Source organism: Pleurodeles waltl, chromosome 1_2, assembly GCF_031143425.1.
Source record: "Pleurodeles waltl isolate 20211129_DDA chromosome 1_2, aPleWal1.hap1.20221129, whole genome shotgun sequence".
Lineage (NCBI taxonomy): Eukaryota > Metazoa > Chordata > Amphibia > Caudata > Salamandridae > Pleurodeles > Pleurodeles waltl.
The window spans coordinates 201,462,124-201,750,481 of record NC_090437.1 but is presented as its reverse complement, the minus strand read 5'-3'; the positions used below and the strand labels follow the sequence as shown (position 1 = coordinate 201,750,481).

The 288,358-nt window shown below is 45.3% G+C and overlaps 1 protein-coding gene and 1 long non-coding RNA gene across 3 annotated transcripts; one reads left to right on the top strand and one right to left on the bottom strand.

Annotated features, from left to right (window-relative positions):
• Nucleotides 1-65,526: 65,526 nt before the first annotated feature.
• On the top strand, nucleotides 65,527-73,693 carry LOC138299516 (uncharacterized). Its single transcript, XR_011204766.1, has 3 exons — nucleotides 65,527-65,612; nucleotides 71,947-72,168; nucleotides 72,643-73,693. It is a non-coding gene; the product is annotated as an uncharacterized lncRNA (long non-coding RNA).
• An 18,915-nt stretch (nucleotides 73,694-92,608) lies between these two features.
• Nucleotides 92,609-230,442, bottom strand: LOC138299506 (sulfate anion transporter 1-like). Of its 2 annotated transcripts, none has more exons than XR_011204765.1 (2): nucleotides 229,801-229,924; nucleotides 92,609-92,808 (listed from the first exon to the last, which is right to left on the bottom strand). XR_011204765.1 is itself a non-coding variant. In XM_069237783.1 (2 exons), exons 1-2 carry the CDS (start codon nucleotides 230,419-230,421, stop codon nucleotides 138,997-138,999), a joined length of 2,151 nt encoding a protein of 716 aa, XP_069093884.1. In that variant the 5' UTR covers nucleotides 230,422-230,442; the 3' UTR covers nucleotides 138,529-138,996. The 2 variants fall into 2 exon arrangements, 1 of the variants encoding a protein (XP_069093884.1); XM_069237783.1 differs by lacking the exon at nucleotides 92,609-92,808 and adding an exon at nucleotides 138,529-140,526 and having other exon boundaries at nucleotides 229,801-230,442.
• Between the last annotated feature and the right edge of the window lie 57,916 nt (nucleotides 230,443-288,358).

Genomic DNA, 288,358 nt, shown 5'->3' with positions numbered 1-288,358 from the left:
CAGTTACAGGCACCACCTCTTGTGTGCAAAATCATCCTTGTGTGTGCCATTTTGCACAGCATTTGTGTACTCAAACATGTCCCCTGGGATGTCCAAGTAGAAGTCCCTAATGAGGAGGATGACAACAATGGTGTACAACTGGAGGAGGGGGGGAATAACGAAATACTGCTGCTGGAGTACGGAGAAGAGAACTAATAGTGCAAAACTTTTTCACATAGAACTTTACTCCAAAAATCACCATGTAAATAATCAAATAAAATCACAGAAACTCAGAATGCACATGGCACTCTTTTACACTTTCACATACCAATTGTAACTTGCACATATCTCAGAGAGCATGACTACACCACCACAGTTGTAAACAACTTTGAGACATAGGCCTTGATTTAAGAGGGCCTAGTGCATTCTTGTGCAACATTAGTGCCAAACATCTTACACTAATGTGGCCAAACGATGCAAATATCTAAGCAGCAGAAGCTCATAGTGGTGCAAGGCAGGCATTGTACCAATTTGTAACACCTTGTGCCACAAAATGCCTGCAACAGGCATTAAGAACGCAAGGGGGGTGTACAGCTGGTAGGGGGGAGCCAAACAGGTGCAGTGGAATCTAACAAAAACAACTGTGCCATATTTTGACACGTGATCAGATCAGATGTCTAAAGGGGGCACACCATTAGTAGCAAAAGGACCCTGAGTACTGTTTATGGTAAGGGCCTAAATCTTAGCTCGGAGCCTGAACAGTGCATCAATTGCATCAAATACCTCATATGCCAATACGCCCTACCCTGTCCCACGTTATGGTATTTGTAAAATACGTCTCACACATGGTTGTTGTAGTGGGATGCTATGTGTGGAAAGAAAAGTGGCCCTGGACTGGCTTCAGTGCCACTTTACTTTAATCTGCCCCATAGTCAGGAACAATACACATCTCCTAATTAATTTACTACCACATGAATGTATTGGTGGAATGTAGGCATTATCTCTAGCTAATACAATTTACATTGTCACACACACATATCATACAAGTGTGTTGGCTTGATATATGCCTGTTGCAATCTAGGAAATATACGTGAAGACTGCTGTACAGATGTATGGGCTAGTTATGAAACGGCTAGCAAGTACCTACAGTGGCAGGTTTGTGTCTGCTAGGTAACCTAGCTAAGTCTAAATGAAAACATCACATGTGCGTACTGAGAACAAACCTCTCAGTGTCACTCACATGTATTAGCAAGAGAGTGACATACAGGGACCAAAACACACAAATGTCTTGGTGTATTACATCCAATCAACTCAGAATGTGCATGTAAGCCAAGAATTGTACTAACAAGTCACAGACCCTTGCCAAATTGTGTCAGTCCCTCTACTCATAGCTGACATGAGTAATCATTACCAAAACACACTCATTGGGAATGTTACATAGGTTGAAGAAAGCAATTGTGAGCATGTGGCCATGTGTGAAAAATGGTGTGAAGCCACAGTAGAAGAGTTGTGAGAGACGTTGGAAGATTTGGAGGGCTGGTCCTGCTGAAATGATCTATGGATTCTAGTGGTACCTCAAAATACCAAGGGTCTAGCCATGGGCCTGTTTGTGGACGATCTCATCCTGAAAGAGATGCAAACACGTGGACTTCCAAAAATCGTTTGGGTGAAGGGAGCCCATCGCATCCAAGGTGCACCATGAAAGCCTGGAGCACACCCTTGGCCCATCATAGCAAGACTCACAAACGTCCGATACCGGGACGTGAGTCACCAAGCAGCTCGCTGTGCTTCTCCATTGCATATAGTTAAAGTTTGGGTTACCTTCGTCTACAATTTCTGTCTTTGGATCCAGAGGTTGCATCACAGTGTCCTCTAGATGAAGAAGGCTCTGAGGGAAGGGGACCACAAGTATAGAATGACTTTTCTGGCACAGCATTCATAAGTTGCATCATGCAAAACTCACTTTATTGAACGCACAGAAGCTGGTTGTGATTGGCTGGATTGAATGTTAGCTGGCAGGAGGGCCAAGACACTGCAACTGCCCTAAGAGTCCCTAGGGTGGCAGCATGGCAAAGGAGTATAGTGAAACACTTGAGGTGGAGGTGTGGATCAAAACATATGACGCCTAGCCTGGGCATCGTCCGGATCACCCAAATGGATCTTGGGACCCATGGGGAGATGGAAGGGGCTTGTGAGATCATAAATGTGGCACTGGATATGCACCCAAAGCGTCTTGTGGGTGGGCTGGGAGCAGGCTGCAGTGGTCCTAAATTGGAAATTGGCAGCAAGATTTAGACAGAAGATATAAGACACCAACTTGGTAAAGACATTCCAGTAAGGGGCTGGGTGGGGGTCAGAAGGCGGTAGTGATGCATACTAGTTAGCAGTATGTTTGTTTGGGCCAACAGGTGGGGAGGTGGGCAGTTAGGAATCTGCACCACAGTTTAGCATGGAGAGGGGAGTGATGATTGCAGATGGTTAATGGGATAGTTGTTGTAGTTGATGTTCAAGCAAGATACATACGGCCAGTGAACATAGCTGAGGCACACAGGATAATCACTCTCACAGTCTAAACCCCAAGCAGCTTAGGGCCGCACCCCGTGTGTGTGGTCCTTTGGCCATACAGTGGGATGTCCAAATTTAGTACGTTAACCCTAAGGATAGTTTCCTGGAATATCAATAGCCTACCCAACAAAGTCAAATGGAGAGTGGTGCCCCAGTACATCATACCAGATTCCCTTGAGATGGTTCTCCTACAAGAGACTCAATTCCTAGGACATAGGTGTAATACCCTTCGCCATTGGGGAATAAAAAGGCTGCTAATGTGGACCATGCTACCTCCTCTAGAGGAGTATTAATGTTTGTGAGGAGAACACTGCCCCTGGTCATTTGTCAAATATGGCCCAATCCGCTGGGTCCCTAAGTGGTGCCCTCTGGGACCTGTGAGGGGGTCATCTTAAACATACCTTCAGTAGATCTAACAACATGACTTCACAACTCCGTACTACCAGTCCTGACCACTCTGCTACACAGTCTTCCAGATGGGGAAGTGATCATGTGAGGGGACCTCAACACAACACTGAGTGATAGAATACACCTACATCCGCCCAGGCCCCTGGACTCAATCAGACAACCATTAGCAGACTTCCTCACTGGCCAGGGACTGGCACATGTATGGTGTAATCTTAACCCAACAAACCAGCACTGCATCATTTTACTTGGGGGTGCATATTAGTCTTTCCTTAATTTATCATTTTCTCATTCCAATTCACCAGCTGTTAAAAGTCAGTGAGGCCACTAAGTTAACCAGGGATATTTCTGTCTATTCTCCCCTGTGGCTGTTGTATGATGGGGCCGAGAGGACAAACACTACCCACATCATATCGCGGCCTTAGTACCTTAAAGAGCCAAAAAGTTGAGAATGGATGTTCGATGCAAGAGACCATCATTTACAGGGAAACAGCACATCAGTCAAGTCTCCACTCACTTTGTGGGTAACCTATGTGACAGTAGTCAAGGGGGTGGGTCTCACCATGATGGTGCAAGGGAACCAATTAAAAAGTAACAAATTGAAGGCTCTTGAACGTGGGTTTTTGTCCCTTGAGGCAGACAAACTCAATGAGGAGGAATAAGAGGAAGCCCACATCCTAGCCCTGAAGCAAAATCAATACTGAGACATGGCCCGGGAAGCTGCACATGTGCACCATAGGGCAACACAGCACAACATCAATGTAATGGGAAACACAACAGGAAAAATATTGACCTTGCTAGCCAGGTATGATGCAGCGGATAGATCAGTAGCTGGGATCCAGAAGGAGTTTGGGGATCTTGCTAATAGTGGACAAACCATTGCACAATTGTCTGGCCACTACTGTGGGAAAATCGATTATGCAAGGTATTTCACCACAAAAATCAAAGCAGGCAAGCTCCTGGGTGACATGCCGCACCAAAGCCTCATAACAGAGGATAGGAAAGCCATAGAAGAGGCACTTCCCCTGGAGGAAATTGTAAGAGTCATCATGGATGTGAAGCCCGTCAAAGCATCAGGGCCCATTGGAGTAACAATGGAACCATATGAGTTGACAGCCACTTAGCTTGCCTCGCATCTGAAGAAGATGTATGAGAAGAGCCAGAAGGGCTGAGTACTCCTGTTAGAACAGTGCCAGGCTTCCATAGTGGGTATCCACAAAAAAGGGAAGCCTAGGGAGGACAATATATGTACCCTGGGTTTACTGACAAGACATAGTTCAAAAAATATATCAATGACCTAACTAAGCATCCAAGAAATAACCACACCAATTCTTGGCAAATCATGTGAAACACAATGGGAACTGATGACACATGTCCTACACAAACAAGCTGCCATTCCCCAGCATATGATAGGGCAAACCTGACATCAAGTCCCTCAAAGGCAACTACACATACTTGGCCATGGGATCACAAATCTGCAGGTGTATGTCTGCAGGGGACTGTACATTGCAGTGAAGATAAACTATCATGAGAATGTGAGATCACCAACCAACGCCTCCTCAAAATCGTGAGCAGGCTACATTGATCCTTGACACAGTCAGGGGCCTGCTGATTGCACAGTTAACTGAGCTGAGGTGACCACAGTCAACCGGTGTTCATACATGCAACAATGGTCCATTATGGCCATTCAAATTGCAAATTGATAACTAGGGTGCCATCAACGCATGAGAGCACCCCTGTTGTACAGATTGTATTCGATTTTATCAATCTGCCAATAACATATATGTTTGAGTAATTGAACTTAGAAAATGTATGTTGTTAACACAACATACCTAAATGTCCCCGCTAGGTGGAAAAGGCTTGTTGCTGTCAATTTGCTGATTGACAAATTTGTACAATTAACATGATTACTTACAATTCATCATGACCAGTACAAATGTACCCCCATTGTGAAACATGTGTTACACAGATATAAGTGCACAGCTTTGGAACAATGGTCGTTATATAAGATAGATGTATTTGAGATTTTGTATGTGCCCAGTTCCTAAACTCACCACTGTATCATGCAGCACTTATCAGACATGATACATATATTATCACACATAATACATGTCACATATATAGCTGCAATCACACTTGTCAGCACACCATCTCCAACATTTTGCATGCATGGAGAACCATAAGTTAAATTTTTTGCTCTGCATCATTACCTCTGCTCCCTACAACACAACTAGGTGTGCACTGGCATTGATATAGCTGACAGGATCTTATGCTGACCTTAGTCAACAGCATCCTTTGCAAAAGATGTGTTAAGGGCATGATATGCCAGAACATGTATTGCACATGCCCCTTCCCATCTTATGCTGGGTAGAGTAACATACAGTTGAAAGTCTAGCATGACATGAGTAGCATCCCATATGTACACTCAGTACACATGTGTAAACATGTAATTGGCTAGGAGTCTTCATACACAGGCACATTTGCAAACTGTCGCAGTCCTCAAATGCATCACACACACAAAAATACATATGATAGCAGATTCCTATGTTACTGGCACACAATAAAATGCCCATGCACACACATGTAGCCATACCATACAAAAAACATGGATGCATAGCCCCTGTAACAAGGAATGTGAATGTGGGTGATCTGTCAGCATTTCCACCTAAGTCCATGCATGAACATTATGCATAAAAAATTGTGACGCATATGGTACGTCTCCATACAGTGCAAATAACTAAAATGATGCCTGGCATCATGCGCATCGGAACTGTCTTTATGTCTCAGCCTTCCCTCAAAAATCCATGCATGCCAGTTATGTGTCAAAAAATTCAACGCATACCATTGTCCTACAAACATCGCAAATTTAAAAAATGTCACCTGGCCTCTGCTGGTCAATTGCAAGTCAACAGGCCTTGTCAGCCCTCATGATAAAAATCCACGCATGGCAGTCATGCGTCAGAAAAAAGTGACATATATAAGGAAATGTGATGCAAAGGCCCAGGAAGTGAGGTTGTGTGGAGCTGGTGCTGGTGTAGGAGTGATGGTTGGTGAGAGTTTTGTGCTGTGTCCTGTTGCTGTTCAGTCCTTTTTGTTGTATTTGTGAGTTTTGTGTAGTGTAATTGTCCTGTCATTGTATTAGTATTGTCGGGTGTTCGCCTTGGGGTAGTGTAGTTTGTAGGGGTATTTGGCGATAGGTGGGCTTATTTTGTATTTTTTTATTTTGGTCATTGGTTGCAGTTGAGGGAGACAGCAGTAAGTCTAGCAAAAGAAGGGCCCAGCGCATGAGTCCATATGAACTGGGGGGGGGGTAATTGATTTGGTGTGCCACTACCTCCCCAACATGTTGAGAATGGGTGGCCGTGGAATCATGGGCGACACTACCGAGGACAGGAAGCTCCATTGGGGGAAGTTCCTGTTCCAGATACGTAGGATCTTCAAGGTGGACCGCACAGACCACCAGATCAAGCACTGATGGGCAGACCTCATTGACAGGGCAGGAGATCGCCTAGATCACCTAGTGGTTTGGGTTGGCGGACCTGTTGGTAAGTAAACCTGTAGTATTGCTACATCCTCCTTTGCATGTGCATGACAGTAGGGCATAAGGATTAAAACAGTATTTCATGAGGAATGTGAGGACATCAAGGGGCAGATGTAAGGAAAGTGTCGCTGCACCCAGAGCTGTATCTAAGATACAGTGCACACATGGTGGCAGTAGGGGGTGCTAAGGGGTGTCTGGAAAGTGGTGCTGCACTGGGTGCAGCAACACTTCCTTATTATCTGCACCTAAGCTTTGCACAATTAACAGTACCCTGTCCCCCAGTAAGTGTGACGTATGAATCAGAGACATGTATGTATGAGTGAGTCACGTTGCTATATATGTTTTTGGTGCTACTTATGTCATTTTGACTGGCATGATGTAAATGGCAGTGGGTCATCCCAAACACTAAGTTGACTAAGTCACTCAGCTAAACCAGTGCAATGTGTAAAAGGTTTCCATGCTAATCTTTGTTCACAATCAGTGAGATATGTTTTCCTCTCATATCTTACAGGCGGACCTTCAAACTACACCATAGGAGAGGTTTCCATTTTTGAAGACCCCAATGCAACCAGTAAGTGTCACCTTTTATGTCACATCGGTACATAAAGTGTTGTGTCTGAGAGGGTTTGATGTGTATTAAGCCATGTGCACATGGCATGCGTGTCAATTTCAACACCATCATCTATCCTAGGTTATCGGACATCATCTCTGATGGTGTGCTGAGGAGGTGGAATTTATAGAATGTTACATAGGTGGCAATAAGTGCTGCCATGGACTAGTGGGTCTCAGAAAATGTTTTGTATGGCCACAAACACAGTGATGTCAGTCACGATATGTGTCAGGGGTGCTGGCTCTCTGCAATGCATGGATGTAACAACATACGATATCACAGCAACCACTCCAGCACTGTGTGCCACATGTTGCACAAAATTAGTCGGGACATGGTACAGTATATGTACCTGAGTATGCTCTCCAAGAGCCTTTTGCAAAGGGACACTTGCACTCCCGGTGTTTCACTGCTCTTCAATGATGAAGTGAGGCACCTTACGTATAAGGAGCCATGCTGGAAAAGACAACAGTCAGTTGAGTACACACTGAGATTTGCACTCTTCTCCAGATGGATGTGCGACAAATCCATGGATTGTAGCGAATAAGATGTATGAAGATGAAACTCCAGGTTTTAGCCATCATTATAGTTACATCATGCCTTGCACAGGCTTTATGTGGGGCAAGGGGTGACAAAGTGGCACAATACAGGTATTGCACTACTTTGTTCAGATTCTGCTGACCATTTGGCCTTGTTGTGCCTTATTTGCGTCGTATTGCTTTTGACGCTGATGTGGTGGAAGGAGGCCCTAGACCCTCTCACATCTTGTCCCTAGTGTGCAAATTTGAAGAGACATTATCCCTGTGACATGTTCCAAATACTGTAGATGCTTGCTAGGCACATTTGTATGGACTTGGGTCTTGCCCTCGTTGGTGGTTTACTGCTTGACAACATATGTCATCACAAATGCTGTTTACTATGTATGCTTGTTCTTCCTCTACCTAATGCATGTACTGATGACATGTTCCCCTCATTTTCTAGCTGCCACAATGACTCCAGTGCAAAATGAGAAGTACACTAAATGTGTGGAACATTTTAGGCACCTTTGCAAGATCCAGGGTGGTTACAGGAAGATGGAAAGGAGATACCGCATGAAAAAGTTGTCTGGGGCATGGAAGCCTTCCACGGTGGTGGACCAGCCCAACGTCCAAAAACCAACTCAACCACAGGAGTGTCCTAAGCACCCAGAGTCCGTGGTGCTCCTTCAGGTCCGGAAACCTCAACACCTGTAACACATCAGACAGCACCAGCACCAAGACAGGCGCCACCACCTGCCATTGGGGCCAGCTTTGAGGAAGTAATGCAGAGACACATGGCAGAGCTGAAGGCTAGGTTGGCCAGACTGGAGGCAGACAATGCCCAAAATTATACGATGCTGAAATGTATTAAGAGAAAGCTCAAGAAGCTGTGGGTGTGGCCACTCACCACTTCCATGGACCTTCCCTTCTTCAGTGTGCATCTTTCAAAGTTTTAGTCGGCTTTAGGGTATTAGACATAGATTAGGTAGGATAGTGTAGGTTAGTAGTAGGATATATATAAACTTAGTGTAGTTTGGGGTGGGATTTGGGCATTGTATATGTTTTGATGGGTAGTTGGTTGGGGGTTATGTTTTGGGGTATATGTACGAAAAAGAAAAAAAAAATTATATATATATATATATATATATATATATATATATATTTGTTTAGAACATAGGATTAGTTAGTATGTGTGTAGTGTGGTTCATGTTTTCCTACACGTCTGTTGTCTCATAAGGGGGGTGGGGAAACAATGTTTATTGAGTGGTGTTATGTCTACAAGTTAAGTTTAGAATAGGATAGCTGTGGGGTTAAGTTAAGATAGGTTAGTATAGGTTAGCTTAATGTAGGTTAGTGAGTAGGTTAGGTTTTTAATGGCTTGTGTTTTTAGGTACCTATAATACCTGTTATATTTCAGACAGGTGTCCATGATGATTTACTGTCTGGGTGTTCTCATGGCTGCACTGGCCAAGTGGGGGAAATGCCTTAGGGTCTGCATTCACTATTGATTTACATGTATGACTATGTGTAGCTCCAAAGTCCAAGGACCTGTCAGATTGGCAGCACTATGACATCAGCTACTCAAGACAGTTTTCAGCACAGTTCCTGACACTCTGATTGTGTATGATACAATACATTTGACATGTAATGATGCTACATCAATTGTCATTGCTATGATCTGTCACAATCTTTGTAGACAATTTTGCACATTATACTCCACTTTATTTGGGGTATGGATACTGACAAACTGACAGCTGCCTGTCACAGTTTTAAATATGCTCTTCAGTCCCTCACATATTTGTTGTATTGATACATTTGTCAGGGAAATTTCCTGACACTTGAAATATGAACCATTCATACCATATGTCAACTTGCATGGAAACATGCTCAATACTTGCTTGTGAGGCTCATTAGGGTGTTTGTAGTCCACAATACTATGGGACACCTTTATCATGTTTGAGTCCCAGTGTGTGCCTCTATATGTCATTTGGTTCTGTTTTCTTTGGCATTGCTTCATACAATGCAGACATTTATATGAGCTGATTAAACACTGAAAAAGTGCATAATACATGTGATTATGGTGATTTATTTACATGTACAAGTATATTTTTCAATGAAGTACAATGTCCAGTTCAGTGACCCCATGAGAGGTCCAAAGCCATTTGATGTACATTCAGAGTCCAAGAGTGAGGGAAATGTCTTGAAACATTGGTGTGATAAGAGTGTATTAGTGAGGAGGTGTCCAAATGGACCATAGGTAGCAATTGAGGCAATGGCAGTCCATAGCAGATACTTCACCAGTGGTTGAGTGAAGAGGAAACATTGTCAGCTGTCACAACACTGGCATGATCTTAAGCACAAAACTAAGGAGATACTGTCCATGTGGCTCAGACTGGTGCTACCAGGTGGGTTTACGTGTGAATGTTGTTCTTTCCACATCTGCATTCTCTGATGTGTGTGGTGCCTCCTGTGCCATTGGTGGTGCTGTTGTTGACATTGAAGGGGCCAAACACATCAGGGGATAGAGATGTAGAATTAAAGGTCCCAACAGTTGCCATTTGTGAGAACACATAAGGCATCATTACAGCAAGGAAGAACTGCTGATTTTTTAACACTGCAGCTACATCATGGTTGCAGACAGAAATGTTTTCCCTGAGGGAGGCCACTTCCCGCTGTATGGACAACAGGGCATTTTGTATCACCCCCAGCCTGTTATCTATCATGCTGCTGCCACTTTGGGAGGGCAATTGTTGAAGTCTCTGCCTCATGACAGCAGCTATGTCTGCCAGGGACTGCTGGAGTCCACGTAGCAAGAAGTGGGTGCCTCTGATGGCAGCTGAGTTGTTCCTATTTGGACTGACACACCTCTGCACTCCCTTTAGGTGGCCTGCCTTGGTCTCCATCCCCACCTGTACCTGCTTGGCAAGCTCCCGCTGGACTCCAACCACTGTACTCTGAAAGGTGATGTCTGGGTCCTCAGACGCCAGGACTCTGACAGGACTGGTTGGTGCCCTGTGTTGGTAGTTTGGTGGTTCATGTGGAGACCCCGCAATGCTGTGTGTCCTCCCTGTGACTGGAGGTTGTGTCTGGAAAGAACCTAGGACATCCAGAAGAAACTCTTTATCGATGGTCGGCAGCTGGTCATCCATGTCATCTGAAAAATCCAGGACAGGCAGGTCGCCAGGAGGTAAGGCATCATCCTCTGCAATGGGAAAGTGAAATGTCGATCTTTGACTGTAGTGGCTGTTGACATAGCTCATCATTTACTTGCTGCTGGTGGCTCAGTGACATGTTACTGACCCCAGGTTGTAGTTGTGTATTATGTGTTGCATTGTGTATCACACATGGGGAAACCTTTCAAGGTATTTTGTGCATTGATCCCATACCACCATATTCCTTGCAGGACTCTTGCCCCAGCCACTGACACCATGGTAGGACGTCATTTACATTCCCACAGTAGTGTAATGAGTGTTGTCACTATTTTTGTGCTTTACTGCATTGGCACCATGAATGATGGTACTAGGGCAGCAAAGCACAGGGAGGACCATTGCTTACAATGCTTGTGTAACTTTGTCATCTGCCTTTAGTAGGCCACACATGTGCTAATTGGATGGCACAGTGTAACCTTTATAGATTGTCAGCCCCATTAGTTCTCTCCCTACATTAGGGACCTTACCTTGCTTACAGCATTTCTGCCGCAGGCATATGTTGGTGTAAGGATATACAATGTGGATCAATGTGGAGTAATGTGGCACAAGGGAAATGGCCAGCTTGGATCCACATTGGCAACTATTTGTATGATTGTACTATTGCATTACGGGCCAGTGACATTGTGCCCGGAGTGCAACAATGATGCCACTTGTGCCTGTTGTTATGCATGAAGGCGTTCGTTTACACACAACACAAACCATTTCCACAACAGAGGCAACCTGGTTACATGGAGAAATTGAAGCTACTTGTACAGCTGCAAAAACAACAGATGATGGACAGAATGCAGAACAAATCAAACATTCACCCCCAGTCAGAGATCTGGGTTGAATCCTTCAGTTTTTTTGCTTGCCATGCCATTCCAGTTTAGACCCAGCCATATGCAAATCAGTCTTAACCCTGTTCCCCATATTCCCAGATCTTTGTGACTGGGGGCGCATAGTATACTTATATTGTAGGTTAAAGCAATTTCATTTGTTGGTTGCAGTGTCCTTTAAAAATTCTTGCTTGTTAGTGGCCAGTTCTGCCTTTTTCTCCCTCCTGTTTCTGTTCTAGAGCAGAGACCAACTACTGTATTGTTCCTCTTTGGTTTCTTTATCTGTTGCTGTGGCAGACTATTTTTTTACATTTCTTTGGTGGTCCACTTTCACTTGCGTGTTTTAGACTGATAGCTACCTGCATTTTATTGCAGCATTCCGTTCCTCCAACCTCCTCCCATGTCGCTGACATTTGTTTTGGCTTTATTCCAGTGCTGTCCTTGTTTACCTAGCTCCTAAAATAAGCTTATTATACTAAACAAACACAGCTTCTAAAATAAGCTTATTTTACTAAACAAACACCATGGGCCTGATTACAACTTTGGAGGAGGTGTTAATCTGTTCCAAATGTGACGGATATACCACCAACCCTATTACAAGTTCCATAGGATATAATGGACTCGTAATACGGCTGGTGGTATATCCGTCACTTTACCGTCTCTTTTGGGACGGATTAACACCTCCTCCAAAGTTGTATCAGGCCCCATATGCCCTCCCATGGCATTGCAGAGAGTCTCTCTCTTTAGAACCCCTCCTTGCCAGCACTCATGACATCACACACAAGGCATTTCTTATCTCCGTTATTAGGGCCATAAATCTTTTCAGGCTGCTCTGCTAACTTCATTAGAGCTTTGTTGAAATGCGAGGCAAAAATGCTTTGCAAGACTTTTCATTTTGTTAACATACAAACACTGTCCTTGGCCCAAAGAGTGAAATTCCCTTTCTGTTCACATTTATGTGGCAAGAAAAGTCCGGGTAGGAATTTACAACGCTTATAGCTCTAACTCAAGGAAACGTGAGACTCATTGCATTGCAAATGCTTGTGTTTTTTTTTTGTTTTTGCTCTTGGTCCCTCTTGCCAAAAAATGACAGTTGACTAGTTTGAAGTATGCAAGACATATTACATTGTAACTGCTTTTTTAAATATGGTGCACAGATGGTGCTAGGGAATGGCATTAGCCAGTGGTAATTGTTTTGCATCACTTTTCTTGAATCAGGGCCTTAGTGCAAAATGATACAAAAATTATACTTGGAAAAGGATGGTGCAAAATCACAATTTTACAGATAAACATTGTTTCAATAACTTCTTACGCTTCATCCAAACATTAAACAGAAATCGGCTGATGAAAAAAAGACTGGATGTGATGTATCAGTCCTTAAAATTCATTGTACATCAATGCAATGAATGGCCCCCATGGTCAGGCAGATCGGGCAAAGCCATCTTCTGCAAATGTCACGATACTCCAGACAAACAAATATATTATGTTCTATTGTTTCCAGAGCTGTGCCAGAAGCTGGACAAGTTACAGAGACCTGGTCTTCACACCATTTTATGGTGAAAGATCTTGTAGGAAGGCAGCCTAATCTAAACCTCACATACAGACTCTTGGGCAATGCGGAGTAATGTCATCCATATAAGAGTCAAAGGGACAGATTTACAAGCCCCTAGCGCTGCCTTAACACCTCCTTAACACTGCCTTAGCGTCATTTTTATGATGCTAAGGTGGCGTTAAGGTAGCCATCCCCAGCGCCATATTTACAAAGTGGTGCAATGCATGCATTGCGCCACTTTGCAACCCTGTGTGTCACATTATGCCTGCGTCAGGCATAATGTATGCAATGGGGTGTTCCCACACAGAGAGTCCCGAAACAATGGCGCAGTGAAATTTACAAGATTTCTCTGGGTCATTTTTCATGTCATTTTTAAAGACTACTCAGGGCAGACGTTAAAGTGACACATTCATAATAATCTATGGTGCTCAGTGTGCTTCGCTGCACTAGCGTCAAACTTTTTGATGCTAGAGCAGCAAAGCGCCACCACAGCATCAAAAATGTTGGCGCTGTTGTGGTAATGACTGCCATGGTGTGCATTATTGTAAATAGGGCACAACCACGGCGGTTCGGGGGGGTAAGGGGGATGCAAGAAAAGGGGCACATCGGTACCGAATCACCATTTTCTTGTAAATCTGCTGAGGTGGCTTGAATACCACGAACTGTTCAGCCAGTTGCCTGAAGTTTCCCCTTATATTCTGTTTCTCAAGCATTTAAGCCCCGAATAACAATTTAAAAAACATTATATCATCTTTACAAATGGACTTTGGTACATTCCATAATTTGAGTAATCCCAATTCTTTACACCGCTCATGCACAAAACTTAACCAAGGAGCCTTCGCAGGATGATCAGAGGATAATAAATCTCTCAAAGAGTCCCTATAGTCTGCTAGCTCAGGGGTCACCCAAATACAAATCCAGAATAGCAAAGGTTTCAATTGAGCCAAGTCAGACACACATTTTATGTCCAGGTTGACATAGAGTGGAATAAGGGGAGTACTTGCCGGTACAGAGACCAGTGCTCTGATAAAATTGTTCTCAGCTACGGATAACTTATAAGTATCAGTATATCCCCAAACTTCCGCCTCATATAAGGATGCACTTTGGGCTTTAGCTCTATAAGACTCCAAAGCTGGGGAAATGGAACAAGTGTAAGTATTCTTTTGAAATCGAAGTATGGCTTTAGATCTTGGAGATATTAAAAGGGAACCTTTTCTCATTTGCAAGCCCCACTTACATTTATCAATCAGGGTCACACCCAGATAGTCAAAACTATAAACTCTATCCAATTGACCCTTGCCAGCCTTAACAATACGACTTTTAATTGCATTCTTACCAAAAACGTATCTAGTTCCAGTTCCCTGTCCAGAAAAAACTTCAACAATGTATCTAACAGATTTTGTAAACCTTGCAGGGTTTTAGATATTAATAAGGAATCATCTGCAAACACCAGAATGGGTATTTTAATCCTATTCAAAGAGGGGGAATCATTAACACACCTCAATAATTCTTTAACCACCTCATTGACAAATAAAGTAAACACGGTGGGTGCCATATTACACCCTTGGTGACCCCTCCCCCAGGAGATTTAAATGTGCTTTGTCAATTCCCTGTTGTAATCCCACCTGACCTGTGCTTAAATCCTATCATGCAATCTAATTAATTCCTCAATTAAACCTCTTGGAACAGCCATGCTTACTAAAACTCTCCAAAGATTTTCTCATGGGACCAAATCAAACGCTGCACCCATGTCAATGTATGCCACATTTAATTTCTGGCTACTAAGCAGGGCATATTTCCAATATAAAAGGGTAAATTTAAAAACTTGGAGGCATATTTAAGACAAGTGGTGCTGCATCATATGCAGCGCCACTTTTCCTGCACCCCTTAGCGCCCCCCTAACACCACCATGTGTGTACCATATTTAACATATAGACCACTATGGCTGTGGTTAGGAATCTAGTGTCAACATTTTTGACACTAGTTTGGTGCTTTGCAGGATTAGCGTAAAAAACATTTCCGCTAATCCTGCAAAGCACCAAGAAGCCCTCTCCATGTTTCTGGAATCTCTCCACCCTCTGCTGTTCCATTTGATAAAGTGTCCACATAAAGAGTCCACAACCAAGGTTCTGATTTATATAGATCGCCCGGAACACGATCGGGACCGGGTACCTTTGAGGGCTTCAAACTATCAATAGCAAAGAGGGTATCCACTAAGCTAAAGAATACTTTAGTATACTGATCATCTCCCCAGTTGTTCACCTCACTGCGAAACTGTTTAATTGCGGGAGCTGATGCATACAGTTTTGCAAAATGTTCTTCCCACTTGTCTGGTTGAATGTTACAACATCTGAGATTAGTATTCCCGGTAGACCCATGAGGAATAATATACCAAAAGGTCCTTCCATCTTTTATTTTAAGCGTCTGGAGCAAATGTTGCCAATTTTTATCCTCTTAGTCTGGTTTGGGTAGGGCAATAGATAATTTATATCTCGAGCGTGCGGCACAAATAACCAAGCGATTACTTTCTCTGATAGCGTTTTTATACTACTTGTCTAGCTAATCCACAATCAGATGAAAACTATTTAGTATTCTTAGTGGAAGTTGTTAACTTCCTACGAGTCTCTTTGTAAAATATACTCTCTAAGGCTTTAAATAATTCGGCATGGATATCTAATATATGTACATCCTCAGCTGAAACATCTTCATAATTGGACAAATAATGTTCAAACCAACAATAAATCTCACCATGAATATTCACATTTTCCAAGACTCTATGTACGGAATATCTCCTGCGATTATTGGCTCTCTTAAATGTGGCTGCTCTGTTTGGGTCAGTGCGAGTTCTTTTGTTACAAGCTCTCAAACTCCTCCCCACAAATATAGATGCAATTTGCAAAGCAACATTGGAGGAACGATGATACGATTTTCCAGTGAGATTAGGAATAGCCCAGCATTCACCTTCCTTCTCAGTTATACTATCAATAAATTCTGAGGGTTCGTATGAGACATTTAAATCACCCATTACTAGTATTTTGGTTTTCTGTCGGAACTGGGCAATCAGCTCATCCAATAGAGCCACAGTTGGTGAATCATTATAGGCTGACATGGTGCTGGCATAGATATTCAATACGACCAAATTCTATCCAGTCTGAAATTTCAGCACCATCCTCATCAGATCAGAGGAATCAATATTCAATAATTGGTGCACGCAGGCCATACCCGTTTCAACCAAAATCATCATGCCTCCAACCGCTGCCCTGAATTCTTAGATGGGAGAGCTCTTACATTATAGGTGACAAATCATTGATAAAAACCTCTTCCATTGCCCAGGTCTCCTGGAACAAGCAAATATCAAAGCCCTCTACAAAAAGATAACCATTTTTGCTCAGTACGTTTTGATGTGACACCAGCCACGTTCCAAGAGATCAGTAAGATACCGTCCTTTAAAACAGGGTTGAAGAGGGACAATAGGATTGTTTAAGATGGATTGTAGACGGGTACTAGAGTCAGGTGCTTCATCACAATTCAGCCTATTACAACAACTAATTTCAAGTCTACATACTACTCAGTGAACATTTGTGTTGGTTAGCTTGTCAGAATCATCCCTGCTGTAACTTCGTCTTGCTGACCGATCCAATCAATCTGATTTAAACAAGATAATACTTCCGATACTTGATTGCGTGATGCAGATGATTCGTGTTTACTTAGACACTTGTGGGGGATAACCATAGGATTGGTCTGGTTTTCAATAGATGATTGCACAGATGGAGGGAAGTTCTTTATTTGGATGTCAGGATCCGTAAGTAGGAAGGTGCATAGTTTAAAGTTTATCAAGTTCTCTGCCAATATCTTGTTGTTTGAAATCACTTTAACATTATCCAGGAATGAAGATCATCGCTATCTCTTTTGGCAAATATTATTTCAGGCCGAACAATAGATAGACAACCACATTTACACCTGAACCAATAAATAATTTTATATATTAGAGAATCTGCATCCTCAAAGGCGCCACTCCACAGTTTGGGAACTGAAATAAAAGAAACAGTCCCTCCTTGCTTGATGAAAGATTTATGGGAATGCTGCCTCACTAAGGGGCATATTTAGGAAAAGGGGCACTGAACCTAGTGCAGTTCCTCTTTCCTTGCGCCCCTTAGCGCCCCCCTACTGCCACCATGTGTGCGCCGTATCTAGGATACGGCACACCATGGCACAGGGTAGGGGGCAATAGTGTAATTTTTATTGATGCCATTGATGTAATCTTCAGGAGTAGCACCAAAATATTGGCGCTACTCCTGCAGAGTACATAAAGGCCCATTATAAATAATAGAAGCCCCCTTTTAACGCTTGCTCTGACAAGGCGTTAAAAGTGCTGTAAAAAATGCCGCAAGGAAATCTCTAAGATTTCCTTGCTCCATTTTTTCAGCCCCCCCAACTGAGGAATACCCCCTTTGCATACATTATGCCTGGTGCAGGCATAATGTAGCGCAAAGAGTTACAAACTGGCGCAAAGCATGCATTGTGCCACATTAGTGTGAAAATAAAAATTCCGCTAATGTTGCGCAAGGTGGCACTAGGGGCTTATAAATATGCCCCTAAATGTCTTGGAACCTGTTGATTGGAGAAATTTGAATTTAAATGTCGCCTAGATACTCGTGGATGAATTGGAGGAGGACTAAAATCTTGTGCAGGCCCAGGTAAGTTAGTCTCGTGCAAGTATGATATATCATTTACTTGGAGCTTCCTGTTGTAAACCACTAGTCCATTGCTTGATCTTGTGCTCTAGCAACTGATGAAGTCCTTTCAAATATATCTCTGACGCCTGCATTTCCTTTCGTTAACTCATGGTTTGGTGAAGTACTTCAAAATATTTCTCTGACGCCTGCATTTTCTTTCGCTAAGTCATGGTTTGGTCTTCGAATATCCCCGTTCCTTTGACGAATCTCTGGCTCCAGATCTCTGCTTCAGCACTCAAACTGACCACCATTGTGCGACGCTATGCTTTCCCGCTCAGTCTCTCAGTTTCTTTCGGGAGCGGTGCAGGAAATAACAAGAAGAGAGTATCAAAGATATATTTATAAAGGAACTTTGGTTTTCAGTAGATTGTAACAAAAATATATTCAGTACAACTTCAGTACCATTGTACAGCGATTATCTTACTTTGATTGCACAGCTATTGTGAATGTAACGAAAAATCGCGGATTCACAAGATATTTCATTTCAGTATATACGTTTATGTATGGGGTCGCAAGCTTGAATGTGGACAACGTGCGTTCTTCCTTCCGAGCATGATTAGTTAGTGCTTAATTTGTTAAAGAATAAGAGCTGGTACCCAAAGATACCCTAAGGAACTCACGGTCATTATTCAATACCAAAGCATCGTAGTCTTGAATCCCCTACACGCGTCTTTCACCAGACATACTCTTTCAATTTCGTTTTCTTCTGTACTTTCTTTATTTGTTGCTATGTTTCCATCTTTCTCCTCCTTTCCTTTTCTTGTGTTGTTCTCTCTCTTGTCCAGTGTCAAAGTCTGATGAGACAAAATGAGTGCCAGTCTCCAAAAATGAGTCCAGTGGGCCTTACCCACAACTCTCAGCTCAAATTAAGTACCAAGGGTCATATTTGTCAATGAGTTGCATTGCCCTTGCACCAAGCAAGGGGGCACAAGGGCAACACAACTACTAAGTCAGATTTATCAAGCCTTGCGTGGCCCTGAGTGGCTTGATGAATCTAGAGTAATGCAATGCAGTACAAATAGCTGCATTGTGTTACTCTGCCACAGGGTGGCGTTCCATGGGCGGAAGAAGAAAATGCCTCTGAGGATTGTTTTTGTGAAGGAAGGTGTGCTTTCCTTCACAAAAACAATCCTGCCTGCACCTGGCACAAGGATGCCTACTTTGGTGCTAGGCAGCCAAAAAAGGTGTCGGTGCTAGGAAAGGACAGGAATGTACTGTATAATGTTAAATATGGTGCATTCCTGTATTTCTATGCAGTAAAGCAAGGTGGATTGCTGCACTGCGTAAAAGTTTGATAAATGTGGCCCGAATGACTACCATTATTCTACGCAATAGTAGCTCCTATTATTTGCTGCACTTACATCAACAGAAGTGCAGTGTGAAGAATTATACAAAAGCACACTGTGATAGTGTCTAACTAGGGAGGACACTGTTCTTCAGGGTTATACCATGGAGTCAGCCCAGTCAGGGAGGTGTTTTGAAAGCGATATACTATTTATTCTGTTATTTTCACAGATGTTTCCCAGTATATATGGCTGGGTTTTGCCCAATTGATTGTGTTTTCCTTGGTGTTACGCTTTCCAACTTAATGTGTCCTTCTTTCTCCTAGGCCTTCTGGTTTGCTCCGTCACCGCCAACACGCAGGCTACGGGAGTAAAAAACAAGACAAGAAGGACGGGGTCAGGTAAGTGTTCTTCTGTATCTATATACCACGTTGTGCATGCAAAGAGGGAGGAGTGATAGGTGAGGGGCTGTTTATGTGCTACCAGACATGCTATAGTGTCACCTGGTTTGTGTCCCGTACCTAGGGCTTTCTGTTCCCAACTTCATGAATACTGCAGTGACAGGTATCCTTGGGGATTAGTGTTCTAAAGGAGGTTTTAACTGCACCTCCTTGTCTAATCCGGTGTGTCCTGGACCCTACGCATCTTTCCTCCTCTAACTCCCAATCTCCTTAACACTGGTGCCAGATGACCATGTGAGCGGTCACGTACCTGCTCAAGCCACATCCCTCCTCGGACGCGTCGGGCCCCTTCACTTCTCTCAGATCTCTCTGCCTCAGCCTGTTCCTCTCCCGCTCCTCCTCGATCTCTTGGGTGCATCTTTGTTGCGCCTGTCTCAGGACTCTGATTTTTGCTTCCTCGGTTGGTCTCCTTCTTCTCTTTCGCATCCTGATGTTTCGCTGCACTTTTCACCTCCTTGCCCTTGCTCCCTCAGTCGGTCTCCTCCTTCTCGTCCGCATTCCAACGTTCTGCTGTACTTTTTGCCTCTTCATCCTTGCTTCCTCCTTCGATGTCAGCACGCTCCTTTATGCATGACAACGTATCTCCCTTGTTCGTTCACCTGGGGCACTGGAGGGACGGTTTGGGGCTCGCCGGCCCATCTCTGCCCCCTTCCTGTGGAGGCTCCATGCCACACACACTTTATTACTATTGGTAGCATTATTGATTTTTTTAATATATACATTTGACCAATTTCAAACCTGGCAGTAGAAAAAAGAATAGAGATATCCTGTATTCTATAAGAAACCTGCAACAGGAGGACAGAACAAAAACAGAGACTCCTGATCCTCATCAGGGGGTGGGGAACAATAGGCTGACCTGAAGGGCAGAGAAGGCTACTCTGAACTCCACAGAATATTCATAAGGGGGCTGAGGGCATCCTGCGGCACCACACTGTAAAATACAAACACCCCAAGCCCTCAGAGCGTAAGGAGCTTATTTACAAGGAGTTTGCGCCACCACTGCATAATTTGTTCGATGCATCGCCAGTGCTTTCTCTGCTCCTGTAGGAGGCTGGACTGGCTTGTAGTGAGTACCAAGGGGTACTTACACCTTGCACCAGGCCCAGGTATCCCTTATTAGTGTATAGGGTGTCTAGCAGCTTAGGCTGATAGATAATGGTAGCTTAGCAGAGCAGCTTAGGCTGAACTAGGAGACGAGTGAAGCTCCTACAGTACCACTAGTGTCAGATGCACAATATCATAAGAAAACACATTACACAGATATACTAAAAATAAAGGTACTTTATTTTTATGACAATATGCCAAAAGTATCTCAGTGAGTACCCTCAGTATGAGGATAGCAAATATACACAAGATATATGTACACAATACCAAAAATATGCAGTATAGTATTAGAAAACAGTGCAAACAATGTATAGTTACAATAGGATGCAATGGGGGCACATAGGGATAGGGGCAACACAAACCATATACTCCAAAAGTGGAATGCGAACCACAAATGGACCCCAAACCTATGTGATCTTGTAGAGGGTCGCTGAGACTGTAAGAAAACAGTGAGGGTTAGAAAAATAGCCCACCCCAAGACCCTGAAAAGTGAGTGCAAAGTGCACTAAAGTTCCCCAAAGAGCACAGAAGTCGTGATAGGGGAATTCTGCAGGAAAGACACAAATTAGCAATGCAACAATGATGGATTTCCAAACGAGGGTACCTGTGGAACAAGGGGACCAAGTCCAAAAGTCACAAGCAAGTCGGAGATGGGCAGATGCCCAGGAAATGCCAGCTGTGGGTGCAAAGAAGCTGCTACTGGACAGTAGAAGCTGAGGATTCTGCAGGAACGACAAGGGCTAGAAACTTTCCCTTAGGAGGATGGATGCCCCACGCCGTGGAGTGTCGTGCAGAAGTGATTTCCTGAAGAAAGACCACAAACAAGCCTTGCTAGCTGCAAGTCGTGCAGTTAGGATTTTTGGATGCTGCTGTGGCCCAGGAAGGACCAGGATGTCGCCAATTGCGTCAGGTGACAGAGGGGGTACCCAGCAGGACGAGGAGCCCTCTCAGAAGCAGACAGCACCCACAGAAGTGCTGGAACAGGCACGACGAAGTGGAGTGAAATGGTGCTCACCCGAAGTTACACAAAGGAGTCCGACGTCGCCGGAGGACAACTCAGGAGGTCGTGAAATGCAGGTTAGAGTGCCGTGGACCCAGGCTTGGCTGTGCACAAAGGATTTCTGCCGGAAGTGCACAGAGGCCGGAGTAGCTGCAAAAGACGTGGTTCCCAGCAATGCAGTCTGGCGTGGGGAGGCAAGGACTTACCTCCATCAAACTTGGACTGAAGAGTCACTGGACTGTGGGAGTCACTTGGACAGAGTTGCTGGATTCAAGGGACCTCGCTCGTCGTGCTGAGAGGAGACCCAGGGTACCGGTGATGCAGTTCTTTGGTGCCTGTGGTTGCAGGGGGAAGATTCCGTCGACCCACGGGAGATTTCTTCGGAGCTTCTAGTGCAGAGAGGAGGCAGGCTACCCCCACAGCATGCACCACTAGGAAAACAGTTGAGAAGGCGGCAGGATCAGCGTTACAGAGTTGCAGTAGTCGTCTTCGCTACTTTGTTGCAGTTTTGCAGGCTTCCAGCACGGTCAGCAGTCGATTCCTTGGCAGAAGGTGACGAGAGAGATGCAGAGGAACTCTGATGAGCTCTTGCATTCGTTATCTAAGGAATTCCCCAAAGCAGAGACCCTAAATAGCCAGAAAAGAGGGTTTGGCTACTTAGGAGAGAAGATGGGCTAGCAACACCTGAAGGAGCCTATCAGAAGGAGTCTCTGACATCACCTGCTGGCACTGGCCACTCAGAGCAGTCCAGTGTGCCAGCAGCACCTCTGTTTCCAAGATGGCAGAGGTCTGGAGCACACTGGAGGAGCTCTGGGCACCTCCCAGGGGAGGTGCAGGTCAGGGGAGTGGTCACTCCCCTTTCCTTTGTACAGTTTTGCGCCAGAGCAGGGCTGAGGGGTCCCTGAACCGGTGTAGACTGGCTTATGCAGAAATGGGCACCATGTGTGCCCATGAAAGCATTTCCAGAGGCTGGGGGAGGCTACTCCTCCCCTGCCTTCACACCATTTTCCAAAGGGAGAGGGTGTAACACCCTCTCTCTGAGGAAGTCCTTTGTTCTGCCTTCCTGGGCCAAGCCTGGCTGGACCCCAGGAGGGCAGAAACCTGTCTGAGGGGTTTGCAGCAGCAGCAGCTGCAGTGAAACCCCTGAAAAGGCAGTTTGGCAGTACCCGGGTCTGTGCTACAGACCCGTGGGATCATGGGATTGTACCAACAATGCCAGGATGGCATAGGGGGGGCAATTCCATGATCTTAGACATGTTACATGGCCATATTCGGAGTTACCATTGTGAAGCTACACATAGGTAGTGACCTATATGTAGTGCACGCGTGTAATGGTGTCCCCGCACTCACAAAGTCCGGGGAATTGGCCCTGAACAATGTGGGGGCACCTTGGCTAGTGCCAGGGTGCCCACACACTAAGTAACTTAGCACCCAACCTTTACCAGGTAAAGGTTAGACATATAGGTGACTTATAAGTTACTTAAGTGCAGTGTAAAATGGCTGTGAAATAACGTGGTCGTTATTTCACTCAGGCTGCAGTGGCAGGCCTGTGTAAGAATTGTCAGAGCTCCCTATGGGTGGCAAAAGAAATGCTGCAGCCCATAGGGATCTCCTGGAACCCCAATACCCTGGGTACCTCAGTACCATATACTAGGGAATTATAAGGGTGTTCCAGTATGCCAATGTAAATTGGTAAAATTGGTCACTAGCCTGTTAGTGACAATTTGAAAGAAATGAGAGAGCATAACCACTGAGGTTCTGATTAGCAGAGCCTCAGTGAGACAGTTAGTCATAACACAGGTAACACATAGAGGGCACACTTATGAGCACTGGGGCCCTGGCTGGCAGGGTCCCAGTGACACATACAACTAAAACAACATATATACAGTGAAATATGGGGGTAACATGCCAGGCAAGATGGTACTTTCCTACACAACCCCCCCCCAAACGAAGGACAATAAGACTAGCCATGACCTGATGAGTCTTCATTGTCTAAGTGGAAATATCTGGAGAGTCCATCTGCATTGGAGTGGGTACTCCCAGGTCTATGTTCCACTGTATAGTCCATTCCCTGTAGGGATATAGACCACCTCAACAATTTAGGATTTTCACCTTTCATTTGTTTTAGCCAAAGTAGAGGTTTGTGGTCTGTCTGAACAATGAAGTGAGTGCCAAACAGGTATGGCCTAAACTTCTTCAGTGCCCAGACCACAGCAAAGGCCTCCCTCTCTATGGCAGACCAACGCTTTTCTCTAGGGGTCAACCTCCTGCTGATAAAAGCAACAGGTTGATCCTGGCCCTCAGAATTAAGTTGTGAAAGGACTGCCCCTACCCCTAATTCAGAAGCTACCATTATCTATCAGCCTAAGCTGCTAGACATCCCACTGCTGCCACCAATGTAGGAGGCTGGACTGGCTTGTAGTGAGTACCAAGGGGTACTTACACCTTGTACCAGGCCCAGGTATCCCTTATTAGTGTATAGGGTGTCTAGCAGCTTAGGCTGATAGATAATGGTAGCTTAGCAGAGCAGCTTAGGCTGAACTAGGAGACGAGTGAAGCTCCTACAGTACCACTAGTGTCATATGCACAATATCATAAGAAAACACAATACACAGATATACTAAAAATAAAGGTACTTTATATTTATGACAATATGCCAAAAGTATATCAGTGAGTACCCTCAGTATGAGGATAGCAAAAATACACAAGATATATGTACACAATACCAAAAATATGCAGTATAGTATTAGAAAACAGTGCAAACAATGTATAGTTACAATAGGATGCAATGGGGACACATAGGGATAGGGGCAACACAAACCATATACTCCAAAAGTGGAATGCGAACCACGAAAGGACCCCAAACCTTTGTGACCTTGTAAAGGGTCGCTGGGACTGTAAGAAAACAGTGAGGGTTAGAAAAATAGCCCACCCAAAGACCCTGAAAAGTGAGTGGACAGTGCACTAAAGTTCCCCAAAGAGCACAGAAGTCGTGATAGGGGAATTCTGCAGGAAAGACACAAATCAGCAATGCAACAATGATGGATTTCCAAACGAGGGTACCTGTGGAACAAGGGGACCAAGTCCAAAAGTCACAAGCAAGTCGGAGATGGGCAGATGCCCAGGAAATGCCAGCTGTGGGTGCAAAGAAGCTGCTACTGGACAGTAGAAGCTGAGGATTCTGCAGGAACGACAAGGGCTAGAAACTTCCCCTTTGGAGGATGGATGCCACACGCCATGGAGAGTTGTGCAGACGTGTTTTCCTGAAGAAAGACTGCAAACAAGCCTTGATAGCTGCAAGTCGTGCAGTTAAGGTTTTTGGATGCTGCTGTGGCCCAGGAAGGACCAGGATGTCGCCAATTGCGTCAGGGGACAGAGGGGGTGCCTAGCAGGATGAGGAGCCCTCTCAGAAGCAGGCAGCACCCGCAGAAGTGCCAGAACAGGCACTACAAAGAGGAGTGAAACGGTGCTCACCCGAAGTTACACAAAGGAGTTCCACGTCGCCGGAGGACAACTCAGGAGGTCGTGAAATGCAGGTTAGAGTGCCGTGGACCCAGGCTTGGCTGGGCACAAAGGATTTCCGCCGGAAGTGCACAGAGGCCGGAGTAGCTGCAAAAGATGCGGTTCCCAGCAATGCAGTCTGCCGTGGGGAGGCAAGGACTTACCTCCACCAAACTTGGACTGAAGAGTCACTGGACTGTGGGAGTCACTTGGACAGAGTTGCTGGATTCAAGGGATCTCGCTCGTCGTGCTGAGAGGAGACCCAGGGTACCGGTGATGCAGTTCTTTGGTGCCTGCGGTTGCAGGGGGAAGTTTCCGTCGACCCACAGGAGATTTCTTCGGAGCTTCTAGTGCAGAGAGTAGGCAGACTACCCCCACAGCATGCACCACCAGGAAAACAGTCGAGAAGGCGGCAGGATCAGCGTTACAGAGTTGCAGTAGTCGTCTTCGCTACTTTGTTGCAGTTTTGCAGGCTTCCAGCGCGGTCAGCAGTCGATTCCTTGGCAGAAGGTGAAGAGAGAGATGCAGAGGAACTCTGATGAGCTCTTGCATTCGTTATCTAAGGAATTCCCCAAAGCAGAGACCCTAAATAGCCAGAAAAGAGGGTTTGGCTACTTAGGAGAGAAGATAGGCTAGCAAAACCTCAAGGAGCCTATCAGAAGGAGTCTCTGACGTCACCTGCTGGCACTGGCCACTCAGAGCAGTCCAGTGTGCCAGCAGCACCTCTTTTTCCAAGATGGCAGAGGTCTGGAGCACACTGGAGGAGCTCTGGGCACCTCCCAGGGGAGGTGCAGGTCAGGGGAGTGGTCACTCCCCTTTCCTTTGTCCAGTTTCGCGCCAGAGCAGGGCTGAGGGGTCCCTGAACCGGTGTAGACTGGCTTATGCAGAAATGGGCACCATGTGTGCCCATGAAAGCATTTCCAGAGGCTGGGGGAGGCTACTCCTCCCCTGCCTTCACACCATTTTCCAAAGGGAGAGGGTGTAACACCCTCTCTCTGAGGAAGTCCTTTGTTCTGCCTTCCTGGGCCTAGCCTGGCTGGACCCCAGGAGGGCAGAAACCTGTCTGAGGGGTTGGCAGCAGCAGCAGCTGCAGTGAAACCCCTGAAAAGGCAGTTTGGCAGTACCTGGGTCTGTGCTACAGACCCGTGGGATCATGGGATTGTACCAACAATGCCAGGATGGCATAGAGGGGGCAATTCCATGATCTTAGACATGTTACATGGCCATATTCGGAGTTACCATTGTGAAGCTACACATAGGTAGTGACCTATATGTAGTGCACGCGTGTAATGGTGTCCCCGCACTCACAAAGTCCGGGGAATTGGCCCTGAACAATGTGGGGGCACCTTGGCTAGTGCCAGGGTGCCCACACACTAAGTAACTTAGCACCCAACCTTTACCAGATAAAGGTTAGACATATAGGTGACTTATAAGTTACTTAAGTGCAGTGTAAAATGACTGTGAAATAACGTGGACGTTATTTCACTCAGGCTGCAGTGGCAGGCCTGTGTAAGAATTGTCAGAGCTCCCTATGGGTGGCAAAAGAAATGCTGCAGCCCATAGGGATCTCCTGGAACCCCAATACCCTGGGTACCTCAGTACCATCTACTAGGGAATTATAAGCGTGTTCCAGTATGCCAATGTAAATTGCTAAAATTGGTCACTAGCCTGTTAGTGACAATTTGAAAGAAATGAGAGAGCATAACCACTGAGGTTCTGATTAGCAGAGCCTCAGTGAGACAGTTAGTCATAACACAGGTAACACATACAGGGCACACTTATGAGCACTGGGGCCCTGACTGGCAGGGTCCCAGTGACACATACAACTAAAACAACATATATACAGTGAAATATGGGGGTAACCTGCCAGGCAAGATGGTACTTTCCTACAGCTCCATATTGCTGCATATCTACAAAATGACATATCAGGCCCAATGCATCAGTTTTTGTAGGCCTGCGTCAAGAAATACCTGTGCTGGCACCGGCTGCGCCACATATTTTATAATAGGCGTTCCCTCCTAAAAAGCCACTTAATGCTGAAGCAGTGATTTTTACAATGTGTGATACATCTTTGAGATACTTCGTGCTAAGTCTGCAATGCATCATAATTCCTGTGCCTCTTCAACTGAGGCATAGGAAAAGACGCAGTGGTTTTCTAATAGGAATCTGACCAGCTGAAATCACCTAACACACTGTAATAAGTAAGTTAATCACATTCCCTCAATGTGAACTAGGCCTACACATGTCACAATGATGCTGTAGGACTCCTTGACAAACCTGGGATCATGGCACCTGAGATTTTGGCATCCACTGTAGCATTGCAATGTGACACTGTATAATCCTTGAAAGGACCAGGCCATATGGGAATGGGTCCCCAAGTCCAGCCAAGCGTACTCCAAAGCACAACAGGTATGTACACACATAAGGTAGGGAACACATGATTTTCCGATTTAAATTACAACAAATACTTGTGCCCACTCACATTATCCTGTCACTCAATATGTCACAAATACTTAGGCATGTAAGTACACATAAGTAGTCTGTGCCCACTGTAATGTAACACAGCTGTGCAGCACTCCTTGTCTGTCTTGCTTCCAAGACCAATGTACTCAGATATTTGATGTACTCCTGTACCTCTTTATAGTACTGGAGCCCAAGAATCATTGAGGAGTTACAAAGCTGAAAGTTCAGCAAATCTACCAGATTTCCTGTAGTCTTCAAAATTAGAATGTTGAGTGAATCGTATTCTAATTAAAGATGCTCTGTAGCATTTGAAACGGATGGAAGGCATAACTTCAGTGTCCTCTCCAATCCTGACAGAAAGCATCCGCTGCTACTATTCCTGTGTCTGGTCTTCAACCGATCTATTGCTGTAACTGAAAATGTCAATCAAGTAGCACATAGATCTGTTCTAAAAGGACCTAAACATTCATGACTTTTCTGAACATACTCTTCTTTTAATTTCCAATCACTCTAATTTATCATAGTCCCTGAGTTTCAATCTGCCATTACATTGTCTTCCCCAGGCAAACATTGTGCCTTTTAAACACTCTTGTGTTCTAAACAGAAATACTGCATGCTTTGTTATAATACTGTCAATTTTCATTACCTGCTTCCCCCCAATTTGTTTATATAAGTCACTGCTGTGACATTGTTGATTCCTAACAACACTAAACTCCCTTGAATTATAGATTTCAAGAGGCAAAGCACAAAAAGTCCTACACTCATCTCCAAACAATTTATGTGATCCTCATTCTCTTTCAAACTCATCTCCATCCATCCCCTGATCTGAAAACATAGCACACCATTCTAAATTGCCTGCATTTGATTCTAAGACAATCTGGAATGGATCCAAAAATCCTGTGAAAGTCTTTAAAAACTGCTAAGCCCTGTAAGGTAATGGGCATGGAAATACTGCAGGAATTGAAAAGATGACAGAAAGCTAATGGCATGCACCAACTTTCTTAATCTTACCTCCTGCTTCTTTAATTAGAGGGTAACCTCCTGTCTTTTATTCTTGACCTTCTTCTCAGTTAATTGTAATTATATCCTTACAGGTTTTATCAGGGAGATTAAGAATCACACATTTCAAGATGGTTCTAACATTGTTCTCTCCAGATTGGCAATGAACGATTGTATGATGGAATCACAAATGCCTAAAGCACACATGCCAAAACAACACTGTCTTAAGAATGACCACGTCTTTACCACGCATACCTTTACCACGCATGCCTTCACAACAAATTCTGTTGTAAAAGCATGTATGGCAAAGGAAGATGCAAGGTAAATCTCCCCCTGCCCTTAGCCCTAACAACCAACGCCAGACCTTAAAACTGCCCTTCTCCCCCACCGTGGCCCTAAAACCCCCATCCCTGAGTCCTAACACGGATCCCACTCTGCCTCTGAAACTACCCCGACTCCCCCCGTAACTCCAAAAACCATCCCCGTACTTAAAACTACCCTGACCCCAACACCCCACCCTCATCCCTAAAACTGTTCAGAGCCCTGCAAACTGTCCCTGCTCCCAGCTCTGAACCCTAAAACTCTACCCCAACCCTTACAACTACCCCAATCCCCCAGCCCAAGCCCTAACACCCGTCCCTCACAACTACCAGATTCCCCCCGCCCTGATCCCTAAAACCCTCCCCCTACCCCTAATAACTAAACTACCCTGACCCCCAACCACCCTAAGCCCTAACAAAAAGCTATCCTAACCCCCTCTACCCTGCCCCTAAAAGCTAAACTACCCCGATCCCCCACCTGCCCTGAGCCCTAAAAGAAATCTACCCTGAGCCCCCCACCCCTGCCCCTATAAACTAAACTACCCAACCCCCACCTACCCTAAGCCCTAAAAAAAACCTTCACTATGTCACCTTTTGCTAACATCTGTTTTGCCTCCATAGTTACAATGTTCTCTAGTTCTTGTTGAAGATACAACTCTCTTGGTTCTTGAATCTGCAGAGGTTCCATACTAAATTCTATTACCTATCCCACTATTGCTGCAAGTCCTCAAGAATCATTTGTTATACTTTACCACTTTTCAAAAAAATGTCTCAGTCTTCCTCCCATTCTTTCCTTAGTAGAACCAGAAATAGTCTTCAAACTCACTGTTGGAAAAAGGCCCTCTCTGAATGGTCACCCCAAACTTTTTGTCTTCCTTCTTCTCTTTTTCTGACCTCGTTTTTGTTGGATTTAGGACTCTGGGCACTTTACCTCTGCTAACCAGTGCTAAAGGGCATGTGCTCTCTCCCTACAACATGGTAACATTGACTCATACCCAATTGGCATATTTAATTTACCTAGAAGTCCCTAGTAACATGCACTATATGTGCCCAGGTCCTGGAATGTAAATGCTACTAGTGGGCCTGCAGCACTGATTGTGCCACCCACATAAGTAACTCCTTAACCATGTCTCAGGCCTGCCCTTGCAAGGCCTGTGTGTGACGTTTCACTGCCACATTGACTTGGCATTTAAAACTATTTATCAAGCCTTAAACTTCCCTTAGCAAGGCCCTAGGTAGCCAATAGAGCAGGGTGCTATGTAAGTGAAATGCAGGAAATGTATTTCTAAATGTTACGTGTTCTCGTAATGAAAAACTCTCAAAGTCCTTTTTCACCATTGCGAGGCCTCCTCCTTTCATAGTCCAGCATTGGAAATTCCCTTATTTACTTTTGAGTGGTAGTTTCTTATCTGAACGAAGTGACATTGTCATGTTTTGTATTTCTGGAATGGTAGTAAGAAATCTTGTTTACTGGTGAAGTCGGATTTAACATTACTATTTAGAAAGTAGGCATTTCTCTGCACTTACTGCTCTCTGTGCCTTATTGTCTGTCTCCAATCCACATCTGGTCTGTGCTGGTTGACATTCCACCTAGGCAGCTATAAACACAGGACACTCAGCGGCATCTGCATATATCTGTGCTCTGATGGTCCCTCCTAGTCAGGAAGGGTGGAGGGGCTCTCACTTACACTTCCAAGGCAAGGGGCTTAACCTCACACACAGGACTGATAACCCCTCACAGATCTCCTGGCAGACAGGACTAAGTTAAAAGGGAAACTGGTTGTTAGAAATTGGGTCTTTGGTTGGCAGTCAGGTTGCCCCCTGTCCAAGCAAAGATCCTCACTCTAGTCAGGGTAAAGGAGAAAACACTGGGTTTTTCCCTGCTCACCCCCTTGGTAGCTTGCCACAAGCAGAAATGCGTAACCCAGTGACAATGTGTAAAGTATTTGTACCAACACACACAATAATACAGTGAAAACACTACAAAATGACTCAGCACCAGGTTAGAATAGCCAATATTTATCTGAGCAAAACAAGACCACAATGACAAAAATCCAACATATGCAAGCAAAGTTATGTATTTTTCAAAGATTAAACTTCAATATAGTACTTAGAAACACAAATGCTTCGAATTAGTGATATCACGGAGTCGTTCCCACAATTAATCGAACCAGTCACGGAGTCACATGGACCCCTAGGTACAGTACCTTGTGAAAATGAGGAAACAAGCCGGTGCCCGGAGTTCGGGATCACGGCTTCTTTGGATCTGATGTGGCGTCGGTTACGGTCCTGCGGAGCAAAGGAGTGGAGGCGTCACTAAGAGGCGTTGGGTTCTGGGTGCAGAGCGGTGGAGGTGAGACGGTGTCTGTGCGAAGCATTGGATCAGCACACTTCCGGCAGAGTCAATATTCTGCAGTCACTGCATGGTGCAGCAAAGTTGGGTGTCATGGATGTCGATGACATAGCACTTTGGATCTCACAGAATCGCCGACTTCGGCAAGGCTGCTTCAACGTTGGGCCTGTGGGGTCGTCTCACTCCAGCTAGGACCATGGCTTCAGTTGCAGGTGGCGTCATAGAATCTGGCAGTAGCGTTAGTCCGGGGTCATCCGAAGTCGGTGCACTTGGTGCTTCTTGATTTTCCACCAGCTTCTCCTTTCAAGGGCCCAGGGACTGGATATGGCACCACTTGGCTGGGCAGGAGTCTCAGCAGAGAGTCCAGGTGCTGGCTGAGGAAGTGTTTGATGGCCCTGAGACTTCATAACAGGGGGCAAGCTCAGTCCAAGCCCTTAGAGACACTTCACAAGCAGGAAAACACAGCAAAGTCCAGTCTTTGTCCTCTCTCAGGTACAAGCAGCAACTGCAGACCAACCCAGCAAAGCATTCTCACAGGCAAAATGGCAGTACTCCTCCTCCTCTTCAGCTCTTCTCCTTGGCAGAGGTTCCTCTTGATCCAGAAGTTATCTAAAAGTCTGGGGTTTTGAGTCTACTACTTATACCCATTTCTGCCTTTGAAGTAGGCAAACTTCAAAGGAAAGTCTCTGTTGTTCACATGATCCTGCCTTGCCCAGACTTGGCCCCAGACACACACTCGGGGATTGGAGACTGCATTGTGTGAGGACAGGCACAGTCCTTTCAGGTGTAAGTATCAGCTCCTCCCAACCCACACTAGCTCAGGAGACTCACCAGGATATGCAGGCTACACCCATCTCCCTTTTTGTCACAGTCTAGAGGAAATTCACAAACAGCTCAACTGCCAGTCCAACCCAGAGGTGGATTCGACAGGCAGGCAGAGGCTTAGAATGGTTAAGCAAGAACATGCCTACTTCCTAAAAGTGGCTAGAAGGGAAGCCAAGCTGGCTGAAAGAGCCTCAGCAAAAAAGAAACTACTCCTGGCTCATGAACTGAGTCTGAAAGAGTTGAAACTCAGGTCCAGGTGGGTGAATTCCAGCAGTGATACTGGCAACATATATGCATGCATGCAGTACTACAGGGGTGGCCAATGTGGCTTTAGAGGCAAGTAGTCCCCAGGGGCAGTTCCTAGACCATGTAATAATTTCCCTCAGTTGAGAGGGTGAGCTGGTGATCCCTGAGGGTGGGAGTCGTCACTTTCCCCAGGTGAGAGTGAATGGGATCCCAGTCACTGCTCTGAGGGACACAGGGGCTAGTCATACCATGATGGTGGAGAGACTAGTTTCCCCAGAGCAGTACACCAGCCAGGTGTGTTGGGTAATTCCAGCCAATGGGGAGGATATTTCCATCCTTTGGCCCTGGTATCCCTAGAGTGGGGTGGGGAGGTGACTCAGAGAAGGGTCAAAGTTAGTCCCCAGATGCCCATTGACTATATTCTGGGGAATGAGTCGCCCCTGGTGGCAGGAGAAATGAGAGGTGTGGTCCTAAGGGCGACCTGATAGTTCAGTTGTCTGAAAGTACCACTACCCAGTGGAGGGTACGGGAGCCCAGATGTAGGTGCAGGCTAAGGGAGGACTCACCCCTGTCCCCTGTTCAGTCCAAGGGTACAGACCCCAGGTTGGAGGACCATTTGTGGGATACCACCCTTCAAATGGTGGGAGGTAGAATGGAGAAGGGGTAGAAGTCACCTGGGGCTACTGCCCCCACTCTGAGAAACTTCCTTCATGGCCTTGAGCCTAGCTCTTGACACTGACAGCTGTCAGTGACTTCTGTTGGTTGCTATCCTTATGTACATACTTTTCCCTGGGTTGAGGACAAAAGTCAGGCCCAAGGGGTGCATTGGGCTATATCATGTTGTTGGTCATGGTGGTACTGTCTGCATACTGGGATGCATCTGCGCGCACATAAGGGTTAGGTGCTTCACAGATGGTGTCCACAGATGAGGAGAAGGGTTCCCCAAGGGTCAGTTCAGTGGCGTTGAGAGGGTAGATAGAGGGATCCTACTGACTTCGGAAAAGCATAGGACTATAAGTGCCCCTGCCGTAATGGACCATTGTCCAAGTTCCATCAACCTAAGCAGGGAAGGCAATCAAGGAATTGATTAGTCAACCCTGACTTTAGGCTGGAGGGGTGTTGGGTTGGAAAATAGCCCTCTCTGAAAGGTCAACCCAAACCTTTTGGCTTCCCTTCCTCTTTTTCTTACCTCATATTTAATTTACCTGTAAGTCCATAGTAAAGTGCATATATGTACCCAGGACCTGGAAATTAAATTCTACTACTGGGCCTGCAGCACTGATTGTGCCAGACCCTTAGCTATGTCTTGGGCCTGCCATTGCAAGGCATGTGCGTCCTGTTTCACAGCCACTTCAACTTGGTATTTAGAACTACTTGCATGCCTTAAACTCTAATTTTGTTACATTTGTCTGCCTGAGGTAGGCTCTAGGTAGACCATAGGGCACACTGCTTTGTAAGTAAAAGCCAGGACATGTACTTATAAGTTTTACATGTCCTGGTAGTGAGAAACGCCTAAAGTAATTTTTTAACTATTATGAGGTCTGCTCCTTTCATAGATCAGCATTAAAAATTCCCTTATATACTTTTAAGTGGTAGTTTCTGATCTGACAGGAGTTACATTGTCATGTTTGATATATTTGGAATGGTAGTGAGAAATCCTGCTTACGGATGAAGTTGGATTTAACATTACTATTTTAAAAATGACACTTTTAGAAAGTAGGCATTTCTTTGCAGTTACTACTTGCTGTGCCTTATAGCTTGTCTACAATTCATGTCTGTTATGTGCTGGTTGACAGCTCCCCTTCTGCATTCAACACAGACAGTCATAAACACAGAACACTCAGCTGCATATGCATTCATCTGCATACTGATGAGTCATCCTGGGCAGGAAGGGTGGAGAGTCTCTCACTTACACTTCAAAGGCTAGAGGCCAGACCTCACAGAAAGGACAGATAACCCCCCCACAAATCTCTGGGCAGACAGTACTGGGTTGTAAGGGGAACTGGTGCACTTCAGAAAACTTTGACCTCTTCTCCATGTCAAAGGGACACTTGAGTATTTATACTGGGTCTGTGACCCCCTCAAAACAGACACTTCTAGACCTGCAACAGGACTCTGTCAGAAGGACTGCAATGCTGCCCAAAGGACTCAAATGGATGACTTATTTTTCAAGGACTGCACTTCTGCTTGTTGCCCTGCTGCTTCCTGACTCTGCTGGAAGGACTTTGTTTTCCCCCACTAGTGATTTCCGAAGGCTTGAACTGAGCTTATCTTGTATTTAGAATTCTCAGGTACATCATAGACTTCATCTGCCAGCACATGTGCTCTCTTGCTGAGAGTCCCGTCTTGGCAAAGTGGTGCCAAACCCATTTCCTAGGCCTTTGGGAGTGAATTATGTTGAAACAAATAAGAAACCAGTGTACCGATACCCAGAACGACTTTAGGACCAGTGCCACACTCTAGACACCACGTTGCCTACGCAGGAGATGTGTCCTCACAGATTGTGACCTCCGCTACAGGCCTGATGCCAACACAGTACCTCCAAGTCCCACCACAGCATCAGTCCAGAGTGCCATGTCACCGACGTCCATGGCACCCAACTCTGAGTCTGTTGCAGCACCTGTGACCCCAGGGTGTGATTGTGACCCCGCAAAGGTGGCGCCTCATTTCTTGACCTGTGGAATCCATCGACCTTGCTGTGTCGCAAGTACCGGCCACACGAGGAGGCTGTTTCTTGTGTGGTATAATGGCCTAGGCAGTGTGTCTCTGCGTGTGCCTGGTGCTGTGGTCAGTCATGTGTCGAGGCTCCTCATAGGCATATTGAGGTTCAGGCTTCATTTCCACAGCGCAACCCTCAGCTGCTGATTATTTTTAGAAAGTCAGTGCATTGCTGGTAATGTGCCCAGTTTCAGAAAATGATTTTAAAGAATGATGCTTGTTGCTCTTGAGGTGAACAGCCTCAAGTGTGGTGAACAATAAAAATGGACTACGCTTTTGGATATAGAGTCTATTGGTCGAAAATGGTGTGACGTCATCTGGTGGCCATCTTAGGAAGTTGGGCAGATTTTGATTGAGTATCAAGACTAATATGGTTTGACAGAGAGGTCATTCTTGAAAATCAGTTTCAGTTGGTAGCTACTTTGAGGCTTTATCTACAGTTAATGAGGGGTGTCCACAGTGGTGAGAGGAAAGTTGACTTGGAGAATTACAGTAGTCTCTTTAGGTTAGGATATTATAGTAGTCTCTATAGTTGTTGTTTAGAAAAGAAGCTTTTGTTTTTCTTGAGACCTATCAAATAGTTGTTGAAGTTAAGGAGAGTAGTTAACTGGAGTCATAGTGGGAAGATGAGTGAAGATAGGACTCGGCTGGCTGATGAGGCTTTGATTGAAGAGAGATTAAAAGCAACCTAAAAAAAGATGTCTTCAGAAATTGGTATTAGAAGGGAGAAGATGTTAGAGTCTATGATAACGAGTAAAAAGGTTGGCTCGAAAAAGGAAAAAAATATGGTCAGCAGGAGACACTTCCCAAAAGGAGAAGAAGGGTAAAGAAGCTAAAAAAAGGAAACACCCTTCATGTAATTTAAGCAAAAAGAAAGACATCTGCGCTGGCAGACACTATCTGGTGTGTGGAGTGGTGTAAGCAAAAATCATGGAGGGGTCAAGGACACACATGGTGTTCAGTGGCTCAGAAATTGATTCACAAAGTCTTAAAAAGGGTTGTAAGCACACTGTGGTGCAATGTGACAAGTCCTCAGGAGGTGCTGAGGTTGAGTAGAGTTGTCTATCTGCTTTTAGCTTGAACGAGTCAGAATGTGAAGAAGTTGAATGAAAGAAGGAGATTAAGAAAAAAATGAGGGATAAAGGCCCAGAGGTTTTAACAGATTCTTTGGGGGATTCCACGTTTGACCCTTTTTTGGTAAGGCACCCTCTTTATCCAGAATGGTCTCCAGTGGCCAATGTAGGAGATTACCTACAGATATGGCTTAGAAAACAAATTCCTAAGGAGGTCAGGGTCAGCTTGAGACCTGAATGCCCCAGACCTACATTAGAGGATAACGTCACAGGGACCCCTAAGTTGGACTCGAAAATTTTGACTTTTATAGCAAAAGAATGCCATGATCCATGTAAGGGCCTTGACAAACGTTTACATATCTGTCAGGGTGGACTATTGGATGTAATTGGCCCTTTGACTAAAATATTTGATATGGTAGAAACGGCTTACATAAACAGAGACACATTTGAAATTGAAGAGTCACGTCAATAAGTCCAACGGGCTATATGTCTGTTGGCCAATGTGAATACAGCTCTTTCAGTAGAGCACAGGAGTATTTCACTAAAAATAGATCCTAAGTTGGTGGACCTGGCAAATGAAGAGGCTGGTCCTTCTGCAAAAGGTCTTCTTTTTGGGGATGTCTTTATCAAATCGATGTCCATGTTTGTAGGGGCTCATTCCTCAAATTCAGAAGTCCCAATGTGACAACAAAAAGGTTTTCAGTAATCATGTTTTGGATTGGGCCAGGAGATTAAGGTGTCGTTTTCACAGCTGAAGACAGTGAATTATGAGAGGTTTGTTTTCCGGAGGATATGGCCCCTCTCAAGATCTAGGATCACTGAGCTCTTCCAGTTTCTATGCTCCACAGCAGCGGCTTAGGACGCGAGGATGTCGTGATTAACGGTGGATCCGAGAATCAGGTAAGGTTAGAACTTACTACTATTCCAGTAATGTTGAGCAGCAGACTTGACTGATTTTATCATAATTGGATTCAGGTAACAGGGGATGCCTGGGTCTTCAAACAGTGCAGGGTTATGGCATAGAGTTTATTGAGGAGCCAATATAGATTTGGATTCCGAGTTCAGTTCAGTTCAGACCAAGCAAAGTTAGTAAACAAAGAGGTACTGGAGCTAAAAGAGAAAGGTGTAATAGTAGAGGTGTTTCAGGAAGAGGGAAGATTTGTAAGCAACATATTCCTTGTAGAGAAGAAGGACAGGGGCATGAGGCCAGTAGTAAATTTGAGAAGTGTAAATGATTGGGTGGGATATCACCATTTCCAAATGGAAGGAATGCATATGGTATGAGACATGCTGTAGTCAGGAGATTGGTTGACTCAATTGGATTTGAAGGATGCTTATTTGACAGTTCCAAATTAGGAACCTCATCAGAAGTATTTAAAATTCAATTGGGGTAAAACAATGTGGAAGTTTGTTTGCTTTCCTTCTAGTCTTTAGTTGCCCCATGGTGCTTTACGAAAATTCTGCATCCGGTGGTGTCATTTCTAATGAAGAGAGGTGTCAAATTGATCATTTATCTGGACAATATTCTGATCGTGGATCAAAGCAGGACAAGTGTAATGAAGTACACAAAGACGGCAGTGAAATTACTGGAGGAATAAGGTTTTGTGATCAAAAGGGCGAAGTACAGTTTAGATTAGAAACAGGAAACTCAGGGCCTCATTTACAAGAATCTGACACATTGGCATTGATGTGTCAGATCTCTTGCGCTTCTAAATGATCCCCTAACAACATCATGGATGCGCTGTATTTACAACACAGAGCTTCATGGTGCACGTTTTCACAGATGCATCAGAAATTCTGATGCCACTGTTGGTGTTAAAGTCATACATTGCTGCAGTAGCATCATAAAAACGACGCTACTTCAGCAATGCGAGGAGGCTCTCATTGGAAAAAGCCATGCATCAATTTAATGCCTGCTCTGAGCAGGAAGTAAGATTCTGACACAGTGAAGTCTTAGAATGACACAATGAAATGTAAATTTCACTCCGTCAGTTCTGCATGGCTTTTTGCCGGGGAACATCAACCCTGCATACATTATGTCTGGCCCAGATATAATCTGATGCAAGCTTAACAAACTGATGCATTGGACCCAATGTGTCAGTTTTAAAATCTGGAGCAGTGCGGTGCAGTGCTATCACCACTGCTGCATAACAAAAAAATGATGCTGCGGTGGTGCAAAGGGCTCATGAATGAGGCCCCCAGTTTCGGGTTTTTTTAGAGAACACTGTAGATGGGTTGTTGAAACTCCTGAGAGAGAAGATAAAGAGAATAAGGAAAGAGATTCAGAGGGTGTTACAGCAAGGTCAGATTTCACTCAGGATGTTAGCATGTGTGGTTGGTCTGTTGTCTTCTATGATCCAGGACCTTTGACTTATCGGGCTTTACAGAGACTGAACTGAATGCATCTGAGAAGTGAGCTGAGGTATTCAGAGGAGGTCGATCTTTCAGAGGAAGCAAGAGAGGACCTCATATGGTGGTTGATGAACATGGAAGTTCAAAATGAGAGAGCAACATTTGGGGAAAATCCAGATTTGTTTATAGAGCCAGATGCAAGCTTAGATGGTTGGTGTGTACAGTGGGGTGCAGTTTCAGCAGGAGGTTATTGGACAGAGGAAGAGAAGATGCATATTGTTAGCCTTAGCATCTTTTGGCGTGGTTTCCCACTACCTTTTGCTTTCTGACGTCCTGTTTTGACTGTGTGCCGAACTTCATTTTTGCTGGCTTTAGGACACTGTGCACCTTTTCACTGCTGACCACTGGTAAAGTGCATGTGCTCTGTGTCTAAAACATGTTAACATTGGCTTCTCCATGAGTGGCATATTTGATTTACTAGTAGGTCCCTAGTAAACTGCACTATGTGTGCCCGGAGCCTGTAGTTCAATTGCTACTAGTGGGCCTGCATCACTGATTGTGCCACTCTGCTGTGCTGCCAAGAGGGACTGCCACTTTGTAGTTGGCTCTGCTATGTTGGTCTGCTGCCTGGTGCTTCTTGCCTGGGATTGAGGGGACTGGATCTAACTCTCTACATCCTGCAATATAAAGTTTCTTCAAGGGCCAGACTGAGCTTTCCTCCTGTTTCTGAATTCTCAGGGATATCAAAGAATGTACCTGCATCTTGCTACCAGCACCTGAGGCCTTTGCTGCAAGACCTGCTCTGCCAAGTGGTGCCAAATTCAGTCCTGGGCCCTTGGAGGTGAGTGCAGTGCTGCTATAAAAGAACTTAGACTCCCTAGATAATATTGCTTAAATTGTTCAAACACCTTAAATAGCTGAGTACAATCAAGTGGACAGGGCAGCTTCTATAGTATTGAGAATAAGGGAGGGATCAGGAGGAATTATGGTCCAGTGTATATCCTCCTTAAGTGAATATAGAAAATCAGCGATACACTGTTCCAAAGAAAACAAAAAAAGAGACAAAAAAATATATATATAGTGACCAGGGTCCTAAATTCTAGGAGCAAGAGGCCTCACACACCCATAGGGTGTCATGCTTCATCATAGGCGCTGCTCCTCGTCAGACTGGCGCTGCAATGTCTGACGGGCACCACCCCTGATGGGGGGGCTCTTTGCCGGAGATCTTAATATATGGTGGTGCCGTGACCCCAAAGGTGACTAAAGAATCAACGGAGATCAGAAAAAAAATTGTGTGGTTAAAATTGACTCTCAAAAACGCCACTGGGACTGTAGATTTTATTGGACCCAATGAGCGGTCAGGGCCAAGATTAAAAATTAGAAACAGAAGAGTGAATCAAGAAGTTAAGATCAATCACTCTTGTAAATTAGAACATATCAAGGAGAGGAGTCTGGAAATTCTCCAAAAACTACCCCCTCATGGGTCAACATGTTTCGCATCCTGGTGGTCCAAATGGATCCAGTGATGCTTCATCAGGACCTTATGTGACTATATGTATCTCCTGAGTAATGAGGGTCACATATATTTGCAAGGAAGTAAATACAGATACCTCTCAACCAACAATTAGTGGGGAGGCGTAATAATCACTTACATGAATATGGAATAAATAATTCCTAACTCGTGCCCTGCAAAAAAGAAGTACAAAGGTTATACCACAATAGGGGCGAGTCATAGCATTGTACATATCATGGGAAAACACGGCGGCCGTGATGTGCAGTGCAAGTATTACTTCGTGAGCAACACACATGCAAGTGCTTGTGGGTACAAGCTTACCGTCCTAAAATTGAAGGCGAGCATCTTAGGAATACACGGACCAATAGTCCAGCGCTAAACAACGTCTAAACAAGGGGGAATATGAAACAACAGAATCAATTAACAGATAGGTCAAGTATCCAATCAAGTAACGTATATGTGTGTTGTCATGGGGGTCTCAAATGTAGTAATCATAATTTCATAGTTGGTGTGATCACACGGAGCATGGAAAACCAAAAATAATGAATAAGGCAGTGAATGTCAGTAAAATAGCTGTGGGACAGAAAGGTCCATAGGAGTAAATACAGGTAGTAGACTACATAGTGTGGTTAGACATAAAGTGCTGTCTAACAGAGAACACTAGACGGTACAAGGAGTGGTAAATATCAATAACTATCTAAGTTTAAATTTTAAATTTATAAGTTTTTTAAAATGTAGAGTCCATCCTCACGGAAACCGAGGCACAGGAAGAAGTCAGAGTAAAGGAGTAACTTTGGTCTCCTCGATAAATGTACTGTATTTACAGCAATACGGTCAACGGTCGCCGGTATAACAGAGTAAGGAGACGTAGGTTTTAAGGCTCCATGTTGACTGTCAAATGGCAGAACAACGTAGGAGGAGGAGTCCGCAGATATCACGGGTCCCGAAAACGGGAACGGGACCTGTATAGAATCACCCGAGGGGGGGGGGGAAAGCAGGGCACTTACTTGTTGCAGCAATGCTGGCCAGGCAGAGACCTACCCCGGTCCGTGGTTCCGGAAGAATAGTGGAACCCGGGCCGTTGCGCTTGATGTACATAGCGTGCCGGAAATTGGGGATTAAGAGTTTCCGGTCAGGCAGTCAGGCAGTCAGGCAACGCGGAACGCGTTGGTCTAGGAATTATAGAAAGAGAAAAAAGACTCGGAGGAGGTACCGGAGTCAACATAAAAAGATCTAAAAATAGAAAGCAGCAATATGCGTTAATCTGACAGTTTCAGACAACGAAATAGGACTGCAAATCAATGAAAAATAATAAGAGGATAATAATCGTCTGCACATGGCCTAGTGGGGTAAGGGATGGTATCTTAAAGAGATACAGGCTGTCCCAAAATCAAAATTATTGATCATAAGAGAAAAATCACAGAATAAAGCTCGTAAGTTAATCACTGAAAAGACTGCACAAGAAAGGGAAAAAGAGTATCACAAGAAATAAACTCTAGGGAATTAGCAGTGGTAACTGCAACAATCTAAAAATACAGTGAACAATCATTTTGAAAGACAATTCCAAGGAATCTCATCATTCAAACCATTTAAGTAGGTGCGTAATTTAAACACCCATCGTTGTTCTAACTCAAAAAGTGAGTTCGTGTGTTGCGTGAGTCAATTTGTAGCACGACCCACCACATGTCGTTAGGGCTATGTCTTTTGTCAAGGAAGTGTAAAGCCAGTTTGGTCGTGGCACGGCCACATCTGATGTTGCTGCGATGTTCGTTAATCCTAAGTTTCACTGCTCGTGTGGTCATACCTATATATTGTAAATTGCAGGGACAAGTGATCATGTAAACACAATTTTTAGTGTTGCAATTCGTGTGTCTGAGTAGATGCCAAGGGCCTATGGAGTCAAATTCGATGGATTTCAATCGTTTAGTCAGGGTGCAAACATTGCACGTGCCACAAGGAAAATGACCAGTTACTGATGGTAAACCCCATAGTGTTTGTAAATGGGGGGGTGATGAAGTGGGGCGGGGTCTAGTGTGGACGAGTAAATCCTTTACATTAGTGGTGCGTTTAAAGGCAAATAGAGGTTTTGGAATCTGCGACCCACCACTACAGAGAATAGACCATCTCTTATTCACAACTTTTTTGATAGTGTTGGAAAGAGGAGTAAAGGTTGATACGCATGTGAGTTTAGGCTCTGGGTCCACCGAATTAGTGGATAGTAAATTGTCTCTGTTACAGGACTTGGCCCGTTTGTAGGCTGTCCTGACCACCTTGTCTGGGTAATGGCGATTGCTCAGTCTAGTGGTCAAATCATCAGCTTGGGAGGAGAACATACGGGTGGTACTACAGTTCCGTCGGAGTCGGAGAAACTGACCGTACGGAAGATTGTCTCTGAGTGCCTTAGGATGGTGACTCTCATACATAAGGAGACTATTGCGGTCTGTAGTTTTTTGGTAAGTACGAGTGTGTAATTTCCCATGTTCAATGCAGATCATGAGATCCAGGAAGGGTATCTCTGTATTAGAGACAGAAGATGTGAATTTCAAGAAAGGGTTCAATGTATTAACCCAAGTAGTCAAAGCTTGTACTCCAGAAAGGGGACCTTGCCACACGATCAAAATGTCATCGATGTATCTACGCCAAAGTTTAATGTTGGTATGAAAAGGATTGGTGTCCGGGAGTATAAACCTGGATTCAAAGTCAGACATGTATAGACACGCAAGACTTGGGGCGAAAGTACTACCCATTGATGTGCCACGAGTCTGAAGAAAGAGGAGATCCTCGAACTGGAAGAAATTTTCTTTCAAGGCTAGAGATGCACAATGCATAATGAAATGTACAGGAGAAGTCAGTATCTGACTGACTGAGTGAAGAGCAGTTTCAACAACTTCCAAAGTGGCCTCTTGTGGAATATTTGTATACAAGGCTTCAACATCCAGGGTAATGAGGGCATGAACTTCAGTCGTTGAGTTGATAGCTGAAATCAAGTTGAGGACATCTTTGGTGTCCTTCAGATAGGTGGTGGATGTCTGGACAATAGGTTGTAAGAATTTGTCACAAAAAGTGGAGAGGGGTTCCAGGATGGACCCTATGCCTGAGACGATTGGACGTCCCGGGGGAGGTATTTTACCCTTGTGGATTTTGGGGAGGCAGTAGAAGTAAGGGATACGCGGGCTTGTAGTATCCAGAAAGGAGGCCTCATTGCGTGAGATCCAAGTGTTCGTTAAGGCTTCCTCAATCATACCTCGTATTTCGGTTTGTAATCTCTTCATTGGATCTGTGTGGGTCTGTATGTAATAGGTCGAATCCCCCAATAGACGTAAACATTCTTGTCTGTAATCAGATGAATTCATTATCACCGTGGCTCCCCCTTTTATCCGCAGCTCCCCCTTTATCCGAGTCTTTTTTCTCTTTCTATAATTCCTAGACCAACGCGTTCCGCGTTGCCTGACTGCCTGACCGGAAACTCTTAATCCCCAATTTCCGGCACGCTATGTACATCAAGCGCAACGGCCCGGGTTCCACTATTCTTCCGGAACCACGGACCGGGGTAGGTCTCTGCCTGGCCAGCATTGCTGCAACAAGTAAGTGCCCTGCTTTCCCCCCCCCCCCTCGGGTGATTCTATACAGGTCCCGTTCCCGTTTTCGGGACCCGTGATATCTGCGGACTCCTCCTCCTACGTTGTTCTGCCATTTGACAGTCAACATGGAGCCTTAAAACCTACGTCTCCTTACTCTGTTATACCGGCGACCGTTGACCGTATTGCTGTAAATACAGTACATTTATCGAGGAGACCAGAGTTACTCCTTTACTCTGACTTCTTCCTGTGCCTCGGTTTCCGTGAGGATGGACTCTACATTTTAAAAAACTTATAAATTTAAAATTTAAACTTAGATAGTTATTGATATTTACCACTCCTTGTACCGTCTAGTGTTCTCTGTTAGACAGCACTTTATGTCTAACCACACTATGTAGTCTACTACCTGTATTTACTCCTATGGACCTTTCTGTCCCACAGCTATTTTACTGACATTCACTGCCTTATTCATTATTTTTGGTTTTCCATGCTCCGTGTGATCATACCAACTATGAAATTATGATTACTACATTTGAGACCCCCATGACAACACACATATACGTTACTTGATTGGATACTTGACCTATCTGTTAATTGATTCTGTTGTTTCATATTCCCCCTTGTTTAGACGTTGTTTAGCGCTGGACTATTGGTCCGTGTATTCCTAAGATGCTCGCCTTCAATTTTAGGACGGTAAGCTTGTACCCACAAGCACTTGCATGTGTGTTGCTCACGAAGTAATACTTGCACTGCACATCACGGCCGCCGTGTTTTCCCATGATATGTACAATGCTATGACTCGCCCCTATTGTGGTATAACCTTTGTACTTCTTTTTTGCAGGGCACGAGTTAGGAATTATTTATTCCATATTCATGTAAGTGATTATTACGCCTCCCCACTAATTGTTGGTTGAGAGGTATCTGTATTTACTTCCTTGCAAATATATGTGACCCTCATTACTCAGGAGATACATATAGTCACATAAGGTCCTGATGAAGCATCACTGGATCCGTTTGGACCACCAGGATGCGAAACATGTTGACCCATGAGGGGGTAGTTTTTGGAGAATTCCCAGACTCCTCTCCTTGATATGTTCTAATTTACAAGAGTGATTGATCTTAACTTCTTGATTCACTCTTCTGTTTCTAATTTTTAATCTTGGCCCTGACCGCTCATTGGGTCCAATAAAATCTACAGTCCCAGTGGCGTTTTTGAGAGTCAATTTTAACCACACAATTTTTTTTCTGATCTCCGTTGATTCTTTAGTCACCTTTGGGGTCACGGCACCACCATATATTAAGATCTCCGGCAAAGAGCCCCCCCATCAGGGGTGGTGCCCGTCAGACATTGCAGCGCCAGTCTGACGAGGAGCAGCGCCTATGATGAAGCATGACACCCTATGGGTGTGTGAGGCCTCTTGCTCCTAGAATTCAGCTTCTATAGTAACTATAAAAGTCCAGAATGTATTTCCTTATTTGACGTCTCAAATGTATGATTCAGATTTGTATTGCAAGGCACTGTCTACATAAACCACTCAATTGCAAATATTTAAACAATGTGATAAAAATTGTTCGAAGTGCTATCACCTACAAAATACCCTCATCACACCCTCACCAGTATTACAGATCATATTGTTAGAGTTACAGCTTTAAACCACTATGTGGTCAGCTTAGGCCAAGAGTGTAACATAGATCATTTGAATCTTTGTCACATAGTGGGTACAATTATTAATATATCAGTTGACCATACAGCCAGCACATGTTTCACAAGGCTCTGCTGATTAATCATGGCATGAATAGATGCTGCAAATTTATAGTTTATACTGCTAGAAGATCTTCAAAACTATGGAGATTAATTCCTTCAAAAATTGATTGTATTGGTTTTGCATCAAGGCAATCAACACATTGTGGAGATTCCTCTCTCCACTAGTGAAATATTGGTCCTTCAAGGAAATTATTTTGAAACAGTATGAATATAGATATGTTTCTGGTTCACTGCTAAAATGTTCAAGTGGAAATAAAATCACCAATGGTTCCAAAAGCATTAGCACAGTACAATCATCAGTATGCCAAAAATACGTCTGGGAGTAAATTTGAATGCAGAAGTGTGTTTTTATTGATATCATCCTCAAAAATCCATGATGAGGATGACAGAATGATAGGGGGTCTCGTAAGGGCATTAAGTGTGAGTCCCGGTAGTCTGAACTCTGCACACCCTAGTGACAAGCACCTTGAAATAGTGAAACCCGGCCTGGCTGAAAATTTAGCACTGACCCATTCCAGCATTGGCAAACATGTTGGTATGCTGAACAGTAGTCCTAATAGATCTCCAAAAGTGGGGATAGTGGGTGTAAAAAGGAATCTTTTGGTGCCCTCAATATGGAACCTGCTCTGTGCTGCAAAGTACCTGCCTTTTGGTGACCTGCGCTGTCCAAGTCAATGTATTGGTCAACTGCACTCCCAAATAATTGAATACCTTCCCTCCCTCAAGAGGGAATTCACAGTTTGCCTCTAAAAGGATGTGAGGGTTAAAGGCCATGAATTTAATTTTATTGACATTAATTTCTATACCATGAGAGTCCTAGAAGCTAGGGAATTTATCTAGTAAGGCTTGCAGGCCACCTGGGGTGTTAGATATTAGTAAAGTGTCATCTGTAAATTAAAGAGCTGGGTTTCTTTTGCCACCCAATTTAGGGGAAATCAATGTTGCAATTATATAGTAGATAAATTAACCCATTAGTATAGAAAATGAACAATATGGGGGCCAAAACACATCCTTGGTGGACCCCCCCCTTTTCGATAGGGATTTTATCAGTTAGCTCATTCCTCGATCCTCATCTTACCTATGCATAATTGTTGCTGTACAAGCGTATAATCAGTGACAGAAGGGACTCAGGGTCTCCAGGACGCTCCATAGCTTTGCCCTAGGAATTAGGTCAAATGCGGGCCTTAGGTCTATAAACAAAACATACAAATAATCATGCTTTAACCAGACAGTGAATAAGGAGAAGTGAAAACTTGATCAATCCCACTAGTATTCTCCCTCAACACCACCTGCAGGTGAGATAGAACCTTTGCATCCTGCACTCAACCCAATATTCTTGCCAAAATCTGTCTACAAATGATCTTTTTGACAGAACTGATAAGACTAATCGTTCTGTAATTGGTTAGAAAGCTACTGTTCCCTTTCAAAATTATGGGGATTATTTTAGCCTCTCTCTGGGTGTCAGGGGCATTTGTACCAGCTACTATCAAATTTGACAGCAAATTTATGTAGGACCCCCAGATGGATGGCTCAGAGCAAAATAAGTCAGGAGGAATTTTATCCACGCCCACCAGTTTTCCCATTTTCATGGAGTCTATGGCTACTAATGTCTCTTCAAGAGTATTAAATTATTAAAAAGACTGGAATTGGATGTGGTCATCCTCTAGATTCATTGGGACCCAGGAACTTCTATCAGAAATGCTCTCTGTGTTTTCAGCCTTATACAACTCATTAAAATGCTTAAGCCAAAACACAGGTTGTTTGTATAATTACTCTACCTTATAGGGCCCTCTCTTACTCTGGGTGAAGTGTTGCCAAAATCCTTTATTCTCCTTGATTTTCAAGGTGATGACCAGATTCCACCATTTTGACTCCTCCCAATCCCTCTTGATGGAGGTATGAGCATGAATGTGGTCTCTTCTTGAAGCAGCTATTAGAGCTTTGTTACCACCCTTGACCGCCCTGAGTAATTTTGTCTTTGCCTTCACACAAAGCAATTCATGCCATTGGCTATCAGTAGCTTTGCAGTTTTCAGACTAAACTGTCTTTGAAAAGTGATCTTTAAGAGAGTCAACCATGACACAACATATAGATAATATAGTAAGCATGACAATGTTTTACAGTAAGGTTCTAGTATATCTGCTACAATTACACATATATTGCAGCATATTCGCTGGGACAATCAAAGATGCATGGCCATCTGATAATCCTTCTATTCTTAGAATGGAATACTGGTTGAGATGAAATAAAACTAGCTACATTATCCAAAAAGGGCATGTTTATCAAGGTAAGGACAAGGGCATTATGGTCACTAACATTTTAAAATGTTTAAGCATTACCAGAGGCTTCCTTTTAATGCTTTTATTGGGATACCTGTTGGCAGTGGTGTGTTCAAATGACACAAGGTAGTGGGGTCAGGGCGGTCTGTTCTTCATTAGAACAGGCTACATAAACGATGGTGCCAAAGGCATGCCAGTCTGCGCCCATCCACGCCTGGATGGCACCAGGGGCCAGGACCCCTGCTCCTTCAAGGTTTGTCTCTATTTCATACACTTGGCATGATTTACTGGGCCTTTGACTTACTCTGCCCACAACCTGCTGTCATCCGTATAACCCTAGCAATATGATTTCTAAATGTAGCCGCTGTGGTTTTTAGCTTCCATCCCCTACCTCACTGGCAACTAGAACATACTCTGCATCACGCTCCCACAAAACATCTAAATTGCTATTCTTCAATTGCAGATCATTGGCAAAGCACAAAATGGAAATGCACACATTCCTTGAGGAACATCTGCTGAATGCTGTATTTCTGACTGAGACTTGGCTTAATGAAGACTCTTCTCCAGATACACTGCAAGCCATTCTGCATGGCTACATTATTGTCAGGCAAGATAGGCAGGCACAAAGAGTGGAGGGAGTTCCTATAGTTTTTAAAAAAGCTCTCCATTGCTCCTTATCTGAACTGTCAGCTGAGGGGTGCAAAGCTTCTTTTTTCTCTCTTGCTCTTTCAAAAAGCTTTACTGTGTCAGGTGTTCTCATCTATCACTGTCCAGTTCCTTTGACAAATTTTTCAACTCTGTTAGCTGACACAATGTCTCTTCTAGCTACACACTATTCCAACCTGCTGAACTGCTGGTCTTTGGAGACTTCAACATTCATTTAGTCGACTCCACCTGCTTAGCAGCTAAAGCTGTACTAGGTTACCAAGACAGTCTGCAACTCTTCCAACTAGTGTTTACTCCCATGCACAGATTTAAGCATATCCTTGCCCCTGTGTTCACTAACATAATACAGAATGAAACTCAGCCTCCTATCCCACTGTCCTGGTCAGATCACTTAGCCATTCCTATAAAATTACTTCATGATAAGACACCAGTGAATCTCACTCCTGCCCCCATATGGCCCGCAAATGGTCCAAAGTGTCCCCTGAAATTCTAAATCAGGAACTTAAAAATCATCAACCAATCCAGGGTCACTGTGTGGATGACGCCAGCTAAAATTAGATAGCTGGCTCCAAGCAGCATTGCTACAGATTGTTCCTATAGCCAAACAAGTTGCATGGAGACAAAAGCCATCAGCACATGGTTTAATGGCATACTTTCTACCCAAAAAAAGAAAGGCAAGAGACTTGAGTATCTCTGGTGCAAAAACTATGATCCTTACTCTAGAGAGGACTACAACATGGCATTCAAATCATACCACCAGCTCATTAATCAATCCCGCCGAGACTACTATGCTCAGAAAATCCAAGTCATCAGTAACTCTTGCAGTGAAATTTTTCAGATTGTTAAATCTCTCACTTCACACTCCTCTGTTTCACTTTCTTCTCCTCCCTTTGTACAGAGCTCTGGCCTCTTTTTTCTCTCAAAAAGTGGAGTACATCTATACCTCCTCTCTAGTGAAGGCTAGAAATCATCCACTGCTGGAGACGTGCTTTGATTCTTAAGCCGGCAGCATTAGGCTCCGTTATCATATATGGCTCTCTATCACACCCAATTTCCCCTTCCTTCTTGAAGCAGGGCTGCAAGATCATTCAACTGGTTGTGTAGGAATTATTTCGTCTCTCCCTGTCCTCTGGCTATGTCCCTCAGCAGTGGAACCACACTAAGGTAGTCCCCCTCCTAAAAATATACTTGATCCATTGAAGCCTGAAAATTACTGGCCTGTATTATTTCTGCCTCTCTTTTCCAAAATAGCAGAAAACACGTGTGAACAAACAATTTCCAATTTCCTGGAGGAGAATAAGCTCCTGCACAGGACATAGGGGGTCATTATGACCTCGGCGTTGAGTGTTAATGTGGCACAGGCTGGCGGTAAATACCACCACATTATGAGAATGGCAGGTTGGCTGCAGCAACCCCCCACTTCTCCACTCATACCTCCATGGCGATATCAGCCGCCAGGCCAGAGATGTCAATCACCAGCCGGGTGGCCGGCACAGTACCACCGGTGACATTATGAGCCTGCCTACCACCATGGTTTTCGTGGCATTAGCAACGCCATGAAAACCATGGTGATAGACCCTAACGGTGACAGGGAATTACTTCCCTGTCACCGGTAGGTGGCTCCCCCACCCCCAACACTCACCTTACACCCCCCACCCCTCTCTATCCAAACTCACCCCCCCTACCCCCATACACACTAACCCCCCCACCCACCCCTGATCCAAACACACACACCTCCACCCCCTCCGATCATCACACACACTCCCCACCCCTCTGACCATCACACACATCCCCCATACATGAACACACCTGCAGACACGCCCCTTGCATGCACCCACTCACTCACACTGGCATACACACATTCATACATGCATACTTCCAGACATGCTCACACACATTCTCACGCACAATCACACTGACACTCAGACACGCACTCATGACACCATTCTTACATGCATTCACTCACAGCAAACAACACAACCCACACAGACGCATTCACATACTCACTCACACATTCATGCATACACTCAGACACACGCACACACAACACCCCCCCTCCTCCGTCGGAAGCCCAATTTACTTTGGTCAAGGAGGTCCTCCGGCAGGGAACGGGAAGGGGCACTGCTACTGCCAGCAGCACCCCGTCAGCCGAACACCGCCAGGCCTTATTACTTGTCAGAATCCAGCTGGTGCAGTGCTACTGGCGTGGCGGTGATGGTGGTAGCAGCGCCAACTTACCACTGTCTGCCAGCATGATCACTGCCAGATTTCTGCCCTTCTTGTGGTAGAAGTCCATCAGTGATCATAATATGCCGGATGGATGGTAGCCACGGTGACAGTATTTTGGGGGCTGTCACCATGGCGGTAGGCGTTTTTTTACTTGCAATATCAAAATGAGGGCCATAGTCTGGCTTTCACCCCTCTTAAAACACTGAGTTCTCTTTGCTGCTTCCTTCCGAGTCTGCATGGCGTATAATGGATGAGAGTGACACTGTGGCAATAATTAAGTTAGATCTAAGTGCTGCTTTCAATACTGTACCCCATAACATTTTGATTAAAAGGCTTCGGGACTGTAGTATTGTCAGAAAGAGGCTGCTCTGGCTGACCTAATTTCTGTGCAGATGTACCTTTCAGGTCCCACAAAAAACATTTCACTCAAGGGTGCACTCCAAGCAGCAAGGTGTTCCGCGGGGCTTCTCCATGAGCCCTACCCTTTTCAATGTTTACATCTGCCCTCTGGCAGAGGTCATTGAGGGATATGGTTTCACAATTATTTCATGCACTGATGAGACACAACTTGTCACTACTATCTCTAAGAATAGCAAGCTCATGACCTCCTTTCTTAGCTCTTGCTTGTCAGATGTTGCTGCCTGGATGGATCTGAATTGCTCGAAGTTGAATGCAGGGAAGACAGAGCTATTGGTCCTGGGCAAGCATATCAATATCTTGTCTAATGCATGGTGGCTTGACAGCCTTGGTAATTTACCATCTCCCAAGCCCAAGGTCAAAAACATGGACCTCTGGTTTAATGACAAACTCTCCTTTAAAGCCCAGATCAATGATCTGTCAGGAAAATGTTTTGGGATATTCAGATCCCTGAAGAAAATGCTTCACTTCTTACCTGAATCTGCCCAAAAAAACACTAGTCCAAGCACTGGTTATGTCCAGGATAGACTACTGTAATGTCCTCTATTTGGGCACATTTCAGTCCAGTTTGAACACGCTCTAGTACATTCAAAATGCGGCTTTCAGGTCAAAACTCAGATTCCTCAAGCATGCCTCCATTAGCATGAGTGACCTCCACTGGCTGCCAGCAAAGCAGAGAGTTATGCTCAAACCTCATGCTTCTGCTATAGGGCTTTTGCCTCTCAAGGCGTACTGTGCTTCCAGTCAATGATCACTCCCCATGTTGCAACTAGTAACCTAAGATCAGCTGGCACACAACAAGCATTTATCCCCACATTTAAAAGGGCTAGAACTGGAGGTAGTGCTTTCAGCTGTCCTGCACCCAAAACCTGGAATTCAGTTAGTCCCCTCCAAAACTCTTTTCAGGAAGAAATTGAAGTCCTGGCTCTTTGGATCCAGTTAAATCCTCTTCAGCTGTAAGGGCATCGTGTTTTCTCTAAGAAGTCAGCATCCAGCGCAGGAATGCTCCATATGAATTATTAATGTGCTTTCTAAATTGTTTTTTTAATATCATTATAACTATCTATCACTAGCCCTCATGTCATCCATGTTCACCCAAAGATGTAAATCTAATAGAACATAATCAATATTGCTTATGGGCTTTTACCTCTTGAATGTATGCTTGGAAGTGCAATCAGAGGGAAAGCTGACATTAATGACTCCAAGCCCATGTATCAAAGTAGGTGAAGCAAGTTGTGATGCACCCAGAACTGTCTTTTTTAGAAAGGGGGCTTTTTAACTTTGAAATTTCCCATTCCCTATCTTCTTCTTTCATTAACTCATGGATTGTACTTTGGGATTTTAAGGTCATAATAAAGTCATCTGCAGTTTACAATGAGTAACTGGGGGTATCCTGCAATGATAAAAAAATTGGATGATTTTGAAAATCAAGTTCCCTTTTGAGCAGCGATTTTATACAATAAAAATCTTCACAATGAGCATCTTATCTTAGGAAATAAGGAACTCTAAAATATCAGGGCATCTCACGTCAAGCAACTTAGGGCCTGATTTAGATCTTGTTGGTATTACCCCCAGTCCACTAGAGTGGTGGTTCCAAGTACTCTGTCAAGCTGATGATGTTCTGACCACTGTATTAACCTGATAGGTGCGGGCGTCGGCCACTGGCCGACGCCCACACACCCTCCCTGGTGCGGGTCACGACCAGTGGCCGACACCAGGAAGGGTATCAATAAATCCTCGGGTGCGTCGCACCCGAGGATTTATTATTTTTTTTAAACCCCCCCCGGGAGACACGGAAGCTTCCGTGTCTCCCCCCGCCCCCCCACCCGCCCCTTTTTGACGTCAGCGCGCCTCGCGGCGCGCTGACGTTGCAAAGGTGTTTTCCCCATCAAAGCAGGAAGCAGCCTTGCGGCCGCTTCCTGCTTTGATGGGGAAAACGGCCTTTCTCACGTTCGGGAAGGCCTCGTAAGAAAGGGGAGTGTCTCCCCTTTCTTACGAGGCCTTCCTGAAAGTGTTTCCTGGCCCCCCGGTCGCAGCTGTGCTGCGATCGGGGGCCAGGAAACACTTTCAGGTTTCCTGGCCCCCCGATCGCAGCACAGCTGCGATCGGGGGGCCAGGAAACACTTTGAAAAGGCCTCGTAAGAAAGGGGAGACTCTCCACCTTTCTTACGAGGCCTTCTCAAAGTGTTTCCTGGCCCCCGATCGCAGCACAGCTGCGATCGGGGGCCAGGAAACACCACTAGACGCCAGGGATTTCACTTTGGGGGGGCGGCCCCCTCGGAAAACGGGCCGCCCCCCCCCCCCCGGAGCATAATTAATAAAAATAAAAAAAGGTAGGTGCCCCCTGGGGGGGGGGGCGCGATCGCGCCCCCCTCCCCCCAGGGGATTGTTTTTTTTTTTTTTTTTAAATAATGAAAAAAAAAAAAAAAATGACAGGGGGTCGCCCGTCGGCAGGGTGACCCCCTGTGGGGGCAATTTTTTTTTTAGATGTTGTAGGGTTTCCCTGGGGGCCATTTTGGCCCCCAAGGAAACTATACAACAACTAAAAAAAATAGATCTATATATAGATCTATATTTATATATCTATGTAGATAGATATATCTATGTACATGGATATATCTATAGATATATCTATGTACATAGATATATATATATATATAGAGGTAGATCTATATATACCAAAGAGATTTATAAAGTGTGCTACTCACCTGTGAGGGTCTCAAGGCGCTTGGGGGGGGGCGGGGGGAGGGAAAAGGGCTGGGAGGTTCACTGTTCGAAAAGCCAGATTTTGAGGCCCTTCCTGAAAAGAAGTAGGTTTTGGGTCTTGCGAAGGTGGGTTGTGAGGGCGTTCCAGGTTTTGGGTGCAAGGTAGGAGAAGGATCTGCCCCCGGTGGTGGTGTGTTTGATGCGGGGGACAGAGGCGAGAGAGAGGTCAGCTGAGCGGACGTTTTGTGTGGGGGTGTGGAAGGTGACTCTCGTTGAGGTAGGCAGGGCCTGTGTTGTGGAGTGATTTGTGTGTGAGGATGAGGATCTTGAAGGTGATCCTTTTGTCAATGGGGAGCCAGTGGAGGGATTTGAGGTGTGGAGAGATGTGTTCGTGTCGGCGGAGGTCGAGGATGAGTCGTGCTGCTGAGTTCTAGATGCGTGTAGTTTGCGCTTGAGTTTTAGAGTGGTGCCGGCGTAGAGGGCGTTTCCGTAATCAAGCCTGCTGCTGTGTGCGTGAGTGACAGTTTTTCTGGTCTCTGTGGGGATCCATTTGAATGTTTTTCAGTATACGGAGTGTGTTGAAGCATGAGGAGGTGAGAGCGTTGATTTGTTGGGTCATCGAGAGGGAGGAGTCTAGGATGATGCTGAGGTTGCGTGCGTGGTTGGCGGGGGTGGGTGCAGGGCCTAGCGTGGTGGGCCACCATGAGGGGTCCCAGGTGTTTTTGTGTGGGCCAAAGAGGATTATTTCGGTTTTGCTTGAGTTGAGTTTCAGGTGATTGGCTGTCATATATATATCACTTTTGTCAATATGTGTGTGGTTTCCCTGGGGGGAAAAGGGTCCAACTTGTTTAGTGGCAGTTTTAGTGCCATAAAGAAGCGCAGAAGGTTTATATGCCTACTGCAAAGAGCAAATCTGTATTTTATGTAAATAGCTGAGTACATTAGCAAAGTCTATGGAGAGATGAAGGGCACTTTTGCTGGGTGGTAATGAGGGAATCCGAGGAGGAGGGAGTGGGAGCACCAATAATGATTGTTGGACTGGGCGCAGGAGGTGCTAAAGACTGTGACGAATGGTATGTAACAAGGTGTTTTTTGAGTGTCTTGAAAGTACGTGCTGATTGAGGGAAGAAGCGCAGGTAAGGTGGCCTCTACTGTTGCACGTATCTCACACACCATCGATTTTGTGACTGTCTACGTAGGCTAGTGTTTTAGAGCAACAGTTTAGCCAATAGCAGAGATGGCATCTTGATGGATGACTGCTGCCTACACTCGGGTTATAGAGGACCGCTCTGACATAGGATCAGAGACTGAGACATCAGATACTGAGACAGCATCTGAGGGATAGGACAATGGCGCAGACTCTGGGAGTGATTTTTCAGTCAGAGGAGTCCCATTCGATAACTCCTCTTCCAGTACATTATGAGGGAGGTGATGAGGACAGTCCTGCTGTCCCTTCGCAAGCTGTTTGTGCAACTGGGTAATAGTGGGTTAGGTCAACCCAGAGAGCAGGTGAATGTGGCGGCAAGCAGAGAGAGAGTGCTCTCTTGGGAGCTCCCCAATTTAGTTCAGCCCCAAATTCCACCACCCAAATCATATTGTGGAGACATCAAAATTATCCATGGCAAAACAAACTGGTTTTGTAAGGCAGGCACCTGTGTTTTTGGTCCTGGATTCGGCGGCCATATAGAGAAACACACTAAACCCAAACATTTCTGGAAACTAGACATTCGGGGGAGTCCACAGAGGTGTGACTTGTGTGGCTTCCCCAAAGTTTTCTTACCCAGAATACCCTGCAAAGCTGAAATGTTGAAAAAAAACTAAATGTTTCTCGCATTTCTGTCACACAAACTACAGGAATATGCTGGGATCCACAATATTCCTACCACCCAGTGACTCCTCACCTGTCCTGATAAAAACACTACCCCACTTGAGTGCCTACACCTAGTGTCTGTGTCAGGAATGGATCACCCCAGGGTCAACAGCTGCCTCACGTAAGGACCAACATTGATCGTTGTGTGATCTATTCCTGTCGCAGGCACCAGGCCTAACCACACAAGTGAGGTATCATTTTTATCGGGAGGCTTGGGGGAACGCTGGGTGGAAGGAAATTTGTGGCTCCTCTCAGATTCCAGAACTTTCTGTCACCGAAATGTGAGGAAAACTTGTTTTTTTAGCCACTTTTTGAGGTTTGCAAAGGATTCTGGGTAACAGAACCTGGTCCGAGCCCCGCAAGTCACCCCTCCTTGGATTCCCCTAGGTCTCTAGTTTTCAGAAATGCACAGGTTTGGTAGGTTTCCCTAGGTGCCGGCTGAGCTAGAGGCCAAAATCTACAGGTAGGCACTTTGCAAAAAACAGCTCTGTTTTCTGTGATGTGTCCACGTTGTGTTTTGGGGCATTTCCTGTCGCGGGCGCTAGGCCTACCCACACAAGTGAGGTATCATTTTTATCGGGAGACTTGGGGGGACGCTGGGTGGAAGGAAATTTGAGGCTCCTCTCCGATTCCAGAACTTTCTGTCACCGAAATGTGAGGAAAACTTGTTTTTTTAGCCACTTTTTGAGGTTTGCAAAGGATTCTGGGTAACAGAACCTGGTCAGAGCCCCGCGAGTCACCCCATCTTGGATTCCCCTAGGTCTCTAGTTTTCAAAAATGTACAGGTTTGGTAGGTTTCCCTAGGTGCCGGCTGAGCTAGAGGCCAAAATCTACAGGTAGGCACTTTGCAAAAAACAGCTCTGTTTTCTGTGATGTGTCCACGTTGTGTTTTGGGGCATTTCCTGTCGCGGGCGCTAGGCCTACCCACACAAGTGAGGTATCATTTTTATCGGGAGACTTGGGGGGACGCTGGGTGGAAGGAAATTTGAGGCTCCTCTCCGATTCCAGAACTTTCTGTCACCGAAATGTGAGGAAAACTTGTTTTTTTAGCCACTTTTTGAGGTTTGCAAAGGATTCTGGGTAACAGAACCTGGTCAGAGCCCCGCGAGTCACCCCATCTTGGATTCCCCTAGGTCTCTAGTTTTCAAAAATGTACAGGTTTGGTAGGTTTCCCTAGGTGCCGGCTGAGCTAGAGGCCAAAATCTACAGGTAGGCACTTTGCAAAAAACAGCTCTGTTTTCTGTGATGTGTCCACGTTGTGTTTTGGGGCATTTCCTGTCGCGGGCGCTAGGCCTACCCACACAAGTGAGGTATCATTTTTATCGGGAGACTTGGGGGGACGCTGGGTGGAAGGAAATTTGAGGCTCCTCTCCGATTCCAGAACTTTCTGTCACCGAAATGTGAGGAAAACTTGTTTTTTTAGCCACTTTTTGAGGTTTGCAAAGGATTCTGGGTAACAGAACCTGGTCAGAGCCCCGCGAGTCACCCCATCTTGGATTCCCCTAGGTCTCTAGTTTTCAAAAATGTACAGGTTTGGTAGGTTTCCCTAGGTGCCGGCTGAGCTAGAGGCCAAAATCTACAGGTAGGCACTTTGCAAAAAACAGCTCTGTTTTCTGTGATGTGTCCACGTTGTGTTTTGGGGCATTTCCTGTCGCGGGCGCTAGGCCTACCCACACAAGTGAGGTATCATTTTTATCGGGAGACTTGGGGGGACGCTGGGTGGAAGGAAATTTGAGGCTCCTCTCCGATTCCAGAACTTTCTGTCACCGAAATGTGAGGAAAACTTGTTTTTTTAGCCACTTTTTGAGGTTTGCAAAGGATTCTGGGTAACAGAACCTGGTCAGAGCCCCGCGAGTCACCCCATCTTGGATTCCCCTAGGTCTCTAGTTTTCAAAAATGTACAGGTTTGGTAGGTTTCCCTAGGTGCCGGCTGAGCTAGAGGCCAAAATCTACAGGTAGGCACTTTGCAAAAAACAGCTCTGTTTTCTGTGATGTGTCCACGTTGGGTTTTGGGGCATTTCCTGTCGCGGGTGCTAGGCCTACCCACACAAGTGAGGTATCATTTTTATCGGGAGACTTGGGGGGACGCTGGGTGGAAGGAAATTTGAGGCTCCTCTCAGATTCCAGAACTTTCTGTCACCGAAATGTGAGGAAAACTTGTTTTTTTAGCCACTTTTTGAGGTTTGCAAAGGATTCTGGGTAACAGAACCTGGTCAGAGCCCCGCGAGTCACCCCATCTTGGATTCCCCTAGGTCTCTAGTTTTCAAAAATGTACAGGTTTGGTAGGTTTCCCTATGTGCCGGCTGAGCTAGAGGCCATAATCCACAGGTAGGCACTTTGCAAAAAAACAGCTCTGTATTTTGTGAAAAAATGGGATGTGTCCACGTTGTGTTTTGGGGCATTTCCTGTCGCGGGCGTTAGGCCTACCCACACAAGTGAGATATAATTTTTTTCGGGAGACTTGGGGGAACATAGAATAGCAAAACAAGTGTTATTGCCCCTTATCTTTCTCTACATTTTTTCCTTCCAAATATAAGAGAGTGTGTAAAAAAGACGTCTATTTGAGAAATGCCCTGCAATTCACATGCTAGTATGGGCACCTCGGAATTCAAAGATGTGCAAATAACCACTGCTCCTCAAAACCTTATCTTGATCCCATTTTGGAAATGCAAAGGTTTTCTTGATACCTCTTTTTCACTCCTCATATTTCAGCAAATGAATTGCTGTATACCCAGTATAGAATGAAAACCAACTGCAGGGTGCACCTCATTTATTGGCTCTGGGTACCTAGGGTTCTTGATGAACCTATAAGCCCTTTATATCCCCGCAACCAGAAGAGTCCAGCAGACAAAACGGTATATTGCTTTCAGAAATCTGACATCGCAGGAAAAAGTTACAGAGTAAAACATAAAGAAAAATGGCTGTTGTTTTCAGCTCAATTTCAATATTTTTTTATTTCAGCTGTTATTTTCTGTAGGAAAACCTTGTAGGATCTACACAAATGACCCCTTGCTGAATTCAGAATTTTGTCTAGTTTTCAGAAATGTTTAGCTTTCCGGGATCCAGCATTGGTTTCACACCCATTCCTGTCACTAACTGGAAGGAGGTTGAAAGCACCAAAAATAGTAAAAATGGGGTATGTCCCAGTAAAATGCCAAATTTGTGTTGGAAAATGTGGTTTTCTGATTCAAGTCTGCCCGTTCCTGAAAGGTGGGGAGATAGTGATTTCAGCACCAGAAACCTTTTGTTGATGGCATTTTCAGGGAAAAAACCACAAGCCTTCTTCGGCGGCCCTTTTTTCCCATTTTTTTGGAAAAAACTAAATTTTCACTGTATTTTGGCTATTTTCTTGGTCTCCTCCAGTGTAAACCACAAACTCTGGGTACCATTAGAATCCTTAGGATGTTGGAAAAAAAGGACGCAAATTTGGCGTGGTTAGCTTATGTGGACAAAAAGTTATGAAGCCCTAAGCGCGAACTACCCCAAATAGCCAAAAAAGGGCTCAGCACTGGGGGGGAAAAGGCCCAGCAGCTAAGGGGTTAAGATCTATGGCTGTTCAACCATGGTCTGCATCGACGGAGGATACTATGTCATGCTAACTGTATCCCACATCCGATGCGTGGACTCCCATGCTGGTGAGCATTACTCCATTGCTGTGAGGGCGACGGCATTGCTCCGACCATATTTAGACAACACTGTTGTGCTGGCGGTGTACCAGTGGCAGTCCCAAGACTGTGAGAGGTCCTGACAGAAACCGTTCACTATTGCACTGTGGGTTTGGCCATTGTATGGATGTTAGCAGCTCAGACCTACTGTATATTGGACCATTGTGAATACCTGCAAAACACATTATAAAACACACTCCATTTCTGACCATGATCCTTTGCCATACCACTGCTGACCACCAATCTGAGGACGACCTTGCCACTGAACAGCCAGATTATTTTCTTTTTTCCATTCTCCTTCTGTTTTTTTCACTTTTTCATTTTTTCATTATTTTTCAAATCACTGTAGGGGTACTAAAATATTTTGTATCACTATGGGAGGTAGGAGGAACCTATGTTTTACGGAGGGAAAATTGGCAGTCATGGTGGATGAAATTATTGGAGTAAAGCCACAATTGTTTGGAGCACAAGCACAAAATTCAACCATTTCACAGAAAAAGCAAATGTGGGACAGAATAGTCAACATCAACCGAGTGAATGGTGTAGCTAACAATCTGCTCTCACAGGAGGAAATTATGAAGAGGTAGAACAGCCTGCAGGGGAGAGTATGTTTCGTGGCCTCCCAGCATTACCTGGAGGCCTAGAGGAATGGTGGTGTGGTTCTCCCAGCCCCCCATAACAGCTCTTTCAGTGGGAGGAGAAGGTCTTGCAGATCCTACATCCTGAAGGCTTAGGAATCCCTAGTGGAGTGGAGACTGGTAGGTAACACCTATGTATGTCTAACTAATCACATATGGAGTCCTTGTCCTTTCCGTAGCTGTTAAGAATGTTTCTAGACAACTATCAAAACATATATGTTGTCTGTAAGTATCTTGTTATCCACATTAGTTGCATCATGGTTGTTTCTATCTATTTAACAATGAACAATATGTAATGCTATATCTCAATGTAGGTTGTTGTACTTCAAAAAAAGTATTTTCAATAGTGTTTACAAATGACTGCAACTACCATGATGCCCTGCTTTTGTCTCTGCAAAACAATAGTGTAATGTGATGTTGCCCACCCTCCCTTTCCTTACACATATGCACAAAAGTCAACGCTTTATGTAGTTGTCATTCACCATTTCATGGTATGTATTAAAATGTAATCTTCTGTGTTAATCCAGTATGTTGTCACCTTCTCGTCACTAATTTGAACTGATCTACTTGTTTGCATAAATCATAGGTTGTGGATTCAAAGGTTACCAATCATGTTCTTTGGTATGCTGATTATAAGTAGTATTGCTACACAATTAACTTTTCAGTGTTCATCTGATGACTATTTACATTTAATTAAATACGTTGTACCATGGTTTTTTTTCGCTGCTAGGCCTTGAAATGGCTCAGCTCTCACATTTCCTCTCACATTTCCTCTCTACTATGTTGAGTTTGATGTCTGGTACATGTAATGTACACTTTCTAAATAACATTTTGTATTTCAGGACATCTCTCCATCATTGGTACTGATGTTTGCACATGTGTACATAACCCTGCAGAAGTAAAAAATTGCACAAAGGCCTCAACATTTCATTAATTTAAAATTGTTTTTTTAGGTTGCTTCATTTGTAGTTGAAGACACATTCGAGGTACAACACAGACCTTCAACATCATGTTTTTGTCATTCTCATTAGGTCCAACACCCAGGGTGAATGGACCACTGTCTGCAACCAAAAACTCCTCACTCCAGGCAAGGATCAAGCCTTCAGTGAGGACACCACTCCTGCAAGTCTGGATAATGAGGGGATGCCTGGTCCTTCCTGTCTGTTTGGGCAGACAGGTCGAGTGTATCATACTTGGCCCACACCTATACCTCCCACCCCAGCTATTACAACAACCCACTGTATGGATTCTACCACTTCCTGTGTCCAGAGGAGCACAACTCCTATTTTGTGCCCCCAGTCCAGGCTACTGTTGAACAACCACTACCACCACCACCACCTTCAGTGGTGCCAGGACCCAGTGGAATGGGCCACACTGCCTGGACGGCATAGGGCGGTGAGGGTAGGGGTCATGAGAGGGAATCTGTAGGCCAGCAAAGAGAAGTCGCTGCCATCATTATCACTCAGACCACCATAGGCTGAGTCTTGGGAGCACTACATCAGTCCCAAGACGTGATGGGCCAGGTCCTAATAGAGATCAAGGAGCTCAAGCAGGTGCAGATAGAGCACATTGCTGAGATACAGAATCACAGCTTCAATTTGTGTTCCTTGACTGGGGTGATGTTTGACACATCACATGTGCAGGGCGTTTCCTGTGCCATCTATCCCTGTTTGTGTTCCTTGAACATCAGGACAAAATACACCTTCCTCAGCCACAGGCAGGGAGGCCTTGCCACAATAGGAAACTAATCCACCCACCCCAGTTCCTGCACCTGTGCCCACCCCCTCAGGCGGGGACAGTCACCCGAACCACCAGGAGAGGACGGCAAGTCCTCCACCACCAACTCCAAGAGACGCCAAACCTAATTTCCTCCAGTGTGTGCCTATCATTCACTCTGTAGACTATTTCATAGACACATTTTGCTTTTGATGAGAGTTTATGGTGTACATTGGACTCCAAACAGTTTGTGCTCAACAAATACAGTTTCATCCACCATGATGGAATTTAGTTTTTTTCTGTGTTCTTTTTTATTCTGGTTCCAAAGATATTGCACTAATTTGTTTTGTTCAAAATAAATGCACATAAAACAACGGCAAAACCTGGTGTAGTATTAATTGTGGTAATTCCTTTTCTATGTCTTCCGTGCATCATAATTTTTTTAACTTGGCAAACAATATCCAAAAACAAATCAAATATATCAACTTGGATATGTGTTTCTCATTTAAAAGAAACAATGAAATGACAATTCATTGGTGTCATACATTTGTAGGTAACACGTCTGTGAGAAAATCAAATAAACTTTTCTCAAACTATGCAGAATCCAAAACAGTCTGTGCCATTTAGAAGTTGACACTCCAGAACCCTGACACCATGGAAAAAAGGAAATATTTCATAGAACCAAATTAAATAGGCAAACTATTATTTATTCACGACCTGAGTTGGAGCCAGATATCCTACACTCATAATAGGAATCCTACATCAATAAGACCAATAGTCTGCATTGTGGCAGTAACAAAAAATGAGGTCACATGACCATTTCACGACACAGTGGCAGTATTTGGCGCAATGTCACAACCACCACATAGTGGTATGTTACAAAAAGTACTTTCAACTATAAGGAGATACATCAACATAAACTTATATATTTAGCCAATGTGAAGGGAGACCAGTATGCTGTGGCTTGATGTATACATATGGTTAGAGCAAGTTAAGCAGCACAGATTGAATTGGAGGCACCATCCAGCAGAAAACGGGTCTGATACAATCTCAAAAACTTCCATTCAGTCACAATGGACGTTGTCTTTGTACAAAATCTGTACATCCAAAGTGGGTGTCTGTCCCAGAATCAATCCAGATTCACTTTGTACTTTTTAACAGCAACATATCACTGCAGATGTTACAACTTTGAAATGGCCATGGCAAAGGATCCTAAAATAGAATAACAAGGGAAAATGAATGAGTTCACATAGGAATTTTGAGGCAGGACACACATCCTTAGCACATGCAAAGGTCATCTATGACAATAAACACAGTAGTCAATGTAGGCAAACTCTGATCTACAAACATCTTTGTCTTGGACTTTCCTGAGCTGACCAATCCTACTGAAATACCATCAAAGACTGATATGTTCAGTATGTCACAAGTTGGACCTTATTTCGGATATGCAGTACAGATACCTTTATAACACCACGCCTACATCACCTTGTATATATATCTTACCTAAGATACACAAGTCAGGCACTTTCCCCCCGGGTAGACCTATAATTTCTGGTATAGGCTCACCAACAGAGAAATAATCTGAATATATTGACATTTTTCTTCAACCTTTTGTGCACAATTTACCTTCCTACATTAGGGACACCAAAGATCTTTTTTGTAAGATCACAAACTTTGAATGGACAGAGGGGCACCTCTTAGTAACCTTGGATGTCACCTCACTGTACACCAGCATTCCCAGAACAGAGGGCTTGAAAGCCATCCAACATTATCTTGACACTAGGGATGCCACATTACTTGAACACTCTAACATGTTGCTGGACTTTATCTGTACGGTAGTGGATAATAACATTTTCATCCATAATGGTAGTTGGTATCGTCAAATACAAGGAGTGGCTACGGGGGCAAAATTCTCTCCATCTTTTGCTAACCTATATATGGGCTACCTGGAAAAAACACATCTTTGGAAGCTCTGTCCACCTGAACTAACGCAACATATTTTGTATTGGGGAAGATACATTGATGATATTCTTCTTTTTTGGCCTGGTGACACACACTCTTTGACCCTTTTTCTCCAACATCTCAACTCCAATACCTTTAACATCAAATTTACTCATGAATCTAGCATGGCCTCCATAAACTTCCTCGGTCTTACACTGTATATCAAACACAATAAAATCTGCACTAAGTTGTTTAGTAAACCCACAGCCTGCAATGCAATTCTACATGCTACAAGCTCACATCCCAGGTCACAGATAAAAGCAATCCTTTTTGGGGAAAGTACAAGGATTCGACTGAATTGTAGCGAAGACGAGTTTTTTTTTTAAAGAACTACATGACATGGAACAACGATTCATACAGAGAGGTTACCATCCTAACACCCTGCAACAAGCTAGCAATAGGATCAAGAAAACTAAACGCTCAGACCTTCTTATCAGCCAGAAATAAGATAGGATTCATAATAAACTGTCTCTTATCATAACACACAATGTTTTGAGCACTCGGATTTTCAAAATCATACGGAGACATTGGCCTTTAATTTTCACTGACAATACACTGCAGAAAGGTTTGACAACTAAACCGAGCATCACTTACAGGAGAGGTCAAACCCTACGTGGCCATTTGTGCCACAGTTTTTTACCACCCGCAAACAACAACACATGGTTACCTAAACCTCCACATGGTTCATTTAAATGTGGCCATTGCAACATTTGTGGTTATATTAAGGACAAGATGGTATGTTCCCAATATGACACACATGTTATGTATAAGATTAATAATTTCATCAACTGTAACACAAATTTTGTTGTATATTGTATTGTGTGCATCTGTGGTCTCATATATCCGGGGAGCATGATCAGGCCCCTGAAAGAAAGGATTGAGGAACATCTCAGAGCCATCCGCACATTCAGTACAAGCTATCCTTTTGCTGTACATTACAATGAGACGCATGGTCAAAGAGAAATCCTGGGCATCGCAATACATGGGATCGACCCAATAAGTAGACAACCGAGAGGTGGTGACAGGACTACGTCCCTTAGACATCTTGAAAGTAGATGGATTATTAAACTTAGGGCTGTGGAAAAGGGCCTTAACATCCACAAGGACTCACACATTTTTTATGATATCATATTTAATTTTTGTTTCTTTAAAATTGGTTTTGCTTTGCTGAAAAAGTTTTGAATGATGCAATTTTCCAATTAGTTTCAATTTCTATATGTGGCTGTACGCACCAGGTTGTATAATTATTTGCTGGTGGCATTTGCTACTTAGTATTTCCTTGTAATAGTGAGTTCCTTTTTTGGTCTTTTTCATCTCACTTCTATCCCATGTAAAAAAACAGTGCAGGTTTACTCCATTTACAAATAGTTATGTTAATTCATTGTATGTGTGTTCTTTCTTTTGTTTCCTGCTTCCTCTTTCCTGCTTTTTCCTTTCTTTTTTTCTTTTTCATAAATTTCTTATTCTAACCCCTTTTCTCCATATATCTTGCACATTTTTACACTTGTACACTAACACTGGCTAGTTTTAGTGGCACAGTTTTGGACCATTCCATCATGGCGCCCGTTACTTAATTTGGTATTTGGTAACCATTTTTCTTGCTTGGTCCCTCTCTTAGTGCAATTTTTTCCCCTTCTTTTCTCTCATTTTTTACTTTCATGACTTTCTTGCTTTACAACCTTTTATCACAAAGTATTTCTTTATGTTTTACTTTTCACACATCTGCACTTATTTTCCCATACACTGCATGATTTAATTCACTTGGCGTTTTTTTAACCTGTCCAATATGGCCCCCGTTATCTCTCGGAGCCTTTGGTTAGCTGTTGCCTTTTTCAAGTCCTTCGTCTATGTCTATGAGGCTTCATCCTCTAAAATGGATTCATTCACATACATTGCCCGAACGCCGACACCGGAGCACGTTTCCTTCCGACATCATGATTATCGGTAAGCTGTTTTTTTCATAGCTCTCCATGTCCCGCTGTCATTTGTGATGCTGGTAGCTTTCTAAAAAAAATTCTACTCACTGGTTTCCTTTACGAGCATGATTAGTAAGACGTGCTGAGCCGCCCTCTCGTGGTCGGTTGCTCTTCTTGTTACTGGATATTTTTTTTGCTTTTTGTGTTTTCATAGACAGTTTCCCAATAGATTGTTTACATTTTAGTATAAATTTGGTCACACGTCTCTTCATGTATTACTTTTTGCCAGCGTTCTTACTTAGCCGCTTTTAGTGTATTTAATGTACAACATTCTTGCATATCTTTCCCCATTTTTCCACTATCACGCTCTACTGTTTTGAGTTCGCATGGACTTTTGAGCATACTTGCATCCTTATTTACTTAGCTTCGACTTAGGGTAAGAATTTAGTCATAACAATTTAGCTATTAATAATTTATAAATACAATTGCCTGACCCTTGACCCCCTAGAGTCTTTTTAACTTATGACTTTCCCGATGTTTTCCCTCTTATTATTTTTTACCAATGTACAAGTTAGATTCTATACTATTTTTAAACTTACCTATTCTTTATAGTTTGATGGGCTTATCATGGCCTCTCACCGTTCAGTGTCATAAGATCAGAAACCATCGCTTCCACGGTTACTGCATTACAACTGTTCTGAACATCCAACTTGGGGTTACTACTAGACGCTTTTGGACCACCTGTTTACATAACGATTTACATGGAAATTTAATATCTTGCACATATTCTGTATGTTTTTTTACTTGTTTTCTAAAAATCATCACCATTGATGACGTCCTTTTCACATCCTTTTTTAGTCACACTTGTGCACACTTGTTGGGATTCTGCCATAACATATACTTCACGTTACTGCTTTGGTTCTCCTACCTAGGGTGGTGTTTTCCAACTCTGTTGGTTTCAAACATGGGTGACCTTTCCTCGTGAGCACTTTGGTAATCTTGCATGTTTTTACTAAATACGAAGTTATCTACCACCCTGTTCATTTATACATCTGGAGTTTCAACCTTTCGTCCCTCTCTTCTTTTGGAACCAACATCCTCTCTGGTTTATGGAAGCTATATGGATTCTTTTCTTTCTGCCTCTAGTTTTCTTCATTTCTACTCTCTTTCTTTACTACTCTTTCACATGGTCTTCTAAAAAAAACTGTCTCTTTATGCTCTACGAGAGTATCTCAAATTCTTTGCTAGTTCGGCTCTCTGATGTATCACCATAAGAAAAATCTGGTTTCTATTTTTGCAGCCTTGAAAAAGTCCCTTGGACGAAACACGTGTTGGCTGTATTTTGGATAATTCAGATATTTTATTGACACAAGGAATTAAAGTCTAAACATTTGTGAAAATGACCTGTTTTGAACTCCGCACTTTTCTTTTCACTTTGGACTATACTATTCGGTATGGTACTAATCTGTTGTACAAAAGAATCATACGTTGAACCTGGAAAGCAGGCATACACACTTGAGATGTACACATCCAGTAAGCAGACAACTTGCACATTGATGGAATGTAAATCTCCCAATTGTGGAAGACCTGTTTTTTGGTGTGGGGTGGCACCAAGGCAATATGTATGCCATCAATGGCTCCAACCACATGTGGTAGGCCACCCAAATCATAAAATTCTCCCTTCACATTGGCCAAATCCTGAGTTCTTGCAAACTGAATGAAGCTGTTGATGTGTCTCATCATTGAAGGAAGGACTTCTTGTAGCACAGCACTGAAAGTTGGCTGTGACATGGCTCCAGATAGTGACACAGTATATTGAAAAGATCCAGTGGCCACAAAATTAAGATTTGCTATGAGTTTCACTATTGATGTTATTGCTGTTGTATTCCTATGTGAGGCAGGAGATTAAGCTCCACCTACTGATAGAAATCCAGCATTGTTTGCCTATTTAATCTACATTTCTTTATTAATTCTCTTTCCTCTATGGTGGCAAGGTCTGGAAAATGTCTGAAGACCTGAGGATGTCTTCTTCTACCCATCCCTGGGTTCACATGTCTGCGTGTAAGGAAAACAAATTATCACTTAAAATTGTCACAGTAAAAAAAATGGGATTTTGTCCCTGGCGGTAACCACCATCAAAGACCGCCACTTTAACACACTGACCGCCAGGGTGGTAACGACCGCTGGGCTGGAGACTTGGGTGTCCAGCCCGGCCGTCGTCACCTCGGGATTATGACCAGGCCTACCGCCATGGTTTTCATGCCAAACTTACCGCCACAAAAACCATGGCGGTAGGCACCATCAGTTCCCTTCCCTGGCACTGATACGGGTCTCCCCTGTCCCTCCCGAGAGCCCTCCCCTACCCCCTCCCTCTCCTGTCCCCCACACATATACACACCCACACACGCACCCATATACACACATGCACACACACATACCCACCACCACCCACGCATGCACACATCCATACCCACACACCGCAACACACACCAACATACCTTTTCACACACATGCATTCACCACATACAACACTCACAATCACTCATTCATGCACGCATTCAATGTGACTCACAGCCGCATGCACGCATTCCCAATCATACACACACACACACCCCCACATACACACAACACCCTCCACCCCCCTCTCCTGTCGAAGAACCTGACTTACCTGCTTGCAGGGTGTCCTCCGGCTGGAGACGGTCCGTGGCGCTGTTGTCAGCAGCAGCGTTTGCAAGCAAAACACCGCCAGGCCGTATCATTGCTCATGATATGGTCGACGGTGTTATGCTGGCGTGGTGGTGCTGCTGTCAGCAGCGCCGCCTTACCACAGTCCGCCGCCATGATCGTCACCAATGTTGTAATGAGGGCCATTATGTCTTGATTACATTAGTGATCTTTTTGTGTCATATCTGTACACCTACTTCTAAAACATTTTTGTAACTTCAAATCTACATGTTTTTTTACATGTTTGATAGTTTTTTTTTACAAATAATGCATAAATAATACCGTTAAAATGTATTATTTGCATATTTTTTTATTTTTTATAATTGCCAACTGAAGTTTTATATACACCGCAGCACTATGGAGTTCAAACACAGTAACAGTTCACATTTTGATGTGTCATATTTTGGAAAAAAGTTGTTATACATATCTGACATTGGCATAAAAAGTAGCCACCATTTTGAGGGCTGGGGACACACAAGCAATTAAAAAATACACTGTTTCACATCCTAAAATGGCGGGTGCCTGACCTTGCCTTCAGGACATTGGCTGTCCTACGGCAGAAGTTGACCGTGTAGTAGGTATAACACTCCACGATAGATAGTTCCATAGGCTAACATGTGTGACAGATACACACAAAAGTCAATGGCTGTGTCAGTTCCCATCACAGAGCATATACACAGTGTGCTGGTGTCTGGAAGAAAGCTCACTTGCCTCCTAACACTGCAGCCAACACATCCTCCTTGACATTTTCTGCTGTCACCAACCTCTGGGAGCCAGGATGCAGGACAAAGCAGGTGACAGGGCCCTTGCCTTCTTCCCTGAGGAGTAGGAACTCCTCACCATGGTGGTCCTGTCCCTGTACAGGTAGCTGTATGGGAACCCAGAGGAAGAGGCATGTGTTTGAGTGGAAAATGTTTGTCAAAGTATCTTATTCCTCCTTTGTACACAAGCTAATTTGTCCCTTTCTGTTTATGAGTGAAGTGTAGTTATTGGAGTGTAGTGAACTGCATGATTTAGCTGGGTGTAGAATGTTTTTTTGACAATGTTAGAAATGTATTTACATTGAAATGAAACGTCACTTGAAAGAATAAGCTAAATTTTCAGTTCATGTTACTTACAATTCTAGTTTCATTAGACAAACTGTAGGCCCCTTACTTCCAGTGGCCAGTAGACACTGCACCATTAGTATAAGTGAAAATATAGAGCTCATTTTGAAATGAGTGAAATTTTAAGTGCAATAGTATCTTCTACGTTCTGGAGTTATCGCACGCTGTTCTGCCAAGATAAATTACACCCCATATTTTGACATAGGAGTGTCTGTATGTTTCAAACATTTCTTGGTGCCACAGACGGGGAAGGTATTTCCTGTGCTGCATGTCTAAATGACACAGGCTCTCAATCATCTGTCAGGACCCAACAATTCTGCCTAATTAGTCAACATCATCAGGGGTGTTGTTTTAATAATTTACATGTAGCACCAAATTGTGGCTTGTAATGTCATTGTACTGTCTGCATTTCAGGATAAATATTGCCAATGTTTGATATGTACTTGCTGTTACCAATGCTTGTTGTTTTCACCAATGCTTGTTGAACACATGTGACTGTGTCAAGTCCTCGTGCTTCTAAACGTGTCAGGTTCACTTGTTTATTGGTTGCCAGGCAACAACCACGCCCTCAAGGTCTCCAGGGAGCAGCTGCCTCATGTTTTCAAAAGCATGAGTCATGCTGGCTATAAATACTTTTGATGTGCACATGACTCTGCTTGGCTTTCTTCCTGTCTGGCAAGGAAAGCCCTCTACGCTCAGGAATTCCCTACAGGCCCCACCCGATGCCCTCTTGACTCAGCTGGCAGCAAAGAGCCTCAGCAGAGATCCTCTGGAAAGAACACACTTCTGTCAGCAAAGTGGAGCATGCTGTCTGGTATTTGTTTGTCTAGATTTTTATTATGGTCACTTTTTTTATAATGAAATCTGAAAACTGAGACTGATTGCACTCTAGCCTTCCTGAGATTTTCAAAGGACTCTTCTAAGGAACCCAGACATGATTTATGAGTGGGGGGCTTGAAGAGGGTTGAATAACAGATGTAGCGCAGGGGCCTTGTCAACTTTCATTTTGTAACTGAGAACTGTGACCGAACTTACCTATCCTCCACTTGTTTATTTTTTGTACTAATGGTGATTACACAATTCAGTGCTAGTGTTGTGTGGAGACTCATTATTCTCATGAGCCTACTGGATTTGAGCTGCAGAATCGCCTGGGTTGTGGCAGCGACTGAGTCAAACCCTCTACAGGTGACACCTGTCATCCCAATCTGGGTTTCTGGTTACAGCTAACTAGCAGTGCCTGATCTCTGCCCAAGAGCAGGGATAATTGGGCAGCCGAGCGCATGACACAATTGATTCACCAGGGAAATCGTGGTCACTCAGATCTCCTCCGTTTCTCTCAGTTACAATGGTCTCATATATACAAGGACGAGCAGAAGCAGTATATATTTCAATAAGGTTTTAATGAAGCAACTACATCTTAGATAATAAAGCATATACTGCAATACCAGGACAATAAAGCATGACAGGATTAAATTGTGACCAGGAGAGTAAAGCATAGAAATAATACTACTATATTGTCACCAGAGTCAATAGACTAATTCCTATCTAGGCTATATTAGAGCACAGCAGGTTAAGCTCTAGTTCTGCCCTTCAGGTTCCCCTGGGAAGACATCATCCCCCATACCTCAGCAAAGGTCTGAAGTCTGCATAAGCAGCTGTAGCGAAGCAATCAGCAATCAGCATACAGTTGTGGTCATCTGGCTGGAATCTCCCTCTAACGTGTAAGGGACAGGAAGGTGTTTTTATAACAAAACAGCTGATGTTCTGAGAAAATGTCCCTATGTAAGGATGTGTATGTTTCTATGAATACCAGAGACAAAGCGTTACCACGTTCACCGGTAACCTATCTTACTGCAGCCTTGAGAGAAGAACAGAGTGAACAAAATGACTTGTTTAAGAACGCAGTGCTGGCCTAGGCAAAGAACAGCTATATAAAGAGAAATAAAACAAGACCGCAAATGTGGCTATTGTTAAAATAATAAACAAAGAGGAATAAAATATATCTAGGGTAAAGTGCACAGCTGCAGGCCTGGTTCTGCTAAAATAACGTGCAGAGAGCTATAACTAAAATGGCTACACAACACTAAGATTACTTCATGTGTGAGTTTATTTGCTTTTGGTATTGCAATTCATTTTATGTTAACAGTGATTATGCAGTTCAGTGCTAGGAATACTGTGTATGTGAGTTTTCTTGCTTTTGGTACTGCAACTCATTTTATGTTGTAGTTTTACCATAGAGAACCTAATGTGAAAGTGCAGAGCCATGAAAGAGACTTCAAAGCTTCCTAATTTGGTTGGAGACATTCAGATTTCGTCACCTTTTTGCATATATTAATCCGTGAGAAGAGAGAGAGGGACACGTTGCTGATATTAAAAGGTGAATGTGCTGTGATAACCAAATTAGACAAAATTAATGAGATCAGTGCACACCTTTTTAAATGCTGTTTAATGAGACCAGTGCATGCTTTCTTGAATGTTGTGAAACAGTCCCTTAATAGCACATAGCTTCACCAATACCGTAATTCATCACAGAAAGGCAGCTTCCAGGGGCTCCACTGACGGTCCTCCGTAACCCGAAGAACAACACCCAGCTGGTCCCGGTGAAAAGGAGTGCAGTGTTTCTTTCTCTCTTTTTCCAAATCGCCTTTCCTTTTGGGGCACCTGCCAGGGATCCTTGTGCAACCACCAGCACCGAGAGGTGCTTCAGGAGGTCAGGAGAACAGTCATTGCCCCAGCAGACAGCCTGGTTTTCAGGTGAGTGGCCGCGCTACAACATCATCAATCCAAGTATGCCCCATTACTACACACACTTGTTCATTCATCACCCAAAACCATGTTCTCACTGTGGTAGAAACCATAGTATCTGGCACTTAGAAGATTAGGCATAAAGTAGGTTATGTGCAAATAATGTACAGGTTGTTTGGCCTTTTGTAGCTCACAATGATTTGAAGTAATCAGTAGTGGCTCTCGCTACAGGAAAGGTTTCCTAGCACTATCCTAGATAATGTTTGTGGCCTGGAATGGTACCATGAGGAGATATAAAGTGTTGAGGATATTCAACAGATCACTGCAAATTATTATTTCCTAGGAACTTTTAAATGTTATAAAAAATCTCTACTGACTGTTTTGGTAATGCATGTGAGAAATGCAACACAATTGTGTCACACCACTACAGACAAACAATATCTCTCAAAACTTCTTTTACTTTATTTTTTCTGATCCATACAGGTCAACACTCATCAAAAGTGCAACATATGGAAGGCCATTGCCAAGAAAGTGCGGACCTTGGGGACCCCTAAGCGGAGCTGCCTCCATTGCAAGAAGAGGTGCGAGGAACTGCAATGCTGGACCAGAAAGTCAGACGAATTCCCACTCGGCCAGTCCCCCCAATGAGGCAAACACATGTGCCGCACCCTGACCCCCCTAATGGCCCACATCTTTTTGGTGGCCTACTCAGAGCTTGATGGGCAGTTGACTGCCCAAAATCAAGGGGGTACGTTATTGTTTGCAGCTATCCTTGTTGTTTAACATTTTTTATTTACATCACTGTTGTAAGGTCTCAACATGACTGCTGATACACATTCAATGCACACAAGGATTTCTGGAGGTTTAAGTTTATCAGACAGTGTCTGACGCAGTGTTTGGTGTCTTGATTGGTGTAAAAGGTTGCCATTAGATTCCTCATAACAAGCCAAGTACTGTTTCGAGCAGACACATGGCTGCATGTGAAAAAAGAGGTACCTACATTTTTTCTCTGTTACGAGGGACAGTTGAACCAGACATGTCCCATTTGGGGATTGGGTCAGGTGTTTTGCTCCATTGTTGTAGTTTAATAGCGATTAGATTAAGCATCAGCAGAAGACATCTTGTATTTAGTAACTATTGTGAACATTTTGCGGAATCCATTTTGTATTCATGGCAGCCATTTTCTCTGCCACATGCTGCCATGTGCTCTGTCCTACCTTTCTGTTAACTACTTTTGAAAATCTGCCTAGTGACAAGTTATATTTAGCATCTCCCACTTTTGCACATGCTCAGTAAGGTCTGCAGCTGTTTGTCCTTGAAAACTGTCAGCCCCTCCTACCTGTCGACTGTGCTTTTCCACATGACTTTACATGTATGCAAGTCTTGCTTCTATAATTGTACCACCTGCTTTTAGCCCCTGCATGGGTATAAAAGGACCATGCTCTCTCAGTTCAGTGTGCTACTTCAAACATTACCGAAGGGTGCTGTTTGAATTGTAGTACCACCTCATGAGGTTAATAAACTTTGTCTTTTATTTCAGTTTCTGTGCCAACTTCTTCCTACATGGTCTGAGGACTTTGTGCAGAGAAAGGTGAACCCCTTGCACTAGTAGGCCTTGCTGAGGCTTACTTCAACACCATCACAAATGTGAGAAGGTAATGTAGGCCCTATTACAGGTGACATGGCATACTAAGCACTTGTGATACAGTTGATGTTTCAGGCTTTCATAGTGGTAAGTTTTTACAATGACAAAATGATAATGAGCATCTGGTCCAAAAGAGCAGGAAACGAGTACAATGGCATAATTCCTTATCTGCAACAAGTGAGAAATGTGTTTTCAGAGCAAGATTCAAGTCAGTTTATCTAGCCAGTAGCTGATTGGCCTGAAGCTTTAGTCTTTCACAAATGTATATGTAAGCCAGTCATTGTTCACCAACGTGAATTATCCCCTTCGCTGCCAGGCCTTTTCCCCCTCCTGTGCCGAGCCTTTTTTTGGCTATTTGTGGCAGTTCGCGCTTAGGCCCTCATAACTTTTTGTTCACATAAGCTACTCACGCCAAATTTGTGTCCTTTTTTTCCAACATCCTAGGGATTCTAGAGGTTTCCAGACTTTGTGGGTTCCCCAGAAGGAGGCCAAGAAATTAGCCAAAATACTGTGAATTTTTTTTTTTCTCAAAAATATGGGAAAAAGGGGCTGCAGAAGAAGTTTTGTGTTTTTTTTCCCCTGAAAATGGCATCAACAAAGGGTTTGTGGTGCTGAAATCACCAGCTTCCCAGCTTTCAGGCAGACTTGAATCAGAAAACCCAATTTTTCAACACAATTTTGGCATTTTACTGGGACATACCCCATTTTTATGATTGTTTGTGCTTTCAGCCTCCTTCCAGTCAGTGACAGAAATGGGCGTGAAACCAATGCTGGATCCCAGAAACTGAAACATTTCTGAAAAGTAGACAAAATTCTGAATTCAGCAAGGGGTACTTTGTGTAGATCTTACAAGGGTTTCCTACAGAAAATAACAACTGAAAAAAAAATATTGAAATTGAGGTTAAAAATACTGCAATTTTTCTCTGCGTTTTTCTCTGTAACTTTTTCCTGCAATGTCAGATTTTTTAAAGCAATATACCGTTATGTCTGCTGGACTCTTCTAGTTGCGGGGATATATAGGGCATGTAGGTTCATCAAGAACTATAGGTACCCTGAGCCAATAAATGACCTGCACCCTGCAGTGGGTTTTCATTCTATACGGTATACAACAATTCATTTGCTGAAATATAAAGAGTAAAAAATAGCTATCAAGAAAACCTTTGTATTTCCAAAATGGGCACAAGATACGGTGTTAAGGAGCAGTGGTTATTTGCACATCTCTGAATTCCGGGGTGCCCATATTAGCATGTGAATTACAGGGCATTTCTCAAATAGACGTCTTTTTTACACATTCTCTTTATATTTGGAAGGAAAAAATGTAGAGAAAGACATGGGGCAATAACACTTGTTTTGCTATTCTGTGTTCCCCCAAGTCTCCCGATAAAAATGGTACCTCACTTGTGTGGGTAAGCCTAATGCTTGTGACAGGAAATGCAACATGGACACATCACATTTTTACATTGAAATCTGACGTGTTTTTTGCAAAGTGCCAAGCTGTGGATTTTGGCCTCTAGCTCAGCCGGCACCTAGAGAAACCTACCAAACATGTGCATTTTTGAAAACTAGACACATAGGGGAATCCAAGATGGGGTGATGTGGGGCTCTCATCAGGTTCTGTTACCCAGAATACTTTGCAAACCTCAAAATTTGGCCAAAAAACACTTTCTCCTCACATTTCAGTGACAGAAAGTTCTGGAATCTGAGAGGAGCCACAAATTTTCTTCCACTCAGTGTTTCCCCAAGTCTCCCAATAAAAATGATACCTCACTTGTGTGGTTAGGACTAGTGCCTGTGAAAGAAAATGCCCCAAAACACTATTTGGACACATCAAAATGATCAAATACTAAACTACCCGTTTTTGCGGGGGGGCCTGCATTTTTGGTCCTGGGCTCAGCAGCCATATAGGGGAAACCTACCAAACCCAAACATTTCTGAAATCTAGACACCAGAGGGAATCCAGGGAGGTGTGACTTACGTGGATCCCCCAATTTTTTGTTACGCAGAATCCTGAGCAAACCTCAAATTAAGCTAAAGAGTCACACTTTTCCCACATTTTTGTGTGGGATCACCGCACCAGGACAAATTTCCTACCACCCAATGTTCCCCTCAATCTCCCGGTAAAAATGATACCTCACTTGTGTAGGTGGGCTAAGTGCCTGTGACAGGGAAGTGCCAAAAACATGTCGAAATTGAGGGGGAACCAAAGCGGGTCCAAAAGGACAGTTTGAAAAAAAAACCTTTTTAGGCTGAAAAGGGGGGCAGAATTTCTATAGGTATAGATGAGACACTGCTGGGTGGTAGGAATTTTGTGGATTCCTGCAGATTCCGGAAGGTTCCATCACAAAAATGTGGACAAAATGTCTGATTTCCAGCAAAGTTGGAGGTTTGCAGGGCATTGTAGGTAAGAAAATGGCATGGGGTGCATGTCAAGCACACCACCCTGGACTCACCCAGATGTTTAGTTTTCGGATGTGTCTAGGTCTTATGGATTTTTCTACATGGTAGCATCCCAAAGTCCAAAAAGTGCAGCCCTCACCATTCCAAGTGGGATGATTTTGAGAGTTAGCCAAGCTCTCATGGCCCAAAATTAAAAGCAAAACCCAAAATAATCAAATGTCCTCTTGCTTGCCATGGGATACGATGTTTTAGTGTGCGGGGGAGAGCTGAAAGACTGTTACCCCCTTCAGTTGGGGTGGGGGCATAACCATGCCCATACTGGTTGGTAGCCACCACCACACTATTTTTTTTCTTTAATTACCTGGCGTCTAGTAGACTTTCTGCCCCCCGTGGTGTGGATCGGGGGTAATTGCCCCATTTGCCCACTGGTGGGCAGAACAACTTTGGCCCCATTTATTTGGGGTGGGGGTATGGCCATACCCCCACCCTTTTATTTTGAAAAACAAATCTTCCCTGGTCTCTGGTGGGCTTTCTTCCCTCCTTGGGGGCAGATGGTCCTTCCATAAATAGGCCGATCTGCCCCCAAGGGGGGGGCAGATATGGCCAACATTAATGTGCCCCCATGGGGAGTGACCCTTGCCCAATGGGCTGCCCCACGAAAACAAACACACACACCAATCCCTGGTGCCTAAGTGGTTTCTGCTCCCCCGGGGGCTTATCGGCCTAATAGAAATAGGCTGATCTGCCCTCAAGGGATCAGATATGGCCTAAAATAAATTTGCCCCCACCCAGGGGAGCGGCCCTTGCCTAATGTGTCACTCCCCTTGCGTGGAATTGTCGCAAAAAAAAAAAAACGGTGCCTAGTGGTTTCTGCCCCCCTTGGAGGCAGATTGGCCTAATAAAAATAACCCAATCTTCCCCCAAGAGGGGCAGAAATGGCCTAAAATAAATCCCCCCCCAGTAGAACGACCCTTGCCTAAGAGGTCACTCCCCTTGCATGAAATTGACGCAAACAAGTAAAAATCCCTGGTGTCTAGTGGTTTCTGCCCCCCTTGGTGGCAGATTGGCCTAATAAAAATAGGCCGATCTGCCACACTGGGGGGGGGGGCAGAAATGGCCTAAATGCAATCCCCCCCCCCCCCCCCCCCCAGGGGAGTGACCCTTGCCTAAGGGGTCACTACCTACATATAAAAAAAAAGAAAGGAAAAAAAAAATGTATCACTGGTGTCTAGCGGTTTCTGCCCCCCTTGGGGGCTGATCGGCCTAATTTTAATAGGCTGATCTGCCACCAAGGGAGGCAGAAATGGCCTAAAAATACTTTGTCCCCCTGGGAGCGGCCCTTGCCCAAGGAGCCGCTCACCTCATTTTAAATGACAAAAAAAAAAACCTCCCTGGTGTCTAGTGGGCATTTCTGCTGCCTGATCGCATCTCGATCGACCAGCAGAAATGCTGAGAAAGACATCAAAGGAAAGGAAAGGCCCTTCCTTTCCTTTGATGCCTTAATTGGCCCCTCCATATGATCGGAGGAGAAATGCAAAGGCATTTCTCCTCCAATTGGTGCTAGAAGCTGAGCTTCTAGCACGGCGTGGCAGGCCTCTGATGAGGTAAGCACGCTGCCATGATCAGACGCCACGGGAGTCAAGGGGGGCGGAGGTGGAAGGGGAAGTGATTCCCCTTCCATCCCTGCACTGGGGGCACCGAGGCTCGGCTCATGGGGGAGCGCTAGCGAACCTCCAGTGAGCCAGTCAAAGGACGTAAGAGTTACGTCCTTGGCTCCTCAACACTGCAGCCAAGGACGTAACCATTACGTCCTTAACTGCGAAGGGGTTAAGGAGAAATATTTCTATTTCTCCTCTTTTTTCCTCTTTTTATGTGTGCTACATTTTGTAGCACACATAAAAAGAGGAAATTGTCCCTTGGGATAGTTTTTGTACATGAAGGTGCCCCTTCCTGCACAAGAACAATCCTGCATGCAACACAGCCATCCTTGCACTATGGTTCAAGGGTGTCTGCTTTGGCGCTTGGCAGCTATTTGTGCACCAGCTCAGGGGGAAGGACAGAAATGCACCATATTCCATAAAAATGGTACATTCCTGCCCTTTCACATTGGCATGAGGCAACACAGCAAGAAGACTTGCGATGCTGCTCTATTCCAATTCCCCATAAATATGCCCCTTACATTGTTTTTTTAATATAGAATGATACCAAAACAATAACAATCCAATTGATAGAACTGGCAATATGAATTTTTGAAGTTTGAATTAAAGATAGCACTAAAATGCACAAAGCTACAACAAACCGTTATCTAGCCATGGTATACCTGGTCAAAGTCAAAAGATAAGAATGATCATGATGGAGCCTAGGTCAGACAGAAGGACCAGGTTCATACTGGTGAAAAGTACACCTTCTGATTTAGAAACTTTTATCAATATAAAGAAAACATCAACAAGTCAGAAGTAAGGCAAGTTGCTAGCTAGATCTGAAGCAGGACGTGACAATGGTAGGTTGCTGAAGAGCAGGGTGTCACTGCTGAGTTGACAATGTCATGAAGCCATCAACGTTTGGACTTGAAAGATTTTCTGGAATCCAGATCTCCTTCAGTGGGGAAAACCAGAAATCTGAGATCAACTGGCTGGTTGATGGCTGCTGCTGTGACATTGATCCTGGTCTCTGTTGGCTCTACAAGCAGCAAGTTGGCAAAGCATTTCTAGGTAACACTTCTTGTGGTGCTTCCGGATTTTGTCTGGCAGCACCACCGAACGTGGGGGACAGAGTCTGATGAAACACCGTGTAAGAGGTGTTGGCCTAACCATTCCAGCTTGCTGGCAGCACCTAATCAGTACCGAAGGTGATTTGTGGGAGTTTATCGCATGACACTCAGACTCCTCACGAAAGTCATGGTAGAACAGATCTTATCCCTTTCTATCAGTTATACAAGTCTCATGTATGCAAAGACAAACAGAAGCAAAATCTTGGTTCAATAGGTTTCATTGAAGCAACTGCATTCTATGTAAAAAGGCATGAAATGTGATTGAGGATAATGAAACACAACACTTGTACAGCAGTGACCAGGAAAGTGAAACACATAAAGAGTCCCACCATATTGTTACTATAGTGTCTTTAATATCCCTACCTACACTACTAAGTTTCTACATTAGAGCAAATAGCAGTGGTAACCATAATCCGCCCTTCTAGTCCTAGGAAGAAAGCCCAATCCCCATACCTCTGTTAGAGGTAAGGAAAAGGTCTGTTAGTCTGCTGGGAGTCCTCCCACGTAGACAAAGAGGAAGGGTGAGGTTTCAGGCAAAACTGCAACGACGTGCAGCATGAGATGGCAAGCTGGCTGGAATGTCCCCTCTAAGTTGGTGGGGGTATCATGTTGTTTTGCAATACTACAACATGTTGTTGTGAGAACTGCCCTTATGTGACAACACGTATTATTCTGTGGAGGATAGACATTGTACTCTCTGGATCGGCAATACTCCGTAAATTATCGTGTATAGCTTTGGAGTGAGCACAGGATGAAATGTTGTGCAGAGAAATGGATAACAGTTCTGTGTGTAAGGAAAACTAATGTAAAATAATAAAACATTGATACTAAAATGAATCCTTGCTAAAATAATAAGAGGAATAAAATGGCAAGTGACTAGGTGAGAGGGCACAGTCCTCAGACCCACGCTAAAATAAATGATCCTACATAAATACTAAAATAACCTCAAAACTCTCTCCCCATTATCGGGTAGAGAGTGCCAAGGTCTATAAAAATATAACCTACTGCTAAAATCACTACGCGACTCGTTATGACATTGGCAGTAAATCCCGCTTACCGCCGCGGTGACAGCCACCAACATACTGTTGAGGAGGCAAACATCCGTTCGCCATATTATGGCACACTCACACACTAAACCGACAGAATACTGCTACAAACACATATCCACCAGACCAAAGATCAGTGTTAAACTGTCTGTATGAACACCCATACCGTTAAAGCAATAAAACGCTCTCCACATAAGACCCACGAACCACCACAGTGGACATTCAACGGTGATAAACCATTGGTGGTACACACCGGTGCACCAGAATGGCCACCCAAATACAAAACAACACAACTTTGGCCAATACAAAAAACACACATCTGACACTGATGCACATACCACACCCACCCACCAACAGCACTATAAAACATCCACCCACATTACCCACAACCCTTTCCTAACACGAAAAATAACCAAGAGATAACCAAGCAAATCATAGACACAACTACACACACACACCACAAACACCCATTCATCTGTCTCGCACCCCACACCTCACCACATTACTCAACACCCTCTGCACACCACGCACCATACAACACCCATGTCTCCACAAAGGCACCCCCATTTCACTGTTGAGCATTTGCGGGTCATGGTGGAGGAAATAGGGTAGAGCCACAGCTGTTTGGAGCACAGGTACAGCAAATCTCCATTGCCAGGAAAATTGAGCTATGGCGGAGAATCATGGACTGGGTGAAAGTCGAGGGACTGCATCCATAAACAAGGGACGACATAAGGAAGAGGTGGAATGACCTATGGGGCAAGGTACATTCCATAGCAGCAAGGCAGCAGCTCACAATCCAGAGTACTGGCGGTGGACTCCCACCTACTCCCCCACAGCTGACCGCATGGGTGGAGCAAGTCTTGGCAATACTGCATCCTGAAGGACTCATTGGAGTTGCCGGAGGAGTGGACACTGATGAGTCAACATTTACTACCTAACACACCCATACCTGCATGCCACCACCACCCCTCACCCTGAAACTCATCACTTCACTCCATCCCACACAGTGCACCACCACAATTAACTAACCTGAATGTCAAGCCCTGCATGCCATACCCACTGCATGCACATCCCTCCAAGCCCTGCATGTACACCCACCACCAATGCATGCACAGCATGGGGAACTAACAATCCCACAATACATCACCATACACAAACAAAGGTGGCATGGCAACAGCAACATTACAGGGGACGATAGAGATGCAGAATATGTCACAGACATGTAGTATAATATACCACTTACATCCTCAAAGGTGCCCCAGCCAATCTCAGTGGTGAGGGGGTGCCACAGCTACCCAGTACCACATCAGAAGATACCCCTGGTGACAACAGCAACTCTGGACTTCTGGATCTGGATGAACTCCCTGGCCCATCAGGGACCACTGGTCAGTTGGATATCCAGCCCACACCCACTCCACCACAGAGCCTCCCCCCTCAGTATCCAACACCACAGCAGCCCCCCAATGTCCCCACACCTCTATCCCCAGGACACATCAATCTCTATTGTGCCCACCTGTACAGGGATCCCAGTCCACCCCTCACAGACAAGACAATGAGGATCCTGGGGTCAGTGGGCACACCGTTGAGGGGACACAGACAGAGGGGGCCAGGAACACTCGGAGGACAGCTATTCACCAGGGGGAGGAGAGGCCCAGGAAACCGACTGCCCAGGAGGCACTCACTAATGTCCTGGGGTCTGACCAACAATTCCATGATGAGATGGGTCAGGTGAGTGACATCATGCAGGAGAACCAGTGGCTACAGGAGGAACACCACCAGGAGATCAGGAAAGAATTGCAGACCCTCAACAACACCATGGTGTCCATTGCAGGGGTGCTGGGAGAAATGGCCAAAATCAAGAGGGACTACACAGCATACCAGCGGGCCCCTTCCACATCTGCTAGCGGACTGGAGTCCCTGCCAAAGGATCCTCCGCTTTGGTCGAGGAGGCAGCATCCTGTGCAGTGCCAGGTGTTGTAGCAACAGGAGCCACATGATCCAAAAAGGGCGGCTCATAAGAAGCTTCTTGTGGCAACCACAATCTCAATGTGCAAGTCTGTAAATGAGTTGTCATCGAGAACATCAATGGATTTGCATCCAAAGAACATATGCGCTGCCTAGCAAGACACTTTTCAGGTGCATGTTTGAATCGACACCACAAACATTGAAAGACAGGCTAAACACAATTCAGAACCAGTCTGAATGTCAAAGACCAATTTGACTACAGTTCTTCCAGGAGTGGTGCACCGAAATATGGCACCATGCATTCACAACCCAGATGGGCTGGTGGAAGCCCCATCGGTCCTCCTTGTTGAGATGGGGCAGCAATTGTGAATAAAAAACAGAAACAGCAAAATGTTACCAATTAATTCAAAAGTAACAGTAAACCCCCCAAAAATACTTGAAAATATTGAGTATATGGCTCAAGGTATTCTGCCAAATGTAAAGGAGAAGGTGCTGATAAAACCAGAGCCAGCAGATTGAAAGAAATGTTCAATCCCAGCAGTGTTAGATGCATTAAAAATCCCACTTATGAGTACACTTAAATGTTTTGGAAAGTTTGAATTTAAAAGGAACTGTATCTCTGAGGTTCCATGGGCAGATGTGAGCGCCACGTGTTTTTGAAACAAAAGGGCTTTCAGTCTGCTCAGCTTGTCAAAATTTAAATTTGAAGTAGCAATTTGAGTCCGTACTTCTGCTACTTTTTACATCTTGTGTGGGGAAAAGTACATTTTCGCAGCAAGTAGCAATTTGGGAGACCAAAACTACATAGGCAATTCTGGCTCGCATTCCACAACAGCTTTCTCTGTTCACCATCACCTAACTCCCACTCGCGAGCATCTTGAACACTGGGCAGGTCAAAGGGACAGGAACACCCTTTAGATAAGCTAAATTTACAGCTGAAGGTTAACATGCTCCGTGCAAGGACAGCTGTTTACAAATCATCAAATGACTTACAGAAGTCTTGCATTTGCTCCCACATTTAAAAACCTCTTGTAGGAGGCTGGACTGGCTTGTAGTGAGTACCAAGGGGTACTTGCACCTTGCACCAGGCCCAGTTATCCCTTATTAGTGTATAGGGTGTCTAGCAGCTTAGGCTGATAGATAATGGTAGCTTAGCAGAGCAGCTCAGGCTGAACTAGGAGACGTGTGAAGCTACTACAGTACCACTTAGTGTCATATGCACAATATCATAAGAAAACACAATACACAGTTATACTAAAAATAAAGGTACTTTATTTTTATGACAATATGCCAAAGTATCTTAGAGTGTACCCTCAGTGAGAGGATAGGAAATATACACAAGATATATATACACACAATAGCAAAAATATGCAGTATAGTCTTAGAAAACAGTGCAAACAATGTATAGTTACAATAGGATGCAATGGGGAAACATAGGGATAGGGGCAACACAAACCATATACTCCAAAAGTGGAATGCGAACCACGAATGGACCCCAAACCTATGTGACCTTGTAGAGGGTCGCTGGGACTATTCGAAAATAGTGAGAGTTAGAAAAATAACCCTCCCCAAGACCCTGAAAAGTGAGTGCAAAGTGCACTAAAGTTCCCCTAAGGACAAAATAGTCGTGTTAGAGGAATAATGCAGGAAAGACACAAACCAGCAATGTAACAACTGTGGATTTCCAATCTAGGGTACCTGTGGGACAAGGGGACCAAGTCCAAAAGTCACAAGCAAGTCGGAGATGGGCAGATGCCCAGGAAATGCCAGCTGCGGGTGCAAAGAAGCTTCGACTGGACAGAAGAAGCTGAGGTTTCTGCAGGAACGAAAAGGGCTAGAGACTTCCCCTTTGGTGGACGGATCCCTCTCGCCGTGGAGAGTCGTGCAGAAGTGTTTTCCCGCCGAAAGAACGCCAACAAGCCTTGCTAGCTGCAAATCGTGCGTTTGGCGTTTTTGGACGCTGCTGGGGCCCAGGAGGGACCAGGAGGTCGCAAATTGGACCTGAAGAGAGAGGGGACGTCGAGCAAGACAAAGAGCCCTCACTGAAGCAGGTAGCACCCGGAGAAGTGCCAGAAACAGGCACTACGAGGATGCGTGAAACGGTGCTCGCCGAAGTTGCACAAAGGAGTCCCACGTCGCCGGAGACCAACTTAGAAAGTCGTGCAATGCAGGTTAGAGTGCCGTGGACCCAGGCTTGGCTGTGCACAAAGGATTTCCGCCGGAAGTGCACAGGGGCCGGAGTAGCTGCAAAGTCGCGGTTCCCAGCAATGCAGCCCAGCGAGGTGAGGCAAGGACTTACCTCCACCAAACTTGGGCTGAAGAGTCACTGGACTGTGGGGGTCACTTGGACAGAGTCGCTGGATTCGAGGGACCTCGCTCGTCGTGCTGAGAGGAGACCCAAGGGACCGGTAATGCAGCTTTTTGGTGCCTGCGGTTGCAGGGGGAAGATTCCGTCGACCCACGGGAGATTTCTTCGGAGCTTCTGGTGCAGAGAGGAGGCAGGCTACCCCCACAGCATGCACAAGCAGGAAAACAGTCGAGAAGGCGGCAGGATCAGCGTTACAGAGTTGCAGTAGTCGTCTTTGCTACTATGTTGCAGGTTTGCAGGCTTCAAGCGCGGTCAGCGGTCGATTCCTTATCAGAAGGTGAAGAGAGAGATGCAGAGGAACTCGGCTGAGCTCATGCATTCGTTATCTGAAGTTTCCCCAGAGACAGAGACCCTAAATAGCCAGAAAAGAGTGTTTGGCTATCTAGGAGAGAGGATAGGCTACTAACACCTGAAGGAGCCTATCAGCAGGAGTCTCTGACGTCACCTGGTGGCACTGGCCACTCAGAGCAGTCCAGTGTGCCAGCAGCACCTCTGTTTCCAAGATGGCAGAGGTCTGGAGCACACTGGAGGAGCTCTGGACACCTCCCAGGGGAGGTGCAGGTCAGGGGAGTGGTCACTCCCCTTTCCTTTGTCCAGTTTCGCGCCAGAGCAGGGGCTAAGGGGTCCCTGAACCGGTGTAGACTGGCTTATGCAGAATTGGGCACCTCTGTGCCCAACAAAGCATTTCCAGAGGCTGGGGGAGGCTACTCCTCCCCTGCCTTCACACCATTTTCCAAAGTGAGAGGGTGTCACACCCTCTCTCAGAGGAAGTTATTTGTTCTGCCATCCTGGGCCAGGCCTGGCTGGACCCCAGGAGGGCAGCTGCCTGTCTGAGGGGTTGGCAGCAGCAGCAGCTGCAGTGAAACCCCAGGAAGGGCAGTTTGGCAGTACCAGGGTCTGTGCTACAGACCACTGGGATCATGGAATTGTGCCAACAATGCCAGGATGGCATAGAGGGGGCAATTCCATGATCATAGACATGTTACATGGCCATATTCGGAGTTACCATTGTGAAGCTACATATAGGTAGTGACCTATATGTAGTGCACGCGTGTAATGGTGTCCCCGCACTCACAAAGTTCAGGGAATTGGCTCTGAACAATGTGGGGGCACCTTGGCTAGTGCCAGGGTGCCCTCACACTAAGTAACTTTGCACCTAACCTTTACCAGGTAAAGGTTAGACATATAGGTGACTTATAAGTTACTTAAGTGCAGTGTAAAATGGCTGTGAAATAACGTGGACGTTATTTCACTCAGGCTGCAGTGGCAGGCCTGTGTAAGAATTGTCAGAGCTCCCTATAGGTGGCAAAAGAAATGCTGCAGCCCATAGGGTTCTCCTGGAACCCCAATACCCTGGGTACCTCAGTACCATATACTAGGGAATTATAAGGGTGTTCCAGTAAGCCAATGTAAATTGGTAAAATTGGTCATTAGCCTGTTAGTGACAATTTGAAAGTAATGAGAGAGCATAACCACTGAGGTTCTGGTTAGCAGAGCCTCAGTGAGACAGTTAGGCACCACACAGGGAACACATACATGCACACCTATGAGCACTGGGGCCCTGTGTGACAGGGTCCCAGTGACACATACATATAGGCCACAACCTTATGAGCACTGCGGTCCTGACTAGCAGGGTCCCAGTGACACATAACAAACATACTGAAAACATAGGGTTTTCACTATGAGCACTGGGGCCTAGCCATCAGGATCCTAGTGAGACAGTGAAAACAGTGACAAACATCCTGACATACACTCACAAACAGGCCAAAAGTGGGGGTAACAAGGCTAGAAAGAGGCTACTTTCTCACACCTCTTTCACTAGACTGAAACATATGTACTTAAAGGGTGGCTCCCAAGCCTCATGGATGTAACTATTTCCCAGCTTTTCAAATCTGCCTGCAGGAATGTGCTTCAAACACAAGGTGAACTGAAGTGTTGAAATGGGCAGATTAATAACCCTGTGTATGAAGCAAACTGCAGATGGTATTTCCACCACAGTGAAAGGCAATTTTTCTGACCTTTCGATGTTTGACATAATATAAGTTGCTTCTTTCTTTGCCATTATTTGTTGTTTTTGCGTGAACATTAAATGCAGAAAACGGGTCCCTAGATATGACATGTTGCCAGGGCACGCAACCACTTTTCAGAACTTATAAAGTCCAACCTATCTTTATAATGGACCTAAGTTGACTCTGATATGGTGAAAAAATGTACATATTGTTTTGCATGATGGCAATTGCAGATGAAACAATATTTTTTAGGGTGTAAATGTGGTTGGACAAAGTGTTCATACCATTATCTACAACGGCTAGAGCTTTCTGTAGGTTATCCTGATCTCTTTGGCTCAACTGGTGTTCTTTAATGGCTCATAGTGTGGAAGATTTCAACAATTTGCCCATGCCATATGTGGTGATGATATCAGAGTGTTGTGATGATATATAACAAGGGTCAGGTCTACTTGCTCTAAACCTCCCTGGGGAAGTTTTATAAAATTTGCATGGCAACCATTTGTGTCTACTGGCCACAATAACCACCTGTTTGAACCTGAATGTTTTGAATGAAATGTTCCATTTTGGACCCACCCGCCGAGCTGTTCTTCAGTGACATTTAAAACCTTTTGCTATTTGTCAAGTTTAGCTGGTGACGGGATACTGGATGCATTCTTTTCCTTTGTCTTTTCTAAACCTAAACAACTTGTTTGTTGTAAGTTTCATTTAAAAATATAATTTGCAATGGAATAAGGCATGCTCTAAAGAAATCTTCCCATCCCTGTGTTTGCTAATTTCTAGATCCTGACACACTCTTTAACTCAATCAACTTTAACCAATATTCATAGCCTTCAATAGCCAACTGGGAAACAAAGGAATTGGAAAAAATTAATTTGGTGTCTGTTAACAGGACATTATTCATTTCTATGTGAGGCAGTTTAAAATAATAGGACTCAGCATTTTTAATATCATGCCCGGTAAAATAGGCAAACTTTTGTACATATGTTTTAGATCTCTCCACTGGTGGGGTTGGACAATGTTTCCATAGTGTGTTATTGTAAACAGTTCTTTGGGTGCTACCTTTATGAATAAAGTGATGTCGAAATGATGATAACTGAACATTCCCCAACAATTTGCTGTTGTTTGGAAAATATCTTCACTTTTAAAAACAGTTTAATATTCAAGCTCAGAAAGCATAGAATCAACTCTTTTCACATCACCCTAGTCATCTGAAACCACCTCAGGTGTTATTATTATATCATTCATTGAGACTTTAAATATATATGGAATTTGAATAATTTTGTTGGCCTGAATATCTCAAGACAAACTTTATCCCAAACAATCCCATCATGAATCAGAATAGCTGAAATGTTCACCAGGGACAAGTCTCTGTGGACCTTATGTGAGGATAGATGAGGCTTCAAAACCTCATCCACTAGTTTAACAGCAGAGAGTTCAGGAAGGTAATGACCATGTATCAGCAGAAAGAAAACAATCCAAATAAGGAAGGCAAACACACTTAACAAGACCAATAGATAAATCCATTTAGGAATCAGATAGTTAGTTTTATTCAAATTGTATAGCTTACATATTTTTGATACAGGTGCAGTTGAAGATGCTGAAGAATTTGAAAAGGAATCATTAATGTAGGCAATATCCAGAAGCTGTTTGTGCAAATACTGGAGCCTGTAAGGAGAAGGAGAACTGTCAGATGTATTACTCGGTGGTTCATAATAAATGATTCCATCCATTTGTGCAGTGTTAGAGAAAGATAGCTCAGAACTTTGAACATCTCTTGTTGATGATGAAGAGAGAGTTATTAATGAAAGTTCATTTTCCACCCTCCCCAAGCTCATGGGACGTTTCATCATAATTGCAAAAATTTTGAAGAGGTACATCCTGGCTTGTAATAAGAGAGGTTTGGGATCTGTTCAGGAGTCCTTGTGGTCTATTGTGTAGAACTGGCCACATGATGTAATTTTACATTGGCATTTGATACAAAGCGGTTTTCTTTGGAACTAGGCAGTGGTGGTAGAATGATGGTTCTGGTACTGTGTATTTCCAGGAAGGGAACCAGTGCTCAATATGCAGAGCAAAATTCCTTCTTTACAGCATATTTTCATGCACTAGATCCCCAACTTTTGGAATCCAGCTGGTGGCTGTTTTTAGTGAATTTTTCACTGCCAAGACGGCAGCACATGCAGATGAATTTTCATCACGGAACTGTTGTAATTCCTGCAAGAGAGTGACACGTTCATTTATGTTAAAAGGTGTATCTGCTGCCACTGTGCCATGGTCATCAAGATCAGGGACATACGTAGGTATGCTGAACGAAATCTCATATGAGGTGCACCCTCCCAAGGACATTCTGGGCAGATTATTAAGTGCTCTCTGGACTCCATAGCGGTGGTTAATCCAACTCTGACCTGTTCCTAGTACCCTTGCTGTTAAGGATTGCTTTAAGTCTCAGTTTTTAATTTTTAAGCTATACCACTGCATTTCTCTCTGGATATTAGGGAGATGAGAAATGGAGTTGACACCAATCATCGCCATGGTGTCCATGAATGCCCTTGAGGCAAAGGCAGGGCTCTGGTTGGAATGGAATACCACAACTGCATATGTCCCGATGAACGCTTGGAAATAATTAATAACAGTTTGAGCATCAGTTGATCATTATGGCCATACCCATGGAAATCTGGAGCAAGAATCTACAGTGACTAGGATATATTTGTATGCACTATCGGGTGTTAGAGGGCCACAGTGGTCGAGGTACACGCATTGTAGTAGTTTGTTGGAAATTAAAAGGGGTATCTGGGGTGGGTGTTTTGTGGTGGACCCTGTTATGTTTTGTCAGATGTCACAACAAAGGACATAGGGGGTCATTCCGACCCTGGCGGTAAAAACCGCCAGGGCCGGGGACCGCGGATGCACAGCCAACAGGCTGGCGGTGCATCCTTGGGCATTCTGACCGCGGCGGTACATCCGCGGTCAGAAACGGGAAACCGGCGGTGTCCCGCCGGTTTCCCGCCGCCCTAGGGAATCCTCCATGGCGGCGCTGCAGGCAGCGCCGCCATGGGGATTCCGACCCCCTTACCGCCAGCCTGGCTCTGGCGGTTTTGACCGCCAGAACCTGGCTGGCGGTAACGGGTGTGATGGGGCCCCTGGGGGCCCCTGCAGTGCCCATGCCAATGGAATGGGCACTGCAGGGGCCCCCTAACAGGGCCCCACCAAGATTTTCAGTGTCTGCCAAGCAGACACTGAAAATCGCGACTGGTGCAACTGCACCCGTCGCACCCCTTCCACTCCGCCGGCTCCATTCGGAGCCGGCATCCTCATGGAAGGGGGTTTCCCGCTGGGCTGGCGGGCGGCCTTCTGGCGGTCGCCCGCCAGCCCAGCGGGAAACTCAGAATTACCGCGGCGGTCTTTTGACCGCGCAGCGGTATTCTGACGGCGGGACTTTGGCGGGCGGCCTCCGCCGCCCGCCAAAGTCAGAATGACCCCCATAATGTCTGGTCTGTTTGTATAGATGTTCTGCTTAACTTCAAACTAGGAGGGGACAGTGCTAGAGAATGCAAAGAATGCAGTACTCTTGATCTGAGTAATTAATTTATTAAGACACTTCCCAGGTCTGAAAGGGAAGGCATAAAGAAATATAAACATGTGCATTTAACTTGAATGCAGCAAAACATGTGCAGATTCTAAAATAATCACAGCAGTTGAAAAATAATAAGCATAAAATTTGCAATATATCAACATTTAATATGTATGCAGTGAATATATATATATTTATGCATGCACACAGCAAAGCTAGATAATTAAGAATTGAAAATGCATCACCATGGGGATCAAATCCAGCATCATACTTTTCCTTGCCAACGTCAAGCTATGGGACTCTGGACAGCTGAGACAGCAGAAATATTCCCCAATGGGACTCTGATTGTTTGAGCAGTGCATCCACCCTCAAAAATGAGTTCCTTCTGCCTCAGTGCCATGTTTTACCACCTTATATACCTTAAATAAACCCAAGAGGAAAGTTATGGTAACCTTCCCCCTCCCTGCAAGTAAGTTGTGAAATTCAAGCTCTAGCTGTACTGGGTCCGTGTTGAAAACACACAAAAGAATTGGCCAGATCCCAAAGTGCATTTTCAAGACATACCCTTCTCTGCTATAAACATTCTCATCCTGGTACGCTCTTTCCATCGTCACATCCCCCACAATATGTTCCCTTCTCTGGTGAGAAGAGCGAAAACATGTTCAATGTAGAAAACAAGCTGTGCATGGAGTCAGTGGTCAAGATGGAATCGGTGGTTAAATACAGTTAAATACAGATAGCATTACACTCCACCCTTTGATCAATGACTCTCATAACATACTGGTCTAAAAGTAACCCTTTTTGGTTTAAACATTGTAAGTAAGTTAGGTATGCATTGTTCACAGCAACATAGCATTATTATATTACAAATCACTACGAGTATTCTGCCTAAAATATTACATAATTGCCCAAAATCGCGTAACCAGTTAAATGACCAGTCCCACCACCCTTTGTCAACATCTTGTCTTAATCCTTTCACCAATACATGTAAAGCATCAATATGAGACTGGATAGATTTAGAGTGGTCTGATAGGTTGAAGCAGCACATTTCAGTTGTTGTCTCCAGGTGCATTTGACCACATTTCCTGATTTTTTAGTATCACAAGTTAAGTTGTAGCAGACATCACTGGTAGTAATATTGTAAATAATCACATGGGTTAGGTTATCCCATTTCTCATCCATTACCTCTTGGCAAAACCTGCAGTAGTCATATAAGGGTAAGTGTGACAACGTGTCACTTTCTTGAACTGCTCCATTTATGTTGGTATTATTAAAGATTTGCAGCAAAGCACTGGCAGGAGTCACTATGGCAACCAAACAGGTTGGTATGACATTAACAGTACTTTTCATATCAGACATGTAGAAATCTGATCTGTTGAGCACGGCTCATGCCAGATGGGTCCAAATATTTTCAGTCAGGTGCAGTAAAGATGTCGATCGGCATGGTCGGGCAATCATTTTGGAGCTGTTGGGTTTTGGTCCCTCCCAACTCCAGACGTACATGCCCGAAAGGAGACCACCTAGAACAGCTAGCACAAAGCCACCTCGTAGTACGATCTGTGAAAGAGACAAGTATGATCATTCTCGCTAATAATATTTATCAGGTGGTACATGTTCCCACTTGTCCTTCCCTTGTTTCATGATTATTAGGATGGTGTCCCTGCCCTTTGCCGGAGGACAAATTTGGGATTCTACCCACACCTTAGCACCAGGGTTTTTGTCAGTTGAGCCAAAACCTCCCTCCCTGCACACTGTAAAAAGGACTGGGGCAGTCCCCTTTTTCACTATTCCTCCATACACTGGATTTATTAAAATTTGAGCAATTCTATCTCCCGGTTGTATTAACAAGTCAGTGTCTCCACTAATCAAAAGAATAGTTTTTAATCACCTTGGTAGTCTGCATCAATCACTCCACCCAAGACCTGAATACCGACCTGAGTGCCAACCCAGATTGGGGAGCAATCAATCCAAAATGCTCCAGGGGAATCTATATTCCAACTCCTGTTTTAAGAAGTGCCATGTCTCTTGGCTTCAATCGGTAAGTGTTCAAGGCAAGTAGATCAAGATCTGCAGATCCTGGTGTGGCTCGGTAAGGAGCTAAGGCACCTGGTTTTATTTACCAATACATTATGGTATTGGTCACTACATGGGGTTGTATCTGGAACACTGGGGTCAACATTCGCATTAAACGGATCTCTGCATTTGTCAGTGGTCTGTTATTCAAAATTTGGAGGGCTTTGTTTAAATGCTCTCCCCAGTATCTCAAACTTCCATCTGATATTTATCACAATTGGGCTTTCAGTAAGCCGTTCATTCTCTCAATAAGTCCTGCAGCTTGTGGATAATATGGAATATAATAAAATCCACTCAATATTGTATTGTGAGCAATAATCCTGCACCAATTTTCCTTTGAAATGTGACCTGTTGTCACTCTGTACTTGGCAAGGGACTCCGTAATATAACATTAACAAGCCCAGAGTTTTGATGGTCTTAAACTGAGTGACACGTATGCAAGGAATGGCAATCAGGTAACCAGAATAAGTGTCAACTACTGTGCAAGTGTATTGACACCCGCAACTAGTCAGTAGAGGCCCAATGTAATCAATCTGCCACATCTGCCCTGGCAACTTTCCTCTCCCCAACTCACCTTTGACAGTTTGCGGGACATATCTTTGTTGTGTGTGTTGACAAATAGGACACTGCATGATCACAGTTTTTATCAAATCTGGGGAAATGTGTATCCTTCTAATCTCGGCTTACCTGTTAGTGGCTTTCTCTCCTGGATGTCCACATTTTTGGTGGGCCCACTTAGCCCTCCCCAGCAAGTCAGAATCCTGTGTCGCCACTTCTGCCTCTGAGATTGTAGCTTTGTCATCTGCAAGGAAATTAAACCATCATTCTAGTGAGTCGGTGGGACAGTGGGCATCTACATGATACACAGTAACAGTACTTTGCTCTAGCATTTCCCAAATTTCTTGCCACAATTCTTTGCCCGACAACTTCTTGGAATGTATTTGCCAGTTATGTGCATGCCAAGTGGGAAGCCTGGTGGCTAACCCATTGGGGGAAGACCAAGAATCAGTTTAAATCTGACAGGTCACAGGCAATTCTTCAATCACACATAAGCTTTATTCGGCCAACCGACCATCAAAGCAATACAATACAATACAATATAGATATAAATAAACATCATAATATCATAACAAAATTTAAAAAGAATAAAATCCATGTTTGCCCGACTTAGAACAATTTCAAATCATTGTAAATAAAAGATGCGTATGCGCCATGCCGTTACTAAAAACTTGCTTACTGCATAAATTGTCACATTTGAATTATGGCTTTTTAAAATCCTCAATGCTAAAACATATTTCCTTAAGTTCAGTTCCCGACAGATTTTGCGAATCCATTTAAACCTTGGGGTTGAGTAAGCAGGACAAAAAAACATAAAATGTTCTACTGTTTCGGGAGAAGTGCCACATGCAGGACAAATATCAGAGCTTAACTTGGGTCCCCATCTGCTCGTCAAGGCCTTCAAAGGTAATGTTCCGAATCAAAATCTGGCATACAAACTTTTGCCTAGTAAATCAGGTATTGTATCTAGATATAGTTCGAACTCTGGGTACCATTTGAAATCAATAAACAAATTAGTTAAATGACCATTCTACTTTTGGGAAATGTAATTATTACGTATGTGGGACCAGTAAACTCCTTTCAGTGCTTTTACATGGGACTTCACAAGTTGCTGGGGATTCTCCCAAAAGTTCCTCAATCACAGCGTACAAAACCAGCTGGATACGTGTTTGATCCATGGGATGGACATAGAGTTAGGGCTTTTTAACAATTCTAATAAAGAAGACATATATAGCCAGTTCGGGGACTATCCAAAGCCTCACCCAATATAATAGAGGCCGTAGGATAATTAGGTCAGCCATTCGTTTAAACCCTAGGTCTAAAAATAGGGGGGTTAATGGGGTGCTAGTAGGGCAAGTACATAAAGCCCGTGCAAAGCTATTCTCAATTTTGGTTATCCTGCCGCTATCTGACATGCCCCAAATCTCTGCGCCGTAAACAGCAGCACCCTGTGCCTTAGCCACGTAAATCTTTACTGCTGGAGACACAACTTTAGCGATCGTATTCCTATAAAGGCGCAATATGGATGCTGCCCGATGTTGCAAAAGCCCAGCACTCTTGCCAACTTGTTCCTCCCAAAGGAGTGAATCTGTAAGTCTCACACCCAAGTAGTCAATGGAGCTAACCTGGTCCAAAATAGCTCCATCTAACCTAATAGTAAATTTCTTACGAGGGCCAGAGCGAAGCACCATCAATTTCGTTTTCTCGAGTTCAGCTCTAGACCAAAATTCCAGCAGAATGATTTAAATCTGTCCACAAGAATTTGCAAACCCATAGGGGTTTTTGAAATCAATAGAGAGTCATACGCAAAAAGGAGAAAAGGCATTTTCTGATTGACTAGGGTGGAAGCATCATTCTGGCATGTCATTAATTCTTGGACCATCTCGTTGATGAATAAAGAAAACAGAAGTGGTGCAAGCACACATCCCTGACGGACACCTCTTTTAATGGGAAATTTGTTAGTCAATTCACCTTGATTGCCCCATCTTACTTGCACGTATGTGCCTTCATGCATGCGTATCAATAGATGGATAATATCGGGTGGTGCCCCTATTTTGTGTAACACTCCCCAAAGCTTATCTCTTGGGACCAAATCAAAAGCAGAGCGCAGATCAACAAAAGCGACATATAAAGTTTGCTTTGCCAAGACTACGTATTTCCAGTGTAGCACGGACAACCTAAAAGCCTGGTCAACCGTGCTAACTCTGGAGCGGAACCCTGCCTGAAGCGGTGAGAGGATCCGCTGCTCCGTCACCCAGCTCGATAGTCTAACTAGCAGCTGTTTGGCAAAGATTTTTTGTAAGTTGTCGATTAAACTGACCGGTCTGTAATTGATTGGAAGATTTACATTACCCTTTTTATAGATTGGGATAATTTCTGCACCCTTCCACGTCTCAGGGATCTGTCCTCCTTTTGTTATTTTGTTTGACAGTAGGTTAATATACCAGGTCCATATAGATAACTCTGATTTGTAAAGGTCGCCTGGGATTTTATCGGGGCCTGGGGCTTTACCTGACTTCAAAGAGTTGATAGCATCTGCAGTTTCTTCTAAGGAGAAACAAATATAACTCTCAGAGTTATATAGATTCCCATCAGGTAGAGAGGTAGCAAGATTAGCATTTGGTAAAATATGGGGGCCTAATCCCACTTTATCGCAATCAACAGCCCCAGTGGAGATAGTTCCTTCATAAAGGAGAGTGAAGTGCGTCACCCAGGTTTCGGGTTGGATATGGTTCCTTAGATTAGACCTACCCCCTCTCTCATGCTTAGTCAACAGTTCCCAGAAAAGCATATTGTTGTTTGCTTTTGTAGCATCTAACAAATCCTGCCAGATAACATCTTCCCAAGTTTTCTTTGATTGTAAAATTGTCTTTTTATACATACATCTTGCTTGTTTAATCACCCCCGGGGTCCCGGCCTTTATGGCCTTTTTTAGCTCGGTCTTAGCCCTCATACATGCATCATTAAACCATCTACTGTTAGACGACACCCCGTGTTACCGGCTTACCATGGCTGCCTTTTTATAAAAAACACTTTGAAATTTGACCATCATATCTTCGTGAATATCAAGAAGTGGGATGGCTTCAGGCTCAAGGTCTTCGTAAGCTGACAAATTATCTAAAAACACTTGATAAATCTAACGTAGCAAATAGGGGTTTGCCATAACTTTGGGCCACCTCACCTTTGTATTAGCATTGTTTGAAATAGGGGGAGGGACCATTGATGGTTGCGTATTCGAGGTTCTACCAAAGATATTCCAGGAAAGGGTAAGCAGCAGTGGGAAGTGATCACTCTCGCACCTTGAATCTACCCTCATGTCTGGCAGTAACGGCCAAAGACGCACATCCACCAGAAAATAATCAATTACACTGGCCACAGAACCTCGTAGAAATGTCGGTGCAAGGTTTAAATCAGAAGGAGTTCGACCATTGCAAGCCCTAAGGCCAAACTTTAAACATAATGTAGCAAGCTGTGCTGCGACACGAGAGCGTGGACGATGACTATCAGCATCCAATTGTGCAATCCCCCATAATTCGTCCTCTTCCACAGTTAAATCACTAAAAATTGCAGAGGGTTCGAAAGTGCAATTTACATCCCCGGCAATAATTAAATAGGAATTAGTTTGTATGGTGTCTAAAAAGTCAGAAAGTAGAGTTAAAATATGTGATTCTGAACCACGTGCAACAGAACGGGCATCAACGTTGATAAGAGGTATATTAAAATTTTGTTGAAAAGAAATTTGTAAGCCCATCAAGTCGGGACAATCAAATTCTAAAACCTTATAATCACATTGGAGCTTTAAATTTAAAAGAATTAAAAGTCCCCCTTTTGCACGACCGGTTGCTTTCTCTGATGGCTGTGCAGGGATATTAAAAGAGAGAAACCCATCCATACTGGATTGGCCCTTCACCCAGGTTTCTTGGAAAAGACACACATCTTGAGACTTTATGTAGGCAACCCAGTCCACATCATCCAGTTTCCTAGCAAGGCCAGCAAGGTTCCAAGACATAATGGATAACCCATTAGTTCCCTTTGCAGTCCCATCGTTTGAGGGTAGAACATCCTTATGATTCGGCTCATTGACAAGGGTCTTATCTGATTTGTCTATTGTGGATGCCACTAAATTATCCTGATTGACGGCTTTCTGGGCGGAAGACAGTCATACAGGACCATGATGCAAAAATACGCCTTCTTCCCTAGAGCCTCTCTCATTAACATGGGCAATGGGACCAGACGCAGGACCCTGTTTGAGTCAGTTAGATTAGAAACTAGCCTAATGCCTCCTCCTTTTAGCCCCTTGTACTGTCCCTTGCGTGCTACAGAGTCAATAAGTTGGTCTGCCAAGAATTTGTCCAAAAACACAATCGTAATTACATCAAGATTTGACCCAGAGGGGCTCCATCTTTCAGTTTTTAGAATGTCCTTACGTATAACTGAAAGGCATCCCTGACGATTGCGTAGCCAGTGAATAACCTTATTAAGTCTAGACTCTTGGTCCTCAACAGACCTGGATGTCAACTTTGGGACATTAGTTAGGAAAAGAGTGTTGGCTCTGTGCCTAGGACCGATACTATTTGAAGACACATCTAAAGCACTATTCATTCTTCGAGAGGAAAAAATGCAAGCTGGATCCTTAGAGGGGTAAGAAGTGTCTTTCTATTAGTGAGAAAAGGGCTACCCCTGTTCTTTGGTATATTGATAGTAGGATTTTGCCTTGTAGTGGAATGACAGTTCGATGGGGCAAAGAAGCTACCAACAAGGTCTTCCCCGTCCCTTATCTTATCTCCAGTGAGGGAAATACTGTTACCCCCAGTGTATTTATTTTTAGGATGAATAATGTGAGAAGATATGTTACCTTCTGCGGCCCTCCTATAAGATCCAGATCTCTGGGCATGGTAAGTTGGCCCCTCACATATATTAGCATTAGATGTAGCAGAGTCGACTACCAAAATTACACCTGCCCCTTCTGCCTCTGACTTATGACATTTGCATCCCAATTGTTGAGCCGTATTCCCCTGGAGCAGTTTAATTAGCTGCAATACTAGTTTCTTGACTTCATCTACTCTCTGAAGAATTAAAGGCAGATTAGCTACACTGGCAGACGGATCAGAACACATAGCAGTAGTAGTAGGAGGGGAAGTGGCAGCATCAGTAGCTATGACAGCCGTATAGGGGTCGTGGGCCTCAATCAGATCGCTTCCCTCAGTCAGAAGCTCAAAGCGATTTTGTACATGGAATATTAGGGGCCAACCTTATCTCAGGACTCAATGGTAGGGGTATACATTCTATTTCCTTCACGTGCAAAATCCCCTGAGTTTGTGAAGGATTAGAAGTACTGCTACAAGCCACGATGCCCTGTTGAAGTGAGGGAACAGTGGCATTAACAGTAGGTGACTTCCCTGCGCAACTTGTTAAACCCCCAGAAATCGCTGATCGAACTTTTCTGTTCTCAGTGAAAAACTCCAGGATCTTTTTAGGTTGGAGTGGAGGCTTCTTCGGGGGCAAGAGGCCATGAGTACCTAGTTCGCTATTAAGTATAGCCTCCACCTCCTCAAATAGTAGATCAATCTCATCAAGTGATTTTGGTTCCCCTTGAGCAGGCTTAATAGTTAATTTCCTAGGTCGCTTTTTCTGCTTTTTTATACCTTCCAATGGTGCCGGCGGGCCAACAGCCTTTCTTTTCCCCATGATCCGGGAATAACATAACAGGAAGATATGACCTTACTTAGTGACTTCCTTTAAGGGACTAGGCCCGTCCCGACCCGCGCGCGTCCCGCGGGAGACGCAACTCTTTGTAGATGCCGGGAAACTGTAGTCGTATCCGGTCTCTTGGCAACGAGACGCTCCTTCTAGCAGGCGAGCTGTGGCTTAGGCCGAATCAGGTTCCAGGATCTGGATGAAGAAGTAGAGACAGGGCCCAGCCCGGCCTCAATCGGTCGAAGACGGGCGTAGACTGGCCCGGTCTTCGTCCGGGCGCGCCAGCGCGTGTCCCGCGAGGCGGGAGCGCTATTTCAGATTTAAAAGGCTCCTGCCCTTTGATGTAGGAGTCTGTGCTTTCCTCGGCCCCCTGGATCAGCTGTGCGCGTCCCCCGGCAATTCTTGTTTCAGTGCCTGATGTACAGCATACAATTCTGCATGTTGACTACTCTTTGCTTCTCCTGTAGTGGATAGCAACTTCTTGGTGAATGAGTTATAAGACACTGCCTTCCAATGTCTTTTGGCACCCACATACTTGGCTGAACAATCGGTAAGCCATACATGCTTCCTATCCTCAGGGGACAAGGATTCAAATGGCTCACCCCTCCTCACTGGTGACTCTTTTATCTCTGGTAGCTCCTGCACTCATCATCCTGCATGGGGGCCTGTGACACTTGTTCATGCGGGGCTGCTGTCCCTGCTGATCCCACTTGGGCCCTGTCCTGTATGTATCACTTCCACCAAATTATACTGACCTCTTGTGCATACCCTATCAAGTGAGTTTTAGATGAACTCATCACCCACTGCATTATTGGAATCTCAGGTCTCAGAATCACATTATCACCTAGGGTCATTGGCTCAGTATTCACTAAAGCCCAATAACATGCAAGTAACTGTTTCTCAAAGCGAGTATATAGCTCTCCAGCATCTGGTAGCTTTTCGGTCCAGTAACCCAGGGGCACCCTCTTTCTTCCCTATTGTTACCACATACTCCAATGTGCATATTGCTCCAGAACTGGTACATGAGACTCAATGTGTCCTTCCTGCATTGGCCATAAGTCTAAAGCATGCTAAATCACCTCGTTTGCCAAGTCAAATGCACACAGCTGCTGCTCCCCCCATTCAAATTCATGTTTCCTTTTTGTCACTTTGTACAAAGGTGGGCAAAACCTGACTCAAGTGAGGCATATGCTATCTCCAAAAACCAAAAAGTCCAATGAATTGCTGAGTCTCCTCCTTACTACGGGGAGTGGTAAATTCTAGTAACTTTTGTTTTGCCTGCGGCAACACCTCTCTATGTCCCTGCTTCCACTGAATTCCTAGAAACTTCACATTTTTAGAGGGTCCTTGTGTCTTATCTGAATTAATAATACACCCCTTGCTCCGCAAGTGTTCCACAACACTGTCCAACTGAGTCTACATCTATTCTTGTGTCTCTCCCTGAATCATCACATCATCAATATAATGAGGCAATTGCACCACTGGAATGATAGATATTTCATACAGGTGTTCTACTACCAGCTGGTGACAGAAGTTGGGGCTTTGCAAATACCCTTGGCGGAGTCTTAGCATTTGGAATTGTCTGCCGTTCTGCAACACAGCAAATTGCTCCTGACTCTCAGGGGCCAATGGTATAGAAAAGAAAGCATTGGCAATATCAATGGTTGCATACCAGGTCCCTTTATGTTTTTGTATTCTCTCAATCAAAGTGATAGTTTCGGGGACTGCAGCAGTCAAAGGAGGCATATATTTGTTCAAGTTGCCGTAATTTATAGTCATTCTACAGTGCCTATCCTGTTGGCACACAGGCCAGAGAGGATTGTTCCATTCAGTGGTGACTGGAGCCACAACACCAGCCTCCATCAATTCCAGTATAGTCTCACTTATTTCCTCATGCCCTTACGAAATTCGGTATTGTTTCAAATGAACCACCTTGGTTTCTGGGGGCACCTTCACTAGGGATATCTTCAGATGTCCCACCCTTGCTGCTGCCACTGAAATGGATCACTTTGATCCAAACTGATAACAACCATCATCCAAGTACAAAGTCATACCCTTCAGAATGTCATTTCCCAGTATTTACTCTAGGAGAGGCACAATCAAACCAGTATATTCTCTTTTTGGTGTTCTCCCTATGTTCATTTGAACAATAGTCTGCACTGTAGGGGTTTGCTTTCCTCCCAACCTTTTGATGGTGTAGTGCTGACCTGTTAACTTTTTTAGATTTCCATAAGTTAAAGAGTCCTCCATTCTGGTGTCAACTAAGGCTCGAACTCTTTGAACATTTTTGTGCTTCCAGTGTATTTCTAAATCAACATGGGGGTATCACATAGGCTCTCATTATTCTAATCAGACTAATGGATTTTGAGCAGCAGAATCGACTGCGGTGTGGGAGACTGGGTCTGACCCACTACAGGTGAAACCTGTCTCCCCAATCCGGGGTTTGCTCCGGCTGACTAGCAGTGCCTCACCTCTACCCAAGGGCAGGGGTGATTGGGCAGCTGAGCACATGACATCATTGATTTCTTATGAAAACCATGGTCATTCAGGTTTCATCCGTTTGTCTCAGTTACATTAGTCTCATATACACAATGACAAACAGAAGCAGTATATGTTTCAATAAGCTTTTAATGAAGTGACTGCATCTTAGATAGCAAAGCATCAGCTGCAATAACCAGGACAATACAGCATAATAAGATTAAAATTGTGACAAGGAGAGTAAAGCATAGAAATAACGCTACCATGTTGTCGCGAGAGTCATTAGACTAATTCCTATCTAGGCTGTAATAGAGCACATCGTGTTAGACTCTAATTCTGCCCTTCAGGTTCCCCTGGGAAGACATCATCCCTCATATCTGAGTTAAGGCCTGAATTCTGCATTAGCAGCTGTAGCGAAGCCTTCAGCAATCAGCATACAATTGTGGTTCTCTGGCTGGAATCTCCCTCTAACGTATAAGGGACAGCAAAGTGTTTATATAATAAAACATCTGATGTTCTGAGAAAATGTTCGTATGTTAGGATGTGTGTTTTTCCATGAATGTCAGAGACAAAACTGTACCACGTTCACTGGGAACCTATCTTACTGCAGCCTTGAAAGAAGCAGAGTGAGCAAGAATGTTTTACTTGAGAACGTAGTGCTGGCCTAGGCAAAAGCAGCTAGAGAGAACTAAAACAAGACCGCAAAAGTGGCTATTGTGAGAATAGTAAAACAAAGCTGAATAAAATATATCTAGGTTAAAGTGCACAGCAGCAGACCTAGTATGCTAAAATAACGGGCATGAAGCTATAACTAAAATGGCTACACAACTGGGGTCTGTTATCTTTACAAGCCCATCCCTGTACCAGAGCTTAGCTTGTTTCCTAATCTGATTTAAACCTGTCAACTTTTGCCAAAATCAGTTCTGGATACATGGGGCCTGATTCTAACTTTGGAGGACGGTGTTAAACCGTCCCAAAAGTGGCGGATATACCACCTACCGTATTACGAGTTCCATAGGATATAATGGACTCGTAATACGGTAGGTGGTATATCCGCCACTTTTGGGACGGTTTAACACCGTCCTCCAAAGTTAGAATCAGGCCCATGGTCTCTAATCTGCATGGAAATTCCTCTCCTTCCCTGTTTTCGGCAGTTAACCAATCGCTGTCCAAATCTCCTTCATCTTTCCCTCATGAAGAAACATTTTTCTCCTTCTCTGTTCCGTCCGCCTGCATATGTGGCTGGCCCTGATTCACTTACTTATTATCCTGCTTATTCACTTTCCTGCTGCCCGCCTTTCTGTCCAGCCCTCGCTTACGGTACATCTCCCACAAACCTTTGGTTTCTATCCCATCAATCTGCTCCTTGTTGACACCATCCTTCAGTAATGCATCAAAATGTCTCTCCGAGATACTCACTTATTATCTGTGTGACCCTCAGACTTTGAGGCTCTCATAGGTTTTGCCCAGTCTCCAAGCTCTCCAAACTCACTAAATGCCTCCAGTACATCTTTCAATGCCAGCCCTGTCTGATTAATTAGGAGAGTCATTATAACTGCTTGTAAGCTGGAAGAGCAAGGCGAATAATTTTACTTCGCACTGACAGAGTGAGTGGTCTATCTAACAGACGGTGAGCATCACCCAGGAAAATAGCAGTTTTCATTTCTTCCTCCTTAATTCTCTGCATTGCATCTCTTTGAGTTTACCACAGCTTTTTTGGACGTGGAAACCTACCTTGCCTCAATGCGATGCAAGGTAGGCGTTCCCATGCAGAAAATGACTCTATGGCCTTAATGCCATATTTATACTCCTTTGCAAAAATGGTGTACGGGAGGTAGGAGGGGTCAAAAAATGGTGCAAAGCTTGCTTTGCCCCATTCTTTAACATCTGGGTCAGGGCAGTCTTTAGGGCACCTGTGGGCCTATTTCCTTGGTGGAACACCATAGAATAAGCCCACAGGTGCCCTCCCCAGGCCCCAGGGACACCCCCACCCACACCAGAGGGACAGCGGAGGATGGGGGACCCCATCCCAGGTAAGTACAGGTAAGTATTTTATTTTAGGAAATGAACCCCATACACAGCACAGGGTGCAATGGTCATGCCAGGGGACCCTGGTCCCCTGTGCTGGCCATTGGGGTGGTGGGCATGATTCCTGTCTTTTCTAAGACAGAAGTCATGTGGTATGGATGGTTTTGCATCAGAAAATGACTCTAGGCAGGTTAGTCATTTTTTTGCACTCTAACCTGCCTAACCTAATTTTTTGGTGCAAAACACCATTCTTCCATACTGCCAGCCCCACCCAACTGTCACTTTTTTTTTTACACTACCCTACCCTTTGCACTGGCTTGCACCATCCCAGAAATATAGTGCCCAGCTGGTGCACAGAATGGTGCAAGCTGGTGCTAAACTTTTTGGTGCAAAACTGTGTTAGTGCAGTTTTGCCCCAAAAAGTATAAATCAGGGCCCTTGTCTGTGTAATGAATTTATTAAGGCATTTTCTAGGTTTCAAGTGAGGGCATACAAAAATATAAATGTGAGCATGTACTTGAATGCAACAAAACACGTGCAGATACTAAAATAATCACAGCAGTTGAATTATAATAAGGAGAAAAGAGTGCAGTATATCAACAATGAATATGTATGCAGTGAATATATCTATGCATGCACACAGCAAAGGTAGATAATTAAGAATTAAGAATGCATCACCATGGAGATCGAATCCAATATCATCCTTGTCCTTGCCAACATCAAGCTGTGGAAACCTGGACAGCTGAGAGAGGAGAAATATTCACCAATGGGACTCTAATTTTTTGAACAGTTTTTCCACCCTCAAAAATGAGTTCCTTCTGCCTTAGTGCCAAGATTCCCCACTTTATATACCTTAAACTAACCCAACGGGAAGGTTCTGGTAATCTTCCCCCTCCCTGTGAGTAAGTTGTGAAATTCAAGCGCTGGCTGTACTTGGTTCGTGTTGAAAACACACAAAAAATTCGCCAGATCCCGAAGTGCATTTCCAAGACCTCACCGTACCCTTCTCTGCTATAAACATTCTCATCCTGGTGCACTGTTATCAACGTCACATCCCCAACGATATCTTCCCTTCTCTGGTGAGAAGAGTGGAAACACTTTCAATGTAGAAAACAAGCTGTGCGTGGAAAAGTACCTGCACCACCGATGTGGCAGCATTTGAAGCTAAGCTAAGCACAAAATGGAGTCAGTGGTCAAGATGGAATCAGTGGTTAAATACAGATGGCATTACAAAGACTTGGCAACTGATAGCGTTCCTGCAATAATTAAATTGTAGCTGCCACATCTGCATGGGCAGAAGCAACCCCTTCATGTGCTGATTTTATTGGATCTAATATTTTGTCTTGATTGGGGATCAAACAAATATTTGTCAGGATACACCTTTGCCAAAGGCTTGATGTCAGCCGAACCTCTTACAGCAGCCACTGTTTCAACATCCAACCTTGTCCTAGAATGTGTAATCACAGCAACAGAAGCTGTGGATACTGCTGACTTGGCTGCTTCATCAGCCAAAGTGTTACCTGCAATGTGCCTTCCTACACGTTAATAGCCCATTGTATGTACTACGTGGGTATTTGGTAGCATCTCCTTTAAATCTCCTACCTTCCCCCTCAGACTTCTGTGTTTGATGGTCTTCTCTTTTGAATCTCTGAACCCATTCTGGTGCATTAATAAAATACAAATCTCACACACAATGTCAGAGGTTCAGGATCCATTTGTTCCAGGGCCAATATTAGAGCCTTAAGCTCTGCTAGTTTTACCATGCAGTTCCCTAAGGTCTGCATGTATGTTTTCTGAGGGTGGAACTTGTCATCTATCATGCAGCCATTCACAGCTGCACAAGGCGGGGGAGTATTGTTGTTTAGTGCCTACTGCTGGTTGTGGTAAACCATCAGTGTAAATAATCATTTGGTATTGCTCAAGAGACAAAGGCCCTTATCACAGGTTTTGCGGTACCCGGACCACCATGTTGGTGGTGACAGTCGCACCATTGACGGTCGGGCTGTGAAGACTGCCAAATTATGACCATGGTGGTCTAGCCAACAGTTCAAAGCCAATACACCACCCATACCGCCACTGTGGTTAGGCTGTCGAGGAAGGTGGTAGGCACCTTCATAGCGGGGCCCACATTTCCGCCATAAGCATTACGAGGCTGAACACCGCTAGGATTTCTGCCGCAGTTGCATCACCACCAAAACCCTGGTGGAAACAAACTCCATAAAAGGAGACACTCGCCTTCAGGAACACAGACGCGTTCAGAGCCGCCATGGAACTAGAACTCGAAGTCCTCTCAGTGCTCATGCTCGCACTATGACTCCGGAATCTGAGACGGCAACAACCATAAGTATACCCACATAGCACACACTAGAGGGAAAGCCATTAGAACACATGCACACACAACACACACAGCCATCACAGCCACAGCCAGCGACGGCCACACACCCATACCAACATACACACACAGCTACATACACACATTCACACACAAACCACGCACACCATAAATACACACACATTGGCCAACACACACGTGCAAACCACACACCACTCTGCACACACACATTAACTCCACTGGCTAACACACACAATATAATTGAGTCACACAACGACATCTAAACTGCAACTACAAAAACGTGTTGGCAAGCCAATGCACTGCACACCTACACATGACAACATATACTGAAAACAACACGGAACGACAACTCACAACTAATCAACACCATCACACACTCATACAATGTACCATATGTCACACCATGCACACACAACACACAATGCGTTTGACATAGCCTTTGTCACACACACGGATGCACACACAACAGCCACACAATGGCACACAACACTACCACAACACAGCGCACCATGGACAATACACAATATAGCTACACACATGCATGTGACTACGCAATTATATCATACACAAAATACATACCCATCACAGCGGACTGATGGCAGGGCCTCACACACACATGCAGGCCTTGCACAACAGCACACACAACCAACACACACACATATCACACACACACAAACGAAGGACCACAAACACAAATCCGACCTCGAGAAATAAAGGTAGGAGAAATAGGCCCTCATGACAACCCTGGCGGACGGTGTTAAAGCAGCAGTAATACCCCCAACAGGCCGGCGGAAAAAAAATGGAATCACGACCATGGCGGAAACCGGCAACATAGACAGCCACTTTAACACTCCGACCACCACGGCGGTAGAAACAAACACCGCAGCGGTAACCGCCAACGGACAGGCAGAGTACAAAGTACCACCCACTGTATTTCAACACGCCTATCCGCCACCTTTTCCGGGGTGGAACCAATGCTATCAAAAGTACGGGGGAAACAGTACACAGAAGGGAAACCACTCACCTCTCGACACCCAACGAGGAACCAGGACACAATGGAGCCTGAGTTACACGTACTGCCCATGCTGGTCTTCCTCCTGCTGTATCAGGAGCAGGACAGAGGCCGTCGACGACCACGGTGAGTACTGCACCTACAACACAGGGGAGGGGGGAAGGAAAAAAGTGTGACACACACACGCAACACGCAATACTCCCACCCCCACCCTCGCCCACAACACCATACACACCTGTGGAAGAACGCAAGGACAAAATTAAATGATTGTAACGAGTGTAATCATGAAAAATCAGATAGTGAAAGTTAAAAAATCAGTATTTACAAATATGTACACCAACAACACAAGTCCGGATAGTGTACCAATCATTGTCCGTGGACCAGTGGTCCCAAAATGCATGGGCGAAGCCCACAGAAGATACCTGACTTGAAACGGAGAGAACACTGCAGGGGTATCAGATCGAAAATAAACAGGCACCTCTGGGTGAAGAGGAGGGGGGCACCTCAGCCAGATGAACGCACTACACCACTGCTCCTCGAGAGGGCTCCATGCCCATTGCTATATCTTGGGGAGTGCAAAGCCACATTCTCTCAAGTCTTTCCAGTGGGTGGTTTGCCCACTGCTCTATCCTGGGGAGTGCAAAGCCACAGTCTCTCAAGTGGATGTGATTCTCCACTGGTTCTGGAGGGGGCTTGGTGCCTAGAGTGCTTCATCCTGCCAAGGACTGAGGTAGTGGATGTGATTCTCCACTGGTTCAAGAGGGGGCTTGGTGCCCAGAGTGCTTCATCCTGCCAAGGACTGAGGTAGTGGATGTGATTCTCCACTGGTCCTGGAGGGGGCTTGGTGCCCAGAGTGCTTCATCCTGCCAAGGACTGAGGTAGTGGATGTGATTCTCCACTGGTTCTGGAGGGGGCTTTGTGCCCAGAGTGCTTCATCCTGCCAAGGACAGAGGTAGTGGATGTGATTCTCCACTGGTTCTGGAGGGGCCTTGGTGCCCAGAGTGCTTCATCCTGCCAAGGACTGAGGTAGTGGATGTGATTCTCCACTGGTTCTGGAGGGGGCCTGGTGCCCAGAGTGCTCCACATGCAGTGTCGCTGGTCCCATTACCTCACATGGGTGTGTGTGCCACGAGATTGCCAAGGAACAGGTAGCATGATACGCCATGGAGGCAGAGACATACCCCACCCTGCTGCAGCTTCGCCTTCCACCTGCAGGTGCAAACAGTGATGAGAGTCATGCCTCGTGGAAGCTGGGCAGGGTCCAGGAAGTCTCCTCCAGCCTCGGACGGCTGCCCACTGGGGATGGTAGCCATGTCAGCTGTGGTGCCACTGTCCGAGCATGTGACAGGGCTGGTGGCGGTGCTTGCGGCAGTGTCTGTGGCGGCAGTGCTGGTGGTGGTGCATGTGTCAGCACCTGTTGAGGGACACAGCGGGACGTATCCTGCAGCCTCGGATGGCTGCCCACTGGGGAAGATGCTGTGGACTGTTGCTGAGGCTGCAGACGTGCAGGTGGAGGTACAGGTGGTTGTGTAGGTGGCAGTGCTGGTGGAGGTGCAGGTGGCGGTTCCTGTGGCGGTGCAGGTTGCGGTGTTCGCCGCTGTACAGGTTGGTGTAGTCGGTGACAGAAGGGGTGACACTAGTCCCTCAGTCGGTGCCACTGTGCCCTGTCCTGACCTGCTCTTCAGCTTTTGTCCCTTCCCCACCTTTGATGGTGCCGCATGTGTCTTGCTACTGTCCCCTTTTGTTTTGGAGGAGCCCTTGGTGGCTGGTAGGTGTGGCTTCTCCCTCGGGGATGTGGGCACCTTCTTTACCTTGGCAGGTGGCGGAATGTCCTTGGCCTCGCAAGGTGGCACACTGGCAGCCCTGATGGGTGGCGCACTCGATGACCCAGCAGTTGCTGGCATCACTGTGCCTGGGGATTTGGTGGCTGAGGTGCTGGGCTGGGACCTGGAAAGCCTGCCCTAGGTGAAGGACGGGGGGAGGTGTAGGGAAGAGGTCAATGTTAGCCAGGAAAAGCTTCTTAGACACACTGGGACTGGAAGATGGAGGGGATTGGGAGGGGAGGAAGAGGTAGTGGTTGTAGGAAATGTACGTTTGCTGAATTTGGGTGAAGCTGCATGGGCCGGAGGCTGTTATGAGGTGGATGGCTGTTGGGTGGGTGTGTGCCTGCGTTTGTGTACTTTGGGAGGAGGGCTCACAGACACACTAGGAGAGGACATTGGGGATGTGTGCATGGTAGTGGCAGTGGTGATTGCACATGAGCGATGTGTGCTGATGGGCGTGCTAGTGATGAAGGTAGTGGCTGAGGATGTAGTGCATGCAGGTGTGAGTGGAGACGAGACAGGGAGGGAGGAGGAGGACGTGGAGGAGGGGGACACAGTGAAGGCAGTGGATGTTGCTGTGTCTGCATGGGGATGGCGCTTGTGTGAATGCTTGTTGGATGTGTGGTGCTTATGTTTGCCATGTCCACTCTTGTGTGTTGATGAGTGTGCATGCTGGTCTGATGGTGTGCTTGGGATAGGCTGAGGTAGAGGGGATTGATTCAGGGTGGAGGAAGTTGGAGGGGGGAGGCAGGACATAGGGACAATGGCTGCCATCAGTGCTGAGGCCAGAGCCTGAAATGCTCTCTGTAGGGCCGCCTGCCCAGAATGAATGCCCTCCAAGTATACATTTGTTTGTTGCAAATGCCTCTCAACACCCTGGATGGCATTCAAAATGGTAGATTGCCCAACAGTGAGGGATCTCAGGAGGTCAATAGTCTCCTCACTGAGGCAGCAGAGCTGATTGGGGCAGGGCCTGAGGTGCCTGGGACGAAGGAGATGCCCACCCTCTTGGGTGAGCGGGCACGGGACACACGCTGAGGGGCTGCTGGGAGGGCAGTGCTGGTGGGGGGGTGGCGGCTGTACCTGTTGATGCGGTGGGCACAGAGGTGCCTGCCCCACGAGGGAGCTCCCATCAGAGGAGGAGTCGCTGTCGCTGGTGTATGCTCCTGTCCCCGTCGTGGAGCTCCCCTCGCCCTCCGTCCCACTGGTGGCTTCAGACTCCATTGCTTCACTCTCCAGGGCCATGTGGGTTGCAGCTCCCTCCTGCTCCGGTGCCACTGCTCCTCCGCCAGATGATGCTATTGCATGCAAGAACAGGGAGACAAAACAAAAAGGGGGGAAAGACAGAAGAAACACATGTTCAGTGCATGCAACTCCACAACCATTGGCGGACACAACACACAGGGAGCAACCCTATGTACTAAGCCATGCACTAACAGTTCCTCGCAAATTCACATGCCTATGGGGGACGAGGCCTAAGCCCAATTGCTGCACACCTTGAAGTCACAGGAGCCTGACTAGGTGTAGATGGCTATTACCAGTAGTGGGGTTGGGGTGGCACAGAGCCTGCCTAACAAGGGACGTGGCCTACCAAGTTTCGCCCTGGCCTAGGGGAACCCCTAGCCCACTTCGACCCCCAGACACCTTGTAAAGCACGCAGAGTCAGCTGAATTAGAGTGTACTCACCCCCTTGTGGCTGCTGTGATGCCCTCAAGCGCCCATCCAAATCCAGATAGGCCACCGCCAGGATCCGGTACATCAGGGGGGTCATGGTGCGACGGGCACCCCTTCCACGTTGGGAGGCAATGCCCAGCTGGGCCTCCACCGTCTTCTTGCTCCAGCGGCGCAGGTCCTCCCATCTTTTATGGCAGTGGGTACTCCATCTATGGTAGACCCCCAGGGTCTGGACGTCCTTGGCGATGGCACACCAAATATCCTTCTTCTGGTGCGCGCTGACCTAGAGGAAAAGTGAAGTAAAAATGGATGTTTCTAGGCCGTACATTTCATCTCATGCATTGCCAAACACCTCCCACCCTGGCCCAGCCATACATACACACACAATCCTGACATGCTGGCCTGTCCCCCTCCCCACCCTCTTCCATCCACCACACTCCATACACTCATGTGCCATCCACCATGTTCACAGTGTACTCACCTGTTTGTCTGGAGGACCATACAGTTGCGTGTACTGGGGGAGGACCCCATCCACCAGTTTCTCCAACTCCTCCGAAGTGAAGGCAGGAGCCCTTTCCCCAGACACTGTAGCCATTGTCGCTTCCAGACACAGGTCACAGCAGCACTTGCAGTGTAGGTCCTCTCCTGTTGAGGGTCAGGTATCAAGTGATGGAACAGTAAGAAAATGGCGGCCACGTCTGCGGCGGCGTGTACCGTCACCGCCGGCGTACATCGTCATTGACTCCTGGGACCCATAGGGCCCAATGTTAACCAATGCTGAATTGCGCTGCGGTCTTCGACCGCCAACCGCAACGGTGTACAACGCTAGCGCAGTTACCTCATTTCCCCTTGTACCACCTTACAGGTCAGACAGCCACCATTTCAGGGGGCCACATGGCATGGAAAGAAACTGCGTCACACCTATTTAGGCCTGGAATACAGACCGATACAAGCACATTGCGATTTTCCAACGTTTTACCATATAACACATTGTGATACCTAAGTGTTGGATGACCCTCTGCTCGCTGTTCTCCTCCATAGGGTGTGTCTCCTGGGGCAGGTGATGAGATGGCGGCATCCTCCGGTGTACAGACCCCTAGTGGACCTGTCGACAATAGAAGAGGGACACATCCTTATCACATACAGACTTGATCGTGCTACAATCCTGGAACTGTGTGCCCAGTTGGAGCCAGACCTGATTTCAGCTGTCCTCCATCCCACAGGAATTCCCCCTCTAGTGCAGGTTCTGTCTGTACTTTATTTCCTGGCCAGTGGGTCTTTAAAAACAACAGTGGCCATGGCATCAGGGATGTCCCAGCCAATGTTCTCTAACATGTTGTCCAGAGAGGTATCTGCCCTGCTGAAACACATGCGGAGCTACATCGTTTTCCCTCAGGTGGAGGATTTGCCCACAGTGAAAGGTGACTTTTATGCCCTGGGACATATCCCCAACATCATTGGTGCCATTGATGGTACACATGTGGCATTTGTCCCCCCCCCGCAGGAATGAACAGGTGTACAGAAACCAGAAAAGCTACCATTCCATGAAGGTGCAGATGGTGTGTTTGGCAGACCAGTACATCTCCCATGTGAATGCCAAGTATCCTGGCTCTGTGCCTGATGCTTACATTTTGAGGAATAGCAGCATCCCTTATGTGATAGGGCAACTCCTTAGGCACTGTGTGTGGCTAATAGGTGAGCCCAAGGTCCCAGCACAGTTGACATAGGTGTCTGGGTATGGGGTTGTCCCTGAGGGTTAGTGTCTGTCTAACAGTTGTCCCTCAACATTTGCAGGTGACTCTGGTTACCCCAACCTGTCATGGCTACTGACCCCAGTGAGGAATCCCAGGACAAGGGCAGTGGAACGCTACAATGAGGCACATGGGCAAACTAGGAGGATTATAGAACGCACCTTCAGCCTCCTCAAGGCCAGATTCCGGTGCCTCCATCTTACAGGTGGCTCCCTATACTACTCACCGAAGAAGGTACGCCAGATAATCGTGGCCTGCTGTATGCTGCACAACCTGGCTTTGCAAAGCTAGGTGCCTTTTCTGCAGGAGAATGGGCCAGATGGTGGTCTTGTGGAAGCTGTGGAGCCTATGGACAGTGAAGAAGAGGAGGCAGAAGAAGAAGATGTTGACAACCGAAACAACATCATCATGCAATACTTCCAGTGAGACACAGGTAAGAAGATGTAACTGCTTCCCACATCTCATACTATTGTTTGAGCTAGCATAAGTCTGTCATTTTCTCTCAGTGTATGGACCCTGACTTGTTAATTTGCCTTTCCATTTCACAGATCTGGGTCCAACTTTTTGCCCTCTGCTTTGTTTACTGCTGGCCTACAGCTGTGTTACATTGGTATGTGAACAGGTACATTGACCTTGCTATATTCCAGAGGTTTAGCAATTACACATTAGTGAAAGCACAAACAGACTCCAGATTTTTTTGTGATTCAAGTGTGTTTATTGCTGTGCAAATAAGTGGAGGGGGTGTGAAATGGGCTGGGGTGATGGTGGATGAATGTCCATGGCAGAGTCCAGTCTATTTGTTTCACAGGTGCATTAACCAATGGGCATAGGAAGTGGAGCAATGGCAGTTTAAGGTAGACAGGGTGACATTCAGGGAGATCTTATTTCCTGGCGGGGTCTTGGCAATGTTCTCTGTCTTGTTCCTGGATCTCAGGGACCGTTTGCGGGGTGGCTCTCCTTCTGCAGGGGGTGGGATGCTAGTGGCCTGTTGTTCCTGTGGCGGTGGCTCCTGTCCACTAGCGCCGGCAGAGGTGGAGGGCTGTTCATCGTCCAGGCTAGTGTCAGTGGCCCGTTGGTGTGCCATGTGTCCCTCCTGGTGTTGACAAGGCCTGTCAGCACCCCTGCAATGGGGACCAGGTGGGTGTTGATGGACTTCAAGTCCTCCCTGATCCCCAGGTAGTGTTCCTTCTGCAGCCGCTGGGTCTCCTGAAACTTGGCCAGTACTGTGCCCATGGCCTCCTGGGAATGGTGGTAAGCTCCCATGATGTTGGAGAGTGCCTCGTGGAGAGTGTGTTCCCTGGGCCTGTCCTCCCCTTGTCGCACAGCAGTCCTCTCAGCTTCCCTGTTATCCTGTGCCTCTGTCCCCTAAACCGTGTGCCCACTGCCCCCAGATCCCCGATCGTCCTGTGTTAGTGGGGTTGTCTGGGTTACCTGTAGTGGTGGACACACTGCTGATTGACGTGTCCTGGGGACAGAGGGATGGGCCCGCTGGGTGGGTGCTGTGGTGGTGTTTCCTGAGGGGGGAGGTTCAGTGGTGGTTTGTGACTGTGTCAGGGGAACCGACTGTCCCGAGGTCCCTGATGGGCCGGGCTGGTCATCTTGATCCAGGCGTGCAGAGCTGCTGTCATCACTGTGGGCCTCTTCTGTGGGGGGACTGGATATGTCGGGCACCTCCTGTCCGGTGATGTTGGGTAGTGGTCCTGTTAGGGTGTGAATGCATAATGTTAGTATCTTTGTGTGCCATCTTGTGCAATGGGTGAGTTAACCTCTACTCCTGCGCTTGCATTATTGCCGTGGCCCTTGTGTGATTGGTGATTTTGGGGCATGAGTGAGTCTCTCTACTGGACATGCTTTGGTGATGGGTGTCCATGCATTGGTGTTACATGCAGGGCTTGATTTTGGGATGTGTGGGTTGTGTTAGTGGGGTATCTGTGGGTTGTTGGGGTGATGGGTGTGAGGGTGAGAGTATGTGATGGCATGCAGGTGGGGTGGGGGGGATAAAGTAGTAAAGATTTGCCTTACCAGAGTTCAGTCCTCCTGCCACTCCTGCGAGGCCCTGAGGATGCAGTATTGCCAGGACTTGCTCCTCCCATGTTGTTAGTTGTGGGGGAGGAGGTAGGGGTCCACCGCCAGTCCTCTGTACAGCAATCTGGTGTCTGGATACCACAGAAAGTACTGTCCCCCCGTAGGTCGTTCCACCTCTTCCTGATGTCATCCTGTGCTCTTGGATGCTGTCCCACTCCGTTGAGCCTGTCGACAATTCTCCGCCATAGCTCCATCTTCCTTGCAATGGACGTCTGCTGCACCTGTGATCCGAATAGCTGTGGCTCTACCCGGATGATTTCCTCTACCATGACCCTGAGCTCCTCCTCAGAGAACCTGGGGTGTCTTTGAGGTGCCATGATGTGGTGTGGGTGATGTGTGAGGTGCTGTCTGTTGTGATGTGTGCGGGGATGTGTTGCTGTGTGTTGTTTGAGGTGCGTGGATGTTGTATAAGTGATGGTGTTGTGTGTCTGTGGATGCTGGTGTTGTTAGGTAACCTCTCTCTCTGGCCTTCTTTCAAAATTTTTGTTGTAAGGGTTTGTGGGTGTGTGCTTTATATTGTATTGGGTGTGTGGGTGTGGTGTGTGTATGTGTGTAGGTGTGTGTATTTTGAATTGTCCAATGTGGGGGTGTTTTGTAAATGTTTGTGTATTTTGAGCGCGGCAGTGTGTATCGTCAATGGATGACCGCGGTTGAAAGACCACCGCATTGATTCATGGGTCATGATACTGTGGCCGTATTCCTTTTGGCGTGACGGTGTAGGTTTTGGTATTGCCAGTTTATCACTGACCTTTGGTGTGGTGGACTTGTGTGAGTGTTTGTATTGTGGCGGATTCCGAGCTGTGAGTCGTAATACCTGTAGCGGAATTCCGCAGCCGCAATGGTATGTTGGCAGTCTTCTGCACGGTGGAAAGCGGAATTTACCGCCAGGGTTGTAATGAGGGCCATAGTGTTTTTTGGATGCCATCATCTTGTTGGCCCAGATGAATTAAATTGTGCAAATAAAGAAATACATATGAACTATGTACAAAATAGGCCATAGGACATTCCAATGTCTGAGGTGCCAAAGGCACATTTGGCACCTCACTGTGCCCCAACTTGACTCCTGGTTTAAATTCACCTCCACAGGGTAGGGGCATCAAGGGGGCAGGCAGGCACCTCAGTGGTGGGGGTTGAGGTTGAAGTATGGGCCCTTGGGTTTGGGTTTTGGCTTGGGAGGGGGGCCCTTGGGTTTGGGTTTGGGCTTTGGAGAGGGGTTCTAGGGTCTGGCCTTAGGAGGAGGGTCATTGGCATTGGGGGTTTTGACTTTCTGGCAGAGGGTGGGGCATAGGCACTAGCAGGGTTCGCAGGGGTAGCAAGGAGGACTTGGTGGTGGAAGGGCAGGACTTGGGGAGGGACACAGGGTACTCAGGGGTCTCACTGGATGGGAGATGGGTAGGGATCAGGTAAAACACATACAGGAAATGTTTCTTTGGCACACAGGGGCGGTCATGGCAAAAGGGTTTGGGAGTGGAGGGAGAGGTAGTAGTGGTAAGATGTGTCTTTGTGGGTGTCTTGGGTGCAGGTGTGTGTGTGTGGAATGCTTGTGTATGCTGGGTGTCTATTGGGTGGGTGAATGCTGGCATTTAGGTGTTTTGGGAGGAGGGGGAAGAGGTGCTCGGAGATGCAATGCTAGATGCGTGACTCTCTGTTGGGTTGGTGTCTGCAGGTATGGTACATGTGCTGCATGTTGGGGTGTCGTTGGTTTTGGTGAGTGTGGATGTGGTGAGTGGGGTTGATGTCTAAGGGTCTGATATTGTGGTGACTGTGGGTAAGATGGGATAGGTGGCTGGATCTGCAAATGATGATGTGCTGTCTGCAGGAGTGTCAGGTGTAGTGTCTGTGAAGACTGTGGTGGGGGAGTCTGTACAGGGAGTGGATGTTGTTGTGTCTTCAGGTGCAGGTTGTCTGTGTACATGCCAGTGGTGGGTCTTGTGGTGCTTGTGTTTTTCAGTGCCAACCTTCTCTGTTGAGGTGTATGCATGCCAGTGTGAATGTGTGCTCTGGATGGGTGTGGGGAAAGGGATTTGGCATTTGGAAGAGGTAGATGGAGGGGGGTGGTAGGCAAAGGGACACTGGCTGCCGTCAGTGAGGAGGCCAGAGCCTGAAAGGATCTCTGGAGGCCAGCAATGCACCATGAAGGCCCTCCAGGAACGCATTCCTCAGTTGTACTTGAGCTGCCAGATCGTGGATAGCATTCATGATGGTTGACTGACCCACAGAGATGGACCTCAGGAGGTCAATAACCTCCTCACTGACAGCAGCAGAGCTGACTGGGGCAGAGGTGCCTGCGGCAAAGGAAATGACCACATTCCTGGGTGATATTGGAACGGGCCACAGGGTGGGGAGCCACAGGGAGGGAGGTGCGAGTAAGGGGTTGGTGGACAAAGATGGTGCTGGGGTGGTCCCCGATGGGTCCGACATGGTCAGGGAGTGTTCAATGAAGAGGATTCTGAAGTTGAGGTGTTGGATCTGGTCTCCCATGTGGCAGTCCCCTTGCCCTCCATCCTACTGGGTCCCTCAGTGTCGGTGGTGCCACCTTCCTGGGTCCCCTGGGCTGCTGCTCCCACACTCACCTGTGCCCCTTCTTCTCTGCTAGCGATGCTGATGCACACAATGAGAGAGGGAGACGGAGGGAGGGAGGGAGAGAGATGGGGCAAAATTGTTAACATACACCTCCCATTGACACAGCTACACATGTACATCTGTCACAATATATATCATGGCTAGGCAATCTCATTTGCAAGGACACATTACCTACATCATGTCATGCCATGTCACTACTACCTGCACCTGTCTGCCAACCCTCACACCTACAGCAAAACCTATGTTGGACTGCACTGCTAGACTCTTCTCCAACTAATGCCAACTAATGAACTCTTAAGCTGCTGGAGCATGCACTGGATGCACTATTAATACTACACCTGAATACACATCTTACCTCTCCATTCACCTACCACCCATTGGATGTGCAGCTGAGACAACAGGACACTGCAGGCCTCTACAGTGACAACACCTGATTAGTCCACGTCCTCTGGAATATGTCCATGACAGTGAAGACAATTCCACTTACTGAGCACACACTACTTACCTCTCCTTACATGTGGTGCTGCCAATATGCAGGACAAGGAGGATATTGCCAATACCAGTCAGACACACAAACACTTCACATCAGATGTGTACTATGTGAATGTGTGGTTTAGCCATGTGAGTAGTCAGACCCCATCAAAGAGCCAGAGCTCCTGGCACAAAAAAACATATATCACCACTCAGCAAACTGCTAAGAGCATCCACAATGGGCCATGTACCATTGAGATGGCAGAAAAGAAAGAGAATCAGATTACAGATCAGGAAAGAGAGAGAGAAACCATATCTAATGAGGATGAAAAATTGGGGTTCCCAGATGGTCCACTAAATTCAAGACTGCCTCTGCATAATTTTGAGCTCCCTCCACTAGGGTCAGCACCCCAAGAGTCAGGAACAAGAAGACCAACAGTTGGCACAATGAGAGTACAACTATATCCACTGTACCAAGTGAACCAGATGTAGAAGTATTTTCTGTTGTATCAGGTGCATCTACTGATGATATTGTCAGACCTACTGTTACCACTGCTGCAGTCTCAATCACAGTCTCTCCACAGAGAATTAGTGGCAAAAGAAATAAACAGATTGCAGATAAAGGCAGAATTCATATAGAGATGCTGAGAGGTATGATTGACATGGAGGAAATTAATAAATATAATGAGGCTGAGTTATGCTATGTAGGCAAAGAATCTGCTAGGCAGGCCAGTGAGGCACACAAGAAATTAGAAAGCCTGGCCAAAGAGAATGAAATTGATTTAAGAATTTCAGAATGGTAATGAGTGATGAAGAGATAAAGGAAATTCCATCACCTAGTTTGAGGCTGCACATAATTGAAATAGTAAATTCCACAAAAGAATGGGAACAATAAACAAGTTAAAACATAGATGGACAAGGAAAGAAGGAACTAAGGTGAAAAAGAAAAAGTAAACACATGAAATGGAGGAGACTCGTGGGAGTGTGTCAGAGACAGGAGTGACTAGTGAGTTCCCTTTGAGAGAAGTGCAATGATGAGCATATGCACATGTGCCTTGGATTTCATCTGATCTTTTTACATTCACAAAGAACTTTCCCTAGTTCAGACATAAGCCAGGGAAATGGTATGAAGGAATGGAAAAGATTGTGACAGTATCAAACGTACTTAAGAATATTTGAATTTGTTGTTTAAAGTTGTCGTTCCCAGAGATATGAGGATAAAGTGCAAAAGGCTCATGAACTGGCACACTCAAGACCCTCACAGAACAGCCTAAAATGGTCTGCCCCCAATGTTACGGCCAAATACAAGGAGATTGTTGAGCATTTAAAATCAAAGCTCCCCAAGGTGGAGGTGAATCAGCCCAAAAACAGGAGGGCAACACAAGAGCCCAAGGAATTAGTACATACACATTACAGAATGTTAATGCAGACTTACAGACAGAACAGTGGAATAGAAGACCCAGCCTGTGAAGGCCTCCGTGGATATGTCTCAGCATTTATGCCTGGGTTGTGCTCGAAGCATAGTTCTCAAATACAGCAGAATGAGTGATGAAGAGATAAAGGAAATTCCATCATCTAGTTTGAGGGTGCACATAATTGAAATAGTAAATTCCACAAAAGAATGGAAACAACTAAAGAAGTTAAAGCATAGATGGAGAAGGAAGGAAAGAACTAAGGTGAAAAAGAAAAAGTTAGCACATGAAGTGGAGAAGGACACTAGTGTGCGTGAGTCAGAGACTGGAGTGAATAGTGAGTTCCCTTTGAGAGAAGTGCATTGATGAGCCTAGCCACATGTGCCTTGGAGTTGATCTGATCTTCTTACATTCACGAAGAACTTCCCCCAGTTAAACGGGAGCTGGGGAAATCATATAAAGAAATAGAAAAGATTGTGACTGTATCAAACTCACTTAAGAAGATTTGAATATGTTGTTTAAGGTTATTGTTCCCAGAGGTATGTAGATAAAGTACAAAGGGTTCAGGAATTGGCATACTCAAGACCCTTTCAGAACAGTCTAAAACGGTCTGTCCCTCATTGTTAATGCCAAATACAAGGAGGTTATTGAGCATTTAAAACTGAAGTTCCCACAGGTGGAGGTTAATTTGTCAAAAACACGAGGGCAACTCAAGAGCCCAAGGAAATAGTACATACTTATAATGAAAGGATAATGCAGACTTGCTCACATAACAGTGGAATAAAAGCCCCAGCTTGTGAAGGCCTCAGCATTTATGTGTAGGATGCACTAGAAGCATAGTTTTCAAATGCAGCAGAATCTGATATGCTAGCAGAAAAAATGAGTGGGTGAGATTTTGAAGATAGAGGAGTATTGTAGGGATACTCAAGTGGCCAAAAAATAAATATTAAGGAATGGTACATGGAGAAACAGACAAAGCTGGCTCAGAGTGAACAGATGAGGTCTGTCTTCCATGGCAGATTCAGGATTTAATTTTGATTCTGTTTCAAATGTGGGTGTGTAAGGAATTGGTGTTCAAGGTGGTGGTCAGTATGCGCAAACAGGGAATGTTGTCCCTCAAGGTGACAGGTTTTGCTGATAATTTGAGTATTAATATAGTCATTAGCACCCTGCATAGGAGCACCCCAAGCCATATCTTTAAAAAGATTGGTCAATGGAAATGAGAGGGTAGCCAGAATCCCGAAAGAGTACTGAATGATGCTCAGACAAATTCTCAGTTTCAGAACATGAATATGATATCTCTTACTGAGGTGAAGCAGTCAGCAGTCCCAACCCAACTGACCCATGTGCAAAACATGCAGAATCAGAGATCATATAATGCAAAAGTGCGACAAGTCCAAATGTTGCACCAAAATATGTGAAATCAAGAAATTAATTTTCAGCGCAATCCTGGAATTCAGCAGAACCCTTTAATAATCAATGACAATCTTCCTACTTTTTCACCACGTCTGAAAGTCCTTTTGGACCTGGCTCTACTAAATCACAGTGAGGGTGCCTGAGGGAGGAAGAGTCCATACTTGATCCAGTTCTAGTGGGAAATAAGAGTGCCCCATGTGTAGAAGGCAAAGTGAATGGCCCCCCAATATCACGTTTGATCAATACCTCACTACCCACACCACAGTTTATCTGATGGAGATTCCAAATTTACATCTCTTGGGAAAAGACATTTAAGTTCTAGGCATATCGAAGAGGCAGATATCAAATAAAGTTTCAGCAAATGTCCCTGCAAGGATTGGCCTTATTGAAGATACTCATGAATTCATAATATGTGACACAAGTCCTGTTAATTTGTTAGGAAGAGACCTTTTGTGCAAGAAGAACTGCACAATCTTCTGTATACCAGACGGAGTGGAAATTCGGACCCAGTCGAGGATGCTGACTTCAAACAAAAATCACGAGTCAGATGTGTGTTTTTTCTTGCCTTGACAAAGACTTACCTCCTGATTTAAAATGTAGAGTAACTGAGGAAGTTTGGGAGTTTACATGCACATACATTGGATTGGTAAAAGTTGCAGAGCCAGTGAAAATAAAGGTGAAACCAGAAGCAGTTTATCACTGAATACTCAACACCCAATGTAATCAGAGACCATGTCGGGAAGGAACCAGTGATCAAGCAAATGTTAGACTAGGGCATTTTAAATGAAGGCTTGGCCAGTCCCTGTAGCTCACCTATTATAGGACTTCAAAAAACAAATAACAAATGGAGAATAGAGTAGTACCTCAGAAAGGTGAATACAACTGTAATCCCGTTTTGTCTTGTGGTACTGAATGTTGTTGTAATCCCTCTCTAAATTCCATCAGATATGGAGTGGTTAACAGTTCTAGACCAGTGCCAAATACTCTTCTCCACACCTCTGCATGAGGACAGTCAGTTTCTTTTTGCATTCACATTTTTGGGTAGATTTTTCATTTGGTGTAGAGTTCCTCAAGGGTACGCAGAAAGCTCTATACTCTTTAACTCGATATTAAAGAATAATCTGGAGTCCTCAAACTAGCCCTGTAATTCAATACTGGTACAATATATTGACAACCTATTAGTGGCATCAAAAACACAAGAGGTGTGCAGATTAAACAAAATTGCCTTGTTAAATAATCTTGCAGAAAACAGACACAAGGGAATGATATGAAGGTTTAGAAGTTGTCTACATAGGTGAATCAATGAGCTCATGGCCTTGCAAGTTATAATAATACAAAATGGTGCAGCTTTAGATACATTATTAGAGAAGATAGGAGGAGTCTGTGGCCTTTTGGCTGTACTGTAACTCTGCAAGCACGTGCCCAATAACAGATATTTGATTAACTGTGTTACAAACATCACTAACATCACACATGAGGTGGGGGTTCTTAACAAATCAGATGTCTGTGATGGGGTTAGCTGAGTGTTCAATTACATTTGCAAATGGTTCTTCGAGATAGGTGCATTGGTGAGTGGTTTGATAATTTGGGAGAAAGTATTCTTAGTGCTTTATTAACCCATTTATAAATTGTTTTTAATTTTCATAAAGAGTGTTAGATGCCTTTATCTAAGGGAGGGTTACATTTTAGAATTACAAAGGTGCTGTGAGCAACAAGAGGAAGAAAACGACAACGGACGGGCAATGAGCTATATGACATCCATTCTAAAGTATATGACAAGATAGAGGAGTTGAAAGAATCCAGACGCAAGAAGCTGAAATCAGAAAAGACTGCATTGCACAGAAAGTTTGGGCATGAATTAGAACTTGGTAGACGGGTTACTTCATCACAACGTTGACGGATATCCCATATGCCAAAATCTAAATCCCATAGACTATAATGGGATTTAGATTGCAGCGTACCAGATATCTGTCACACATTACAATGGAGTAACCCATCTGACAAGTTCTAACTCAGACCCTTAGTTGGTGAAATGTGAATAGTGATAATTTAAAAAATCATCGGGGATGATATAGGAATTTTATAATTTTATGCATAGTAGCATTGATACGATAAAAGAAAATGAAAATTTAGTTGAAATTAAGACCCTGGGCCTGATTACGACCTTGGTGGATCAGATACTTCATCACCAACGTGACCGATATCCCATCCACCATATTACAAGTTCCATTATATTCTATGGAACTTGTAAAACGGTGGGTTGGATATCCATTACGTTTGTGATGGAGTATCCTATCAGCCAAGGTCTTAATCAGGCCCTCTATGTCTAGCGTATTGTGCTTATGTCATTGTTAGTTAATGCAGGCCTTGAATTTAAAATGGCAAGTCTGCTTGCAGCCATTTTTCACCACATGGTGATCTTTACATTTCTGCCTCAACCTGCTCACAAACAATTAACATGTAACCAATGTTTTGAGATGTAACACCACTTTCCCATATACAGACTTATATTTCTAGCACACTGCCTTACTGGAAGCAATTGTTTCAATTTCCCACCTATCAGGACCACAGTATGATTCTCATCAGAACTTGACCTTGACCTTGACCTTTATTTTCTATGGGAGGATTATCCTGTAGGAGTGGTTTGCCTTGTGTAGTGGCAGACCTAATACAGTTTGTGTTAGTATTAATTTAACTTTGAGTTTGAGAATAACCAAAGGGAGTAAACTTACTCACAAGTGTAAATTACTCAACAGTGTAAATTACCATTGTGAATCAGCTCCATTCTCTTTTCAGATTTATTGATAATTAGGTTTTGGAGTGCTCAGAGCAAATTAAAGTCCTTTAAATGGAGAAGATAAACATGTCGCAATTTATCAGTCCCCTCTAAATGTAAGATGTTGTTAGTAGGTTTCTAGAGCAGGGGAATTCACCCATGGATCCAATGAGAGCTGCGCATTTTGAAATGTTTGTGTGTGTTGTGTCTTATTTTATGACATGAAATGCAAACTTCAACATGCATGTCTTATGAGTATACTACTTGCGGGCGTCTTTTGTGGGTGGGGGCTAAAAGAACTGACTGACTAGAGATTTCTTTAAGACAAACATCCTCAAAGAGGTGAGTGCTTACATTATTTGGCAATGCAGTCACAGTCCACATCCACTCTCAGAACCTAGCTTCCTTTCCAATCGCTCCATAAATATATCTTTGCTTCTGATCCTGTACATTTCTCTGTTACCTTTCGATACGTTTGTGATTAACAAATATCACATAAAAACACATATACTGACGTTTATATTAAATATGTATGTGAGCCTCGCCCAAGCATGTTAGTTATTTTCATCACTATTAAACGTCACATAAATCAGTAAGTTTTCTTCAAATTATCAAAAAATAGAACAACGTTGCACTGCTGCTTTTATGAAAGTTTATGAATATTTATTTTTGCTATTTACTCACACAATTTGTTAAAGTGATCAAACAAGGCCTCAAAGTATAGCCTATACATAAGCCAAACAACCACACACACACAGAAATTACTATGAAACATTAAGTGTTCTTATTCTCATTCTTAACAGATGAGTAACACTAAGAAATTAAACAGGAGTGTACAACACTGACATGATTATGGGAAACATTGTATTGGAAAGAGAGATTGCAAACAATTCGTCTGTCTAATATGTGCTTCCTTCATCATTTCAAGCCAGCTTGCTGGTTTCGTTATTTTCCCAGCACATGTAACATTTGACTGGTAATGTAGTGAGACATCTTAAGTCTGACGTCTATGTCCAGATGCGGGTCCTATGGGCTTCAATGCCATTAGGACTTAAGATGTTCCACATAAACGAGACCCAACAGAGTTGAAACATGCAGTTGTTTGTTTTTCTGTTCAGAGAAGATCTGACCTAGCACTTCGGCAAAACAGCTCCTTTTGGGCTAGGTCTAAAGCTGACTTTTATATACATTTTGTCATTCTCTGTACTTGCACAGTGAGCAAAAAACATGTACTGGGTCGTGGCCGAGAATAAATAAGACTGGTTGAATTTAATTTGAATGCCCATTGTATCGTTTTCTTTAAGTATTATTTTCTTGAAATGAAATGATCATGAATTTATCTCTATTGGAGAGCTTTTTATGTTTCAGGCTTATCAATGTTTTCTTTCTAACCTCTATGACTTTTGTGTGTTACCTCAATAAAAATTCACAAAAAGTGTTTGAGGATTTTCTCACACTAACAAAATAGGCCAATCCTTAAAATCAGTGTCTTTCGAAAATTTTAAAACAGATACAATTTATAAATAAAAGGCAAAGACAACATCAATTTGTAACAGATGGCTGATATCTAATTCTCGTCCCTTCTAATATTCTTCAAATTCTTTAGTAAAAACTGCAGAGCGGGAAAAGAGGTGCCCAGAGAAGCATATATTTCTGAAATCTTGTGTTAATTCAAAATTCAGAAATGTGTCACATAATGTGCTTGCGCAAACTTACGAAAACAACAAAAATGAAAATATTTGAAAATATATATGCAGCCACTGTAACAGTATACAGCAGATACCTATCCAGGCGTGCATTATATGAGTAAGGTTGATTTACATGTAATGTTATAGGGATCACATATTTCTTTTTTTTTTTTTTTTTTGTCTCCCTTTGCTCTTGGTTCTGGCTTTTATGCACAAAGATTTACGGGCCAGATATACGAATTAATGGTCACAAAAACTGGTCCCAATTCATGATTAGTATTTTTGCTATCAGTATAGACTTTTATGTACGAACGTATGTATTAATATGTATTAATATTCATTTCTAAAATTCAGATTCAGAGTTGGTCATTGTTAGACTTTTCATCCTTGGCGTGGTCTCCCTTAACTTATTGCCTCTGATTCCCAGGCTCTTAATGTGTGCTGGTCTCTGATTTTACTGTTTTTGTTACTCTGGGCAGTTTACCACTGCTAACCAGTGCTAAAGTGCAAGTGTTCCTATACAAAATGTGTATGTAATTGGCTTATCCATGATGGGCATATTTGATTTACTAGTAAGTCCCTAGTAATGTGCACTAGGGGTGCCCAGGGCCTGTAAATCAAATGCTATTAGTGGGCCTGCAGTACTGGTTGTGCCACCCACATTAGTAGCTCTGTAATCTTTATCTCAGACCTGCCACTGCAGTGTCTGTGTGTGCAGTTTTAACTGTACATTCGACTTGGCAAGGGTACCCACTTGCCAGGCCTAAACCTTCCCTTTTCTTACATGTAAGACACCCCTTAGGTAGGCCCTAGGTATCCCCAAGGGCAGGGTGCAGTGTATGGTTAAGGTCGGACATATAGTAATGTGTTTTATATGTCCTGACAGTGAAGTATTGCTAAATTCGTTTTTCACTGTTGCAAGGCCTGTCCCTCTCATAAGTTAACATGGGGCTACCTTTAAATCTGATTAAAGTGTAGATTCCCTTTGGGAGTGGATGGACATGTGGAGTTTGGGGGTCTCTGAGCTTAAAATTTAAAAATAAATTTTTTAGTAAAGTTGATTTTGAGATTGTGTGTTTGAAAATGCCACTTTTAGAAAGTGAGCATTTTCTTGCTTGCACCATTCTGTGACTCTGCCTGGTTGTGGATTCCTTGTCTGGGTCAGTTTGACAGTTGGGCTGGTTGCACCTCACACTAGACAGTGACACAAAGGGAGCTGGGGTGTAGTCAGAATTTCTGATGATCCATTTGTGCTAGGAGGGAAGGGAGGAGTAGTCACTCACACCTGAAAGGGCTCTGCCTGCCCTCACACAATGCAGTCTCCAACCCCCTGGAGAGTGTCTGGGGCCTCGCCTGGGCAAGGCAGGATTTCACATTCAAAAGAGACTTTGCTTTGAAGTAGGCCTACTTCAAATGAGAAATTGGGTTTAAGAAGGGCACCCAAAACCACAGACTGTAGAGCACTTCTTGAAACCAAGAGGAGCCTCTGCCTGGAGAAGAGCTGAAGAAGCAGAGCTGCCCTGCCTTTGACTGTGCTTTATGGAGCTATCACTGCAGTTGCTGCTTCTGCCAGGGTAAGAGGGCAAAGACTGGACTTTGTGTGCCTTCCATCTTGTGAAGATCTCCAAGGGCTTGATAATAGAGCTTGCCCCTGTTGGACTTTTGCTTATGCAGGGTCATCCCCAGTCTTTTTGCCTCCTGCCACCTATTGTTTTCTGACCTGTCGCTGTTGGCTTTTGAACTCTGAGCACTTTCCCACTGCTAACCAGTGCTAAAGTGCATATGCTCTCTGTGTGAAATTGTATGTGATTGGTTTATCCATGATTGGCATATTTGATTTACTAGTAAGTCCCTAGTAAGGTGCACTAGAGGTGCCACGGCCTGTAAATCAAATGCTACTAGTGGGCCTGCAGCACTGGTTGTGCCACCCACATAAGTAGCTCTGTAATCATGTCTCAGACCTGCCACTGCAGTGTCTGTGTGTGTATTTTTACACTGTAAATTCGACTTGGCAAGTGTACCCACTTGCCAGGCCTAAAGCTTCCCTTTTCTTACACGTAAGGCACCCCTAAGGTAGGCCCTAGGTAGCCCCAAGGGCAGAGTGCAGTGTATGGATAAGGTAGGACATATAGTAATGTGGTTTATATGTCCTGACAGTGAAATACTGCCAATTTAGCTTTTCACTGTTGCAAGGCCTGTCTCTCTCATAGGATAATATGGGGGCTACCTTTAAATATGATTAAAGTGTAGATTCCCCTAGAGAGTAGATGGACATGTGGAGTTTGGGGTCCCTGAACTCACAATTAAAAAATACATCTTTTAGTAAAGTTGATTTTAAGATTGTGCGTTTGAAAATGCCACTTTTAGAAAGTGAGCATTTTCTTGCTTAAACCATTCTGTGACTCTGCCTTGTTTGTGGATTCGCTGTCTGGGTCAGTTTGACAGTTGGGTTGTTTTTCACCTCGCACTAGACAGTGACACAAAGGGGGCTGGGGTGTAACCTGCATTTCCTGATTAGCCATCTCGGCTAGGAGGGAGGGGTGCAGTGGTCACTCTCATCTGAAAGGACTGTGCCTGCCTCTGACAATGCCGGCTCCAACCCCCTGGTGTGTGTCTGAGGCCTTGCCTGGGCAAGGCAGGATTTCACAAGTAGGTGTGAGTCCCCTTTGAAGAAAGGTGACTTCAAAGACTAAAATGGGTATAAGAAGGGCACCCAAATCTACAGACTTTAGCAACACTTCTGGAACCAAGAGGAACCTCTGCCTGGAGAATAGCTGATAGCTGAGGAAGAAGTGCTGCCCTGCCTGTGACTGTGCTTTGTGGAGCTTTCCTGCAGTGCTGCTTCTGCCATAGTAAGAGGGCAAAGACTGGACTTTGTGTGCCTTCCATCTTGTGAAGAAATCTCCAAGGGCTTGATCTAGAGCTTGCCTCCTGTTGTTTGAAGTCTCAGGGACAGCAAAGACTTCTCTCTGCCAGCACCTGGAGTCTCTGGAGAGACTCCTACTCTGCCCTGTGGTGCCCATCCAGTTCCTGGGACCCTGAAAGGAGAGAAGCTGGCAGCCTAAAGACAAGAAAATCCACGCACAGAGCGCCGTGCGGGGAAAAGATTGACGCAAATCCGATCTGCGGCTGAAAAAAACGACACGCCGCCGGCTCTGCAGCTGTGAAACGACGCTCGCAGGAAACGCAACCGAAAAATCGACGCACGGAGCAGGAGAAACGACGCGCAGCATCGCTGACGGAGGCTGGGAGATCACAACCTGCGCTGCAGGATTTTCAAATCATCGTGCAGCTGGATTTTTGACTCGAGTACCGCCGTGCGGGGTTATTTTTGACGCACACCCGCCCGTGCGGGGTTATTTTTGACGCACACCAGGTACATTTTCACTCTAGCAGCGCTAGTGTGTTTTTAAAACTACTTAAAGACTCTTTTTGATTTTTAATTGATAACTTGACTTGTGTATGGTGGATTTTTGTCGTTTTGGTCTTGTTTTGTTTAGATAAATATTTTCTATTTTTCTAAACTGGTGTTGTCATTTTGTAGTGTTTTCATTAAGTTACTGTGTGTGTTGGTACAAATACTTTACACCTAGCACTCTGAAGTGAAGCCTACTGCTCTGCCAAGCTACCAAGGGGGTAAGCAGGGGTTAGCTGAGGGTGATTCTCTTTTACCCTGACTAGAGTGAGGGTCCTTGCTTGAACAGGGGGTAACCTGACTGTCAACCAAAGACCCCATTTTTAACAGCCCCCTATTGTTTGAAGTCTCAGGGACAGCAAAGACTTCTCTCAGCCAGCACCTGGAGTCCCTGGAGAGACTCCTACTCTGCCTGTGGTGCCCATCCAGTTCCTGAGATCCTGAAAGGAGAATCTGGCAGCCTAAGAGGAAGAAATCCACGCACAGAATGCCATGCGGGGAAAAGATCGACGTGACTCCGATCTGCAGCTGAAAAATCAATGCACCGCAGGCTTCATGGCTGAAAATCGACACTCGCCTGCAACGCGACCAAAGAATCGACCACGGAGCTGGAGAAATGAAGTGCAGCATAGCTGACAGAGGCTTGTGAGATCGCAACCCGCGCTGCGTGGTTTTTAGACCATTGTGCGGCTGGATTTCTGACGCAAGTACAACTGGGCCTGTAAAAAGAACGCAAGGCCTGCCTGGACCCGAGAGTGCTGACCGGATCGATGCATCACTCTCCTGCGGAGAGAAGAAACGATGCGCCCGACCCGAAGAAAGGAGAAATGACGCAAAGTCTTGCTTGTGAGTAAAATTGACGCATCACAAGCCCTTTTTGACGCACACTCGCCCGTGCTTAGTTATTTTTGACACACCCAAGGTCCATTTTCATGCTAACACTGTTAGTGTGTTTAAAACTACATGAAGACTCTTTTTGATATTAAGTTGATAACTTGACTTTGTGTATTGTGGATTTTTGTTGTTTTGGTCTTGTTTTGTTTAGATAAATATTTTCTATTTTTCTAAACCTGTGTTGTGTCATTCTGTAGTGTTTTCATTAAGTTACTGTGTGTGTTGGTACATATACTTTACACCTAGCACTCTGAAGTTAAGGCTACCGCTAGTGCTAATCTACCAAGGGGGTAAGCAGGGGTTTGCTGAGGGTGATCCTCTTTCACCCTGACTAGAGTGAGGGTCCTTGCTTGGACAGGCGGTAACCTGACTGCCAACCAAAGACCCCATTTCTAACAGTCATAACTTGACCTAACTCATTAATATTCTTGTGGTAGTTCACAAATAGCAATTCATCCTGATTGATGGCTACCAAAGGAACATAGACCTGATAGGGTCAGCAGAACACTATGGCCCACATCATGACTATAGCAGTAAGTACTGCCTACCGCCTTGGCAAAGGCCACCAAAAGACCGACGCCGCAGCTAACATCCGTCCACCAAATAATGACCACAGCCGGATTTCCACAACAAGAAGGGCAGAAATCCAGCGTGGCCATGCTGGCAGATGGCGTTAAGGTGGCGCTGCTACCACCAGCAGCTCCACACCAGTAGACCGCAGCTAGCCATAATATGAAAAATAATATTGCCTGGCGGTGTTCTGCAGACGGGCGCTGATGGTGGTAGCAGCGCCCCTTCCCGTCTCCTGATGGAAGACCCCTGGATCCAGGTAAGTTGGGTTTCCCACAGGGGAGGGGGTGTTGTGTGTGTGGTGGTGGTGTGCATGATTGTGTGCGTGAATGCGAATGTATGTGTAGTGTTCTTGCGTGCATGTATGCATGTGTGAGAATGCATGTAAGTATGTAAATGTGTATGCATGTCTGCGTGTCAGTGTGAATGTGGTGCGGTTGTGTGTATGAATGAATGGATGCATGTGTGTATGAATGTGTGAGTGGGTTTGTGTATGCATGGTGCGTGTCTGCGTGTGTGTGTGTGTGTGTGTAGGGGGTGGAGGATTGGAAGGGGGAGCGTGGATGGAGGGGGCGCATCTGGGGAGTTGTTGGGAGGAGGGGGCCTCCTATCAGTGACAGGGAAGAAATTCCCTGTCACTGATAGGCCCTAAAAAAAATGGTTTTCGTGGCGTTACAAACAACACGAAAACCATGGCAGTAGGCAGGATCAAAATGCCTAAGGCGGTACAATAGCAGCCGCCGGACTGGAGATTCCTTTCTCCAGTCCAGCTGGTGCTACTGCCATGGCGGTCAGAGTAGTACATTGGAGGGTTGGCTCTAGCCAACCCGCCAATGTCATAATGTGGCGGTATGTACCACCAGCCTGTTCGCTGTACCACCGCCACTTTACCACCGACCGCTGGGGTCAAAATGACACCCTATGTGTGTGATCAGTTTTCAATAAACTTTTTAAAAAATCAGAAAAAATCAGTCCATTCTCCTTAAGAGAAAAGGACTTTGTTCATAAAAAAAAAGGTTTACTATTTTAACGTTCTCAAGGAGCTAGTAGTACCAAAGAAACCCTTTCTCTTTCTCAAATAGCTTAGCACCTTAACCTGTGAGTTTAATAATTTTTCAACGTTTTGTAACTTAATTTCATTCACAAAACACTGATACATCACATACTGATTTGGTATTTTGATGTGATGCCTGAAACACCATTACCAAGTACTGCAGCGGCTTCTATTTGCAATCCCATTTTAGGAGTTAGTCAACTTTACTGACTCCTAAAATATGTTTGTAAATTTGACTTTTTTTTGCAGTTACAAGCTCTGATTGAGGTATTTTGCCACAGCAAAAGTGGATAACACAATCGCCCCTAACTAATGTAATGCTTTTTAAAATAGTGGAAATGGATCACTTGAACTAAAAAATGTTTCCTGCGATAAAAGCAGAGTTAATTGTAAAAACCAAAAAGTATGATGGTTGTGTATAGTTTTCAGCTGTGAAATAGCCCTTGAGACATTCCAAAGTGAACACTTACTCTGGGCATGGGCGCTAGGATCACCAGATAATTTATGTGATGAAGTCCAGGTCATATGAACTGATTTATCGAGGTCAGGTGCCACATGTGACCCATGGAAAAGCCCCAGGAGTGACTGCACGAACCCTGGACTCCTGAAAAATGTCACTTATTGACTGCATATGTTTTGCCTGAAGCAACCAGCTTCAATCAGACAAAAAGTATATGTTTTCAGATAGAAGCTACTTGCAGTTTTTTTTATATATAGTGCAAACTTGGCCCAAAGGTATTGGAGTGTTTTACATGAACACCAGTTATATTACACAAGGTCACATTATATCCTTAGAACCCGCCGTAGCGGGCTCTACCGGCTATTAAAGGCCCGCTCCCGCGTTAAATGCCCGAGCCGAAAGCATGTCTTGTCTAAGGCTATTAGAACATTCTGCCACTCAGGGCAGAATGTTCTATTAAAAAAAACTAATTTCTCACGGAGCCCGAGGGGATTAAACAGGCCAGTAAAAGCCCGCAGCACTCCATTGTTTTCAATGGAGCTGCCAACGTTCGAATGTTCTAATAATTGTTAGACACATGGAGATTAAGTGACTTGTCTACAATCACATGAACCTGAGCTTATGCTGAGATTCAAACCTGGTTCCCCAGTTCCAAAGTTGGCAGTTCTGGTTGTAACGCCACATCCTTTCCCCATTGCTCAAAGCTAATTACTTGATAGCCTGTGACTGCAAAGCAGTAAATGGTTTAAAATGATGCATGAGTCTACATTAAAAATAATGCAAGAATTTGAAATATTTAGCCACACCTACATTGTAATAAAATACAAAATGAGAAAGGCAAAGATTGCTTTGAAAAAACATTACCTCATTGTCCCATACCCTCGCTTCCCTTCATTATAACATGAGACCATCTTGCCTCACCAGACACTTATAGCACGTTTGATAAATATAGAAGGTCCTTCCTCTCCTCCTGTTTGTTTTTGTCTTACCTGCGCATTCATACAGTGCTAGCCATGTGCGGTGCCGAGGCTGCATCAGAAGGTTGGTTTTTGGGCAGGTTTTCTCATTTGGTTTGTAAAGTTTTAAATTTAGGAGTTATAAAATGTTGGGCACTGCGGGGCCGGGCAACGTGCTTTTTTGGCCAGACACTTGTGCAGGAGGCCACGGTGCAGTCTTGTTAGTTGTGTACTGTGCGAGCTGGAATGCGCTTGCAGTGACTGAGGCGGTTGCAGTATGCTGGCAACAGTTGGGGGAATTCGAGGCTCCTCTCTGTGCTGATCTTAAACTTAAATGAAAGTAAAGATCTCATTTGCGGTTGATTTTAATATATTTGTTACAGCAAATTTGCATTTGAGCTGTTAGGTTGTCATTGGTGGGTTTGTGAACCCCATTTTCTTTGGTTATGAAATATATTAGAGAGATCATGAAGGTTGATGCCTTACTACTACAGACTGTACTATTTAGGGTTCAATGTCTTCCTCTTGGCCAGTGTATGCAAGAATGGTGGGGAAGCGAGCATTGGATATGAAGCATGTCTTGTCTTTTTCTGAGGAGGATGATCCTATTCCAGCCAGAAGAAGTAGGCCAATGGATTCTACTGAAACTCCAGCCTTGATCTCTGTGGCAGAGTCAGATGTTTCTAGGGCTTTGGGTGCGAGAGTGTAATCCAAGTCAAGGAAAAGAGGCATGCTGGGGGAGTTGCTGTTTCCCCATTGTTGGACACATCTGCTTCAGTGACAGATATCCTTTCAACTTCGACAGGGAAATATGCGCAGAAGGAGGAGGTACCAGATATTCTGCAGCGCAGAAGGCCGAATTTAGGTTTTTCTCCCTTTCCGAATCCCGAAACAGCAGAGGTCTTTTTTTCACAATGTTAAGCCTCCAGTTTTCACTATGTCACGTCATGGTAGGATTAAGGATTTAATTACTGGAGAATGCCGTGAGCTGGATCACTCCACTGCCCCAAGATTTTTGCAAAAATGAAACTTGTTGGGGGAAGGCGAGAACTCCTTTCATCATAATGTTAAGGTGGATGCCCTTCTAGCCACCTTTATTGGGAGAACTGCAATTATTCACAAGGATTCTTCACCTTCTGATGCTACTAATATGAAAGTGGGGGAGTGTCAAAAAGAGATTTTTCCCAAGAAAATCTGGCTTTGACGGCTAGAATATTTTCAGTCTATGAAACTCAATCTTTTGTTTTGGACTTTGAGAAATGAGTCACAGCAATTCAGGAAGGAACTGGCTGTTCAGACATGCGGGTGGATATGGAACAGAAAGCGAAGTTTCTAGCTGATGTTTTCTCTGATATTTTAAAAGCTTTTTCTATTGTGAAAGGGTTAATGGTTTGGGTAAGAAGGAATTTATGGATGAGAGATCGGAGGGCACACTCCTCAGAAAAATCTGCTATGCTGAAAACTCCCTTGGAAGGAAACATGCTGTTTGGTGACGAGTTAGACAATATGATTACTAAAGCATCAAAGGATTGGAAGCATGTTATGCCTTATAAAGGGAAACCTTCTTCCTCTCAAACTTTCGGGGGGCATTCTTGTTATTTTTCATCCAGAAATGATTAAAATCCTTACTTGGATCCTCAGAAAAAGTTTTAGTCAAAGAAATCACCATCCTTAATGGTGCTCAAGGTGCAACAAGGGCCTTCCAAGTGGAAGTCCCAACAGTTATTGGAGGGGAGTCTTCTATCCAGTAAGACGCAGTCTTTTATTTTTTTCAGGAGACTTGGGAAGAACTATTGGATCATTGGGCCTTGAATATTATCGGGAATGGTTATCATATAGACTTCGTCAGTCGGCCTCCCAAATGGGGCACCATCCTTACTCCCATCCCCAGGGATCCAGTAAAGAGACAGGTTCTTTGAAAGGAGGTTCAGGCCCTTTTGGAGAAGAGGGTGACTGTTCCATTGCTTGTTGCAGACCGAGGGGATGGAAACTGTTCCATTTTGTTCCTATTGCAAAAGGCTTACAGAGATTTCAGGCCAGTTCTAGATCTCAAAAGATTAAATGCTTGGATGAGGACAGTCACTTCGAGATGGTCACTTTACAATACATAATTCCATTGTTAAGCTTCAAACCTATTTGACTTCCGTAGATCCTCGGGTTGCTTACTTGAACGTTCCTATGGTGAAAGAGCATCAGATTTCTGAGGTTCGCTACAGATGACCATCATTTTCAGTTTGCAGCATTGCCATTCAGTTTAAAATAAGCCCCTAGAGTGCTTACAAAGATGTTGCCTCCTTTAGTATTATTGGTGCAGTGTCGGGGGATTTTCCTTCATCCTTACCTGGACCACTTGTTGATTAACACTCCCAGCAAAGAACTGGCCCACAAGCATACAGGGGTGATTCTTTCCATTTATTAAAGAGGTACGGTTTGCTTATAAATCAGGGAAATTCCAACCTTTTGCCAGAATAGTTTTGACAATGTATCAGGTGAGGTTTCACACCAATATGGATTTAGTCACCTTATCAAGCAAAAGGGTGGCAAAGATTTGGTGTCGCATCTTGAACCTTCTGGTTCTGTTGAATCCAAAGGCTCAAACATAGTTACAAGTCCAAGGAGATTTGGAGGCAACACTATTTCTCATTCCCTGGGGCAGGTTCCATTTACACAAGCTGATGGGTCACATGCTGATACACTGATCCCCCCCCCCCTTATTCACCTCTAACTGTTCAAATTCCTCCCTCTCTCTGGGCCTAGGGGGACAGGGGGATTTAGGTTGGGGGCTGAATACAATGCCTATCCTGAAGGGAATCCCTCTCTCCCTTCCAGCACCCAGAATTATCACATTAGATGCAAGTCTGCCCACTTGGGGGCACGGATGGTGGTAACCCAGATCAAGGGTTCTGAGTCTCCTTCCCAGTGGAGGAGGTCATCAAATTGGAAGGAACTGGAAGCAGTATGGTTGGTACTGAGAACCATTTCACAGTATCTAGAGGGAGCACTGGTCCTGATCAGAACAGACAATGTGACAGCCAAAGCTTATGTTAACAGATGGGGAGCTCAGGTGTCGATCTATGGTCAAGATTGCGAACAAGCTATTTTAATGGGCAGAAGCCAGACAGATATGCATTTCTGCAATCCGCAACCAGGGAGTAGCCAGTTCTCTAGCACACAACCTGAGCAGGGCCATTACATTTTCAGTGGATTTTTGTCTCCATCCCAGGATGTTTGTGGAGATTTTAGGCATATGGGGAAATCTGGTGACAGATCTTTTTGCAACCTTTTTCAACACCTGGATGAAAACATTCTGTTCAAGGTCTTAGGAAGATTAAACTTGGGCAGTGGACGCTCTTGCATACCAATGGCCTTGAGGGGTTTTTCAATGCTTTCCCCCCTTTCCCCTCATCTCTAGGTTTCTTCTCAGAGTGAGGAAGGAGAAAGCATCAATAATTCTAATAGCCCCCGCATGGCCCCACTCCTCTTGGTACCTTCTCCTAGTGGAGAGGAGACAGTCAGAAGAAAGGAGATTACCTCTAAACCCCTCCCAGTTTACATTCCCAGTATTACAATGGGAAGTCCTATTCAGAATGAAGTTAGCGGCCTGGAGGCTGAAATGCTAGGTGTACTGCATAAAGAGGTTCCTGCTAGTCTGACTAGGAGTCCTCAAGCTTCTAACTGCTCCTCAGCTAATACATCATATGTAAGACACTGGCATTCCTTCAGTAAATGGTGCCAGTCTTAAGAGTTAGACCCCACTTCATCAGATTGGTTTATTGTGATGGTGTTTCTTCAGTATGTGGTTCCATTAGGTTTGAAGGTGGCTACCCTTAAGCTTCAGTGGGCAGTGATTAAGGCTTTTAAAAGCTCTTGAAATAAGCTATCAGATGAGGAAGGTTTGACGGGTCGACTTTTCAAGGGTTTGAAAATGTTTTCCTTCTCTAAAGAAGCACTTCCCTTCTTGGGACCTCTCCCTGGTTTTGGAAGCTTCGCTGGGTCCGCCGTTAGAGCACTTTGAATCCATAGACCTCACGAACTTGACTCTCCAGGCTTTCTTTTTATTGGTTGTGACTTCAGCTCGGTGTTTGAGATAATTGGGTGTGTTTTCTTGCTGGCATCCATATCGTGGGATCCTTGGAGACCAAGTTATTTTGAAACCTCTTTTGTCCTTTTGTTCCAGTGTTGATTCTCTTTTTCACAGGGATCATGAGTTGATATTGCCTTCCTCATGTGATTCGCGTACCTCTTTGGATTATTTGTGTTTCAAAAGGGCTCTTCTGATATATTTGGATAGAGTGGATTGTATTAGAGTTCCTGATTCATTGTTTGTTAATTTTGGTCCAGTGGCTAAAGGGTTGAAACCATCTACTTCTTACTTGAGTCAGTGGGTTAGGACTTTGATCTTGCTGGTTTACAAAGGTCAGGTTTCCTCTTGGGGTTGGGGATAGATATTCCATATAAATATCTACATCGTGGACTGAGATACAGGGGACTTCTATTGCTGAAATCTGCAGGGCAGCTACCTGGTCACCTTCTTTGACCTTTGCTTCTCATTATAGACTTGTTCAGGAAATTGAACTTTCTGATGTATTTGGTTCTAGATGTTTGACTAATATGAAGTTGAAATAGTGGACCTATATTGTTTTGTTTTGTATTTAATAAACATGTGTTTTGTGCATTAACTCTTTTGTTGTCTTGTGTGTCATTATACATCTCATGTGGCAATGAAGGAAAGTGAAGGAGGGGCAATAAGGTAATGTCCAAATTACTTACTGGTAATTGCATTACTCTCAGAACTCTTCCCTTGCTTCTATTCATTACATCCCTTCCCACCCTCCCCATTATTCCAGGCCAGCCAAAGATCTGGATTGTGTCAGGATGAGTTGTACCTACAGAAGGAGTGGAGGGGGAGGGACCTTGTATAATTATCAATTACATGGTCTGAGTGTCTGGTGAGGCAGGATGGCCTCATGTCGTAATGAATAGATGCGAGGGAAGAGGACTCTGAGTAATGCAATTACCATTAAGTAATTGGGGTATTCATCCTTATGCCTTTAAATATCCGTGGACTAATCAGGTTAACACTTCTAACGAAATATCTTATTAAATGTTTCTGATATATATTTAAAAAATGTGAAAAAAGATTTCAATACAATTGACTGTCGATAGATCCCAGTGGTATGGAATTGTCACATTATTTACCGCTTTTTAAAATAATTTTACCTACTTCAAACTTCATGTGTGCTTCCTTTACACAAGTGGACACAGATTATATACACTGACAACACTGTAAAACAGAGGGGAGATAGTCTTGGTGATAATACTGTGATGCTGATAGTCAAATAAGGTTGAGAGATGATTTCCAGTACACGTTTCTCTGCTGCAGTGCTGCTAAGCAACCAGTTTAACACTTCTAAGCGTGTTTTATTTTCCAGAAAGACGCCACTTCACAACAGTCCATGGAGACAGAGATGAAATTGATTCCTGTTCCTTCTTCAGCTGTCCCAACCACCCCTCGTTGGGTACAAGTCATGCAGCCAGCACTGCTGTCTCCCTCAGTCTGAAGAAGGCCAGACCAGGATTACCAAAGAGAAGGAGTGCTCACTTTTTTTTGATTAGTGCTCTCCAGACCATCGAGCCCCATATTGCTGGACCCTAGGATCCATGTATGACCTATGGTGTATTAAAGATGAGCAGGGGTGCGTGAGCTCTGGTAGGCATGCTAGTCACACTCATAATGCTGCAGGAGCTGCAGAACCTTTTTGTCAATAGATAACTAGTTTTATGACTTCTAACTCACAATACATACTCGGGGCAGATTTAAGGAACGTGGTGCTGCACCCAGGGCAGTGCCACTTTCCTTGCTCACCCTAGTGCCCCCCCTACCGCCACCATGTGTTCGCCAGGGTATGGGGCAATAGCATCAAACAACATTTTTGAAGCTATTGATGTACTCTTCAGGGTTAGTGCCAAAATGTTGGCGCTATCCCTGAACAGTACATTAGGGCCCATTGTAAACAATGGTGTGCCCCCTTTTAATGCATGCTCTGAGCAGTCGTTGAAAGCGAAGAGAAAAATGATGCAAAGTAATCTCTCTGTACCATTTTTTCGCCCCCCCCCCTAATAGGGGGATGCCCCCTTTGCATACACTATGACTGGCTCAGGCATAATGTAGTGGCACAATGCAGGCATTGCATCACTTTGTAAATACGGTGCATGGAAAAGGCAACCTTAAGCCGCCTTAGAGTTAAAAAGATTACACTAAGGCGCGCTAAAGTGGCGGTATACCCTATTAAATCAGGCCTTCAGTGTTCTTCCAATGACAACAATAGCGAACGAATGCCCTGATTACTAGTTCCAACTACCTGGGGTATGGAATTTATTTACACCTAGTCAGACATTGGGAGAAATAACTTGTGGGATTTGATGCTTATTACACCAGAATTTGCATGTCCAAAAATATGATCCTATTTTACCCTGTTAAATTCCAACAGGTTTGACATGCCGAAAGTTACCGAAGAGCACCCAATAATCACCAGGTACAGTAAACTATGCACAGCTTGGAATTCTAACTCATGCATAAAAGGAGTTTGCACAGGGACCTGAAATTCCTATCCTCTTGGATTCAAGGCTGTTGTAATTTTGAGAAGGGAAGGTTTCATAGAATGAAATTCCTATGTGCATGCCATGTGTGCCTTGCATCACTTTTTTACAATAAATCTCTCACTAAATTTTAATATAGTTCTGGCTTTACTCAATCTTGTAACTTTCATTAAGCTAAACAACCCCTATTCTAGACAATTTGCTGGAAGTCTATAGCAAAAGTGGAAACTGCTAAGGTTTGCATAGAACGAATGTTCACTGTAGATGCAATGGATCCATCAGAGATTTCACAGGAGTTACACTGTCAACAAGTTTGACCCTTCCTTCACAACAAATTCTAGAGTGTTTATTGAGGTCCCAAGGTAACCATTATATTTAGAGTTAGTCAATTATTTTACTCCAGGGGCCCTAAGATTCTATGGTTGGGGTGGGAGCTGCGTGAGATTTATTTTGAACTTGGGTATACATGATTTCCAATCATCAGTGCAGTAGACACTATTAACTTTCTAACAATGATTTTAGATGTTTCTGAACCTTCATTCAATAAATAATGTCCTTTCCTGTGAGATATGGCAAGCCTTATGTACCTAAAACGATCTAGTATTTTATTTTAAGGTGCTCACTTCTATGAAGACCTATGATCGCTCTGAGAGTTGGGATCACCTTTAATCATTGGCATCAAAAAGAAGTCTTAATCACCTCTAGGATGAGCCACCTTGCCCTCACCTTCACTCCATATAAGCGAGCGTTTTAGTCGGGGACAGTGACTTTAGCATGAGCCTTTGGGCTAAATACCATTTGGATTATATTGATGAGAAATTAAAATTTAAATGTGTTGACCTCTGAGGGACCTTTTAGTTGTTAATGACTTGCCTAACTGCAAATCCTGGCCGTATTTGCCCAGAGGTGTAACGTAGGGCGGATTCTAGTACCTTCATCCTCTAGGAAAACTTTCATAGACTATGTTGACCTTTGCAATGTAGAGCCCTGTTTTGACTTCTTTTTTGGGTTGGGACTTCAATCCTCAACGGGGCACGATTTTTCCACAGAGGCAGCCCAGGCATTGCTTGCGACGATTAATATTATCTAAGTGCTGAAACTAAATTTTAGTTGTGACAGTATTGTATCCAAGTCTGGGATAAAAGTGGAAAAGACTAACGTTTCGGTGGTGCACGGGACCTTTTGCTGAGCAGCCCTTCGAAATAATATTCTCTCCATGCACCTCTCGTCACAACATTAAACATTACATTCAGCATATGGACGCATTTGCTCTCTTGCAAACAGAACGGCACTGTGAACGCTGTAAAAGAGAAGTTTGTGAATTTCACTGTTGTTTTTTCCAAAGTACCCAGCTCTTTCCAAGGAATCAATCACTGAGAAATTACAGCAAGCGAGCAGAACACTGATATCTATTTCCTTGTAATCCTTCAATACTCCCGTTAGAGTGTTCACTCCAGATGTGTCCAGAAATGGAGTAGAAGAACAGTCAATAATAATCGTTCGAACATCCAGCTGTTTAATGAACACATTTAGGGTGGCATCCCCTTCCTTCAAACTCGAGTTTTTCACTTTTTCTCTGTTTTTCTTCTCCCCCGATTCTCTTTCTTTCCTCAAGATCTTTTTCCTCTTCGCGATTTCCAGAGCTGGGTCCAGCCCAACCATTTTGTACAGATCTTTTTGGAAGAAACCGTTGTTCGCATAGTAAAGTGGTGCCTCAAAGCGGAAGATCTTGACCTGCGGAATGGGGCTAAGGTTTTCATACTTCCCCTCATCTTCATAGAAGACTGTGTTTGGGATTTGGCTGAGCAAGGCAGAGTGAGGCCTCTGAGTCCTGACAATAATGCATAGCATTGAAACAATGATTCCAATGAGAAGCCCCATCTCGGTACTGATGAGGGCTGAAGAAAGAACGGTGGTGCACCACACCATCGTGTCGATTTTGTTGAGCTGCCATCTTGCTGGGAGGTCTCTAAATTTCCTTAGAGCGCCTCTCAAGCTCACGATGATGATGCACGCCAAAACACATTTCTGCAGCGAATAGAACAGGGGAGCAAAGAACAGAAGCACTAGAAGAACCACAACTGCACTAACAACACTGGAGACTTGGGTCTGGCATCCGGTGGAGGATTTGACAAGGGTCTTTGCCAGTGCTGCACTGGTGGTGAAGGAGTGAAAGAATGAGGGAATGATGTTACAGAATCCAATGGCAAACATTTCCTGGTTGGCTTTAATAGTGTAGACATATTTCTTTGCAAACATCTCAGAAAGTGAAATCGTAAAAGCAAAGCTCACCACTGCAAGGGGGATGGCGTCCAGCGCTACACGTGGGATAAGTCCAAAATTTGGCACCTTAGGAGGGATAAACCCAGTGGGAATGTTCCCAGAGACACTTGATCCATACGTTTTGTTTAATTCACAAAAATGTGATATGAGAGTGGCAACCACAACGACTACCAGTTCAGTAGGAAGAGGGATCTTCAGTTTCTTTTTGTATCGATCTCCGAGCTCCTTGGCGGTCACTAACACAGCAATACAAATAGCGCTCGTGATCACGTCACAGAAATTTGTTTGTGATATATTCTGAAAAATGTTTATCCATGTTGTTATGATCATTCCAAATCCCTGGCTACGTGGAATTTTTATTCCTAGGAGGTACTTGACCTGCGCTGTCAAAATTGTTAAGGATGCGCCTGTCGCAAATCCATCCAACATCGGTTCAGAAAGGTAGATGGATAAGAAACCTAAGTGGAAAATCCCCATCAGAACCTACAAAAATATAAGAGAGAAAAGAGATTAAGTGAAAGTGTCAACAACAGTTATTATAAATAACTAAATATTTTATTTTAAATAACGCATTAAATCACTCCACATGAATATACACTGAAATGATCCAATTTAAAACATAGGGCAGCTATTGTGAGTACCTATTAGCAAAAAAAAATCTTTTCATTACTGCTAATATTAGAACTTTTTTTAAATGATATACTAAACGTGTTACTGGTAACTTACTTAAGGAAAGGGTCTGATTTCATTTTCACTATAAATACATGCACATGTTTTCTTTTCACGTACGCCATCAAACGGCCGGCCAAAGCAAGAAGTTTATCCAGTGCAAAAAGTGAATGCCACATTAAAAGAATGTACACAGTGATGGTCGCTTTATAAACATCAGCTGTTTTAGGTTTGTTAGAGACCGGTTTAGGTCAGATCTTTTGATGTCAAAAGATAATGTGCAGAGAGATGGTCATTTGTCAGTCCCATCAGCCATTGGTTGGTGTGCCTCTCATTTGCGTTTTTGATAAGTCCATATCACAAACATGGGATGGTATTACCGCCACTTATGGCATATTGGGATAGATTCATGAAGGGATTGTGCTGTGGCACACCCAAACCACAGTAAAGCACCTTACACTGCAGCAACAGATGAACTGCCATGCACAAAATCTACTTTGCAATGCATGTTGGCCAATACGCTACTCCCACACTCCTATTTTCCAGTCACCTGGTATCGTATGTTAGTGGACGAAAGAAAAAACACATAAGGGCATATTTAAGAAAACTGGTGCTGCACCTGTGCAGCGCCACTTTTCTTGCACCCCTTACCACCCCCTAACACCACCATGTGTGCACCGTATTTAAAATACGGCGCACATTGGCGGTATGTAGGGGACTAGTGTCAATATTTTTGATGCTAGACTGACGCTTTGCAGGATTAGCAAAACATCCTACACAGTTCTGAGTAATCCTGTCAGAAAATGGGTTAATGTTTGGAAATGGGGACCCTTTTCAAGTTAATAAATACAACCTGGTCCGGTCTTAAGATCGAACAGTACCAAGTCAGTACTATAACGCAATGAAATTCCCAAGTGAATTTAGTATACAAAATAATAATCTAATAAGCAAAAGACACCAAAGCAATTAATATTAGATAAGAGGATTCTGGGATATCAATTTGCAAAGTTTTACAGCTAAAATTGTCTAGAAAATATAAAGCTCCAAATGTAAGTCTCAGGGCCTCATTCCCATGGCCTGTGAGGTGTCTGTGCTACCTTGGTCACTAGCCAGTGACTGGGGAATTTCTCCTACCCTGTCCTGTATAGGAGTGGGCAGAATATTCTGTTCTGTCTGCTGAATTGTTGGAATTTGGGCAACTCTGCATTTCTCTTCTAACGCAGTGATCTGGCCAAATTCTGCCAATTCCTGTGTGGCAGAATTATTTCTCACACTTGGCTTTGCAAGTCCTATTTCTTAGACAAGTGCAAACAAGTCTAGGAGGGTAATTTGCTGCATTAGTATTTCCTTGTAGGCAGTCGTCTAGCAGGCCTGGTGGCAAAGTTGGAACAGCTGATGTGACCCTTTCATACCTATGTAGATCTATTTTTAGAATAATGCTTTGCATTGTCGGCCTGGTTTTAAGACTTTGAAGTTAGATCTAATGTTGCTTTCCATTTTAATAATTTAAAATAACCAGTGCTAAAAGTGGAAGATAAAAATTACACAATTGATTGTAAGAAGATAGCAGAGTGCTTGCAATGCCAATCTTGATCACATTGAATGTAGATACTTTTTCATAAGCAGTTGGATGTCAATGAGGTTTTGGACATACACACTCATCATTTGTTTGGTCTCCATTGCTTTTCAATGGACAGAGATGGCAAAACAAGTGGAAATCAGCTCCAAGAGTGAAGATTGTTAAGGTCCAAGGCAGACAAAATAAATTAGCATCAGTACTGAGGAAAATGAACAACGTGCCAACAGGGTGAGGAAACCCACCCAGATACTCACAAACAGCTGCACTTTGGCAGCATGAGGAAACGGACATTACACGCAAGGAGGAGGTGAACAATGGACCTCTTCATTGCCCTTAAGAAGATCTACCAGCAGTGTCCCAGGAGAAGTTACCAAACTCAACTGGGCTAAAGCCACATCTCCATCACTCCAAAGCTTGCTTTATACCATTATTTAACGCCTGGGTCAGGGCAGGGGATAGAGGACCTGTGGACATGTTTCCATGGTCAGAGACCATGGAAAGTGCCTATGGGTCCCCTTCCTTGGCCCCAGGGACACCCCTACCCACACCAGAGTTACATCACAGGATGGGGACCCATCCCAGGTAAGTCCTGGTAAGTATGTATTTTTTTTTCCCTCTCGGGCCGTAACTTGGGCCCCCTGCATGGCACTGTGCCCAATTGGGCTGGGGGTCAAGACTCCTGTCTTTACTTAGACAGGAATCATGTCCAAGGGGGTTGTGTGTCTAACAATGGTGCTAGTCAGGTTAGAGTCATTATTTTGACTCTAACCTGACTAGCACCATTCTTTCACGCACAACCTCCAGTTTTCCCTGCACCTCCCCACCCGGTTAGTGTCATGTATTTTGACGCTAACCGGGCCTTAGTGCTGGCTTGCGCCATTCCTTAAATATGGCACTCAGATGGCACTCGGGAATGGCGCTAGCCGGCACTATACTTTTTACACAGGTTTGAGTCAAAAAGTATAAATCAGGGCCTAAGTCTCACACCCAAATAGTCAAATTTGGTTACCCTTACCAGAAAACCAGTGAGTGAAGTGTTACGATTAGGGATAAGGACAGTGATATTTTTTTTGTGTGTTGTATTTTTTTATTATTAATTGCACCATATTACACAGTTTACAGAAAATATTCTATTATTCTATTCCATTCCTATTTCTAATCGTATCTTCTCTTAGCGTAGGCGACAATCACAAATATTCATTCTGTGATTCAGTATTAATATACATGTCTGCTTTCTTTAAATATTCCGTATGGGTACTTACATTTTTAAATCTCACTTATCTTCATCCATGTCATTTGCCAAAGCCGTGACAGTTTTCGTATAACAATGCAAATACAAACAAAAGTTCGTTTGGCGTTCCATTATAACAATCTTGTAAAAGAAAAAGAAGAAAAACAAAAAGGACAAGAACCCATTCGCTCCATGATGTTCTTGTTATATAGCTCTATTATAGTAGCAGTCAAACTAAATACTAGTCAGATGACCTAATTATCTTCTTCTCGAGTCTCTCAAAGATGTACTGCTAGTCATTGAGGAATATAAGTCGCAATGTTTCGCAATAAGAATGGGATACGGTCAGGGGTGGTAAGAGACCAATAGGAATTCACTGAGAGGTATAAGGAAAGGCCATGGTTAGGATGGGGTGTAAGAATAAAAGGAGGAAGAGGGGGGTGGGGGAGTCAAAAGTATAAATCAGGAAAGGTATAAGAGAGCGAATAGTAAAAGAAAACAGGGGAGGAAAAGAGAAAAACAGAAGAGAAGAAAAAACATACATATGAATTGGATAATAAACAGAAATTGGGAAGAAAAAACTAAGGGATATAAACGCTCTCAACATTCACCTCATTAATAGTAAAGATATAACCAATTCAAGGCACGGTGCTCTAGGCCGGAGGATATCTTCCCCCTCCTCCAATAGTATCTCACAGAGACAAAAACAAATTCAACAGAGACCAAGGCACTGGTGAAATGCACATATAAGATCAGTAATTCATAGGTACTGTATTAACAAATCAGTGATCAAATTTAGATAGATCATACAGATGAACAGAATTTCCAATGGAGTCCTTAGGATGAAAGGTTCATCTTTAATGGAACACAGAAAACAGCCAACACGTGTTTCGTCATGGGAGGAAGTACTCCCCGTGACTTCCTCAGGGCTGTAAAGAATACCAAGATACATAAACATAAGGTAGAACATATATGTAATATACACATGATTCAATAAAATCATAAGTTTTGACAATAGGATTACTGTACAAAAAAAAGAGACCCACATGACTTAGTGATCGTCACCCTTAATGCATTCAAGTGAATCCTCATAACAAAAAAGTGTGTATTAAAGCCATGAGAGAAAAACCTCTCAGCCATACCATCCGATTTGGAGAGGGCATGAGAAACCATGGCAACCCACGTGAAGAAAAAGAAAGCCACACAATCAGCAGAAACCAAACTAAACACCAAACCCTTAGTAGAAAGACCAGAAGCAAGACCTATTAAACTAAGTTTGTCAGAGTATCCATAACTCATGCAGTAAAAAATATATTATTAATTATATAAGGTTAACTCTGGAGTAAACAAACATACCTCAAATAAGTATAGCGCAAAGAATCAATGCATTCCGTGGCCAAACAATCCCTCTGGTATATAAAATAGAATAAACTGTAAACAAAATAATTGATTGTCAAAACAAATTTAAAGGGGAGAAAAAGGTGATGCACCTCGTGTGTCAAACTCAACGTAGTACACAGAAACCTACTGTTAGATGGCTCTGTGTGAAACTCCGTAGAGGGTTAGTGGTGTGTGATTAAACACTAAATTCACTGTTGGCAAGAGAGAAGCATATTTTGAAAACTCTTAACGGTACTGCTGACAGTAAAAACGTTACGCTAAATTAACGCGTAATTGAAAATGAAACCCCCCGCTTACCTCCTATGATCAGAAAAACAAATTGACATATCACAAAGCCCAGTGTCAAGAGCTCCGATGGGCAAGTAGCGCACACAGCGTCCCCCTGCTGTCCATTGAAGTACCAGCGGCTGAAGTCTAGTCTCGTGTGACTAGACTGCTCCAAAGAAACGTCCGACAATCCCGAACGTAAGTACACCATTCTGAGATGTTGTAATCGGGCGCCATCTTGTAGTAGGAAAAAAAAAAATATTCCTACGTGTTAAGCGTCCTTACTTCCGTGTGAAAAACTGACATGTGGCAATGTTATGAATATAAAGTATTTGAAATAATTAAAAAAGAGCTTTAATGAGATACAGAGGGAAGGGAGTAAAATACCAACCCTCTTAAAAAAAATCGTATACAAAAAGATAAGAATCAACAGTTTAACACAGGGGGCACCCATTGACAAATGAAAAAGCAAATCACAATCGAGAATAAACGTAACCGTTTCTCACACAAAATATCCGTAAATAACCATTAATGTAATATGTAGCCCCCCTCACGTTCGTGCCATGATACCCATCCCAACCCCCAAATCGGATAGCTCCACATAATAAACATCGATTTGTCCTCTCACATGCGTTTCCAAATGTACAGCGACATAGGAGAAAGCAACCTTGCCATACATATGAATTGCTAACTATTAAACCAAATATAATATCCACTTAAGTTGTCTTCGCATGGCAATAATATAGCAATATCAGCAATAATTACAATATAAAGTCAGGGCAATTGTCAAAAGAATTCAAAAACTTGCCACTATAGGCTCATACACATCAATAAAGACTGGAGAGCATCTCATTGAAGTAATAGTATTGACAGATAAGCCTTAGTGATGGAAAATATAATTGCTCTGAGCCTATTATACCAAAAAAAACAAAGGGCAGAAAGAGATATACTCCTATACTGTATTCTCTGCGACTAATTAGAGCACATAACAGCTTGATGTTAGCCCAAGAAATATTCCATCTCATAGTTAGTGTTAAGGCCCACCTCCACAGCCCTTAGTTTGAGAATCCAATAACATTCCCTTTGTCTCAGTGCTAACTCCCTATTGCCTCCCCGCGAATTGATGTGTATACATATGAATTGTATTAATATCTATGATATCAAATAGGTAAAAGAACAATAATAAAATAGCAACAATAATAATAATAATAATCGTAGTAATAGCAATATTAATAGTAATAGTGACCGAAGGGGGTGGGGGGGGTCGTGTAGATTCAAAAGGAAAATTATTGTAATGACTGTGTCAGTATGAGGGAGATAGAGCCAAGTTACAGGGCATTGTGGGGCAAGAGGGCCGGGGGGCGGTACAGCGAGATGGACAATGGTAATATGTCACTAAGGATCGAGATGTGAATAGAGGTATGGGTTGTAGCGAAAGGCCAGTGGGTAATGGGGAATGGGTTTACCGTGAGTTATGTGGTAGCTTCCTATCGGGGAGCTCATCTGAGTTCTGGAAGAAAGGTGTGGTAAGTATGGGAGGGTGTGACTGCGTAGGCATGGTATCGGGAATTACATATTCCCACTGTGTGGTGTGGTGTAAAGTTCTTTGAGGGGGATCTAGTCCTAGGGTACCGAGATGAAGGGTGACCAGGTCTGGAGAAACACCTCTGTTCTGTCCTGTAAACTATAAATAAGTCATTCAAGTGTGGCTGCTTGGTACATTGCTACCAACCATTCATCATGGGAGGGAACGGTCGATGCACGCCAATGTCTAAGGACTCATAGTTTGGGCGTTGCTAGCGCGGTGTGTAGAAGTCTACTTTGCGTTCGTGTAACCTTATAGAGTTCTCCAGTGTCGTGTAACAATAGGAGAGATGGGGTGAGAAGTCGTGGAAGAGGTAGAACTTCCCAGAGGGTATTTCCTTCTGACTGCCAGAAAGGTTGTATGGCCGTGCAATCGTGTAGGATGTGGAGTAAGTCACAGTGCGTGTGCGGGCATCTCCAACAGCTTGCATGGGGGGTAGTCTTGCCGTGTGTAATTTCTTTGGGGTCCAGTACCAGTCTTGTAGGGTCTTAAAGAGACAGAATTTTAGGCTAGCCTCGCATGTTCCACGGTCTCTGGCTTCGATCAAATCAGCCCAGTCCTCTAGGTCATATTCGGTCTGTAGGCACATCTGCCATTTATTCTTGAGGGAGGTCAGGAGTGGGAGTGAGAAAAGATGATGATTCAACAATGTCTGAAGTCCCGATACCGCTCCTTTGAGTTGCCCCCAAGTTTCCAGATAATTTAATACAGGAGAACGTGGGAGCTGTCGGGAATGGGCACCTTATCTTTGTATTAGACAATGTCGGAGTTGGAGGTAGCGCCATGAGTAACGTTCCGGGAGATTGAATTCCACCTGGAGATCCCTGAATGTTTTCCAGGTATCCCCTGATATAAGTTGGTCTACTCGCATGACACCTTGTTGGCACCAGTCGTTCCAGACAATAGTTTTCCCCCCAATCTGGAACCCTTTGTTGCCCCATAGTGGGGCTCTGTCATGTAGGTGAGGGTCTATTTTGTGGAATCGGTGTACCCGTTGCCAGGTTTTCCTCATGGATCCTATCATGGGGTTAGTGGTTCGGGGGGGGGGGGCTTTTGGCCCGTATCGTATAGTATCTGGAGGCCAAAGGGGGCTCCTATAAGAGCTCGTTCTACGTCCACCCACAACTCCGGATTTCTTGCATTCGGGAGTAGGAGGACCATTTGTGAGAGGTGTAGTGCGTAAGCATAATGTTCGACCGAGGGGAGGTTTAGTCCGCCGCACTCCCGTCGGGCTAATAGGGTTGTTCTGGGTAGTCGCGGGTGCATGGATCCCCAGGCAAAGGCGCGGATACAGCGGTCTATCTCTCGTAACACAGGTAAGGGGACCTGCAGGGGGATCATACCTAGGACATATAAAAACCTTGGCAAGGTCACCATCCGCACCGCTTGTACCCTGCCCCACATGGAGAGGTCTAGTTGACCCCACTTCTCAAAATCCTGTTTCATAGCGCTGAGCAATGGGTCTAGATTGTCTGTTACTACGTTAACCAGCCCTGTATTTATATCAATACCTATGTATCTTAGTCAGGAGTGTTTCCATTTGACCGGTAGTCCTTGTATGGATGTGCCAACTGTGACTGGGGAAAGTGGTAGGGCTTCACTTTGATCCCAATTGATTCGGTATCCTGATATGTGTTCGAATTCCGTTAGAATCTCTCTCAAAGCAGTAATGGAGTTTGGTAAGTCGGAGAGGGTAAGTAGGATGTCGTCCGCGTATAGGTATATGCCAGAGTTTACGCCTGGCAGCGGAATTCCTGATAGAAGGTTGGAACTACGGATGACCGCTGCTAAGGGTTCCACCGCAAGCAGAAATAGGAGAGGGGACAACAGACATCCCTGACGTGTCCCTCTACGAATCAGAAAAGAGTCCGAAAGAAACCCTCCACAGTTTACCTGGGCCATCGGGGAGTCATATAATAGGCGCACTTTATTAATGAAACCGTCTCCTATCCCGAAATGTTTTAAGATTTCAAAGAGGTACCACCATTCTATTCGGTCGAATGATTTCTCGGCATCCAACGAAAGGGCCAAGGCTTCCTCTTGTGTATCACAGGCTGTCCAGATAGCATCAAAGAGTGTGCAGAGGTGATTCCTGGAGGAGCGGCCCGGTACAAAGCCTACTTGGGTGTGGTGGATTAGAGAGGGGATAACTTTTTTGAGACGAGTAGCCAATATTCCAGCTAGTATTTTAATATCTCCATTCAAAAGGGAGATAGGACGATGCTTCTGCTGAGAAGTGTGTCTTTTCTGGGTTTTGGCAAGACTGTGATGGTGGCTTTATTAGATATAGGGTGTAGGGAACCCTCGTTCTCTGCCCCTTGGAACGCCTCTTATAAGGCATCCACTGTGTCGTTTCCCGTCCATTTACAGAATTCAGATGTGAAGCCATCTTCACCTGGTGCTTTGTGATATGATATGTTGGCAATTGCCTGTTGTATCTCTACCTTTCTAATTCCACCTTCTAAAAGTGCTCTACCCTCATCTGAGAGGCAGGGTATTTGTGTCCTCTGCAGGAAGGCGTCTAGGCGGGTAGTATCCTCAGATGTTTCTGAGGAGTAAAGGGCTTGGTAGTACCGACCAAATTCCTCCGCGATCACCTGGGGGTGCGTGATGAGCGTATTATCTTGGGTGCGCAGTGCCGGTATGGCCAGAGCTGTTTCTTGTTGATGTAGTTGGGCAGCCAACAAGCGGCCTGCTTTCTCTCTGTGCTCATAGTGTTGTCCCTTCAACCTTTGTAGGGCATATTCTGCCTGCGAGGTATAAAGGGAATTAAGCTCCATTTTGGCCTGTTCCAAGTAACGGCGGTTGGAGGGGGGTAGGTTGTCTTGTGTATTTCTTTGTGGCCTGGATTATTGTATCTTCTAGCGTATGCTGCTGAGCCCTTCTATGAGCGTTGGAGATGGCTGCATCTCTCATTATTTGCCCTCTAATAGTTGCTTTCGCCGCAGCCCAGAGAAATTGCGGTGAGGTTACTGAGCCCCTGTTATCATTCAGGTATGTGGCAATATGAGTCTTGAGCTGTTCCTTCCCTTTTGGGGATCGGTATCTGGGGTTAGGGAGGCGCCAGGGTTTGCGGCCGGGTGTTATCATCCTGAGTTCAAGGGTTATTAATTCCGGGGAATGATCTGATAGTGCGGCCACCAGTATTTCTGCTGACCTAATCGATTGTATCATTCTGTGATTAAGTAAGAAATAGTCTAGCCGTGATTGAGTCCCGTGAGCCGAGGAGACAAAGGTATATTCCCTAATGGAGGGATGAGAGAGGCTCCAGTAGTCTATTAAGCCATGATCTGAAAGGATGTCTTTTAGTACGGCAGTATCTGCGTTGTTGCCCGTATCAAGACCGCTTGATCGGCCTAGGATAGCATCTTGGACTATGTTCCAATCCCCCCCAAGAATATATTGTGAGGCGCCTATCTGTGTTAGTAGGCGATTAAGAGAAAGGAAGAAGGAGCGCTTGGAGCCGGTGGGGGCGTATATTGAGCCTACACAAATTGTGGAGGATCCTACCACTAGCATGACTAGGATGTAGCGTCCCTCTAGATCATGCCATGTCTTAATTAATCGGAATTGCAGTGAGCGACGCAGAAGTATTGCCACTCCACATCTCCTTCCCGTTCCCTGTGTACCTTCCAGTGTAGGTGGTGTTCCGCTGTATAATGCTTTTCCCATCCAGACCCTACGCAGCTTCTCTGATTCTGCCGGGGAGAGATGTGTTTCCTGCAGCAGGGCGATGTCGGCATGTTTGGAGCGGACATAAGACAGTATCTTTTGTCGTTTAATATAGTGGGTCATACCGTGCACATTCCAGGACAGGTCTGTGAGTGGGGTCATCGCTCCCATGGACGCCAGGTGTGTCATGGTTTAGGGTGTATTGGATGTGTTAAGGTCCGTGAGATAAGTCCAAGAAGTAGGTGATGGCAAGCCTGAGAAGCGAGCAACAAAGGTTTCTGTTTAAATAGGTCTTGGAAGGGGGTTGGAGAAGGGAGGTGGTGTAGAAATAATAATGAAAAGGGTCCCCTCGGTCACAAAGAGAGGAATATTAAAGAAAAAAAGAGAAGGAAGATAGGAGGAGGTAGATTAAGGTGTTTAGAAAAGCGAACAGTAATTACTACGTGGATGTGAGCGGGTACAGGGATGGGAAGAAAGCGGGTCTAGGAACCTCACTAAAACAGGGGAGTAAATAATAATAATAATGCAAAAATGGATAAAGGAAATAGGAAAAGGGAATTGGTCAAGGTGAGTAAACACTCACTACTACTTAAAGCCTTCTAACCTGCGGGTCTTAACCTGTAAGGCCAGCGCACCAGTAAGGTATTATAACTTTGGGATATAATGAGGGAGCACATGCTTTGTTCATAGTTTTGTGAGACCTCCTAGGGGGCCCCCCAATCGTGTGGGCATGTAGGTGGGTGTATAGAGGGCTGAGGGATCCGGGTATGGGCCCGGAGTAAACATTAGGGCCTAAAGGTGGGGGGGGGCTCGGGGCGGCGAGTCGCAGGACATCTTGTAATACGTATTCTGTGCTTGCTAATTGTTAAGTTATTGTAGAGTGTAGAAATTTGCAGTATATTATGATCTATTTTGCTGCGTTCTGCGTTATGGTCCGTGAATACGTTCTGCGGGGCAGTCCCGGAGCCACCGCAAACAGGGGCGCACTGGTGCGGGTCTGTGGGACTGTCTATTCTTATTACTCCATTCAAGATGATTAATATGTGAGGGGGGATTTGCTGTGATGTTCGACGGGTGTGCCTTCAGTGGTTCGCCTTCAGTAGAGTTAGGGGTGTGGTGCTATCTGTTAAAATCGTCTGCAGGCCCTCCTGGGGGGGGCTCGCCTGGGAGGTGCTATTAGTACTGATGCGCGTGGGCTGCTTGGGCTGAGGGTACTGAATGTTCTACCAGTCCGCTCTTGGCATGGGAGGGGGGGCAGTGGGGAGACAGTAGCTGGCAGTAGAGTGACTTCCCCTATGAGTTGCATGTCTGATAACTGTATAGTATTCAAGACGATACGGTGCGGGGCGCAATGTGTGTCTTCATGTTTGTGTGCGCCTACCTTAGGGGGTGCGCACAGATGGTTTAGTTATGGCTATGTTGGGAACCCCCCTGCCAGGGAGGTTGGGAACCATGTTGTGTGTTACCCAATGAGCCTGTTTCTATCTTTTCCTTGTTTTTGTTTCTATGAGAAATCCCCCCTCTGCTCTCCTCCATCCTCTCCCTCCCCTCCCAGCCCTGCATCGGGATCCGGGTTGACCTGACTACTGTGGTGGAGCTGGCAGTCAGTGAGTGTGACTTTTCCTATATGTTACATTGCCTTAAGCAGCATTTAGTGGGCGTGTTTCTGGCAGTTCCCCTCCCTCCTCCAAGCAATCAGCAGATAGATTAGGTGAGCACGTCACTTAGCTGTCCAAAGGTAGAGGATAACTGGTCTAGGAGCATGTTCGGGTCCCCGATTCGTCTGTTCCACTGTGGTATTAGTGGTCAGCGTGGTGATCTTCTGGTGAGGGTTTCAAGGGGGAGCGGGATTTGTCTCTGCCCACATCTTGTGTGTGATCAATTACTGCTTGGAGAATGTGTTCACGGGCGTCTTGTGACTTTGGGGGTCGGTCATTCAGCCTGTTTTTTGTGAGGAGGGGCGCTGAGGCCATAGAGATGGTGGGCTGAGAGCAGTCTCTGTATGTGGCGATGTAGATTCCAGATCTCCGGGGGTGGTGTCCATAGATTGCGAGGTCAAGTTGTTCAAGTAAGCGCTGAGGTCCTCAGGGTCAGTGAAGTCTCTGGATGTGCCGTGGTGTGTGATCCACATACGTGCCGGCTCAAAAAGGCCGTACTTGATGTCCATGGATCTTAGTTGTGGGCGGAGAACAAGAAATGCCCTTCTTCTATCATTCGTTAACCTCAAGAAGTCTGCCACCACTCTGATTTCATGTCCATCCAGTGATACCGGACTTCTCGTTTTGGCTGTAGAGATAACCTGGCAGGCTTGTTCATGGCGCAGGAAACATGCAATGATAGGGCGCGGTTTATTTGCAGACGCTTTATGCGGGGGACCAATTCTGTGCACCCTCTGGAATTCCGGAGGCAGCAAAAACTCTATGCCGAAGTGGTCAGTCAGAAGCGAGCTAAGGAAGGCTTTGATATCGGATCCTTCTTTTTGTTCCGGGATACTGAAAAAGCGTACATTGTCTCTACGACTTCGGTCCTCTAGGTCAGTGAGTTTCGCTCTGAGTGACCTTAGTTCCTCTTCCTGATCTGGGATTGCCGCTACATGGTCTTCCACTGCTGATAGACATTGATCCAGGTTGGTTACTGTCTCTCTGAAGTCAGCTATGTCAGCGTGGATTGAGGAAGAGGTCAGAGTGAGATGTTACTTTTAGGTCCATTACCTCTAAGCGCCGTCCAACCGAGGCAATCTCTTGCAGTATGCGATCTGTGGCTTCCAGGGAGGGTTGGTCTACCAGGGGTGATACGTGTCCCTGTGGAGCCGTTTGTGCCGCCATAGTTTTGGGTTGTGCAATAGCTTCCGTGAACAGCAATTGGCGAGAATGTGTGCCTGCGGTCTTGTCGTTGGGCATTGCTCTCGTTGAGTGGAGGTTAGATAGGAGACACTTTTAAGAAGCACACGTAAGCTTGTATGAGTCTGTTCAGACCCACGGGTGGTTTCCTCGTCTGCCGAGGATGGATTAATCGTTGGGTTGTGGGATCCTTGGGTAAGGTTCCCACTTGTTTTTTTAGCCTGTTTGGACCCACGAGGCCTCAGAGCATGGGCTATTGAAGACAACCTATAATACGCTCAGCTTCCGAGAGTGGTGGGGAGAGATATGGTCGTTGATAAAGGGATCAGCGGGTTCGGGTAAGTTGCAGCGTGCACCAGTGGGGAGCTTCTCATCAATGCTTTGTCTTGGATGAGTCCCCTGTATCATTGCCCAGTACGGTGATCTCCTTAGGGGCAATTGAGGTGGGAGCCGGGTTGGTTAGCGGAGATAGTTCTGTTCGGGGTCCTGCTCCCCTCTTTTCTTGTTCTGTCCTCCTCCCTCCTTCTTATTCCGACCTTCCTCTCCCCTCTTTTCTTCTTTGCTGTTTCTCATGTGTTTATCCCTTGGTCCTCTTTTTCTCCCTCCATTTCTCTCCGTTGCCCTCTTGCTGTCCCCCCCTTTCTTCCTTTCCCTTCTCCCTCGCTCTCCCTCTGGGTGCCACTGATGTGTTGAGGGTCTTTTTCTTGGCTCCTTCCTCTGTGTGATAGATCAAGGAATATGGGGTCCTGGGGGGGTGTTCGCTCATAGTGGTGTTCTCTGGGCCAGTACTAAGGTAGGCCCCGGTCCCTCAGTCTTCCGCGTTTTATGAAAACAAACTGTAATTTGAGGCTGAGTGTGTGGTCAATGTAACATGTAGAGCTGGGGGGTCGTTTAGGGGAGCGGAGGGGTGTGCCCCTTATTTTTCACTGGAGGGTTTTCTTGCCAGGTATTACTGATTTGGAAATCTCACCCATTTAGCTCTCCGCTTCTGTGCGCCGTTATCAGGCCCCAGTAGACGTGATTCAGTCTCCCACCGCAGGTCGTATCCTTGTCTCAGCAGTGTTGTAGAGGCCGCTTCAAGCTTTGATGCCTCGTCGCTCCTCAGGTTTGTTTTTTTTCCCCTGTTTTCTTTCCCCCCCGGGGGATGAGGGGGTTCCGTCGTTCCCTGTCGCTCCGCCGAAGTCGTATCGGGCCTCGGCGTCTTAGCATCTCACCGCTCCCAGGGCCCGCCCCCCCTCCATATCTGAGGGGGCAGCGCAGGGTCTCAACACCCGGAGAGCCGATGTGGGAGGGCTGGCCCGAGCACTATACCGCGGCAGACCCTCCTCTCTCCCGGCGTGCTCCTGATTCCGGGCGCCGCCGCACCTTAGTCCGCGGCTCCATGGAGATCAGAAGGCTGCATCCACTCCGGCGCCCCGGTCACAGCCGCTGCCGCTAGTGTCCTGCAAATCCGCTACCCAGCAGGCCCGTCCCCTCCACCATCTGGGAGGCCGTACTGGAGGACAGAGATGCAGAGGAAGACCCTCTGTTTTCCAGCGTGGCCTGTCCGGCGCGCGGAGCTCTCCTCTCAGCCGGCGATTTCCTTCGGCGGCCAGACCACGCCCTGACAATGATGTTTTTGTTGGTGGGGGTTCATCCACGTATCCAGCTCCACACAGACGGACGATTTGGGCATAGAGGTTGTGGCTATGGAGGTTAAGGTAGTGGGTTTGTTCGTGGTATAAGTGAATAGTTGTCAGGATCAATGGGTGGTGCAAGTGGATCATGGTTTTTGTGTTTGTCATGGGCCTGACAGTTTTTGTTGTGTCTTGGCTTATTCTGAGCATGCCTTGACCATGCAGACTGACACTGGCACTTGCTTGTCCTTGCCTTCATCATTTTCATGGACAAAGTATGTTGCATGCACTCTCATCCCTCTATAAAGAAAAATGTTCCCTTTGGAACTTTAATATGTCTTGGAAACATTTATCAGTGTTGACATGGGTCAGCCTGACAATCAATCAAGGGAGTTCCTTCTGGCATGCCACAATGACACACATTCCCATGCCATGAATCTTCCACCAAACAGATGACTACTGTTAAAAAAATGTATCCTCTCTGAGGATAGGATTTGGCCATGTCAACACCTTTGCATGTGAGGCCATATGTTGTCCATCATGGAAAGGATTGACTTCTTGGAGACTATGGTGAGCAGATTGTTGAATGAGGGAGAGTTCCTCTTCATCTACCCAATTCTCTATCCCAGATGAATGAGAGAGAGAGGATGGAAGTTGCTTTTGAATGGAAGAAGTGTGTGAAGGAGTCAACTGAGTTACTTGTTTGCTGCTGGCTGTGTGAAGCAGAGTTTGTTGGGCTGTAATGTATTGAGTTATAGTGGAATGTGGGAGCAGCAATGTTCTGGAATGAGAGGAAAGTAGTGGAGACAGTTAAGAGGGAGGTGGAAGATGAAAAGGATGTGAAACACTGTCTTGTTGTTTGACATAAACCTTTTTTAATCTGCCTGGAGTCAACAGCTTCATATTGGAGACAAGGTGCCAGCAAGGCCCCCATGCGTGTATCTGGAGCTGAGTAGAAATACTTATTTCTACGCAGCCAACTCTTCCTTGGACAACTAACGGAAGTTCAATTGTGGAAGAGCAAGGTTCTGTTTTAGCGTATTTTTGCCATTACAGGAATTTATACTCCATATGTCATGTGAGAAGTGTCTTTCAACAATTCTTATTTTTATTTAAAATGTATCCCCATTGTTAACTGCTTCTGACTGTGAGCTCCTTCCAGCATTTGTCTCAGAGCGTGGAACCTTGATTGTGTGTCTGCTTTTCTTGGAACGTTCTTCTCAATCTACCTACTCCAATGAGAATTCTGCCTGGGGGACTACCGAGGAGTTCACACACATGTACTGACGTCCCTACCATGCATGGCGGGCATCTTGGATTGGGTTGTCACACAGGACAAGTTGGAGTTGATTATGAAGGAAGCGTATCTAGTAATGATAGGCACACTATCCCACAATTTCACAATCTACATAATGTCATCATGGTTGAATGGAGGAGTGTATCTAGCTGTGATACCCACACCAATGTATTATTTTGACAAAATTGTGGCTATACGCCTATGCAACATGTTGACATTGATAGCCTGAAACTGCAAAAATATAACGTGTGCATAGGTGATGCGCACACCTTTACATAAGCAACATATTTCAGTGATACACAAACCAGTGCATAAGTGTGAGGCACACTGCACATATTGCATACCACCATAAGGAGTGTAGCCTGTGCATCGGTGATACACACATTGTTAGACTTTTTCCTCCTTGGCGTGGTCTCCCTTAGCTTTATGCCTCTGTTCCCCAGGTTGTTGATGTGTGCTGGACTCTGATTTTACTGTTTTGGTCACTCTGGGCACTTTACCACTGCTAACCAGTTCTAAAGTGCAAGTGCTCCTTTACAAAATGTGTATGTAATTGGCTTATCCATGATTGGCATATTTGATTTATTAGTAAGTCCCTAGTACAGTGCACTAGAGGTGCCCATGGCCTGTAAATCAAATGCTACTAGTGGGCCTGCAGCACTGGTTGTGCCACCCACATGAGTAGATCTGTAATCATGGCTCAGACTTGCCACTGCAGTGTCTGTGTGTGCAGTTCTAACTGTATATTCCACTTGGCAAGTGTACCCACTTGCCAGACCTAAACCTTCCCTTTTGTTTCATGTCAGACACCCCTAAGGTAGGCCCTGGGTAGCCCCAAGGGCAGCGTGCAGTGTATGCTTAAGGTAGGACATATAGTAATGTGTTTTATATGTCCTGTCAGTGAAATATTGCTAAATTTGTTTTTCACTATTGCGAGGCCTGTCCCTCTCATTGGTGAACACGGGGCTACCTTTAAATCTGAAAAGTGTAGATTCCCTTTGGGAGCAGATGGACATGTGCAGTTTGGGGTCTCTGAGCTCACAATTTAAAAATGCATCTTTTAGTAAAGTTGATTTTAAGATTGTGTGTTTGAAAATGCCACTTTAAGAACGTGGGCATTTTCTTGCCTATACAATTTCTGTGACTCTGCCTTTTTGTGGATTCCCTGTCTGGGTCAGTTTGACAGTTGGGCTGGTTGCTCCTCACACTAGACAGTGACACAAAGGGAGCTGGGGTGTAGCCTGCATATCCTGATGAGCCATCTGTGCTAGGAGGGAAGGAAGGAGTGGTCACTCACACCTGAATGGGCTGTGCCTGCCCTCACACAATGCAGTCTCCAACCCCCTGGTGAGTGTCTGGGGCCTGGCCTGTGCAAGGCAGGATTTCACATTCAAAAAAGACTTTACTTTGAAGTAAGCCTACTTCAAAGGAGAAAATGGGTATAATAAGGGCGCCCAAAACCACAGACTTTAGAACACTTCTGGAAACCAAGAGGAACCTCTGCCTGGAGAAGAGCTGAAGAGCTGAGGAAGAAGAGCTGCCCTGCCTGTGACTGTGCTTTGTGGAGCTATCCTGCAGTTGCCGCTTCTTCCAGAGTAAGAGGGCAAAGACTGGACTTTGTGTGCCTTCCATCTTGAGAAGAAATCTCCAAGGGCTTGATTTAGAGCTTGCCTCCTGTTGTTTGAAGTCTCAGGGACAGCAAAGACTTCTCTCTGCCAGCACCTGGAGTCTCTGGGGAGACTCCTACTCTGCCCTGTGGTGCCCATCCAGTTCCTGTGACCCTAAAAGGAGAAGCTGGCAACCTAAGAGGAGGAATTACACGCTCAGAGTGCAGTGCGGGGAAAAGATCGATGCAACTCCGATCTGTGGCTGAAGAAACATCGCGCCGCTGGCTCCGCGGCTCAAAATCGACGCTCGCTGGAAGCGCGACTGAAGAATCGACACACGGAGCTAGAGAAACAACGCGCAGCATCGCTGGCGGACGCTGGTAGATCGCAACCTGCGCTGCATGGTTTTCGGACCATTGTGCATCTTGATTTCCAATGCAAACGCCGCTGGCCGTGTAAAAACAACGCAGGGCCTGCCCGGACCCGAGAGTGCTGACCGGATCGATGCATTGCTCTCCTGCGGAGAGAAGAAATGACACGCCCCGACCCGACGAAAGGAGAACCGATGGAAGGTCTCGCTCGTGAGTGAAATCGACACATCGCAAGCCCTTTTTGATGCACCCTTGCAGTGTTAGTGTGTGTTTAAAACTACTTAGAGACTCTCTTTGATTTTTAAATGATAACTTGATTTGTGTATTGTGGATTTTTGTCATTTTGGTCTTGTGTTGTTTAGATAAATATTCTCTATTTTTCTAAACTTGTGTTTTGTCATTTTGTAGTGTTTTCATAAAGTTACTGTGTGTGTTGGTACAAATACTTTACACCTAGCACTCTGAAGTTAAGCCTACTGCTCTGCCAAGCTACCAAGGGGGTAAGCAGGGGTTAGCTGAGGGTGATTCTCTTGTTCCCTGACTAGAGTGTGGGTCCTTGCTTGAACAGGGGGTAACCTGACTGTCAACCAAAGACCCCATTTCTAACATTGGTGATCAGCGGTTGGGATTTGGACTTGTATTTGTACTTGACATACAGTAATTAAGTGTACACTACTGTTTTGAGTGCAGACCACTATGTGACCGCATACTACTTGTTTGGTGATCTTTGATTTTTCTCTTTTGCTTGGATATTTTCCTGCATCCAATCTTTGATTGACTTCTGAACTTCATTTGGGAACTTTTCTGCTTTTTGGAACTTTGCACTTTTGTTGACTTTTTGTCATGTCCCAATCTGGAGATGCATCAGTTGGAGCTGCTTTTGACCTGGAGAAATTAAATAGCTATAAAAAGGTTCAACTGAAGCAGTTCTGTAAAAGTTTTGACTGTCCCATTAACAGCTCATCCAATAAGGAGGAGCTGTAAGGGTGCTGATGGCCTGGGTGACAGCCAAGAGCACTGAAGGGCACACAGAGGATGAGGAGGAGGAAGGGCAGTCCTTACACAATGGTATTGTGGGTGGGCCTGTTATGTCCAGGGAGAGGGTCTCCAGGGCAGGTAGCAGTGTCTCATCTAAGGGTCTGACCCCTGAAGAATTGCAGGGCAGACAGGCAGAAAGGGAGCACTGGTGGGAGTTGGAGAAAATGAGGATGGCCCTAGAAGGAAAAAATATTTTTTTTGGCTCATGAGCGTAACTTGAGAGAGCTGGATCAGATGAGCCAGTCTAGTAGGGATTGTGTACAGTGCAGCCTGAAAGGAGGGTGCACATTCCTAAAGATCTTGTGAAGCATTACAAGAGGCAGGATGACATATACTTGTGGTTCAAGGGCTATGAGTCTGCTCTCCACATGAATCTGGTCCCTGAAGCTCATTGGGAGGCGGGTCTGTGAAAGCACTTTGAGGTAGAGGGAGAGATACACTGACAGTCTTAGGGGATGCTCAGAATCTCACCAACTCTAGCATGAAGGATGCCCTGCTTACAAGGTATGGTCTTACCCCTGAGCAGTACAAGGATAAGTTTAGGTCCTACAAGAAGAAGGAATCCCAAACATGGTTGGAATGTGTTGATTCTTATTGCAGGTCACTGGATGGTTGGGTGGAGGGCAGTAAGGTAACTACGTATGAGGGGCTCTACAATCTGATTTCTTGGGAGCACTTGTACAGTTTATGTTTTCCAGAGCTGTTCCAGCACCTAATTGACAGCAAGCTGACTGACCCCAGGAAGCTTGCTCAGGAAGCGGACCGGTGGGAGAGCACCAGTGTCCAGAAGAGGAATGGGGGAGACCACCCCAAGGATGGGCAGTGTCCCTCTCAGAATAAAAGGGGGGTACGGGTAAACAGGGGGAGTTCTCTAAAGGGCCCCAAACTGATTCCCAGGGTAAGAATTCCCAACCCCCCAGTGAAAAGAAGCCTTGGTTCTCCAAAGGTAAGCCAGTGGCAGGTGGTCCCCCACGTAAGTACTATGCATGTGACCAGGTGGGTCATGTGAGCGGGGAGCCCAAATGCCCCAAAAGTACACTGGCACCCACTGGTGCGCCGTCCCTGGGTTTGGCCAGTGTAGCGATTGGGGAGGAGTTGGTTTCAGGTGGGTGGGCACCAGCTGAAATGACCCTTGTCCCTCCAGGGGACAGTGAGATGGTCCAAAGAACCCTAGTGCCTGAAAACACTAAGAAATACAGGCAGTGGGTGACCATTAATGAACAGAGGGTGGAGGCTCTGAGAGACACAGGAGCCAGTGTGACTACAGTGAGGAGTCAGCTGGTGTCTGAAGAGCAGATAGATCCTCGGGTATTTCACCAAGTAGTTGCAGTGGTCAACTCAGAGCGCCTGTGCAGAGTGGTGCAGGTTCCCTTTGAATGGGGGGGTCTCAGGTTCCTTGAAGGTAGCTGTGAGTCCAACCATGCTTGTTGATTATTTGTTAGGCAATGACCTGGAGGATTCCCCTTAGAAAGAGGTGGAACACAGGTCTCACTTGGAGATGTTGGGTCTGCCTGGGAGGGTATGCGTATCCACCCGGTCAATGGCAGCCCGGCAGGGTAATCAAGAGCCCGTGGAGCCTGAAACAGTGGCCCAGGGGACCGCCAAGAAGAGGAAGGGTAGGGGGCGTGGGAAACTGGCCCCAGAAGTTCCAACGGTACGGGAGGAGGCAGAGCCTGAGGGTGACACAGCAGAGCCTACAGGGGAACAAGTGGCTGGACTGGGTGAGGTCGCTGAGCTGTCGCAGTGTCAGCAGGAAGGGGGGCACACCAGGGAGTCATTCTGTGCAGCACAGAAGACATGCCCTACTCTGGAGGGTTTGCTGCAGCAGTCTGCAGACCAGGCGGCTGGCAAGGAGCCAGGATCACACCTGATCTATTGGGAGGATGACCTCTTGTATAGCGAGCCTAAGGTTCCTGAGCCTGGGTCAGCCTGTGTGCTGGTGGTACCCCAGTGCTTCAGGGCCTTCCTATTGGGGTTGGCTCATGATGTCCCTTTAGCAGGACATTTGGGGCAGGACAAGACCTTTGAAAGGCTTGTCACCCACTTTTACTGGCCCCTAATTCGCAGGCACTCAGGTGCACATTGCAGGTCTTGTCAGACTTGCCAGGCAAATGGCAAGAGTGGGGGGAAATGTAAGGCTCCCTTCCAACCTTTACTGGTTGTCAGTACTTCCTTTGAGAGGGTATGCATTGACGTTGTGGGGCCTCTGGATCCCAAGACAGCCATGGGCAACAGGTTTATCCTGGTCTTGGTGGACCATGCCACCCGGTACCCAAAAGCCATTCCGTTGATATGAATCACTTCCCCTGTGGTGGGTTGTGCATTGATGGGGGGTTTTACCCGCATGGGGTTCCCCAAGGAAGTGGTATCTGATAGGGCTACCAACTTCATATCCATGTATGTGAAGTCTCTGGGGAAGGAGTGTGGCGTACCTACAAGTTCACCACCCCTTACCACCCCCAAAGTAATGGTCTGGTTGAGAGATTCAACCGCACCTTAAAAGGCAGGATCATGGGCCTGTCAGAGCCCTTGAGGCGGAAGTGGGACGTCCTCTTGCCATACCTTCTGTTCGCCTACAGGGAGGTGCCTCAAAAGGGACTTGGGTTTAGTCCCTTTGAGCTGATTTATGGCCGCCCTGTGAGGGGACCTTTGAGTCTGGTTAAGGAAGCTTTGGAGAAAGCTCCTAGTAACCCCCCCACCAGGATGTATTCAGTTACATACTGGCTTTGAGAAACCGGACTGCCCGCTTCAGGAGTCTCACACAGGAGAACCTGGAAGCATGCCAGGAGGACATGAAACGCTGGTATGACCAGAATGCCACTCTGGTCGAGTTTCAACGTAGACAAGAAATCTGGGTGATGGAGCCAGTGGAGCCTAGGGCGCTCCAGGATAAGTGGACTTGGCCATTTGAGGTGGTGGAGCGCAAGAGTAAAGTCACCTACCTGGTGGACTTGCAATCTCCAAGGAACCCTTTAAGGGTCCTGCATGTCAACCGCCTCAAACCTCACTTTGAGAGGACTGAACTGTCCATGCTCCTTGCGACAGATGATGGGGTAGAGGAGGAGAGTGAGCCTCTTCCTGACCTCCTGTCTGCAGGAGAAAAAGATGGGTCAGTGGAGGGAGTGATCCTCTCCCCCTCCCTGACTGAGAAGCAGCAAGGTGACCGTTGCCACGTGTTGGGACAGTTTTCCTCACTGTTTTCCCTGATCCCAGGAGTCACACACTTGTGCACACATGATTTGGTCACTGGGGACAGTACACCCATTAAACAGAAGGTTTACAGGGTGACTGACAGGGTCAGGGCATGCATTAAGGATGAGGTATCCAAAATGCTTGCCCTAGGGGTTATTGAGCACTCCAGTAGTCCTTGTGCCAGCCCAGTGGTATTGGTCCCAAAGGCTGCTGCACCTGGTGCCACTCCAGAACTCAGGTTCTGTGTGGACTACTGGGGACTCAATGTGGTCAGCAAGACTGACGCACACCCCATACCCCAAGCTTATGAGCTCGTTGACCGGTTGGGAGCTGCCAAGTACCTCAGTACGTTTGATTTAACATCTGGGTACTGGCAGATTGCCTTAAATTAGGGGGGCAAGGAGAAGTCAGCATTTTCTACACTAGATGGACAGTTTCAATTTAAAGTCATGCCATTTGGGATGAAGAATGCCCCTGTCACCTTTCAGAGGTTGGTCAACCAGGTGTTGGTTGGGCTGGATGAGTTCAGTGCCGCCTACCTGGATGACATTGCTGTTTTCAGTTCCACATGGGAGGAACACCTATAATACCTCTGGAAAGTGTTAGAGGCCCTGTAGAAGGCAGGCCTCACTAGTAAGGTGAGCAAGTGCCAAACAGGGCAGGGTACTCTGGTGTACTTAGGACAGCAGGTGGGGAGTGGCCAGGTGGCACCTATACAGCCTAAGATTGACACAATTCTGGCTTGGGAGCCTGGCAAGACCCAGACTGAAGTAAGAGCCTTTTTAGGTCTCACAGAGTACTACAGAAGGTTTGTTAAGGGATATGGTACCATTGTCACCCCCTTAACTGAGTTGACTACGAAGCAGCAACCCAGGAAAGTGATCTGGACAAAGGCTTGCCAAAACTCTTTTGATGCCCTGAAGACTGCCATGTGCACAGCACCTGTGCTGAAGGCACCTGACTACTCCAAGGAGTTTGTTGTGCAAACAGATGCCTTAGAGCATGGTATTGGAGCAGTACTCTCACAGCTTAATGAAGAGAAGAGGGCCTAGATCAACCCGTAGCCTTCATTAGCAGGAGGTTACCACCCAGGGAACGTAGGTGGAGTGCCATAGAACGTGAAGCGTTTGCTGTGGTCTGGGCACTGAAGAAGCTAAGACCCTACTTGTTTGGGACTCACTTCCGAGTTCAGACCGACCACAGGCCCCTCAGATGGTTAATGCAGATGGGGGGTGAGAATCCAAAACTGTTGAGGTGGTCCATTTCCCTACAGGGGATGGACTTTACGGTGGAACACCGTCCTGGTACAGAGCACGCCAATGCTGATGGTCTGTCCAGGTTCTTCTGCCTTAGTGATGAAAACTCCCATGAGGTTGGGTAGTTGCTCCCCACTTTCAGCTGGAGGGACATGTGCTAGACTTTTTCATCTTTGGCGTGGTTTCCCTGAACTTTTTGCCTCTGTTCCCCAGGTTGTTGATGTGTGCTGGACTCTGATTTTACTGTTTTTGTACTCTGGGCACTTTACCAGTGCTAACCAGTGCTAAAGTGCCAGTGCTCCTTTACAAAATGTGAATGTAATTGGCTTATCCATGATTGGCATATTTGATTTAATAGTAAATCCCTAGTACAGTGCACTAGAGGCGCCCAGGGCCTGTAAATCAAATGCTACTAGTGGGTCTGCAGCACTGGTTGTGCCACCCACATGGGTAGCTCTGTAGTCATGTCTCAGACCTGCCACTGCAGTGTCTGTGTGCGCAGTTCTAACTGTAAATTCGACTTGGCAAGTGTACCCACTTGCCAGGCCTAAACCTTCCCTTTCATACATGTCAGACACCCCTAAGGTAGGACCTGGATAGCCCCAAGGGCAGGGTGCAGTGTATGGTTAAGGTAGGACATATAGTAATGTGTTTTGTATGTAGTGACAGTGAAATATTGCTAAATTCGTTTTTCACTGTTGCAAGGCCTGTCCCTCTCATAGGTTAACATGGGGGCTACCTTTAAATCTGATTAAAGTGTAGATTCCCTTTGGGAGTGGATGGACATGTGGAGTTTGGGGTCTCTGAGCTCACAATTTAAAAGTACATCTTTTAGTAAAGTTGATTTTGAGATTGTGTGTTTGAAAATGCCACTTTTAGAAAGTGGGCATTTTCTTGCTTATACCATTTCTGTGACTCTGCCTGTTTGTGGATTCTCTGTCTGGGTCAGTTTGACAGTTGGGCTGGTTGCACCTCACACTAGACAGTGACACAAAGGGAGCTGGGGTGTAGCCTGCATATCCTGATGAGCCATCTGTGCTAGGAGTGAAAGGAGGAGTGGTCACTCACACCTGAATGGGCTGTGCCTGCCCTCACACAATGCAGTCTCCAACCCCTTGGTGAGTGTCTGGGGCCTGGCCTGTGCAAGGCAGGATTTCACATTCAAAAGAGACTTTACTTTGAAGTAGGCCTACTTCAAAGGAGAAATTGGGTATAAGAAGGGCACCCAAAACCACAGACTTTAGAACACTTCTGGAAACCAAGAGGAACCTCTGCCTGGAGAAGAGCTGAAGAGCTGAGGAAGAAGAGCTGACCTGCCTGTGACTGTGCTTTGTGGAGCTATCCTGCAGTTGCTGCTTCTGCCAGAGTAAGAGGGCAAAAACTGGACTTTGTGTGCCTTCCATCTTGAGAAGAAATCTCCAAGGGCTTGATTTAGAGCTTGCCTCCTGTTGTTTGAAGTCTCAGGGACAGCAAAGACTTCTCTCTGCCAGCACCTGGAGTCTCTGGGGAGACTCCTACTCGGCCCTGTGGTGCCCATCCAGTTCTTGTGACCCTGAAAGGAGAATCCGGCAGCCTAAGAGGAGGAAATCCACAAGATCAATGTGACTCCGATCTGTGGCTGAAGAAACGATGCGCCGCTGGCTCCGCTGGCTCCGCTGCTGAAAATGGATGCTCAATGGAAACGTGACTGAAGAATCGACGCATGGAGCTGGAGAAACGATGTGCAGCTTCGCTGACGGAGGCTGTGAGATCGCAACCTGCGCTGCATTGTTTTCAGATCATTGTGCGGCTGGCTTCCGACGCAAACACCGCTGGGCGTGTAAAAACAATGCAAGGCCTGCCCGGACCCGAGAGTGCTGACTGGAACAACGCATCGCTCTCCTGCGGAGATAAGAAACGATGCGCCCCAACCCGACGAAAGGAGAACCGACTCAAAGTCTCGCTCGTGAGTGTAATCGTCATATCACAAGCCCTTTTTGATGCACACTTGCCCGTGCAGGGTTATTTTTAATGCACCCCAGGTGCATGTTCACGCGAACAGTGTTAGTGTGCGTTTAAAACTACTTAAAGACTCTTTTTGATTTTTAATTGATAAGTTGACTTGTGTATTGTGGGTTTTTGCCATTTTGGTCTAGTTTTGTTTAGACGAATATTCTCTATTTTTCTAAACTTGCGTTGTGTCATTTTGTAGTGTTTTCATTAAGTTACTGTGTGTGTTGGTACAAATAATTTACAACTAGCACTCTGTAGTTAAGCCTACGGCTCTGCCAAGCTACCAAGGGGGTAAGCAGGGGTTAGCTGAGGGTGATTCTCTTTTACCCTGACTAGATGAGGGTCCTTGCTTGAACAGGGGGTAACCTGACTGTCAACCAAAGAACCCTTTTCTAACACACATCATTCTAAAAAGTGCACCTCTTCTTAAACAGTGCAGCATGCAAATTCATACAAAGAATTGGTAATAGTGAAGCATGTTTAAGTGAACATGCCTGTGTACACCAGTTTGACTTTTAACTTCAGTGTTCCTAGTGTAGTGTGCATTATTTAATTTTTGAGTACACTGTATTGCCTACAAGTATGCAACAATACATAGTGGAACCCTCTGCATTTTCACCAAATCCGGCATCTCCAAAAGATGACTGAGAACAATAGAAGGAAGGATTTGAAGCGTATCTTAATGTGAATGATGAAGAGTCTTTTATTCACAAAATGATGTTTGCAATATTGAAACATTGTTTGGGATCTGAGGCGCACACAATTTTAAAGCACATACCTAAAGAAGTAGTATTAGTAGAAGAGGAAGAAGGTGATGGGGTGAAGTTGAATGTGCATCTGCCATCAGGTCATTGGACGTAAGGTTCAAGGCATGCAAGAATGTAACAATGAAAGACATAGGTTTTATAAAGGAGTCCAAGTGCCAGGTGAATCCACAGCAAGTTTTGCAGGAGCATTAAGAATACTAGCTGTATCTTGCACGTATAAAGCATTTGAGGACAAAATGATTAGAGAGCAGTTAGTGGAAAAACCTCTCAACAAAAAAAGGGCAAGAAACTCTGTTATCCACTCTGAATTTAACTTTACAGAAGGTGGTGGAAATTACAACCAGAATAGAAAGCACTGCACTCTACATTGAGCAAATGTCTGTTTCTGAGAGCAAGTCAATGCCTCAGTCACAAGATGTCCTAGCAGTGAAAAGCAAGTATAAAAAAGAGAAAAAAGTAATCTAGAAAAAGCAAACAAGAATGAAAAAAAGAACAAAAAAAGTGCAAAACAATTGCAATGTAACAAGTGTGGTAGAATACCTCAGTAATTCTAGTGCGTGTCTGGCTGTTGATAAGTTTTGTTCCAAGTGTCAGATAAAAAAGGCAATTTTACAAGGGTGTGTAGATCAGTAGACAAGACTTTTTCAAACAAATTACACAAAGTTGAAACAAGTAATAGTAATGAAATTGATACATCCCAAAGGGAAGAAAATGAGTCTCTCACGGTTAAGGAGATAAGAAAGTATGTGGAGTGTGCCATTGGGTAAGAAGAAAAGACAATTTTTGCATATTACCCATAAATGGTATAGAGGTCAAAGTAATGGTAGATTTGGGATCTCCATGTACATTATTGAGTGAAAAGAAATGGGAAGAAGTTTTTAGTGGGCAAGTAATTCATTTGCAAATTCTACCATACATCCTGTACTGTATGGTGATAAACACATTTAAATAGAAGAGGAGTTTAATGCATATCTAGGCTTTAAAACAACATGTAATTGAGGACCAAGCTTGTTACTTGGACGGTATTATCAAGGAAATTTGGGTATTTTACCAGAGCCTAACAAGCTGGATAAGGTTATACTCAAGAAGGTCTTTGTACAAGTATGTGCAACAGAGAAAGGCAAATGGGAAAAGCTTTTTCCAGAAGTTTCAGAGAAAAACTAAGCTCATTAAAAGGTTTTGTACACAACTTAAGACTGAAAAAAATGCTTGCCCAGTGGTACATAAGGTTCAGAGGGTTCTCCTAGCTTTATGAGAAGAGTTAAGGAAAGAATTACATAAACTATGCAAGTGTGTAGTAAGATAACCCATTGAGTCATCTGATTGAGTAGCACGTATTGTAATAGCTCAAAAGGCCAATGGTTCAATTATCATGTGTGCTGATTTACCCAATTTAAATAATCAAACATGGATAGATCAGTACTCTTTGCCTAATACTGCAGAAATACTACCTACTCTTAAGGGTGATAAGGTATTCAGTTTGCTTGATGTCAGCATATCATCAGATTAATTTGCACTCAGAGTCCAATTACTACACAGTGTTTATTACACCCGAAGGTTTGTATCAATACATGTGAATGTCTTTTGGGCTGGCTTCTGCAGTCTTCCAAAGAGCTGTGGAACATTTACTTAAAGGCACGGAGGGTGTGAGAGCATTTCAAGACAATGTATGGTAAAGACCATTTGCAACATAATGAAAGATTGCATCAGGAGTTAGATGCTTTGGAGAACAAAGGCGTGACTCTCAGTTTGGAAAAATGCAAATGTAATACTTGCACCATACAGTATTTAGGATGCAAGTTGTCTGCCAATGGAATTGAACCCAAGACTAGTTTAGTAAAATCCATTGAGTATTTTAGTCTACCAGAAAATAAGGATCAATTGAGATCTTTAATGGTTTTGGTTAAATTTTACATAAGATTTGCCCCCAGGTTTGCAGAGAAAATGTTCAACATGAGATGTACCTTAAAGGTAATTTGTAAATTTACATGGGGAAACAAGTGTAAAGAAGAATTTAATAGAATTAGGAGGGAGATTGCAAACATCATGCCTCTAAAACCGTTTAATACTAGAGATAAAATAGTAATAATGACTGATGCAAGCCAGAAAGGATTAGGGGCAGTTCTCATGCAACCCAGGAATGGAAGAAAAAAGGTTTTGGCTTTTGCATCTAGATGTTTAAGAGATATAGAGGCAACATATTCAGCGATAGAGTGTAAAGCTCCGGTGTGTTGCTGGGCTGTTGTGCACATCAAACTATATTCATGGGATTCACATTTTGTGATGGGGGAGGATTATACACCTTTGCTGCAATTGTTTATCATAAAAGGGGGAGAACGAGCTATCCTGAAAATTGCCAAATGGCAGTATAAGCTCAAAGAATACAAATTTAGAGTGGGAAATGTGCCAGGAAAAAGGAATTTTATAGATGATTGTTTGTCTCAGTTCCCATGCAATGGGAATGGTAAGAATGTTAAGGTAAAAGAAGATGATGCTGAAATGGTGTGATCGGTTGAGAGTCATTCTGAATGCACTATAATGAAACAAGGATAGATGGCTGCATGTGGATCAGATCAATAAATGAAGGATATTATGACTGGTATCTGTCAGGGTGATGAAGGTGGCATCCTGAAAATGGCTCAGGTGTAAGATACAAACGTGTTTTTGAAGAGCTATCAAGAGTTAATGGTCTTTTGTTCCGGGTAAACGATTTGGTAGTACCTGAGAGCATAAAAATAAAGTACTAGCTCTGACACACAAAGGACTTATTGGTATGTGTGTGTGTGATGAAGAGAAGAAAAAGAGAAAGTTTTTGGTGTCTAGGTCTTGATGGGAGTGTGGAACACCATGTTAGGGACTGCGTTTATTGAACCATCAGCGACAAATCACAAGTGATTGTTCCTAGTCCAGTAGAGGCAGTTGAGGTTGCCAACAAGGCATGGAACCAAGAAGCTATTGACATAATTGGTCCCATAGTGTTATCAGGAGGAACACTATAGTACAGAATAGTGGTTATGGATTAATATAGCCGTTGGCCCAAGGTAAAGTTTGTGAAGGTTCTGATAACCTCAGTGGAATGAAGTGTTTGAAATCAGTGTTTACCAGGGAAGGAGTTCCTTAGGAAATTTTCACAGAAATTGGGAGTCAATTAATGACTGCAGAATTAGAAGAGTTTTGAGGTTTTGGGAGTCAGGCATTCCAAAACGTCTTTATATCACCCTCGGAACAACGGTCTTGTAGAGAGTTTTAATAGAGATATTAAGTAGAATGTACAACCGGAAAAGGTTAATGGTTTAGATTGTAAATTGGAATTAAGGAAATTATTGTGGGCAGTACATTCCACGGTGAATAACATACAATTGACAGTGGCTGTGCTCAAAGGTTCGCACTTCCTTGATATGCCAGCTTAGTTAAATATAGTTCTTTAAATTATCACGGGGTGCCAAGCAATACCACACACAACCACTTCAGGTGCATAAACCCTGGTTGAAAAACAACCCAGTTTCATAACATGATGTATCGCAGCACACCGCCAAAAAGTCCATAGGTCAGTCCTTTACATAGTTGTAAAGAATCGTATGGCACCACAGTGTAGATCATCAATAAGGTTTGAATTCATTGGTTTTTGTACATCTCCGATATAAACCACAGGTATTCCGTGTGTGAAAAGCATCCTTCAAATGAAAATACAGCTGAAACGTGTTTTGTCAAAAATACTTTTTCAAGGCTGTAATACAAATACATATAAAGATAAAATACATATCATTGTACCAACACTGGTATATAACATGGATACAAGATGAAAATAAGTTGACTAACGTCCTAAAGAACCATACAAATAAAAAAATGAAAATTAGAAGTGAAAGCCAAAACACAAAGGGGTCTCTCTCGTAAGAACGAGAAAAGAGAGAAAAAGAAGATATAATTATAGAGACCCTGTGAGGAAAACGAGACACATGCAGTGCATATAGTAGAACCCTATAGCCCTAAGTGGTACATGTGCGTTACATGCAAAACCAAAAAGTTTTGCAAAAAGGCCTGTAACATGCAAAGATGTCCATAGAACTAGGTGAGCCCGTGGTATATCAAAGAAATAAGGAAGCAATCCAACCTAAGGCGAGCAAAAGCTTAACCTACCAAAATGATCCATATTAGCGCCCCGTCAAAATACTTAAAATGGTTTCCTGTGTCCTCCAGGTGCATTATAACGCCAGAAACATATCAATTACATAGCATGAAGTATGCAGAAAGAAAACAACCTTGATAAGTCTAGAAAAAACGAAGATGATATATAAAATCACAACACAATCTAGGAAAGACTGAATTTGCCTTAGACAAGACACCAAGAAAAGAGCAGACAAGTGAAGAAAAAACTCCCCTATACGAGGTGACATGCCTAAATATTGCAGGGGAAAGAAAGAAGAAAGAGTTGTCTTATATTTTCCAGACTAAAACCACTAAATGAGGATCTAACATCCATTCATCTGCAAAGCTATTGTCAGCACTATACACCAAAATGGAGAATCGTGATGTCGTCCTCAAACTATAAAATTGTAATAAACTCCAACTGGAAACAAGTAAATAGTCCTGTATGCACCCCATGGCATAAATACAAGCCCACACAATTATTACTTTATGGCCAATGAACATATGAAAGGGCCGCTTGTAGATAAAAACCACTGCGGTCAAATTGTGGCAAACTTACACGCAGAAGATTGTATAGCCACTGCTATATGAAAAAGCCGAAAAAGGATGACAGTGGGAAACTGTCATGCCGTAAAAGGTACACCGCATGTGTTTAGCGTCCCAAGTGTAATATGGTTGCAGCGTAAACTACTAAATATAAGATGGCCAAGAAACATGATTACAATATTGTAATAATGACCGGCACCCAGAAAGCCTGCTTTTCACTTACCGTAATCGTCTGTGCGGCACTCGTATTTCGGATGTGAAAAGAACTTAAAATCGCACGTGGTTACCATTTTTAAAGGTGGACCCTGAATGTCATAGTCATCGAAATAGAAGACGGACTACGCTAGCAGCAGAGATCTGAAAAGTGTAACACAACCTCAGTCGCCATTTTGGAACGCACAACACGGAGTTAAAATGATAGCAATAGAGAGAGTGAATATCACATGTAGCCAGCCAAGTGAAGAGACCCATATGTGTATTAGAAAAGTTGAGGCCCAAATTGGCAATTTTATACCCATAACCAACATGGAGGAAAAGGTAACTGTAAAGAACTAATTACCAAGAACATATACATGTGTGTCTAAGCATTCTAAGGTCTAATAAAACCCACGCTGTGTGGGCAATTTCACATAATTCCTCAGACCATATATAACGCCCCTACCCAAACAGGGCCCATAATGTAGAATAATACATGGCTAGGATAAAGCCATACACATAGGAATCATCAAAAACAAAAGTGGCATCATGTATATAAAATGAGAAATATTCCATATCTATATGAAAGGGTAATATGAAAACTAAAGTCTTGAATTAACAAAATTAGAAAAGCATCAAATAAATAAAATGGAGTATGAAATGAATACAACAACCCTGTGATCACCAGCCATAAAGTACATGAAAAACACATTATTCCAAAAAAACATGTAGGTCTTTCTCTGTATTTAATCCTTCTTCTACTGCTCTCAACCTAATTATCCATTCACTCTCCAGTTGTCTTAACATCAGACTCTTGTCCCCACCCCTAGGGCAGGTGCCTATAGTATCCATGCCATGCGTGGATATGTCCAGTATCTCTCTCTGTCCATGGACCAAATTATAGTGTTGTGCAAAGGGGTATTCAGTGTTATTGTGTCTTCCACGGTGAATGCAGACACAGATGTTTCTCTGATTGTGCTGTGGAAGGGGCACATACCAGCATTCAATATGTTCAGAGGATGGATGGGACATTTTATCATCCCTACATCTAAGGTTGAAGAAGTGAAGAACAAAAGTATACAAGCACGAAGCAAATATGTACAACCCCATGACAAAAATTCTGGAGAGAGGAAGAAAAATGTGAAAGTGAGTATGGGAGATTTTGTGGATGCGAAATGTTCAAGAATTGCACCTCAAGGGAGGGGGTCTAAATTTTCAGATCTTAAAAAAATATTGGAAGTTAGGAAAAGTGTAGTAAAAATAGAAGATGGAAAATAGTAGAACAAAGATAAAATAGCAGTAGTTCATTTTCCAGTAGGAATGGCCAAATTGAGTGATGTAAGGATGAAAGAAGTGTGTGTCAAAGGAACTGGTAAGTTGGAGAGAGCAAAAATGAAGTGAAGTGTGAACTTTCATCAAGCAAAAAAAAAAATCCCCTGTAAATTCAAAGGTCACGTTTTGTTGAAATAAAAGCACTTCTGTGTTGCTCCTGTGCTTTCCAGATTAAGACATCAAACTGTGATGCTATGTTTAAACGTGTGACTTTTATTGTCATTATAGTATTTAATGTAAAGTTTTGAGCTGATGTAAACATGTTGTGAACAAGTTTTGTTAACAATTTTTCAATGGTATGTTATTTTGTTTATTGTAAAGGAGGAAGATGTGTTGGGATGTAATGTATTGTCTTATGGTGGAATGTGGGGGCAGCAATGTTCTGGAATGATAGGGAAAGTAGTGGAGACAGTTAAGTGAGAGGTGGAAGGTGGCAAGATCATGAAACGCTGTTCTATTGTTGTTCGGAATAAACCTTCTTCAATCTGCCTGGAGTCATCATCTTTATAGAGTTCTGCATACCACCTGTGATTCCTTAGCTGGTTGCTGGGGACTTAGAATATTCAGCAAAGTTCATGTGATAGACTGCTGGCCCTAGGACCTGCAGGAGGAATATGAAATAAAATGTAGGTCAACCGATAAAGATTGTGTAAAGCCCATTGTTAGACTTGTTTCACATTAGCTGTCAGCAAGAAGTCACACTTGATGATAGCCATAGCCAAATCCTAACCCCTGAAGATTTCACCTTCCTGGTATTTCAAGACTCATCCTTGTAAACTGCTTAACGGTACCGAGAGATGAGGTCCTTGATCCCTGTATTTCACACCCTTTCCATTGTTGCAATGGTGATGTCTGGAGCTTCACTGAAAATCAAATGGCAAATAACTTTCCACATTTTTACTGAGCCTTTGTGAACAAAACATTTTCTATGAACACTCTTTTAAAAGGATTAGGGATTTTCACAAAGATAACTTATGCCTGTGAGTAAGTTACAAATGTAAGTTTGCTCCTACACCTTTTAGTAACTTTACACCTTTTGGCAATTCAACATTTCCAAGGGTAAAGTAAGCCAAATCTGTAATAAAAAGGGAGAGGGGTCTACATGATCCCACTCCTTGAGTCTTAAAAGGCCCTGGAGTCCATAGCTTCTTCAGGCCCTATAGCTTCAGGGCTGGCTCACAGACTGTGCTCCAGGGAGCCAACCCCCGTGACATAGTAGTTTTCCTGTCCGTATCAGCATCGGTAGGGAGACATTTGTTTGCTCCCGCCTTGTGGAAACGTTTTTATATTTCCCGCAGGGCGTGGGCCAACATGCTTTCCCTGCCTGCAGGAGCATGAGCTGAGAAGGCATATCTGCTCTCACTTGGTGGGATCTTTAAAAATGCTCCCACTGAGTAGGTGCAGACTTCTCTTTCACTGCTCATGCTCCTGCAGACAGGGAAATACATATTGAATGAGCAAAGCATAAACAGCTGCTTCCTCTTAGCAGGAGCATGCTGAGTCAGCTGGGGTCTTGGTGGCCCTGGGGTCCCTCCTATGATCCCAAACTTGTTTGGTGAGTGCCCCAGCTGGGCACTGGGGTAACCAACTTAAAGAACTAAGGGCCAGATGTAGGAAAAATAAAAATTGCGAGTCAATGCGACTCGCAAAATGCGACTCGCAATTTGGTATGCCAGGAAAATAACCGGTCCGATTTAGCGACTCGCAGCCGGACTCGCAACGCTGTGTGCGAGTCCGCAGATTGCGAGGTCGCTGTTTGCGAGTGTGCAAAAAACGAACTCGCAATTAGCGAGTGGGTGTCGCAAATTGCTAGTACCCTCAAAATTGCTTGCAGGTGCAGCAGTACACTCCAGAAAGCACACCAGAACACTCTGGAAACACTTCCTGGCACATGATGATGACATCACAGCCAGGAAGTTAACAAATACACCTGGGAGGAGGCAGGACCACACCCTTTTATAACTGCCACTCTTCACACTGAACAAGCAGCAGCAGCCATGGAGGGAACCCCCCGAAAAAGGAAAATGAAATTCTCTGAGAGGGAGCTTGAGGTGCTGACCGAAGAATGTTGTCAGCACCATGATGAGCTCTTTGGGAGAGCAGCCCACACTGTTCCTGAGGCCACCAAAAAGAAAATCTGGCAGGAAATGCAAGAGAAAATTAATTCCCTGGGTGTGAGCCACAGGACAATTGAGGACATAAGGAAGAGGTGGTATGACCTCCGCTCCCGGACCAAGGAGAGGGTGGCAGAAAGGCTCCGGGAGATGAGAGGCACTGGAGGGGGACCATCATCTGTGCCACCACCCACACCCCTTGAAGACATGATTGAGGAAACCTTTGAGCCGGAGGCAGTGTGTGGATTTGGGGACCTGGACACCTCAGAGCCCAGCACATCAACCGGTGAGTACCATGTGACATGCCTGTACCCCTATCAATGTCATACCCCACCCACCATGTACACAGGTGCATGCACAACCAAAATAGCTCAATTTCAGGGTAGAAAAAGCCAGAATGATGCATTATGGGAAATGTAGTCCAATAGGCAGTTCATAGGCAAATGTTTATTAGGAATTGTGCAATAGATACTAGACACTGACAGTGTGTTCCCCATGTCCCACAGGTCTCCAGCAAGACACCCCCTACACCCCAAGCACCCAGGCCCAGGAGGACACCCCAGGACCCGCCAGCACCCCCACATGCAAAGTCAGCAGCATTCCTGCAGTGGTAACGCCTGCTGCAACAACAACGCCAGGAGCTGCCCCAGCAACAGCCAGGGAGGATACAGGTGGGTGCACAGGGCAGCCACCACAGCGCAGGCGTCGCAGGGCAAGAGCGTCTGGATCCCGGATACTTCCTCCAACCAGCAGTGAGGCCACTCTGCTGCGGGGTCAGCGCCTGCAGAACACAATATTGGGCAGGATTAGTGGGGTGCTGCACCGCTTTGTAAGACACAACCATGCAAGCATGCAGCACCTCAACAGACGCATGGACCTGATGTGCCAGAACACTGGGGACATTGCCTCTGCCATCAGGGAACTGGCGGACGGACTGCTGGGCCAGGCAGAGGCTGGGCGGCGCAGAGATCGCCAGATTATGCTAAGACTGGACAGGATGGCCACATCGATCGGCAGGCAAGCCATCAACACAACAGGCCTGTCGAGGAGGACAGTTGGCCTGCAAATAGAGATGGGCCATTTTGCTGGGGATGTTGCCAGGGGCCTGGGACGTCTCACACATATAATAGAACTAATGGAGACACGGGAGATGTCGAGGGCCACCGGGGAAACACCCCAAGATAGTGAGGAGGGCTCCACAGTGAGCAGTGTATCTGCTACTGACAGTAGGGTGCTAAGGAGTGGGAGGCAGAGCACCATGGACGCAGCAGGGACCAGCCAGGCTGGCAGGAGGGGCAGGAGAAGCTAGAGAACAGCCCGGAGAAATAAATGTGGCACATGGCGTTAATGTGCCACATGACTGGTTGGCATTTCCCTGCCCATGGACAAATTCATCTTGTATATAGTTCATTCATTACATTATTAAAACAGTTATTTTTCTTCCACTTAACTAAAGGAGTGTTAGGTTAATGGGTGAGTATGGTGGGAGTTTACACGTACCGTCCAAAATATTGCGTTGCAATGTGTTCCCGTCTCAGTCTGCCTTGATTAGCTAGACTCCTATCCCCATGATGGCGATGTGGTTGTTCTTGCTCTTCCTCATCAGGATCTGGCTCTGCAGGGGTGAGAGGTAGCCCACGTCGGGTGGCTATGTTGTGGAGGATGGCGCATGCGACCACAATTTTGAATGCGGTAATGGGGGTGTATTGGAGGGCGCCTCCACTGCGGTGGAGGCATCTGAATCTTGTCTTCAGGAGTCCGAAGGTCCGCTCTATCAGGTTCCTGGTCCTCTTATGCGCACTGTTGTATTGCCTCTCAGATTCATTACTTGGTGTTAAAAACTGAGTCATGATCCAAGGCCTGAGAGCATATGCACTGTCACCTGTTGGGCACAAAAGTACACTGTTAGTAAGTCCAGATAGTCGTGCACAGTGACCTGTGTGTATGTCTGCAATTGTCTGTGGCTCTACCTAGGAGGTATCCGTCTCCAAATTCCCCACGTTCCAGGCGTTGATGTATCCCACTATGCCTAAAAATGTATGAGTCATGGGTACTGCCTGGAAACTTAGCAACGATGTCCGTGATGACGTAATGGGCATCACAAACAACCTGTATGTTGAGTGAGTGGGTACACTTTCTGTTGCGGAAAATATGTTGCAGATTAGCAGGGGGGCATATTTGAATGTGTGTCCCATCTACACATCCAATGACATGGGGGAAGTGGGCAATGCGGTAAAAGTCCAGCTTGGTGCTGTTAATTTCTGCCTCATTCCTTGGTAAGTATATGAAGTGAGACCTGTGCGTGACTAAGGCATCTAGGAAGGCCCTGAGGAACCTTGACACTGCACTTTGGGATACCCCACCTGCCACGGCAATGGCCCCCTGATAGCTCCCTGAGGCCAAGAGGTGCAGTGCGCATAGTACTTGCACATGCGTAGGGATGGCGCAGCCACGCAGAGTCTTGTGTTCTAGCTGTGGTTTTAGTAAATCTATTAATTCTAGAATGGCTGCGCTGCTAAGGCGGTATTTATCATAGATCTCCTCTTCAGTTTGCTGTAAAAGGGTCTGCCTGGTTCTATATATCTTCTCCTGTCTGTGGCCCCTCCTCCTCCTCTGCTGGGCTGCGTAGACTCTCCTCCTCACTGCTATCAGGTATATGTCCGCCATCTTGAGTAACCCAGATGCCTTCTGGGTCTCCTTTTATACTTTGGTAATGGTTACCACCTGCTCTGAGTTAGTGGTAAATGCGACATGCAAACTGGGCTTTTTGCGACTAGTCGCAATTTGCGACTTGTAATTGCATATTGGTTGCGAGTCGCAAAATGCGAGTCGCAATTTGCGGGTCGCAAAATGGGGTCGCAACGGATGCGACTCGCAAACGGGTCCCATCGCTTTTTGCGAGTCGGAAATGGGCTTTTTGCATCCCATTTCCGAATTTGCACTGTCGCAAATTGTGAATCGGCCCGTTTGCGAGTCGCAAACGTTTGCTACATCTGGCCCCAAGCCCCCTGGTGATAGGGTCCCTGGGGCCTATTAAGGTATGGAAAGGGAAGCTGCATGGCCCCTTCCCTTATTTTATGTTTTTTGCCATCAGGGATGGGATACTCAGGGCCTTCTAAAGTTCAGGAAGGGGAGCTGTGTTGCCCCCTCCCCATTTTAACGGTGTTTGCCCCAGCGAATGTGGTCAACAAGGCTATGTTAAGGCTCAAGGAAGAGGTGGTCATTGGCCCACTCCCCTTTTTTAATGGCGTCCGCTCTGGGAGATGGGGTCCCTGGGGGTAATAAGGCCATGGAAGGGGGCCATGCAGCCCCCTCCCTTTTCTTATGACATTCAGCTCTGGGAGTAGGGGTTGCGTGGGTCCTATTACAGTTTGTGGAGGGTGTCACACACCCCTCTCCCCAATGTTTAATTATTTGCCCCTGGGGAGGGAAGCCACATGCCCCCCTCATTTTTACAAATATATTTTGGCCCCAGGGAATGGGGACCATGTGGCCTGTTCTTGGAGGGTGTCACACACCTCTCTCCCCTATGTTTAATTATTTGCCCCTGGGGAGGGAAGCCACATGCCCCCCTCATTTTTATAAATATATTTTGGCCCCAGGGAATGGGGACCATGTGGCCTGGAATGGATCTAGAAGGGTGCCGCCTGCTCCCACCCCTTCAATACAAAAGGCCTGGTGGTATTGTGTCCTCGGGCCTGAAGTTTCTTGGTGAGGGGGGGCTGCTTAATGGGTTTGGTGCAGACCCTGGCCACGATCCTAAGCCCTGCAACCCACCCCATGCCATGAACAGTGTTGGATGCCTGTGGGAGGCTGGGCATAGGGCCTGACCAAATGAAGGCTGTGCACAGCAAGGGCTTTGCTTTCTCTCAGGGTGTTAGCCACAGAACCAAAAACCCTTATAATTCACATATTCTATAAAAAAAGGCCTGATTTTGATCTTGCTGATCTGGTCCCGCCTTCACTTTTCCATTCTGTCTGCCTACTATGCAGTCTGCCCACTCAGTTTAGATGATGGAGGGTCTATTGACAATAGTCTGTCCGAGTCCAGCCATCTCCGCCAGAATGTTCATCCCGCCTGAACAATGTCATAGATAAAAGCATCTGTTGGTGGGAGCTCAGCCAGTATTTTCCCCTAGCCAATCACAATCTGCCTTACCGTTGACGTAACTATGGCGGGTAAACCTAAAATAGGCTTCTTTCTGACTTGATTTCTTTTGAATCATCTACTTACATTTGCTCTGGACTCGTCCATTTTATCTCGTACAAGCATTTTTTTCCTAATGTGCAATGCAAATGTGTGTAATGTTTAAGAAGCTTAAAGAAACACACTTTTATCAACTTTTTTTCTTTTTTATCAAATTTGGTGTATTTTATGATTTTTTAAGTTAATGCATATGTTACGTTAAAATACATGCATCTGTATTAAAAATTAAAAATAATCATTTTTTGGGTGTAAGTGTTCATTTTCATGATGAATGCTTGCACCAAAATTGCAATGCCCATTACATTTTTTTTTTTATTTTGGACTTTACAAATCAGCCATTTAAAACATCTTTTGTATTTTCTGTTCAGAATATGCATTTCACATATTCATCAATTATTTTAATAATTGAAGAATTGTAAATGAATAATAATGTTATGTCAAACTTTGTAAAATTATTTTTTAATTTATAATGTAGATAATTCTCTCATTAACTTTTGTCAATTAAAAAATAATCAAAATATATATATATATATGTTTTTTAAAACATGCAGGTGTTCCCTGCATGTAGGGAACAACTTCAAAAACCATTTGGCCGCAGTCTTGTAAATTCCTATTATTGCTCCTAATTTATTTATGATAATTTTTCTCAACTATTTTCCATTCTCTACAAGAACTGTTATACACTTTTGAATGGTTCTGATTTGATGTTTTGAATAAGGGAGTTATGTTCCAATAATTTATTATAAAACAAAAATCCATTTGTATATTGTGGGTAACAGGCAAAAAACCTGATTTTTGAAAAATGTGAAAATAAAAATTTGAATCAACATTTTTAATATTGATTGTAAGGTTGTACCATTATTTGTATAAACTGAAAGCCTGTTTTTTGTTTGGGGGGGTTGATTTCACAATCATAAAATGTAAGTATTTTTTAAATGATAAAATAATTTTTTTGATTTGGTACTTAAGTTGCTTGTTAATGTATCACATACTATAAGCTTCATTACCACTTTGGAGGTCTGACGCTAAGACTGACGCAGTGGCAGATGCCAAAAGATTGCCATGTTGGTGATCATCTGACCTCTGTATTAAGAGATACACAGCTCAGACCGCCAAAAACCAGCCAATTTCTCAAAACCGCCAGGACACTGGCAACCGGAATAAAGGCGGTTAGACCACCAGCACCTGCAGCCCGACAAAAATCTACCAACCTAATTACGATCCACAAATCACAAGAGCTGTCATTCCATGGAGGAAAACCATTGGCGGTGCAAACTGCTGCGGTCTAAACTCACATCAGTCAGAACACTACACCACATTGGATAGTTCGAATACCCCACACCTGACACACATTCACACACCCGACACACCTACAAACCGCACTATAAAACACACCCCTTCACAACCCACAATCCTTTGCAACCAGAACACCATTCACAGCCAGAGTAGCCAAAAAAAAGAACTAGCTAAGCAAACAATAGGCACCCCTACACACCACACCCAGCACACATCCCACATTTGCACAAGATACACAACACACAATTTACAAAACCAAACACAATAATAGTCACACACTCACATCACAGCACCCACACCTCATCACAAACATTTATCATCCTTTGATTCACTACCTCACCATCTTTACCACAACTACCATGTCCCCAGAAAAACATCCATGTTTCACTGATGATGAGTTCATGGTGGATGAAATTGTTAGGGTAGAGCCATATCTATTAGGAGCACAGGTCCAGCAAACAGCAATAGCCTGGAAAATGGAGTTGTGGCAAAGGATAGTCGACAGGTTGAATGCAGTAGGCAGTTACCCACGCACAAGGGAGGACATCAGGAAGACGTGGAATGACCTCAGTGGGAAGGTATGTTCCATGGCATCCAGGCACCAGCTGGCAGCCCTCAAGATGGGTGGTGGGCCCTTCTCCTCCCCCACAGTTCACATCATGGGAGGAGAAGGTCTTGGACATCCTGCATACTGAGGGAATATCTGGGGGAGCGGAATCTGATAAGTCACAACAATATTCATGTCACCAGTTTTTTCTTGCAGGTTTGCTCATCACCTTTCCCCACCCCAATGACCAAACCACCCCACCCCCTGCCCAAATCTCCAAATACCCCTCACTGCCATGCCATAAATCATGTAAACTCACCTTAGGCCACAGTGTTTGGGAAGAGCATGTGAACTCCTGGGAACTGATAGCACTGTTCCAACATTAACAGAATCAGAACTGTGCACTAAAAATGAAATGTCTTACATTTGAAATTAACAATCTAAGGAAACCAACCTGAATGGTCCACTAGTCAACAGTTCATGGCAATAACAGCTATGCAATGGCCCACTACCAGTAACATTACAAGCAAATCACAGATACAGCTGTGTCCCATGTCAAACTGGACTCAGAGAGAATATCCCTAATAGCTGGGGGGGGCACTTAAATGGCAAACTGGACACACTTGCAATATATTCAGACAGTGGATCGGGGCAAAATGTAACACCAAATGTGTGTGCCAGCTCTGACACCATTGTGCATTGTTCAGTTGTAGTTGGCTTAATGATGCCATGCACCTTACTAGGAGAGAAATGTATAATTGTCATGTCTCAGACAAGATATGACGGTATTTGCAGACATTTAAACACAAACATACTCCAAGAGCATGGAGCATGCTGTATTCAATTGCAAATATCTGTGTCCCACATTGCACTAATCCAGATTCAAAAACAGCTGTCATTGTCATGTCAAGGGATTATGTAAAGGCAGTGTGTGTATCGCACAATCCATGGTTAGTTGTCTAAATTATACATCACTTGTTGATTCCCTTACACCAACTGTTCCACTTCTCCTACAGGTAACCTTGCCATTCCCAACATGGAGCGGCTACCAGAGACAGACACTATCCTTCTGGATGAAGGCCCCAGTGAAAGAAAACAGCCCTAGATGTCTGGACATTGAGGACAAACCTGGCCTATCAGGGATACCTGGTCAGTCAACAACAGTCAGCCTTACCCTGCCCCCACGCCTCCACGCCTTCACAGCCTTTTTGCAACTACATCACAGGCAGCCATTCACTGCCAAAACTGTGTCCAAGGGTGGTCTTTTGCATTGTGTGCCCCCTAGAACAGGTACCTGAGTCTCCTAATGTCACCCATGACAATGATGGTCCTACCGCCAGTAGGAGTGGGCACCCTGTGCTGGGGCACAGATATGTGGGGGTAGGGTGCATGGGAGGGATGGTGTGGGTCAAAGGATGGAGGCTCCAAGGGACACAACTGACCAGAAGACCTTCTCCCAAGTCCTGGGAGCCTAATAAAATTCCCAAGAAATGATGGGCCAGGTACTGACCATGATGGGGGAGATCAGCTGCTGCATAGGGACAACCACCAGGAAGCCATGTAGCAGTTGCAGACTCCAAATGCCACCCTTGCTTCCATTGTCTGGGTGCTGAGGGACATGAACACTACCCTGAGTAGGTTTTGCACCCAACATCAGGCCTCTCCCACTAGCAATGAGACATCATGCCCCTCAACATCTATGGCTGCTAGTGGAAATAATGCCTTGCCAGTGAAAGTGAATGCCTCAGACACCCAACCCTCTGTAGCAGAACAACCCTCTCGCAAACATGGATGTCCACCCAGACATCCAAGAGCAGATGCCAAGACTAAACCCACTGCCAGGAAGTGAACCTCTCATGATTGGTTCCCCTTGTGTGTCACTAATATAGCCTGTTGACTGTTCTGATACCTAACTCTATTTTCATATGTTGCAAGAACAATGGACTTGTGTTTCCAAATTGTGTAGCAGCTACCCTGATGATTTCATCCACCATGACTGAACCCTTCACTGTTTATTTTATTTCATTTCTGTTTCAATTCACTCATTTTATTGTTCACTCCCCAATAAATACCGTGATGTATCAACCATATACAACTGTCAGTTATAACAACTATTGTACCAAAATATTCCTCTCCAATGTTGTACCTCTGTTATGGTCATCACCCATGTACTGGACAACCAGGATACATATTTCATTGTGATTGTAACATGCACATGACGCAAGTCACCTGCATTGTATATCTCCACATATTTAATGGTAGAATGGCAATCAGCACACTATGAAGTCCTGCTGTGGGCTTCAGTGTTTCAACTTATGTGTTGTTCACTACCAACCCACATGATACAGAAGTTAGGGACTTGTCTGTTTATCACCATCCCAGGAGGTAGACAGATTTGTTCAATGTATCATCAGTTAAAGCCTTATCACGTTCCCATACCTAAACCTCAAAAATGACCATGCCCCATGAAACAGACAGAGGCTTGTACTACTCTCCCCAGTAATGGCACCTTCCACTTACCATGGTCAGGTATTTGTAGGCTTGCCACTCACCTATGTCAGTCTTCAGACTCATGCACATTGATCTGCAATGTGAATACACACTGATCGGTATGTACGAGTTAGGTCACATACAACACAAACTATAATGATGGTAGAGCATCTGGACACAACATTAGGAGATGTGTTGGACACAAATGAACACACACATGCCAACATTTGAGCCACCTCCAGTACCCAACAGGTCTATTTGGATGGAAAGGACACTTCCAAACCACTGTCCTGACAGACTAGGCGTAGAATTCACACACCACAAATCTCATGCAAAACAGTACCTGGTCTAATCCATGTCCACTGCTCATGTCAGTCAGCAAATCCCATCTGCCTGTGTCACTGTCTGACAATGCCAAATGAGGATGACCCAAACCGCTAATCTGCAAATCTCTGATTGACAAAGATAAGGTATAGGCTAGAGTGGAACATAAACATCACATTTTCTATTCATAACTACAAATGTGACTTTGATTGTGCATTTTCCAAATAATAGACTATGTACATAACAGTTTTGTACAAAACTCGAAAGGGACATTCAGCATGCATCTCTGAGTTATGGGCTTTGGAGACCACACTGATGGTGGTAAAACGAACATTACACGGCATGCATAACCTCAGCAATACCCCATTTAATCTCTATTGTAACATAACATTCCATACCTTGAGTCAGTTGAAGTACTGATTGATGACATCTGCCCTGATGTTTTCAGCTTCATCCTCATCATGCTCATCCTCACTTGGCATATCTGCATTTCCACCCACAGGATCTGCTGGTTCCTCCTGATCTGGTATGAATGATACCTGACGTCTGAGGGCAAGGTTGCAGAACATACAGCAGGCAACAGTTATTTGACATACCTTGTAGGGTGAGTAGATGAGGGCTCCTCTAGATTTGTCTATCCAGTGAAATCCTGCCTTTAGGAGCCCAAAAGTCCGCTCCACGACATGCCTTGCCCTTCCGTTGGCCTCACTGAAGCAGACTTCTCCTGGCGTGGTTGGTTACCTCACTGGTGTCAATAACCAAGGACAGTTTGGGTAGCCAGAGATCCCTTTAAAATATGGTGACACCAATCCAAACTTTATTTTTGTACATCCACATATATGGTAGCAGCAAAAAAGTTACAGACACATGTGTCATACATGACTTACCAACCGCCCAGGCCTTCTCTGTATATAGTTGTGTCATCAGCAGTGAGATATTGCTGTTCCGCATGATGAAGAAATCATGGGCTGACCCTGGATACTTTGCACAAACTTGTGAAATGTAGAGTTCAGCCAACCAAACCAATTGGAAGTTTATGGAGTGGAAGTTTTTCCTGTTCCTATATACCTCTTCATTTGCACTTGGGGAAACCAAGGCCACATGGGTGCCATCTATGGCTCTAACCACGTGTGGAATGTGTCCCAAAGCATAGAAATCTAACTTCACATGGCCAGATCCTCATGTTGGGGAATTCTTATGTAGCTGTTGAGGTGTTTTAACAATGCAGACAGTACAGCCTTCAAAACCAGGCAGGACATGGGCTGAGACATCCCTGCAGTTGGGGCCACTGTATTCTGAAAGGACCCAGTGACCAGGAAGTGCTGCACTGACATGACTTGAAGAATGAGAGGTATACTATTGGGATTGAGAATGGTAGGTATCAGATCTGGCTCCAACTGACAACATAGATCCATAATTGTATGCTTATCCAGGTGATATATTTGGATTACATGTCACGCTTCCATAGTCTGCAGGTCTGCTAGTGGACGATACACTGAAGGTTGTCTTGCTCTCCTCAGGCCAGGGTAACTATGTGGGACAACACCAGAATGTATGTGAATGACTCAATCCATACATCATAAGCATGATCACATGAAACAGTGAATATGTGGTATTCAGCACATGTTGAGCCAGCCACAATATGAAAGCATACCAGATACAAATCCCCTAAACCCTTGAATGTACTCTACATTGAGATACATGTCACTGACAGTGAAAGTTACATCAACCTTGTAGACATACAACACATATTGTTTTCACCTTTACCATCTTCAGATTATCATTAATATGGTGACAACTGTTTCATGTGCAGACCCCAAAATACCTTGGAATTTCCTCTACTAATGACATGCACATTAATACTTGTATATAGTAAGCCTACACTACATACATTGTCATAGATCGAAGGTTTCAGTAAATAATGCAACTTTCACTACTACGTCATACATATATGAGCCCTAAAATGGCAGCTGTCTGACCTACTCTAATGGACATCAGGAAGTGAGCACACTCCACCGGCGGATGTCGTCATGACGGTAGGCGGTTACAACTGCAGAGGACATTGCCAGTGGAACAAATTTTTGTCCTTGGCGGACTTGGGATCATAGCGATGTCTACCAACGATGACGGTCCTGTACGTGAAAGACGTGACTGCAATCTTCTACACTGTCCCTCACTTGACTCCTGACGATGCTGCCAGAAAGACCTCCATGACATGAGCTGCTGTGTACTGCCTCTGGGAGCAACCATGCCACATCCTGCAGGTGATAGGGTCCCTATCTTCTCAGCTGACGAGCTGGACAAGCTTGTGGAGGAGGTCCTACTTCGGTATTTGCAGCTATATGGTGCACCAGAGGGGCAGGTGAGTCCAATGCAATATCAATGGGTGAAAGGTAGAGTGTATGATGAGGTATATGAAATGATCATGAATGAAAGATTGAGTTATCATGTGTGGGTAGATAGTTATGTGCACATGTGCATAGAAAGACTGTTACCCCTGATACATTGTAGGTAGTGTGTGATGTATGTACCCTAATCCACAGTGTGACAAATAGTTGTAGAGAAGTACCATTTTAAGGACATACTTGTGGTCTTGTCCAACGTTTTTTGTCAAAACCTGGCACTGAGTATGCATGTTGTATGCCTGACTCCACTTCACACATGGCCTGACTGCAGAAGGTGACTAGCAAAAGAGTTTGAGGCATGAGGAAGGGCATGTTTGGCTACTTGCATTAACTTGATTGTTTACCATACTTGTTTTGGGATGGTGCATGTGTACATTACTTTCTCCTCTTGCCTGTTTCATCCATGCAGGTCAACACCCATCAGAAAAAGGGGATCTGGTGTGCCATCATCAAGAAAGTGTGGACACTGGGGGTCCACAGCCAGAGGAGCACCCACTGTCGAAAGCGGTGGGAGGACTTGAGATGCTGGGCCAGTAAGACCGCTGAGGCCCAGCTGGAGATGTCCTCTGAAGGCTGAAGGAGTGCCCATTGGACCCTGACCCCTCTAATGACCTGCATATTGGGGGTGGCCTACCCTGAGTTGGGTGAGTGTTTTGGGGCAGCACAGCAGCCACAAGGGTGTGAGTACTGACTAAATTCATTTACATTCCTCTGCAAGGTCAGTGTATGATGTGAAAGACTCTAAACTGTGACAATGTGGTAAGTGCAAAAGGTAAAATGTCTCCTAAGAAAACCTAGATGTAGAGTCCTCAACATTGGTATATAGGTGTGCACATTGTATTCTGTATAGGGACATATTACTCACCTATGTCTTCCCTTCTGTAAAGTAGCATATGATGATGCACATGTGACTTGGTCTGCTGGTTGTTCCTTGCCACCTACCGATCCATACTCCCAATATCCTGATAGTAAGTTGTCTTGGTCTTTGCCCTCTGTCCATTCAAATGCCCCTTGATCAATCTCTATGTGCTACATTGAGTCTGACAAGTTGAGTGCATGCCTACTAGTCCTGAGATTTCCAAAGTGTGTCAACGTATAGTGAGGCTGTGATCTTAATCTGACATTTCACATGCTACACTTGCTGCACTTAATTAGATCTGTTAGGAGGTTACCCCATTGGTAAGTGTGGACTAAACACTGGCATATGTGATGTTTTCTCAGAATGGACATCTTGCACATACTAAACCATGGTGGTATAACTAGACTCCTAGTGCAACCCATATCATTGATATGAGCGCTCAAAATATTAGTACCATGTACATGTTCTTTGGATGTTAAGTGGCTACACAGCAATTTCCTATTCCAATATGTTGTGGGCATAATAACTAGGCCACAACATCTAGGTAACTAGTACAATCTAAACTGTTTTTTGCCAACCCCATGTGTACATTGTTAGGTTCAGACATATATCAACATTGTGATGCTACTTCTACACACTTACTGTAGCTATTGTGGATATGTTTTGCAGGGTTTTGGTATGGAATCCTGTTCGACTTGGCATTATTGGCATGGTCTCTAACTTTTTGCCTCTACTTCCCAGGTTGTTTCTGTGTACTGGACCTGTTTTTGCTGTTTTTGTTTCTCTGAACACTTTATCACTGCTGACCAGTGACAAAGTGTAAGTGTTTCCTGTATAAATTGTATATGTTCATTGGCTTATCCATGATTGGCATATTTGATTTACTAGTAAGTCCCTAGTAAAGTACACTAGAGGTGCCCAGGGCCTGTAAATTAAATGCTACTAGTGAGCCTGAAGCACTGGGTGTGCAATCTACATTAGTAGCCCTGTAAACATGACTCAGACCTGCAATTGCAGCGTCTGTGTGTGCAGTTTTAAACTGTCAATTCGACTTGTCAAGTGTACCCACTTGCCAGGTCTAAACCTTCCCTTTTTATACATGTAAGGCATCCCTAAGGTAGGCCCTAGGGAGCCCAGTGGGAAAGGGGCAGTGTATGTTAAAGGTGGGACATGTACTTATGTGTCTTATATGTTCCAACAGTGAAATACTGGCAATCTTTTTTTCACTGTTGGAAGGCCTATCTCTCTCATAGGTTTACATGGGGGCTGCCTTTAAATATTATTAAATCGCAGATTCCCTTTGGGAGCAGATAGACGTTTGGAGTTTGGGGTCTCTAAACTCACAATAAAAAAATACATCTTTTAGTGAAGTTGGTTTTTAGGTTGTGTGTTTGAAAATGCCACTTTTAGAAAAGAGGCATTTTCATGCTTAAACTATTATGTGACTCTGCTTGTTTGTGGATTCCCTGTCTGGGCCAGTTTGACAGTTGGGCTGTCTGCACCTCTCCTCTAGACAGTGACACAAAGGGAGCTGGGGTGTAGCCTGCATATCCCAATAGGCCATCTGGGCTGAGGGGAGAGTGGTCACTTACACCTGAAAGGGCTGTGCCTGCCATCACACAATGCACTCTCCAACCCCCTGGTGTGTGTCTGGGTCCTGGCCTGGGCAAAGCAGAATCTTGTAAACAACATAAACCCCTCTTTGAAGTAGGCTTACTTCAATGGCAGAAAGGGGTATAAGAAGAGCACCCAAACCTCCTGAAAATCAGATCACTTCTGGAACCAAGAGGAACCTCTGCCAAGGAGAAGAGCTGGAGATGCTAGAGGAGGAGCACTTCCCCTTTGCCTGTTACTGTGCTTTGCCTGGTTGGCCTGCAGTTGCTCCTTCTGCCTGAGAGGAGAAAGACTGACTTTTGTGTGACTTCCCACTGGTGAAGAATCTCCAAGGGCTTGAACTGAGCTTACCTTCTGTTGTTGAAGTCTCAGGGACATCAAATACTTCTCTCTGCCAGCACTTGAGCTTTCTGCTGAGAGTCCTGCCTGCCAAGTGGAGCCCTAACCTGTCTCTGGGCCCCTGAAAGGTGAAGCTGGTGGAAATGAACATCTCTGTGGGTCAGTCGACCATCATGAATGCCATCTAGGGACTTGCAACTTAGATACAACAGAGTAATTAATTCCTGGAGGGCATTCACAGTGCACTGGCTGGCCTACAGAGATCCTTTTAGGCTCCACGCTGATGGCAATCAGTCACCCTGTGTCTACCGTCCCCCTACCACCTTCCTCTCCCCAATTCTAAACTCTTTTTCCCAGACCAAGCCAAAGCATACAAACAGACAGGAATGCATCCACCTCAACATCTCAGGGTAGCTCAGACAGACATAAGCACCATAAGACACACCACCAGCATGCACACTAGCAACTTTAAGATGCACACATGGCAGTAGGCAGTCACACCCTGCCCTGACACCCCCACCACCTCCAGCATCATACACAGCACATCTGACACACCTGCAGATACCACACCAACATTCACAGAACCAGCCACTACACCAATCCTACCCACAGACAGCACCACAACAGACACTCAGACATCCCCCGAGTCACCACACCCACAGACACCACAATCACTGACACTCCTTCATGCAGCACATCTACCATAACTGCAGTGACCATACCAACAGACAGTCACCTACCACAGCATCTCCCAGCACCTCCAACCACCTCATTCCAAGACACTTAAACACCCTCACTCACCCACCCAACAACAGACGCCCAGCAACCACAAGCATAGCTCACACAAACATTCACTGAGGACATCTACACCAACACCTCCTACAACCGCTCCCTCTCCCTCCGCACCCAAACCCTTTTGCTCTAACCGTCACCGTGTGTAAGAAATCCTTCCTTTCAGAGTTTGCCATTTCCCCTACTCCTCTCCCCCATGAGACCCCTAAACGGTTTGCTTCCCTCCCCAAGTCCGTCCCTTCCACCTCCAAGGCCACTCTGGCCCCCATGCAAATACCCATGCCGCTCCCCCTGCCAAGTAGTCTACCCTTTCTGAAAAATTCAACCCTCTTCGTAAGCCTAAACCTAAATCCCCCTCCTAAGCCACATCCCAAAGCCCCCCCCAACCTTAAACCAACCCACCCTCTGCCACCCCTGATAATCACTGAGGTGACTGCCTGCCCCCCTGATACCCCTACCTATGGAGGTTACATGGCAGTCAGGAGTCAAGTTCGGGGCACACACATGTGCACTGTGTGCATTCAGGGTGTTGTCTCAGGACTGGCCTCTGGCCTTTGTATTTCAAATGTTATAATACTAATAATACTTTAAACCTACCTGTTGTTGGTTTATTGCTCACATCTCTGTCATGCATTTCTTTTTCTAGTTTGGAGTTGTGTCACTATCTGTGTGTGTGTTGTGTGATGGGCATGTATCTGTTCGGAACTTTTTGTTGTCATGTTATTGAGTGGTGTTTGTGTTGACATGTGTTTGTTGGTATGTTGTGTGGTTTGATGTGTTTTGACAGAGTGTAGTGCATGGTATGATAGATATGATGTGCTATGTGTGATGTGTATGTCAGTTGGTAATTTATATAGTTGTGTGTGTTTGTTTCCTGTTGGTTGTAGGTTGCATTGTATATGTGATGTGTCCCTGGATAGTGTCTATAGTGAGTGCTTGCCAACATATTGACAATGATATGGTTGTGGTGCTGTTGTGATGTGTTGTGGTGTTTGAGTTTTATTGTGTTTAACTGGACCTGTGCTGTGTTTCCATGTGTAAGTGTGTGTGTTGGCTGTAGTATGTGTACTGTGTATGTGCGTGTGTGTGTGTGTGTTTCTGTATGTGAGCGTGCATGTCAATGTGTAGTAGCATGTGGTTGTCACCTTTGCACCCCCATCCCAATGGTATATTGTGTGAATGTACAAACATTGACAGTATACAACAGTCACAGGTAAGTGTCTGCACTTACGGTTGCTGTCATCGTCAGCGAAGATTCCGTTGTCTTTGTGCGTGCAGGAGAAGCTGAATGACGTGTAGTTCTAGTTCCATGGCAGCTCTGGGCGAGCATGGCTTCCTGAAGGTGAGTGTCTCTTTTTATGCTGTTTGTTCCCACCTGGGTTTCCATGGTGGTGCGACCACGGCAGAAACCCTGGCAGTGTGCTGCCTCGTAATCTGTTGGGTGGTAACAGGGTATCTGGTGGTGCTCTGGCTGTATTCTGTTGGGAATAATGCCACGGTCATAATTTGGTGGTCCTCTCCACCAGCCTGTTGGCGGTACAACTGTCACCTCCAACATGGCGGTCCTGAGACAGCCAAAGTCGTAATGAGGCCCAAATTGCATCTGGAACCTTGTCAAGGAGCTTGAATTTTATCAGCAGCTTGGAGCTTTACAGCAGATATATTATGCTAGCAGGAGGTGCATCTTACTCCATCTGAGGCAAAAAAAAAAATGATTGCCATGCTAAAGGCTGCAATGGTTATGTGATTCCCAATATGTATGACTGTATAAACTCTTCTTATTCAGCAAACATAAGAGGAGTTACTATACTGATTCTGAATAGTATTTATGCATTCACATAATTTAAAACAGACAAAGGCTTGTCTACCAGCACATTACTTCAATTGATTTCATTCTCCTTTCCTTATATGCTACTACCTCTGAGAGCACTAGGTTTTTCTCTAATCTCTCTGAAAAACCATCTAATTGCACAGCCCTATTGTCATTAATGGCGACTTTAAATGCATTTTAGGTGCTAAATTAGACACCTCCAATCATGATCTTATAACACTTATGAAACAAAATACATTTACATTCATTAACCATATGATAACTGCCCTCTATATTCATGATATATGGAGATATCAAAATCAGATAAATAGGGCTTATACTCTTGGATTGTTTTGGTGTTATTTAGTTATACGATTACTGGCAAAAATGTAGAATATTCCAATTACTGCAAAACCTGTTTATCTTGACCACAGCCAATAGTACTGAAAGGCAGAGTTAACTGATCCTTACTGAAACACTTATTAAACAACAAAGATTTTCTCAAATATCTGAAAGCCAAAAATTGTGAGTTTAGTGAATTCACTGTAAACATATCACCATTTGGTGTTGTTTATAGCAAATATTCAGGACATCTTTGAAGGAGATCAAGCAGATGAAAATAAGCTAGGAGAAGAACCTGATAAATTAATTAAGACACACATGCAGTGCTCAGTTAACAAATCTTGCAACACATATCCTGCAAACTAAAAATGTATGACTTTTAAGCACAGAACAATGCTATCCACTTCACTAAACCAAGCAAAGGAGCTTTTTATTTCATACACAAAGTCTTTGAGACAAGAGAGAAGCCTAGTAAGATTCTTGCTTTTATATGTAGACAACTGTCAAGCTTTAACTGTATCAGTTACATAATAGATGATAATGGCAAAATGTCTCATAATCTGCACACAATTTCTCAATATTTAGAGGAGTTATACTACTCTTTATCAAAATAGTATCACATATGATGATTTTCTTGATGCACATATTTTAACAATCTAGAAAATCCCTACACCAATTATTACTGAAATTCTATTTTGACTGCCAAAGTCATAATAGAGATCAAACTGGGCATTCCACAATCACCATCCAGTAAAGTGCCAGGTCCAGATACAATTGTTGCTGAAGTCTATGAAATATTAATAGATTAAATAACCCTAATCTGTCATGAGATTGTTCAGGAGATAAGTATAACTAGGAAGCCCTTCATGCATGTTCTGAAGCCACAATATTAAAAAAAAAACTCTACTAATTGGAAACTCTACCATACTGTATCGCTATTAAATTACAACTATAACATCTATGCTGACATACTAGGTGCAAGGGTGAATATTTTCAATTCATCATTAATGTCTGACTTCCAGCATGGCTTCATACATGGAGGAGATACCATGTCCCACACCAATCTAGCCAAAGCACAGAAACAATCCAAGAATCAATATTTACCATATTAATACAAGCCAAAAAAGGCCTTTGATCTTCTCTCCTTGGACATTTTATCTGAAGTATTTTGAACCATAAAGATTCACGTTGATTTTATTAGCTAAATCACCTGAAGCTTCTATTTTATCAAAGACATGCTGACCTCCATAATCCTTGCCATTTGGGCACTCAACAGCGATGTTCACTTTCAACTGCTGTATACGCCTTACGTATGGAAAGATATATAAAGCAACTTAAGATATGACTTCCCCCAGTTGCAAATTTCAAACACCACATTTCCATAGCAGCTTATGCTGATAATGTGGATATTTGTTCACTTACACTAAATCCCACATTTGAAATTATAGAACAAACAGCAGAAAAAGTTTTGCTCACCCTCTGGTGATATATTATAAACAGCCAAACTCAAATTGGTATGGTAAGAGGAGCATAGCCAGAATATTCCCAAATTGTGCACCTACCATTATATCTAGATGTTATGTTCTCTCCTAAGTTAGATAACAATTTTGAGTGTAATTATACTAATCAACTTCAATTAATCCAATACAAGCTAGAAAGATGGGAATCCTTACCTATTTCTTTAGTAGGCTAGAGTAATTCATTTCAGATGAGCAATTTACCAATATTGTTTTTTCTTTTCCTGGCATTACCACTTTCCATACCTACTGTTTTATTTTAAAAACAACTTGCCACAATAGTATCTCAGTTTGCACAAAAAAGCACACTCCATGGCAAAGCCTTAAATGTTTTAACCTTCCTAGTATAAGGGAGCACTGAGAGACCCTGATGGGAGACAGTAATATTGGCCTTATAGAAAGCATTTACAATTTTTGTGCTCCACTGACATCCCTATGTGTTATTGGACTGATTGTTTACTGAAGAATAAGATAAGATAAGATGCTCAACACTGAAATTTAGTGATTCAAAGTTCTTGAAAAAGAAATCAGGAGATTGGCAAGCCAGCTTTGGGAAAATCTAGCACAAAATTAGATTTGTTTTTTCATATCCCAAATGTTTACATCAATACTTGGTCGTGTTATTAACTATTTCAGAATGCTCTGTAAAGGCACCAGTCCACAATTTCTAAATTTGTGGATTAATTTCAAGATATAGGTGGTCATTACAACCCTGGCGGACGGTGTTAAAGCGGCGGTAAGACCGCCAACAGGCTGGCGGAAAACATTTTGGAATTAAGACCTTGGCGGAAACCGCCAACAAAGACAGCCACTTTAACACTCCGACAGCCCCGGCGGTACAAACAAACAGCTCGGCGGTCACGCCAACAGACAGGCGGAAGACAATGTACCGCCCACACTATTATGACAGGCCAATCCGCCACCTTTTCTGGGGCGGATTCACGCGGATAAAAACATGGCGGAAATAGGCATTTCGAAGGAAAAACGCTCACCCTTACACACTCCACGAGGAACGACAACACCATGGAGCCGGAACTCCATATTCTTCCTGCGCTAGTCTTCCTGCTCCTGTACCAGGAGCACCAACGCCGGCGGTGAAGACCACGGTGACTACTTCACCTACGACTTAAGGGAGGGGGGAGGCAAAAAACAGGGACACACATGCAACACCCCAACCCCTACCCCCACCCTCACCCACTACAACACACACAACAATGCATATCCAAACATTACAGTAACACCCCCCAACCCCCCCCCCCGGAAGAATGCAAAGACAAAAGGAAATGAGTGTAACCATTGTAATATATCAAAATTCAGTAAGCAAATATATATATATACACCACGATTAGTAGTCCAGGTATTGCAACATTCATAATCCGTGGACCACTGGGCCCAAAATACATGGGCGAGGCCCACACAAGATACCCGAACATGACGGAGAGAACACTGCAGGGGCATCAGATAGAAATACAACAGGCACCTCAGGGGGAAGGGAAGGGGGGGCACCTCAGCCGGATGAGTGCACGACGCCAGATCCACGAGGGGGCTCCATGCCTATTGATGTATCCTGGGGAGTGCAAAGCCACAGTCTCTCAAGTCTCTCCAGTGGGTGGTTTGCCCACTGCTTTATCCTGGGGAGTGCAAAGCCACAGTCTCTAAAGTCTCTCCAGTGGGTGGTTTGCCCACTGTTCAATCCTGGGGAGTGCAAAGCCACAGTCTCTCAAGTTTCTCCAGTGGGTGGTTTGCCCACTGTACCATCCTGGGGAGTGCAAAGCCACAGTCTCTCAAGTCTCTCCAGTGGGTGGTTTTCCCACTGCTTTATCCTGGGGAGTGCAAAGCCACAGTCTCTCAAGTCTCTCCAGTGGGTGGTTTGCCCACTGTACCATCCTGGGGCATGCAAAGCCACAGTCTCTCAAGTCTCTCCAGTGGGTGGTTTGCCCACTGCTTTATCCTGGGGAGTGCAAAGCCACAGTCTCTCCAGTGGGTGGCTTGCCCACTGCTTTATCCTGAGGAGTGCAAAGCCACAGTCTCTCAAGTCTCTCCAGTGGGTGGTTTGCCCACTGTACCATCCTGGGGAGTGCAAAGCCACAGTCTCTCAAGTCTCTCCAGTGGGTGGTTTTCCCACTGCTTTATCCTGGGGAGTGCAAAGCCACAGTCTCTCAAGTCTCTCCAGTGGGTTGTTTGCCCACTGTTCAATCCTGGGGAGTGCAAAGCCACAGTCTCTCCAGTGGGTGGTTTGCCCACTGTACCATCCTGGGGAGTGCAAAGCCACAGTCTCTCAAGTCTCTCCAGTGGGTGGTTTGCCCACTGCTTTATCCTGGGGAGTGCAAAGCCACAGTCTCTCAAGTCTCTCCAGTGGGTGGTTTGCCCACTGCTTTATTCTGGGGAGTGCAAAGCTACAGTCTCTCAAGTCTCTCCAGTGGGTGGGTTGCCACTGTACCATCCTGGGGAGTGCAAAGCCACAGTCTCTCAAGTCTCTCCAGTGGGTGGTTTGCCCACTGTTCAATCCTGGGGAGTGCAAAGCCACAGTCTCCCAAGCCTCTCCAGTGGATCGTTTACCCACTGTACCATCCTGGGGAGTGCAAAGCCACAGTCTCTCAAGTCTCTCCAGTGGGTGGTTTGTCCACTGCTTTATCCTGGGGAGTGCAAATCCACAGTCTCTCAAGTCTCTCCAGTGGGTGGTTTGCCCACTGTACCATCCTGGGGAGTGCAAAGCCACAGTCTCTCAAGTGGATAACAGTCTCCACTGGTTCTGGAGGGGGACTGGTGCCCAGAGTGCTTCATCCTGTGCGGGGCAGACGGAGTGGATGCATGTCTCCACTGGTTCTTGAGGGGGACTGGTGCCCAGAGTGCTAAATCCTGTGGAGGACAGACGGAGTGGATGCATGTCTCCACTGGTTCTGAAGGGGGACTGGTGCCCAGAGTGCATAACTGACCCCGTGACGGTCCCAGTTGCGTCTCTGCCCCTGCCGCTCATGGGCTAGCGGTGCTTGACTTGGCGGTCCTTGCCCTGTTCAGCGGTGCTTGCCCTGTTCAGCGGTGCTTGAGTTGGCGGGCCTTGCCCTGTTCAGCGGTGCTTGCCCTGTTCAGCGGTGCTTGAGTTGGCGGTCCTTGCCCTGTTCAGCGGTGCTTGCCCTGTTCAGCGGTGCTTGACTTGGCGGTCCTTGCCCTGTTCAGCGGTGCTTGAGTTGGCGGTCCTTGCCCTGTTCAGCGGTGCTTGACTTGGCGGTGCTTGCCGTGTTCAGCGGTGCTTGACTTGGCGGTCCTTGCCCTGTTCAGGGGTGTTTGCCCTGTTCAGCCGTGCTTGACTTGGTGGTCCTTGCCCTGTTCAACGGTTCTTGCCCTGTTCAGCGGTGCTTGACTTGGCGGTCCTTGCCCTGTTCAGCTGTGCTTGTCCTGTTCAGCTGTGCTTGACTTGGCAGTCCTTCACTGCCCAGCTGGGCTGGGGATGGCGGTCCTTCATTGGTCAGCTGGGCTGTGGCTGGCGGAGCCTTCCTGGGCAGCTGGGCTGTGGCTGGCGGGGTCCTCCTGGGCAGCTGGGTTGTGGCTGGCGGGGCCCTCCTGGGCAGCTGGGCTGTGGCTGGCGGGGTCCTCCTGGGCAGCTGGGCTGTGGCTGGCGGGGCCCTCCTGGGCAGCTGGGCTGTGGCTGGCGGGGTCCTCCTGGGCAGCTGGGCTGTTGCTGGCAGGGTCCTCCTGGGCTGCTGGGCTGTGGCTGGCGGGGGCCCTCCTGGGCAGCTGGGCTGTGGCTGGAGGGGTCCTTCTGGGCTGTGGCTGGCGGGCTCCTCCTGGGCAGCTGGGCTGTGGCTGGCGGGGTCCTCCTGGGCAGCTGGGCGGTGGCTGGCGGGGCCCTCCTGGGCAGCTCGGCTGTGGCTGGTGGGGTCCTCCTGGACAGCAACGATGGGGCTGGCGGTGGTGTCCTGGGCAGCGATGATGGGGCTGACGGTGGCGTCCTGGGCAGCGACGATGGGGCTGGCGGTGGCCTCCTGGCCAGCGGGGATGATGGCGGTCTTCTCCGCCGTTCTGCTCCTCCCAGACTTTGCGGGTTTCTTCTGCCCCTTCCCCACCTTAGGAGGAGTCACAGCTGAGTCCACACTCCCCCCGGGATGCCTGTGAGCGGCTTGGGTTGCTGGAGTCTTCCCCCTCTCCCGCCGGGCACTGGCCAACCTCTGGTGCTTCACAGGGGGGGGACTGGCTGTGCTCTGGCTCCGTGATACACTGGCTGGCCTGGTGGCCGGTGCACTCCACATACCTGTGACAACAGGCACCACTGGTCCGGGTGATTTTGGGGCTGAGGTGCTAGTACGGGACCTATGAGTTGGACGGGGGGGTGGGAAATAGGTTAAGGGTGGACAGGAAAAGTTGTTTGGAGACACTGGGATAGGTAGCTGGAGGGGGTTTGGGAGTGGAGGAATAGGTGGTGGTTGTAGGAGGTGTAACATTTGTGGCTTTGGGTGCAGGTGCATGCGCTGGAGGCTGTCGTGAGGTGGATGTATGTTGGGTGGGTGTGTGCCTGCGTTTGTGTATCTTGGGAGGGGGCGTCACAGACACACTGGGAGAGGACACAGGGGACGTGTGAATGGTAGTGGGGGTGGTGAGTGCACGTGAGCGGGGTGTGGTGGTTGGTGTGCTGGTGCGGGACGTAGTGGCTGTAGTGGTAGTGCATGAAGGAGTGAGTGTAGACGAGACTGGGAGGGAGGAGGGAGATGAGGAGGAGGGGGACACAGTAGAGGCAGTGGATGTTGGTGTGTCTGTATGTGTGTGATGCTTGCGTGAGTGCCTGTGGGATGTGTGGTGCTTATGTTTGCCTGAGCTTCCCTTGTGTGGTGAGGTGTGTGCAGGCTGGTCTGATGGTGTGCTTGGGATAGGCAGAGGTACAGGGGATTGGGTCTGGGTGGAGGAAGTTGGAGGGGGGAGGCTAGAGACAGGGACAATGGCTGCCATCAGTGCTGAGGCCAGAGTTTGAAATGTTCGATGAAGTGCAGCCTGACCAGAATGAATGCCCTCAAGGAATGCATTAGTTTGTTGCAACTCCCTTTCTACACCCTGGATGGCATTCAAAATGGTAGACTGCCCAACAGTGAGTGACCTGAGGAGGTCAATGGCCTCCTCACTGAGGGCAGCTGAGGTGACAGGGGCAGGGGCTGAGGTGCCTGGGGTGAAGGTGATGCCCACCCTCCTGGGTGAGCGGGCACGGGGCACACGCTGAGGGGCTGCTGGGAGGGCGGTGCTAGTAGGGGGGGTGGCGGCTGTACCTGTAGTAGTGGGGGCCCAGATGTTGCCCCCACCACAAGGGAGCTCCCATCGGAGGACGAGTCCGTGTCGCTGGTTTCAGCACCTGTCACCGCCGTGGTGCTCCCCTCGCCCTCCGTCCCACTGGTGTATTCAGAGTCCGTAGTGAGGCCCTCCATGGCCATGTGGGACGCAGCTCCCTCGTGCTCCGGTGCCACTGCTCCTCCGCCTGATGATGCTAATGCACAAAAGAACAGGGAGACAGCAAAAAAGGGGGGGGGGACAGAAGAAAGACAGGTTGAGTGCATGGCTTAACGCTACCGTTGGTGGACAAGACAGACACAGCAGCCCCCTGCACTACGTCGCGCTGTTGGGCTCTACAGTGCAATTCCTGGGAAATGGCCTACAAGGCTATGGACAACATCTGCACACATAGATGACACAGGTGCATGAATACCTGTACTTGGCACTCTACAGAGGTGGGGTGGGGGGCCACAGGGCCATGCCTTACGAAGGGGCCTAGTCTATGGAACTCGCCCTGGCCTAGGGAAACCCACAGCACTCCTCCCCCACCCAGACCCCTCCACTGCGCGCAAAGTCAGCTGAATGAGAGTGTACTCACACCCTTGTGTCTGCTGTGATGCCCTCAAGGGCCCATCCAACTCCGGGAAGGCCACCACCAGGATCCATAACATCAGGGGGGTCATGGTTCGACGGGCACCCCTCCCACGTTGGGAGGCCATCCCCAGCTGAGCCTCCGCCGTCTTCTTGCTCCAGCGGCGAATGGCCTCTCATCTCTTCCGGCAGTGGGTGCTCTGTCTGTGGTGGACCCCCAGGGTCCGGACGTCCTTGGCGATGGCACGCCAAATATCCTTCTTCTGGTGGGCACTGACCTACATGAAATGTACAGGGGAAGAAGAGAAGTCATTACCAACTGCGCCGTCAAAGTGAGTGGCCCCCATCCCTACCCTTGCCATGTGGCACATGCACCCACCGTCTTTCATGCACTCAGAACTCTGCCCTCTTCACTCTTACAACCAGCCCTCTCCACACAGGCATAGCCCATACAACATGCCCCCTGTGTACTTACCTGTTGGTCTGGAGGACCGTAGAGTAGCGTGTACTGGGGGAGGACCCCCTCGACAAGCTTCTCCAACTCCTCTGATGTGAAGGCAGGGGCCCTTTTCCCAGATGCACGAGCCATTGTCTCTTCCAGACCGAGGTCACAGCAGCACTTGCAGTGTAGGTCCTCTCCTGTCGATGATCAGGTATCGAGTGATTCAACAGCTAGAAAATGGTGGTCACGTCGACGGCGGTCACGTCCACGGCGGTGTGTACCATCACCGCCGGCGTACATCGTCATTGGCTCCTGGGACCCATAGGGTCCAATGTTAACCAATGCAGCATTGCGCCACGGTCTTCGACCGCCTACCGCGACGGTGTACAACGCCAGCGCAGTTACCTCACATCCCATTGTCCCACTTTACAGGTCAGGCAGCCGCCATTTCAGGGGCCCACATGGCCTAATTACCAACTGTGTCACACATACCTGGGCCTACTCTCAACACACATACAGGCCAGATTTTGTGTATGAATCATGCTCTGTGTAGACTGTGGGTACATACCTCTGACTTGTTTGACTCTCTGGTCGCTGCTGTCCTTCATAGGCACTGTCCGCTGGGACATGTGAGGAGATGGCGGAATCCTCCAGTGTACCGACCGCTGGTGGACCTGTCGACAATGGAGGAAAGAAATCTGATAATCACCTACAGGCTTGACCGTGCCACAATCCAGGAACTGTGTACCCAGTTGGAGCCAGACCTGATGTCAGCAATCCGCCATCTCACAGGAATCCCCCCTCAAGTGCAGGTGCTATCAGTGCTCCATTTCCTTGCAAGTGGGTCTTTTCAAACAACTGTGGCCATGGCATCAGGGATGTCCCAGCCTATGTTTTCCAACGTATTGTCCAGAGTGTTGTCTGCCCTGCTGAAACACATGCGGAGCTACATCGTTTTCCCTCAGGTGGAGGACTTGCCTACAGTGAAAGGTGACTTCTATGCCCTTGGACATATCCCCAACATCATAGGTGCCATTGATGGCACCCATGTGGCTTTGGTCCCCCTCCACAGGAGTGAACAGGTGTACAGGAACCGGGAGAGTTATCATTCCATGAATGTACAGATGGTATGTTTGGCAGACCAGTACATCTGCCATGTGAATGCCATGTTCCCTGGCTCAGTGCATGACGCCTACATCATGCGGAATAGCAGCATCCCTTATGTGATGGGTCAACTCCAGAGGCACCGTGTGTGGCTATTGGGTGACTCTGGTTACCCCAACCTGTCATGGCTACTGACCCCAGTGAGGAATCCCAGGACAAGGGCAGAGGAACGCTACAATGAAGCCCATGGGCTTACTAGGAGAGTGATCAAGCGGACCTTCGGCCTCCTGAAGGCCAGGTTCCGGTGCCTCCATATGACAGGTGGATCCCTATTCTACTCACTAAAGAAGGTGTGCCAGATCATCGTGGCCTGCTGTATGCTTCATAACTTGGCTTTGCGACGACAGGTGCCTTTTCTGCAGGAGGATGGTCCAGATGGCGGTGTTGTGGCAGCTGTGGAGCCTGTGGACAGTGATGAGGAGGAAGCAAAGGAAGAAGACATTGACAACAGGGACTCAGTCATCCAGCAATATTTCCAGTGAAACACAGGTGGGAAGACATTCCTGCCTACTACAAGTACTTTTACACTTCTACCTCTATCCTGTCTGTCGATTTCACCAGGTGTATGGTCACTGAGCTGTCACTTTCCCTTACGGTTTCACAGGTGTGGGTCCCAACGTGTGTCATCTGCTTAGATTCCTCATGGACTAGAGCTGTGTGACATAGGTATGTTGACATTACTATTTCAAAAATATTTTGTCACTGTAATTGCAAATACACTATTTCAAAATCACAGACAGACTCCAGATATTTTGGTGCTTTAGGTGTGTTTATTTACATACAAAATATTGGAGGGGGAAGTTAAATGGTGAGGGGTGATGGCGGAGGAGTGTCCATGGCAGAGTCCAGTCTGTTTGTCTCATAGGTGCATTGCCCATATGGGCATAGGAAGTGGAGCTGGGGCAGTTTCAATATGGACAGGGTGACAAAGTGGGACAGTGGGTTGACAATCAGGGTGGTCTCATTTCTTGGCGGGGGTCTTGGCATCGTGCTCTGTCTTTGTCCTGGATCTCAGGGACCGTTTGCGGGGTGGTTCTCTGTCTGCAGGGGGTGGGGTGCTGGTGTGGTGGTCCTGTGGCGGTGCCTCCTGTCCACTAGCGCCGTGCTAGTGTCAGGGGCCCCTTGGAGTGCCACAGTGTCCCTCCTGGTGTTGAGTATTTCCTTCAGCACCCCTACGATGGTGCCCAGGGCGGAGCTGATGGTTCTGAGTTCCTCCCTGAAGCCCAAATACTGTTCCTCCTGCATGCGCTGGGTCTCCTGAAACTTGGCCAGGACTGTTGTCATCGTCTCCTGGGAGTGGTGGTATGCTCCCATGATGGAGGAGAGGGCCTCGTGGGGAGTGGATTCCCTTGGCCTGTCCGCCCCCTGTCGCACAGCAGCCCTCCCAGTTCCCCTGTGTTCCTGGGCCTCCGTCCCCTGGACTGTGTGCCCCCTACCACTGCCCCCAGGTCCCTGTTGTTCTTGGGGTGGTGGGTTATCCTGGGTTCCCTGTAGTGGTGGACACACAGCTGATTGACGTGTCCTGGGGACGGAGGTATGGGCCCGCTGGGTGGGTGCTGTGCTGGTGTTACCAGAGGGGGGAAGGTCTGTGGTGGCCTGTGTGAGAGGAACCGACTGTCCCAAGGCCCACGATGGTCCGGGCTGGTCATCTAGATCCAGTTGGACAGAGCTGCTGTCATCACTGTGGGCCTTTTCTGTGGGTGGGGTGGAGATGTCTGGACCCTCCTGTCTGGTGACGTTGGGTAGTGGTCCTGCAGGGGTGGAAAAGCATGATTATTGCATCTGTGTGTGTCATGGTGTGCAATGGGTGGGTGAGCGTGTACCCCAGTGCTGGCATTCCTGTGTGGGGGCTTGTGTGATGATGGTTTAGGGGGGTGTATGGGTATGTGCAGTGGGCATGCTTTGGTAATGGGTGTCTATGCGTTGTTGTTGCATGCAGGGCTTGGTGTTGGGATGTGTGGTTTTTGATTTTGGTACATTTTTGAGGAGTTGGAGTGATAGGGGTGGGGGCGAGGGTGGGGGTATGTGATAGCATGCAGGTAGGGTGGGGGATATGGTAGTTAAAGGTTTGACTTACCGGAGTCCATTCCTCCACTGACTCCTGCGAGGCCCTCAGTATGCAGAATCGCCAAGACCTGCTCCTCCCATGTTGTTAGTTGTGGGTGAGGAGGTGGGGGTCCACCGCCAGTCCGCTGGACCGCCTGGTGGTGTCTTGAGACCACGGAACGCACCATTCCCCGTAGGTCGTTCCACCTCTTCCTGATGTCGTCCTGATTACTTGGGTGTTGTCCCACTGCGATGACCCTGTCGACTATTCTTCTCCACAGCTCCACAGCTCCATCTTCCTTGCAATAGAGGTGTGCTGCACCTGTGCTCCAAATAGCTGTGGTTCTACCCGGACGATTTCCTCCACCATGACCCTGAGCTCCTCCTCCGAAAACCTGGGGTGTCTTTGCCGTGCCATGGGGTGGTGTAGGTGATGTGTGGGGTGGTGAGTGTGGTGATAAGTGTGGTGATATGTAGTGGTGTGTGGTGTTTTGTGCTTGGAAGTTGTGTGGGTGGTTATGTTGTGTGCCTGTGGCTGCTAGTTTGTGGATGGTGGTGTCTCTCTGGCCTTCTTTCAGAATTTTTTGTCGTGGGGGTTTGTGGGTGATGTGGGTGTGTGTTTTATATAGTATTGGGTGTGTGGGAATGGTGTGTGTATGTGTATCAGGTGTGTGTATTTCGAATTGTCCAATGTGGCTGTGTTTTGAAGATGTGTGTGTATTTTGAGCGCGGCAGTGTGTACCGCCAATGGAATACCGCGGTTGAATGACCGCCACGTGGATTCGTGGGTCGTGATAGTGTGGGCGTATTTCTGTTGGCGTGACGGTGGAGGTTTTGTTTTCGCCTGTTTATCACTGACCTTTGGTGTGGCGGACTTCTGTGGGTGTCTGAATTTTGTCGGATTTCGAGATGTGGGTCATAATAGCTGTGGCGGAATTCCACGGCTGCGGCGGTGTGTTGGCGGTTTTCTGCACGGCGGTAAGCGCCTTTTACCGCCAATGTTGTAATGACCCCCATAATGATAAAACCTTTTCAGCAATTTCATTAAAAATTCAAGCTCCAAAGAAATGATGTCTTTAAATACTTACACATCTTTTTTGAAGAAACAACTTTAACCTTTCCACCATGTCAACACACATTCTAGTAGCTTATATTAAGTATAAATATATTATGAATTTCTAATCCTGTGTTGATTTGAACAGCTGAAAATTTGACGGTTGACTCATTGGGCTGAGAAATGATCTTGTGTCTTTCAGAACCTATTTCTGTAGATCAAATTTGATCTATACCTCAAAGGATATGTAATGTTTTTACTCTTACCAACTATGAAGCCAGGTATTTAGAACAATATTTGATTTCTACATTACCACTTTTAAACCTATGAAATAGCACAAACAAACTAAATATTGCCCCACTGTTTATATGCCTAAGCCAGTAATACCCATATGTTCATCAACTCTCCTGAACTACAGGAACTTTGGCTTATTATCACTTAAAAGCAAAATAAGATGCAAACATACACATAAAACCTAATCTTGCACCATAGTATTAGACATACATTGAGATGCTATGACCTTTTACACAATGTTAATTGCTTGATTACTCATAGCCACAATATGAAAACACCAACCAGCCACACCTTACAGGAATGTTGGAAGGAGTTCAATAAAGTAATCAAAATGAAATGGCAGATTGCTTTCGGGTGTAATACTTTAAACCAATTTAATAGTAGTTGGGGATTCTTTCTTATTTGAAAACCTGTACTGCTAAACCCCACTTTTGTGTTTTCTTTTCACTGTATCTGTAACTCAAACATTATTTTCTCTTTTCATATTCAGTTGCTAGTAACAATATCATAGTTAAATGACAGGTGACTAAACAATTTGAAATTAACATTGGATCCACACAGGCCCTACAAATGATAGTGGATTGCATTTCTCCTGCTACATCCACTGTTCCTTTTATAGATGGACCCCTCTAAGGCAGCAGCTGAACCAGAGGCCATGAAGACGGTGATGGTAATGTATCCTTTTTTCCAGCAGATGGAAGATTAATGGGAAGCTGAGTTCATCGGTGTGAGGCTCTTGGACAAAGGAGAAGAGTTTTACTTCATACACATTATATAAATGCATAAAGATATTTGAGACATCATGTTTCAGTCACAAGGATTAAATGGGTAAAGAGCATACACTGATAAGAAATGTGAAATGATGCTGAGTGTAAATAGTGAGATTTAACATAGAATATAAGATGTCAACAGACTTACGTGACTGAGGGATGTTCCCGCAAGTGTAAGTCACAATTTAGACAACAGAGAGACATAGACAACTTGATTAGACATCTAACCTCAAACAGTATGAACATATATATTAACACACATTTGATATACAGTACATCAATAACACCTGTTTCTTTCCTTGATGTGGATGTAAATGGCCGCATAGAGGTGTCATTATTGTGGAGACCCTGCAGTAATGTGTCAGAGCATTAGGTACAGTGACAACGGATATATAAGTCAGTGACTGAGTACATGGGAAGATATATGTTTGGGTAACAATGCTTAAACGTATCCCTTCACGTGAAGTTGTAGGATGCACAAATGCATATGGTGATCTGAGGGCACAAACACATGGTCTGGTGACCTGAGGACAGAAACTCATGGGCTATCATTTTGACCATTCAACCTGCTGCTAAAACTGCGACAACTTGTGCAAATAGTGCTGCATTAAAATAGAAAATACGTATACTGGCCCTTATGTGTAGAGCGATATGATTAAAAACAAAATAGCAGGCAGTAGACTTATTAATCTCCATCATCTGCCTTCTATCTGGGATCACTTCAAGTGTTGCTGCAGTGCTACAAGAATAAGGTGAGGTGGTGACAGGTGACTAATATGAGAAAAATACATGACCGTTAAGTGGATTAAGTCACAAAGTGGATGAGCACATTTTAGAGCAATTGCATAAAAATGTAAGTTAGTATTGAGCAAATTGAAACACAAAACATCCTTTACACATTTATGGAACAAGAAAGAAATGTTCATTTTTTTAATATAGAGTGGTACTAAGATTTAAAGCATTGTGACATACCTGTTTTTCAGAATTGTGTTTGGAGACATGCTCTGTGTGTCTCCTGCCCCAACTGGTGTAATAAATGTTCTTTTAATGGTAACTGTATGAGAGAAATGAAGAGTGTGTGGAGGTTATTAAAAACAATTTACACAGTATATGGGGTGTGTGTTGGGGGCTATATATGAGGTAGAGGTATGTTATGCCTGGCTAGCTTTGTATGTTGGGGTAGTATACAGTGGCATGAGTAGTTGTAGGAGAACTTGGTAGTATAGAAAGATGACGAGTTCTTACCTGGCCTAACTGTGGGTTTCTCAGAAACAAGCATGCAGTACAGCAGTTCAAAGTGCATAGTGAAGTAGACACCTTCTTCAAGGGGGTGAGACAGAAATTGAATCCAGGTCCACCTCGAAGGATAGCCTTTGCTGCCTCAGGTCACATCCCAACTCATTGTTTTTCACCTTTTTGTTTTTTTATTTGACTCCCTAAGTGCTCGGATACACCCAGAAGTGAGTACTGGGCTCATTGTGCCACTGTAACAATCTATCAAGTCTCTCAAGTGGGTGGTTTGCCCACTGCTTGGTCCTGGGGAGTGCAAGGCCACAGTCTCTCAAGTGGGTGGTTTGCCCCCTGTTTGGTCCTGGGGAGTGCGAAGCCACAGTCTCTCAAGTGGGTGGTTTGCCCACTGCCTGGTCCTGGGGAGTGCAAAGCCACAGTCTCCCAAGTCTCTCAAGTGGGTGGTTTGACCACTGCTTGGTCCTGGGGAGTGCAAGGCCACAGTCTCTCTAGTGGATGTGTTCTCCACTGGTTCTGGAGGGGCCTTTGTGCCCAGAGTGCTTCATCCTGCCAAGGATTGGGGTAGTGGATGTATCTCTCCACTGGTTCTGGAGGGGGCTTTGTGCCCAGAGTGCTTCATCCTGCCAAGGACTGGGTGAGTGGATACTGTTCTCCACTGGTTCTGGAGGGGGCCTTGTGCCCAGAGTGCTTCATCCTGCCAAGGACTGGGGTAGTGGATGCTGTTCTCCACTGGTTCTGGAGGGGGCTTTGTGCCCCTGAGAGCTTCATCCTGCCTAGGACTGGGGTAGTGGATGCTGTTCTCCACTGGTTCTGGAGGGGGCTTTGTTCCCCTGAGAGCTTCATCCTGCCTAGGACTGGGGTAGTGGGGGCTGTTCTCCACTGGTTCTGGAGGGGGGCTTGTGCCCAGAGTGCCTCATCCTGCCAGGGACTGTGGTAGTGGATGTGTCTCTCCACTGGTTCTGGAGGGGGTTTTGTGTCCAGAGTGCTTCATCCTGCCAAGGACTGGGGTAGTGACTGCTGTTCTCCACTGGTTCTGGAGGGGGCCTTGTGCCCAGAGTGCTGCACCTGGGGTGTGGCAGTTCCCATTCCCTCACCTGGGTGTCTGAGCCATGAGAATTTCTGGGAACAGGTAGCATGATACTCTTTGGAGGCAGAGACACACTCCTCCCTGCGGTGACTTAGCCTGCCAACTGCTGCTACTGCCAGAGCTGGTTGTGGTGCCTCATGTAGTGTGTGCATGGTCCAGGATGTCTCCTGCAGCCTCGGATGACTGCCCACTGGGGATAATGCTGATATCGGCTGTGGTGGCACTGGCTGGGCAAGTCGCGGGGCAGGTGGCGGTGGCTGCAGCGGTGTCTGCAACTGAGATGCTGCCGGTGGTGCACGTGTCAGCACCTGTGGAGGGAGACAGCAGGACGTCTCCTGCAGCCTCGGACAGCTGCCACTGGGGATGATGCTGGGGACTGTAGCAGAGGCAGCAGACGTGCAGGTGGCGGTGCAGGTGGCGGTGCAGGTGGCGGTGCAGGTGGCGGTGCAGGTGGCGGTGCATGTGGCTGTGCAGGTAGCAGTGAAGGTGGCGGCGGTTGCGACAGTGGCCACCGCCGTACAGGTTGCTGTTCTGTCTTGCAGAAGGGGTGACACCAGTCCCTCACCCGGAGGCTTTGTGCCCTGAGCTGACTTCCCTTTGGCCTTGTGTCCCTTCCCCACCTTGGAAGTCACTGCTGGGCCCTTGGTACTGTCCTCTTTTGTCTTGGAGGAGGCCTTGCTGGGTGGTTGGTACGGCTTTTCCCTACGGCATGTGGGGCCCTTCTTCACCTTGGCAGGTGGCGGAATAGGGTGATCCTTGGCCTCACTAGGTGGCACACTGGCAGCCCTGATGGGTGCCACCCGTGATGTTACTGAACTTGCAGGGACCACAGTGCTCGAGGATTTTGTGGCTGAGGTGCTGGGCTGGGATCTGGACATCCCGGCGCTAGGGGAAGGACGGGGGGAGGTGTAGGAAAGAGGTCAATGGAAGCTAGGAAAAGTTTTTTAGACACACTGGGACGGGAAGATGGAGGGGGTTTGGGAGTGGAGGAAGAGGTAGTGGTTGTAGGAGGTGTGCGTCTGCTGAGTTTGGGTGAGGGTGTATGGACTAGAGGCTGTTGTGAGGTGGATGGCTGTTGAGTGGGTGTGTGCCTGCATTTGTGTACTTTGGGAGGAGGGCTCACAGACACACTGGGAGAGGACACGGGATGTGTGCATGGTAGTGGGGGTGGTGATTGCACGTCAGCGGTGTGTGGTGATGGGCATGCTGGTGATAGAGGTAGTGGCTGAGGATGTAGTGCATGCAGGTGTGAGTGGAGACGAGACAGGGAGGGAGGTGGAGGACGTGGAGGAGGGGGACACAGTGGAAGCAAGTTGGTGTGTCTGCATGGGCCTGGTGCTTGTGTGAGTGCCTGTGGGATGTGTAGTGCTTATGTTTGCCTAAGCCACTTTTGTGTGTTGATGAGTGTGCATGCTGGTCTGATGGTGTGCTTGGGATAGGTTGAGGCAGAGGGGATTGGGTCTGGGTAGTGGAATTTGGAGGGGGGAGGCTGGACACAGGGACAATGGCTGAGGCCAGAGCCTGAAATGCTCCCTGTTGGGCTGCCACGCCAGAATGAATGCCCTCCAGGTATGCATTTGTTTGCTGCAAATGCCTCTCGACACCCTGGATGGCATTCAAAATGGTAGACTGCCCAACAGTGAGGGATCTCAGGGTGTCAATAGCTTCCTCACTGAGGGCAGCGGGCTGTCTGGGGAAGGGCCTAAGGTGCCTGGGGCGAAGGAGATGCCCACCCTCCTGGGTGAGCGGGCACGGGAAACGCGCTGAGGGGTTGCTGGGAGGGCGGTGCTGGTAGGCGGGGTGGGCTGTACCTGTTGTTGCGGTGGGCACAGAGGTGCCCGCCACCGCAAGGGAGCTCCCATCAGAGGAGGAGTCGCTGTCGCTGGTGTCTCCTCCTGTCCCCGTCGTGGAGCTCCCCTCACCCTCTGGTGCCTTCAGACTCCATACATTCACCCTCCTGGGCCATGTGGGGTACGGCTCCCTCCTGCTCCAGTGCCAATGCTCCTCCGCCAGATGATGCTAAAGCACACAAGGACAGGGTGACAAAACAAAAAGGGTGGGAAAGACAGAGGAGACACATGGTCAATACCAGCAACAACACCACCGTTGGCGGACACAACACACAGGGAGCAGCCATATGCACTAAGCCATGCACTAACTGTTCTTGGGAAAATCACCTGCCCATTGGGGACTGTGCCTAAGCCCATGTGATGCACACCTGGAACCCACAGGAGCCTGACTAGGTGTAGATGGCCACAACCACTTTTGGAGTTGTTGTGCCACAGAGCCTGTCTAACAATGGACCTACCCTATCAAGTTTGCCCTGGCCTAGGGGAACCCACAGCCCACTTCCCCCACCCAGACACCTCATAAAGCACGCAGAGTCAGCTGAATGTGACTGTACTCACCCCCTTGTGGCTACTGTGATGCCCTCAAGCGCCCATCCAACTCAGGATATGCCATCGCCAGGATCCGGTACATCAGGGGGGTCATGGTGCGACGGGCACCCCTTCCACGTTGGGAGGCCATCCCCCGCTGGGCCTCCGCCATCTTCTTGCTCCAGCGGTGCAGGTCCTCCCATTTTTTGCAGCAGTGGGTGCTCCGTCTATGGTAGACCCTCAGGGTCTGTACTTCTTTGGCGATGGCACGCCAAATACCCTTCTTCTGTTGGGCACTGACCTAGAGGAAAAGTAAAGTAAGAATGGAATTCACTCCCCCGTCCGGTTCTTCTTACTCATTAGCCACAACTTCCCACCCTGGCCCAGAAACACATACACTGACAATCCTCACATGCTGGCCTCAGCCCACCCCCCCTCTATCTTCCATCCTCCCCACTCCATACATTCATGTCCCATCCATTATGCTCACAGTGTACTCACCTGTTTGTCTGGAGGACTGTAGAGTAGCGTGTACTGGGGGAGGACCTCATCGACCAGGTTGTCCAACTCCTCTGCGGTGAAGACAGGGGCCCTCTCCCCAGACACTGTAGCCATTGTCGCATCCAGACTGAGGTCACAGCAGCACTTGCAGTGTAGGTCCTCTCCTGTTGAAGGTCAGGTATCAAGTGAGTGAACAGATAGAAAACAGCGGTTACGTCTGCGGCGGTGTGTACCGTCACCGCCGGTGTACATCGTCATTGGCTCCTGGAACCCATAGGGCCCAATGATACCCAATGCTAAAGTGTGCTGCTGTCTTTGTCCGCCTACCACGGCGCTGCACAATGCCAGCGCAGTTACCCTCATTTCCCCTTGTCCCTCCTTACAGGTCAGGCAGCCGCCATTTCAGGGGGCCACATGGCAGGGCAACTAACTGCGTCACAGCACTTTTGGGCAGGAATACGGACAGACAGCGCCACACACCGATTACATCACAATTGTTCAAAACACCCTTGTGCAAGCTATGTGGTGTGTGAGCCTCTGCTCACCCTTCTCCTCCATAGGGCACATCCGCTGGGGCAGATGATGAGATGGCGTCATCCTCCGGTATACAGACCCCTGGTGGACCTGTCGACAATGGAAGACAGACACATCATAATCACCTACAGACTTGATCATGCCACAATCCATGAACAGTGTGCCCAATTGGAGCCAGACCTGATGTCAGCTATCTGCCATCCCACAGGAATCCCCCCTCTAGTGCAGGTCCTGTCATTACTCTTTTTCCTGGCCAGTGGGTCATTTCAAACAACAGTGGCCATGGCATCAGGGATGTCACAGCCAATGTTCTCTAACGTGTTGTCCAGAGTGCTGTCTGCCCTGTTTAAACACATGCGCAGCTACATCATTTTCCTTCAGGTGGAGGATTTGCTCACAGTGAAAGTGACTTCTATGCCCTGGGACATATCCCCAACATCATTGGTGCCATTGATTGTATAGATGTGGCATTTCTCCCACCCCGCAGGAATGAACAGGTGTACAGAAACCGCAAAAGCTACCATTCCATGAATGTGCAGATTGTGAGTTTGGCAGACCAGTACATCTCCCATGTGAATGCCAAGTATCCTGGCTCAGTGCATGACACTTACATTTTGAGGAATAGCAGCATCCCTTATGTGATAGGCAACTCCAGAGGCACCGTGTGTGGCTAATAGGTGAGCCCAAGGTCCCAACACAGTTTGATTAGGTGTCTGGGTATAGGAGAGTCCCTAAGGGTTGGTGTGTGTCTAACAGTTGTCCCTCGATATTTGCAGGTGACTCTGTTTACCCCAACCTGCCATGGCTACTGACCCCAGTGAGGAATCCCAGGACAAGGGCAGAGGAACGTTACAATGAGGCACATGGGCGAACTAGGAGGATAATAGAGCAGACTTTCTGCCTCCTGAAGGCCAGGTTCTGGTGCCTCCATCTGATAGGTGGCTCCCTATACTACTCACCGAAGAAGGTGTGCCAGATAATCGTGGCATGCTGTATGTTGCACACCCTGGCTTTGCGACACCAGGTGCCTTTTCTGCAGGAGGATGGGCCTGATGTTGGTCTTGTGGCAGCTGTGGAGCCTGTGGACAGTGAGGAAGAGGAGGCAGAAGAAGAAGATATAGACAACCGAAACAACATCATCATGCAATACTTCCAGTGGTGAGACACAGGTAAGAGACTGGCACTGCTCCTCTCATATCAGACTACTGCAGGACATTGCATGATTCTGCCTTTTCACCTCTGTTTATGGACCCTGACAGTTCACTTTGGCTTTCCATTTCACAGATGTGGGTACCACTTTCTGCCTTCTGCTATGTTTACTGCTGCCCAACAACTGTCGAACATTGGTATGTGAAAATGAACATTGACATTGCTATTTGTCAGAGAGGTTGTAATAACACACTTGTGAAAGTAAAGACTGACTCCAGATCGTTTTGTGATTCAAGGGTGTTTATTAAAGTGCTATTCAGTGGAGGGGTATGTGCAATGAGCTGGGGTGATGGTGGAGAAATGTCCATGGTGGAGTCCAGTCTATTGGTATCACAGGTGCATTGTCCACGGGGGCATAGGAGGTGGAGTAATGGCAGTTCAGGGTTGTCATGGTGACATAGTGGGCAGAAGGATGACAATCAGGAGAGTCTTATTTCCTGGCTGGGGTCTTGGCAATATTCTCTGTCTTGTGCCTGGATCGCAGGGACAGTTTGCAGAGCGGTTGTCCTTCTGCAGGGGTTGGGGTGCTGGTGGCCTGTTGTTCCTGTGGCGGGACCTCCTGTCCACTAGCGCTGGCGGACGTGGAGGGCTGTTCATCGTTCAGGCTAGGGTCAGGGGCCCATTGCTGTGCCACTGTCTCCCTCATGGTGTTGGCGATGTCTGCCAGCACCTCTGCAATGGTGATCAGGGTGGTGTTAATGGACTTCAAGTCCTCCCTGATCCCCAGGTACTGTTCCTCCCTCAGCCGCTGGGTCTCCTGAAAATTGGCCAGTACCGTGTCCATGGGCTCCTGGGAATGGTGGTATGCTCCCATGATGTTGGAGAGTGCCTTGTGGAGAGTGGGTTCCCTGAGCCTGTCCTCCCCTTTTCGCAGAGCAGTCCTCCCAGCTTCCCTGTTATCCTTTGCCTCTGTCCCCTGAACCATGTGCCCAATGCCACTGACCCCAGGTCCCTGATTGTCTTGGGTTAGTTGGGTTGCCTGGGGTCACTGTAGTGGTGGACACACTGCTGATTGACGTGTCCTGTGGACAGAGGGATGGGCCCGCTGGGTGGGTGCTGTGCTGCTGTTTCCTGAGGGGGAGGTTCAGTGGTGGTTTGTGACTGAGGTAGGGGAACCGACTGTCCCGAGGTCCCTAATGGGCCGGGCTGGTCATCTTGATCCGGGCGTGCAGAGCTGCTGTTGTGACTGTGGGCCTCTTCTGTGGGGGGACTGAATATGTCTGGCACCTCCTGTCTGGTGACGTTGGGTAAGGGTCCTGTTGGGGTGTAAATGCATAGGTATTGTATCTGTGTGTGCCATCTTGTACAATGGGTGAGTTACCCTGTACTCCTGTGCTTGCATTATTGGCTTGGCCCTTGTGTGATTGGTGATTTTGTGGCCTGGGTGAGTCTCTCTACTGGACATGCTTTTGTGATGGGTGTCCATACATTGGTGTTACATGCAGGGCTTGGTTTTGGGATGTGTGAGTTGTGCTAGTGGGGTATCTGTGGGGTGTTGGGGGGATGGGTGTGAGGGTAGGGGGTAGGAGTTTGTGACGGCATGCAGGTAGGGTGGGGGGGATAAAGTAGTAAAGATTTGCCTTACCAGAGTCCAGTCCTCCTGCTACTCCTGCAAGGCCCTCAGGATGCATGATCACCAAGACTTGCTCCTCCCATGTTGTTAGTTGTGGGGGTGGGGGGTCCACGGCCAGTCCTCTGTACAGGTACCTGGTGTCTGGAAACTACGGAACGCACCTTCCCCCATAGGTCGTTCTACCTCTTCCTGATGTCATCCCGTATTCTGGGGTGCTGTCCCACTGCGTTGACCCTGTCGACAATTCTCCGCCATGGCTCCATCTTCCTTGCAATGGACGTCTGCTGCACCTGTGATCCGAATAGTTGTGGCTCTACCTAGATGATTTCCTCCACCATGACCCTTAGCTCCTCCTCAGAAAACCTGGGGTGTTGTCAAGGTGCCATAATGTGGTGTGGGTGATGTGTGAGGTGATGTTTGCTGTACTGTGTGATGTGTTGTGTTGGTGTGTGTTCTTTGAGGTGCGTGGATAATGTATGAGTGACGGTGTTGTGTGCCTGTGGATTCTAATGTTGTGTTTGCTATTCTCTCTCTCTGTGCTTCTTCCAAAAATGTTGTTGTAAGGGGTTGTGGGTAATGTGGGTGTGTGTTTTATAGTGGTGTGGGTGTGGTGTGTGTATGTGTCTCATGTGTGTGTATTTTGACTTGTCCAATGTGGTTGTGTTTTGTAAATGTTGTTATTTTGAGCGCAGTGGTATGTACCCCCAATGGTTTACCGCGGTTGAATGACCGCCGCGTTGATTCGTGGATCGTGATAGTGTGGCCATATTCTTGTTGGCGTGACGGTGTAGGTTTTGCTATCGCCAGTTTATCACTGACCTTTGGTGTGGTGGACTTGTGTGGGTGTCTGTATTGTGGCGGATTATGAGATGTGGGTCGTAATACCTGTAGTGGATTTCACCGCGGCCACGGTATCTTGACAGCCGTCAGCATGGCGGTAAACAGGATTTACTGCCAGGGTTGTAATGAGGGCCATAATGTGCCTGTTGCCCCTGGCACTGGCTTTCCACCAGCCTTTTCATGGTCGGGACCCTGGCTGCCGGAAAATGTGTAATCAGCTAGTAAGCACTGAGCTCAGCGCTGCCCTGAATGGTTACAGCTCCAACTGCCGTCACCCCATCGGCAACCTTGTTCTTGGCAGGGACAGCTGCCCCTTAGTGGGTCAGCCCTCCAGGGTGGCAGTCCTAGGACAACCATCCTCGTAAACAAACCCTTAGTCTCTGAAAAGGAAGTTGAAAATCTCCAGCAGGGATGAGGCAGAGGACTGTAACTGAAGACAGTTCCACAAGTCTGAATTTCCCTTTTGGTGAAGGACCGCTGAAAAGGATTTGCTGCTGTGGATAAGGATGAAGCGGAAGAAGACACAAAGTCAACCTCATTGGTGATGTACCTTGGGTGGGCAGGTGAGCAGGTTTGTCCCGGTTTCCTCCTGGTACTCAAAGCAGTTTTTAGCCAAAAATGTTTCCTATGTCCTCAGTTTTAGGATTTGGTCATCTGGGCACCTTTAGCACTACAATCAAGGGTCCAGGACTGGTGGGGGTTCAGGACTCATTCAGGCTGGGTCCAGGCATGAGCTTAGGATGGTAGGAGCCTTTTGTGTCCCTCTTCCTCTGAACAGAAGACCAGCAAACTAGCCCTTATATCACTCCAGCAGTCCTTATTTCAGATGAAGATGTAGAGCTCAGCAGCAGGGCTGACCTCTGATGGTTCTAGAAAAGCTCCAGACAGCAAAGCAGTCCTCCATGTACAGCAGCAGAGTAGAGTAAACAGCAGGTCACAGCATCATGCAGTCATCTAAGAGTCCTTCTGCAGGCCCAGTATCAAACTGAAGAATTATTTAAAGGTTCTATTTCTATACCCTGGTGCCCTTCTTCTGGAAGGTGAGAGGAGCTTCTGGAAAGGTTCTCTGAAGTGCATGGATTTTCCTGCCTCCCCTACCCTAGATGCAAGTTGGCTGCAGTGACAATGGAGGGTTGTTAGGCCCTTTGGGTGAAGGCAGAACACAACTTTTTCAGTTGCAAGTAGGGTGGGTATCCCTTCACTATGTGGTCTGATCGGGGTAACGACTCCCTGTTTGTTTCACAGTGCAGCTGACTATAGGGGACAGTTAAGACAAACACATATGAATTACCTTGACAAATTTGTGAAATGTGTGAAGCTCAGAGATAAGCCTAATAGGGAAAAATATCGGAAATATCCAGAGGGAGGTAGGTCCTCCCTTTTCTTTCTTTCTATGAAATTAGCACAGTGTAGGGATTCTTATAGAGCCAGAAATTAATGCCTGAGATCTTGTATGTCTATTGTAAAGCAGACACATGTCAGCAAAATGGGGGGGGGGGCTGTATAGGTCATTATACCCAATAACATCCTCTAAAGATACATTTAAGTATTTTTCATCCATACCTAAGGTACCACCTAATAAACAATTTCTTTGTGGTTTACCTTTAGATATTTCTAATAGATTGTAACTGGATCCCTGTATAGGTTATCCAGAAAAAATATGTTCTAAGAACTCCCTCAATGAACTCTTAAGATTTAGGCGGTCATTCCGACCCTGGCGGTCATGGACCGCCAGGGCCGGGGACCGCGGGAGCACCGCCAACAGGCTGGCGGTGCTCCCAAGGGCATTCTGACCGGTACAGCCGCAGTCAGAAACGGAAAACCAGCGGTGTACCGCCGGTTTTCCGCTGCCCTGGGGATCGGAGCCCCCATGGGGATTCCGACCCCCATACCGCCATCCTGTTCCTGGCGGTTTTGGCCGCCAGGAACAGGATGGCGGTATAGGGTGTCGTGGGGCCCACCATGATTTTTAGAGTCTGCCATGCAAATCGCGACGGGTGCAACTGCACCCGTCGCACCCCTTCCACTCCGCCGGCTCCATTCGGAGCCGGCATATTTGTGGAAGGGTGTTTCCCGCTGGGCTGGCGGGCGGCCTTCTGGCGGTCGCCCGCCAGCCCAGCGGGAAACCCAGAATACCCGCGGCGGTCTTGTGACCGCGCAGCGGTATTCTGGCAGCTCCCGCCGGCCCTGCGGATACCGCGGCCGGCGGGAGTCAGAATGACCCCCTTAGTCTGCCCGGGTAGTACTACTATACCATGGTGGAATGAAATGGCTGATAATAAGGCATGCCATATTACGTGGCTAAGGGCACCTTATCCAATACCTTAATATGAAAGTGGCGCTGCACATAGTGAATCTTCACTTTTTTTGCACCGCTTAGCGCCCCCTAACGCCGCCATGGTGCACTGTATTTTAGCGCACCATGGCTGTAGTTAAGGAACTAGCGTCATAATTTTGTCATAATTTTGACGCTAATCCTACAAAGCACCCAGAGGCGCATTGAAACCAATTGGAGCCTCCTTTTAATGCCTGCTCTGAGCAGACATTCAAAATCCTGGTGAAAATGAAGCAAAGAAATCTTTTGGATTTCTTTGCGCCATTTTTTTGGTCCCCCTAATGGGGGAATTCCCCCTTGTACACACTATGCCTGGCGCAGGTGTAATGTGGTGCAAGGGGTTACAAAATGGTGCAATGCATGCAAGGCACTGCTTTGTAAATATGGCACTTTTGTTTAGCTTTCCAATGCCACATTAGCATCAACAAAATGATGCTAATGTGGCATTGGAATGGTGCTAGGCCCCCTAAATCTGGGCCTAAATGTGCTAAGTTAGAATAATCACCTACGGTAACTAGATGGTAACTGAAGGAAGGGGACAGGTTACCCCCTTCCATCTTATAAACGGTCACCGCTTTGCTTGGTGGTGTTCTTACATTGATGGCTTCTACTCCATCATCTCATTGTGTAGGGTTTCTGATGGTGGAATCCTTGAGGTAATGCCATTGGTAACCTGATGGTCCACCTGACTCAAAATAGAGTCCCCAGACTGATGGGTTGATGGGCATGGTACTCTACAACATTTGTGGAAGAGTTCCTTGTCCACTACTGTTGGGTTACTGGTAATGGCAGGTCAGTACCTACCTTAGCAATAGACCACAAACCCCCACTAGGTCTAGTCAAGGTCTCAACAAATGTCAACCCTTCTTAGCTTGATAAGGAACAGTTTGGCTTAACTTAGGAGACAGGTGTGTAAAGCATTTAATATCAACAAAACAGTAAATAATTAAAACACAAAACACAATAAAACACCCACACCAATTATAAATTCTGGAAGTCTGGGGCTCCAGAGCTTTTCAGTTGGATGAACCTAAAAATCAGGCCAGATCATGGTCGACGTAGGCCGGCTTGACTCACGATGTCGGGTCGATCCACTTGTGGAGCTTTTTTCCACAACTTCTCGATTTTCTTCCTGAAGTACTTTTAAGGTCCTTTAAGTGTCCACAACTCACCCCGAGCTTCCAGAAGCTCTGAGTTGTTCCTAGGGGGTTAGAACTTCAACACCCACTATGGTCCAAATCCTTAAATGGCCACTGGTCATCTGGGGTACTTCTGCAGGACTTGGTGCAGGGGACTCAGGTCAACTCCTTTTGTATGTGTAGCTTACAGGGGGTTCCTTCTTGGAGTTGTAGAATTAAGGCAAAGTCCTTTTCTTGGTGAAGCCTAAAGTGTGCTGTTGGTGCAGTCTTCCTGAGTGCAGTGTCCAGGTGCAGGCCAGGGGTCCAGCAGGGCAGTCCTCCTTCTTCTTGTCTTTTTATAGTAGGGAACTGAAGTGTGAGGTAGCTCTGCTATATTTACCCGTGCTCCTGGGATGGCAAGCATGGGGGTGCTCCTGTCCAATCACATGCAGGCCACCACCCTCTTGAGTGACCACTTCCTGGTGAGTGTGGCAAAACTCAATCCCAGGAGCAACATTCCTCCATAATATGAGATGGCAAAAAATCAATCTTGGAGTTCAGATCTGGCTGAGTCTACCAACCGGTGTGACTAAGTTTCCATTAACCCACCCCTTTTCAGCTCTCTCTTAATCTAATCAGGGGGCCCCTGGTTGTCTGGGGGTGCAGGAAATGGGGGATGTCCAGTTGTTATCCCAAATATCCTTCCCTCCTTGAAGTCCAGTTTGGCCGCTCTCCTCCTATTCTGTTCTATCGCCTGCGAGGCAAGTCTCCTCCCACCAAATGCTCCCTTTATTTCAGCCAGGGATACTTCACACATCATCAAGGCAGCCTGGCTCAGGCTGCCAGAGGCTTACCAGTCAGAGAAGGGCACTACAGGGCTGGAGTTGGTAACTTTAAGTAAGAGTGCTAAAACTATTTACCTGTTTAAGTTATATTATATTCAACAGTGGCAAGTTTTTGGATTTATTATAACTTTTAATTTAATACTACATTTGGTATATTTAGCTCCTTCCAATGGAAAATCAGACTTTATTATTTTAAAATAAAGTCTCTCAATGTTAGCCTATGGAGCCCATTCACTACAATGGGGAAAAACAAATCTGGCTATTTTTCCCTCATCAGGGCTTATTAAACATACTTTATAAGGTCCCTGCTTATAGTTACACTGCACTCAACCAAGCAGGAACTTAGGGCATACCTTAGGGGTGACATATGTAAAAATAAGGTAACTTAGGACTTTGATAGTACTTTTAATTCCAAAAATGAGTTTGGAGTTAACATTAACTTTAAAGAAAAAACAGCAAGGCAGGCCTGCTTTTAAAATGACACAGAGAAACACAGCAGTGCACCTATGGGTGTACTACTTAAGCTGGGGTCCCTAAACCTACATGCCCTACCATATACTAGGGACTTATAGGTAGGCTGGTACAGCCAATTACAACTAGCCTAATTTGCAAATGCCGTTTAAATCAGAGCACAGGCCCTGGGACTGTTTAGCAGTGCTGAAAGCACCATCAGAGTTGGAAAAACACCAGTATGAGTGAAAAATGGGGGCAAAAAGTGAGGGGGCTTCTGCAATCAGCTCGGTTTTCCCACAACTACACTCCTAATCAGGCCCTAAATTGTAAACAACATTTTAACACTAAAATCAATTTAATACATCTGTATTAATAAATGTATATATATATATCTATCTATGTCATATTTGCAATAAAAGTTTTGATAAAAAAACTATTCATGGCAGGGGCACGAGTTGTATTACATTAGGGCACAAGTTATATTTACTCGATATAACTTTAACCATAACAGCTGAGTATCTATGGTTTTGTATGTTTAAAATGTGAGCCTAACTATAACATCTCTGTAACTTTTTTTTAAAGTAAATATATAATATATAAGCATATTAACAAATATTTATGTATATATTTATATATATATATATATTTTTACATATATATATATATATATTTATGCATACACATAGAGAGAGAGGGTTCATGTGTGTGTGTGTGTGTGTGCCCCCAAGCCCCCATCCCCATATATATATATATATATATATATATATATATATATATAGAGAGAGAGAGAGAGAGAGAGAGAGAGAGACGGATATATATATATATATATATATATATATATATATATATATATATATATATATATGCCTTAAGGTAATTATAACTTGCACCCTTGCCATGGACATTGCAGTTTTTTCATCAAAAGTTTTACTGCAAATATTACATTAATATTATCAATGATGTTATCAAAGATGTCATGAGTGCTGTAATTTGTGAGGTAATTAGCAGTGCCTGGCAATGGCGCGAGTTGTAGTTACCTTACAGCATGAGTTATAGTTACTTGAGGTAACTCTAACTGAAGAATTTCTATGGTTTTGTATGTTTAAAATGTGAGCCTAATTATAATGTCCCTGTAACCTTTGTTTTTTAAGTGAATTTCTATGTTTTTTTTAAATTCTATTTCCTAACGATAACGCCCCTGTAACCTTTGTTTTTTGTTCAGTGAATTCCTATGTTTTTTTACGTATAGTAATTTTCATTACTATATGTTAATCCAACCACTGCTGCACATGGCTTTTGGCCGTCCACAGTGGCAGTTGGCCACAGGGCCTAAGCACTTAACCTTGCTCCGTGCACAGACTTTGCGTTTCCTCAGCAGAGCTTTCCCACAAGACCTGGCCTGCAGCCAGACACTGGGGTTACCCCCCAATCCCCAACCCCATGCTGTGCATGGCTGTTTGGCTGTGTGTGGCGGAAGTTGGTTGTGGCTTCTCTGGGTATCAGAATAGGTTTGAGAGGGTGTATATGGGGGTGAGAGTGGCTTTGAAAGTGTCAGGGTGTGAAAGTGCGTACATCAGTGTTTTAGTGGGTGCATCAGTGTGGTCTGTGAGAGGGTGCATGAGGGTGTCAGTGGGTCTATGAGTAGGTTTGTCAGAGTCTGAGTGGGTCTGTGAGTGGGTACATAACTGTCTGAGTGGGTCTGTGAGTGGGTGCATAAGGGTCTGATTGGGTCTGTGAGTGGGTGCACTAAGGTCGAGGGGGGCTGTGAGTGGGTGCGGTAGTGTCTGATTGGGTCTGTGAGGAGGTCCGTAAGTGAGTGGGAGAAACAGATTGAAACAGAGAGAGAGAGAGAGAGAGACAGAAAGAGAGTGAGAGGGTGTGAGATAGAAATGTGTTTAGGCTTTGATGTATGATATACTTAGAATGAGATGTTTCTACAGAATTTGAAAACAAAAGATGTATTTCTCATTTAAAAAAAAGTAAGATCACCTTTCATATGAGCCTTAAACTTTTTAACTTGAAAAAATAAATAAAGGAGGGAAAGGAGTCCAGCTAGACTCAAACCCTCAACGCTCTGTGTGAAGGTCTGTGACTTTCACACTTGTGCTATTCCTTTTTTTTTTTTTTTTTTTAGCCCTTTGCCCTTTATGGGCTATCTGGGACCAAGGACTCTCCCATGGTTCGGACATGTTTTTTTAATAAATTTTATGATGTACCCTTTCCAGGCTATCTGGGACCATGGGGAATGCCTCAAGGCCTCCCCCGCAGTCCCAGTGCTTCAGCAATCAAGGAGCTGCTTTATGTAGAGTTGAAAACTCTGCTTTTGAAAGCGGAACCTGTTTGACAGGTCCTGCTGCCAAAAAGTGGAGTGTTTGCTGTGACTTGGCTACAGCTGTCAAAGCTGCAGCCAAGCCACAGCAAACAGGTATGTCCCAGTGGTGGCACCCAAGGACGTAGAAGGAGCCGGCCCTGGGGGGTGGCAGTCCCCAGGGCCATCATTGGCTCCTCAAGGGGGCTGCGTGGCTACTCTCCAACAAGTATAACCCCTGGGAGGTAGTGGTCCCCGGGGCTAAGAATGTCCGCAACAGACCCCCTTTACTTCTTTTTAATCTTTGCTCCTTGAGCTCCTTGAGCATCTTCATAGGATAACTTTACAGGGTGGAATCACTTAGAAAACACACTTGGATGATTGTCACACTTGGATGATGATGTCTCTGCCGGCTCCTGTCTCCTACAGGAGCCAACATTTCTCCTGCATGCAGTGAGCTGCTACAAATAACAGCTCCCTGCATGCAAGAGCAATATTTTCATCTCTTTCCCTGCCTGTATGGTAGTGGGCAGGAAAAGAGATCACAACTCCACTTTCAGCAAGCAGGAGCATTTTTTATGCAGAATGCAGCACATATAGAAGTACTAAATTGTCATTATTGAATAATTGTTTATGTGCAGGAACGAACACCTTCCTGCACATAAACAATCATTCATGGCGTTTTGCTCTTTCTATGTGTGCTACAGAATGCAGCACACATAGAAAAAGCAAAAACGAGAAGAAATAAAAGTATTTCTCCTCATTGAGCCATGCTGATGCCACCCCTGGGGTGGTATTAGTTTTTGGCGCTGCCACAGATTTACCAATTCTTGTATAACTGGGGCAGAGTCAAAAGCAATGGGTGTTGCGTTAGAACGGTCACAGCAACAACCATTGCACGCACCTCAGAGGGGGCCACCTTGTAATTATGGCACAGTGCACAGCGGCACTGGAGCATCAAAAAAGTCATGCTCTAGTGGTGCTAGGAGCATGTAAAAAAGCACCTTAATTTTTTGTTTTTTAGCAGTTGTATATAGCACAGACCCAAAGGTATTTGTTCCATCAGTTACATTACACAAGAACACATTTCTTTTGTGCTTTAGGCATGGGACGATTAAGTGATTTGGCCAGAATTACAGGCTGTCAAGCTGATGTTGAAACTCACACCTGGTTCTTCAGCTGCAAAGTCTGCAGTTCTGGCTGCAATTCTGGCTGTAACACCACATTCCCTCCCCTGAGTGCAACATATAATCAAGTGATCAGCTGGATAAAAAAATATTGCTATTTGAGAAGTCAGAAATTATATCCTCATTTTAGGTTTTCAGGGCACTAATCATAATTTCTGTGGGAATAAGACCCTCTCAGTTTTATAATTTCTAAAGAAAATGCTTTCGGTATTACAGTTTTGATTCCAACAAGATGACAGCAGGCGTACACTGTCAGAGGCACAGACTCAGATAACTGAGGGCAGAGTGGAGGGTGCAGAGGCAACTACTTGACCACACCGGACAGGTGGGAGTGGCAGTGGCAGTGGAAGCACAAGGGACCATGGAGTGCAGGGGAAAGAAGGGCAGGGGCTACAAACCAACCATACAGGACAGGCACGAGAGGCTGTGGCAGTATAACAGACCACTGAAGGCAGAAGGAAGAGGCAGACGTAAGAGGCAGAGGCAGTGGCAGTGCAACCATATGTTCCAACAGACCCGATTCAGCCTGGAGACTCCCAATGTTTTTAAGCCCAAAAGGGCTTTATTTTATCTGTCTCCTGCCTAACTATGAATTCCCCAGTTTGTTTTCCAAATCTCCCTCTTACTAAGTTCAAACTGTTGATAAGAATGATACATTGGATCACTGAGGGCAGGAGGAATGGGGTAGGGACATTGTCTTGGTTAACAGACAGCAGGAGGGAAATGGGCAGGGGCACCAAACTGACCTTACAGGGAAGGCATTAGGGGTTGCAGGACCACAATACACAACACAACACAAGGCAAGCAGGACAGCAGTGCAGCACAAAGGACCATCAAAACCAATAGGGAGGGATAAGGGCCGTGGACAACAGAGAGTAGAGGAGGAAAAGGAAGGGGCAGCAAGCTGACCATACCGGACAGACAGGAGAGGCAGATACAGCATAACGGACCATGAAGGGCTGGAGAGAGGGGCCAGGGGCACGACAGTAGACCAGACATGGCAGGCGGGATGGGATAGGGGCTTTCCCAAGGAAAAAAGAAGGAAGGGGCCAAGGGGGTAGGGCTGGAGCAGCAAGGAGACCCATGGAGGGCTCACGGGATGGGAACTGGAAGCACAACAAGGAAGGCAACAGTTAGCCTAGAATGGCATATACACAAACAAGAGAGAGAAGGTGGGAGAAGGTCAGAGGCAGCAAACTGACCACTCAGGGCAGGTGGGAGGGGTGTGGCAGCAAGAAGGCCATGCATGGAAAGTGGGAGTGTTAGTGACAGCACAATGGCCATGGTGGGCAATGGGGAGACTGCACAAAGGACCATGAAAGATAGAAGGGATGGGTAAGGGGTAGACAAAGGCAAGAGAGGGCAGGGAAGGAGCTTAACAGCAGACCACACAGGGTACAAAGGAGGAGCAGTTGCAGCACAACAGAGCGTGGAGGGCAGAAGGCAGTGGCAGCAAAATGGAACATGAAGGAAAGGAGGGAGGGGATAGGGACATGGAGCTCAGACAGGCAGAGTAGAGGTGGACGGGAAAGGCAGCATTCATGTGACCATGCTAGGCAGGTGGGAGGGGCAGTGGCAGCTCAAAACAACACTCTGAGTAGATAGGAAGGGCAGTGGTAGGTCCATGGAACATGATGTGCAAAATGGAGGGATCAGGGGCAAGCACACAGAAATCGGAGGGATTGGGAAGGAAGGTAGGGACAGCAAGCTAAGCACAGAGGCTATGCAGGAGGGCTATGATGGGACATAGACTTGGGCAATGGAAGGCAGGGGGAGTGGGCAGGGATCTCAAGCTCAGTGGAGGGTAGTGGCTCACATCGGACCATAGAGGGCAGGAGGCAGGGACTGGTGCAATGACTCAGACCAAAGAGTGAAAGGAGGTGGTGGATGGGGAAGCAAGCTAACAACTTAGGGCAGGTGGAAGGGCAGTGGCAGAACAAGAGCCACACAGGCCTGTAATGAGAGAGCAGTGTCATGGACTTGGACAATGGATGGCAAGGAGGAGGGGGGAAGAATCAGTAAGCTTGGGGGGGCAGCAGAATGCCAGACACTGTGTCCAACCCCCCCCCCCAACCGTGTATTGCGATGGGCATTTTACTTAATGTTAAAAAAAAACAATAGAACTTAATTGAAAAAAATCAAAGGTTATGGCAACATTGTAGCTAGGCTCATATGTCAAATGTACAAAACCATAGAAATTCAGCGGTTATATTTAGAGTTATTTCAAGTAGCTATAACTTGTGCCCTAAGGTAACTAGAACTTGCAACCTTGCCAAGGACTGCTAATTACCCCAGATATTACAGCACTCATGACATCTTTTATAACTTCACTGATAATATCACTGAAATATTTGCAGTAAGATTATTGAGGAGAAAACTGTGCATGGTGGAGGTGCAAAACTATGGCCCAACATTAACACGTACAACCACAATATAAGAATTGTAAATCATTTTCAAACTAAAAACAATTTTATCCAGTCTTTATAGCCCTACAACTTGTAATTGGTTGAATGCCTGTTTAACTTTGTTAATTAATCCTCCTACTAATTATATTTCTGTAGTCTGTCTCAGTGTATGTGTACCTCCTAATATGTCATCTTTTGAGGATGGTTTCAAGAACCTAGACTGATCTGGTTACCTTGCACATTCACTTTCCTACATTGATGTTCATCTTGGCAGGTGACCTCAAAAATGTCACTCTTTCAGGTTGATGATCTTCAACAAGATGTATTGAATTCAAATTAGAACACTGGAATGTTGAGAGCTGTATTGAAGACAATGGAGTGGCTCGGGGCTTATAATGGCTGGTATAAGCCTTCAGCTGAAATATTCCAATGTTTGCCTTTCTTGTTCTCTCTTGTTCATTTAGGACATTCTACTGATTTGAGTGGAACATTTTAATAGCCATATAGCAGTTCTGCCTCTAGCTATATCTGTTGATAAAATCCTTCTCCCTCAGTGTTGGCTCTTGCTTGCGATTCGGGTCTTTAACACAAGTTCAGGGTCTTTAACTACCAGTATAGCTCTCTGCAGCGGGCTATATGGCTATATGAACTATATCATGTGGTTACAGCTGTACCAAATAGCACCCGAAGACATAAGTGCTGAAATGAGAGGTGCTGGGGTGCTTCAGCCCCACCAAGATAACCATGCAGGAGTTTAGAAGGTGAATGAGAAATAAAGATGCCTTTAAATTTTGTTTTTATCATGTCATATTTCTGCTCTTCAAAGACAGAGGTCAAATGTCAGGTTATGTTATCTAACAAACTGCTTCTTATACTTTTAACATGAAATTGAGGGTTGAAGTGAACTATGAGACAATCCTGCTGGAGTACAGGGAGTTTGAAAGGATAAGCTATGAAACAATCCTGCTGGAGTACAGGGAGTTTGAAAGGATAAGCTATAGGAGGTCAGTTTTTTTAATCACACAGCAAACTATAAATACCTGTGAATGAACAAAACAAATGTTTCAAAATATATCAGTAGTTCAGAAAGCAGACATGAACACATTTTTTGTAATTCTGAAGGTTAAGGAAAACAAAGACTTTAAAAAGATCACAAAAGCATGACACAATCTTGGTGATGTTGAAATAATAAAGATTTGCAGAAAACTGCTTTCACACATTATTGTTTGTGCACTGTCACTATAAATTCTGTAGCCATTTCAATGGAAATTGTGCTTTCATTAAATGTCAGTGTGCTACCACATCTTATTTTAGTAATATATTTGCAACAGCGTACTCCAAAATGTGCCATTGGCTACATAGCACACATTTACCACTCTCCTGATGAATGGGTGCCGCTAGCTCATTTGCTATACTAGTTCTTTGGGGAACACTTAGATTTTTCACAGTCCATGTGACTTCAGTAATGTAACACTGATGGCAGCACCCCCACTATGAAAATAGTTTCTGCACCAGTGCCATAAGATCTATCTGAGTATTGACACTTTTAGTGCAGCATAATTTAATCAGTCTTCATTTTCAGATATTGCAAGTGTAAGGTACTGATAGAATACTCCTTTGTTCTTTTAGAGCAAGTGAAATTATTAGAGATGTTAATGTAGGCGATCTGGATCTCAGTATTCACCATGCCATGGAACTACCTCTTAGGAATAGTAGTAAAAAATGATTAACTATACCATAGAGCATGATTTGATCTACAAACATTGAATTAGGGTTATAATTTCAGAAGATAGTCTACAATAATTATCAACAAGCTATTGCCAGGTGCAGGTGGTTCTTATGATATAGAGTGGCATAATCACTTCCTGAAAACTGTTTTGTTCTGTTTGAAAGCTGATTTCATCCCACATCCCACTAAAAGTGTCAATAAGAGAAGGTCCTCCTTGGGCTGATTTAACCAACAATGTTTCAACCAAAGAAAGGTGCTAAATAGGTTGTATCACAAATTAACAAATGTTAGGGGCAATGCTGCAAGAGTAGAGTTCAATGCTGTAAAAAATAAATATGATACACTAATGACAGGTTTTTTTTATTTAACAGGGGTCAAATGCAAGAAGGCATATTGCAACTCAAAAACACGTTGCCACATGGTCAGTACTGACTAATGTTGTTGTGGGAAGCAGGGATCCTTTTGGAATTAATTGGTAATATGAAACCATTGAGGACAGGAGACCCCAACAGTTATCTTCAAGGCAAATCTTCCCTGGCGAGCCGCTGTACTAAGCCCATTTTTAAAGGAAAAACAATTTTTTGGCCTGCAAATTATAGGTTGATCTCTTTGCTTAACACTATTTGCAAGATCTATGTGAAAATACTTTTCATGGTAGGGAACTGGATTAGCACCCATCCTGTTTTTTTAGTATTTTATTAAAGACAAATTGCTTCTTTCCTAAAATTGGCAAAACCTATGTTCCATGTCTCATGTACACGGACATTTTATTTTTTAATGGACTATATCCCATTAGGTTACAGTGAAAAATCAAAGTTCTTAGTGAAGTTTGTAACTCCAATAAACACATGGTCAATTTGGAGAAGCCTAATGCAATTATATTTTCTAAATTGGCAAAGACAGTTGTTTGGTTTCTTAATAAATCCACGGGGAACAGGCCCATATTTGTAAGTATTTATGACTTAATTTTGCAGTCTTGGTATTGGGAAAAACATTTTGAAGTAATAAAAACCTCTTCTAATGTCTAGAATTAATGCTTTCAAAATGTTTGATTTGCACTTTAGTGGTCTGTCAGCTGAACCACTAAAAAAGACCATCTTAGATAAATTGATTGTTCAAGCTCTTTAAGAGACCGTACGGTTGTCTTGACCAAAGATGTAACTGGGAGTATTTAAAGGGGCATATTTACAAGGAGCATGCGCTGCCATTGCATCATTATTTTTGATTCTCTAGCAGCCCATTCTGTGCTCCATCTTTACAAGGTGATGCATTTGGCCAAATGCGTACGTTTTTTAAGGCCTGCATTGGAAAATACCTGCGCTAGAACCGGCTGCGCCACACCGTTTTTAATGTATGCAGGGTAGGTGTTCCCTCATAAAATCTCACTAAAGACTGACACTGTGATATTTTCGAGTTTAGCAATGTAGGAGACATCTTTTAGATGTGTCAGGTTAAGCCTGTAATGCATCAAAATTCCTATGCCTCAGTAACACAGGTGTAAGAACTGACACATTGGCTGTGGAATAGGACTCTGAAGTCACTTAACACACTGTAATAAGTAAGTAAATCTCATCACCTCAACTAGTAGTAGGCCTACACATGTAACAATCATGCTGCAGGACCCCACACCCCTGACCAACCTAGGACCATGGCACCTATGATATCATCATCCAGTGCAGCAATGTGACGCTGTGTACTCCATGTACGAAACAGGCTGGGATTGCCACATATCCATACAGAAATGGGTCCCCAAGTCCAGCCAAGCCTACTCCAATCCACAAAAGGTAGGTACACACATACGGTAGGTAACACAGATATTGTCACTTTATATTACAATATTTACTTGTATCCACTCACATTAAAGTGTCACTCAGTATGTCACTTATACTTAGGTATTTTTGTACAGATAAGTAGACTAGGCCCACTGTAATGTCACACAACCATACTTTACATTTGTATGCATTACATCCAGGACCAACTGAATAAAGTCCAAGGTGAATTTCCACCATTTTACAATCTAATACAATAGTCCCCACACATTAGACCTGTTGCAACAGTCAGAATCATCGCATCGCCTCTGTTTTTTTACTCACTGCTAAAGTTGTGCTTGTCAGAAGTGCAGCACAATTTTTTTTTGATGTATCGTTGCTGCAAAGTAGTGATGCGTAGCTCACTGTAAATATGGCCCCCACTGTTTAAATGGAATTTTCGACATCCTGGGTAATTCAGTGATCTAGGCTCCAAGGTTAGATTTGGTTATGTATTTTTGAGATTTTTGTGTGCAATGCAGTAACTCGAGGTTCCTTTTTTCTCTGATAAAGATTCAGGGCAGGGATAAACTCTGAGTAGAAATTTTGAGGGGAGTACTGAATCATTCCCATTAATTTACTCACCTTACTCTAAATTTTGTTGTTAATTCCGAACTAAGATTAGATGTTAATAATATACAGAGTTGTTTTTCAATGGTCAAAAGACTATTTGAAAAACAATGTTAAAGACAGAAACTATCCTTTGATCATAAAATCTGTGGTACATCCCTATCAAAGTTTAACAGATGAAGAGGGTCTTTCTCTATTTATAACAAACTCCTGAAAAACGCATCGGGAAACAAATTCTACAAATCCACATAAGAATTGACCGGATATGGAGAATACCTGGTCTCAGGGATATAATTTGTTTGAATAATGACTATTGTATATGTGAAATGAGCCTTAAATACACCATAACCCATCTTCTTTTAGATTGCCTACTCTGTATAAGTGGAAAAACCCTTTGCCTACTTTTTAAGAAAAAATCGAGTTATAGCTCGAAGGAATGCACTAGCCACTTCATTCTCTATGAAATATTTTGATATTGGAACTGGCATTGCAGGATACACTAAGCTAATTCCGAAAAAGAATGTTACATTAGAGTACGTTTCTCAAGCAATGGTTATGTATAGATATTATATGTGTGGACTGTCTTTGGTTTATGGTCTATCTATTTCTTGTATTATTCCATGCTATTGAATATGATTTTGGAGGACATTGTATTAATAAATTGCACTGGCGTTTAAAGTTTTATACTTCTAATGGAAAATGTCTTTGAAATAAAACAATACAATTAGTAAATGTTCCTATATAATAAAGAGAACGTTACCTGATAAACTCCTGCAACAAAAGTTAAAGCAGTGGCGATGCTGATTGCGTAACATTCCTTCCCACACACTATGTTCAGTTCACTGACACTGAAGTTGAAAGCAGTTGTATTAGTCTCACTTCCATTCCAGCGATGCATCTCGCTGGCTGTACTGCGGACGTCATCGCTGAGGTCAAACCCGGCCAGTTGCATTTCCCTGTCCACAACCTGCCCCACCATCAAACTGAGCAAGCTGAAAATACCCACGGAGACATGGCGGGAGGTGCCCATGATAAAGTAAATTATGTTTGCGAAAAAGGAGGTGTAAAGGCTGTAAATGGGCTGGAGTCCGGCAAGCAGCGAGTAAGCTATAGCTTGTGGTACTAAAATGATTCCAACGATAAGGCCTGACATAACATCACCCCAAATGTATTCCTTGCATTTATATTTTGGCAGCCACCGTATTACAGGGAAAAAATCCAAAATCATGTTTTTCAGTCGCTTTGTCGTCCACGTGCAGTTCTTTTTCACCTTCACTTTAATGGATGCTTGCAACTTTGTTTTGATTTTAACCTTCCTTTTTATCAGAACAGGGCAGTATGGTTCGTTATCCGTCTGACAGGTTTCAATTTGTCCATTCATTTTCTCTTTAATTCTTCTTCAGCTAGAAGAAAACAAAACAGATAATTACTTTCTAACATATTTCAAAACGTATTTTCACATAGCATGTTTAAACATAAAAGAACCTTATCATGTTGGGCCTACCGCCTGTGTGTTTTTTATGCGTTCTAGGTGTCTTACGTTGGAACATATCACTGAATTTCTCTGAGTTCATGGGATTTATTCACAGTTTCCAATTTGTTCGGGTTAATAGTCCATGCCCCTTGATATACCTCCATAAAAAAATTGTTGGCCAGAAATTTTCATTTTTGATTTGTGTTTTTGTATCATTAGAGAAGTAATTTAGCTTGGGTACACATTGCTAATTCAGGCCATGTCTTCTGGATGGTATTTTTAAAAATGACGGATGTGTTAAAGTGATGATGTAATATTTCAGGAACCATGAGAATTATTTAATTCATTTTGGTGTCGAAACATAGGTTTTGGGGGTCAAGTAGTCTTATAGATACAAAAAATAACACCTTAGAGCAACCCTTCCACCATTTTCCAAACAGTTGGCTCTATAATGATGTTTTAGCTATCATATTGGCATTTGATATTCATATTGTTAAACATGAGTGAAGCAGGTGGTAGCAGAGGATCTTTACCTCCTGACATAGTGTTGCTAACTACAAAATCTGAGGGTTCCTTCAACAAAGAAAAATATGTCAAATGCCAAACTGATCGTAAAGAAAGTCTGACATCAAGTTCACAAAAGATTGAAACTGATGGGTGAAGAGGATCAAATTTGTTATCATTGTAACAACAAGTGCTACAAGTCATACATAATGGAAAAATCCTGGAAAAAAATTGTCAACAAATAGTGAATCACAACAAGAATGCAAGCCTTTTGAGAAAGTGATGACAACCAAACCCAATTCCCATCCACTTAGAAGATCGATGGCTAACCCTTGTCCACCTCCAACAACAGATCAGAAAGTAGAGGATCTTCCATGTGTTTAGCGAGAACAATGGCCATAGGGACTGATGAATGAACAAAGTACAGACTATGTGAGTTTCAAAGGGCAAACATGATTTTATCTGCAGCTAGTTACTTCCAGAATGAAGTTTTCAGCTGATTAGCTGATCTAAACAGTGAGGTGAGTGTATTTCCAGCGGATTTGTATGCCCACCCGAACTGCTTGTGTGCAAACATTCTGAAATATGAATGTACAATGAGCTCCCAGCAGCAACGTAACCACCAGCTTTCTGTTAAGTTTGCACTCTTTGAAAAGGCAAATTAAGTTTTAAAGCCACTCTTGAGTGCTGGCAATGGGTTCACACTCAGTGAAATCAAAAAATAATGGTCAACATTGATGAAACTGTATTGATTCACAAACATTCAATTAAGATTGTTCTGGTGAGAACATACAACAACAGAATTTGTTTTTTTAAGTCTAACAAAAAAAAATTATCCATGTATGGTGTTCTCAGCTGGTTTGACTCCTGAAGTTCTTGCTGCCAAAAAAGATCATGGAATGAAGTAAAATCAGCAGGAAACATTTTAGGAAAAGCCCTGAAAGATTTAGATTTCGGACTTAATAACAAATTTTGTGATGCCGCAGAGCTCCACAAATCATGGGAGTCACCAAGCATGTCAGATGCTGTCTTAAAATGTTTTACATCATTGTTTAATATCACCGAAACTGTTACAAACTAAAGTTCTTGAGTTCAGAACAGAAGCCAACAACATTAATGATGGCTTTGAAGATATAAGTGAAGAAGTGGAACACAATGAGCCGACAGGTTTATGCCTTTGCAAACATACTGTCTTTTCAAAATTATGTTTCATGGATTACATCATGGCAAAAAGAAAACTCTGCCACACTTGATGAATGTCCACGCAATCTATGACAAGTGCAAAAGTAGAGAGCGAATCACTTCAGTTAATAGGATTGGTGTATCGAGAAGTTATAATGACATAGTATGGAGCAGGAACTTGTTAGCAGCTCATGCTGTATAACCTTGTGAATCCGACAACCCACCACTTTCAAGTCACTTTACCAGGAAAGGATTTACAATTGCTGCCCTTAATAATTTTGATTTTGAAGAAAGCTTTTCTTTGTCTGGAACACCCAACACACATTATAGTGCCATGGTGGTTTTTCAAGACTGTACCAATGAAGTAGCTGCTGTAAAGCAAGCTATGTCACCCTTAGGCATAAACAAACAAAGCTGCAAACATATAATCCAACTGCTTTACCAATGTTTGCAAAACCACTGCAACCCACCAACAAGTTCCAGTCTACCAGAAAGTTTCAAAGTGGCTGAGGACATGGATCTTCTTCTGCCCGATGCTGCAGTCCACGAAGCTGATTTGAATTTAACTAAATTTATCATATTGCTTACTCTGTCCAGACTGAAGAATGAAGAAAAGCCAGTTCCTCCGTGGGCTGAAATTCATGCTCTGATCTCCCAGAATACCATCTCACTGAAAAAGGTTGGGTTTTACCAGTAATACCATCTCCAGTCACAAACTACGCAACAGTATACACAGCTCCAAAAAATGTCCAAAATGTCCATTCTCAGCTTGAAGGCTAGCCTGTCCTGCCAACCTTCTGCAATGAAGGTGTTTTCTGTGTTGTAGCTGACGTTCTTATGAGCAATCCATTAGAATTTGATGATCTTTATCCAGTGACGAGCGCTTTCCACATGACAAAAGTTGCATTGCGGTGTGAGGAAGTTATCTCAGTCAATGTGGCATAGGCTATGCACTTATTGAGGCTGAAATCTTTGGACATAAAACTGTCCAGTAAGTATTGAGCGGAACTCATTATGTTTGTTACAAGGTATGCTCATCATATCTGAGGCTATAGAAACATTGCATTGGAATGATTTCTGGGAGAAGTATGACAAATTACGTTTTGCACATCTTAACTCAGAAGTGAACAAGACACAGGGTGCACTTAATTCAAAAGACATAGGGGGTCATTCCGACCCTGGCGGTCCATGACCGCCAGGGCCGGGGACCGCGGAAGCACCGCCAACAGGCTGGCGGTGCTTCCTGGGCCATTCTGACCGCGGCGGTAAAGCCGCGGTCAGAAAAGGGCAACCGGCGGTTTCCCGCCGGTTTACCCCTGGCCCAAGGAATCCGCCATGGCGGCGCTGCTTGCAGCACCGCCATGGGGATTCCGACCCCCTTCCCGCCATCCTGGTCCTGGCGGTAAATACCGCCAGGAACAGGATGGTGGGAACGGTGTCGTGGGGCCCCTGGGGTCCCCTGCACTGCCCATGCCACTGGCATGAGCAGTGCAGGGGCCCCCACACAGGGCTCCATAATGATTTTCAGTGTCTGCAAAGCAGACACTGAAAATAGCGACGGGTGCCACTGCACCCGTCGCACCCCTTCAACTCCGCCGGCTCCATTCGGAGCCGGCTTCATTGTTGAAGGGGCTTTCCCACTGGGCCGGCGGGCGGCCTTCTGGCGGTCGCCCGCCGGCCCAGCAGGAAAGTCAGAATGACCGCCGCGGTCATTTGACCGCGGTACGGTCTGTTGGCGGTTCCCGCCAGGAGGGTGGCTTCCGCCGCCCGCCGGGGTCGGAATGACCCCCATAGTGTAAAAACAGGTGATGTTCAATATGCTCAGTTCAAAATCAGAAAACCTGTAAATCAAGTTTGTAGAATTTGTCAAAGAATGTGAAGAAAAATCAGAACTTTGCAAGTACTGGGGTAATGTTTCACACATGCTAGCTCTAGTGAAAAGCTGATGGGGAAGGTGATTGGGAGCAGCACGTGAAGACTGTGGCTCCAATGATTACTGTCGTTCACAAATTTGATTGCATAAAATACCTTAGATATAGTTTCTGGTACTTGGAAATAGTGAAAAAGCTAGAGGTGGAAAAATCATACCTTTACAGAAAATTCTTTCAAAGATATGTTATGGTGAAAGACAGAGAGGGAAGGTTCAATGCTGTGGCTCAAGATATGAAACTGGAACAGACAATCCAGAGGTCTCAGAAAAGCTCCAAGTGAATTGCTGGTCAGACACGTAAAAGTGAACATGTTGTTCAAGGGCAGCTAGTTTACTGTGAAGTCCTTTCTATTTGCAATGTTTTCAGAGAGATGACAAATTCAAAATTAATGGACCATCATGAAACTGTTCCTCACCACAAATCTGTGGGAAAGAGAGGGGGACGTTTTAATAAGCATGACAGCCTTCTTCATTTCATTCAGTAGCAAGGAAACCCCTTTCTGATGAGTGAGCCTGTGTGACTATACAACTTCATGTCCAAACAGTATGTGGATACCAATATAAAGACATCTACTAGGTGTCCTGAAGCATGGATCAAAACTACACATAGATTTGAAGCAGGATAGATTTGTGTTGAAAGAGAAAAAGCTGTTTGACATAATCACTAAAGCTAAACTTCCACGCTATAATTGCCTTAGTAAGAGATTCGACCAACCTACAAAACAGGTTAGAAAAAAAAAAAAACTTTCATGAGCACAAAGAGAGATGGATGTAGCAAAAGAAAGGGATGAATTTATCAAGGACATTCTGTCGTATGATCTTCTTCCAATTAACACATTACTTGATGGAGATGCTGCAACCAAACCAGCGATGCACAACTCATACAAGGGCTTGACAAAAAACTTTCACCTGAAGAATTTCAATTTGAAAAGGTGTCCCCATTGAAAGTTGCTGTTGTTGTGGACTATATGTCACAATTACGAATGGTCAAGATTTCATCCATGCAAAACTTCAGAGAGGCTGTTCAGAATGTTCTACCGATATCAATGACAGTATCCACCTTGCAAGAACTGAACATTATTTTTGACAGTTATCTTGAACTATCTGTCAAAGAATGTGAGAGAATCAGGCAAATGTCTACGAGTGAATAAATTAACCTTGCCTGCATCAAAAATTCGACACCTATACCTGTGCAACTTAATACATTCTTGCCAACAACATTGAACAAGATGAACTTAGAGGCGTTAACTAGCAAAAACATTGCTGATGCTTCAGTGAACACTGAATTTCCAATTATTGCAAGTGGAATGATTGTCACTGAGGACTTGGTGCCTGCAGAGATATATTAAAAAGGTACAGGTCATATTGTTTAAAACCTTAACAGCTAATTGGAGGAAGCTGACCTTTGTGTTGTGTCACACATTGAGTGGGCTGTTCGAAATTGTTCCAATCGAGTCAGATTTATTATTGTTCTGCTCAGATTTGTTGCAATGTTCATAAGTTAGAGATTGGCAGAGTTATGGATATGTTATGGAACAGGCGAGAAAAGACACTTAATTCCCCTTTATATTCTATAAAAGAAACCTGACCCAGAGACCCCCAGTGCTTTATCAAGGTACATATAATTACGGGTGATGACACTATGAGCAAAATTGGAACAAAGCTTGGAACTTTAACTGCTGAACCTGTGAAGTTTCTAAATGGATTTTCTGAGTCAGAAGAAGAATGTGACTTCAAAGACGTAGAGAAACAATGTGTGCATGTGTGGAAAATAAGTTCTGACTGTCACACAATTGACAATCTTCAGTACAGTAAGCTCAAGAGATCAGTCTGGCTAAGTAACCTTCCACAGAAGTCATATTCTGTGCATGGACACATTAAAAGAACGTTCTACTTGATCAGACGATGTGTAAATGTTTTGATTCATGCATATGTAGAGAAACATTTATGTAAATTTTTTGAGAAGATATTGATGGAGTGCTAAACCTACAAAATTTCCAAAGCCTCTACTCAAAGAACTTACACGTACATATACTTGCAAAATCTGTGCTACAAAAAGATGTCCTTGGTGAAATGCTCTCCTAAAATGTTCACAATTCTGAAAATGTACCACAAGTGTGAACTAAGAAAATGTGTCTAAAACAGGAGTTATAAACATTTTTTTTTTTTCATATTTAGATTATAAACATTGTTTAGTTGTATACATAAAAGATTAAAAACCATTATTATTTGTTACATTTTTTATATACACATCTTCTTCCTCTATTATAGCTGCCATTTTGAAAAATGGTAGAAAGGTTGCTCTGAGGAATTATTTTCTGCCTTTATAAGACTACGTGACCTCCAAAACCTATGTTTTGGCATCAAAATGAAGACTATAGGTCTCAAGGTTTCTGAAGTATTACATTATCATCACTGCAATATATTTGCCATTTTTAAAACTGTCATCCAGAAGAATTCAGGCCAGATCAACAATGTCTACCCAAGCTAAATTACTTCTCCGGAAAACAATTCTTTTATAGAGGTATATCAGGGGGCCGGGATTATAAAGTTCATTCATTAACTCAACAAAATGTCAAGTTATATGTTTCAGATGTAGATGTCTCGTGTGCAATAAATAGGTGCACGGCTCAGCAGGTTAGGGCCCCAAGAGTAGAAAAATGTTCTGTTTACTATCTACGTCTACCCTTACTACCTAAATGTGTGTGAGTGTGTGCATGTATGTGTGTGTGTGTATATATATATGTGTGTGTATATATATATATATATATATATATATATTTATATATATATATCGATGACATCTCGTGAAATGCTTTAGTATAGTTTAACATGCACTTTAATAAGTTATGACTCTTGTATTTTTGCATCTGATGATAAAATAAATTATTTAAAAAAAAATCCTATCAGGATGCCCTAATTTGGATAAAAAATATTTATGAGGTCAAAGACATTCCATGGGAGTTTCATTGCACCTAAAACATTACACATTATGACCATATCTGATCTATTGACTGTGCAACGAATAACAGATGCCTATCAACACAGGCATCCCAGTTGCTTGCAGGTTTTCAGAGAGCACTTTCAGAGTTGACGCAAAGGTTACAGATGTTTACGTTCCAGTGGGTAGTACCCAAAATGTGGTCTAATAACGGGATTTGAATAAAATCCCAAATCTGATATATGGTAATGTTAACTGCAAGTACAGCGCAGGGCTGTGTAGTTTTAATAAAGAAGGAGTTTGTTAAGGAGTCATGTTTCTTTATTCCCATCCACCACATGTAATAGCACAAAAGGAAAACAGCACATCCTATCTGGCTTTGTTTTCTACTCACCTGTCACTGTTGCCCCCAGATACATCAACATTCCAAACCCATGTCATGATGCTTTAAAGGAACAGCGTACATACCTTTCACCAAATAATATTGAATGGTAAAACATATGTAGAACAGCATAACCCAAACATGGGTAAAATATGAGAAAAACATTGAAGGAATATAATTAGTACTAAATACGCAATAACATTAAATATGGAACATTGAAAAAAACAACTAATACTAAGTCACAAATTACTCTTGATTTAAGGAAATAAGAATGATTGTAAGTGCTCAAAAACACGAACAGACAATATATTAGTGAAGTAACGTTCTCTAGTTTAGGAATACACAAAAATAGTTCCCACAACATAGCCTGAAAACCAACCAAAAGCAAGTCAAATGTTAAGGATTAATCTTTAGAGCAAGTTGGTATCACTCGTGGTCGTAAACTTCTCCGGGACCCCAATCCAACTTCTGGTTCCAATTTTTCCTCTGTGCAAGTATTTCCACTGTCCATTGCATTGGAATTGTACCTTACCATGCTCCATACCTCACCATGATCCAAAACCACTACACTCCCTTTGACTTCTGTGATTGCTTTGGGCCCCATGTACTTGGAGTTACGTTTAGGAGTCCAACCAGGCCTTGTAACATACACCAACTCTCCCAACTCCCATGTACTGTGCTGTACAGATTGTCTGTTGTCAAAACATTTTGTGTACTTTTCTCGATGAGCCCTCCTCACTTTGTCCCTAACCCCAGAGTTGTCTTACCTCCTCACACCCAACCACACGGCATTTAGTTTAGGTCCTTCTATATTTCCTGTCAGTGATTGAAATGGAGATTTTCCCATAATACTGTTAGGTGCATTGCAATGTGTCTATACTTTTTCCCACAAGACCACCTTAAGAGGTATTCTGTTGTCGAAAGCAGTCTGAACCCTTGATCTTACCAACTAATTCATTTTTTCCACTAAACCATTTGCCTTTGGGGCATTTAAAGCAGTGCAGAAATGAACAATGGACAGGTCATCAAGAAAATCCTTTATCTCTTGTGAGACAAACTGAACACAATTTTCTGTTCCAATGGCCTTTGAAGACTCTTCACAGACAAAAGCATCAATCAAGAATTCCAACAAACTACACTGGATGACTGACCCCACAAGCATGCTATGACATGATTAGTGGTGTAGTCCATCAACAACAAATGATATCTTTCACTTGGTGATGACAATTCAAAGGGCCCTACTAAAGGCCCGATTTAGATACTGGTGAATGGGTTACTCTGTCACAATGGTGATGGATATACCACCCGCCAAAATCTAAATCCCATTATATCCTTTAAGATTTAGATTTTGGTTGATGGAATATCCATCACCATTGTGATGGAGTAACTCATCCACCAATATTTAAATCAAGGCCTAAGTCTAAACCCAGCTTAGACCAGGGTTCATTTAGTACCTTTACAGGAGACAGAGGAGCCATTCTAGTGGAACTGGATTTGTTGTTCCAAGCATATTGCACACAGTCTCTCACAGGACCACCAATTGCATCCCCCTACCCTTGCTTTGGTAAGGATTCTCCCCAAGTGCACCTGATGGGCTTGACTGATGATTTTGTTACAGAGTCCTCTTGCAGGGACTAATCTCTCACCACAATAAAGATCACCTTCAACAATATTCAACTCATTTCTGACATTGCCCTTGATCCCTCCTATACTGAATCTGAAGCATGTTAACCCTAAACAACATAGTCCAATACCTATGTCCTTACTTGGCTTCTTACTCCCTCTTTTACCCACATCACAGAAGATTCCACATCAATAGTGTCAAAACTCACAAGAGGCAATCTAGATAAACAATCTGCAGGAACATTTGTTGCCCCTGTTAAGTACGCTACATGAAAATTTAACTCCATAAGCTTCTCAACCCATCTCTTGATACTGGGGGTCACATTCTTAACCTGCCTACATGCAATAATTTGAACGAAAGGTCTATAGTCAGTTCTCACAATAAACAGCAGACTCCATAAAAAACTTGAAATGGTTCTCTTCCCGCATGCAGACTCACACCTTCTGCTCAATTACAGAATAGCACTATTCAGCACCCTTGATCTACCTCGAAACAAAAGCAAAATTTCACTCTTCACCATCAATCACATGTGAGAGAATAGCATCAAATCCCTTCATGCTGCCATTGCTGGAGAGAACAGTCCTTCTGGCACTGAACTGCCACAAGGTTGGCATTTCACTAATCTTCCCTTTCTCCACTGAATTGACTTCTGCACAATTCGGAGTCCATTAAAAAATTGCCCCTTTCTCAAGGAGTAATCTCAAAGACTGCACCACACAGGGATACATTTTGAATAATAATCTGCTAGACCTAAAAACAATCTCACCTGCTCTTTATCACTTGGTGTTGGCGTTGATGATACAGCACTAGTGAGTTCAGATTTGGGACTGATGCCATCACCCAAAATTGTGTGTGCTAGAGGAAACCGTACAAACCTTGAGTTTGCACTTTTTCCACTTTAGAGTGAGACCACTGTTCCTAAGCCTAGTCAGTACATCCCTCATAGTGGTATCATGGCTCATCTTATCCACCTCCTTAAACCAAGATATCATCCTGGAAAACATAACATTCTTCACAGCCTTCAGTATCTCCTTCATCAATATTTGAAAGCAAGCAGCAGCCGAGGCAAGACCAAAAGGCATTCTCACAAACCTATAGGCACCAATGGATGTAACAAAAGAGGTAATGTATCTAGAATCTTCATGAAGAAGCATCTGATGATAAGCAGGTGAAAGATCAATGACACTAAACACTTTCACCCCCCTAACTGTGCTAGGTCCTTGTTAATATTGGCTAAGTGTTGTCCATCGACCAAAATAAACTGTTTAAGAGCACTTGGGTCTACACACATTCTTGGTGAAATTATCTTTTGGAGCAAACACCACGGGAGCCAGTCACTCCGATGGGTCAGTCTCTTCCATCAAACCCATACGCATCAACATTTTCAGTTCTTCTTCTAAGGGCTTTAACAAAGGATGAGGTACCCTCCTTACTTTATGTGCTATTGTTAGACGTTTCATCCTTTGCGTGGTCTCCCTTAACTTTTTGCCTCCGTTTCCCAGGTTGTTGATGTGTGCTGGACTCTGTTTTTGCTGTTTTTGTTATTCTGGGCATGTTACCACTGCTAACCAGTGCTAAAGTGCAAGTGCTCCTATACAAAATGTGTATGTAATTGGTTCATCCATGATTGACATATTGAATTTGATAGTAAGTCTCTAGTACAGTGCACTAGAGGTGCCCAGGGCTTGTAAATCAAATGCTACTAGTGGGCCTGCAGCACTGGTTGTGCCACCCACATTAGTCGCTCTGTAAACATGACTCAGACCTGCCACTGCAGTGTCTGTGTGTGCAGTTTTAAACTATGAATTCGACTTGGCAAGTGTACCCACTTGCCAGGCCTAAACCTTCCCTTTTCTTACATTTAAGACACCCCTGATGTAGGCCCTGGGTAGCCCCAAGGGCAGGGTGCAGTGTATGGTTAAGGTAGGACACATAGGGGGTCATTCTGACTTTGGCGGGCGGCGGAGGCCGCCCGCCAAAGTCCCGCCGTCAGAATACCACTGCGCGGTCAAAAGACCGCCGTGGTAATTCTGAGTTTCCCGCTGGGCTTGCGGGCGACCGCCAGAAGGCCGCCCGCCAGCCCAGCGGGAAACCCCCTTCCATGAGGATGCCGGCTCCGAATGGAGCCGGCGGAATGGAAGGGGTGCGACGGGTGCAGTTGCACCCGTCGCGATTTTCAGTGTCTGCTTGGCAAACCAGGCTGGCGGTAAGGGGGTCGGAACCCAATGGCGGCGCTGCCTGCAGCGCCGCCATGGAGGATTCATTAGGGCAGCGGGAAACCGGCGGGACACCGCCGGTTTCCCGTTTCTGACCGCGGCTGTACCGCCGCGGTCAGAGTGCCCATGGATGCACCGCCAGCCTGTTGGCGGTACATCCGCGGTCCCCGGCCCTGGCGGTAGTCAACCGCCAGGGTCGGAATGACTCCCATAGTAATGTGTTTTATATGTCCTAACAGTGAAATATTGCTAAATTCGTTTTTCACTGTTGCAAGGCCTGTCCCTCTCACAGGTTAACATGGTGGCTACCTTTAAATATAATTAAAGTGTAGATTATCTTTGGGAGCGGATAGACATGTGGAGTTGGGGGTCTCTGAGCTCACAATTTAAACATACATCTTTTAATAAAGTTGATTTTAAGGTTGTGTGTTTGAAAATGCCACTTTTAGAAAGTGGGCATTTTCTTGTTTAAACCATTTCTGTGACTCTGCCTGTTTGTGGATTCCCTGTCTGGGTCAGTTTGACAGTTGGCTGGTTGCACCTCTCAGTAGACAGTGACACAAAGGGAGCTGGGGTGTAGTCTGCATTTCCTGATGAACCATCTGTGCTAGGAGGGAGAGGAGGAGTGATCACTCACACCTGAAAGGGCTGTACCTGCCCTCACACAATGCAGTCTCCAACACCCTGGTGTGTGTCTGGGGCCTGACCTGGGCAAGGCAGGATTTCACAAACAAGAGAGACTTTGCTTTAAAGTAGGCCTACTTCAAAGGCCAAAATAGGTATAAGAAGGGCACCCAAAACCACAGACTTTAGAACACTTCTGGAAACCAAGAAGAACCTCTGCCTGGAGAAGAGCTGAGGAAGAAGAACTGCTCTGCCTGTGACTGTACTTTGTGGAGCCCTCCTGCAGTTGCTGTTTCTGCCTGTGCTAGAGGACGAAGACTGGACTTTGTGTTGCCTTCCTTCTTGTGAAGAACTCTCCAGGGGCTTGATTTAGAGATTGCCTCCTGTTGTTTGAATTCTCAGGGACAGCAAAGACTTTTCTCTGCCAGCACCTGGAGCCTCTGCTGAGACGCCTACTCTGCTAAGTGGTACGCATCCAGTTCCTGGGACCCTGAAAGGAGAAGCTGACAGCCCAAGAATGAGAAATCCACACAGACCACCGTGTGGGGAAAAGATCGATGCAACTCCGATCTGTGGCTGACAAATTGACGCGCCGCCGTCTTCGCAGTTGAAATTCGACACTCGCCTGCAATGTGACTGGAAGCTCGACGCCTGCGGCTGGAGAAACGATGCGCAGCATCGCTGATGGAGGCTGGTGAGATCGCATCCCGCGCTGCATGGTTTTCAGACCATAGTGCAGCTGAATTTCTAACGCAAACACTACAGGGTGTGTAAAAACAACGCAAAGCCTTCCCGGACCCGAGAGTGCTGACCAGCTTGACGCATCGCTCTCCTGAGAAGAGAAGAAATTACGCACGCCGACCCGACTAAAGGAGAAACGACGCAAGGTCTCGCTCGTGAGTGAAATCTATGCATCGCAAGCCCTTTTTGATGCACACTCGCCCGTGCGGGGTTATTTTTGATGCACCCAGAGTACATTTACACGCTAACAGCGTTAGTGTTGTGTTTAAAACTACATGAAGACTCTTTTTGTTTTTTAATTGATGACTTGTGTATCGTGGGTTTTTGTCGTTTTGGTCTTGTTTTGTTTAGATAAATATTTTCTATTTTTCTAAACCTGTGTTGTGTCATTTTGTAGTGTTTTCATTAAGTTACTGTGTGTTGGTAAAATACTTTACATCTAGCACTCTGAAGTTAAGCCTGCTGCTCATGCCAAGCTACCATGGGGGTGAGCGGGGGTTAGCTGAGGGTTATTCTCTTTTACCCTGACTAGAGTGAGGGTCCTTGCTTGGGCAGGGGCTAACCTGACTGTCAACCAAAGACCCCATTTCTAACATTGGTGATCAGCGGATGGGATTGGACTTGTATTTCTACTTGACATACAGTTATTAAGTGTACACTACTGTTTTGAGTTCAGACCACTACATGACCACATACTACTTGTCTTGTAGTTTTTGCCTTTCTCTTTGGGACTTCTCTTTGATCTATTTCTCGCTGATCCCTTGACTAACTTTTTTGAAACTTCACTGGGAACTTGTTTTTTTGCCTTTGGAACTTTGCACTTGTTTTTGACTTCATCATGTCTCAATCTAGAGATGCATCAGCAAGAGCTGCTATTGACATAGAGAAATTGGAGAGCTACACAGTGGCTCAGTTGAAGGAGCTCTGTAAGGATTTGTCCTGCCCATTAAGAGCCCATCCAAGGAGGGGGAGCTGCAAAAGGCAGCGGGGGTCTGGGTGGCAGCCAAAGAATTTGAGGGGCACACAGACGAGAAAGAGGAGGATGAAGAGGAGGTTCAATCCATCCATAAAGGTATAGTGGGTCAGCCTGTTATGTCCAAGAGGAGAGCTCCAGGGCAGGTAGCAGTGTGAAATTCAAGGGTCTGACTCCTGAAGAGTTACAGGACAGACAGGCAGAGAGAAAGTACCAATTGGAGCTGGAGAGGGAAAGAGAGGCCAGGAGGATGGCCATTGAGGAAAGGAAGATACTACTGGCTCATGAACCTAGCTTAAAGGAGTTAGATCAGAGGAGCCAGTCTAGTAGAGATGGTGTCAGCAACAGCACAGTGCAGCCTGAAACAGGGGTACGGACCCCAAAAGACCTAGTGAAGGATTACAAGAGGGAGGATGACATATACTTCTGGTTCAAGGGGTATGAGTCTGCTCTCCACATGAATCTGGTCCCTGAAGCTCATTGGGGAGCGGGTCTGTGGAACCACTTTGAGGTAGAGGGGAGGGATACACTGACAGCCATAGGGGATGCTCAGAATCTCATCTCATCATGAAGGAAGACCTACTCACAAGATATGGTCTCACCCCAAGCAGTATAAGGATATGCTTAGGTCATATAAGAATAAGGAATCCCAAACATGGTTGGAATGTGTTGATTTTTTTTGCAGGTCACTGGATGGTTGGGTGAAGGGCAGTAAGGTAACTACGTATGAGGGGCTTCACAATCGGATTGCTTGGGAGCACATGTACAGTTTATGCTTTCCAGAGCTGCGCCAGCACCTGATTGACAGCAAGCTGACTGATCCCAGGAAGATTGCACAGGAAGCGGAGCGCTGGAAGAACACCAGGGACCAAAAGAGGTATGGGGGAGACCACGCCAAGGGGGGGCAGGATCCCTCTCAGAAGAAAGGGGGGGTAAGGGTAAACAGGGGGAGTTCTCTAAAGGGCCCCAAACTGATTCTCAGGGTAAGGATTCCAAACCCCCCCCCCAGTGAGAAGAAGCCATGGTTCTCCAAAGGGAAGCCAGTGGCAGGGGGACCTCTACGTAAGTGTTATGTGTGTGACCAGGAGGGTCATGTGACGGGGGCCCCAAATGCCCCAACAGTACACCGGCACCCACTGGGGCTCCGTCCCAGGGATTGGCAAATGTAGTGCTTGGGGAGGCGTTGGTTCCAGGTGGGTGGGAGCCAGCTGAGGTGACCCTTGTCTCAGTAGGGGACAGTGAGAAGGTCCAGAGAACCCTCGTGCCTGAGAATACTAAGAAGTACAGGCAGTGGGTGACCATCAATGGACAGAGGGTGGAGGTTCTGAGACAAATAGGAGCCAGCGTGACTACAGTGAGGAGTCAGCTGGTGTCTGAAGAGCAGATTAATCCCCGGGTACTTCACCAAGTAGTTGCAGTGGACAACTCAGAGCACCTGTGCAGAGTGGCACAGGTTCCCTTTGAATGGGGGGATCTCAGGTTTCTTGAAGGAAGCTGTGAGTCCAACCATGCCTGTTGATTGTTTGCTAGGCAATGACCTGGTGCATTCCACTTGGAAGGAGGTGGAACACAGGTCTCACTTGGAGATGTTGGGTCTGCCTCAATGGGTATGCATATCCACCCGGTCAATGGCAGCCTGTCAGGGTGGTCAAGAGCCCCTGGAGCCTGAAACAGTGGCACAGGGAACCCCCAAGAAGAGGAAGGGTAGAGGGCACAGGAAACAGGCCCCAGAAGTTCCCACAGTCCGGGAGGAGGCAGAGCCTGAGGGTGACGCCCCAGAGCCCACAGGGGAACAGTTGGCTGAACTGGGTGAGGTCCCTGAGCTGTCGCGGTGGCAGCAGTAACGGGGGCCCACCAGGGAAGCATTCTGTGCAGCACAGAGGACATGCCCTACTCTGTAGGGTTTGCAGCAGCAGCCTGTAGACCAGGTGGTTGGCAAGGAGCCAGGATCACTCCTGATCTATTGGGAGGATGACCTCCTGTATAGTGGGCCTAAAGTTCCTGAGTCTGGGTCAGCCCTTGTGCTGGTGGTACCCTAGTGTCTCAGGGCCTTCCTACTGGGGTTGGCTCATGATGTGCCGTTAGCTGGACCTTTGGGGCAGGAAAAGACCTTTGAGAGGCTTGTCACCCACTTTTACTGGCCCCTAATGCACAGGCACTCAGATGCACATTGCAGGTCTTGCCAGACTTGTCAGTCAAGTGGCAAGAGTGGGGGGAAATGTAAGGCTCCCCTCCAACCTTCACCTGTTGTCAGTACTCCCTTTGAAAGGGTGGGAATTGACATTGTGGGGCCTCTGGATAACAAGACAGCCATGGGAAACAGGTTTATCCTGTCTTGGTGGACCATGCCACCCGGTACCCAGAAGCCATTCCTTTGAGATCAATCACTTCCCCTGTGGTGGGTCGTGCTTTGATGGGGGGTTTTACCCACATGGCGTTCACCAAGTAAGTGGTATCAGATAGAGGTACCAACTTCATATCCACGTATATGAAGGCTCTGTGGAAAGAGTGTGGGTAACCTACAAGTTCACCACCCCTTACCACCCTAAAAGTAATGGTCTGGTTGAGAGATTCAACCGCATCTTGAAAGGCATGATCATGGGCCTGTCAGAGCCCTTGAGGCGGAAGTGGGACGTCCTCTTGCCGTGCCTCCGTTCGCCTAAAGGGAGGTGCCTCTAAAGGGACTTGAGTTTAGTCCCTTTGAGCTAATCTATGGCCACTCTGTGAGGGTACCTTTAAGTCTGGTCAAGGAGGCTTTGGAAAAAGCTCACAGTAAACCCCCCCAGGATGTATTCAGTTACATGCTGGCTTTGAGAAACCAGACTGCCCACTTCAGGAGTCTCGCACAGGAGAAACTGGAAGCAAGCCAGGAGGACATGAAACGCTGGTATGACCCGAATGCCACTCTGGTCTAGTTTCAACCTGGACAAAAAGTGTGGGTGATAGCACTAGTGGAGCCTAGGGTGCTCCAGGACAAGTGGACTGGGCCATTTGAGATGGTGGAGCGCAAGAGTGAAGTCACCTACCTGGTGGACTTGCTGTCTCCAAGGAAGCCTTTAAGTGTCCTGCATGTCAACCACCTCAAGCTGCACTTTGAGCGGACTCAACTGTCCATGCTCCTTGCGACAGATGATGGGGTGGAGGAGGAGAGTGAGCCTCTTCTTGACCTCCTGTCTGCAAGAGAAAAAGATGGGTCTGTGGAGGGAGTGATCCTCTCCCCCTCCCTGACTGAAGAGCTGCAGGGTGACTGTCACCATGTGTTGTGACAGTTCGATCACTGTTTTCCCTGATCCCAAGGGTCAAACACTTGTGCACATATGATGTGGACACTGGGGACAGTCCACCCATTAAATAGAAGGTTTACAGGGTGACTGACAGGGTCAGGGCTTGCATTAAGGATGAAGTATCCAAAATCTTAACCCTAGGGGTTATTGAGCACTCCAGGAGTCCTTGGGCCAGCCCAGTGGTATTGGTTCCAAAGGCTGCTGTACCTGGTGCCACTCCAGAACTCAGGTTCTGTGTGGACTACCGGGAACTCAATGTGGTCAGGAAGACTGATGCACACCCCATCCCCCGAGCTGATGAGCTCATTGACCGGCTGGGAGCTGACAAGTACCTCAGTACATTTGATTTAACATCTGGGTACTGGCAGATTGCCTCAACTAAGGGGGCCAAGGAAAGGTCAGCATTTTCTACCCCAGATGGACACTTTCAATTTAAAGTGATGCCATTTGGGATGAAGAACGCCCCTGCCACCTTTCAAAGGTTGGTCAATCAGGTGTTGGCTGGGGTGGATGAGTTCAGTGCCGCCTACCTGGATGAGATTGCTATGTTTAGTTCCACATGAGAGAAACACCTGCAACACCTCTGGAGAGTGTTAGAGGCCCCTCAGAAGGCTGGCCTCACTATTAAGGCAAGCAAGTGCCAAATAGGGCAGGGTTCGGTGGTGTACTTGGGGCACCAGGTGGGGAGTGGCCAGGTGGCACCCCTACAGCCTAAGATTGATACCATTCTGGCTTGGGAGCCTCCTGTAGAAAAGGATCATCTTGCCTGGCATGTTACCCCAATTTTTACATGTATGTCAGTTTGTTTTTGCCTGTCTCACTGGGATCCTGCTAGCCAGGACTCCAGTGCTCACAGTTTATGGCCTGAATGTGTGTACCTGTGTAGTGCCTAACTGTGTCACTGAGGGTCTGCTAACCAGAACCTCAGTGCTTATGCTCTCTCTGCCTTTAAAATTGTCACTATAGGCTAGTGACCATTTTCACCAATTTTAATTGGCACATTGGAACACCCTTATAATTCCCTAGTATATGGTACCTAGGTACCCAGGGTATTGGGGTTCCAGGAGAGCCCTAAGGGCTGCAGCATTTCTTTTGCCACCCATAGGGAGCTCAGTCAAATCTTACACAGGACTGCCACTGCACCCTGAGTGAAAAAACACACACGTTATTTCACAGCCATTTTACACTGCACTTTCGTAACTTATTAGTCCCCTATATGTCTAACCTTCACTTAGTGAAGGTTAGGTGCAAAGTTACTGAGTGTGAGGACACCCTGGCACTAGCCAATGTGCCCCCACATAGTTCAGGGCAATTTCTCCAGACTTTGTGAGTGCGGGGACACCATTACACGCGTGCACTACATATAGGTCAATACCTATATGTAGCTTCACAATGGTAACTCTGAATATGGCCATGTAACATGTCTAAGATCATGGAATTGTCCCCCGATGCCAAATCTGGTATTGGGGTGCCAATCCCATGCATACCTGGGGCTCCATTATGGACCCCGGGTACTGCCAAACCAGCTCTCTGGGTTTTTTTCTGCAGCTACCCCTGCTGCCACCCCACAGACAGGGTTCTGCCCTGAAAGGCAGAACAAAGAATTTCCTCTGAGAGAGGTTGTTACACCCTCTACCTTTGGAAATAGGTGTTATGGGATGGGGAGGAGTAGCCGCCACCGGCCTCTGGAAATGCTTTAAAGGGCACAGATGGTGCCCTCCTTGCATAAGCAAGTCTGCACAGGTTCAGGGAACCCCCAGTGCCTGCCCAGGTCCCCAGCACTCCGTCCTGCATTGCTCAAGTCACTGAGTTGACCACCAGCTTCGTGGGACCCTCTTTTGTAGTGTTGAGATGACTGTCATGCTCAGTCTTCTTGAACCCGTGTTCAAGAACATCTGTGGGGGCTGTCTTCTTGTGTGTTGGCTCTCTGTGTTGCTGAGGGCCCCCTCTGTCTCCTCTCCCAAGTGGCGACATCCTGGTCCTTCCTGGGCCCGAGCAGCACCCTTTTTCTTGAAGTGCAACCTTTGCAGCTAGCAAGGCTTGTTTGCGGTCTTTCTCCAAAGAAACAACTCTGCATCCTCCAGCACTCCGTCACACATCCTCTGCATGAAGAAGAAGTCCCTAGCATCTTTCGTTGTTGCAGGTTCTTCAGCTTCTTCCATCCAGAGGCATCCATTTTGCACCTTCATCTGGGGTTTAGTGGGCTCCTGCCCCCACTGGACACTTTCATGACTCTTGGACTTGGTCTCTTTCCTTTGCAGGTCCTCAGGTCCGGGAATCCATCTTCAGTGCTTTGCAGTCTGTTGTGGTCTTTGCAGAATCCTCTATCACAAGTTTAGTGTGTTTCTGGGGAAATAGTAGCCCTTTACTCCTACTTTTCAGGGTCTTGGGGTGGGGTATCTTGGACACCCTTAGTGTTTTCTTACACTCCCAGCAACCCTCTACACACTACACTAGCCTAGGGATCCATTCGTGGTTCGCATTTCACTTTCTTCGTATATGGTTTGTGTTGCCCCTAGGCCTATTGTATTCTACAGTGTTTGCACTACTTTCTGACTGTTTTACTTACCTGATTTTGGTTTTTGGGTATATTTTGTGTATTTTACTTACCTCCTAAGGGAGAATATCCTCTGAGATATTTTTGGCACATTGTCACTATAATAAAGTACATTTATTTGTAGTAACTCCGAGTATTGTCTTTCTTATGATATAGTACATGTATGTTATAAGTGGTATAGTAGGAGCTTTGCATGTCTCCTAGTTCAGCCTAAGCTGCTCTGCTATAGCTACCTCTATCAGCCTAAGCTGCTAGAACACTACTAATCTACCAATAAGGGATAACTGGACCTGGCACAAGGTGTAAGTACCATCAGGTACCCACTATAAGCCAGGCCAGCCTCCTACACCTCCCAAGACCCAGACTGAAGTGTGAGCTTTCTTAGGTCTCACAGGATACTACAGGAGGTTTGTCTAGGGGTATGGTACCTTTGTTACCCCCTTGACTGAGTTGATTTCTAAGAAGCAACCCAGGAAAGTGATCTGGATAGATGCTTGCCAGAACGCTTTTGATGCCTTGAAGGCTGCCATGTGCACAGCATCTGTGCTGAAGGCACCTGATTACTCCTAGGAGTTTCTTGTGCAAACAGACGCCTCAAAGCATGGTATTGGAGCAGTACTCCCACAGCTTAATAAAGAGGGCCTAGATCAACCCATAGCCTTCATTAGCAGGAGGTTACTTCCCAGGGAACGTAGGTGGATTGCCATAGAACATGAAGCATTTGCTGTGGTCTGGGTGCTGAAGAAGCTTAGATCCTACTTGTTTGGGACTTTTTTCCGGGTTCAGACCGACCACAGGCTCCTCGGATGGTAAATGCAGATGAGGGGTAAGAATACAAAACTGTTGAGAAGGTCCATTTCCCTACAGGGGATGGACTTTACGGTGGAACACCGTCCTGGAACAGAACACGCCAATGCTGATGGCCTGTCCAGGTTCTTCCACCTTAGTGATCAGAACTCCTATGAGGTTGGGTAGTTGCTCCATACTTTGAAATACTGCTTCATTCGTTTTTCACTGTTGCAAGGACTATCCCTCTCATAGGTTAACATGGGGGCTACCTTTAAATATGATTAAAGTGTAGATTCCTTTTGGGAGCTGATAGACATGTGGAGTTGGGGTTCTCTGAGCTCACAATTTAAAAATACATCTTTTAGTAAAGTTGATTTTAAGACTGTGTGTTTGAAAATGCCACTTTTAGAAAGTGAGCATTTTCTTGCTTAAACCATTTCTGTGACTCTGCCTGTTTGTGGATTCCCTGTCTGGGTCAGTTTGACAGTTGGGCTGGTTGCAACTCTCACTAGACAGTGGCACAAAGGGAGCTAGGGTGTAGTCTCCATTTCCTGAAGAGCCATCTGTGCTAGGAGGGAGGGGAGGAGTGGTCACTCACACCTGAAAGGGCTGTGCCTGCCCTCACACAATGCTCTGGTGTGTGTCTGGGGCCTGGCCAGGGCAAGGCAGGATTTCAAAAGCAAGAGAGACTTTGCTTTGAAGTAGGCCTACTTCAAAGGGCAAAATGGGTAAAAGAAGGGCACCCAAAACCACAGACTTTAGAACACTTCTGGAAACCAAGAGGAATCTCTGGCTGGAGAAGAGCTGAAGAGCTGAGGAAGAAGAGCTGCCCTGCTGTGACTGTGCTTTATGGAGCCCTCCTGCAGTTGCTGCTTCTGCTTGTGCTAGAAAACAAAGAATGCACTTTGTTTTGCCTTCCTTCTTGTGAAGAACTCTCCAGGGGCTTGATTTAGAGCTTGCCTCCTGTTGTTTCAAGTCTGAGGAACAGCAAAAACTTCTCTCAGCCAGCACCTGGAGCCTCTGCTGAGACTCCTACTCTGCCAAGTGGTACCCATCCAGTTCCTGGGACCCTGAAAGGAGAGGCCGGCAGCCCAAGAGTGAGAAATCCATGCACAGACTGTTGTGCGGGGAAAAGATAGAAGCGACTCCAATCTGCGGCTGAAAAATCATTGTGCCGCCGGCTTCGCAGCTGAAAATCGACGCTCGCCTGCAACACGAGCGGAAGATCGACGCCCGCAGCTGGAGCAATGACTCGCAGCATCGCTGACGGAGGCTGGTGAGATCGCAACCCGCGCTGCGTGGTTTTCGGACCATCGTGCGGCTGAATTTCTGACGCAAACACCGCTGGGTGTGTAGAAACGACGCAAGGCCTGCCCAGACCGAGAGTGCTGACCGGATCGACACATCGCTCTCCTGCGGAGAGAATAAACAATGCACGCCGACCCAACGAAAGGAGAAATGACGCATGGTCTCGCTCGTGAATGAAATCGACACATCGCAAGCCCTTTCTGACACACACGCGTTCGTACAGGGTTATTTTTGATGCACCCAAGGTACATTTTTCCGCTAGCGGCGTTAGCGCTGTGTTTAAAACTACATGAAGGCGCTTTTTGGTTTTTAATTGATAACTTGACTTGTGTATTGTGGATTTTTGTCATTTTGGTCTTGTTTTGTTTAGATAAATATTTTTGATTTTTCTTAACCTGTGTTGTGTCATTTTGTAGTGTTTTCATTAGGTTACTCTGTGTGTTGGTACAAATATTTTACACTTAGCACTCTGAAGTTAAGCCTGCTGTTTGTACCAAGCTCCCAAGGGAGTACGCGGGGGTCAGCTGAGGGTGATTCTCTTTTACCCTGACTAGGGTGAGGGTCCTTGCTTGGTTATGGGGTAACCTGGCTGCCAACCAAAGACCCCATTTCTAACAGCTATAGGGTTGGGCTTGTCTTTTAAGATAATCCTACATTTGAATCATTTTAATAAACCCAGGTCTTCTGTGAATACTTCTTTAAACTCTTCAACAATGTCTCCATCATCGCTCACATGGTATATTAACAGCACTTGGTCAGGTGAGTTGTGATTCAAAGTAAATCCCAGAACTCTTTGGTGACGCAACCCAAAGAGGTGATCACCACACTTAGCTTCATAAACTTTACCAGTCATCTCCCTCCCCTTGAAATTGATGGTCAGGAAAGTAAGGCTAAGCAAGTCAATGTTTTGACACCCATAACCCTCCAGACTTATCTCTGGGGGCAGTAAAGTAACATTTTCTTTTCCAAATACTTGGTCCCAGTTCTTGTCTCCAATTAATGTGAATGATGACCCAAAATCAGCCAAAACTGGTGCAACTTCTTCTCCAATCACAATGTCACATTTTGGCATAAAACTTCCACCATCAACCCCCATCAGTTTTACTCTCACCATCAACTTCTCTCCACCAACTTGTTTTATATCTTTAATGGAAGAGATGTGAAGAATTGCAAGCTGGGTTGTTACACAACACAGCACAACATTCCCCACCTCAGACTTCTCACAGGAGCTAGTGAAGTGCCCTCATTTGGCACAATTCCTGCAGTTAGCATTTTAGGCAAAGCATTCAGGATTGTTTGATAAGTGGTTAGGACTGCCACACTTGCAACACCTCACTTTTATGTATATTTTTGCTGATCCAATTTTTCCTTGGGTCACTCAGGTGGCTCTCTTAGTTCTTGAATTCTGTGGCAATTATTGTTAACCCAGAAACAGTAGGAGAAGAAGCATCACACATTTCTTTGACCCAAGATGTTGTATGTTCCATAGATTCTATAATGGCTATTGGATCCTTTAGGGACCACTATGTCTGCGACTGCTTTTAAGATGCATTACAAAACTAAAAAATGAAACGTTTTCATTTCATTTTTTCAGAGCAGGCAGTGGTCCATAGGACCATAGGACCACTGCCTGCTCTGGAAAAATGTTTTTAAAGCCATTCACAAAGGGGAAGGGGTCCCATGGGGACCCCTTCCCTTTTGTGAATGGGTTAGCACCCATTTGAAATTGGTGCTAACTGCAATTGGTTTGCGACCGCGTTCGCAGTCACAAAGCAATCCTGCATTGCACTGCTACTCGCAAGGGGACACCTCTTCATAATTGCGACCCACAAACCCGTTTTGCGATTCGGTAACCAGGTTACCGAATCGCAAAACGGGTTTTGTGCATGGCAAAGTGCAGTTTGCACATCGCAAACGGCGAAATTCGCTGTTTGTGACGTGCAAACTGCTTCCTACATCTGGCCCATAGTTCCTAAACTTTTCACCCATAGCTTGGTCTCTCATGAAAAACGTGTGCCTTTCCATAGCAACGTAAGTGAGGCCCAAAATGGTTTTGTAACATAACCAATGACATTTCATACTGATCTCTGAGCACCCCTTAACCATTGCTGATGTTTACAAGATCAAGATTATCATAAATATTGTGACCTTGAATGCCTAGATTGTGAAGTAATACTCCTTGTTTCCTGGCAGGGGAAATTTCACTCCACCAATGGCATTTAAATAGGAGTCAAACAATCATATCTACTTCTTCCATGGAAGAAAGTGGTCTCCATGCTCCATGCCATCACTAATGCCTGCAATTCAATCAAAAATAGCAACCTAGAAAAAATAAACTAAAACAATAGAACACAATAATAAATCAACATTAATAACAAAAACTACAAAAGAAAAAAACACCTACATAACATGGGAAGCGCTGTTTGTTTGCCGGGAGGAGGTCAAGGGGCAGGAGCCCTTTAAATTGTACTCGCGCTCCCGCCGTCGCGGGAAGCGCTGTTTGTTTGCCGGGAGGAGGTCAAGGGGCAGGAGCCCTTTAAATTGTACTCGCGCTCCCGCCGTCTCGGGAAGCGCTGTTTGTTTGCCGGGAGGAGGTCAAGGGGCAGGAGCCCTTTAAATTGTACTCGCGCTCCCGCCGTCGCGGGACGCCCGCGGGCGGCACCCGGGCGAAGCCCGGGCCAAGGGCGGGCCCGTCCTTGCCCGTCATTGCCAGGAAGAGGCAGGGCAGGGCCACCCCCCTGACATCTACCCAAAGACGTGGTCCATACAGCAAACTTGTCTATGGCTGCCTGAAGGAGTCTCCAAGTTCCTCTGCTCGGTGCGTGGGTAGCTCTTCCACAGAGCCCCAGGCCCCACCAAGCACGTGGAAAACTATTATCCCAAACCGGATACTTGCAGGTGTATCCACGTACTCAGCTGAATTTATCTCAGTTCATCATATAACTGCTTATTGAATTCCGTTTCTTGGAGGGTGGAAGGAGGCGGCACCATTCTTCTCCCCCCAAGGGCAGGAGCCCATAATTCATTACCCGCTCTACGCCTGTCTGTGCCCGATAAGTGGTTGGGCCAGGCTTTATATATATACGTTTGGGCGTCTTACTGTGGTCTTGTTTTTGGGAATTGTTAACAGCAGGGTCTGAGAAGCTTATTAATCACACTATAGTGTCAGTGGCTGGGTCCCAAAGGCCTACACACCCCTATAAGCCGGGGCCCACTAAAGGCCCCTGATTTAAAGAATAATGGGCCGTCGACGTGGGGGTGGGTTGGAAGGTAAACAGCACTCTAACAGAACCTTAGATGGCTTTCTGCAAAAGGCTGTTGGGGAACTTGAAAAAGAAATAGAGTTAGTGCAGCGACGCTTAGCTGCCCCCCTTCTTCTAATAACAGCCTAGTTCATGTTAGCTCAGCCCCACAGCCCTCCCCGCGACCAGAATTACAGTCTGTACTGACTACCCCTTTCCCTTCCCCCTTCAAAAATTCCCAGGAGAATCAGGACGAAACCCCAATTGTAATTACCACCCGTGCTGCACCTATTCCGCCTGCCCAGAGTCCCCCAAACGAAGGCCCCCTCACCTTAGCAGATTCCAATACCAAAGGAAAACGGAAACGAAGGGAACCCGCTTTTAAAAACAAACGATCTAGGACTTTGAGCCCCTCTAACATGGCCCAACCTTCTAATAAGGATACGGTATCAATCCCCTTACACAACACAAACGAGTGTCATACAAATGAGTACACCAGGGATTTCATAAGAGATGAGCTTTCCAAACTTTTTCTTCCAATTTGAACCCGCCTCCAATCGATTGAGGACAAATTGGAAAGCCTTATCAATAGCCAGCCACCCAAAATTGCTCCATCCGTAGAAATTCAATCCCATCCCCTTGCCAACCATGACCCCATCACTGCCAACAGACCCACTGGCCAAATAGCAAAAATCCCTTTTTCCTCTTTAAACCAAGATTGGACCAGCTCCGTCAAAACAGCTAGTATTTTAATGAATAAGCCCCATATGGTTCCAGTTCCCCTTTTAAAAGGAACCGCCACATGGAATAACCCTGTAACTAATCCGGGAGATGGCCACTCCACTTGGGATCACCTGCTTACAGAACACCAGAAGAGCGACAAGTCCAGGGGCCTGTCAGATCCAAAAGTGCTCCATTTGCCACCAGAATCATGTCATTATGTACTCATTATATCGAATGTTCCTGAACTCAAACCTCATTCCACTGAATCTTTTACCGAACTTAAAAACAAGGTTATTCATTGGTTGCACGTGAACGCAGGGTTTGCTTTTTCCATGACACCCTCAATACTGATGGTGAGAAGGGTAGGGTGGGTGGGTTCCCTAGCGAAGATCGGTTCAGGGGACTGCATAGTTATCAACTTTAATTCTCCAGACCTTGTCCAACGGCTCTTTATAAACGCTAATAGACTTTATCCTATAACTGGAAAAGCCTCCCTTTGCAGGTTACAAGTGTTTTATCCACCTCCCACGCCAGTTTGGAGTAGACAACCGCCAACGTTATACGGGGCTTCCCCGGCTATCCACACACAGTCTATCCCTCTACTTGGCCCCAGTTGCCCTTCGTCATCTCTTTCTGAAACAGACTGACTAGGAGACGACCTTTCGGAAGTGGCTCCGAGCAATGGTGATGCTGAGGACATTCACCCTACTGCCCTCAGCATCTCTAACTCTGGTGCCCCTTTGACCTTGGCAGATCCTGTTAACCAGGGATCACCCATAAGCACCACGAGCCAAGTCAGGCGAGGAATGTATTCCGCCCCTGTCAATTGTTCCATACATTCTGGTGTCCACCCGCATGTCCAACCTACCTAATTCATATATAGCTGGGGCCACATCCAGCGAGGTTCACATGGCACATAGCGAGAAAGCCACTGGTCCTAATATACCCGAGGGAATTAGTATGGTTCCTAGCAGTTCCTCCCCCTGTAGGAAATATCCTCAGAATAAAGCAGGGTCCATAAAAACAGAGGATCTCGATAAGGTACTCAGCTGGAACATAGCAGGGTTGGAAAGCAAATTACAAAGTCCAGGATGGGGCAGTCTTATTGATGATCACCTGATCTGCCTCTTCCAAGAAACGTGGGCATTAGAACCCAAATATAGACTAGGCTTTAAAAGCTATTGGGTTCCAGCACGCAAGTCCTCTTCTGGGAGACCATCGGGAGGGCTGCTTGCGTGGATCAACACTTCTCTTAGGTGCAAGATAGAAGAAATAGATACGGGTTGCCCTGACTTGCAAGTCCTATTAATAATGATTTCTGAAGAGAGACCGTTACTTTTAATTAATATCTATAACAGGAATGTGAGCTCCCACACCGATTCTGATGTCCTGTCCATTTTGGACAGTTTTCTTAAAAACAATCCTTCCTTCTTTTTTTTGATTGGAGGGGATTTTAATGTCACTTTTGAACCTAATCCTCTAGTCCAAGGAATATGTAAAGAAGAGGATGCCCATTGGGGCATCCCTCAGCTAGTCTCCAACAAAAGACCAAGGCTGAATAAATCCGCGCGCTTACTGGCCGACATCACACTAGCCCATGGCCTCCGAGCCTGCAACGGTCGCTCACGCTCGGATGTAAATCTACAAGCTACCTTTAGGCGCGGAGGGCTCAGCAGTCGTATTGATTATATACTTCTTGACATCCGACTGTGGAGCCACATGTTTGATATGAGGGTTCAAAAGCAAATTGAGAGTGATCATGACCCGTTGATTTTATCAACCAGAGGACTTTTTCCTTCGTTTACTGTGCCCTACTCCAAGAGCCATGCCTCCCAGCTGGCTCTAACAAATAACAGACGCAACCTAAAATGGGAATCTGTTAATTCTTCCCCTAAACACCTGGCATCCATTTACAACCTGCTTGCCAACCAGATGGAGTGTATGATCCGCCTAAATGAGAACGGGGAGGGTGACAGAGTCTTAGCAGCCCACACTGACTTGTTCCAATCTTTAAAGCATCTTTTCACAAAAAAGTTTCTCAATAAATCTAACAAAAAGCACTGCGCTCCTTGGTTTGACAACTGTTGCAGAGAAGCACAACTGTCTCTCCTGGAAGCAATAAAAGATGGCCATGTTGGGCTGTTAAGAACAGCCAGAAAAGTTTATAAGAAGGAATGTTCTAAGGCACGCAGAAGTTGGGAAGAGGCCAGATGGGTTATTATTTTGGAGACTGCTAAATCTAATGACACATCTAGGTTCTGGAAACTAATAACTGATGACTGTAGCAACTCCCCTGCTGCACCAGGCTCATCAATCCTCTCAGCATCATGGGAAGAGCACTTTGGGCAACTATATGAAGGGCCTTCTGAAGCATCTTTGTGGGCCCCTGATGCCCCAATAAACCATGAGACTACCCCGATCACATTCTCTCTATCCGAAACAAGAGCAGCAATAGACTCATTGAAATGGGGAAAAGCCCCTGGCCCAGACAAGATCCCAGGCGATCTATACAAATCAAGACCAGATATATGGGCACCATATCTCAACCTTATCTGCAATGCTATTGCAGCAGGGGCCCCCGCTCCTCCCACTTGGAAAGGGGCCGAAATAGTACCCATTTTTAAAAAAGGAAATCCGAACATCCCTGCCAATTATCGTCCGATTAGTCTCCTTGATAACTCCCAAAAAATCTATGCAAAGCATCTTTTGCTCCATCTTGAGGAATGGATTATGGAGTCCGAAGCTCTTTCTGACCTACAAGCAGGCTTTAGACCTGCAGTGAGTACAGTTGACCAAGCCCTAAGATTCATGTCAATAAAATGGAAGAATGTTGACCTGGGGAGGGGTAATCTCTATGTGGTCTTCATAGATCTCAGAGCCGCATTTGATTTGATCCCCCGGAACCTGCTGTGGTCAACATTATCAAACATGGGAGTGCCATCTGGTCTCCTGAAACTCATTGCTCAACTGCATGAAAATACTTTTGCTCAAATTAGATGTGGCCAGGGGGGTGAGTTGACTGACCCCGTAGCTATTAAAAAAGGAGTTAGACAGGGATGTGTTCTGGCACCCACTCTTTTTTTGCTATATATCAATAATTGCATCCACTACTTAGAGAACTGTATAAATGATTCACCTAAATTGGTTGGGAAAAAAATCCCGTGTCTGCTATATGCAGATGACACAATTTTGATATCTAAATCGCCAATGGGAATCCAAAACCTGATCAACCAATTCTGTGTTTTTTGTAGTGACTATGGTCTGGATGTAAACATTAAGAAAACAAAACTCATGATGTATAGTACCTCCAAGAAACGCTCGCGCGTTAGCATAGAAATGAACTCGATCCCACTGGAGAAAGTAGAAGAGTTCGACTACTTGGGTTTCAGACTATCGACCACAGGCAAATGGATGGCAGCCATTGACAAAGGGGCTCTCATTATAAGCCAGAGAGGTGGGGCCCTTGTCCGTAGATCGAGAAAGGCTCCGAGTCCCCCCTTGAGCATACTTGCAGAGATCTACAATGTCCAAATCAGAGCAGCGGCCCTGTATGGAGCGGAACTTTGGGGGTCCCACAAAAACCTTGATACTCTGCAAACCAAGGAAAACCATTTCCTTAGACAGATTGCCCGGCTAGGTATGGGCTCACCAATGACCCCTCTAAGGCTAGACCTAGGTCTAAACAGTATCAAAACCACAGCAGCCCTAAGGCCTCTCTCCTATTGGATCCGCTTATGGAAATCTGTTGAACTCGAACCATATAGGCTGGCTATAAGAGAGCTCATAGCCACCCCCCAGGCACTGGAGAAAATCCCATGGCTGAAGGAAATGAAATCTGCCTGGGTCAAAATAGGTTTTCCTTCCTACTGGAACTATCCGGATCAAATCCCCGATAATTCAAAGAAACTTGTCACAAAAAGATATTGGGAGAAAGTTAACGAAGACTCCTTGCACCAAAAAGGGGCGGGCAGGCTAACAATGGAATTTCTCCAATTCAAGCACGAGAGAACTTCTTGAACCTTCCCATGCCTCCGTACACCCGTGCTTTATATCTCCAACTAAGATATGGTACACTGCCTATTAATGGTTTTACGGCTCACTGGTCATCTAACATCGCTTCAAATGATAGATGTATCTCTTGCCAAAACTGCAAAGAAACAATAGAGCATATACTATTTTTCTGCCCTCTGTATAAAAATCCCAGAGGGAGGTGGATCATTCCCCTCTGCAAAAATATGTCATTACATGATAGAGCAAACGCCACCAGAATCTGTACATACGACTCATCCACCGTGGTAGCTATTACAGTTACCAAATTTTTAGCGGAGGCCTGGTACATCCGGCGTAGGCTTATTGTTTCAAAGGGCATGTGAGCCATCCTGTCATTAGTCGACAGAAGGAGTCTCAACTGTTATTTTATTTTTGACGAGGGCCAGGTCTTACGGGGAAACAATTGCACACATTGGTTTGTCAGACAGAATTTTATATTTTATCTTTTATCTTTTTTATTCTTAATATTTTAGCCATGTCTTATTTATTGTACTTTTTATCTATAATCAAATACTTAGTCCTGTTGATCTTATTGTTATACTGTCCTGATTATTACTGTTTTTTTATTGTTATCTTGTTTTTTTAACAAATACTATTTTATCATGTTTGATTGTTATCTTTGTTACTCAAAATGGCCTAGATCTCTAGACCGAATGAACTCAAATAACATAAATAAACCTACATAACATGCATGTACTTGTTTATCACACTTTCCTGATGACTCCCAAGTTCCTTCATCAATACATCAATGGGCTTTCAATGAAAGTTAGACAATGCACTACACTCACAACTTTTTTCTGTTTGCTATGTGCAGTTGGGTTTAATGTATTTCTACTGTGTGTCAGACACTGTGCTGCAACCATAACATTTTTCGATTTATTTTGTTGAGTTAGATTTAAGTTATATCCACTGTTCAAAAGTCAGAAGTCACTGTACAATCATGCCTGCCAATTCAATATGAGCTCTCCATGCCAGGGTGCACCAAAGAAATCTGCCTGAAATCTTAACCCAGTTTTCCCAAAATACAACTGAGCACTAGATTATCCTTTGGATTGTAGACCATGTGAAAATGCTGCATGAAAACACCAGAGTTTGCTTGGGTACGGTCACTTGGTAAGCAGTGCTGAATGCCTATAATTAAAGATGGAAGCGACAGCGTAACCAGTCCCTGGCCTCTTGACATATCATCACAAGTGACTTAGAGCCATGGCTGGAGCTCTTTTACAAGGGTTGCGAGCTATGAAATTTACAAAAACTGCCAATTGCATTTTAGAGCTTCCTCATGCTCTACCTACGTGCCAGTACTGTTAACAATCAATTTTAAGTCTATCAACATATAAAAAGAAAAAATTGAATGATACCTCATCATAAACGGCACGCGTCTAGAGCATAGGATATCTAGTAATTCCTGGTCACATATGACGAAATACAAAAACGAAGAGGGAGAAGGAGATTGTGGGGCTGAGCCTGTCCTCCTTAAAGCCTATTTAACATAATAAAAGAGGGCCAGCTAAAATAACTACGACAGGATGGATAGGAAAAAGGACTTTCCTGTTAGAAAAACCCTCACACACCAGGGTCACCCCTTGGTGGCATACTTCATCATTGGGTTTCTTCCCGTTCCACTATGGAGCGGAGCGTGCTGCGACCTACGGGATACGTGAAAGCACTGATGTAGTCTTGTCAATGTGAATCACAGGAGGAATAGGAGTGTTGGGGTCTGGGGTGAGTTAAAAATACCTGTCTCCCTGTAATTCCAATGATTTAATAGATCTCTTGGAGGTGTAATGATTAAAAAAGGCGCTGCGGAAGTGGGGGATTTAATGTACTTGACTTCCTAGTCTACATATTTCGGAGCCGTACCCCTAGGCTCCTCTTCAGGACCAAGATGTACTCCCTGGTCCCTCTCCTTGTTTGACTACCTCTAGTTAAAGCATAAACAATACATGCACGGTGATATGGTGCAATTCTCCTTACTAATGTGGTGTCATAAGATGATACCTATCATTTATGGTGTCCGTCATTGATACCTGTAGAAATACAAGAGAGGCATAGTTATCATAGCCCCCCATTTGTAATGGGCTGCTATATATGTTGTTTCTAGGTGTGGTGCCACCTATTCGCAAACTGCACCCCACTCTTGGGAAACGGCCCTTGTGAATATCAGGAATGAGAGACCAAAGTACTTTCACAAGCAATAGTAGAAGACATACTACATTGAAAACTTTTAAACATGTAAACATGTGAAACACACTAACCAGCACATGTGGTGCATGCGTAACCTATTCAGTAGTATTTGGAATCTCATATCATAGCTCCTCCGGGAGGGGTGTGTGTCTGTAGTCACACTCAAAAGATTTGGCAAATTTTATAATTGATTGATCTTACCGTATCTGTAGCATGATGTAAACAATGTTGAAAAAGGCACTCACTTCCTCAAAGCGACACTCCCGCTCTATACCTAATGCTCGGGGTCTGAATCTTGAAAGCTCACATGGGACCCGAGTTTAAATGTGCAGCAGCCCTTGCATCTTGGCATGCTAAAGCATGCAGCACTAGACCGCTAACTTCCTTAAGATGGCGGCCTCCAGTGGAACGAAGAAGGGCCCGCGAGGACCCTAAAAGTAGGTATCCCTTGTGGGTGCCTGTAATTGCACGGAGGTCATTGGGGCTTCATGGGCTTACAGAGGCAGAACTGGGGATTCCCCACATACTACAGTGTTCACAGATGCGAGTCTTAACCTTACGAGTGGTCATCTCCACATAAGGGGTCATTATGACCCTGGCGGAAGGCGGAGAAGCGGCGGTAAGACCGCCAACAGGCTGGCGGTCTTTTTTTTGGTATTATGACCATGGCGGTTACCGCCATGGTCATCCGCCGGTTCTCCGTTCCGCCCGCCGGGCTGGAGACCTGGGTCTCCAGTCCGGCGGCCGTCACTATACCACTGGCAGTATTTTGACCCGGCTGACCACCATGGATTTCATGCGGTTTTAAACCGCCATGAAATCCATGGCGGTAAGCACTATCAGTGCCAGGGAATTCCTTCCCTGGCATTGATAGGGGTCGGCCCCGCCCCCCACCCCCACCCCAACTCCCTCCCCTACATCCCCCACCACCCCTGCCACCCCCCAAAGGTGGCAGGGCCCCCCTCCCCACCCCGACCCCCAACATCACATAACTCACACACACACGCACACACACCGACATACATGCCAACATCCACACACACAGTCAGACACGCACACCCACATTCAAACATACACGCACACATCCATACAGACATACCCACAGACATACACGCACTCATTCTCAAAACACGCAACACCCCCGCAAGCATACACGCACTCACACACCCCCTCTACATACACAGACGCACACCCCCATGCACCCACACAACACACAACACCCCCCTCCCCTAACAGACGATTGACTTACCTGGTCTGTCGATCCTCCGGGAGGGGACGGGAGCCATGGGGGCTGCTCCGCCGACACCACACCGCCAACAGAACACCACCACACCGAATCACAGGACGTGATTCGGTCGGCGGTGTTCTGTTGGCATGGCGGTGGAGCAACCTCCACTTCCCCGCCGCCCGCCAGTATGGCTGTTGGCGGCTCTCCGTCCGTAAAAGGACGGAGAGCAGCCAACAGTCGTAATACGCCGAGCAGCAAACCGCCACTACTGGCGGTCTTCCGCACGGCGGTCCCTCAGTGGTCTTGAAAAAAGACCACCGAGGTTGTAATGACCACCACAATATTTAGGTTGCATGGACTAGTGATCAGGTATACTGCTCGCTGAGTGTTACAATTAGAGAAGTCTTTAATGTTCAATGTTGTGCTTTCGTTAAAGGTGAACTGTTTAGTGACCTTTGTTAGTTGGCACAAACTACAGTTCCCACGTGGATACTGAGCATTTGGTAGTGGTAGGTAGTTGCTATCTTCTTGGTTACTACGAAGATGGCATGGGCGGCTATGCACAAGCATGTCTCTAAGACTCTTTCCCAGTTTGTGTGAAAACATGGGTTTGGAAATATTTAACGAGCCACTACTGAGGATGTGCTAATTTTTGTTGATGATCTTGCTTACTTGATTGGAGGCTATGTTAAATGTTGTTATACATATCAGTCTTTTTTCTTTCTCTTTTTGGGGAGGGGTGTCCAGAAGGGCTTCTCTGTTGTTATTGCGAGCTTGCTTCACGGCTCGGTTGATTATTCTTGGGGGGTATTTCCTAGTCTCCAGTTTAGATGCTAGATTCTGGACTTGTTTTTTGTAATCTGATATCTCTGACCAATTCCTTCTCAATCTGAGAAGTTGTCCAAATGGCAGGTTCGCTCTCAAATGGCGGGGCTGAGCACTATCAAACAGGAGTAGACAGATGTTGTTTGTTGGTTTTTCATGGGTGGTTGTTTTAAGAGAACCATTGGTGGCTATAGTGTTTAAATCCAAGAAGACCAAATGTTCTTTACTCCTTATGTGAGTGAATTTCAAGAACTGGTCCTGTCTGTTTAACCACTCTAAAAATGTCACCACTTGTGTCTCATCCCTTTCCAGCTAACCAATATGTCATCAATGTATCCTTTTCACAATACTATGTTGTCTCTATATGGATTAGTGGGGTTTAGGATTCTCTCTTTCTCTAGATGATGGACATGGAAACAGGCCAGACTTGGAGCGATGGTTCTTCCCATGCTAGTCCCGTGTTTCTGAAGGTACACATTGTTCTTGAATTCAAAAAAACATTTGGTTAGGGCCCAGAAACAGCATTCCATAACCACATTCTGTGGTGTTTGGAAGTCCCAACCTAAGTCAAAGATAACCTCCTCAATTATGTGTAACATGTCAGAGTGAGGAAGACTTGTGTATAGGCTTTCCACATCCAGTCCTATTAGTATCTCATTTTCTGGATCAAAAGGTCTGTCTTTCAAAAGACACAGTACATCCTTTGTATCTTTAAGGTTGGTATCTGTGTTTTGGACTATGGGTCTTAAAAACGCATCTGCAAAATGGGACAGAGGTTCCAAAATAGAATTGATACCTGATACAATGGGTCTACCAGGAGGTGATTCAAGGTTTTTGTGAATTTTAGGGATAGTGTACAAATGAGGAGTTAATGGATTTTTTATAATTAGGAAATCTCCTTCTTTCTGGGAAATCCAGTTGTGCACTAAAGCTTCTTGCTCCACCATACTGTGGATCTTCGTCTTTAGGAAATCAGTAGGGTCCTCCCTGAGTTTTTTGTAGTTATGTGTATCACCCAATAGTCTTAAACATTCTTTACGATCATTTTCTAAGGTCTGGATTACGATAGCGCCTCCCTTATCTGCTGGTTTTATTACTATGTTGTTGTTGTTAGCTAGTTCCTGTAAGACTTTTTTCTCATTCTTGTTTGTGTTATAGAACACGTTCAAAGTGTTAGGAGTAATCTCACTGATATCCTTCAGAACCGCTTTTGCAAAAATAAGGATTTCAATTGGGATAGAAATATTGGGAGGTGGGAAGGACGATTTTTTGTGTAGACCTGTGTCCCCCAGTGGTAAATTGTCTGCTGGTGGTTGATCTTCAAAAAAGGATCTTAGCTTGATCTTCCTAATCAAATCATTTACTTCAATGCACAGTCTGAATGTGTCCAGGGGGCAGTTAGGACAAAACCCAAACCCTTCTCAAGGACGCCTATCTGTGCATCAGTCAATGGCACGTCACTGAGATTTACTACTAGACTGTGCAGCTGCTTGGGTCTGCTTGATTGTCCAAACACGGTGTTGTCATGCTCCGTGTCGTCATCCTCCATGGATCTTGTTTGGATGCTCATTGGACCTGGGGTTGTCTCTTTGATTTGCCCCTTTGGCGTCTCTGGCCTCTTCCTAACAAATGCAGACAGTACTGTGGAAATTGGTTGCCGTGGGGTTCCCAATGTTCAAAATGAGGAGGATGCATTTGGGGTGGTGGGGGGGCCTAATGCACAGGGGACTGGATACATAGAGTAGGTGCCCCACCCTCTCCCTGTTCTGAAACCAGCTCTCCTGTTTCTTCTGTTATTCCACCTCCCCTGAAACTGTCCTTTTATGTTGGAGTCAGAATTGCTGGAGCCTGAATCTGATGAGTCAGAGTCCAGTGTGTACCCTGGATTCCTTCTGGAGGGGACATAGGGGCATATTTATTGTTTTTGGTGCAAAACTGCACTAATGCAGTTTTGAAATAAAAGGTTTTCACCGGCTTGCACCATTCCTGAGCGCCAGCTAGGCACCATATTTATGGAATTGTGCAAGCCGGTGCAAAGGGTGGGCTAGTGTTAAAAAAAAAAATGTCATTTACCGGGTGGGGGTGGCGGTATGGGAGAAGGGGGGTTTGCACCCAAAAAATGATGTTAGTCAGGTTAGAGTAAAAAAATGACTCTAACCAGCCTAGTGTCATTTTCTGACGCAAAACCATCCATATCACATGACTCCCGTCTTAGAAAAGACAGGAGTCATGCCCACCACCCCAATGGTCAGCACAGGAGACCAGTGTCCCCTGGGGATGGCCATTGCGCCCAGTGCCATGTAGGGGGACCCATTTCAGGGCCCCCAATGGCACTTTAAAAAATCAAATAAAATACTTACCTGTACTTGCCTATACTTAACTGGGATGGGGTCCCCCATTCTCCACTGTCCCTCTGGTGTGGGTGGGAGTGTCCCTGGGGCCTGGGAAGGGCACCTGTGGGCTTATTACATGGTGTTCCTCCATGAAAATAGACCCAGAGGTCCCCTAACGCCTCCACTGACCCAGGCGTTAAATAATGATGCAAAGCAAGCTTTGCTACATTATTTGACCCTTCCTCCCTCGTGCACGATTTTAGCACAGGGGTATAAATATGGCACTAAGGCCATAGAGACATTTTTTGCATGGGAACGCCTACCTTGCATCTTATTGACGCAACGTAGGTTTCCACATCCAAAACATGACTTTAACTCCATAACTTTGGCGCTAGACAGGTCTAGCGCCAAAGTATAACTATGGAATTCGTTTTGCACCGAATTTGCTTCAAAAAAATGATGGGAATTAGGTGCAAAACAAGTATAAATATGCCCCATTGTCTTCTCTGATATAGGGGTATTCTTTTTCATGTGAAAACCTGCTTACGTCCTTCTTAAGTTTTTGATGTTTTGTTTTTTTAAAGTATACCTCATATTCTCTTATTGTTTGATTTAATTCCTCAAGGCGTTTCTTAAGGGCCCCTGTGGATAGATATGATTTTAGGCGAACCTCTATGGTGAGAATCTCAATCTTTAGCTCCTCCGATAGTTGTGTTGCCGTTTTAATGATGAGAATCAACCTGTCCCGGGTACAACTATTTTTAACTCACCCAAAACACCACCACTCCTATCCCTCCTGTGATTCACATTGACAAGATTACATCAGTACTCCCATGTATCCCGTAGGTCGTAGCACACCCTGCTCCATAGCGGAAAGGGAAGAAACCCAATGACGAAACATGCCACCAAGGGGTAGCCCAGGTGGGTGAGGGTTTTTCTAACAGGAAAATCAGTTTTCCTATCCATCCTGTGGTAGTTCTTTTAGTTGTCCTCTTTTGTGATGGCGCATATGATGAAAAGCATAACCAGTAATGTAGATTTTATAGAGTAAACACTTTCTCAAGGGTGGATGAAGTCATTGCCACTGTTAGGAAGTTACTCTTCTGTAATATATTCACATTTCTTTCTTCCCATCCACCACAGATTACAGCACAAAAGGAAAACAACACATCTTATATGGCTCTGCTTTCTACTCACCTGCCACTGTTACTTCCAAATAACCCAACATTCCATACCAATGTCCTGATGGTTTAAAGGAACAGTGTACATAAGTTACAAAGGAGTTGCCATGCTAACGCTGGAGGACATTTTTTAACCAAATTCTGTTTTGGCACATTATTGCCATGGAATTGTAAGGGCTTTCCCAGGTCTTTTAAGTGGCAGTCAACACATTGTAGCGTCAACTGTGAAATATTTGCTCTTGACAGGAATGCTGGAAATTTGGTTTGAAACAGATTTTCAGGCTTCAAACCATGTTGCTTATCCATGTAAGCTTGGTTGAGCAGTTCACACCTAGCTGATGAAACACAATGTGAAGGTGGACATTAGAAATTAGTTTTATGATCACTACAATCCAGTGGTGCAGAATCTGATGAGGGGGCTCGAGACTCCATAACTCATAGCTATTCATAGACTTTAGATTGAATGGGGACCTCAACCCCAAACCGTCCCCCTGAGGGAGGTCCCTCTGCCACTAGCTGCAGGAACTTTTATTATGCCCCTGCTATTGTCCAAAAAATATCCACCCAGAGTTTTCACTTAGTTAAAACAATAACTCTTTAATAAAACATTAAAAAATTCACACCAAAAACACGAAACTGCTTAAGGCAATAAATATAGAATATTAAAACTAAAAACCAACCTTACAATCAAAAGTAACTTTCCACAATCACAATTATATTGCAGTCATTGTGCTATGTTCACATACTGCAGAGATCAGAAAGCTCTCTCCTAGGAAACAATATCCAATGTTACTGACAATTGTCCCAACAAAAATAACACCTGATACACACCTTGCAGCAACTTGTGGAAAGAAGGAAGGTGAAAGTAAAAGAAAAACCTTTCTGAAATATGATTGTCTATAAAAATATTTCAATTTTGTACAGAAAGGACTCTTTGGATAAAGTATCAATTTCCTCATAAAATATCATTGTCCCTTCTCACTGCCTCTAATCAGTTGGTATTGAGCTATACTACAGTAGAAATAAGCATCGTCAAGTAAATAGATCTGACATTTGCATGGTGGTTCATGCACTACTTAAAAGCTATTTGAAGATCACACCGTGGGCTTAGTCTTTGTTCGTAATGAAGACAGGATGGGGATTGTATTCTGAATAGAAGATACTGTCAAGGAGTAGGTGTGGTAAGATGTAAAACTTCCACTACAATCAAAGGCCAGTTGTGAATTAATGGACATGCGTGCAACAGACATTAAAGTCAGTAGACATACAGACAGAAAAGTAAACAGTCTACCAGTTAAATGGATAGATAATCTATTAGTTAGACATACTGACAGGCAGATAAACAGCATTTAGGTAAGTAACACATAGAGGACAGACAAATCTCTCTTTTACAAAGGCAGCTCCTGTCGTTACAAAACAATTGAGCATCAGCAGAAGATAAATCTCTCTCAAGCGAAGCCTGCCGCTCACTACCATATCGCTAACTCCCTAACACTGATGAGCTCCTCTTTATAACAAAACATAATCTTGAATAATATGAAAATAGCTCATCTCCATAAACATAAACCTGGGCACCATAGAAATATTGATTCCAAAAATCAAATAAAAGCCGAAAATGATGAAAGCAAAGCTATTGGCACTGCAACTACTGAATAAACAGCTCCCTGGTAACAAAAGTGCCGCGGCTGTTGTTCACTTGCATACTAATTCGGCCAAAAGGGCTACTTTTGCCTCTTGATAGTATTGAGCAGTCGATCAGAAAAAAAGCGTGTTTTAAAGTGATTTTTTTTTCCTCTCGATGTTCGCCCCTTTCAGTGCAAAGGCACCGCACAGGGGCAAAATACCATCACTCACTTTACCAGAACATCAAATGGCTGTCTTTTGGTGTAAACCAAAATGTCAATGTGATTAGCGAGAAACTCAAAGTATGGAGGAGACTGCTCGGTTCCCCTCTATATGTGTGCCGTCCTATGTCCTCAACCAAGATGTGAATGCCACTGCCACAAAGCGATGGTTGATGTGGTCTAGCCTAGAAACCCTTACACTATGTATCTTTTCAGTTACATGTAGATTTCACCATGATGTACATGAATGGCACAAGAGCCATTAACATCTAATCTAAAAATAAGAAAACATGGAATAGTAAGGAAGGGAGAAAGAAGGGAACCGATAGTCAGCGCAAAGAGAAGGTAAAAGATTTGGGGGGCAGAATGGAGAAAGGATGACAGGAAGGAGTGGGGAACGAAAAAATAACAGAAATGAAAATGAGAAACTAAAGAAGGTCGTATGGAAGGAAGGAGGGAAGGAACAAGGAAGGAAGGATGAAATAGAGTAAAGTTTAAAATAAAGAGCGACAAAAGAGGAATGGGAAGAAGGAGGAAGGAAGAACGAAATAGTGGCAGGAGAGGTAAAAGGGATGAAGTAAGTAACAAACGATGGAAAGAATGTAGAAACAAGGAGGAAGAAAGAAGTGAGGACACGTGGAGGAGGGAGAGAGGGTAGAAAAGAAGGAAGGAAAAGGGAAAGTGGGAAGGAGGAAAAGAATGAATGAAGATAGTATTAAAAGATATAACGGCGGTTTAAGGAAGAAGGAAAGAAGAGACACTGAAGCAATGAAAATTAGGAAGCAAACATGCAAAAACAATGGAAGAAATAAAACAAAGGAACAAGGGATAAAAGGAGAAAGGAAAGTAGAATGGATGGCAGGATAGAGGGACAAAGGAAAGAAGGATGACATCAAGGAAAGAAAGATAGGTAGAGAGGAGAAAGGAAAGGAAACTGGGAATGAATGAAGACATGAAGGACGAAATCCAAATGAAGGAATGCTGGACTGAAGGATGAGAGGGGTGCAGGTAAGAAGGATGAAATGAAGAAAAGGAAGAAGGACAGAAACACGTAAGATAGAAAGTAAGAAAGGGAGGAACGAAAGAATGAGTGAAGTAGTGTGGAAGGATGGAAGAAGAAAATAAAGTAATAAAAGAAGTGGATGGAAGAAGAGAGGGGTGAAGTAAGGATCAAAGGGAAGAAGGCATACAAGGACGGAAGAAAGAGTGGAGGGAGGCAAGTCAGAACGAAATATGATATAAACTAGGAAGGAGAACGAAGAGAAAAATACAACAAAAAGAAAGAAAAAACTAATGGAAAAGAAAAGGAAAGGAAGCGAGTGTGTTACAAAAGTAAAAAGACGTGAGAAGACAAACTTTATGAATGAGCTGAAGGATGAGTTAAGGGAAACTCGTGATACACGATTAAAACAATGAGAGATGTATGAGGAGATTACTTACTTTACAAGTGTATGTCTTGGGATAAATTGGTTTCCAAATGCACTCAATGCGATGTTAATGCAACATCTTTACATGCATATGCAGAGTCATAGGGGCCTGTATATAATCACTTCCACGTGGATAATTTTTTCCGAACTTCCAATCTCATACTGTTCTGCGTGTTAAATGTCAACGAGTCCAAGCAAACAAACGGACCTATTTTACTCTGCGAGAACTTCATTACATTTTCTGTAGTCCTAATCTCGGCACGTTACTTATTTCTTAATATATATTTACGTTTCTCAGACATATTTAGAACGTTTTGAATTCATCACACATGTTCAGACACTCCACTCTCCATGGCCAGGTTTGCAGTGCCTAGCAACCAGCGCATTAAGTTTAGTAAAACCATTACAGAGTAGAAATTAATTTAATAATCACTTGCTGCACATTTTTACTGATGTTTTGTGGGCTGTGAGATTTGATAAGAAACAGTTTGCTGTTTTGTGATAAGTATGAACGATTCTTCAAGTTGGCTCTTTTCAGACGGCATTGACTTCCCTCTTCACTGCTGTAGTAACATCGGAGACTTAAAGCATGCACCTCGCTGTCTGATTCGTGCAACAGCAAAAAAGGTAATCCACGATCGAAACATGCCCTCAATAAGAAGATCACTCATTGGGGAAACAAGTGCTATCTCCTTAAAAAAAAAACAAGAAAAAGATCGTAGCCCTACTTCCCATAATAAGAAAAAATGGCCGCTACATTCTAAAATTGCAGAATGCAAATAAGAAAAGGAAAGCTACAGGCATCAATGATCGACCGAGTTTGCAGTAGTTAATGAGGCTGCCGGCCGTACTTCCTAAACTATAAGCAGCCCGGCAGGAAACGGGCTGGCAGGATCTCGATAAATTATACAAGTAACCTAGCAGAAAAGAATGTTCTTCCAAGGTGGTGTTTTTTTTAACCTTTTTTTTTATGTTCTAACCTCTTCTGATCGAGGTTTATTTATGAAATGTCTTCTAGGGACTTTATTATCACTAATCATTCACCAGCAATGTGATCTTAACCGTTTGTGAAAAGTACAGTTAGGTACTATTACCATGTCGACATTGTATCAGTAGGTTGAGGGGGTGAGTTCTATGCCAAAATATTCCACTGAGAATGAATTGTTTAAAGGATTCACTATCAGGACCAAGGTGTGATTCTTCACAATTGTATTGAATGTATGCCTTCTATTGTGAAACATGTTATAAAAGAAGCTCTTTCTTGAGGTTTTCGGGCTCAATCTCCCTGATGTTTAGGAAACACAACTAGGTCAGCCTGACCTCTGATTTATTACTTTGATTTATTTTTTTGAGTTGAACTATATCTGGTTCTGTTCATTCGTTTCCTGCATTTTATTCTGAGCTTTATGCTATTTCTTCGTTTAAGTGATTAATTGACTAATCCGACAGCATTATAAAAATGAATAACACAAAAATTGAATTTCTTCTAATGTACCACCCAGAGAATTTGTAACCATGCATGCTTTATAGGCAGAGAAATAATAACTATATATACAGACAACAATAATTAAACCTCAACTTGCTCTATGGGCTGGAATACAAAAACTCTGATAACCATTCCAGGTGCTCCTTTAATAACACTTCACGGTTTTCTGGTTTCATGGTTTCCTTTTAATATTTGTCTCATTTTTACTGAAAAGCCTAATGTGCCATATCACTTGAATTGTAATTTTGTTGGCCAGATCAAGAAGAGGAGCAGCGTTGATCCTGCGAGGAGTTTGCTGCTCCTCTTCTGGATCCGGGCAGCAAAATCCTCGGAGGATTAACACTGCTCCCAGACCATCATTAGTGCTTTAAATTGATATATTATAAAAAAAAGTGCCTTCAAGCACATCACAGCCTTACCAGGAAGAATGGTCACACAAAGTGGGGCTACTTTTGTTTCCTCTTGTTACCCAGCCCATTATTTCGGATTGATAATTATAAGGCACAATTCTGTCACTCATCAAATCCAATGGCTTTCCATTTGGCTGATCCACCATGTAAATACGAATAGCAAGAACACCTATAATAGAAGGATGCTGCCCATTCCCACTCCATGTCTGGTGTCCTGTGGGATGAGCCAAAATGTGAATGACTTGGTGGAAAAGCTATAGCTGAAGTAAGCTGGCTTAATGACACTTTTATGTATGTATTCGTTTTTGTATGTATAAATTGCGTTGTGTTTGACATGAATTTTGCAAGCACCCTTACACAACAACCCTAAAAAGTGAGTTGCAAGGCTTTTGATGTAGGAACACCTGATATGCAAAGAAGTGAATTTAACATAAAAGGCATGTTTGTAAGGTGTTTAATCAGCACACAAGTTTTTTGGGAGCTATTGAGTGATATAGGATATTTATTGTTACCCAACCCAAGGTACAGACTTTAGCAAACTCTTTAAGATGAAAGGCTTAGTTGAGCCCGACTCAACAGTACTCATTTTTATGAATCTTCCAAAGATGAAAGGCTCAGTTCACTCACTGGAATGCAAAATTGTGACAAGTTTTCAGATTAAGTAGATAGATTAGTTCACTGAATAAAAACACCAGATCATGCAATTTGAAAGAATTATTAACAATTTCATTTTTCTGTTGTATCATTTAGATGGGTGTGCTATGCATGCATCTCATCATCACTTTTACGTACTCATGCCCTCACTATTTTCTACCTGTAACTTTCAGGTAGTCGTACTAGTTTCCTAAATTCATTCAGAAGCCTGTATTAATTAATCATGTGAAATGTTGGAATGCTTCATTTCCTGATTTTCATTGCCTACAAAGGCTAAAGAGCCTCTCTCTTTCCAATGAATATTTAGACACCACTTGCTTAGTAGGAGACTTACTATGTTGCCTTATTTTCTGACTACAGATGCACCTAAAATTCTTTTTTTAACGTTTTTGTCATACACACTAATTATAATAAAGCATATTTTGGAAATCTCTTCTTTCTCTTCTAACCCCAAATTCTTATAGGGGGAGTTTTTTGCTTTGAAGTTCGTTTTGCTTTGATTGAGAAGGAAACTGCCCTGTTTTCAGGGCTGTGAGGTATATTATTTTTGTTGAATTACTCAAAATACTGCATAACAATCTGTACTTTACAGTCTTATGCAGTTCCAATTGGCCTGTATGGCTACTTTAAACATCTACCATCAGCCACAAAAGGGCCAGGAGGCTTTGAAAGGAACGTTCAGTGGAAACTCCTTTTAGTATAAATCATCTCACCAGAACTGACTGCTTATTGCCGGAAGTACTGGAGGACACAGTGGGTTCAAGGATCTCACTGTTTCAGGACAAAGGCTGTCACCCACTTAATAGGTGGGATGCTTTATCCTCTGGCCACACTTAACACTGATGATAAAGCTCTCACTGCACGCTACTACCCACAGAGTTATTGGGGAGCTTTTAGGGGATGTTCTCTATTATGAATCACAAAGTCTGAACTCCTGCCACTCACTAATGTTTGGATGTAAGGGAATAATGCAAAGGAGAAAGAAATGTATGTGTACCGTAAAACTATCTATTGGGTGAAATAATCATGTTTTATTGTGTCCACCAGGGATCGATTTAAAAGAGAAAGGAGAATAGTTTAACCAACTCATAGAGTTTTACATGTTTCTACCAAGGATGATCCCCATAAAGAGGTTTGGGTTGCATTCATCAGGGCACAGTCACCCTCTCTGCTTGAAACAAAGTAGTGATAGCAATAAAATAATTAGTTACAACTTGGAAAATGTTGAAGGTAGATGTTGGGTGTAATCTTCCACCATTGTTCATGGATACTCTGTAAAAGAGAAAATAATATTGACAACCCTGTGCCAAGACAGAAGATTATAGAAATCAATGTTTCAGACAACCTAATGATGAGACCTTCTACCACTTCTTAAGGGATCCAGCAGCAAGAATCCAGATGAAGATTTAAGAGCTGATGGTTGAAGCACTAGAACTTGGCTGAATTACTAAAAAAGAATGCATTTCTTAATACTGTTAACCTAAAGATACCTTACTTCTATACAATAATAAAAATCACAAATGGAAGATGCAACATCCAGGTAGACCTATAATCTCTGGCATTCATTCAGCACTGGAATTACTTTTGCAGTTAGTAGATTATGTTCTTCAAACTCTCCTATTGAAAATTCCTTCATATCTGAAGGATACTAAAGATATGTTAAATCCTTTGATGATCCTAAACTTTGACCCTGCAATTAATATCTTATTTGCCCTTAATGTTGAGTCAATTTATACAAGTCTACCTCAGCAGGAAGCCTTATCTATAACTGAACTGCTATTATGGAAGAACTCCCAACATCAGATGACCCTGATTCATGTTGTAATGCATGTGCCAGAATGACTCTTGCTGAAACTTATTTTTGATTTGAGGATCAATTGTTCTTACTAGTAAAAGGGACATTTATAGGCAGTAATTTGTATACGCATTATTTAAAAAAATAGATTGGAAAAAATAAACATGTGCCAGAAATAGCTTATGTTTACTAATTACATTTTATTTTTAGAAAAAATATCTCACAAAAAGGAAAAGTCAGCTTCTGTTTTCTTTTTTTAAACATTGGTTCCTCTTATGCTGCATCACCTGCCTTTCACCAGGCTGCTGCCTCTGGTAGGATACGCTGAGTTGTCAAAATTTAAATGCAATAACTTATTACAGCTGAGCAGTTACATCATTTCGTTATGGCAAATGATTAGGAAATCACTAGTTGACTGTAATAAAAAGATAGAGAGAGGCTTTTTATAAAGACATTGCAGCCTTTATTATAAAGATATAACAACCTTAACCTGATCTTCCAACCATCTTTGTTACAAAATGCATTCCTCTTTTTTGTCTATAAATACATATTGCTGATTTAGCAATCAGTTGTAATGCTTACATTAACTCTTGTAGCATCTGTTAATTCCTATCCCAATGCCTTATTTACTCCCTAATGTTACAACTGTTTACTGTCTGCTGTGAAGCAAACAACCTTATAACTTTTTAAACTAATTGTGATTTTTACTCTTCTTTACTCTGCCACTAATAATGAATACATGTTGTCATCCATCGATCATAAAGCAATATCTTATTTATAGAAGAGCTCATTTACATCATAACCAATTAAAACCTATCCTTGTGCAAACACATATCTCATAGATTTAATTATCCACTGGCACAAAAATAATGACATATATACCACTGCCCTTCTTGTGTGAATATGCATGAGTACAGCACCGTTCCTTGCCTATCCACGTCAAAGGAGACACAACTGACGTCCATGCCCTCTGATTTGACCAGATATTTCCTATTTTAAACATTCTTCCAGCCTTTTTACTAAACAGAAAAAAGTTTTGATCACAATGAGAAACATAAAAGAAAACTGTCAATGGCATTTTATCTCTATGATTTATTTTTCCTTTCAAAATTATTCCACTTCTTTGGATCCTTCCAAATTACATGATCAATATATTGAAAATCTCTTTAGTTTCTTAAACATACATAACCACTCAACAACAGCCTACAAATTCAGAAAAAAATAGCAAATTGGTTCACAAAAGTCCCCAGTAGCAATATTAAGTTTATTGACACATTTGACAATGATGGAGAAAATGTCTTAACATTTACCCATTCCTATACTATTAAGAGGTGAGAAAAACAAACAACTTCTACCTGTAAAAGACTCAATCATCTTTCTTCAGGTCAAAACTCCACTGGGATAGAATAGACTAAAAAGCTCTTTTTGGGAGATATTACCGAACCCACAAGACCACACAACATTATCTTAGTGAACAAAAATTAGATGAGCTTGCCAAAATGCAGCAAAAAATATTCCTAGACATCAGAGGTGACATTGGTAAGCTAGTCATTGCCCCTAAAACAGAAGTTGTTGATATCTCTAAAAACAGACTTCTGTGCCCAGCATAAGTATAAATCTGACCATGGAAATGAAAATCAAAGGTCTTATTGAAACACTTAGGCCCATATTTATACTTTTTTAGCACCACATTTGTGTCATTTTCTGACGCAAAAATGGCGCAAACTTACAATATACAATTGTATTTTGAAAGTTTGTGCCGCTTTTGTGTTAAATAGCGGCACAAATGTGGCACTAAAAAAGTATAAATATGGGCCTTAACCTTTACAATACTCATTTGACTCAATCCCTACTTTTAAAACTTTATATTGAAGACCTCCCAAGGCACCAATGAAAAGTCTTGTTTGTTTCCCCCAATCACACCTCCTTCCCTGGCCCGTCCCAATTACGGAGAGGTGAATATACTCACTACTAGTGAAAATACACTTCTGACAACCTACTTGTAGATTAATTCGAATTTGTATATTTCTGAAGATCATGAGAATAATGATAACTGGCAATTGAAAATACTGCATGACAGGTTATGTGTCATTGAAGAGGAAATTCCTATCTCATAAAACTCCTCACATTGTCTTAGGTTTATTTTTGGTTAAGAATGAAAAACATCCTATTTATTAAGTTTTGTTTTTGTGTTATGTTTAATAAATTGAATTACATTATGTTTCAGTTGGCAACCATTATGTTATTATTAAATACAATTCAACTCTCTGTGTGGCAATGCCATCAACTAAACAATTGGGGAAATCTTTCTATGTGGATGTTCTCACCTGGATATGGATGTAAATCTCCATATGCAGAGATCACCATATAGAAATTTCCCTGTGTGAACAGGCCTCACATTTTGTATGTATTTTTGTGTTTAGTTATGCAAATAATTTTAAACTCTATTATACTTTGATATTTTAAAATATTGTTTGTTATAAATTTTTCAGGTTATGTGTGCAGTGTTTTTGTAATGCTATATTAATTAATGTGAAATTAACAATGTTTACATCATTTAACCAATGTATATTGGTAATTCTTATTTAGTAGTTTAAAATAATTTATAAATAAATTGAAACATTTGGAGGCACATTTGTTTCTAAAATATAAATTGTACAAAAATTGAGAAAATTACTTTCCTATTTCTTTGGTTGCATTATTATTTTATTACTCTTACTATGGATTTTAATTTGCATATATACGGATGGATTTAAATGATATCAATTCTGCAATGTAACAGTATTTAAATGGTGACAATATTTATTGTATGAAAATATTTTGGGGGTCAATCATTAAGTTCATATATAATGTTAAACAAATAATAAAAATAATTGCTTCGACATTTTGGGTTTTTACTTTTTTGACATTTTAAAATGTAAGATACGTCCTTGTATAAATAAGAACTAATATTTAGTAATGTTTGAGGGGCTGGAATTATAGTTGTAAATCTGATCACCCCACTGCCTAAACAGAGGCACTTACCTAATTAATAATGGGCTGGACATTGAATATTATCTCTGACCGCTCTCTACTCCCGCAAATGAATGTGTGTCCCCCTGTGTGATTAGAACCAGAATTAAATAGTAAATCTAGCCCCCATACATACTATTTCCCCAATTATGTTGGGCTGGAGCCAGAATAGTAGGTTTCACCCCTCAAATATATTCACTTTCCTCAATATTTGTTCCACTGCAGTTAGTAAATGCTCTTCCCCCAACAAAATATACACACTTTTCAACAACATTACCAGGGTTGGAATTAAAATTGTAAATATGGCTTCCCTAAAGGAATGCATAATAATTCTGACATCTCCTCCCCCAAATATATACACTTTCCCAAATACAGAAGGACTGGTGTTTGAATAGTACATCTGCCCTGTTAGACTTTTCATCCTTGACGTGGTCTCCCTTAACGGTTTGCCTCTGTTTCCCAGGTTGTTATTGAGTGCTGGACTCTGTTTTTGCTGTTTTTGTTACTCTGGGCACTTTACCACTGCTAACCAGTGCTAAAGTGCACGTGTTCCTATACAAAATGTGTATGTAATTGGTTCATCCATGATTGGCATATATGATATACTAGTAAGCCCCTAGAACAGTGCACTAGAGATGCCCAGGGCCTGTAATTCAAAAGCTAATAGTGGGCCTCCAGCACTGGTTGTGCCACCCACATTAGTAGCTCTGTAAACATGGCTCAGACCTGCCACTGCAGTGTCTGTGTGTGCAGTTTTAAACTGTAAATTTGACTTGGCAAGTGTACCCACTTGCCAGGCCTAAACCTTCCCTTTTCTTACATGTAATGTACCCCTAATGTAGGCCCTAGGCAGCCCCAAGTGCAGGGTGCTGTGTATGTTAAGGTAGGACATACAGTAATGTGTTTTATATGTCCTGACAGTGAAATATTGCTTAATTCGTTTTTCACTGTTGCAAGGCCTGTCCCTCTCATAGGTTAACATGGGGGCTACCTTTAAGTATGATTAAAGTGTAGATTCCCTTTGAGAGCGGATAGATATGGAGTTTGGGGTCTCTGAGCTCACAATTTAAAAATACATCTTTTAGTAAAGTTGATTTTAAGATTGTGTGTTTGAAAATGCCACTTTTAGAAAGTGAGCATTTTCTAGCTTATACCATTTCTGTGACTCTGCCTGTTTGTGGATTCGCTGTCTGGGTCCGTTTGACAGTTGGGCTGGTTGCACCTCTCATTAGACAGTGACACAAAGGGAGCTGAGGTGTAATCTGCATTTCCCGATGAGCCACCTGTTATAGGAGGGAGGGGAGGAGTGGTCACTCACACGTGAAAGGGCTATGTCTGCCCTCACACAATCTAGTCTCCAACCCCCTGGTGTGTGTCTGGGGCCTGTCCTGGGCAAGGCAGGATTTCACAAAGGGAGTCTTTACTTTGAAGTAAGCCTACTTCAAAGGGCAAAATGGGTATAAGAAGGGTACTCAAAACCACAGACTTTAGAACACTTCTGGAAACCAAGAGGAAGCTCTGCCTGGAGAAGAGCTGAAGAGCTGAGGAAGAAGAGCTGCCCTGTCTGTGATTGTGCTTTGTGGAGCCCTCCTGCAATTGCTGGTTCTGCCTGTGCTAGAGGACGAAGACGGAACTTTGGCCCTCATTACAACCCTGGCAGTAAATCCCGCTTTCCGCCGTGCTGAAGACTGCCAACTTACCGTTGCGGCGGCGGAATACCGCTACAGGTATTACGACCCACATCTCGGAATCCGCCACAATACAGACACCCACACAAGTCCGCCACTCCAAATGTCAGTGATAAACTGGCGATACCAAAACCAAGACCGTCACGCCAACAAGAATGCACCCACAGTATCACGACCCACGAATCAATGCGGCGGTCTTTCAACTGTGGTAATCCATTGGTGGTACACACCGCCACGCTCAAAATACACACACATTTAAAAAACACAACCACATTGGACAATTCGAAATACACACACCTGATACACATATACACACCACACCCACACCACTATAAAACACACATTACCCACAAACCCTTACAACCTAAAATTTTGAAGAAGGCCAGAGAGAAAGATTATCAAACACAACACCAGCATCCACAGACACGGAACCCCATCACATATACAACATCCACGCACCTCAAACAACACACACCAACACATCCCCCCACACATCACAACAGACACCACCTCACACATCATGGCACCTCAAAGACACCCCAAGTTTTCAGAATGGAGCTCAGGGTCATGGTGGAGGAAATCATCTGGGTAGAGCCACAGCCATTCGGATCACAGGTGCAGCAGACCTCCATTGCCAGGAAGATGGAGCTATGGCGGAGAATCGTCGATAGGGTCAACGCAGTGGGACAGCATCCAAGAACACGGGATGACATCAGGAAGAGGTGGAATGACCTACGAGGGAAGGTACGTTCCGTGGTATCCAGGCACCAGATTGCTGTACAGGGGACTGGGGGTGGACCCCCCTACCTCTTCCCCCACAACTAACAACATGGGAAGAGCAAGTCTTGGCAATCATGCATCCTGAGGGCCTCGCAGGAGCAGCAGGAGGGCTGGACTCTGGTAAGTCATATCTTAACTACTTTATCCCCCCCACCCCACCTGCATGCCATCACATACCCCCACCCTTACCCTCACCCCCATCACACCATCATCTCACATATGTCCTACTGTCACAACCCACACATCTCAATACAAAGGCCCTGCATGCAACACCTAAGCATGGACCACTGTCACCAAAGCATGTCCAGTACAGAAACCCACACAGAACGCAAAACAACTATCACAAAAGGGCAAACACAATTATGCAAGCACAGTAGTAGAGGGTACCTCACCCAATGCACAAGATGGCACACACAGATACTAAAACTATGCATTTATACCCCAAGAGGACCCCTACCCAACGTCACCGGACAGGAGGTGCCAGACATATCCAGTCTCCCCACAGAAGAGGCCCACAGTGATGACATCAGTTCTGCACGCCTGGATCAAGATGACCAGCCTGGCCCATCAGGGGCCTCGGGACAGTCGGTTCCCATGACACAGTCCCAAACCATCACTGAACCTCCCCCTCAGGAAACACCGCCACAGCACCCACCCAGCGGGCCCATCCCTCTGTCCCCATGACACGTCAATCAGCAGTGTGTCCACCACTACAGGGAACCTAGGCAAATCCACCAACCCAAGACATTCAGGGACCTGGGATCAGTGGCAGTGGGCACAGGGTTTAAGGGACAGAGGCACAGGATAACAGGGAAGCTGGGAGAACTGCTGTGCGACAGGGGGAGGACAGGCCCAGGAAACCAACACTCCACGAGGCACTCTCCAACATCATGGGAGCTTACCACCATTCCGAGGAGACCATGGGCACGGTACTGGCCACGTTTCAGGAGACCCAGCGACTGCAGGAGGAACACTACCTGGGGATCAGGGAGGACTTGAAGTCCATTAACACAACCCTGGTCACCTTTGCAGGGGTGCTGGCAGAACTTGTCAATACCATGAGGGACACAGTGGCACACCAACGGGCCCCTGACACTATCCTGGACAATGAACAGCCCTCCACCTCCGCCAGCGCTAGTGGACAGGAGGCACCGCCACAGGACCAACAGGCCACCAGCACCCCATCCCCTGAAGAAGGAGAACCAGCCCGCAAACGGTCCCTGAGATCCAGGAACAAGACAGAGAACATTGCCAAGACCCCCGCCAGGAAATAAGACCCTCCTGAATGTCACCCTTCTGTCCCACTTTGTCACCCTGTCCACCTTAAACTGCCATAGCTCCACTTCCTATGCCCCATTGGACAATGCACCTGTGAGACCAAGAGACTGGACTCTGACATGGACATTCCTCCACCATCACCCAAGCCCATTTCACACACCCCTCATCTTATTTGCACAGAAATAAACACCCTTGAATCACAAAGCAATCTGGAGTCAGTCTGTACTTTCACAAATGTGTAATTGCAAAATCTCTGGATTATAGCAATGTCAATCTACTTGTTCACATACCAATGTTACACATCTGTAGGCCAGAAGTAAACATAGCAGAGGGCACACATGGGGATCCAGATCTGTGAAATGGAAAGCCAAAGTGACAGGTCAGGGTCCATACACAGAAGTAATAAGGCAGACTTACGCTAGCTCCAACAATTGTATGAGATGTGGGAAGCAGTTCCATTGTCTTACCTGTGTCTCACTGGAAGTATTGCATGATGATGTTATTTCGGTTGTCTACATCTTTTTCTTCTGCCTCCTCTTCTTCACACACATTCTCCACAGCTGCCACAAGACCAGAATCATGCCCATCCTCCTGCAGAAAAGGCACCTGGCGTCACAAGGCCAGGTTGTGCAACAAGCCACGATGATCTGGAACACCTTCTTCGGTGAGTAGTCTAGGGATCCACCTGTCAGATGGAGGCACCGGAATCTGGCCTTCAGCAGGCCGAAGGAGCGCTCGATTATCCTCCTAGTTTGCCCATTTTCCTCACTGTAGCGTTCCTCTGCCCTTGTCCGGGGATTCCTCACTGGGGTCAGTAGCCATGACAGGTTGGGGCAACCAGAGTCACCTGCAAATATCGAGGGACAACTGTTAGACATCCTCCAACCATTAGGGAATCTCCCATACCCAGACAGCAAATGAAACTGTGTGGGGACTTTAGGCTCACCTATTAGCCACACCCGGTGCCTCTGGAGTTGCCCCATCACATAATGGATGCTGCTATTCCTCAAAATGTAAGCGGCATGCACTGAGCCAGGATACTTGGCATTCACATGGGAGATGCACTGGTCTGCCATACACACCATCTGCACATTCATTGAATGGTAGCTTTTCCGGTTTCTGTACACCTATTCATTCCTGCGGTGGAGACAAATGCCACATGTGTACCATCAATGGCGCCAATGATGTTGGGGATATGTCCCAGGGCACAGAAGTCACCTTTCACTGTGGGCAAATCCTCCACTTGAGGGAAAACGATGTAGCTGCGCATGTGTTTCAGCAGGGCAGACAACACTCTGGACAACACGCTAGAGAACATTGGCTGGGAAATCCCTGATGCCATGGCCACTGTTCTTTGAAAAGACCCAATGGCCAGGAAATGGAGTACAGACAGGACCTGCACTAGAGGGGGTATTCATGTGGGATGGTAGATAGCTGAAATCAGGTCTGGCTCCAACTTGGCACACAGTTCCTGGATTGTTGCACAATCAAGTCTATAAGTGATAATTATGTATCTCTCTTCCATTGTCGACAGGTCCACCAGGGGTCTGTACACCGGAGGATGCCGCCATCTCATCACCTGCCCCAGCGGGCGTGCCCTATGGAGGAGAACGGTGAGCAGAGGGTCATACAACACTTAGGTATCACAATGCTGTTTTGCAAAAATGTTACATTTTCTCTATGTGCCTTTGTCTGTCCATATACCTGGCCTAAATAGGCCTGCCATGTGCCCCCCTGAAATGGCGGCTGCCTGACCTGTAAGGTGGGACAAGGGGAAATGAGGTAACTGCGCTGGCGTGGTACACCGTCGTGGTAGGCGGCCGAAGACCGCAGCGCAATTCAGCATTGGTTATCATTGGGCCCTATGGGTTCCAGGAGCCAATGACGATGTACACCGGCAGAGACGGTACGCACCGCCGCAGACGTAGCCGCGATTTTCTAACTGTTCACTCACTTGATACCTGACCTTCAGCAGGAGGAGACCTACACTGGAAGTGCTGCTGTGGCATGTGTCTGGAAGCGACAATGACTCGAGTGTCTGGGTAAATGGCCCCTGCCTTCACTTTGGAGGAGTTGGAGAAACTAGTGGATGGGGTCCTCCCCCAGTACACGCAACTGTACGGTCCTCTGTGAGTACACTGTGAGCATGGTGGATGGCACATGATTGTATGGAGTGTCGTGGATGGAAGAGGGAGGGGGGACAGGCCAGCAAGTGGGGATAGTGTGTGTGTATGTATGTCTGGGCCAGGGTGGGAGGTTTTTAGGCAATGTGTGAGAAGAACTGTACGGGATAGTAACATCCATTATAACTTCACTTTTCCTCTAGGTCAGCGCCCACCAGAAGAAGGGTGTTTGGCGTGCCATTGCCAAGGGAGTGCGGACCCTGGGGGTCTACCATAGATGGAGCACCCACTGCCATAAAAGATAGGAGGAACTGCGCCACGGGAGCAAGAAGACGGCAGAGGCCCAGCTGGGGATGGCCTCCCAATGTGGAAGGGGTGCCCGTCGCACCAAGACCCCCCTGATGTACCGGATCCTGGCGGTAGCATATCCATAGTTGGATGGACGCTTGAGGGCATCACAGCAGCCACAAAGGGGTGAGTGCACTGTCATTCAGCTGACTCTGCGCGCTTGACGAGGTGTCTGGGTGGGGGTGGTGGCCTGTGGGTTCCCCTAGGCAAGGGCAGACGCGCAAAAGTAGATCCATTGTTTTGCAGCCTCATTCCCACTCCAACCCTAAAGGGGGTATTTGTCCTCTTCACCTAGTCAGGCTCCCATGGGTTCCAGCTTTGCATGAAATGGGTCTAGACAGAGTCCCCCTTGGGCATGTGCTTTTCCCCAGCACTGTTAGTGCATGGCTTAGTGCATAGGGCTTCTCCCTGTGTGTTGTGTCCGCCAACGGTAGTGGTGTTGCATGCACTGACCATGTGTCTCTTCTGTCTTCCCCCCCTTTTTGTTTTGTCACCCTGTTCAGTGGCACTGGAGCAGGAGGGAGCTGCATCCTACATGGCCCTGGAGGGTGAAGTAACGGAGTCTGAAGGCACCAGTGGGACGGAGGGTGAGGGAAGCTCCACAACAGGGACAGGCGCATACACCAGCAACAGCAACTCCTCCTCTGATGGGAGGTCCCTTGCGGTGGCCGGCACCTATGTGCCCACTGCATCAACAGGTACAGCCACCACCCCCTCTAACAGCATCGCCCTCCCAGCAGCCCCTCAGCGTGTTTCCCGTGCCCGCTCACCCAGGAGAGTGGGCATCTTCTTCTCCCCAGGCACCTCAGCCCCTGCCCCAGTCAGCCCCTGCCCCAGTCAGCCCTGCTGCCCTCAGTGAGGAGGCTATTGACCTCCTGAGATCCCTCACTGTTGGGCAATCTACCATTTTGAATGCCATCCAGGGTGTTGAGAGGCATTTGCAGCAAACAAATGCATACCTGGAGGGCATTCATTCTGGCCAGGGGGCCTAACAGAGAGCATTTCAGACTCTGGCCTCAGCACTGATGGCAGCCATTGTCCCTATGTCCTGCCTCCCCCCTCCAACTTCCTCCAGCCAGACCCAATCCCCTGTACCTCAGCCTATCCCAAGCACACCATCAGACCAGCATGCACACTCATCAACACACGAGTGGACATGGCAAACATAAGCACCACACGTCCCACGGCACTCACACAAGCACCATCCCCATTCAGACACAGCAACATCCACTGCCTCCACTGTGTCCCCCTCCTCCATGTCCTCCTCCTCCCTCCCTGTCTCGTCTCCACTCACACCTGCATGCACTACATCCTCAGCCACTACCTCCATCACCAGCACGCCCATCACCACACACCGCTCACGTGCACTCACCACCCCACTACCATTCACACATCCCCTGTGTCCTCTCCCAGTGTGTCTGTGAGCCCTCCTCCCAAACTACACAAACGCAGGCACACACCCACCCAACAGCCATCCACCTCACAACAGCCTCCGGCCCATGCACCTTCACCCAAATTCAGCAAACGTACACGTCCTACAACCACTACCTCTTCCTCCACTCCCAGACCCCCTCCATCTTCCCATCCCAGTGTGTCTAAGAAACCTTTCCTGGCTAACATTGACCTCTTCCCTACACTCCCCCCCCCGTCCTTCCCCTAGGGCCAGGCTGTCCAGGTCCCAGCTCAGCACCTCAGCCACCAAATCCCCAAGCACAGTGGTCACAGCAACTCCGGTCTCATCGCGGGCACCTCCCATCAGGGCTGCCAGGGTGCCACCTAGCGAGGCCAAGGAGCAGGCCATTCCGCCACCTGCCAAGGTGAAGAAGGTGCCCACATGCCAGAGGGAGAAGCCGCACCTACCAGCAAGCAAGGGCTCCTCCAAACCAAAAGGGGACAGTGGAAAGACACCAGCAGCAACATCAAAGGTGGGGAAGGGACACAAGCTGAAGAGCAGGTCTGGACAGGGCACGGTGGCTCCGGTGAGGGACCAGAGTCACCCCTTCTGTCAACCAGTACATCAACCTGTACGGCAGTGGACACCGCCACCTGCACCGCCAACTGCACCGCCACCAGCACCACCACCTGCACCGCCACAGCACTGCCACCAGCACCGTCACCTGCACGTCTATTGCCTCACCAACAGTCCCCAGCATCATCCCCAGTGGGCAGCCATCCGAGGCTGCAGGAGACGTCCTGCTGTGTCCCTCAACAGGTGCAGACACATACACTACCGCCAGCACCTCCGCCACAGACACCGCCGCAACCACCGCCACCAGCCCCGCGACGTGCTCAGACAGTGCCACCACAGCTGACATGGCAATCATCCCCAGTGGGCAGCCGTCTGAGGCTGCAGGAGACCTCCTGGACCCTGCCCAGCGTCTATGAGGCATGACTTCCAGCACTGTTTGTACCAGCAGGTGGCAGGCGAAGTCGCAGCAGAGTAGAGTGTGTTTCTGCCTCCATGGCGTATCATGCTACCTGTTCCTAGGCAATCTCGTGGCACACACACCCAGGTGAGGGAATGGGACCTGCCACACTGCATGTGAAGCACTCTGGGCACAAAGCCCCCTCCAGAACCAGTGGAGAGATATATCAATTTCCACAGTCCTTGGCAGGATGAAGCACTCTGGGCATTAAGCCCCCTCCAGAGCCAGTGGAGAGATACATCCACTTCCTCAATCCTTGGCAGGATGAGGCACTCTGGGCACAAATCCCCCTCCAGAACCAGTGGAGAGATACATCCACTTCCTCAGTCCTTGGCAGGATGAAGCACTCTGGGCACAAAGCCCCCTTCAGAACCAGTGAAGACTGACATCCACTTGAGAGACTGTGGCCTTGCACTCCCCAGGATTGAGCAGTGGGCAAACCACCCACTGGAAAGACTTGAGAGACTGTGGCTTTGTATTCCCCAGGATACAGCAGTGGGCATGGTGCCCACTCGTAGAGCATTGGTGTCGTCCGTTCATCCAGCTGAGGTGCCCCCCTCCCCCTACGCCTCCCCCTGAGGTGCCTGTTTTATTTCGATCTGATGCCCCTGCAGTGTTCTCTCCGTTTCGAGTCAGGTATGGGGGGGCTTGGCCCATGCACTTTGGGACACTGATCCACGGACAATGACTTGATTAATATCGGGACTTGTGTAGTTGGTGTACATATTTGTATACTCTGATTTTTTAAATTGCCCTATCTGATTTTTATTGATTTCACTCATTACAACCATTTTCTTTTGTCCTTGTGTTCTTCCAGGGGGTGAGGGGGTGTATATATTATGTTGCTGCATGTATTTGTGTGTATGGTGTTGTGGGTGAGGATGGGGGTGGGGGTGTTGCGTATTGCGTGTGTGTGTGTCACTCTCTTTTGCCTCCCACCCTCCCCTGCGTTGTAGGTGCAGTACTCACCATGGTCGTCAACGGCGTCTTTCCTGCTCCTGATACAAGAGGAGGAAGACCAGCATGGGTAGGACTTGTAGTTCGGGCTCCATGGTGTCCTGGTTCCTCGTTGGGTGTCGAGAGGTGAGTTGTTTCCGTTCCAATTCCTGTTTCCGTCGTGCTTTTGATAGCGTTGGTACCGCCCCGGAAAAGGTGGCGGATAGGCCTCTTGAAATAGTGTGGGCGGTACATTGTCTTCCGCCTGTCTGTTGGCAATTACTGCTGCAGTGTTTGTTTCTACCGCCGTCGGAGTGTTTAACTGGCTGTCTATGTTGGCGGTTTCCATTTTTTGTTTCGCCGGGCTGTTGGCGGTATTACCGCTGCTTTAACACCGACCGCCACGGTTGTAATGCGGGCCTTTGTGCTGCCTTCCATCTAGTGAAGAACTCTCCAAGAGCTTGATTTAGAGCTTGCCTCCTGAAGTCTCAGGGACAGCAAAGACTTCTCTCTGCCAGCACTTGGGGCCACTGCTGAGACTCCTACTCTGCCAAGTGGTTCCCATCCAGTTCCTGGGACCCTGAAAGGAGAAGCTGGGAGGCCAAGAGTAAGAAATCCACACACCAACCGCCGTGCGGGGAAAAGATTAAAGCTACTCCGATCAGCGGCTGAAAAATCGATGCGCCGCTAGTTTTGTGGCTGAAAATCACTGCTCGTCTGCAACGCAACCGGGAGATCGATGCTCGCGGCTGGAGAAACAACACACAGCATCGTTGATGGAGGCTGGTGAGATCGCAACCTGCGCTGCATGGT

Bases quoted from the DNA above. Each gene is read 5' to 3' on its own strand.
- LOC138299506 (XM_069237783.1), bottom strand. From the start codon at position 230,421: ATGAATGGACAAATTGAAACCTGTCAGACGGATAACGAACCATACTGC. The intron at 140,527-229,800 runs GTAACGTTCTCT...ATATTTTTGTAG, and splicing joins TTGTTGCAGGAGTTTATCAG to GTTCTGATGGGGATTTTCCA.